Here is a 244,898-nt window from a genome sequence, read left to right on the forward strand (position 1 = left end):
TTGGAAGTTCTTCCGAAGGCACAACTTTTAAAGCACTTCCAGAAGATGCACTCCCAATGATGTTCTTTATTTTAACTACCCAGACAGTTCTTTTAATTAAATTTTTTATAACATGGGTTTTTCATACTCGTAATGGGTAATTTTAACTTTTTTTGTTTCAAATAGGTTAAAAACAGAGTAAGAATTCATAAAATGGTACAAATCATTTAAATTTCGTCGAAAAAATGGTAAATCCAATCTGAAAAAATTGTGAATTTTTGAAAATATTTGAAGTCAAACGTTTCTGACAAGCGTTAGAATCCCTTAAAAATTATAAAAATTTATAAAAAATATTTATTTGACAAAATATAGCCGAATTCTTTAATTTACATCCAAAACATTGAATTCGAATCACACCTAAAGAAGTGATGCAAATTCAGTGCAACGGCTGTTGAAATGGAGGACTTCGGTCCTATGACAAGCCCATGTTAAATTCATCGCTTCCGCGTCAATTTTGCAACACTTCCGGGTCCAAAAAGAACATTTTCATTACTTTTTTGGCGACGCTTTTTTTGCTGGGTTCCTTTTTTTGTGCCACTAACTGTGATACTTTTTATTTCTATTTTGTGGCACTTTTCCATTAGTTTAAATTTTATTTTCTCAAAGTTTTAAATTTTATGGGAAGTTAACACCATTTTGAAATTTGAAATTTGAAATTTTGCTCCTCCAAGATGCCCCAAAACCAAATCTCTGGATCGGTTTATATGGGGGCTATATATGATTATGGACTGATATGGACCAATTTTGGCACGGTTGTTAGAGACCATATACCAACACCATGTAGCAAATTTCAGCAAGATCGGATGAAACTTGCTTCTCTTTGAAGCTCCGCAAGCCAAATCTGAGGATCGGTTTATATGGGGGCTATATATAATTATGGACTGATGTGGACCAATTTTTGCATGGTTGTTAAAGAACATATACCAAAACCATGTACCAAATTTCAGCCGGATCGGATGAAATTTGCTTCTCTTTGAGGCTCCGCAAGCCAAATCTGGGGATCGGTTTATATGGGGGCTATATATAATTATGGACTGATGTGGACCAATTTTTGCATGGTTGTTGGAGACCATATATCAACACCATGTACCAAATTTTAGCCGGATCGGATGAAATATACTTCTCTTAGAGGCTTCGCAAGACAAATCTGAGGGTCCGTTTATATGGGGGCTATAGGTAAAAGTGGACCGTTTGCAATACTATCCATTTGCAATACTATCCGACCTACATCAATAACAACTACTTGTGCCAAGTTTCAAATCGATAGCTTGTTTCATTCGTTAGCGTGATTTCAACAGACGGACGGACGGACGGGCATGCTTAGACCGACTCAGGATCTCAGGACTTAGAGCAATATTTCGATGTGTTACAAACGGAATGACAAAGTTAATATACCCCCCATCCTATGGTGGAGGGTATAACAAATATACTACAGACCTCATATTAAACCTGTTTCCATCAATTTGCACAACAAAATGTCGTCTCATACAATCTACCATCTTCGACCAAACCAAACTGATGACATATTTCATGCCTAGCCAACCGTAGGAATGTGAATGCATTTCTATTTGAAATCGAAAGGATTTCAAAGAAATTACTGCTAATTCACAACAATTTTGTATTGAAATGTTGATAAGATCGATCATAATAATGCCAGTGTTAAAGTTTGTTATATTATCTTTAGTTGTGTTTTATTTTAATGAGACATTACATGAAGAGCATCATTACATGTTACTCCACATTTTATTATTTAATTATTAAAGTGTTGGTGTTGTTGGGTATTTTCATTGTTGCACTCTTTTTTTCTTTTCTTCAAATACTCAGTCAAGAGTAAAGTGCATCAACCGCTAATACAAAACGAGATGTGGATTAAACACCAAACGCTTTCAATGAATTTCTATTCGATTAAATACCAAACATCAAATTCACACATTAAAACACCACACAGTACAGTGGGAGATTTTTGAAAACAATTTGTCGAAGTACATCTGTTAGGAAAACAAGGAAAAAAATCGAATGAAGACGATTGGAGAGTGCACTGAAAAAAATATTGTCGTGAGGTCAATGTCTTTAAAAGTTCATGTCTTTAAAATACGAATGCAAATTTTGCTTAGCATAGAAGACGCATTTCTCTAATATAAAGTTTTTTTCCTTGTCCAAAAGTCCATAAACTTTTCAATGAAGTCGTATTGTCCTTATAAATAAGTGATTTCACTTAAAATGGGTATCATAACATGAAAGAAAAAAATGTTTGGCCTACGGTCAACTTGACTTTAATAATTCCGAAAAATTCTTTAAATTTAATGAAATTGTCTTTAAATTTATTGTCTTTTTGCATCTTGACTACAAAGCAAAAAATCGGTCAAATATAGGATATGTTTTTCAACACTTTATTTTAAAGACGTTTTTACTTGAAACATAGCATAATCTCTATTGGAAGTCGAGTCTTAATTTGGAAAATAAAGTTGTCGTTAACTCGTTTTTTAAGGACTTTGATAGCATATGAAGAAAACTAGCTGAAAAAAAAACGAAAAATTAAAATTTGCTTCCTAGAAGCAAGTACACAAAACCCAAATTCAAAAGAGAATTGTGTCGTAAAAGTATCCTCACTTGTATTCTCCGCTTCTTTGGCTCGGAATCAATACCAAAATTTTTAAAGTAAAGACGAAATCTTTGGAAACGTGCATGCTTTTTTTCAGTGTGGCCAGCGGTATTTTCGCCCAATTTAAACCTCAATTCGGTTGCATTTGGCAACGCTACCAGTATCGTTATAACAATTTATGATGCGATACACAAACATCTCGTTCATTTTCAAGTGTTCGTTTTATTCGTTGAATTCGAACCTTTACTCGGTTGTGTTTGACAACACTACCAGTATCGTTATAACTATATATGATGCGATACACATTGAGCACTTCAACAACATCGGGTTACGATTTTTCCGCCAAGATTACTTTTGAACTCAATGAAATTTCTTTTTGAATAACCTTAGATGCAATTGCCTTTGGTTACACTAGGGCCAACGATGCTCCAACTTCTTTAACCAATCCGAAGAAAAGTTTTTTTTTTTGTTCTTGCGAATTGATAACACGGTTGCCACTCGAGCCAAAAATAATCTACCAAAATTTGGAGAAAATTTTACCAAAAGACTATCAAACCAAAAAATATTATTGAATGCCTAGCACCGAGAATAAAATAAACAAATAAAACACAGGATTCAGTTTTTTTTTTTCAATAATACATCAATTTTATTGAAATTCTTGGGTACAATATTTACCTTTTACAAAAATCGTTGCTATAAGGACGTAATCCAATAACGAACACAGCTAGAATGCCGAAAGGCGGTAAACGTCAACAACGCGACTCGTTAGAAAATGTAACGAATTGTGCTGAGAGCACAGAGAGCTTAGTGCATATGTATTTTCTAACGAGAGGGAAAAATCAATAAACTGCGAATTAAATCCCCTTAATACGAATAAACATAAAAACATAATTTGAACTTAAACAATTATTTTGCAATATTTGTACAGAAAATTTTCTCAAAATTTTATTTCTATGGCAATTTTTCTCCAAATTTTATTTCTATAGAAAATTTTGTCAAAATTTTATTCCTATAGAAAATTTTGTCAAATTTTTATTTCTATAGAAAATTTTGTCAACATTTTATTTCTATAGAAAATTTGGCAAAATTTTATTTCTATAGAAAATTTGGCAAAATTTTATTTCTATAGAAAATTTTATCAACATTTTATTTCTATAAAAACTTTTCTCAAAATTTTAATTCTATGGAAAATTTTCTTAAAATTATATTTCTATAGAAAATTTTGTCAAAATGTTATTTCTATAGAAAATTTTGTCCAAATTTTATTTCTATAGAAAATTCAGCTATAAAAAGGAGGTCCCTTGTCCTTTACGGCCGATGGGAAAGTCTTCACCATCTTCGAAGCTTATTAGGAGGGTGCAGTCCATTGTTTCCACTGTTCGTTTGTCTTCAGTATGGATCCGAGTTACGTTGAATTTCACGAAAAACTCCACCGGAGTTTCTCTCTCTCTCTCTCTCTGAAATGGTCTCTTTTTATCCGCACTGAGCAAAAGTGGCCACAAATTACACCGAGGACTTTCTTATGACCCAAAATTTCTTGCAGCATATGATCCAAACAATATTTTTTTGGCTCGGAATCAATACCAAAACCCTTAAGGGATCCAAGTAAAGTGTTTTCAGTGTACCTTTCTCTTAATTTGAGTAAAGCAAATAAAACCCACTTTCCACTCTCTTGCGCAAGATTTCGACGAAATAATTTTCTACTGTAAAACCACGCGAACACACCTACATTTCCCCCACTGTGGTGCAACGTTCTCTCATTCCGCAATGCATTCCTTCAATATGCCAAGATTGCAAAAGTTGCGGGTCTTAAATTGTTAAAGATTGACTGCCTGACTGACTGTTGATGATGATAGTTACGGAGCTTAAGCAAATTATGATGATGTTAATTATTACCGACCACCCCATTATGATGATCCATCCATCCAGCCATCATTCCCTCTTTCCTCTTTCCTCTTGCCATTGCATTAGACAATTTCATGAGGCATTTTGTATCAGAGAGGAATGGATGAATGAATGGTGAAGTACATTACAGCTAAATCTCAGTATCGCTACTTACTATAAACGAACAACATTTTCTTAAAATTTATTTTTATAATGCATATGTTACATCAATGTTGTTGTTATATTTTTTTTAATCGTGTATTTTTTTATTTTCTTGCAAACTTAAGAAAAATAACTCTTTTTCTTTAATAAACAAAGCATCAGGCGATTTAATTGTAACCAGAAACAGAAACCAAGCGCACTAAGACGACATTCAGTTTCAGTTGGTCCGGTAACTGGTCTCGATATTACTAGTATTTCATTCCAGAAATTAATTGGTTTTGTAAATTCTCAAAAAAAAAGAAAAATAAATAAATAAATCTAAACCAGAAGAGTAAAAAATGGAATCGTTTATAATCACAAAATAACAAAAAAAAAAACAAATAGAATAATTTATAATAATAAAATAAAAATATACAATAGCACAAAATGAAATTGTGGCTAAAGTAAACAAAAAAAGTTTTGTTAATACGTTTGCATACTGAAAAGAAGAAACCCATTCCCTATGTCGTCATCTACATCATTGGATCGTAGCGAATGCTAACCGATATACGTGAGTTTTAACCGTTTGGATTATACGAAAATTATCGCGTTACAAATAATTCCTACCTCGTAGCCGTAACCTGCAAATTTGGAATCTTATGGATTATCACAAAAGTTGTAATGGTAATGGTATTTTATTTAATTAATAGAAAATATTATTATTGATTTGGATAAGTAAATTAAAAAGTATTTTCAAAAAAAAAAAATATTTTAAAATAAATGCGAAGAAAATCGAGTACCTTCTACACTGATTGCAATTTTTTCTTAAATGGATACCAACTAATTGTGTCCCAAATAATTGTGCCCCAAATTTATTCTACACTCAAGGAATCCAATATCTTTAAAAGCTTTAATAATTGATATCTATTGCTATCAACTTCAGGTTGCTATTAGAAAGCCGATGGTTGCTCGTCAGAAACCCAATAGATTTATTGTAGTGCCAGTTCATTTTATTGTATACAAGTTTACAAAAATTTTGATCTATTGCAATCGAAAATAATGTTATTCGTGGTCGAATTCAAGCGTGATAACCGTGATGTATTGAGTATTGCATCGTATCCAAAAAGTAAGGGAAATCCACGTCGCTGTAGTAGAAAACTTGCTCGTGAGTGGAAGAGCTTACCGATGTACAAAAACCAGGTGCACTAAAACCCTGTTCTGTATGCACAAAGTGGCCAATAAACGATTTTGGTTTTCTTTGATGAAAAGCCATTCCAATATGAGCAGTTTGTGAATAAATAAAATGATCGAGTTTAATTGTTAACAAGTATATACAGCAGTAAGTTCGGCCGGGCCGAATCTTAAACACCCACCACCATGAATCAAATATTAGGGTTTCCTTTGAAATATCATAGGGTATGAGGACAGATCAAGCAGAGCAGTTGAACCAGTACACTTCACGAAGATAAATTGAAAGATTTTACCTATGACGACTACATCAGATTCTGGATTTATAAGAACCATTTTTGTTTGAGTTTTAGAGGAATCATTAACACCTCGTGTAAGTGTGCAAGAAAATTATTAAATAACGTCTTGATTTGAAATTTTAAATGTGTAGATTTTCACCCGAGAAATAAAATCTGGAAATTTTATATTGAGTTTCAAGCAATTTTCATGATCAGTGCGCCTTCTATGTTATACTCTCAATAATTGAAATCGGTTTATATGGAGGCATTACCAAGTGGACCGATAAAAATTTAATCCGATACACGTTTTTGTGAGCCTTAAATACTAGAATACTTACAGGCAAATCGGATAAAAACTACGGTTTCTAGAAACCTAAGGAGTTAAATCGGGAAATCGTTCTTATGGGGGCTATACTAAAATACGGACCGATACTCACCGTTTTCGGCACACCTCTTTATGGCCCGAAAATACCTCTAGATTTCCAATTTCAGGCAAATTGGATAAAAACTACAGTTTCTATAAGCCCAAGAAGTAAAATCGGGAGATCGGTCTATATGGGGGCTATACCAAAACATGGACCGATACTCACCATTTTTAGCACACCTCTTTATGGTCATAAAATACCTCTAGATTTTAAATTTCAGACAAATTGGATAAAACTACGATTTCTATAAGCCCAAGACCCCAAATCGGGAGGTCGGTTTATATGGGGACTATATCAAAACCTTGACCGATATAGCCCATCTTCGAACTTGACCTGCCTGCAGACAAAAGACGAGTTTGTGCACGATTGCTTCATTATTGAAGACTGTAGCGTGATTACAACAGACAGACAGACAGCCAGACAGACAGACGGACAAGGTCATATCGTCTTAGAATTTCTCCCTGATCAAGAATATATATATATATATATATATATATATATATATATATATATATATATATATATATATATATATATATATATATATATATAATATATATTATATATATATATATATATATATATATATATATATATATATATATATATATATATATATATATATATATATATATATATATATATATATATATATATATATATATATATATATATATATATATATATATATATATATATATATATATACACAGTCTCACATAAATTTACGTACCCTTGAGGTTTTTACCTTATAACTAAACATGTTTCTTGTTGTTGTTTATAATCCAGACTAAAAAAATCTTCTTGAAAATTGACAAATACTTTCTTTTTCAAATTAATTTACAAAATCTAAAGCATATATATGCATATTTTATTATATTTTATTAATTAAAGAAAATACAATTTCTTAAACCGTATGTAAACTTGTGTAAGACTGTGTATATATATATATATATATATATATATATATATATATATATATATATATATATATATATATATATATACTTTATATAGTCGGAAATCGATATTTCGATGTGTTACAAACGGAATGACAAACTTATTATACCCCCGTCATGGTGGTGGGTATAAAAAGGCCACTAAAATCTCCCCATATCAATCCGTTGAACTTTTGCACCTGGGGCATTTTAGATAGTAAGGTTGGCATTTAAAAAATATCGAAGTGTCGATCGTCTCTTTCACCTCATGGTTTCCACATAGATGTCCCTTATATTTCAAACAAATCGGAAAATCTATATCGAACAAATATATACGGCCGTAAGTTCGGCCAGGCCGAATCTTATGTACCCTCCATCATGGAATTGATCTATTAAAGACTGACAATCGAATTACTTGGGTTGTGGTAATACTTACCGATGGCAAGGTATCTTAAAACTTCTTAACATCGTCTTCTAAATTGTAAAATATTCCATACGTGGTATATATTAGACAAAACAAGTATATACGGCCGTAAGTTCGGCCAGGCCGAATCTTATGTACCCTCCACCATGGATACCGGTGGCAAGGTATCCAGCATTGAAATATGGGGGTCGCTTATATGGGGCTATATACAATTATGAACTTGATATGGACCAATTTTTGTGTGACTGGGGATCGATTTATCTGAGGGCCATATATAACTATAGACCGATATGGACCTAGTTAGGCATGGTTGTTAACGACCATATACTAGCACAATGTACCAAATTTCAACCCACTCGGATGAAATTTGCTCCTCCAAAAGGCTCCAAAACCAAATCTCGGGATCGGGGCTATGTATGATTATGGACTGATATGGACCACTTTTGGCATGGTTGTTAAATATCATATACTACCACCACGTACCAAATTTCAAGCAGATCGGATGAATTTTGCTTCTCCAAAAGGCATCGGAGGTCAAATCTGGGGATCGGTTTATATGGGAGCTATATATAATTATGGACCGATAGGAACCAATTCATGCATGGTTGTTGGATAACATATACTAACATCATATACCAAATTTCAACCGAATGGGAAGAATTTTGCTCTTCCACACGCTCACAAAAAATCGCTTCTGTAACATATACTCCCAAACATATTTTGCTTCAAGCATATACATTTTTGGGTATTGCCCAAACATTTATATGTTTGATCTCTTCCAATATATAATATGTTTGAAAGCATATTGGTCTAAACAATATATGTTTGGGTAGTCTAAGTTCCAAACATTTTGTATTTTTGCATCCAAATTCAATAATGTTGTCTTCCAAAAAACAATATGTTATTATGTGAACATATAATATGTTTGGAAGCATTTTGCACCCAAAAATATTATATGCTTAAAAAAAATTCTCCCAAACAATATTGTGCTCAAAATTTTATTTATTTTTTTATGTATTTACAATCATAATGAATTATGAAAATAAACAGGTAATATAGGTGCTAACAACATAGGTTTTCGACCTGAATGCTCAAAATTTTGTTTCTGCCCAATTGTATATTCCCCCACATCTTTCTCACTTCCACGAGATTTTTTAGTTCTTAGCACCTTTTTCTGTAATACAAACATTGTAGAAGAAATTATTCAATTGTATGATTTTTTTATTTTAATTTTACTTTTTGCCGGACGGGGATTCGAACAGCGGACCACACAGTTTGTAAGGATCAAAGAAGTAGCTGATCAATTGCCCAAGGAAAAATAAAATGTTAATTTTGTAATAACAAGCAACAACCACCAACTTAATTCAATATCGCTCCCTGTTAAATAGCGCTCCAAGCTACTAAACACATATATGTTTATAGGCTATTTTTGCATGGGGTTTGAGGCCATATTTTAACACCACGTACCAAATTTCAACTGAATCAGATGAATTTTGGTCTTCCAAGAGGCTCCGGAGGTCAAATCTGGTGATCGGTTTATATGGGGGCTATATATAATTATTGACCGATGTGGACCAATTTTTGCATGGTTGTTAGAGACCATATACTAACACCATGTACCAAATTACAGCCGGATCGGATGAAATTTGCTTCTCTTAGAGGCCTCGCAAGCCAAATCGGGGAATCGGTTTATATGGGGCGCTATATATAATTATGGACCGATGTGGACCAATTTTTGCATGGTTGTTAGAGACCATATACTAACACCATGTACCAAATTTCAGCCGGATCGGATGAAATTTGCTTCTCTTAGCCAAATTTGGGGGTCCGTTTATATGGGGGCTATACGTAAAAGTGGACCGATATGGCCCATTTACAATACCATCCGACCTACATCAATAACAACTACTTGTGCCAAGTTTCAAGTCGATAGCTTGTTTCGTTCGGAAGTTAGCGTGATTTCAACAGACGGACGGACGGACATGCTCAAATCGACTCAGAATTTCACCATGATCCAGAATATATATACTTTATGGGGTCTTAGAGCAATATTTCGGTGTGTTACAAACCCTCCACCATCCTATGGTGGAGGGTATAAAAACTCAGATATAATACGTATATAATTCACTTCATGATCGGTATATATAGGAAAGTTTACAAATAGTTACGAACGGATATGAAGTTTTGCGCGGTAATTAGTGAGCCAGAATTGAAATATGGGGGTCGCTTTTTATAGTGTCCATATACTAACACAAAATACAAAATTTCAACTGAATCTGATGAAATTTGATCCTCCTAGAGGCTCCGCAAGCCAAATCGGAGCGTCGGTTTATATGGGGGCTATACGTAAAAGTGGTCCGATATGGCCCATTTGCAATACCATCCGACCTACATCAATAACGAATAATTTTGCCAAGTTTCAAGTCGATATCTTGTTATACCCTGCTCCACATTGTGGAACAGGGTATTATAAGTTAGTGCATATGTTTGCAAAACCCAGAAGGAGACGAGATAGACACATGATGTCTTTGGCAAAAATGCTCAGGGTTGGCTCTTGAGTCGATATAGCGATGTCCGTCTGTCCGTGAACACATTTTTGTAATCAAAGTCGCAGTTTTAGTCCAATCGACTTCAAATTTAGCACAAGTATGTGTTTTGGCTCAGAATAGATCCCTATTGATTTTGGAAGAAATCGGTTCAGATTTAGATATAGCTCCCATATATATATTTCGCCCGTTATGGACTTATATGGCCCCAGAAGCCAGAGTTTTACCGTAATTTACTTAAAATTTTGCACAAGAAGAACAATTAGTACTATAGTCAAGTGTGCCAAATTTTATTGAAATCGGTTCAGATTTCGATATAGCTCCCATATATATCTTTCGCCCGATATAGACTAATACGGTCCCAGAAGCCAGAGTTTTATTGTTTCAATTTGGTTTAAATTTTGCACTAGGAGTACAATTAGTAGTGTAGTCAAGTGTGCCAAATTTTATTGAAATCGGTTCAGATTTAGATATAGCTCCCATATATAGCTTTCGCCCGATTTACACTCATATGACCACAGAGGCTACTTTTTTGCTCCGATTTAGTTGAAATTTTGCACAGGGAGTAGAATTACCATTGTTGCTATGCGTGCCAAATTTTGTTGAAATCGATTCAGATTTAGATATATCTCCCATATATAGCTTTCGCCCGATTTACACTCATATGACCACAGAGGCCAATTTTTAACTCCGATTTAGTTGAAATTTTGCACAGGGAGTAGAATTAGCATTGTAGCTATGCGTGCCAAATTTGGGTTAAATTGGTTCAGATTTAGATATAGCTCCCATATATATGTTTTTCTGATTTCGACCAACATTTTCCTTGTAAAATCGCCACTGCTTAGTCGAAAAGTTGTAAAAATGACTCTAATTTTCCTAAACTTCTAATACATATATATCGAGCGATAAATCATAAATAAACTTTTGCGAAGTTTCCTTAAAATTGCTTCAGATTTAAATGTTTCCCATATTTTTTACTAAAATTGTGTTCCACCCTAGTGCATTAGCCAACTTAAATTTTGAGTCTATAGATTTTGTAAAAGTCTATCAAATTCTGTCCAAATCGAGTGATATTTAAATGTATGTATTTGCGACAAACCTTTATATATAGCACCCAACACATTTGACGGATGTGATATGGTATCGAAAATTTAGATCCACAAAGTGGTGCAGGGTATAATATAGTCGGCCCCGCCCGACTTTAGACTTTCCTTACTTGTTTTTGATGTTTTCGTCGGTAACCACCTCTTTCGGGCGTCCACTGCGTTCACCGTCCTCCGTGCTCATTTCACCACGCTTGAATTTTGCATACCAATCAACTATTGTTGATTTCCCTGGGGCAGAGTCCGGGAAAAAAACACAGATTTAATACGTATATAATTCACTTCATGATCGGTATATATAGGAAAGTTTACGGATATGAAGTTTTGCGCGGTAATTAGAGAGCCAGAATTGAAATATGGGGGTCGCTTTATATGGTGTCCATATACTAACACAAAATACAAAATTTCAACTGAATCTGATGAAATTTGATCCTCCAAGAGGCTCCACAAGCCAATTTGCCAAGTTTCAAGTCGATAGCTTGTTTTGTTCGAAAGTTAGCGTGATTTCAACAGACGGACGGACGGACATGCTTAGATCGACTCCGAATTTCATCACGACCCAGAATATATATACTTTATGTGGTCTTAGAGCAATATTTCGATGTGTTACAAACGGAATGACAAAGTTAATATACCCTCCATCCTATGGTGGAGGGTATAAAAACACAGATTCATATCTCACCAATGGTTATTTTTTTATTACATGGTACATGGTGTTAGTATATGGTCTCTCACAACCATGCGAAAATTAGTCCAAATCGCTCCATAATTGTATATAGCCCTCATATAAACCTATCCCCAGACTTGGCTTGCGGTGCCTCTAGAGAAGCAAATTCCATCCGATCCGGTTGAAATTGGGTACATGCTGTTAGTATATGGTCTCTGACAAACACACAAAAATTGGTCCACATAGGTCCATAATTATATATAGCCCTCATATAAACCTATCCCCAGACTTGGCTTGCGGTGCCTCTAGAGAAGCAAATTCCATCCGATCCGGTTGAAATTTGGTACATGCTGTTAGTATATGGTCTCTGACAAACACGCAAAAATTGGTCCACATCGGTCCATAACAGGGATCCGTGGAGCGGAGCGGAGCAAGCCCTTTTTTTGCCGGAGCGGGAGCGGAGCGGGAGCGGCATTTCTAAAATCCGGAGCGGAGCGGGAGCGGAGCGGTTTCCAAATGAAAAACCGCTCCGCTCCGAATAAAATATTACTTGAATGAAATGTGTAACTTTGAAATTACACTGTGTAGGTAATTTCAAATATAGCTAGTACTTAGCGTAGTGTGAGTAAACGTTTAAAATGTACGATATGTATTTTTGTACGTACGTACATTGGGGAAAACACAACGTGTTTTTTTAGTAATTGTTTTCAAAAACGGCAAATGTCAAAATATATCTCTAGTATGTGTTGTAAAAGTAACAACAGTACTTTCGACCAATTTCATCCCGTATTACTACAAAGATGTTTGTAATGAACGTCAAATAAATGCAATTAAACGATCTTATTTATATTTAATTTTTTAGTTTTCTACACTGAAAAAAAAAATATTGTCGTGAAGTCAAAGATTTCATGTCCTTAGAAAAAGAATGCAAATTTTGCTTAACATGGAAGACGCATTTCTCTAAAATAAAGTTTTTTCCTAGTCCAAATGTCAATAAACTTTTGAATGAAGTTGTAATGTCCTTATAATTAAGTGATTTTACTTAAAAATGTGTATCATAACATGAAAGATAAAATTTTTGAGGTAAGGTCAACGTGACTTTAATAATTAAGAACAATTCTTTAAAATTAATACAATTGTCTTTAAATTTGTTTCCTTTTTGCATCTTGCCTACAAAGCAAAAAATCGTTAAAAAATAAGACATGTTTTTCAACACTTTAATTCAAAGACGCTTTTTACATGAAACATAGCATAATTTCTACTGGAAGTCGAGTCTTAATATGGAAAATAAAATTGTTGTTAACTCGTTTTTAAAGGATTTTGATAACAACTGACGAAAAAAATCTAAAAAAATGAAAAATTAACATTTGCTTCCTAGAAGCAAGTACATTCATATTTGCTTTACTATTGTACTATATCCTAGCATTCTCTTATATCTGATATTAGTTCTCGAAAATTAATTTAAATTATGCATAGTTTCAATTTTGGTTGAAAAGTGTGTGCATATACATTTATTTTAATTTTTTCTCACATTGAAAACTAATGACTTGATTTGTATTATTGCATGTTATCTACTTTTTTTGAGAACGAACATTTCTTAAAAACGCTGTTCGAAAATGTATTTTTACAATAAAGGGAAAAAAGCGAAATTAAGTAACACTAGATCTGAGTAAGAATATTCGTAGGTATACCACGGGCTGATTTCGATGGAGGTTGTTGCAAACATAAACATACACACACACATTACAAATATAACAAAACCTCTTCTCTACGTCTGTTGCAAAACAAAAAAAAACTTTCCGAGAGTAGTTACTTCTACTCTGTGTATAGACTTTCAATTCCAATCAGCGTTGCCGTTTTCGTCCGATCGGACCAAAATTGGTCCAAAAGATTTCTAATTTTTAAATTTGGTCCGATGGTCGGACCAAACAGAATTTGGTGATTTTGGTCCATTTTCATAAATTTGGTTTCTATCACATATTAAATAGTAGATGGTGCACCGCAAAGAATATTGTCGGGAGGCCAAATATTTCACATGCTTAAAATACGAGTACTAATTTTGCTTAGAATAGAAGACGTATTTCTCTGAAATAAAGTTTTTTTCCTTGTCTAAAAGTCTCTAAACTTTTCAATGAAGTCTTTTTGTTCTTATAGCTAAGTGATTCGACATAAAAATGTGTATCCTAACATGAATGAAAATTTCGTTTTAATGAAGTCAAAATGGATTTAATATTTCTGAAAAAATCTTCAAAATTAATAAAATGTTTCAACACATTGTTTTAAAGTCATTATACCCTAAACCACATAGTGGTTAGGGTATAATAAGTTTGATCTGCCAAAAAATGTGCCTACCAGAAATATTGATTTTAGACCCCATAAAATATATACCGATCGACTCAGAATCACCTCCTGAGTCGATCTAGCGCTTGGTGTCCGTCCGTCCGTCTGTCCATGTATTTGTTGTTCACAGGATTCCGGTCGCAATTATTAACCGATTATGATGAAATATGGTACAGGGAGTTTTTTGGGCACAAGGACGAACGCTATTGAATTTGGAAGAAATCGGATCAAATTTAGATATAGCTCCCATATATATGTATCGCCCGATTTCGGCAAATGGGGTCACGCTGTGCTTTTTTCAAACGGATCGTCGCCAAATTTGGCAAAAGGTAATCTTTTTCATCGCCCTTCAAGTCTGCAAAATTTCATCCAAATCGGTTCAGATTTAGATATAGCTCTCATATATATGTATCGCCCGATTTTCCCAGATTTAGCTATATCTCCCATATATATGTACCGCCCGATTTTTCTTGGCCATAAAACCCTTATTTATCAACCGATCTTACTCAAAGTTGGCTAGATCCAGTCCACTATAGTACTAACGGTATGTGCAAAATTTCATCGAAATCGGTTCAGATGTAGATATAGCTCCCATGTATGTATCGCCCGATTTTGAAAAATTCGCCCCTAATAACCTTATTTTTGACCGTAGAGGCCTCATTTCTTAACTGATCTTTCTCAAATTTTGCACAAGGTAACCTTTTGTGGTATTAATTAAACCCGCAAAATATTATGCAAATTGGTTCAGATTATATAATTATATAATATAGTATAATTTTCTCGAAGAGGAGCGGAGCGGAGCGTGGAGCGGAGCGGAGCGTGGAGCGGAGCGATTTTTTTTTTCTCGGAGCGGAGCGTGGAGCGGAGCGTTTTTCTTTTCTCCGGAGCGGGAGCGGAGCGGAGCGAAAAAAATGGACCGCTCCGGATCCCTGGTCCATAATCATATATAGCCCCCATATAAACCGAACCCCAAATTTGGCTTGCGGAGCCTCTAAGAGAAGCAAATTTCATCCGATCCGGCTGAAATTTGATACATGGTGTAAGCATATGGTCTCTAACAACTATGCAAAAATTGGTCCACATCGGTCCATAATTATATATAGCCCCCATATAAACCGATCCCCCGATTTGGCTTGCGGAGCCTCATGGATGAGGAAAATTCATCCGATTCGGTTGAAATTTGGTACGTGGTGTTAGTATAGGGTCTCTGACAACCATGCAGGAATTGGCCCATACCGGTCTTAATTATATATAACCCCCATTTAAACCGATCCCCAGATTTGACCTCCGGAGCTATTGGAGGAGCAAAATTCATCCAACCCGGTTGAAATTTGGTACGTGGTGAAATGTGGTACATTGCGCTAGTATATGACCGCTAACAACCATGCCAAAATTGGTCCATATCAGTCAATAGTTATATATGTCGATCCCCAAAAATAATCTACCAAAATGTTATTTGCATAGAAAATTTTGTCAAAATTTTATTACTATAAAAAATTTTGTCAAAATTTTATTACTATAAAAAATTTTGTCAAAATTTTATTACTATAGAAAATTTTGTCAAAATTTTATTACTTTACAAAATTTTGTCAAGATTTTATTACAATACAAAATTTTGTCAAGATTTTATTTCTATAGAAAATTTTGTCAACATTTTATTTCTATAAAATATTTTTTCAAAATTTTATTACTATACAAAATTTTGCCAAGATTTTATTTCTATAGAAAATTGTGTCAAAAATTTATTTCTAAAGAAAATGTTGTGAAATTTTATTGCTATAGAAAATTTTATCAAAATTTAATTTCTATAGAAAGTTTTGTAAAAATTTTATTTCTATAGAAAATTTTGTCAAACTGAATTATTAACGTATTTAATCGACCTTTTTTGTTTAATATATACCCCGTATGAACTAACTTACAATTGAGAACACGGTGTTAAGAAGTTTTAACATACCTTGCCATCGGCAAGTGTAATTCGATTGTGGATGACAGTCTTTAGTACAATTTTCTATGCAATCCATGGTGGAGGGTACATAAGATTCGGCCTGGCCGAATTTACGGCCATATATACTTGTTTATATTTTCATTCATAGTAATATAGAAAATCTCGATAAATATGTTAAACCACAAAAAGTCAATAAGATTGATAGTGAATTGTCTATCTCTAACCCACCCTAATGTGTTTTGTTTATAACAGCGCATTAGTAATACAATAATTATTCATTCATTTTTATTGAAATGTGAACAAATATGTTTATTTCCAACACGCCCTCTGATTATTTTTTTAATATATTCTGACAGAGAACAAAGTTCAGTTTTTTGGGTTTTATAATTGCCACAAAATAAAAATCGAAATTTTAACGTCTTTACCCTGCTCCACACTGTGGAACAGGGTATTATAAGTTAGTGCATATGTTTGCAACACCCAGAAGGAGACGAGATAGACACATGGTGTCTTTGGCAAAAATGCTCAGGGTGGGCTCTTGAGTCGATATAGCGATGTCCGTCTGTCCGTCTGTCCGTGAACACATTTTTGTAATCAAAGTCTAGGTCGCAGTTTTAGTCCAATCGACTTCAAATTTGGCACAAGTATGTGTTTTGGCTCAGAATAGATCCCTATTGATTTTGGAAGAAATCCGTTCAGATTTAGATATAGCTCCCATATATATATTTCGCCCGATATGGACTTATATGGCCCCAGAAGCCAGAGTTTTAACCTAATTTGCTTAAAATTTTGCACAAGAAGAACAATTAGTTCTATAGTCAAAGTGTGCCAGAGTTTTACCCCAATTTGGTTGAAATTTTGCACAGGGAGTAGAATTAGCATTGTAGCTATGCGTGCCAAATTTGGTTGAAATCGGTTCAGATTTAGATATATCTCCCATATATATGTTTTTCTGATTTCGACAAAAATGGTCAAAATACCAACATTTTCCTTGTAAAATCGCCACTGCTTAGTCGAAAAGTTGTAAAAATGACTCTAATTTTCCTAAACTTCTAATACATATATATCGAGCGATAAATCATAAATAAACTTTTTCGAAGTTTCCTTAAAATTGCTTCAGATTTAAACGTTTCCCAATTTTTTTTCTAACATTGTGTTCCTCCCTAGTGCATTAGCCGACTTAAATTTTGAGTCTATAGATTTTGTAGAAGTCTATCAAGTTCTTCCAGATCGAGTGGTATTTAAATGTATGTATTTGGGACAAACCTTTATATATAGCCCCCAACACATTTGATGGATGTGATATGGTATCGAAAATTTAGATCTACAAAGTGGTGCTGGGTATAATATATTCGGCCCCGCCCGACTTTAGACTTTCCTTACTTGTTTTATTATTAAAGTGATTTTAGAAGTACCCTCCACCATAAGGTTACCTTCCACCTAACTTACTATTAACTTACGTTTGCAATACATTAATATATTAGTTTCAGGCATCATAAGATGCTCGTCCGTCCGTCGTTCCGTCTGTTTAAATCTCGCTATATTTCGCACGAAACAAGCTATGGTGGGGCATGGAACTTTATTGTAGGTCAGAAGGTATTGCAAATGGGCCATATCGGACAATTTTACGTAGAGCCCCCATATAAACCGACCTCCAGATTTAAGTTCCAGTTCCTCTTGGAGGAGCAAATTTCAACCGATTTCGTTGAAATTTAGTACTAGATGATACACTAAAAAAATATTTACGTGATATTAAAGATTACGCCACCTAAATTTTAGGATGTGCAATTTACAAAATTTTAAGGACAAATTTCTTTAAAATAATGAGATTTTAATTGAAATAAAGTTTAGAATCTTTGCTTCAAAAACTGGCATTTGTTTGTACGTGAGTAGCTTTATTAATATACCGCGAAAAAAGAATGCAAGTTCGATAAATGAGTTCTGTAGCGTAACTTTAATTTTATTGATCATAGGTTCAAAGCCAGATAGGTCGGAATCCATACCAAAATCCTTAAGGGAATGTCAAAATCTTTGGATGCAATTTTGATAAAATATTCTCTGCACTGAAAAAAAAATATTGTCGTGAGGTCAAAGATTTCATGTCTTTGAAATACGAATATAAATTTTGCTTAGCATAGAAGACGCATTTCTCTAATATAATGTTTTTTTCCTTGTCCAAAAGTCGATAAACTTTTCACTGAAGTCGTATTGTCCTTATAATTAAGTGATTTCACTTAAAAATGGGTTTCAGAACATGAAGGAAAAAATGTTTGGGCTAAGGTCAATTTGACTTTAATAATTCAGAAAAATTCTTTAAATTTAATGAAATTGTCTTTAAATTTGTTGTCTTTTTGCATCTTGACTACAAAGCAAAAAATCGTTCAAATATAGGACATGTTTTTCAACACTTTATTTTAAAGACGTGTTTTACTTGAAACATAGCATAATTTCTATTGAAAGTCGAGTCTTAATTAGGAAAATAAAGTTGTCGTTAACTCGTTTTTAAAGGACTTTAATAGCATACGACGAAAAAAAGCTGAAAAAGCGAAAAATTAAAATTTGCTTCCTGGAAACAAGTACACAACACCCAAATTTGAAAGAGAATTGTGTCTTAAAATTATCCTTACTTGTATTATCCGCGTCTTTGGCTCGGAATCAATACCAAAATTTTTAAAGTAAAGACACAATCTTTGGAACCGGGCATGCTTTTTTTTTCAGTGTGGGAACAACATGTTGACAACATTTTATCTAAGAATAGAATGTTGACAACATTTTTTCTAGGAATGAAATGTTCACACAATTTTCCCTAAATTTGACAAATGTTCCATAGGAATACAATTTTGACGAAATTTTCTATAGGAATAAAATTTTGAAAACAATCTTATAACAGGTTGGCTAATAAGTCCCCGGTCTAACAAAGAAAAACACATTTTTTTGTAAAAATTCGTTTTTATCATTCAACATAGTTCCTTTCAAGAGCGATACAACGATTATAACGACCTTCCAATTTTTCGATACCATTTTGGTAGTACTCCTTCGGTTTTGCCTCAAAATAGGCCTCAGTTTCGACGATCACCTCTTCATTGCAGCCAAATTTTTTCCCTGCGAGCATCCTTTTGAGGTCTGAGAACAAGAAAAAGTCGCTGGGGGCCACATCTGAAGAATACGGTGGGTGGGGAAGCAAATCGAAGCCCAATTCATGAATTTTTGCCATCGTTCTCAATGACTTGTGGCACGGTGCGTTGTCTTGGTGGAACAACACTTTTTATACCCTCCACCATAGAATGGGGGGTACATTAACTTTGTCATTCCGTTTGTAACACATCGGGTCGTGGTGAAATTCTGAGTCGATCTGAGCGTGTCCGTCCGTCCGTCCGTCTGTTGAAATCACGCTAACTTCCGAACGAAACAAGCTATCGACTTGAAACTTGGCACAAGTAGTTGTTATTGATGTAGGTCGGATGGTATTGCAAATGGACCATATCGGTTCACTTTTACGTATAGCACCCATATAAACGGACCCCCAAATTTGGCTTGCGAGGCCTCTAAGAGAAGCAAATTTCATCCGATCCGGCTGAAATTTGGTACATGGTGTTATTATATGGTCTCTAACAATGCAAAAATTGGTTCACATCGGTCCATAATTATATATAGCCCCCATATAACCGATCCCCCGATTTGGCTTGCGGAGCCTCTAAGAGAAGCAAATTTCATCCGATCCGGCTGAAATTTGGTACATGGTGTTAGCATATGGTCTCTAACAACCATGCAAAAATTGGTCCACATCGGTCCATAATTATATATAGCCCCCATATAAACCGATCCCCCGATGTGGCTTGAAGAGCCTCTAAGAGAAACAATTTTCATACGATCCGGTTGAAATTTGGTACATGGCGTTAGTATATGGTCTCTAACAACCATGCAAAAATTGGTCCATATCGGTCCATAATTATATATAGCCCCCATATAAACCGATCACCAGATTTGACCTCCGGAGCCTCTTGAAAGACCAAAATTCATCTGATTGAGTTGAAATTTGGTACGTGATGTTAATATATGGCCTCAAACACCTATGCAAAAATTGGTCGATATCGGTCCATAATTATATATAGGCCCCATATAAACCGATCCCCAGATTTGACCTCCGGAGCACCTTGGAAGAGCAAAATTCTTCACATTCGGTTGAAATTTGGTGCGTGATGTTAGTATAGGGTATCCAACAACCATGCAGGAATTGGTTCCTATCAGTCCATAATTATATATAGCTCCCATATAAACCGATCCCCAGATTTGACCTCCGGTGCCTTTTGGAGAAACAAAATTCATCCGATCTGGTTGAAATTTGGTACGTGGTGGTAGTATATGATATTTAACAACCATGTGAGTTGAAATTTGTGGATGACAGTCTTTCGTAGAAGTTTCTACGCAATCCATGGTGGAGGGTACATAAGATTCGGCCTGGCCGAACTTACGACTGTGTATACTTGTTTCTTCTTCATATGGGCCGTTCTGCCGCGATTTCGACCTTCAAACGCTCCAATAACGCCATATAATAGTCACTGTTGATGGTTTTTCCCTTCTCAAGATAATCGACAAAAATTATTCCATGCGCATCCCAAAAAAACAGAGGCCATTACTTTGCCAGCGGACTTTTGAGTCTTTCCACGCTTCGGAGACGGTTCACCGGTCGCTGTCCACTCAGCCGACTGTCGATTGGACTCAGGAGTGTAGTGATGGAGCCATGTTTCATCCATTGTCACATATCGACGGAAAAACTCGGGTGTATTACGAGTTAACAGCTGCAAACACCGCTCAGAATCATCAACACGTTGTTGTTTTTGGTCAAATGTGAGCTCGCGCGGCACCCATTTTGCACAGAGCTTCCGCATATCCAAATATTGATGAATGATATGACCAACACGTTCCTTTGATAACTTTTGAGGCCTCTGCTATCTCGATCAACTTCATTTTACGGTCATTCAAAATCATTTTGTGGATTTTTTTTGATGTTTTCGTTGGTAACCACCTCTTTCGGGCATCCACTGCGTTCACCGTCCTCCGTGCTCATTTCAACCCGCTTGAATTTTGCATACCAATCAATTATTGTTGATTTCCCTGGGACAGAGTCCGGAGACTAATTATCAAGCCAAGTTTGTGCTTCCACCATATTTTTTCCCTTCAGAAAACAGTATTTTATCAAAACACGAAATTCCTTTTTTTCCATTTTTTCACAATAACAAAAGTTCGTCTTCACAAAAGACGCTCTATCTCACAAACTAATTGACTTACAGACGTCAAATTTTGACACGAATCATTTGAAGGTTGATACTATATAAAAATAATGTGCATTTAATATTAGCGACGCCATCTATGTGTCAGACCGGGGACTTATCAGCCAACCTGTTATTAAAACACGAAATTCCTTTTTTTCCATTTTTTCACAATAACAACAGTTGCTTCACAAAAGACGCTCTATCTCACAAACTAATTGACTTACAGACGAATCATTTGGAAGTTGGTACTATATAAAAATAATATGCATTTAATACTATGTGTCAGACCGGGGACTTATCAGCCAACCTGTTATGTTATATGTTGATAAAAATTCTTCTAGAAAAGAAAATTCTCTATAGAAATGAAATTTTGACAAATGTTCCATAGAAACCGGAAAAAATTAAAAAAAATCCCAAATTTTCTATAGGAATAAAATTTTGACAAATTTCTCTATAGAAATAAAATTTGGACTACATTTTCTTTAAATTAAGTCAACATATTTAAAAATTTTAATTCTAATTTTAGGTCATACTATCAAAGTCCATTGCGGACAAGTTCTCCATTTTTGTAGATTTAGCGATTTTTCCTTATTGATGCAAGCTAAAAATATTTAAGACCTCGACCCATTTATAATTCAAGGGATATGTATAAATTCAAATAAATTGTCGCTATTACGAGTGATCATAAAATAATAAATAATTTTCTAAAATTAAATAATATTAAATTTTTTCAAAGAAATATTTTTTTCATAAAACCACAAATTGCAAAATAAGATAATTTTATTTGGAACTGTTTTGTTAAAATTTTCTTCAAATTTTGATAGATTATTGTTGAGACGAGTGGCAACCGTGATCCCACTTCCGGATATATAGTTTGATAAATTTTTTGTGAAATCCTGCAGTTAACGTTTTTGGAGTACAAGAGTTCAAATCTTGCTATTGACCTAAATCGGTTATGCTTAGCAATTAAAACAAATATGCAACTTCTATGCTTGAGATACTCAACTGGAGGGAATTGAAATCAGTAAATGAATGCCAGTTGGCCCAAAACTTTACAACGTTAAAGAGCTCCAAATAAAACGACTATCATGTATTGTGGTTGTTTATTTCAATCGAATTCAATTAAAAATGCAATTCGGTCAGCATTACATTACTGCACTCTGGGAATTATCGATAGTCTTGCATATCAGAAGTGTGGTAAGCAAAATTTTTTATTAATTTGTTGAAAAACAAAAATAGAATACAAAGTAAAATAAATATGAGAGAAATAAATACAAATATACAAGGGCGATTATCGGAAAAACAAAAGTCAACGAAACTTACAAAAATTCCATTTCTGTATACTTTAGTTCATGAAAATTAGTCGATACTATACTGAAAATATATGAACCTAATATGAAGGATTATGCAACCTAAATTTTAGAACACTCTATTTACACAACATTAAAGACAAATTTCTTAAATAAAATCATTGACCAAATTAGACCAATTTTTGCATTGATATTAGAGGGCATATACTATCATCGCATACCAAATTTAAACCCGATCGGAAAAAAGTTACTCCTCCAAAAGGATCCGCAATCAAATCTGGTAATGTGATTTTTAAGACGGACCGACACAGTGATGCCAATTTGGTGCTTTTAGCACCAAATTTAGTGCTTTTTGATTTCCAAAAAGCATCAAATTGCCTTTTTAGTGCCTTTCCAAAAAAAGCACCAACTTGGTGTTTTCTGGAATTTTCCTTTAGTGCTTTTGGTGCTTTTTCCAAGTTGAACAGTATTAAGTTTAATTCACGATATCTTCTCATACAAAAATTCAAATTAGACTTTCAAAAGCTTAAAAAACTCAACTGTATTGCCATATAGAGAATTTTATTTTTATGAAGGTGCTATTGATTCTTTTTTTAATCAATATTGATATTTCAGGGTATTCTTTAGAAATGTCAAGGAACGAGTGACGAATTTCTGAACGTGATAAAGATGTCATTTAAACGTTTGTATTAAATTCACAAAGCACTCATAACTGAATAAACAAATAGACTCCCTCCAAATATTAATATTTCCAAATTTAATGTCGAAAAAATGTATTTCTCGTCTGAAAAAAATATTGTGAAATTTGAAAGACATTACAATAGAGGATCATAAGAATTCGAGAAACGAAAACTTTTGCATTTTCTATAACTTTTGAACCATTCCAAGTTTAGTCATGGAATTTGTACCAGTTAAATTTCTTATCAACTCCCTTCGGGAGTTGGCATCACTGGACCGACATATGGACAACGCTAGATACTAAAGGGTGGTTAAAATTTCAAGGGCCGATATTGATTTTGAATAAAACACAAACTATTGAGGAAATTATTGTAATTTTATTTAATTATGATATATTGGTATTACTCAATTATGTATGGAACAAAATATCGGCCAAATGGGCGCCGCGACCTCGGTGGCACACCTTCATCCGATGGTCCAAATTTTCGATGACGCTGAGGCATAATGGAGGTTCTATGCCGTTAATTATCTCATCCTTTAGCTCTTGAATTGTTGCTGGCTTATCGACGTACACCTTTTCTTTTAAATAACCCCAAAGAAAAAAGTCCAACGGTGTCAAATCACATGATCTTGGCGGCCAATTGACATCGCCATTACGTGAGATAACACGGCCATAGAATTTGTTGCGCAAAAGAGCCATTGTTTCATTAGCTGTATGGCAAGTGGCACCGTCCTGCTGAAACCTCATATCGTCCACATCCATATCTTCCAATTCGGGCCATGAAAAGTTCGTTATCATCTCACGACAGCGAACACCATTCACAGTAACTGCCTGACCGTCCTCATTTTGGAAAAAATACGGCCCGATGATGCCGCCAGCCCATTAACCGCACCAAACAGTCACTCTTTGTGGGTGCATTGGTTTTTCGACAATCACTCTTGGATTCTCATTCGCCCAAATGCGGCAATTCTGTTTATTGACGAATCCACTGAGTTGAAAATGTGCCTCATCACTGAAGATGATTTTCTTCGAAAATTGATCATCCACTGTTGCCATTTCTTGGAACCATTTAACACGTTGTTGGATTGTGTATCTCTCCATGGTTCAAATTGAGTAAGTCTGAAATAGAGAAATGTCAAATAAAATTCGGAAAAAAACTTGGCGTTTAGGTGTGGTTCACATTCAACATATATATACTTTATTAGGCCTGACAGCAATATTTCGATTTGTTATAAACGGAACACCGAAGTTTGTATATCCCCCATCTTGTGGTTATAAAACTAGGTGCTCGTGGAACGGGGAGGGCGATGATGTCGTGCCGACTGGTGCCCGTGAAACAGGGATGGCGTCGTGCCGACTGGTGCTCGTGGAACGGGGATGGTGATGGTGTGCTGCCGACAGGTGCCCGCGAAACGTGGATGGCGACGGTGTCGTGGCGAATGGTGCTCTTAAACGGGGAATGGCGATGGTGGCGTGCCGACTGGTTGTCGTGAAACGTGAATGGCAATGGTGTCGTGCTGATTGGTGTTCGTGAACGGGGATGGCGATGGTTTCGTGTCTACTATTTCTCTTGAAAGGGAATTGCGATTGTGTCGGGTCGACTGGTACTCGAATTGTCCTCGTTCCTGTTTGACTTCTGTAAATAGAAGAGGGAAAAGAGGGCCGGGTGTGGGTATATCCCACATAGGGAGATGCGAACGAACCGCGTATGCAGCCGAAATGGTATGCTAACGAATCGCGTATGCAGCCGAAACGGTATGCTAACGAACCGCCTATGCAGACGAACCGCGTATGCAGACGAACTGCGTATGCGAACAAACCGCGTTAGGTGGGTGTTGGCAGTGTTACCGTTAAATTCTGAAAAAGTCGAAAAAAAAGTCGCAAGAAAAGGTCGCACAAACAAGTCGCATAATGATAAAAAAAGTCGCTTACATTTGTGAGGCCTTTTATTACAAAAAAAAATTACAATACAAAAACAATAAATGAACAGTCCCTTTAACATGAAAAGATATTTTACCAACTTATTGTAACATAAAATCCAGTAAAACGTAAACTTACAAAAGAGTAAAAATAATTTTTTTTTGTACGCGAACGCCATCCAGTGCCAATTTACAATCAGCCAATTCAATGATTTTAAATCAATAAAAACAATAAAAATATTTATTTTTATACCCACCACCATAGAATGGTGACGGGGTATAATAAGTTTGTCATTCCGTTTGTAACGCATCGAAATATCGATTTCCGACTATATAAAGTATATATATTCTTGATCAGGGAGAAATTCTAAGACGATATAAGCATGTCCGTCTATCTGTCTGTCTGTCTGGCTGTCTGTTGTAATCACGCTACAGCATTCAATAATGGAGCTATCGTCCTGAAATTTGGCACAGAATCGTCTTTTGTCTGCGCGCAGGTCAAGTTCGAAGATGGGCTATATCGGGCCATGTTTTGGTATAGCCCCCATATAAACCGACCTCCCGATTTGGGGTCTTTCGCTTATAGAAACCGTAGTTTTCATCCAATTTGCGCGAAATTGAAAATCTAGAGATATTTTGGGACCTTGAAGAGGTGTGCCAAAAATGGTGAGTGTCGGTCCATGTTTTGGTATTGCCCCCATATAAACCGACCTCCCGATTTGGGGTCTTTCGCTTATAGAAACCGTAGTTTTCATCCAATTTGCGCGAAATTGAAAATCTAGAGGTATTTTGGGACCTTGAAGAGGTGTGCCAAAAATGGTGAGTGTCGGTCCATGGTTTGGTATAGCCCCCATATAAACCGACCTCCCGATTTGGGGTCTTTCGCTTATAGAAACCGTAGTTTTCATCCAATTTGCGCGAAATTGAAAATCTAGAGGTATTTTATGACCATAAAGAGGTGTGCCAAAAATGGTGAGTATCGGTCCATGTTTTGGTATAGTCCCCATATAGACCGATCTCCCGATTTTACTTCTTGGGCTTATAGAAACCGCAGTTTTTATTCAATTTACCTGAAATTGGAAATCTAGAGGTACTGTAGGACCACAAATACGTGTGCCAAAAATTGTGAGCATCCGTCCATATTTTGGTATAGCCCCCATATAGAGCGATCTCCCGATTTGGGGTCTTTCGCTTATAGAAACCGTAGTTTGTATCCAATTTGTCTGAAATTGGAAATCTAGAGATATTTTAGGACCATAAAGAGGTGTGCCGAAAATGGTGAGTATCGGTCCATATTTTGGTGTAGCCCCCATATAGACCGATTTCCCGATTTTACTTCTTGGGCTTCTAGAAACCGTAGTTTTTATCTGATTTGCCTGAAATTGTAAATATTCTGGTATTTTAGGCTCACAAAAACGTGTATCGGATTAAGTTTTTATCGGCTCATTTGGTAATGCTTCCATATAGACCGACTTCACTTCTTGAGGGTGTAGAAGGCACACTGATCGTGAAAATTGCTTGAAACTCAATGTAAAATTTCCAGATTTTACTTCTACAGATTTAAGATTTCAAATCAAGACATTATTTTATAATTTTCTTGCACACTCACAAGAGATGTTGATGATTCCTCTAAAACTCAAACAAAAATGGTTCTTATAAATCCAGAATCTGATATAGTCCTCATAGGTGAAATCTTTAAATTTATCTTCGGGAAGTGTCCTCAAGCCCTCCTGAAATGTCAAAAGAAACCCCTAATATTTGGTTCATGGTGGTGGGTATTTAAGATTCGGCCCGGCCGAACTTAGTGCTGTATATACTTGTTTATACTACATTTCTAATTGATTCTGTGAAGTATTTTGCACGTATGATTTGTTTATGACAAACACATGCAAGTTTTTACTGGCAACAATATCCTTAGCAAATTGAAACTTCTCTATTTCTCAAATGTCTCATTTGATTTCTCTCTGGCTCCCTTTTGCTGGCATTTTGCAATATACGAACGACTTCCAGTAAAAATTTGTGATAGTTATCAAAAATTATTTGGTACTAGTACGGATCTAGTGGGTGACATGCTATGCAATAAAACAACGACTGAACAAACCAGAACACCGTGTAGGTTAGGTATCATAGGCTACGTGTCCATTGTGATACTATACGTGATTTACTTCACTCTTATTAATGAGTGCTTCTATGAGTAGCTCAATGACAAGTGAACTCCTTTTTATAGCCGATTTCAAACGGCATTTCAAGTACTTCGAGAAGCTTTGAAACACTCAGCATCTACCGCTGAAACACATTTTGCTGTTTGGTCGAAACTGAGGTTGACCAAGGAGGGCCATTGCACAATGGTGCCTCCCACGTTAGGCTCTCCCCGATGAATTCCCATTTATAGAAATTGCTTCAAATTGAAGCTCTTCGTCGCACGCATACGACTAAAGTCGCACATTTTGCATATTTTAAAAAAGTCGCATGACGTCAGAAAGATTGCAAAATGCGACAAAAGTCGCACAACTTTTCTCCCATCCCTTAGAAAGAGGGGATGGGAGAAGGTGATGGGTAGAGGTGGTTGGTTACAATAGTTGGATACGAACGGATCATTCTATATAATCGAGCGAATCGCATTAGGATGAATCGGAAGTTCAGCTGCGGTCGGTGAAAATATAAATTAAAGTAGATCAAAGAAATATGTACAACCAATTGACTCGTTACAAGGCACACAAAATGGGTTCAAAACTGGCTGATCCACATTCTGATACAGTTCCCATATAAATCGATTTCCGTTTGAGTTTTTGAAGGCATAAAAATTAATTTTAATACGATTCAAACAAAATTTGGTTTTGAGTCTACCAAACCAATGTACCAAAGACGGTCCACATCAATCCATGTCTCTATATATAGCACCCATATCTTGACTAATTTTAATCCGATTTGCTTGATATTTAAAATCTATACCCATAACAGATGTACTAAATATTATGGATATTGGTTCATGCTTTAATTTACACCCCGTATAGATCGGTCCCGACATAGCGTCTTGGAAGTAAGGTTAGGTTAGGTTAGGTTAGGTTAGGTGGCAGCCCGATGTATCAGGCTCACTTAGACTATTCAGTCCATTGTGATACCACATTGGTGAACTTCTCTCTTATCACTGAGTGCTGCCCGATTCCATGTTAAGCTCAATGACAAGGGACCTCCTTTTTATAGCCGAGTCCGAACGGCGTTCCAAATTGCAGTGAAACCACTTAGAGAAGCTTTGAAACCCTCAGAAATGTCACCAGCATTACTAAGGTGGGATAATCCACCGCTGAAAAACTTTTTGGTTCGGTCGAAGCTGGAATCGAACCCACGACCTTGTGTATGCAAGGCGGGCATGCTGACCATTGCAACACGGGGCTCCCACGGTATTGCGTATTCGACGCTCTGATATTGCTAAAACTGAACGCTTTTTGTCAGTTTTGTAATTAAAACGATTAAATTTCTTTCATTCTTTGCAGATCAAGCAGACTATGTGGGTGGCATTGATAATGAAGCCATATTTTTTGAAGATCTACAAGTGACAGCAGGCATTGGGCGTATCGGAGCAGATGGCAGACATAGCGCCAACAATAACAACTCCAACAGCCCATTACACATTGGCGGCGGTGGTTTGGCCAGCACACCAACACTGCTATGTGGAGCCAAAACAGAAACACCCGTTACATCTCCCACATCTTTGACCAATATTGGCACTGATATAATCCTGCCCCCTATACCAACAGTTTCGGCTCGTGTCAGTTTAACCGCAACGCCACACATTGGGATACACAGTAATTCCACCACCACGAACAACAATAGCAGAAGTTCAACGCATACACACCTGCCTGAAAGTCCACCTGATTCTGGTTCAGAGCCGCCATATAGTCCCCTACAGGATGTGCAAGGTTTGACGTTGGCTCCAAGAGATATATTCCATACGGGGCCAAATATAGCAACAAGTCTCGCCAATGGAACGACAGCTGCAACATCTGCGTTGGCGCCCGTGCATCAACATCACCAACTGCAATCACAAGATTCCCACCATTATGCCCATATGCTGGATCATCAAATAAATTTAAATGGCCTTCAGAGTAATACCCAAGACTCCTCCATTGGGTCAATACGGGTGAAACATGAAGCGGGACTCATCATCAATCCAAATAGTTTAGCACAAAACATGAATAGTCAGAATTTGCCACATTCTCACCAGCTCCCAGTAGATACACACATAGATATGAATGGCCAAGAGCCCACTCAGCTTATGTACTCACAGGTACCGGGAAGTACGGTGAGTCCTGGTCACAGTAACAACGGTGGTCAAATGGGCTACGAAAATGTAACCAATGGTCTTGCCAATGCACCCCCACCAACATACCAGCTCAGCATCGGCCAGCTGGATGCCACGCCAATGGATACAACAACTACTTGCATGCTAACCTCAATAGGAGATTTGCCACATGTGCAGGTGGTAGGTACTGTAACGGGTAGCATGCCCTCCACTCCCCAACTAAGTAGATCAAGTGCTCCCTCCACACCCAACCATCAGTCTTCGTCACGCAAACGAAAAATGAACACTCAAATAGATTGTGCTGATTTCGCCTGCGTTAAACCCGATCCTGGTCTAATGCTAAGCCCGTCGCGAAGCTCTGTCTGTGCCACACCACTGCCGGGGGATGTGAGTAAACGAAGTGCGACATCACCACTTAACATACAACTTAGCTCTCACGATATAGCGGACACACCAGCACACTCCGCTGCATCCCTCTCGCCAGCATTGTCGAGTGTCAATATGGATGGCAGCAATAAATCAGCGGATGGTGGGACAGATTCTCTTAGCCCTTGTATTCGTTTTACACCGTTTCAACCACAAAACTGGCATGAGTTGTGTGACCAAAATCTCCAAGAGATTAGTGTCGTCTATTATCGCGTTGACGCTGACAAAGGCTTTAATTTTTCCGTGTCCGATGATGCTTTTGTGTGTCAGAAAAAGAATCATTTCCAGATAACTTGCCATGCCCGCCTTCAAAGTGAGGCTAAATTTGTGAAGACTCCATCCGGTTTAGAAAAGATCAAATCGTTTCATTTGCATTTCTACGGTGTGAAATTGGAAGCACCAAATCAGACAATACGTATTGAGCAAAGTCAATCAGATCGGTCAAAGAAACCCTTCTATCCAGTACCGTAAGTATATAATTCAAACTTAGATAATTAGATTAATCAAAAGGTTATTAGTTGAGACCTGTATTATTCCCAAATCCCGTGTGTGCGTGCCTCAAAATCTCGAGACATTTTGCGACAAATGGCTTCAGGTTCTGATTCATCACTTGAAGCGAGGTCTACGATATATCTCATGAAAGCAGGACTATGGAATAGGTTGATCTCCAAAGTCTAGTTACCCTCACCAAACGCCCTACAAATTTCATCTTCTATTCGACACAGATATACCCTCAAGTCTAGAAGTCAGTTAAGTTTCCAACGGTCTTCTTGACTATCGAGCTCCTTCAGCAGACATGTATGAGACACGTCGCTCGGTCGCCGCTATAAAATTACGAAGGCCCTTGTCATTGAGGTAAACTACAATTAAGCTTAACTTAGTAATAAGAGAGGTCACCGATCCAGCTGTGATAGCACAATGGACAGAATTGTCTCAGTGCCTCAGTCTGCTTGTCCTGTATGGACGCTGCGTTTTTAGAGGCCATTAACCTTTATTTCCTAATTCGCATCATCAGTTGATTTCTCTATCTCTAGCGTGACCAAGCACCCATATGATGCGGATCTTCCCGCAATATCTCTCATTATCTTGCGGTTATCCCTGAATATGGCCGAGTTACCTGTTATTGCATTTACGGATTCCATTATGACCTGCACTCTTAAATCTGGTGGAACCATTCCACCATCTGTCCTTGATTCGAAACATCTGTCCTTGATTCGCAAACTTCCAGGGCTGTTTCTTGTCATTAGAAATTCAAATTCAAACATCATAGTATCCTTGGTTGCCACGTTTCGAGCTTCCGTCCATTCTCTCAATATCTTCAATTTTATTGACGCCATTGTGGTCTAATTTTGGAGCTGTAGATCTGATATTTAATATCCATGCCAAAGCTTTTGTTGATATATCCCTATGACCGATTTTAAAATTCTATTTCTTGCTCAAGCAAACTATCAACGCATAATTTATGGTTGACCTGTCGTCATTGTATTCAGACCCCATTACAATCCTCTGCTCTTCTGCAAACTGACGAGCATCTGTAAGCCTTTATATTACGATGAACTAAATTCTTTACATTCGATATCTGGCTCTTCAAATTATTTTTCAACATTAGCCATCCACGTTCTAATTGATTTCCCTCTTTTCAGCATCGATCTCCAGAGCCACATCGTTAGCAAAGTGACAGTTGGTCGTCTACATTTTTCAGAGACAACCAATAATAATATGCGCAAGAAAGGTCGTCCCAATCCCGAGCAGCGTTACTTTCAACTTGTAGTTGGTCTACATGTTCATACAGCCTCTGGAGATTTTCCCATCATATCACAGGGTAGTGATAAAATCATTGTACGAGCCTCAAATCCAGGACAATTTGAATCAGATGTTGATCCATGTTGGCAACGAGGCTTAACCCAAGATTCTATCTTCCATGCGGGTCGAGTTGGCATCAATACCGATCGTCCGGATGAAAGTCTCGTGGTACATGGAAATCTTAAAATATCTGGCCACATAGTACAGCCCAGTGATAGTCGAGCCAAACAGGAAATAAATGAATTGGACACATCAGTGCAACTAAGAAATTTACAGAAAATTCGCATTGTGCGTTATCGTCTCGAACCCCAATTCGCTTTACACTCAGGCTTAAAGTGCAATCGTGATGAAGAGGATATTGTCGATACAGGTGTGATAGCGCAAGAGGTACGTGAAGTAATCCCCGATGCCGTACAAGAGGCTGGCAGTGTAGTGCTGCCAAATGGCAGTGTTATCGAGAACTTCCTATTGGTCAACAAAGATCGAATTCTAATGGAGAATATAGGAGCTGTCAAAGAGCTGTGTAAGGTAACTGGGACATTGGAAACACGTATTGAGAATTTGGAACGTGTCAACCATCGTCTGCAAAGGGCCAAGGAAAATGAATTGCAGTTTATGCATTACAATAATCTAGGTGGTCACAGTTCCAGGGATGGCTATGAAATCTGTTCCAATCGAACCCTACAAATAATTATATTCCTTTTAGTTATAGTAATGGCCGCTTGGTGAGTATATGGAAATTGCGATTACAATCTTGTGACTTAGTGTTACCTTCTTGCATTCTTTTCAGCCTTGCTGCCGTATCCACTCTATATTTCGTAGAACACAATAAGAAACATCACAATTATAAGCAATTGGAAAGTATTCAATTGCTTAGTAACAGTCACATGTATGGTCACGATGGCATCTCCCTGACGGAACAGGAACATGACTTCATCCTGCAACGTAGTATGCTGAAGCACAATCGAACCCACACTTTGTGGCCAAATGTAACGAATCAGTCGTCTTTAGGAGGACTTCCCAGATCTCAAAGCCAACATGCATATCGACCATATCGGGGAGAAATGGCTGCTGGAGGTGAAGGTGAAATCATATACGAGTCGTCATCGCATAACGATGAAATTGCTGTGGTTATGGATAAACCTTCAATAAGCCATGAACTATTGCAGCCAATGCACCATGAGCCCCAAAGAACAACCTCTTCTCCGGTGGTGCGTTCCAATAAGACAGTGATCAGCAAGCATAAACTCAAATGGCCCCAGGCCCAGACAGTGCTTAGAGTTATGCAGGCTGCCACACATCGTAATGCTCTGCCTTCATCGCAAAGTGAGAGTTCGGTCAATGAAGAGGCAAATGGTAATGCTCATAATTCTAGCGACTCGTCTACTGAGAAAATTTCCGAGGTTCTTTTAGTACAGCAAGACTTTGAGAATAACTCCATAGATACGGATTCACAGCAGACAGTTAATCGTCATAAACCTGGAAACCCCGGCAAAAAGAGACCATCTGCATCTTCAAGTGATGGCTCGAACAGTGATATACAAAAACTCCATGTGGATAATAAGGTGGCTAGCACCGCTCGTAGCATCAATGACGATACACTCATCTCCCCTACTCAATCTAATTTGTTGCGTCATACCAATGCCAAAGGTGGCGATTTGGTTATTTACAAGACCGTACCACCACCAACATCCACGATTAGCAGCAGCACAGTACCAGGTCACACGGCATCGAATAAGGTCAACACCGATGCTCCACATTCCAATTATTCGCTTGAATCTCAGCCCATTTCAAACAAAAGTCGAAATTATGTCGATCGTAACCCGGATAATTCCGATAATGACTTGCAAAGTTTAACCAGCAATACAAACGAATCCATATTTAATCCGAGCGATCCTGTTGACTTTGATGTAGGCTTAGAGAATCAGCAATCCCTTTTGGGGCGACGTTCTGCCCCAGCGAGTGTGGCCAATCAGCGAGACTTGTCATCTTCAAGTGTTTGGGTTCAACGCCCAACGTTTTATGTGGCTACATTTGGAGAGCCGGAGCAGTGCAATAATCAAGTTAAGCGTGATGATATATCCAATTGCCAGGTAAGTTATTCGTAGTGTCTTTTTTTCAAGTATAAATACGACTGCGCATGACGCCAACGTAAGTTAGGTTAGATTTAAAGGAGGAGTCGGTCCTTCTCTGTCTCATGACGTAATTCCAATGTTTTTATCCAATCCTTATTTACCAGTAGCGACAAGTTCGGTACCGTTTTTCGCACAAATAAACTATAATTATCCCCTACTGATCGTCGTCTTACACGCCTTCAACAATTCCCTGATTTTAATCTCGTTCAGAAACTCGTCATTCTTCATTCCCTTAATTTTTCCAGTGAGGATCCTGTCGACCATGTATTCTCTAAGACAACTGCTGTTTGCGTCTGAATTCCCACGACCCTATTGATCGTCGCCTAATCCGCCTTCAACAATTCCTTGAATTTATTCCCGTTCAGGTTCGCCCAACTTATTCTCGTCATTATTTTGATGGTATCAATACCCTCACTTTTCCCTGAATTTATTCTCGATCAGTTGTTCCTGAGTCTTATCTAGAGGTTCAGCAACCATTTCCTCAAATTTTCCCTGAATTTATTCTCGATCAGGTTCTTCCAAAGTATTCTCGTATTTCTTCCGACTACATCGTTGTTCCTGAGTCTTATATAGAGGTTCAGCAACCATTTCCTCAAATTTTCCCTCAATTTATTCTCGTTCAGGTTCTCCCATAGTATTCTCGTATTTCTTCCTATGGTATTGGTATTCCAGAGTCTTATATAGGTTCCGTAACAATTCCTTTAACTTTTTCCCGCAAGGATTCTATCGATCATGTATTCTCTAATTCAATTGCTGTTTGCTCCTAGCTCGTATCTTTTAGTCTTGATGCAACCCACAGTATTCGTAGCAATCTTACAACGTAAATCTTACTGTTTAAAGGCATAATCGAATACTACTAGATAACATCAGTTGATACAGTGAGGGTCGTCAGGTTATCTTTTCCCACGCCGTTCAAACTTGGTCCTTTTCTGAAATCGATGCTGATGGGAGTTACACGTTTGCTCTAATATACGAGATGTAGTTTGGACGATTTAATCCACCGTCCGTAATAATATGCTGGGGCTCTAGGTATTCCTCTGGTAACAACAGGTATTCTATTCGCAGCACGATAGATTTCAAGGTTTGGGATCACTTAATAGTTGGAATTCAGTTAGGAACTCGTAATATATTAGATGTCATTGAACCGACTCATAGATCCTTACCAGCAGCCAATATTTTCAGGATCTTTCTTCTTACCCTCTGCCATAGGTATGTAATGCATCAAAATTTTGGTGTCCGAGCATAAATCGGCCTTAAATAACGGGATATGATAATACTTAACCTAAATTTAACCTAGCTATATATGTCAGTTACTCCGTCTGTTGAAATCTCGCTAACTTCCAAGCGAAAAAAGATATTGCTCGAAACTTTGCACTATTAGTTCTTATAGATCTAGAACGACTGGCATTGGCATAGATCCAATGAAAACGGGTCCCAAGATGTAAGTTCTTATTCTTTTCCTCCAATCCGGTTTAAATTTAACACATGGAGTCATCTGCTCACAACCACGTACAAATTTATCCATAATATATCCCTCATACACCCTGGCTATATGAAATTGTCTGTCAACCATAGGATTATTCGGAAGGGATGTCAAAAACAATTACCCTCTTACGGGAAATTGTTTTAGACATCCCTCGAATATAACAAAAGAGCAGAAGTTTGTGCGACTTTATTCCAATCTACCTTTCCCTCCACTATTTTCTCTGTTGTGAGTGAAGTGGTTGTTCTCCTTCTGGACAGTACAGTACTGGAACACCTTTCCCCATTTTCTATATTTCAAAGATGCTGAACAACCATCGAAGGTATCAGAGCAGCATGTGACTCTTAGGGATCTTTATCGTTCTAAATTAGGTAATGTTGTAGAGGATGACAACAATTCTTAAATTTCCACTTACTACTATACCACTGGACTACTATAGGTCCATTGTGATTCCTTGAGATAATTTTCTCAACTTCTACTTTCTGAGTTGGTCTCCTTTAAAGTCGCTGAAGAATGTTCATTTATCAGTGGTCCTTAAAGTTGTTTAAAACATCCAATCAGAGGCCCTGATGAAGGCAAGTACGTTCCTTAACCATAGGCTGCTAATTCACGTCTGAGAGACTTATATCCACACCTTCATAGATAAACAATAATACGTCTCGCCGACGCATAATTATCTTTTCCGTAACTTCCAGTAGGTTTAGCTTTCTAGGGTTAAACTACACTCTCGCAGATCGGTGAGAGCGTGATCTAGGAGCCCAGCATCATGTTTCTTCTAAAGGATAATGCTGAACACTGGTACAGGAAGTAGTAAGAGTCTTCCGTAATTTCCCGATGCAGAAACCTTCTGCAAATGTCATTATCTTTATGGCCTATTCTTACCATATGTTTCCCAAGTGTGGTATGTTCAAATTAAAGGCCTCAGGAATTGAACATACCACCGAATTTCGCAATTCCCACGGTTTTTTCGTCCCTTCCGAAGAGGCCCAACGTCCTCGCCATAGATTATCATATTTGACACGAATCCTGTAAAGATATGAAGAAAGTGGAGGAAAAACGTTCTGCTTCTTCATTACCCATCTGCAGGTGACATTATGGTGTTCATTGAGCATTGCCCAAGGCCTTTATAGCAGTTTGACTGTTGATAATGAATTTGCTATCATTTCTGAATAAAGGGCTCATCAACAGCGACTCCACAGCTTTGATAACCATTGGGGGACTATGCAGTCTGAGTTCTCTGAAGGTTGTTTTCACTTTTCTATTGGAGCTCTTGATTGCAGATAGTATAAAGTATAGGTTTTCTGAGATTCCCAAAAATCGTCGACAGCTGTTTCTGAAAACTGATACTCCAACTTCAACTCAGTAAAACTTCAGGGTTTTCTTTTCTTAAATATATTCAAACTTTTCATCTTAGCCTGATACCGAAACAGGCGATTAACGTCGAAATGCATGATTCTAATTTACAATTAATTATTATTCGAGCTTTATAGACAAGGTTAGATTAGGTATAGTGATATTTTCCGTGGTGAACTTCCCTCTTATCACCGAGTGCTGCCCGATTCTATATTTAGCTGAATGAGAAGGGACCTAATTTTTATGGTCGAGTCCGAACGGCGTTCCACATTGCGGTGAAACCCCTTAGAGAAGCTTTGAAACACTCAGAAATGTCGCAAGCATTACTGGGAGGGGATATTCCACAGCTGAAAAACTTTTTGATGTTCGGTCGAAACTTGGGTTGAACCCACGGCCCTATGTATGCAAGGCGGGCATGATAATCATTGCCTCTTTTCTTTGGCTTTATAGGCAAAGAAGATTAAGAAACCTGGATCAATAGTCATTGAAAAGAAAACGCCAGATACAAATCTATATGCGCCTGACTGTACATGTTCCCATTCGGGCGAATGAACTTTTCCACAGTCTTTAGTATAGATCTGGGTCGGATAAATAACAATCAATTAGGCTAACTCTTACGACAAATTTTCCACTTACTTTGATTTAAAAAATTTCATTTCCGTTTTTCGTATTTTATAGTCCGTTTGTTTTGAGGAGAATAACCAACTTGTGGCACCCATTCAACATTCACTGAATCTCAAACAAAGCGAAACGAACAAAGTAAAATACTTACAACCAGGGGAATTCGAGAATCAACATCACATCGAATCCGAAGGCAATGATGCCATTTTACATGAACGCGACGATGATCTACAGACGAATTTCGATGTAGTTCTACAAAAACCAAAAGATAGCCAAAATTCCTCTCTACTGGGCAACGTACAGGGAAAATCAGCTCATGCCACCCAGGCATTGGCAAAGGAACTCAATGTGGACGACCAACAACAGCAGCAACAATCAGAATTGGAAGCTGATAATTTGGATGCTTTATTGGAACATAGTTTCAGTGATGAAAATCTTGATGTGGAATCCAAATTGAAATCGAAAGACAAAGTTAAAGATGATTCACTTGCACAGCCCAATTTATCTGTGGAGCCGAATCGACCTCCTAGTAATGCTGACTGTTGGAAAATACGTAGCTGTATTTTAGCCGAACGTTTGAATAATACCTTCGCCGTCAATGACTACTGTCCAAAACTGGGCAAGTCCGTTAATTTTACATATGTTATTCCGCTGTCACGATTCTTCAAGGAGCAAAGCATTGAGCTGCATTTAACGTAAGTATCAATATGGCAATAGTTTTCCTCTGGGGAATGGGTTCAGTCCCCAGAATGTAGTTATGATTTGAATGACAGGCAGAGAATGAAGCCTATTCCTGTGTGTTTCCTCCCCGTGTGAATTTATCAAAATTACAACGATCCTATTTTTTTCAGGTCATCACTACCTTTGCAGTGGGTTGTTTGCAATGGTAAACATTTAATAAATTCGTCACAGCCTGGCTTATCCGCCCACAACCTCAGTAATAAGGCACATCATGTTCTACTAAGACTTCGCAACACATCACGACTCCAGCTCAATGTACCAAGCCGTGGCTACTTTGTTAAAGATTTAGTTTTCCGTGCCACCAATGATACGGAAAAGGTATGTACCTGAAAAAATAAATGTATTAGAAAATTTCTGACACAGCTAAGAGATTTCCATGATGCAATAGTAAGTGGGTAAACACAACTATAGTGATGTCGGTGGGCGAATACTTAGTTGCATGTGTTTCTTATGGTGTGACGCGACGGAAATCCCTCGCAGTAAATAATAGTGTTTTTCAATTAAAATGTAATTGAATGCCATAAAACAGACTTGTTAAAATAGGACACCAAAGGGGTATAACTGTTACACCAGAGAACCGAAGATAGGTGAGAGGACACTTCTGGCTGCATAGGTGGTAGACCTAGATATCGCGATCCTATTCCGATTGTCGAGACACTATTTATTAGTATGAAATCTCTGTTATCAAAAATTTTTCTAAAATATTATTATATTAATATTATTTTATATTTTTATTTTCGATACAAATTTTCATATAAAAATATTTTTTCCATTTAAATTCAACAAAAAATGAAAATTTCTCGTAGTTATTTTTTTTCTATAACATATTGACAAAATTTTCTATTGAAATAAAATTTTGACAAAATTTTCTATAGAAATAGCATTTTAACAAACATTTCTATAGAAATAAAATTTTGACAAAATTTTCCATAGAAATAAATTTTTAACAAAATTTTCTATACAAATAAAATTTTGACAAAATTTTCTATAGAAATAAAATTTTGAAAAACTATTTCTATAGAAATATAATTTTGAAAAAATTTTGTACAGAAATAAAATATTGAAAAAATTTTGTACAGAAAAAAAAAATTTTGAAAAAAAAAAATCTATATAAATAAATTTTTGAAAAAAAATCTATAAAAATAAAATAATGACAAAATTTTCTATAGAAATAACATTTTGACAAAATTTTCTATAGAAATAAAATTTTGACAAACTTTTCTATAGAATTAAAATTTTGACACAATTTTCAGTGGAAATTAAATTTTGACAAAATTTTCTATAGAAATAAAATTTTGACACAATTTTCTATAGAAATAAAATTTTGACAAAATTTTCGATAGAAACACAATAGAAATAAAATTTTCTATAGAAATAAAATTTTAACAAAATTTTCCACAGAAATAAAATTTTTAAAAAATTTTCCACAGAAATAAAATTTTGAAAAAATTTTGTACAAAAATAACATTTTGGGAAAATAAAATTATATATAAATAAAATTTTGAAAAAAAACAAATTCTATAAAAATAAAATCATGACAACATTTTCCATAGAAATAAAATGTTCACAAAATTTTCTAAAGAAATAAAATTTTGACACAATTTTCTATAGAAATAAAATTTTGACAAAATTTTCCATATAAATAATGCATTGACAAAATTTTCTACAGAAATACAATTTTGACAAAATTTTCCATAGAAATAACATTTTGACAAAATTGTTCATAGAAATAGAATGTTGACAACATTTCTTATAGAAATAAAATTTTGACAAAATTATCTATAGAAATAAAGTTTTGACAAAATTTTCTATAGAAATAAAATTTTGACAAAATTGTTCATAGAAATAAAATTTTGGCAACATTGTTCATAGAAATAAAATTTTGACACAATTTTCTATAGAAATAAAATTTTTACACAATTTTTATAGAAATAAAATTTTGACAAAATTTTCTATAGAAATAAACTTTTGACAAAATTTTCTATAGAAATAAAATTTTGACAAAATTTTCTATAGAAATCAAATTTTCACAAAATTTTCTACGGAAATAAAATTTTGACAAAATTTTCCAAAGATATAAAATTTTCACAAAATTTTCTATAGAAATAAAATTTTGACAAAATTTTCTATAGAAATAAAATTTTGACAAAATTTTCCATAGAAATAAAGTTTTGACAAAATTTTCTATAGAAATAAAATTTTGACAAAATTTTCCATAGAAATAAAATGTTCACAAAATTTCTATAGAAATAAAATTTTGATACTATTTTCTATAGAAATAAAATTTTGACAAAATTTTTCATATAAATAAAGTTTTGACAAAATTTTCTATAGAAATCAAATGTTGACAAAATTTTCCATATAAATAAAATTTTGACAAAATTGTTCATAGAAATAACATTTTGACAAAATTGTTCATAGAAATAGAATGTTGACAAAATTTTCCAGAGAAATAAAATTTTAACAAAATTTTCTATAAAAATAAAATTTTAACAAAATTTTCTACAGAAATAAAATTTTGACAAAATTTTCTATAGAAATAAAATTTTGACAAAATTTTCTATAGAAATAAAGTTTTGACAAAATTTTCTATAGTAATAAAACCTTGACAAAAAATTCTATAGAAATAAAATTTTGACAAAATTGTTCATAGAAATAAAATCTTGGCAACATTTTTTATAGAAATAAAATTTTTACAAAATTTTCCAGAGAAATAAAATTTTAACAAAATTTTCTACAGAAATAAAATTTTGAAAAAAAATTCTATAGAAATATAATTTTGAAAAAATTTTGTACAGAAGTAAAATTTTGAAAAACTTTTGTACAGAAATAAAATTTTGAAATAAAAATCTATATAAATAAAATTTTGAAAAAACAAATTCTATAAAAATAAAATCATGACAACATTTTCCATAGAAATAAAATTTTCACAAAATTTTCTATAGAAATAAAATTTTGACACAATTTTCTATAGAAATAAGATTTTGACACAATTTTCTATAGAAATAAAGTTTTGACAAAATTTTCGATAGAAATAAAATTTTGACAAAATTATCTATAGAAATAAAATTTTCACAAAATTTTCTAGAGAAATAAAATTTTCACAAAATTTTCTACAGAAATAAAATATTGACAAAATTTTCCATAGAAATAAAATTTTAACAAAATTTTCTATAGAAATAAAATTTTAACACAATTTGCTATAGAAATAAAATTTTGACAAAATTTTCCATATAAATAAAGTTTTGACAAAATTTTCTATAGAAATAAAATTTTGACAAAATTTTCCATAGAAATAAAATCATGACAACATTTTCCATAGAAATAAAATGTTCGCAAAATTTTCTATAGAAATAAAATTTTGACACTATTTTCTATAGAAATAAAATTTTGACAAAATTTTCCATATAAATAAAGTTTTGATAAAATTTTCTATAGAAATAAAATTTTGACACTATTTTCTATAGAAATAAAATTTTGACAAAATTTTCCATATAAATAAAGTTTTGACAAAATTTTCTATAGAAATAAAATTTTGACAAAATTTTCCAGAGAAATAAAATTTTGACAAAATTTTCCAGAGAAATAAAATTTTAACAAAATTTTCTATAAAAATAAAATTTTAACAAAATTTTCCGTATAAATAAAGTTTTGACAAAATTTTCTATAGAAATAAAATTTTGACAAAATTTTCCAGAGAAATAAAATTTTGGCAAAATTTTCTATAGAAATAAAATTTTGACACAATTTTCTATAGAAATAAAATTTTGGCACAATTTTCTATAGAAATAAAGTTTTGACAAAATTTTCTATAGAAATAAAATTTTTACTAAATTTTCCATAGAAATAAAATTTTGACAAAATTGTTCATAGAAATAAAATTTTGACAATATTTTTTATAGAAATAAAATTTTGACAAAATTTTCCAGAGAAATAAAATTTTGACAAAATTTTCCAGAGAAATAAAATTTTAACAAAATTTTCTATAAAAATAAAATTTTAACAAAATTTTCTACAGAAATGAAATTTTGAAAAAAAAAATCTATAGAAATAAAATTTTGACAAAATTTTCTATAGAAATAAAATTTTGATAAAATTTTCTATAGAAATAAAATGTTGACAAAATTTTCTATAGAAATAAAATTTTGACAAAATTTTCTATAGAAATAAAATTTTGACAAACTTTTCTATAGAAATAAAATTTTGACAAAATTTTCCATAAAAATAAAATTTTAACAAAATTTTCTACAGAAATAAAATTTTGAGAAAAAAATTTCTATAGAAATAACATAGCTCCCGATTTTGAAAAATTGACCCTTATGACATTATCTTTGACCATAGTGGCCTCATTTATTAACCGATCTAACTCAAATTTAGCACAGGATAATCTCCTGTAATATCAACCAAACCTGAAAAATTTAATCCAAATCGGTTCAGTTTTAGATATAGCTCCCATATATATGCAACGCTCGATTTTCCCAAATTTGGCCATAATACTCTTATTTATTAACCAATGTTATTCAAAATTCAAATTTTGAAATATTAGCCGATTGTGGTTAGACTTATATGTAGCTCTTACGGAAATATATTTCCCAAGTTTCACAAATTTGGATTTATTACCCACACTAATTGAGCGATTCCATCCTTTTTAATAATGGACTCAATATTAGTGACATACTAACTCTATAGGTGCAAAATCAACTATAGCTCTTAATATCAGACATTTCTGCTCAGATTGTGACAAGACTCCCATAAACATGTACCCCTTTATGTTCTTAAATATGGAAACCTATACCAATGATACCCCCCACAAATTCTTATGTTTACTAATTCAGTAGGGGTGGTTTAGAGTATGATATAGTCGGCCCCGCCCGACTTTCTACTTTACTTACTTGTTTATCATGGACTTTCTCGTTTTATAAATAGTGCAAAAAACATAATTAACGTAATGCTCTTTTTTTGCTTCCTTTACAGACCAATAATTTATGCCACGAAAAACCCACTGAAACCAATACAATATTGCAGTACAATTTTAGAATCCTAAGAGATTGTGATTAACGCATACACTCAATACGCAATTCGATGGACTATAAATAAATTTCATGATCTAGACACCTGATGTACAAAGGACATCAATACTAACAACTAAAAAACACCTAAGGAAGAACAAGAAGTAGAAGCTGAATGAAAACAAACCAACACCAACAACATTAGCGCAAAATACAATTACATATATATAATTTACTGAAAAAAATATAGCTATTTTGAATATTATTACATTTATTCTTATTACTTTTATATTTACCACCCTAAATGTTATTGCTAAATTAGGTTTTACTTTTTATATCACATTTTGTGTTTAAGTTAAAATTATTCATTTTCGAAGTTGTAGTTCATGCAAAACTCCTACTAGAATCGATCAAATTTAGATTTTGTAAATACGAACAAAGCAAAAATGAACAAATTTCTTTTTTTTTTTGTATTGCTTAAAATTTCCCTCTTCCATTCATTCCAGCATTCTAGAGGAATTGGAAATTAGAAAACTCCCAATATTAACAAATAGCATACATTTTTCACTGCTGTAGAACATAGATCGAATATTACAGAAATAAAAACAAAAAATAATGATGATTAAAATAATTATAATTTAATTTTAATATATGAAAAATTATATAGTTACAAATAATGATGATGACGATGATAAGAGTAAGAGGATGATAATAAAAAAAATATCTATGATCATTAAATATTTATTTAAAGAAAATATTTAGAAAATTTTCAAATATAATTTCGGATGTTGTTGTTTTATTTCGAATCTTATGTATGAAAATAAATTGAAGGGTGTCAAGGGTTTTCGGCCACGGTTCCCACTCGAGCCATAAATAATCTACCAAAAAAACAAGAAATGTTATTTTGCAACATTTTCTTTCTATAGAAAATTTTGTTAACATTTTATTTCTATAGAAATTTTGTTAACATTTTAATTCTAGAGAATTTATGTCAAAATTTTATTTCTAAAGAATTTTTGTCAAAATTTTATTTCTATAGAAAATTTTATCAAAATTTATAATTTATAAATAGAAAATTTTGTCAAAATTTTATTTCTATAGAAAATTTTGTCAACATTTTATTTCTATAGAAATTTTGTTAACATTTTATTTGTATAGAAATTTTGTTAAAATTTTATTTCTATAGAATTTTTGTCAAAATTTTATTTCTATAGAATTTTTGTCAAAATTTTATTTCTATAGAAAATTTTGTCAAAATTTCATTTCTAAGAAAATTTTGTCAAAATTTTATTTTTTTAGAAATTTTGTCAAGATGTTCTTTATATAGAAATTTTGTTAAAATTAAAAATAAAAATATTTCTATAGAAAATTTGGCCAAAATTTTATTTCTATTATTTATTTCTATTGTCAAAATTTTGGGGAGCCACCGTGGTGCAATGGATAGCATGCCCGCCTTGCATACACAAGGTCGTGGGTTCGATTCCTGCTTCGACCGAACACCAAAATGTTTTTCAGCGGTGGATTATCCCACCTCAGTAATGTGATGGTGACATTTCTGAGGATTTCAAAGCTTATCTAAGTGGTTTCACTGCAATGTGGAACGCCGTTCGGACTCGGCTATAAAAAGGAGGTCTCTTGTCATTGAGCTTAACATGGAATCGGGCAGCACTCAGTGATAAGAGAGAAGTTCACTAATGTGGTACCACAATGGACTGAATAGTCTAAGTGAGCCTGATGCATCGGGCTGCCACTACACGGTTGAAAAAGACTGTTTTTCATATGTTTGGCTATAAACATTATATGTTTGGAACACAAATTTTTAAACACAATATTTTTGAGTGCAAGCATATAATGTTCATAAACTAGCATAACATGTTTGGGACATATATGTTAATATGTTAGAACATATTATGTTTGGGACATAAAATGTTTGTAAATATAATATGCTTGGATGCAAACATATATTAATTTAGAAATAGCCTATAAACATATTTGTGTTTAGTAGCTTGGAGCGCTATTTAACAGGGAGCGATATTGAATTAAGTTGGTGGTTGTTGCTTGTTATTACAAAATTAACATTTTATTTTTCCTTAGGCAATTGATCAGCTACTTCTTTGATCCTTATAAACTGTGTGGTCCGCTGTTCGAATCCCCGTACGGCAAAAGGTAAAATTAAAATAAAAAAAATCATAAAATTGAATAATTTCTTCTACAATGTTTGTATTACAGAAAAAGGTGCTAAGAACTAAAAAATCTCGTGGAAGTGAGAAAGATGTGGGGGAATATACAATTAGGCAGAAACAAAATTTTGAGCATTCAGGTCGAAAACCTATGTTGTTAGCACCTATATTACCTGTTTATTTTCATAATTCATTATGATTGTAAATATATAAATAAATAAATAAAATTTTGAGCACAATATTGTTTGGGAGAATTTTTTTTAAGCATATAATATTTTTGGGTGCAAAATGCTTCCAAACATATTATATGTTTACATAATAACATATTGTTTTTTTGGAAGACAACATTATTGAATTTGGATAAAAAAATACAAAATGTTTGGAACTTAGATTACCCAAACATATATTGTTTAGACCAATATGCTTTCAAACATATTATATATTGGAAGAGATCAAACATATAAATGTTTGGGCAATACCCAAAAATGTATATGCTTGAAGCAAAATATGTTTGGGAGTATATGTTACAGAAGCGATTTTTTGTGAGGGTGTATACCTAACCTAACCCATGTCAAAATTTTAGTTTTTTAGAAATTTTGTCAAAATTTTATTTCTATAGAAATTTTGTTAAAAATTTATTTCTGTAGATAATTTTGTCAACATTTTATTTCTATAGAAAATTTTTTCAAAATTTTATTTCTATGTTTTGGAAAATTTTGTCAAAATTTTATTTCTGTTTTTTTTTTTGATTTCAGCTTAAAACCATGCATTGACTAAACTACAAGTGTATGGTTTTAAGCTGAAATCAAAAAACAACAACAATGATTAAAGAACAAAACCAACAATAACAAGTATATACGGCCGTAAGTTCGGCCAGGCCGAATCTTATGTACCCTCCACCATGGATTGCGTAGAAACTTCTACGAAAGACTGTCATCCACATCGTTTTCTAAATTGTGAGTTAGTTCATACGTGGTAGAGAGGCAGAATTGAAATATGGGGGTCACCAATTTCATGGACCAATTTTTATGTGATTGGGGATCGATTTATCTGGGGGCTATATTTAACTATAGACCGATATGGACCTAGTTAGTCATGGTTGTTAACGGCCATATACTAGCACAATGTACCAAATTTCAACTGACTCGGATGAAATTTGCTCCTCCAAGAGGCTCCAAAACCAAACCTCGGGATCGGTTTATATAGGGGGCTATATATGATTATGGACTGATATGGACCACTTTTGGCATGGTTGTTAAATATCATATACTACCACCACGTACCAAATTTCAATCAGATCGGATGAATTGTGCTTCTCCATAAGGCACCGGAGGTCAAATTTGGGGATCGGTTTATATGGGGGCTATATATAATTATGGACTGATATGAACCAATTCCTGCATGGTTGTTGGATACCATATACTAACATCACGTACCAAATTTCTGCTGAATCAGATGAATTTTGGTCTTCCAAGAGGCTCCGGAGGTCAAATCTGGTGATCGGTTTATATGGGGGCTATATATAATTATGGACCGATGTGGACCAATTTTTGCATGGTCATTAGATACCATATACTAACACCATGTACGAAATTTCAGCCGGATCGGATGAAATTTGCTTCTCTTAGAGGCTCCGCAAGCCAAATCGGGGGATCGGTTTATATGGGGGCTATATATAATTATGGACCGATGTGGACCAATTTTTGCATGGTCATTAGATACCATATACTAACACCAGCCGGATCGGATGAAATTTGCTTCTCTTAGAGGATTCGCAAGCCAAATTTGGGAGTCCGTTTATATGGGGGCTATATGTAAAAGTGGACCGATATGGCCCATTTACAATACCACCCGACCTACATGAATAGCAACTACTTGTGCCAAGTTTCAAGTCGATGGGACGGACGGACATGCTCAGATCGACCCAGAATTTCACCACGACCCAGAATATATACATTTTATGGGGTATAACAAAACAAAACGAATGAAAAAAGAGGAAGAACGCTCAAAATAAACCCAGCCAACTGCACTCAAATCGATGATTTGACGGTGGCAAAGGAAAAGAGATATGTTTGTACGAATTTATTTCGGCATAAGCCGGCTATCATGTAAAACCTTTTTTCGGAAGGTTCAAGTGTGGTTCATTGTTGGGTTTAATGAACTTCCTGAATTTATACTGATAATTGTTTGATAGTTTTGCTGCAAGTAGAAGATGCTGATGAGGAATGTGGTAATTCCGAAACGTGCGTCCATCCAACCATCTTGCAGTCTATAGGGCTTTGCCCAAATAAATTTGACAAACATTCTTTTGCTCTGTTGGTTAAACTACACTTGTAGTTTAGTCAATGCATGGTTTTAAGCTGAAATCCAAAAAAAAACAACAATGATTAAAGAACAAAACCAACAATAACAAAAAAAAAACAAAATTTTATTTCTATAGAAAATTTGGCCAAAATTCTAGTTCTATAGAAAATTTTGTCAAAATTTTTTTTCTATAGAAAATTTTGTCAAAATTTTATTTTTTTAGAAATTTTTGTCAAAATTTTATTTCTATAGAAATTTTGTTAAAATTTTATTTCTGATTATTAATTTTGTTCGGCTTGAGGTCATAGAAACAATCGATTATTGATTTGTTTTAATATTTATTTCCAATATTTCGGTTAGTGCCACTAACCATCTTCTGGGATTTTGTATCTACATAAATTACAAAAATTAAATTACTTTTAATGTTCACAAATCACAATATTATTTTAGATATAATATATTGAAAATAACTAACGTGAGTTCGTGTGATGCTGTTCGTTCTGCAAGCCACCGTACACTAAGCTTCGTTTGTGTCGATGCTTGTTTATGATGTGTCGATACATTCTCGCGCATTCTTCCGTGTCTTTTTTGAAATTCATTCTCTTGTCAGGAGAGAGATCTATTATATTAAGCATCTCAAGAGTGTATCTACGCCTATGATTATTCTCTTGAGCAAGTATCTCGACGTCTGTGAAGTTGGGCTTGTGTCCTGTTGTTGCACAGTGAGCTGCAAGTGCTGTTTTTTTGCTCTACTGATTTGTCTACAGCTTTAAGGTCTGATTTATGCGACGAAAGTCTTGTCTTAAGTTTGGTCATTGTAGTGCCAACATATGCCATTGGGCATATGTTGGACTTGTCTCCATTACATTTTATTTCTATAGAAATTTTGTTAAAATTGGAATGTACTCTTGACGCATTAAACTCATTCCACAGTCAAATACAATTTACAATGGAGTTAGAGAAGGATAACAAGCTACCATATTTAGACTGTAACATACTGAGAGATGATAATTGTTTGAGGCTGAATTGGTATCAAAAACCAACAGCAACTGGACGACTAATAAATTATAATTCAAAACACAATAAAAGTATAATCCATATGACTCAAGAGAATAATCATAGGCGTAGATACACTCTTGAGATGCTTAATATAATAGATCTCTCTCCTGACAAGACAATGAATTTCAAAAAAGACACGGAATTCTTCCGCGAGAATGTATCGACACATCATAAACAAGCATCGACACAAACGAAGCTTAGTGTACGGTGACTTGCAGAACGAACAGCATCACACGAACTCACGTTAGTTATTTTCAATATATTATATCTAAAATAATATTGTGATTTGTGAACATTAAAAGTAATTTAATTTTTGTAATTTATGTAGATACAAAATCCCAGAAGATGGTTAGTGGCACTAACCGAAATATTGGAAATAAATATTAAAACAAATCAATAATCGATTGTTTCTATGACCTCAAGCCGAACAAAATTAATAATCAGAATAAACATAAAATAGGTCAACAACACTCAAAAATATTTTTAAAAAATTTTATTTCTATAGAAAATTTTATCAAAATTTATAATTTATAAATAGAAAATTTTCTATAGAAAATTTTGCCAAATTTTCATTTCTATAGAATATTTTTTCAAAATTTTATTTCTATGGAAAATTTTGTCAAAATTTTATTTCTATAGAAAATTTGTAAAGTATCACTTTTAGGTTAAAGTGGCAGCCCGATTAAGATTCAGGCTCACTTAGACTATTCAGTCCATTGTGATAAGTGTATCACTTAGTTGAAGAGGAATATTTTTCAAAATCTACTAAAAAATAAAGAATTCTACCAATCTAACAAACAGTGAAAAATCTACCATTTTTGGTAGAATTCTACCAACTGTGGCAACCGTATTTAGGACACACAATTTACACAATATTGAGGACGAATTAATTTAATGTAATGAAATTTTAATTAAAAGAAAGTTTCTAATCTTTCTTTCAAAAATTTTTTATTAAATTTATGCGTCCGTCCGTTAAAATCGTATATCTTTGAGCTAAGACAAATTTTCATTAAAGTGAAGAAAAATATTTTTGATTTAAAAAAATCGTCCATAAATTAACTGAACTATTGAATCTTTAGATAAAATCGCTTCAAATATAGACTAAGACTTATTTTGGAGATTTTGTATCTTTAAAGTTTTTTTTTTTTTAATAAGAAAACTCTCTTGACTTTGAAATATCTGTTATAATTTGGATTTTAAACTGACGTAATGCCATTGTTTGTAAACATATTAACAGTTAACATTTTGTAAAAATGATCTAAAATTAACCAAAATTTTTCTTCCTGATTGGTTCAATGTTTTTTCAGTGTAGATTTAAAGCTAGATAAGTCCCTACAAAATGTCTTTAGTTTCAAGAAGCCGCATCTTTGGATCGGAATCAATACCAAAATCCTTAAGTTAAGGTCAAAATCTTTGGATCCAAGTAAACTTTTTTTGAATGTATATAGCCAAAATGTCAGCAGGGCCGAACCTTAAATACCCATCAACATGAATCAAATATAATAGTTTCCTCTACATGCCCCTCCAAGCGGCGGGTTACTTGAAATTATATAGAATTTCAGCTGAATTTTAATTAACATACTACCTCAAGAAGATGGGATCAAATGATATGCTTCGCGATGGTAAAAGAAGTCAAATCGGGTGATAAGTCTATAAGGGGGCTATACGAAAACATTAACCGATAAACACCATTTGCGGTCCTAAAATACCTCTAGGTTAGGTATAGTGGCAGCCCAATATTTCAGGCTCACTTAGACTATTCAGTCCATTGTGATACCACAGTGGTGAACTTCTCTCTTATCACTGAGTGCTGCCCGATTCTATGTTAAGCTCAATGACAAGGGGCCTCATTTTTATAGCCGAGTCCGAACGTCGTTCCACATTGCAGTGAAACCACTTAGAGAAGCTTTGAAACACTCAGAAATGTCACCAGCATTACTGAGGTGGGATAATCTACCGCTGACTTGAAACTTGGTTTGAACCCACGACCCTGTATATACAAGGCGGGCATGCTTACCATTGCACCGCGGTTGGTCCCAAAAAAAAAATACCTCTAGATATAGGTGATAAAAATTGCGGCTTCTAGAAGCCCAAGAAGTCAAATCGAGCGGTCGGTCTATATATAGACCGCCATATATGGTGGCTATGTATATCAAACTCGAACACATAAAAAACGAATCTATGAATTTCGGGCAAATCGAATAAAAATTGAGGTGTCTAAAAGTCCAAGAGATCGATATATGCGAGGCTATACCAAACAATGGACCGAGACTGACCCTATTCGGCACATTTATTTATAAACCTAAAATATGTATTGATTACCAATTTTTGGCAAATCGGATAAAATTTGGGGTGTCTAAACGCCTATAAAATTACGATGTAGATTACAAAGAGGAAATGGATCGACCCAGGAGCGGTACAGGACTAGTCCCAGTTCTGGTCAAAACATATGGAAGGGATTGGTCACTTTAATATGGGTTATTCATAGACGGCATAGGTTAGATTAGGTTAGGTTAGGTGGCAGTCCGATGTATCAGGCTCACTTAGACTATTCAGTCCATTGTGATACCACATTGGTGAACTTCTCTCTTATCACTGAGTGCTGCCCGATTCCATGGTAAGCTCAATGACAAGGGCATAAATTTACACTTTAACATACGTCAAATTAGTAGGATTACCACTGGGACAAACACCCCAAAGCAGGGCCGCCAATAAAATTTCAAACATAATCGTCACTTTTTTCCGAAAAAATCGTCATAATCGTCACTTCCATTTTAAAAATCGTCAAAAAATCTGCAATGTTAATTATAGTAAAACCAAAATAATTTTTTGGTTAAAAACAAAAGTATTTATTTCATATAAAGAACAGAAAATTAACACAACTATGCATTCCAACTACAAAATCATAATGAATTCAGCCTTGTACAAAAATAAAATAAAAAAAACATTGTTATGCAATCCTATGCTATGAAATTCAAAAAATAATATAATTTTTTTTTTAATATATAATTTTACTTCAGTAAGTTTTTTATTTAAAAATAAAAATAAAGATCTTTAACATTTACATATGTGTTGCCCGATTTTCTAAAATTTGACAATTTGCAAAAATTTTATTAAAAATAACATTTTGCAAAATTTTCTTAGAAATACAATTTTGCAAAAATGTTCATAGAAAAACAATTTTGCAAGAATTTACTATAGAAAAAAATTGCCAAAAATGTTCTATAGAAATAAATTTTTGCAAGAATATTATATAGAAATAAAAATTTGCAAAAATTTTCTACAGATATAAAGGCTTGAGAAAATTTTCTATAGAAATAAAATTTTGACCAAATTCTCTATAGAAATAAAATGTTGAAAAATTTTTTTATAGAAATACAATTTTGACAAAATTTTCTATAGAAATACAATTTTGACAAAATTTTCTGTAGAAATACAATTTTGACAAAATTTCCTATAGAAATAAAATTTTGACAAAATTTTCTGTAGAAATAAAATTTTTACAAAATTTTCTATAGTAATAAAATTTTAACAACTTTTTCTGTAGAAATAAAATTTTAACAAAAATTTCTATAGAAATAAAATTTTGACAAAATTTTCTGTAGAAATAAAATTTTGACAAAATTTTCTATTGAAATAAAATTTTGCAGAAATTTTCTATAGAAAAAAAATTTGAATAACTTTTTCTGTAGAAATAAAATTTTAACAAAAATTTCTATAGAAATAAAAATTTGACAAAATTTTCTATAGAAATAAAATGTTGACCAAATTTTCTATATAAATAAAATTTTGCCGAAATTTTCTATAGAAATACAATTTTGACAACTTTTTCTGTATAAATAAAATTTTAACAAAATTTTCTTTAAATTCCATATCAAATTTTTCTTTCGTATAAAACAAAATTTTTGTATATACTAACCATAAAAATTTCATCAACAACTTATTTTTGTAATTTGGTAGATTTTTGATAAAATTTTCTACAAATTTCGGTGGATTATTTATGGCACGAGTGGCAACCGTGATACTAATACTATAGATGTAAAATGAGGTATAGCTCCTACATGTATGAAATCTCTAGCAAAAACTAGAAATTTCTATATTTGACTATTGTCAAATGTATTCTCTCTTTTGCTGGCTCTAAATGTGTAAACGAACTGCTTCTAGTCCAAATTTTTGAACCGAGCTAATATCGTCATTTTTGGGGCAAAAATCGGAAAATCTGCATTTGCTATTTTTTGAGTAAAAAATCGTCAAAATGCCGATACATCGGCAAAATTGGCAGCCCTGCCCCAAAGGGTTGTTATTAAGTCAGCAAAAGAGAGCCGGAGAGAGATTACATTTGACAGTTATCAGATAGAGAAATTTCAAGTTTTTGATGGAGATTTTTTCCCCAGTAAAATCTTGCAAACCATAGCATACGTTGCTGGTTGTTGATAACAACAAAGTACCACAAATGTAAATGTTCCGCAAATATAAATAAACTGGAAGTTAAAAAGCAGTATCTGTTTTTTGTTTTTAATGTTTTAGAAGCTGAAAATTTGAATGTACAAATAGCTACTGGATGCTGTTCGAGTACTTTTCAGCAATTTTAAGCAAAGGGAGTAAAATACAGTCTTACTCTCTTTCTAGCTTTTACTTGATATATTTTACGCGTACGCGAACAGACCTAGTATTGTTTACTTGGCGGCTAAATGTGAGTCGATATATGCGGTGTCTACTGGCAAAACATTGGTCGGCGGCAGTTAAAATCGGCGGCGCAACTGAAACTTTTCAAAGTGGAAACATACTGCACCGATGCCATTACCTGTGATTTAAATAATCAAACGCAACAGCTGAGTGTGATGCCATACCTTCTGCTGTTTTAATGAATACTGGCAACACTCTTAACAATATGCTAAACAGCTGATATCAATTACCTTGTCCCCATAGTTTTTATCACATAGTAATTTAAGAAAATAATAATTAAAAATATTGAATAAAAACAATGTCTTTTCGCAATCTTATACTTATGGGACAATGTGTACCTTGTGTAAAACAAAATGCTTCAAAAATTCGTATACGTCGCATGGAATTGGACAAAAATTTAAATATGGTAAGCAATCTATAATAATAGCCATTACGACAAAAAAAAACAAGAGTTAACAATTTGTTTTGGTTTTTTAGTATTTCAAAAAAGATGAATTTCTTTTTGCCCATGACCCAGAGAAGCTTTGCAAAACGGGTGATGTTGTTCTAATACGCGAATTACCTGAACGTTTAACACGACTGATAACTCATAAAGTGGAAAAGGTGGTTTATCCATTTGGTGACATAACAGATCCCATTACCGGCAAGGCTGTTGTCGTGGGCAAATATCGCGACCAAATCGAGGAAGCCAATCGTATGTTTGGTAAATCGGAGAAGGCTTTCGATTACACTAAAGCACCGCCTCGTGGACGTTTGGAGGGCACAAAAGATTTCACACATGGTGAGACATATATTAAATACCATGAAGATGGCAAAGACCAGCCATTTGCTGTATAAAAATATGCTACTTTAAGTCGTTTCATCGTTGTAAATAAAAATAACTAAAATTAAGACATATTAGCTATTCATCTGGAACTGTTTTGGAAGAGGGCCTGGAGTTCAAATCAGCTCAGGAGTGGAAGTAAGAGGTAAGCTACTTAAATGAAGCCCATTTAATGGACAATAAATTGGGTCATTGCGAATTTTAAATCACTCAATTTGCGTTGTATTGCATTGAAATGCATTATTTTTTGTTATTTATTATTGTCATTATTTTTCTGTTTTTTACTTAATGGATTGGTTGGATTGGTTATGTGCTCCATAAACTCATTCAAGTAGCGTTCTCTTTCCCTGTAAAATTCTTCCGAAGTGAGTCCACGAAACTGTTGTTTTGTCAATGATCTTTGACAGCATGTAATGACGCACTGGGATAATCTTGGTCTTCGCATAAGGGTGATACAGTGGTGTACTACCGAGACATCCCGTCGCAGTTCTGAGGGCAGCGTTCTGGTTCACTGCCTATGGGTGATACCGTCAAAGACAAACCCATGTTAACCCTCTAATGCCCCAATTTTTTTGCGAGCTGATTAAATATTCAATGTTAACGACACAAAAGCAAGAATCAAGATAAAATTATACTGTAAAATTCAGTATATGCTGTAAAGGCTCTTGAACAGGTTCAACTAAGATTTCTTTTAATTTTATTCACTTTTGTTGTCTTAAGGTGTGTTTTACTAAAAGCTTCCTTATTTAATGAAGCCCGCCTAAAGGCGGGATTGGGCATTAGAGGATTAATGTGGCCAGTCCCTTCCATACGTTTTAAGCAGAACTGGGACTGGTCCATACACACCAAGGACAGGTCCTGAATTTAATTTCAGGTTTTCCAAGGGTTATGTTTTTTGACTTATTTGGAGATTTAAAGGCGATCATTTGGGAAATAAGGATAATATCAACCTATATTTATTCAATTCAGATGGTACACTCACAGAAAAGTCTGTAAAACATAACAGTATGTATCTGCTGATATATTTTTGTGATTTTTATTTCAGCAAACAATGCTGCTAAAGCACCAAAATTGTTTGCTTTTTTAGCAGATTTTTATGATGTGTCTACTGACAAATTTCTTTTGGTTAATATATCTAATTTAGATTCGATTCTTCAACATCAATGATGATCGTCCTAGAATTTTGTATACATATATTGTACAGTGGTTGTGGTTGCATATTACTTCCATCCACATTTTCTCCCATATCTTATTGTGTGTAGAACGCAATTCAAATACGAAAAGTTCAGATCAATTTTTTATATGCATTTTCGATTTTCTAATAATAACCCGATTTCGGCAACGGATATTAAATACTTGCATTCGCTTTTTATCATTATAATTAAAGCGCCATTGTTTACTACCTGTGACCACAAAATGACAAACTAAAACATTTATGTTATGTTATGTTGGTAATCATGGCTGTCTGTTCTTCTGATATTCTTATATTAAAACCTATTATCCGTTATATATGCGATCTGCTCGATTCAAATTTGTCTGTCGCATTACAGAGGAGATAAAGCACCGCTGAAAAAGGTTTTAAATTTCTGCCACAAATAGGATAAAACCCATGGCCCTTTGAGTTCTAAACGGGCAATCTAACTCAATATCTTTCACAGATTTTTTCTTCCAATGAATTTTCTATATACTTTGCAGAGGTTATTTCTTTTTTTATAAAACAAAGATCTATTTGAAAAAAGTTTAAGACCTCTTTTGTGTTCATAGAACCAAAACTTAAATAATTTAACGGAAAATTGTTTTCCCTGTGTTTTATACTTTTATTCCGAGAGATATTAATTAAATTAACGTTAATTTCTTTTTTTGTTATGCAATTTTTCCAAATATTCGCCTATAATCTTCTGGGCTCTCTCTTCTGTTATATGTTCAATAAAACTTTCGAGATCCTGATATCTTTCCCTATAAAATTGTTCCACATCTGCTGCACGAAACTGTTGCTTTGTCAGGGACCTGGCAATGGGATGAACTTTATCGAATGTTGACAAAAATTCGTAGCATTTTTCCAATCCTTCTTCTTTTGAATTTACCAATTTGTCAATTAAACCAATGTGTAAAGCTTCATGGCTAGTAAAAAGTTTTCCTTGTGTTAAGGCCATTTCTGCATTTCTCTTCGGTAAAACGTTACAAAATGATGCTCTAACAAATACTGGGACATGTACAGCTAATTGTACTTCATTAAGGCCTATAGTATAATTGGGCAACATTACTCGATAATCACAGCAAGTGGATAACATGCAGCCTCCAGCGGGAGCATGGCCCTAAAAAATGGGGATTGTTAATAATGGTGTGATTTGGAAGGATTTCTAAAATCACATTTATTAGAGCCACTGTAGGGATTGCCGTTGCATATAATGCCAGCCAAGCATCCTGAAGAGCCCTATAATATAGCCTAAAACGTTCAATGTTAGGCCGGTATAATTCTTTAATATCCAGTCCAGCGCAAAATACCGTTTTCAAAGCCTAAAAACCAGAAATGCAAACTAAGTGGAATATACTTGTTGTCATAAAAAAGGATGCAATTACTTACAGAAGTAAATATCATGCCTCTACATTTGTTCTGTTCCAAATTTTTGATGAGTGGTTTTACCATAGTCAACATGTCCATAGTCATTGCATTGACTGGAGGCGTATTTAAATGCAAAACAGCGATTCCCTTATTATCCACATTGACATCAATGATTGACGAAGATGACATACATCGTAAATGCTGTTGTAATGGACGTGTAATGACTTTTTTGGAAAATATGCGTAGACCATGCATCGTAAACTCCTTTATTTAGACTGTTTTTCTTTTCAGTTTCACTTGTTGTTTACTACCACACCATTTCTGACCTTTGATCATTATTATGCGCGAGAGATTGAATGTGTGTATGCTACAACTTGATGTTGGCGATAATCAATCCATATCTTTTATTATTATTATTGTTTCTTCTTAAATGTTATATCCCATATTATTATTTATATATCTGTTCCAGGGCTGTTTCCGCTCAAAAATAAAAGTGAATGTGTACTTTGATGGAAAACATATCAATTGTGCTTCAGCAACAAACTTTCTTAAGAAAAATGGACATTGGTACTATTTTTGTTATGGATCAGTTGTAGTTTTCATTCAATTGCTAAATTCTTATTTAAATTGCTTAAATGGTTTGCCATAAGGCATAATAGCAAACAAATTGGTTGCTGATCGCATTTAAAAGATTCCATGCCCAACAACAAAGAATGGTGATGGGGTATGAAAATAACTTTGCAATTTTGTCTGAAATTGAAAATCAAAAGGGTATTTTAAGTTCAAAAATATAAGTGTCGAATATGGTATGTATCGATGCATTTTTTAGTATAGACCGATCTCCCAATACGGCTTCTTGAGCTCCTAGACACCGCAATTCTCATTAGATGTGCCTGAAATTGGAAATCTAGAGGTAATTTAGGTCCATAAATAGGGGAATATGGTATGTATCGGCTGGTGATTTAGTATAGCCCTCTAGATAGAACGATCTAACGATTTGACTCTTGGGCTTCTGGACACCGCAATTTTTACCCGAATTGCCTGAAATTGGAAATCTAATCTAGATCTTAGCTCCACAAATAGGTGTATTGTGAGTTCCGGTCAATGTTTTGGACCGATCTTCTGATTTGATTTCTTTTATGTTAGGTTCATAAAGAGATCTGTGAAAGCTTGTTTAAGAGTTTCCCCATATACACCGATCTCCCGATTTAACTTCTTGAGGCGCACTGTAATCATCACAAAATGAATTGATTTCTTAGGGCTCTAGACATCGCAATTTTTCTCCTTTTTGTATGAAATTGAAAATCAAAACGGTATTTTAGGTCCAAAAATAGAAGTGTTTAATATGGTATGTATCGATGCATTTTTTGGTATAGACCGATCACCCAATATGGCTTCTTGAGTCCCTAAACACCGCAATTATATTTTAGGTCCGTATATAGGCGTATGGTATGTATCGTCGGTGATTTAGTATAGCCCCCTATATAGAACGATCTCCCGATTTGACTCTTGGGCTTCTAGAAACCGCAATTTTTAAAAATCTAATCTAAAGCTTAGGTCCACAAATAGTAGTATCTATTGGGAGTACCGGTCAATGTTTTGGTATATATATTAGACCATTACGGACCGATCTTGAGCTTTAAGACACCGCTAATTTTCTCCGATTTTCCGGAATTTGAAACTCTAGAGGTACTTTAGGTCCACAAATAGAATTCTTGAATCTAGATATCGGAACTTTAATCCAATTGTTTTGAAATTGGAATTGAGGTATGTTAGTTTCATAAAGAAGTATATGAAAGTTAGTTTATAACGGTAAGAGTTTCCCTATATACACCGGTCTCCCGATTTAACTTCTTGAGGCGAACTGATCACCCAAGTGGACCGAAAGTAGAAGTAAAACTTCCCATTTTTACTTCTCGAGCTCATTCGAGTAATGTGTATAAAAATCGACAGAATTTAGTTTTCAAATCATATGAAATGAGTCATTTCATCAGATTTTCTTGCACGCTTATACGCGATGTCTAAGATTCCTCTAAAACTCAAACAAAAATGAATTTTATGTAGTTCCTTTGAAATTCACTTGGGTAAGTGAACCGATCTTCTTGGGAGAGTGTGTTTAAATAAACCCAACTGGAATTCTATATATTTTTCAAGTAACCCGCTACAATGATTTGGTTCATGGCGGTGTGTATTTAAGATTCGACCCGGCTGTATATACTTGTTAAAGATACAAGAGCCCTGCCAACATTTTTTGAATTTGGCGGCACTTCTGAGAATCCCCACCACGTCGAAAACTGTCGTATACGATATCCAAAACTCCTCGCAAAAGTACCGTCACTATTAAGAAGTTGCATGAGTGCAATTATTAGGTACCTTTTTAGATAAATTTAGAACGACGCCAATAAGAGCCCATTCAAACTACCAGAAAAAGTACATTTTAAGATAGTTGTAAAACAATCATTGTGGTCAAGAAAAACACGATTGTTTTTAGATGTTTATTAATTTGATAAAACATTTATAAATTCTTATAAGTATAACATTTATACGACCATCACATCACATTTAATATAATTTTTTGCATTAATAAAAGAATGATGATGAGTTACAAGTAGAAAGTTATACATGTTGCAGCGTCTATCAGCCAGTGTTTTTATTCTCGATGGAGGCAGCGTCTCTGGAAAAATATCTGAAAAATTATCACTTTATCCATTTGGAAAGTCAAAAACTGTTCACCAATATACCTTTCACAATTTTAAGCGAAATAACTATGTTTTCAGCACTTCATTATCATTTTTATTTAAATAAATTATACGAAGCTAGTTGTGCTTGGTCTTTCACAAAATATAAAATGGCTCTTGTAACAATAGTGATGGCAAAATACTTTCATGCTAATAGTGATGGCAAAATACTATCACAGTTGGCGATTGTTGCAGTGTCACTTACGAGTTTGTGGTAGCGATGAGGATGAAATGGAACTTTGAAATGATTGCAGGGTATGAAGTACATACAAAAATATGACAGAAGTCACCGACTTCTGTTTTTATCATTACTTATTTGCATTTAGTTAGAGCTGTCATCCGGGATAAATCCCTCCCGAATTCACGGGATTTTCGGGACGGGATTAATCCCGAAGACCGGGATATTTTATTTTGAATCCCGAGATTTTTCGGGATCTTGATAAACTAATTAAAATTTTAAAATCCAGAATCCCGAGATTTATAAAAATCGATCCCGAATGACATCCCTTATCGTGGCATCCTTTAAGGCCGGTACCCTGCCAACATTTTTTGAATTTGGGGACTCTTTTGAGAATCCCCACTACATCGAAAACAATCATATACGATATCAAAAACTCGTCGGAAAAGCGCCGTCACTATTGAGAAGTTGTACCACGCCAAGTTACTACAAAAATGTTTCGCATGAGTACAATTATTAGGTGCCTTTATAGATCAATTTAGAACGACGCCAATAAGGGACCCTCCAAACAATCAGAAAAAGTGCATTTTAAGATAGTTGTAAAAGAATCATTGTGGTCGAGTAAAACACGTTTGTTTAGATATTTATTAATTTGATTAAACATTTACAAATTCTTAAAAATATATCATAACACATTACATTTAACATAATTTTTGGCATTAATGATGATGTTGAGTTACAAGTAGCGAGTTACATGCTGCTGCGTCTATCAACCAGTGTTTTTATTCCATGGAGGCAGCGTGTCTGTAAAATATCTGAAAAACAATCACTTTATTCCATTTGGAAAATCACCAAATTGTTCACCAATATACCTTTCACAATTTTAAGCGTATAATCTATGTTTTCAGAACTTTATTTTCGTTTTTATTTAATTAAAATATAACAAGCTGGTTGCGCTTGGCGTTTCACAAAAAAATGGCTTTTTTAACAGTAGGGATGGCAAATTACTTGCATGTACTTTTTGATGTACCTTTTCATGATGGTTGAAGTGACATTTACGAGTCTGTGGTAACGATGAGGTTGAAATGGAACTTTGAAATGCTGGCAGGGTATGCACCTCTAGCGAAATTTTCGGTAGCAAAAATTTATTTAAGTCTACAACAAAAAAACAGGGCTGTGTACACAAATTTTAAACCAGCTAATCGCTTTTAAAAATTGTTAATATATGTTCCAAATATTCCTCAAATAAATTGTTTATTATTTACAGACATTTTAAAACTTTTACGCATACAATGAAATTATCAACGCTTCGTTTTTATCGACGTATGTACGCTTTATTTAGGTTATGTCCTATGAAATGTTTAGTATGACGTATTATAACGTAGTTGTCAAATACTAATCAGCTGATTGATCTATGAAAGAAAAATATAGGATTGTTAAGAAAGTAAACTTTACTGAAGAAATAAACAAAGTTTTCTAAACTTACGCTTTCTCTTAGTGCTTGCTCTCAATTGTAAAATATTTAGATGACTGCAATTTAAATTGGCAATATTTGTTTAGGCCAAAATGGTAAGTTCTAGCTTTAATGAAAGCCATAAAAACAACACCCACTCCGCCCACATTCTACGCAATAAATCTTGTTTACAGAACTACGAAGACGATGATTATCATGTGGACACCTTTCCCAAAGAATATGGATATGGTGCATTCGATCAGGATGGACTCGATTCCACTGGCATGTGTTCGGATTCAGATTCTAAACCTCGCATCCTCTTAATGGGTCTACGGCGTTCCGGCAAAAGCTCCATACAAAAAGTGGTCTTCCATAAAATGTCACCAAATGAAACCCTATTCCTAGAATCGACCAGCAAAATAGTTAAAGATGACATCAATAATTCCAGCTTTGTTCAATTCTCTATTTGGGATTTTCCTGGTCAAATTGATTTCATTGACCCCACCTTTGACTCGGATATGATATTTGGAAATTGTGGTTCGCTAGTTTTTGTGATCGATGCAAAGGATGATTACAACGAAGCATTGACGAAATTCAAAAATACCGTCATAAAGGCATATAAAGTTAATCCTCGGATTAAGTTTGAAGTTTTTATACATAAGGTAAGAATAACATGTTTGCTCTGATAAAATGAATCAAATGGTTTTGATGTGACTAACATATGACCCCATTACACAAGTCCCATGAAACTAGAGCTAGGAAAATATACATGAAAGAGGGATAACTAAAGATTTGTCTTTACATCTTAATACTTATGATATTGTTGTTGATTATAAGCCTCTAAAGATGGACAAAAACAGAGATAGATTTTTTACTCTGTGCCTATAGTACTCTTTGTGCCATACGAATACATACATTCACACCTACTGTGGCTGTAACAATATAAACAAAAATTGTGATAAGCATGTAAATCATTTCACTTTTTTCATGTGAACATTAGCACTTGTGAGGTTGCTTTGGTGTCGCTTATGTTACAGAATAGTGCAATAAATCAAAAAAAGCTCATTCTAAGATAAATTCTACTGTAGACAAAATGTAAGGTGGTCTTTTAAAATTTTAAATTAATTTTAGCGGGCTTTACATTTCGAGATAACTTTGTTTTTCTTGATTTGGCAGGAATATTAGTGAAATTTAGGTCAAATTTTATGTCAGTTATATATATTTATGCTTTGTTTATCAAACGACCAAGAGTGCATTGCCTCGTCTCATATCACCAAAAATTCCACTAATGTTCTTTCGCAACCTGTATTCGCCTCATTGGCTCCACTTGACATCGGACTATTCATTAAACTCAATTACTTTGAAGCACACGAAATGGAATTAGAAAAAAATAAAAAAATAATTTTACAAACAAATTCATCCCATTTTTGCCAAGAGTAGGTAGAACGTTATACAGAGAAAACATATTTAACGAGAAATGATCAACAAAAAAAAATGCGACAAATAATCAAAATAAATCCTCCTCTTCCCCAATAAATATTTTCTTTTCATATTTCAGGTTGATGGCATCAGTGATGATACCAAAATGGAATCGCAGCGTGACATACATCAAAGGGCCTCCGATGATCTAGCCGATGCTGGATTAACACAAATTCATTTAAGTTTTCATTTGACTTCCATATACGACCATTCAATATTTGAAGCATTCTCGAAGGTGGTACAAAAACTAATACCTCAATTACCCACATTGGAAAATTTGCTCAATATCTTTATATCGGTATGTGTGGAAGTAATATATCATACTTCAAATTGTATTAGTAACAAAATGTTCACATTAAACTTTCAGAATTCAGGCATTGAGAAAGCATTTTTATTTGATGTGGTATCAAAAATCTATATAGCTACAGATTGTTCACCGGTGGATATGCAAAGTTATGAATTATGTTGTGATATGATTGATGTTGTCATCGATTTGTCGAGCATTTATAGGTAAGTGAATTAAAAACTGACAATTACCGATTAGAACTCTAAGGCCAATAAAACCAAACCAAAGTTTGATATAGCTCTAAACAATCACCCTTATTCCTGAAGTCGCCCTCGCCGTCGCTTTTCGTCTGTCGCCACTAATTGGTATTCCCTTCGTCGATATATTCTGCTCTGACTTTATTGGGATTGATATTTGTGAATTTTCTATTCGATGATCAGAAATATTGTACATACTCAATAAGGTATCATTCCCAACTACGATAAATATATAATTCGACAAATATGTGAGGTCACCCATTGACTTTTTAAGCTTGAATATAATTAAGCAGCTATTCGTATAAATATTTGTTCGTGGCGAGAGGTGTGGGTCTGTTCGTTAACTTTGCCTTTGGGCCCTATCATTCGGCATAGTGTAGCCCATTGATCGTTTCACCCCTCTCTAACCCTGATTTCTGAAAAAAGTGACAATTTATATCGAAATCATCTCCATTTAACCCGATAAATGATCCTCCAACTTTTTAACTTGTCTATAAAATATGAAATATCGAGACCTACACAACAGATCTCCGTTGATGCGTCAGAGTCGAATTCGGCATCGTACTGCTCTATGATGCTTTTACACTTGCAGCGTTGGGGGCAATTAGTTATTCCTATTTTCCGCTGGTCACCAATGTATACCAGTAGATATATACATTTATTTGTAATTTAAACATTCATTTGAAATTCAGTTTGCATTGAATTTTAATAGAAAAACGCTTCTTCTTTTTTTAGTTCCGAAGAGGATGCTTTCGACAATCAAAGTTCTAGTCTCATCAAACTGAATAATAACACAATTTTATATCTAAGGGAAGTGAACAAGTTCTTGGCATTGGTTTGTATATTACGCGAAGAGAATTTCAATCGTCAAGGTGTGATTGATTACAACTTCTTATGTTTCCGCGATGCCATAAGTGAAGTTTTCGAATTACGCATGAAATCGCAAAAGCTACAAACTGTTGATGAACGGCAAGAATATCTAATGAATGGTGATGATGATTCCGACGATGAGAACATTGATGATGATGAGGAAAATTTAGTTAACAGTCGGACCGGGAAAATAGTTTAATATGATCTACGTAAAAAGTTTCTTTGTTAACTACTCAGTTTTGAATCTATTAGTGCTTGTTCGTTTTTTTTTTTCATACAAAAAAGAAACGAACAATATTTGATTATAGATAAGCTTTCTTCCGGAAAAAAATTGATAGATTCTAACTAAATATTTTTGTCCATTTCGTTTTGTTTTGTTAAATTTTATTTTTTGTGCCTTTTATTGTTAACCAATTATTTTTGCTAGAATTGCTATGTTTATTACCTTCCCAAATACCAGAAAAATATCCTCCTCTTGAAAAGCTTATTTATAATTAATGTATATCCTTTTTTTATTTTGCATATATTATATAATTTATATTTGCCATATTTACTCTATAATGTGTTTATACTACATTTTTTCTTAATCCTTTAAATGACACATATAAATTCCCAAGTATCTCTTTAACACTTTTGTAATTGCATTAAAGACAACTTTTAAAGTTACTACAGAAAGAACAAAAAATATATACATATATGAAATATTTGTTTATTTTTTCATATTTAGCATAATAACAACCAACAACCGAACCGAACGTTTATAGTAAAAATGAAATAGTAATAATAATAATGAAACTCTTACATTGAATAGTTTTGTTATTTACCATTATATGACATTTTATACCGGCTTATTTGATTATAGAAAGCTATTATAAACAGATTATAATTGTATTCTGTCTGGCACATCAGATATAATGATTACAAGTAAAACAATTCTTCATTTGTAATTGAGGGAGTATCCGTAAGTTTATATAGTATATATACATACATAAATAAAAATATATTTTAATAAAAATCAATAAAACAGTTTTATATTATATATTTTATTATAATTGGGGTAAGGTAAAGTATTTAATTATTTTCTTTTTGTCTGTAATAACAGCAAGAAAGCGTTGTTCAAACTGGGCTTGTCATTTCAGTACTTTTTACCTGCTGAAAAAGATATTTATCTTTTGCTAAAACATCAACTTCAGCTGTTTTAACTAAAAATTGTTTGCAATTGCTTAAATGCTGGAAAAATGTAGCGAAAGCATTGGACTGGTTCTGACTTTTTCGATTCTATTTTATGTTCAATAATAAGGCTGCTTTAGCAACATGAGAAATGTTGTTGTTGTTGTAACAGTTTTTAATGTAGTTTCATCCAATGAAACTACATTAAAAACTACCTAAGCATTTTGTTCTATGCTTAGGTAGTTCAATTAGTAGCCAGATCAAGGAACTCTGCGAGACGGGCAGGCTTAGCTGGGCAAGCGAAAAGGTGACGAGTGTCAACATGAGAAATAAATCTATTTGCTGTCTGTATTTATTTTTTATGATTTCTATTAGTCGTTGATTATTTTTAAAAAGAACATTTTCAGCAAGTCTGCTTTTACGAAATTACATATATGACAATATTATAGCAAAAAACAGCTGTAGGTAATGTTACTTGAAAGACGAAGAATCAATTTTTTGCGTGTACTATAAACCCTAGATAAATCTGCTAAATATACGAAATCTTCTTTTTTACCAGAACAAATTACTCGAGTTTTGAAAAAGGTTTTTGTTGTATGCCAAAAAAACGGGATTTCGTCTGTAATTGATCCAACACATGGCAAATAAACTTTCGTCCAAAATAAATTAATTAAATTAAAATAATTACATTTAAATACAACTAATTTTCACTAAAAAAATTATGAACATTATTTATATTCATAATTAGTTATGGTTATAAAAATTATAAATAAATAAACAAATGTTCACCTATAACTCGATCGATTATCGACCAATGTCGGTTTTCTTAAATATTTTCTTATAATGAACCGCACTATTCGAAGTTTCCTAATAAGTAATTTTCTAATTGAGCAAATCAAAAATAAACTTCTGACCGGCCTCTTTGTAAGCTTTGTGCTTCACTGTAAACCGAAAGCATACCTGGGTTATAAATCAGCTGTTTTATTCCAATTGAATGGAACAGGGTAACTCTGCTTTAACTTTTTTTCTAACGAATTTTGACATTTACCACCATACAAACAACAACAATAACCTAATACTCCACTCTCTTTTTCGTTCGCTCTCAACTTGAACCCATGGAACAATCAAATCATTGTCGTACAAACCATTTACCCCACATCATCGGAAACGGGAAAAAGAAAATTCGTCGTCGTCGTCGGTTTTTTTCAAGTGAAAATTCAATTGAATCAGAAATATACAAAATATCAATTTAATGGTATAGTGGCTACAACGTCTTTTGCATAAATTCTCGGTAACAATCCCATAATATAAAATATCGGATACTCTACCGGAAATTAAAGTAGTTGAAAGTTACCAACAAAACTAAATCGAGATAATTGCAAGAATCGAGAACGAGAAACATGTTCATCGTTATTACCATCAATTGATGAATATCTAAGGCCTGTCCCATGTATGTGTGTAATTTGTGTTGTATTTGCCTGCTGTATATGTGTGCGAAATAAGATAACGATTCTGATAAAAAGAAACCATCCAAGTTATTTTAGTGATGTGATGCTCTGATAAGAATATAAGGAAAAATTTTGTTAAGTAAATTTTATCAAAAAAAGTGAAGTGAGATTGTTAGCTATCGCATTTCATTTGGTTACTTTACCATAGCATTGAATCAGGTTTTAGAGTTTTGGTCACATACCCAAAACTCTTCATCGTTTCATTGCATCAGTGTTGCCAAGTGGGTTTTGAAGCTTCCTCATAAATATTAAAAAAAAAACACTAAAGGAACAAATCTACTTTGGCAAAAGTTGTTAAAAAATTGTGGTAGGAGAAGGCATTTTAAAGAGAAAAGGTGGGTATTAAGTTCGAGTTTAGCCGCTAAAATCGCTAAAGTGAAAACTAAATCAGTAAAAATAAGGCATATAATTATACATATTTGTTGCAAATTTTATTATAACTTGATGGGGAATAGCCCAAAGCAAATTTTCACAAAGTTTGCAGTCCCTAAAGTGGATTAATTAAGAAAGGTAATCGTGAAAAAATTGCGATTTTAGCGGCTAAACTCGAACTTAATACCCACCTAAAGTGTAAAAAAATGAAAATTTGTCGGAAAAGCCTAATATTCGCGATATCGACCCTTGAAAATTGGAGTATAGGTTGTTTGAGTCTTTCTCCTACGCATAGAGTCCAAAGTAGGCTAACGCGAACCCACGAACTCTCCGAGGCCATGTTTATGAAGTTTTTTATATGTATTCTAAATACGTTTATTACTTTTAGGAAGATTATTTGCGATGGGTACTAAATCCAATATACATAATAATGAAAACTTTAGGGGCCCGTAACTCCGGTCTTTACATTTTGTGTGTTCGAAAAGTCTATACGCTCGCCAAAATCTGGGCCAATACTAAAGTAGATTTAAGCCAAAATGAAAAATGTATTCAAACAAATTGTGAGATATTCTTCTTAATTTTTTGTCTTCGGCGCTTTTCAATATAAATCAATTTTCTATTCTCTTCAATTTGCAAAACAAAAGAAAAGTTTTTCCAAAAAAGAAATCGTTTTGATTTTTATACAAAATTTTCGTGTGCGGGGTTTTTCTTTAAAAAAATCAACGTTTTTCACTTTCAGCTATTTAAAAACAATATAATAAATACGCACAATTTTTTTTAATTTAGTAAAAAATGCAGACAAATTCCAATATTCAAGGGTCGATATCTCAAAAATTTCAGACAAACAGGAAAATATCCATTTTTCGATATATGGACTCCTAGAGATATATCATAAAATAGGCTTTTCTATTTTTTTTAACTCACGGCATTTAAAATGTGCTCTCCTACTTGTGGTAAAGTAGATTTGCTCTTAAATTGCCAAATTAAATTTTTTTAAATATAAAACTTATTACCCCTAAAATCCGCCAAACGTTACAAAAACACCGCTAACATGGCAACACTGTATTGCATTAAAAAGTGAAAAAAAGAGTGTAACGCACACACTCACCAAATAAAGGAGAGCACAATAACAACAATAATAGCGTACAATTTCTTTTAATGGCAACCTATGCAACTATCAGTAGAGGCTGAATAGCGAATTTTCCCGGTGATACGACAAATTACGAAATTAGCAACACTGAAAAACCAATGTGAACTGTAGTATAACTGACAATCGCCCTTAAGATTTTTTTCTACTCTACTTTAAGATTCTCTTACATTTTAGTTTATCTTTTCGATTGCATTTTAGTTCAATTGTTCTATACCCTGGCCTTTATATACTCCTATCAAGAAATTCGATATTAAAATTTTATTTTCAGTTTTTTTCAAATTTTGTATTATTAAATCCAGAATGTGGAGAAATCGCAGAATTATAAATAAAATAATTTACTTAAGATTATGAAATTCTTCATAGATTCAAAATTAATGTTCTGTAAAAAATAGTACTGAAAATTCTTACCATAATGTTTTTTATCTTGCTGGTTTCATATAGTTTGTTGTTCTTCATCTTTTCTGCAAAAAATTGTTTAAATTAAACCAATAAATAAAAATATACATATTTTTAATTCTTCAGATTAGCTTGTAACCTACTACTCTTGAGGATTAGTTGAAAAGCGGAGAATTAATAACAAAAAACAAGCTGTGAATTTAAAAAAAAAATAATAAATAAAAAAGAGAGAAAAGATAACAACAACAATAATAATATCGAGTAATATTTTTTAATGGCAAACCTGATTGCAAATTGATAACAAGACGAAACAAATAAAAAAATCGAAAATAATTAATCAAACTGCTTCTTTTCGTTAAGAGTGTGAATAAACAAAAACGACAACAATAAATGTGCTGATATTCAATTAAAGAAAATTTAACGCCCTGCCCTCTTCTCTCCGCTTGTTTCTAAAGCAAAAAATAACGCACAACACCACCTGCAGACAATTTCCAATTTCTCCTCTGAGCGGAGACAGCTATAAAAACAAGAAACAACGCAGTCCAATCAACCAATTCATGATATCTTGACATCGAAAAACGAGATTCAAGATTTTCATTGACAACCAGCATAGCCGGAGTAGCAGTCACTATCATCTTTCCCATGCGGCAAAATTAGCAGAGGTAAGTTTGATGTTTTTGTTTATTTGCTTCTTTCTATTTCATTTGAAACCAGAGATGGCTTCATTATTGTTTATTCCAAACTCATCCATGGCATTCGATCACTCACTAATGGTATTTTAGATTTGGTGTTTATTTCGGAGTGAAAGGCTTCCCCGGAACAATAAACTATTGTGTTATATTTTTCATTCAATACCAGTAGACTGAATGCGTTTGGTAGAATGACGTTGGTATCTTCTACAAATATCTCTATTGGAATTCAAATATATTTTTTTTGCCAAACCTCTTTTGTATATATAGCATTTTTCATTTAAATATTTTAACCTAGTTTATGGTATGCATTTCTTTTTATTTAATTCTTGACCTTTGTATTATAATAAACAATTTGTATTGTAGTTTTTTCTTGTATTTTTAACAATTTCCCCATTGACATAGTAAATAAAATTAAAAATAACACTAGCACATAACTTTAAACTTAGCAAATTTAACTGTAAATTGCCAAAAGTTGACCATCTGGTTTGAAACCGCTATATGTTTACCTTTAAATTTACTCTCTTGATCATAATCTCTTGTCAGAGTTGCCAGAGCTAAAAATATTCCCTTGACATTGAAAATTATAAAAGTGTAAGCGAGTACATAAATAATACAACCATAGCGAATTTCGGAATACGGAACAAATTTCTAGGTGGCCTATGTGAAACCGAAAATGGGCCAAGGAATCACGGTTTCCACAGTTTGAAGAATTTCGACAAAATAGAAATAAAATTTTGACAAAATTTTTATAAAATTTTCTATAAAATAAAATTTTTATAAAATTTTCTATAAAATAAAATTTTTATAAAATTTTCTATAAAATAAAATTTTTATAAAATTTTCTGTAGAAATAAAATTTTTACAAAATTTTCTATAGAAATAAAATTTTGACAAAATTTTCTATAGAAATAAAATTTTGACAAAATTTTCTATAGAAATAAAATTTTGACAAAATTTTCTATAGAAATAAAATTTTGACAAAATTTTCTATAGAAATAAAATTTTGACAAAATTTTCTATAGAAATAAAATTTTGACAAAATTTTCTATAGAAATAAAATGTTGACAAAATTTTCTATAGAAATAAAATTTTCAAAAATTTTCTATAGAAATAAACTTTTGACAAAATTTTCTATAGAAATAGAATTTTGACAAAATTTTCTTTTTCATACAGTTTCGAATTTTTTTTTTTTTAAATTTAATATGATGAACCGTTTTCAAGTTATTCCAATATATGTAGCGAAAGTGCCTTAATTTTGAACAAAGCTTTATTTCTCGAAAAGTCGAGCTGATAGAAAAAAAAAACCAAGTGCAGGTTTGGATTCAGCGACCTCAAATTACTAACAATTTGCTATAAATTTCAATCAACACAAAAAAATTCAATTTTTTCCCCTGTGTTATCTATCGAAGACTCCGGCCATAACTCTAAGGACATTTTAAAGTCACAAATTTTTCATTATTTTATCTTGAAATAACAAAGGTATTCACAAGTGTGTTAACTCTAAACTTTAATTCGGGCTCGTTTCAAATGCCGGCAGCTAACATTTCGGGTTTAATGCCAAATTCGTCCCACAATATTAGTTGGTAGTGCTAAGTCCCCAACCACGTTTTCGGCTTCTCAGCTGATTCATATATTTGCAAAACTGCTCCCATTTATTTACTATTTTGCCATGGCGACAAATAAATCGTAGTGGGGGTCACATTGAAAATTGTTGAGTCATGACACCAGCAATGCTGAATGGAAGAGGTTGACGAGTATTTCCTAGTTAAGAATAGCAGCATATAGAAAACAACCCAAGAACCGGCAAATTGTTTGAGGTCATACAAAAATAGAGAAGCTATGGTGGTAGATAGAATAACGAATCCAATAGCAACTAAGAGATATGAAAAGAAACAATTTGCCAAATCCACACCCTTAATGTAGATAAAAAAGCACAAAACTCTCAAAAACCACTCCACAGAAGCAACCCCTAAAATTCCTCGAAGGACATGGAATAATAAGGACGGTATAAAGCAAGAAGAAATATAAAAAAATAAAGCGAATCGATTACGACGATTGCAAATACTAGCCAACACCTAAAACGTCTAAAAAAGGGAAAATGAAAAAAACTTCACTTGAAAGGAAGAAATAATGAAAAACACCGGGTATCGCGATATGGTTGAATCAGGTGTTTAGTTAAGTGTCCAGGAATTTGTAATATTCTATTTTTTATTTATTAACAATGCGAACATATGAAATGTAATGCCTACCTCAATTACAATGGCTATTATAGCATAATCAAAATGATTTAGCATTAATCAAAATCATTTATTTTTTTACCGTTTTCAAGTAAAAAATTTAAAAAAAGCTTACATTTATTTAAAAATTATTCCTTCACTGAGATAATTTTATTCCTTCACTTGAGATATTTGGTTTCAAATTGAAAATTGAAATTAAGACAGTGATGTCATTTTCTTTTTCGGATAGAGTACACGCCACTTGTGCCAAAAATAATCTACCAAAATGTGAAGAAAATTTTACCAAAAAGCTACAAAACAAAAAATGTTATTTTGCAAACATTTTATTTCTATAGAAAATTTTGTAAAATTAGTTTTTCTATAGAAATTTTTTTAACATTTTATTTCTATGGAAATTTTGTTAAAATTTTATTTCTATAGAATTTTTGTGAAAATTTTATTTTTATAGAATTTTTGTCAAAATTTTATTTCTATAGAAAATTTTGTCAACATATTATTTCTATAGTAAATTTTGTCAAAATTTTATTTCTATAGAAAATTTTGTCAAATTTTATTATTCTACAGAAAATTTGTCAAAATTTTATTTCTATAGAAAACTTTGTCAACATTTTATTTCTATAGAAAATTTTATCAAAATTTTATTTCTATAGAAAATTTTATCACAATTTTATTTCTATAGAAAATTTTGTCCAAATTTTATTTCTATGGGAAATTTTGTAAAAACTTTATTTCTATAGAAAATTTTGTCAAAATTTTATTTCTATAGAAAATTTTATCACAATTTTATCTCTATAGAAAAATTTGTCAAAATTTTATTTCCATAAAAAAAAAAATTTGGTCAACTTTTTATTTCTATAGAAAATTTTGTCAAAATTGTATTTCTATAGAAAATGTTGTCAAATTTTGTTATTCTATAGAAAATTTGTCCAAATTTTATATCTATAGAAAAATTTTGTATACATTTTATTTCTATATAAAATGTTGTCTACATTTTATTTCTATAGAAAATTTTGTCAAAATTTTATTTCTATAGAAAATTTTATCAAAATTTTATTTCTATAGAAAATTTTGTCAAAATTTTATTTCTATAGAGAATTTTGTCAAAATTTTATTTCTATAGAAAATTTTGTCAAAATTTTATTTCTATGGGAAATTTTGTCAAAATTTTATTTCTATAGAAAATTTTTTTAAAATTTTATCTCCATAGAAAATTTTGTCAAAATTTTATTTCTATAGAAAATTTTGTCAAAATTTTATTTCTATAGAAAATGTTGTCAATATTTTATTTCTATGGACAATTTTGTCAAAATTTAATTCTATAGAAAATTTTGTCAACATTTTATTTTTATAGAGAATTTTGTCAAAATTTTATTTCTATAGAAAATTTTGTCAAAATTTTACTTCTATAGAAATTTTTATCAAAATTTTATTTCTATGGAAAATTTTATCAAAATTTTATGCCTGTAGAAAATTTTATCAAAATTTTATTTCTATAGAAAATTTTGTCACATTTTGTTATTCTATAGAAAATTTATCAAAATTTTATTTCTATAGAAAAATTTTGTATACATTTTATTTCTATATAAAATGTTGTCTTCATTTTATTTCTATAGAAAATTTTGTTAAAATTTTATTTCTATAGAAAATTTTGTCAAAATTTTATTTTTATAGAAAATTTTGTCAAAATTTTATTTCTGCACAAAATTTTGTCAAAATTTTATTTCTATAGAAAATTTTGTCAAAATTTTATTTCTATAAAAAATTTTGTCAAAATTTTATTTCTATAGAAAATTTTGTCAAAATTTTATCTCTATAGAAAATTTTGTTAAAATTTTATTTCTATAAAAAATTTTGTCAAAATTTCTATTTATTTCGGCATAAGCCGGCTATCATGCAAAACGTTTTTTCGGAAGGTTCAAGTGTGGTTCATTGTTGGGTTTAATGAACTGCCTGAATTTATTCTGATAATTGGTTGATAGTTTTGCTGCAAGTAGAGGATGATGATCAGGAATGTGGTAATTCCGAAACGTGCGTCCATCCAACCATCTTGCAGTCTATAGGCCTTTGCCCAAATAAATTTGACAAACATTCTTTTCCTCTGTTGGTTAAGCTACACTTGTAGTTTAGTCAATGTATGGTTTTAAGCTGAAATAAAAAAAAAACAACAACAATGCTTAAAGAACAAAACCAACAATAACAAAACAAAACGAAAGAAAAGTTTATTTCTATAGAAAATTCTGTCAAAATTTTATTTCTATAGAACATTTTGTCAAAATTTTATTTCTATACTCTTTAATTGTAAATATTTTATTGCAGTTCTCAGTGTAGTTCAATCAAATTGATATGAAGTGTTTTAATTAAAAAAATTAAATGAGTTTTGAGATAAAAACCAATATATATTTTAATAGAACCAATTAAAAAAAAGATTGAAAAGTTCAACCAAAAAATTGATTCTTTCTAAAAAATTTAAAATTTTCATTATTTTAACAACGCATTATGGACATCGCAAAAAGTGGAATTTTTTGAATTTTTTTCCTTGTGCAAAAGTCGTTAACCTTTTTAAGGAAGTTGTTTTGTCGTTATAGTGATTCGACTTAAAAATAGGTATCTTAACATGAAAGAAAATATCGTTTGACTAAGGTCAACTTGGCTTTAAAAATTCTGAAAATTCTTTAAAATTAATAAAATCATCTTTAAGTTGTTTTAGTTTTTGTATCTTCACTAAAAAGTAAAAAAAAGTTGTATTTCTAAAGTAAATTTTAGCAAAATTTTATTTCTATAGAAAACTTTCTCAAAATTTTATTTCAATATAAAATATTCTCAAAATTTAATTTCTATAGAAAATATTCTCAAAATTTAATTTCTATAGAAAATTTTCTCAAAATATTATTTTTAAAGGAAATTTTCTCAAAAATTTTATTTCCATAAATAATTTTGTGAGCATTTTATTTCTATAGATTTTTTTTCAAAATTTTATTTCTATAGAAAATTTTGTCAAAATTTTATGTCTATAGAAAATTTTCGGAAAATTGTATTTCTATAGAAAAATTTGTTTTTTTTTACACAAAAATTTAATTCTACAGGAAATTTTGTGAAAATTTTATTTCTAGAGAAAATTTTCTCAAAATTTTATTTCAATATAAAATATTCTCAAAATTTAATTTCTATAGAAAATATTCTCAAAATTTAATTTCTATAGAAAATTTTCTCAAAATATTATTTTTAAAGGAAATTTTCTCAAAAATTTTATTTCCATAAATAATTTTGTGAGCATTTTATTTCTATAGATTTTTTTTCAAAATTTTATTTCCATAGAAAATTTTATCAAAATTTTATGTCTATAGAAAATTTTCGGAAAATTGTATTTCTATAGAAAATTTTCTTTAAATTTTATTTCCATAGAAAAATTTCTCAAATTTTTTTTCTATAGAAAATTTGGTCATTATTCTGTTTCTGTGGCAACCTTTAAAGGTTAGGTTAAAGTGTCAGCCCGATTAAGTTTCAGGATCACTTAGACTATTCAGTGCATTGGCCATTATAACCAGTCCGTGGCTGTAATGGCCGTTTTTTGCAAGTTAGCCTGTGATAACAGCTATCACTTGCACTTAACCTAAACTTTTATTCCTCCAACCAAAACCACCCATTAAAAAAAGCGTCGCCAAAAAAGTAGTGAAAATGTTCTTTATGGATCCGGAAGTGGTGCCAAAATGACGCAGAAGCGATGAATTTAACATGGGCTTGCCATAGGACGGATGTCCAACATTTCAACAGTCGCTGCACTGAATTTGCATCACTTCTTAAGGTGTGGGTGAATTCAGTGATGTGAATTAAGAATTTTTGTGATATTTTGACAAATAAATAATCTTTAAATTTTTTATGATTTTTAATGCTTTACAATGCTCGTCTGGAACGTTTGTCATTAAATATTTTCAAAAATTCGCAATTTTTCTAGAAAGGATTTAACATTTTTTTCGGTTAAATTTAAACAATTTGTACCATATAATTAATTCTTAATATGTTTTTAACCTATTTGAAACATATAAAATAAATTTCCCTTTAAAAATATGAAACAAACGGGTTATAAAAAATTGACTCAAATGAACTTCCTGTGCAGTCAAAATAAAGAACATCGTTGGGAGAGCAGTTTTGGAAGTTCTTTTAAAGTTGTGCCTTGAGAAGAACTGCCAATTTTTTTTTGTTGGACATATAAAGATATTGACCACTTTTTTAATCTATATTCTTTTTTTTTGCCTATTTGGCCATAATTTCCTTATTGTATAAATGGCTTATATTTAAATATATTATCTTTATGGCATGGAAATGCAATAAAAGATTAGACAATAATAAAATAAACAATAAAAGTTTATAATTACCTCATACATATGTCAAACAAAGGTTTGTCTACCAAACCGGCAATTATGGATAGCGTAAATTTGCCTGCATTCTATTGGATGATTATATATCGGTATCAAGGGCACTTGTTTTCATTTGTTTTTAATGTGACATACATAAACCATTCTAAAAAAAAGAGTTTCATAAAATCAAATAAAAAGTATTTTTCTTCAATAACAAGAAACAAAATTTGTGGGAGTTTCCAAGTTTTCTCGAAGGTAAGGTCATTTCAATTACACTGAAATAAACATGTTGCGTTACGCCCTAGATTGATAAATACGATTTCTTTCTTGTGTAAAATCTTTTATTTTAAACAGTACCAATCTCTGGATCAGATTGAATGGAAGTATCTTTAAACTGGGATACAAATCTTTAGATACAAAACAAGTTTTTGTTTGAGTGTAGTTTTGCTGTTAGTGAGTTTCATTTTCATAGAAATCTTTAAATTTTCTATTTATTATATTCTCATATTTAACTCGACATAGTTGTGAGATTAAACCTTGGATGATGGTATTATGTTGCAAACATCTGTGTGCTTAATAAGCAACAATAGATTGGGAAAGTTCGATCGCGTGTTAGATGTAATTTTGTCGTTGACATGAGAAAACAATATTTTCTTCAAGAATACTTTATAAAACAAAAGAAAATCTTTCCTGGCTACAATTTTTTTCCTTTCAAGATAAAAAAGCGATAATGTTTATGAATTCAATAAGTCAGTTCAGTGAATTGCTTGCTGAGGAAGAGTAAAAGTGAGAAACTTCGATTTAGTTGTAGCAAAATCAAGTTAGAGCAATAACAAAATCAAAGTCTTAAATTTTTCTTTTCGTATATTTTTTAAAACTGTTATCCATAGCATGGAAGAAGATGGAAACAATTGATCCAATCAAATTTTTATATTACTCGTTTCCAAAGAATGAATGAGACGTATCAGTTGTGCGAGACAAAGTGACGTCTTGTCAATGAGTGGTATAGCCAGTGTGTGGTACAATATTGTTGGTGAATCTGTCATTAATTTAACTTGGATATATTGGCAATAAAGCTTCCAGATCTATAGATGCAATATGACATGGGGCTTCTGTATATGTTTTTATAAAGTGAATTTGAGATATACAATAATCGCATTCTCTATCTTATCTTTAGTCTTTAATTTTTTGTTCAATAAAAATTTTAATTGAATTTTCAAAAAAACTCAATTAAAAGAGTAATTGTTCTATTAAATTAACTATACCCTAAACTACATAGGGGTCAGTGGATAATAATTTTGATCTACCAAAAAATGTGACTATTAGAAATATTGATTTTAGACACCATAATATGAGCACGCTTGCCACTCGTGCTATAAATAATCTACCAAAATTTTACCATAAGTCTACCAAATTTAAAAAAAAATATTTTGTAGCTTTCGATCAAATTTTTGTGGTTATTCTGAAAAACATGGCTTTTCTTCGAATGAATGAATGACAACTTTTTGGGGTATATAAATATCCTTTGAATTGTAAATGTCTTGAATTTTAAATGTTTTAACGATTTTAGTTTCCACCACACGAAGAGAAGGAATATGATCACCTCAAACATGTTTCAAGAGCAAAATGTTATTTTTGTATGGTGACCCTGTAACATGTTTGTCACTTAAATGTTATTTTCTCGTCAAATATAACCTGCTTGCCGAAATCAGATACACGATTTCCGAGAAAATAACATGGGTGCGAAAACCATGGTACATGGTCACCACCCAAAAATAACATTTTGCTCTTAAAACATGTTTGAGGTGATCATATTCAGGCTTACCATTTTGGTCCGATCGGACCAAAATTGGTTCAAAAAAATTATTAATTTTTAAATTTGGTCCGATGGTCGGACCAAATGGAATTTGGTTGATTTTGGTCCATTTACGTCAAATCTGTAATTTTCCAAGATTTTCTATAGAAATAAAATTTTAACAAAATTTTCTATAGAAATAAAATTGTGACAAAATTTTCTATAGAAATACAATTTTGCCAAAATATTGTACAGAAATGAACTCTAAACAATTTTATATAGATACAAAATTATGTATAGGGAGAAAATTGTGTAAACATTTTGTATAGAAAGAAATTTTTTTTGGAAATAACATTTTGACAAAATTTTCTATAGAAATAAAATGTTGACAAAATTGTCTATAGAAATAAAATTTTGACAAAATTTTCTATAGAAATAAAATTTTGACAAAATTTGCTATAGAAATAAAATTTTGACAAAATTTTCTATAGAAATAAAATTTTGACAAAAATTTCGATAGAATTAAAATTTTAACAAAATTTTCTATTTAAACAAAATTTTCTATAGAAATAAAATTTTGACAAAATTTTCTATAAAAAATAAAATTTTGACAAAATTTCCTATAGAAATAAAATTTGTATAAAATTTTATATAAAAATAAAATTTTGACAAAATATTCAATGGAAATAAAATGTTGACAAAATTTTCTATAGAAATAAAATTTTGACAAAATATTCAATGGAAATAAAATGTTGACAAAATTTTCTATAGAAATAAAATTTTTACAAAATTTTCTACAGAAATAAAATATTGACAAAATTTTCTATAGAAATAAAATTTTGACAAAATTTTCTATAGAAATAAAATTTTGACAAAATTTTCTATAGAAATAAAATATTGACAAAATTTTCTATAGAAATAAAAATTTTGAGTAGAATTAAATATTTGACAAAATTTTCTATTGAAGTAAAATTTTGGAAAATTTTTAACTTTTAAATTATATTAATTTAATTTGGTAAAAATGGTCCGCTGGTACGAATTTTGGTCAATTTTTGGAAAAATATTGGTCCAAAATAAAAATTCATTGTCGCAACGCTGATCATATTCCTTCTCTGGGTGCAATAAGCGACTACTTCTACAAAAAGAGAGAACTTACTCCAATGGGTATTGATAGTATGAAATAATAAGAAATTTTTTAAAGAAATTGAAAAATTTTATTTCTATAGAAAATTTTGTCAAAATTTTATTTCTATAGACAATTTTTCCAAAATTTTATTACTATAGAAAATTTTGTCAAAATTGTATTTCTATAGAAAATTTTGTAAATTTTTTTCTTCTATAGAAAATTTTGTCAAAATTTTATTTCTATAGAAAATTTTGTCAAAATGTTATTTCTATAGAAAATTTTGTCAAAATTCTATTTCTATAGAAAATTTTGTCAAAATTTTATTTCTATAGAAAATTTTGTCAACATTTTATTTCTATAGAAAATTTTGTCACAATTTTATTTCTCTATGAAATTTTGTCAAAATTTTATTTCTATAGAAAATTTTGTAAAAATTTTTAGTTCTATAAAAAATTTTGTAAAAATTTTATTTCTATAGAAAATTTTGTAAAAATTTTAATTCATTGTGGCAATGCTGATCATATTCCTTCTCTGGGTGCAATAAGCGACTACTTCTACAAAAAGAGAGAACTTACTCCAATGGGCATTGATAGTATGAAATAATAAGAAATTTTTTAAAGAAATTGAAAAATTTTATTTCTATAGAAAATTTTGTCAAAATTTTATTTCTATGACAATTTTTCCAAAATTTTATTACTATAGAAAATTTTGTCAAAATTGTATTTCTATAGAAAATTTTGTCAAAATTGTATTTCTATAGAAAATTTTGTCAAAATGTTGTTTCTATAGAAAATTTTGTCAAAATTCTGTTTCTATAGAAAATTTTGTCAAAATTTTATTTCTATAGAAAATTTTGTCAAAATTTTATTTCTATAGAAAATTTTGTCACAATTTTATTTCTCTAGGAAATTTGGTCAAAATTTTATTTCTATAGAAAATTTTGTCACAATTTTATTTCTATAGAAAATTTTGTCACAATTTTATTTCTCTAGGAAATTTAGTCAAAATTTTCTTTCTATAGAAAATTTTGTAAACATTTTATTTCTATAGAAAATTGTGTCACAATTTCATTTCTCTAGGATATTTGATCAAAATTTTATTTCTATAGAAAGAACATTGTGACAAAATTTTCTTTCTATAGAAAATTTTGTCAAAATTTTATTTCTATAGAAAATTTTATCAAAATTTAATTTCTATAGAAAAGATTGTCTAAATTTTATTTCTGTAGAAAATTTTGTCAAAACTGAATTTTTGTAGTAAATTTTGTCAACTTTTTAATTTCTATAGAAAATGTCAAAATTGTATTTTTATATCTAAGTTTGCTGTTTTTGTTTTTTTTTACCTTTTTGTTTATTACCTTCTGTTTTCTTTTTGTAAATTCAAGCTGGAGGTCAGAGTTTTATTTTTTATAATTCGATATTTCGATCTCCTTCGGAAATCATTCCGTCGATGATAGATAGATAGAGATCTATATATCGAATTATAAAAAATAAAACAGAAAATAAAAATAAAAATAAAAATAAAACTTTGTCCTCGAGCTTTAATTTACAAAAAGGAAACATAATTGTATTTTTATAGTAAATTTTGTCAACTTTTTTATTTCTATAGAAAATTTTGTAAAAATTATAGTTCTATAGAAAATTTTGTCATAATTTTATTTCTCTAGGAAATTTGGTCAAAATTCTAATTCTATAGAAAAATTTGTCAATTTTTTTTTTCTGTAGAAAGAACATTGTGACAAAATTTTCTATAGAAATACATTTTTGACAAAATTTTCTTTCTATAGAAAATGTTGTCAAAATTTTATTTCCACAGAAAATTTTGTCAAAATTTCATTTCCATAGAAAATTTTGTCAAAATTTAATTTCCATAGAAAATTTTGTAAAAATTTTATTTCAAAATAATATTTTGTCAAAATTTTATTTTTATTTTTCTATAGAAATTTTTGTGAACTTTTTTATTTTGTTTTTTGTTAAAATTTTATTTTATAGAAAATTTTATCAAATTTTTTTTTGTATAGAAAATTGAAGTATCTCTTAGTTGGAGAGGAATGCATTGCAAAATCTACCAAAACATCAAGAATTCTACCAATCTACCAAACAGTAAAAAATCTAATATTTTGGTAGAATTTTACCAAGTGTGGCAACCGTTCTCCTGAGTTAATTAAGCCCTTGGTGCCCGTCCGTCCGTCTGTCCATGCATTTGTTGATCACAGGTTTTCGATTGCAATTGTAAACCGATTTTGATGAGATTTGGTACATGACGTGTTTTGGCACAGGGGCGATCACTATTGAATTTGGAAAAAAACTGGTCAAATTTAGATATAGATCCAATTAATAGTAATGCTCCATTTCGATAAATCGGGTCAGATTGCGCCTCTATCGGCTAACCGATCGGCGTCAAATTTGACACAACCACCCTTTAAGTGTGCAAAATTGCACCGAAAGTGGTTCAGTGGCGATAATATACTTATTTACAAACCGATGTTACTTGAAGTTGGCACAATGTTATCTTCTTTTCGAAATCGGTTCAGATTTAGATATAGCTCCCATATATATGCATCGCCCGATTTTCACAAATGTGGCAATAATACTCTTATTTATTAACCGATATTACTCAAAGTTGACACGAATTAATCTTCTATAGTTTAAATAAAGCCTGCAAAAAAATCATAGAAATCTGTTCAGATTGAGATATAGCTCCCATATAGGTATATGTATCGCCCGATTTTCACAAATATAGCCATAATACTCTTATTTATTAAAAATTAAAAATTTAGATGTATTAGCCAATCTTATTCAGACTTACGTATAGATCTTACAAAAATATAGTGCCCGATTTGCACAATATTACTGGCCTACTAACTCTGTAGTTACAAAATTAACTTTAGCTCCTAATATCAGACACCGTTACCGGTATTGGGGATTTTGCCTCAAATTGGGGATATTTTTTCGTGTATGGGGACCAAAAATTTGAGTTGGGGATTTGGTGGGGAATTTCCATAAATTTGGGGAATTTTGTCGAAATCCGTTGAGTATTCTGAGTTTCATGAAAATCATTATTGCAAACCTGATTTATTATATGTATATTTACTGATTCCGTAGGGGTGGTTTAGGGTAGGATATATTCGGTCCCGCCCTACTTTCTACTCTATTCACTTGTATTTTAATCGAAACAAATTTAATCACAAAAAATTACTTGAGTCAATTATTTTTTTAATTTAATTCAATTCCGCGATTGAAGCAATTTCAATCAAAAATTAATAAGATCAATTGATTTGGTGATTGAAGCCTATGAATTATTTCCCAAATTGCCCGGCAATTCGATTGTTGAAGTACATGGCATTCAAATGCACACATCATATGTATGATATTATAGGTCTAATTACTGCTGTATGTAACCCCCTGATATATTAAAGTATTATTCATACTCTTTTTTGTATGCGCTTAGAATTGTGATAATATTACATTAGTTTGCTTCCCACAAGAACAAGTGCTTAAATATCGTGACAATGTTTATTAAGCATTTGCTTGACCATTGGTCATTTTTGGTGATATTACAAATGTCCATCCTGGGTCAGCCCTAAGAGACAAAACAAATAAACCGGTAATAAGTACTACGGCCATATGAATATTGTACATTTAAAGACTGGTGAATAGCTTAATCACATGTGCTGATGACGTTGTTTTAAATTCCCATTTTTTTTCCTATTCTTTGAATCACGTTCATACTTCCATAGACATGCCGTTTCGCTTTTTGTGTTGATGGTGCATAATTATGGGATTTTAACACAATAGTGCTGTCATCGGTGTGGAGGCAAAAAGGGAAACGGAAGTTAAAAAAGAAAAACTCCGAAAAAAACGATCCACAATACGCCGTCGCCGCTGTTGAATTCCACCAACTATCAACCACCACCACCAATGACAGTGACAATAAGAGTTCATTTTATGTTAATGCGTCTCGCGTGACAATCATCGCTAAAGGAGAATTTTATGTTTAAATCAAAAAAAATATAAAAATAAAAACAAAAACGGTGAATATGGAATGATGGTGAAAAAAGGTGATTGATAGTTGCAGGTTGATGTATGTATGTTGTTGTTTATTATTTTATTTTTGTAGTTGAATGAGTAACGATAATTATCGTATTTTTTTCCATAAATACTTTGCCATGAATGTTTTCCAAAACGAGAAGCTTTTAGTAAAGGGCTTGAAGGGTGTTCCGCATATGATTTGTTTTTTTATTTTTTTAATAATAGTAATAATTTAAATGAATAACACCATACACTGAAAATAATATTGACATAAAACTTACAAAAAAAAAAAATTAGTTGGATCCAAAGATTTTGACCTTCCCTCAAGGATTTTTGTATTGATTACGAGCCAAAGAATCGGCTTCTTTAAAATAAAGACAAGTTCAACAAAATTAAAATTATGGTACAGAACTACGAATGCCACAGTTGGTAGAATTCTACCAAAAATGGTAGATTTTTTATTGTTTGGGGTATATTGGTAGAAGTCCTGGTGTTTTGGTGGATTTTGCAAAACATTTCTCTCCAATTAGGACATACTTCAATTTTCTATAAAAATAAAATTTTGACAAAATTTCATATAAAAATAAAATTTTGACAAAACTTCATATAGAAATAAAATTTTGACAAAATTTTCTATAGAAATAAAATTTTGACTAAATTTTCAATAGAAATAAAATTTTGACAAAATTTTCTAGTGAAATAAAATTTTCTATAGAAATAAAAATTTAAATTTTGACAAACTTTCCAAAGAAATAAAAATTTTCTATAGAAATACAATTTTGACACCATTTTCTATAGGAATAAAATTTTAACAAAACTTTCTATATGAATAAAAAGTTGATACATTTTTTTACAGAAATAAAATTTTGACAAAATTTTCTATAGAAATAAAATTTTGACAAAATTTTCTATAGAAATAAAATTTTGGCAAAATTTTCTATATGAATAAAATTTTGACAAAATTTTCTATATGAATAAAATTTTGACAAAATTTTCTATAGAAATAAAATTTTGGCAAAATTTTCTATAGAAACAAAATTTTGGCAAAATTTTCTATATGAATAAAATGTTAATAAATTTTTTTTATAGAAATAAAATTTTGACAAAATTTTCTATAGAAATAAATTTGTGACAATTTTTTTTATAGAAATACAATCTTCACAAAATTTTCTATAGAAATAAATTTTTGACAAAGTCTATAGGGCTTTGCCCAAATAAATTTGACAAACATTCTTTTCCTCTGTTGGTTAAGCTACTCTTGTAGTTTAGTCAATGTATGGTTTTAAGCTGAAATAAAAAAAACAACAACGGAATTAAATGTTGATAAAATTTTTATAGGAATAAAATGTTGACAAAATTTGTATAGGAATAAAATTTTGACAAAATTTTTTACAGAAATAAAATTTTTACAAAATTTTCTATATGAATAAAATGTTGATTAAAATTTTTTACAGAATAAAATTTTGACAAAATTTTCTATAGAAATAAAATTTTGACACAATTTTCTATAGAAATAAAATTTTGAAATTTTGTTTTTATAGAAAAAAGATTTTGAAAAAATTTTTCTAGAAATAAAATTTTCACAAAATTTTCAATAGGAATAAAATTTTTAAAAATTTTCTATAGAAATAAAATTTTGACAACATTTTCTATAGAAATAAATTTTTGACAAAATTTTTTATAGGAATAAAATTTTGACAAAATTTTCTATAGAAATAAAATTTTGACAATTTTTTTATAGAAAACAGATTTTGACAAAAATTTTTATAGAAAAAAATTTTCACAAAATTTTCTATGGGAATAAAATTTTGACAAAACTTTCTATATGAATAAAATGTTGATAAATTTTTTTACAGATATAAACTTTTGACAAAATTTTCTATAGGAATAAAATGTTGACAAAAATTTTATAGGAATAAAAGTTTGACAAAATTTTTTACAGAAATACAATTTTTACAAAATTTTCTAAAGGAATAAAATGTTGACAAAATTTTTATAGGAATAAAATTTTGACAAAATTTTTTACAGAAATAAAATTTTGACAAAATTTTCTATAGGAATAAAATGTTGACAAAATTTTCTATAGAAATAAAATTTTGACAATTTTTTTATAGAAAACAGATTTTGACAAAAATTTTTATAGAAAAAAATTTTGACAAAATTTTCTATAGAAATAAAATTTTTACAAAATTTTCTATAGGAATAAAATGTTGACAAAATTTTTATAGGAATAAAATTTTGACAAAATTTTTTACAGAAATAAAATTTTACAAAATTTTCTATAGAAATAAAATTTTGATAAAATTTTTTTACAGAAATAAAATTTTGAAATTTTGTTTTTATAGAAAAAAGATTTTGACAAGTATTTTTATAGAAATTAAATTTTAACAAAATTTTCTATAGGAATAAAATTTTTAAAAATTTTCTATAGAAATAAAATTTTGACAACATTTTCTATAGAAATAAATTTTTAACAAAATTTTTTATAGGAATAACATTTTGACAAAATTTTCTATATGAATAACATGTTGATAAAATTTTTTACAGAAATAAAATTTTGACAAATTTTTTTATACGAATAAAATGTTGACAAAATTTTCTATAGAAATAAAATTTTGACAAAATTTTCTATAGAAATAAATTTTTGACAATTTTTTTATAGAAAAAAGATTTTGACAAAAATTTTTATAGAAAAAAAATGTTCACAAAATTTTCTATAGGAATAAAATTTTGACACCATTTTCTATATGAATAAAATTTTAACAAAACTTTCTATATGAATAAAATGTTGATAAAATTTTTTACAGAAATAAACTTTTGACAAAATTTTCTATAGAAATAAAATTTTGACAAAGTTGTTGTATATAGAAATAAAATTTTAAATAAAAAAAAAAAAATTGACAAAAATTTTTATAGAAATAAAATTTTTACAAAATTTTCTATGGAATAAAATGTTTACAAAATTTTCTATAGCAATAACATTTTGACAACAGACAAAAATTTGAAAATTTTGACAAAATTTTCTATATGAATAAAATGTTGATAAAATTTCTTACAGAAATAAAATTTTGACAAAATTTTCTATAGGAATAAAATGTTGACAAAATTTTCTATAGAAATAAAATGTTGACAAAATTTTCTTAGAAATAAATTTTTGACAATTTTTTTATAGAAAAAAGATTTTGACAAAAATTTTTATAGAAATCAAATTTTCACAAAATTTTCTATAGAAATAAAATTTTCACAAAATTTTCTATAGAAATAAAATTTTGACACAATTTTCTATAGAAATAAAATTTTGAAATTTTGTTTTTATAGAGAAAAGATTTTGAAAAAAATTTTCTAGAAATAAAATTTTCACAAAATTTTCAATAGGAATAAAATTTTTAAAAATTTTCTATAGAAATAAAATTTTGACAACATTTTCTATAGAAATAAATTTTTGACAAAATTTTTTATAGGAATAAAATTTTGACAAAATTTTCTATATGGATAAAATGTTGATAAAATTTTTTACAGAAATAAAATTTTGACAAAATTTTCTATAGGAATAAAATGTTGACAAAATTTTCTATAGAAATAAAATTTTGACAATTTTTTTATAGAAAACAGATTTTGACAAAAATTTTTATAGAAAAAAATTTTTATAGAAAAAAATTTTCTATAGGAATAAAATTTTCACACCATTTTCTATATGAATAAAATTTTAACAAAACTTTGTATATGAATAAAATGTTGATAAAATTTTTTACAGAAATAAACTTTTGACAAAATTTTCTATAGAAATAAAATTTTGACAAAGTTGTATATAGAAATAAAATTTTAAATTAAAAAAAAAAATTGACAAAAATTTTTATAGAAATAAAATTTTTACAAAATTTTCTATGGAATAAAATTTTTACAAAATTTTCTATAGCAATAACATTTTGACAACATTTTCTATAGACAAAAATTTGAAAATTTTAACTAAATTTTCTATATGAATAAAATGTTGATACAATTTTTTACAAAAATAAAATTTTGACAAAATGTTCTATAGGAATAAAATGTTGACAAAATTTTCTATAGAAATAAAATGTTGACAAAATTTTCTATAGAAATAAAATTTTCACAATTTTTTTTATAGAAAAAAGATTTTGACAAAAATTTTTATATTAATTAAATTTTCACAAAATTTTCTTTAGGAATAAAATTTTGACGACATTTTCTATAGGAATAAAATTTTGACAATATTTTCTATATGAATAAAATGTTGATAAAATTTCTTACAGAAATAAAATTTTGACAAAATTTTCTATAGGAATAAAATGTTGAAAAAATTTTCTATAGAAATAAAATGTTGACAAAATTTTCTTAGAAATAAATTTTTGACAATTTTTTTATAGAAAAAAGATTTTGACAAAAATTTTTATAGAAATCAAATTTTCACAAAATTTTCTATAGAAATAAAATTTTCACAAAATTTTCTATAGGAATAAAATTTTGATAACACTTTCTATAGAAATAAATTTTTTATAGAAATAAAATTTTGACATTTTCTATAGGAATAAAATGTTGATAAAATTTTTTACGGAAGTAAAATTTTGACAGAATTTTCTATAGGAATAAAATTTTTACAAAATTTTCTATAGAAATAAAATTTTGACAAAATTGAAGTTAAGGTCGCCTTTTATGTAAGGCAAATTTTGAGAATTTTCCATCTATGTCCAACAAAAAAAGTGTAACCAAAAAAGGAATGAAAATGCTCCTTTATGGATCCGGAAGTGATGCAAAATCGGATCAGAAGCTATGAATTTTACATGGACTTGTCATAGGGCGGAAGTTCATGGTAATACATATATATGCTTTCAGGAAAATTTCTCCAATGTGAGAAACTTTTTTTGTGTACGTCAAATGATCTAAAAAAGAGGATAAATTATTACATTATTTATGAAGCATAAAGATTTACTATTTCCCGAAAAATTATTAAATTTTTTCAAATCTATAAATTTTTTCTTTGATTGTTTGTCGACCTTTTAATTATCATGTTTTTTCAAGCTCGAGAACTTTTTTAAATATTTTATTTTATTTCTCCCCATATTTCGCTATTACAATATTGAACCGCTTGCTCAGGGGTATATGTGTATCGTAAACGCAAAATAGTGGGAAAAAAATAAATAAAATATTTAGAAAGTACCTCGAATTTGAATAAACATGAATTTATTTATAAAACTTTATACATTTCACTACAAATGTGTCCATTTTGGACTTCGTATGTCGCTAAAGACATTTTTTGCAATTTTGAACATCAATTTTTTCCTTCAAAATATGAAATTTTCTGTAACAAGAGAAAAAAATTAATTATGAATTTGTCGTAAAATATCAACTTATATTTCTGAAAATCCTACATTTTCTTTCCCAGTGGGTTTACTTTTTTAGTTTCTATTTTCAATTTTTTGTGCAAATATGAACTTTTAAGGTTTCTTATGTTTTCCATTAAAAGTCAGTAAACGAATCTTTGAAATTTGATTTATAAATAAATTTAATTTATTTATAAATCGTCTGCTGTATCAAAAATGTTAAATTTTTTTTATAAAATTCGAAGATTATTAAAATGAAAAAGAAAGAGAACGTAAACGCACTCTTATTTTCTTCATTTGTACTTAATCTTTTGGAAGCAATTTTAGAAGCTAAATTCACCTGATTGGTGAACTATAACAAAATGCCTGGTTTCGATAATTAATTGAAACTGGTAATTAGTTTTCTATATACAATTTCACATAAAGACCATTGGTGGTTGTCTGAAAAAAAAATATTCTTTTAAGCCTATTTAAAATGAATATTACCATTGCCATATTGTCTGTTGTATCTTTTTTCAGTGTACTGCACGATCGGTTCATCATTAGCATGACCAAAATGTTAAAATATTTCGAACAAAAATATTACCGTTATTTTATAACAATGAACCTCATCATAATCAACATTCACGTCAATACGAGTATTACTGTTAAGCCACCAATAGACAAAATTTGGTGAAACAATGCAACGCATTTAAACGACCATTTATTTAATTTCAATCTCCAACCAAAAAAAAAATGAAATGAATGAAGTGGAAGAAAGTCATTAACAAGCTCTAAAGTAGAGAAAAATGATGATGAAAATAAGACGTGTTATTCATTATTGGTATACGTACGAGCATCGCATGTATGCACTTTCAGAGTTCATTGAACGATAAAAATGCAAAAATATAACTTTCAATATTGAAAATATTGAGAGAAAAAAATCGAAAAACCCGTCGACATCGTAAATGTTACAACGTTTACCATAAATTGGTTCACGTTAAGGTAACGCTGCCAAACACAGTGTAGTATTTTTTTTTTTAAGTCGAAATAATATGATATTACTATAAGGTAATCCAACCAAATTCATTTAAATATGAATCCATCAGTCGAATTTCCAGTTATCGACATTTTATCGAAATAAATAATGTTTTTATGCTACTAATCCCGAGCCATGGGAGCCACCGTGGTGCAATGGTTAGCATGCCCGCCTTGCATACACAAGGTCGTGGGTTCGATTCCTGCTACGACCGAACACCAAAAAGTTTTTCAGCGGTGGATTATTCCATCTCAGTAATGCTGGTGACATTTCTGAGGATTTCAAAGCTTCTCTAAGTGGTTTCACTGGAATGTGGAACGCCGTTCGGACTCGGCTATAAAAAGGAGGTTCCTTGTCATTGAGCTTAACATGGAATCGGGCAGCACTCAGTGATAAGAAAGAAGTTCACCACTGTGGTATCACAATGGAGTGAATAGTCTAAGTGAGCCTGATACATCGGGCTGCCACATAACCTAACCTAACCTAATCCCGAGCCATAGAAGTGGAGAATTGCTCTTAGGATGCATTTACGATTAAATTCACTTTAAAACTTAATTTTAATGTATTTAATACTGCAATCTCTATTTCACTAAAGCCAATTTAACTTAATTTTAGTTCATGGAATTATTAACAGGTTGGCTGATAAGTCCCCGGTCTAACAAAGAAAAACAAGAGCGATACAATGATTATAACGACCTTCCAATTTTTTGATACCATTTTGGTAGTACTCCTTCGGTTTTGCATCAAAATACGTTTCAGTTTCGGCGATCACCTCTTCATTGCAGCCAAATTTTTTCCCTGCGAGCATCCTTTTGAGGTCTGAGAACAAGAAAAAGTCGCTGGGGGACAGATCTGGATAATACGGTGGGTGGGGAAGCAATTCGAAGCCCAATTTATGAATTTTTGCCATCGTTCTCAATGACTTGTGGCACGGTGCGTTGTCTTGGTGGAGCAACACTTTTTTCTTCTTCATATGGGGCCGTTTTGCCGCGATTTCGACCTTCAAACGCTCCAATAATGCCTTCTCAAGATAATCGATAAAAATTATTCCATGCGCATCCCAAAAAATAGAGGACATTACTTTGCCAGCGGACTTTTGAGTCTTTCCACGCTTCGGAGACGGTTCACCGGTCGCTGTCCACTCAGCCGACTGTCGATTGGACTCAGGAGTGTAGTGATGGAGCCATGTTTCATCCATTGTCACATATCGACGGAAAAGTTACGAGTTAACAGCTGCAAACACCGCTCAGAATCATCAACACGTTGTTGTTTTTGGTCAAATGTGAGCTCGCGCAGCAGCCATTTTGCACAGAGCTTCCGCATATTCAAATATTGATGAATGATATGACCAACACGTTCCTTTGATATCTTCAAGGCCTCTGCAATCTCGATCAACTTCATTTTGCGGTCATTCAAAATCATTTTGTGGAATTTTTATACCCTCCACCATAGGGGGGTATATTAACTTTGTCATTCCGTTTGTAACACATCGAAATATTGCTCTAAGACCCCATAAAGTATATATATTCTGGGTCGTGGTGAAATTCTGAGTCGATCTGAGCATGTCCGTCCGTCCGTCTGTTGAAATCACGCTAACTTTCGAACGAAACAAGCTATCGACTTGAAAATTTGCACAAGTAGTTGTTATTGATGTAGGTCGGATGGTATTGCAAATGGGCCATATCGGTCCACTTTTACGTATAGCCCCCATATAAACGGATCCCCAAATTTGGCTTGTGAATCCTCTAAGAGAAGCAAATTTCCTCCGATCCGACTGAAATTTGGTACATGGTGTTAGTATATGGTCTCTAACAACAGTGCAAAAATTGGTCCACATCGGTCCACTTTTACGTATAGCCCCCATATAAACGGACACCCAAATTTGGCTTGCGAATCCTCTAAGAGAAGCAAATTTCATCCGATCCGGCTGAAATTTGGTACACGGTGTTACTATATGGTCTCCAACAACCATGCAAAAATTGGTCCACATCGGTCCATAATTATATATAGCCCCCATATAAACCGATCCCCCGATTTGGCTTGCGGAGCCTCTAAGAGAAGCAAATTTTATCCGATCTGGTTGAAATTTGGTACGTGGTGTTAGTATATGGTCTCTAACAACCATGCAAAAATTGGTCCACATCGGTCCATAATTATATATAGCCCCCATATAAACCGATCCCCCGATTTGGCTTGCGGAGCCTCTAAGAGAAGCAAATTTCATCCGATCCGGTTGAAATTTGGTACATGGTGTTAGTATATGGTCTCTAACAACCATGCAAAAATTGGTCCACATCGGTTCATAATTATATATAGCCCCCATATAAACCGATCCCCCGATTTGGTTTGCGGAGCCTCTAAGAGAAACAAATTTTATCCGATCCGACTGAAATTTGGTACATGGTGTTAGTATATGGTGTCTAATGACCATGCAAAAATTGGTCCACATCGGTCCATAATTATATATAGCCCCCATATAAACCGATCCCCCGATTTGGTTTGCGGAGCCTCTAAGAGAAACAAATTTTATCCGATCCGACTGAAATTTGGTACATGGTGTTAGTATATGGTGTCTAATGACCATGCAAAAATTGGTCCACATCGGTCCATAATTATATATAGCCCCCATATAAACTGATCACCAGATTTTACCACCGGATCCCCTTGGAAGAGCAAAAATTCTTCCTATTCGGTTGAAATTTGGTACGTGATGTTAGTATATGGTATTCAACAACCATGCAGGAATTGGTTCATTTCAGTCCATAATTATATATAGCCCCCATATAAACGGATCCCCATATTTGGCCTCCGGTGCCTTTTGGAGAAGCAAAATTCATCCGATCTGGTTGAATAAAATCGTCTGCCTATACAGAAAAAAGTCCATACACACAAAAAAATATTTTTTGTCTTCAATCCCGAAATTAATTGTTCCAATTAATTTTTAATTGAAATGTCTTCAATCACGGAAATGATAGTATCAATTAAAAAATTAAATGAAAGTCAATTAAAAAATTAATTGATACTGTTAGAAAATTAATTGATACTATTAATTTTGTGGGATAGTTTTTTGTTTCAATTAAAAAATTTGTTGAATCAATAAAATTTTTACTTGAATATTTTTTAAAACTCAATTAAGACTTTAATTGGAAAAATGTATGTGAAATTTTTTTCTGTGTAGTTAAGCTAACCCTAATATAATATATGTTTGTAGATAAATTTTGTTAGTTTTTGCAAAGTTTTCTCTTTTTTAAATATTTCTCAAACATTTTATGAATTAAACGTGGGGATACAGTTCAATGACCGTACATATAAGTTCAATATGAACTAAAGCCGAGTAAAATTTTCGTACGATTCACAAAAGTAGTAAGAATGAACTATAGTGTATAGTTAAAATTGTAACGATTTGGTGCCAATGATTTTACTGCCCACTGTACCTCACCAAATCGTTCATAAACTATATTAAATATTTCTTTGTAATTAAGATATAACATAGCAAACTTTGGAATGCCTTTTACGAGGTTATTTCTCAAGACCCGGGAACTTCCGGGCCATAATTTCTTACTTTGTTAGAATCAGAATACCGAAATACGCAACATACCTGAAATTTGGGCGATTAGTTGAGGTGCCAGTAAAGTGCAGTTAAGCCAACTTTTACAGCACAAGCCAAGGACAAATTCTGTAGTAGAAACATTCCGATGAATCATGTTAAATAAATTAACAAAACAAATTGTCAACTATCTCCCAGTGTGCAGCTTTTGCGACGTCATACAATGGATACAAAGACAAAATAAACCGCAACAAAGTTGAAAGAAGACCAAAAATGACCGTAAGGTGATGATGAAAAAAAACTAGGCCAATAAGATTAAATGGGTGTATGTGCATATGTTTATGAGTGAGCAACAACAACAAACAAACACATTTATTTGTGCACATAGTATACCGATGAATCCCCATGCACATACTACATACATACCTACTTACATGGATTTTATTACTCACGGTTAAACAAAGATCATGTTGCACCTCAAACAAGCACCAGCAAAATACAAACAAATTTTCTCTTCATTTGTCTTTTTTTTTTTGTTTTTGCTAAATGTTTTGCTGCATGTATAATTCACTTTTGTTTCTTCGAAGACGAAGTCAAAAAAAATCTTGAAATTATTTTCATTATTTTGGTGGGTTAGTAGTTTGTTACCAACCCAAAAAAACCAAACCTCAAGGCAGAGCCCGTTTTGTTTCATATTATTGGCTTTTCACTCCCTCTCTTAGTCTGCAGATCGTCAAACAGATCGTGGAACAGAGTACACAGAGATAAACAGTGTAAGGTTTCTAAAGTTTACTCGTAAAATTAGAGACTCATACACTAAAATTTCAAACAACGCAAAAGCAAATGGGATTCGCCTTATGTCCTTTAGCTACACACAGAGAAGAGCTTGGTTGGAATTCGGTTGTAGCTAGGAACATTCTATATTTAGAAATATATATAAGTTGTTCATATCAATTTTCAGTATTTACATGTATTTGTTCGTACTTATAACCATTTGGTGAGATTTTCAATAGATTTTCTGTCGTGTTACAAGTTAAATGGTTGTGTCAACCAAATCTACCTACTTTTAATAAATTTGATTCAAATTGGTTGATACAACCAACCGTTAAAACATTTCTTAACTATCAGTTAGTAGCCACCATTTTCATATAGTAGTTACAGTCGAATGATATTTCAAATACTTTTTAAATGTCATTTGATGATATTAAAATTAATTGAAGAAGAAAAATATTCATATTTGATATAGAATTTTTAAATCGAGGAATGTGGCAAAATTATGCAATCTTCACCATGGATGTAATCGCAACACATAATGAATCATCTAAGAAAGGGATGTTTCCTGTGGACAAAAAATTCAAAACATTGGTTTGTATTGAAAATATTTTTTTAGGTAACTCAAAATAACTCCATGTACCGAATTTCTAGCATGTATGGCAAACAATCATGGAGGAGTGGTTTAACATGAATCCTGCTGGTTCCGATACTCTCCCATAGAGATTGGTTCAAATGGTATGGTTCCCGAAGATAAATATAATGTTTATATATATGGAGATTACATAAGATTCTGGACTTATAATAATCATTTCTAGTTGAGTTTTAGTGGAATTTTTTCTATAGATCTTTACCCGCATTAATCGAATGAGTACCATAACTAAACTCGGGAAATTTTACTTTGAGTGATCAGTGCGCTTTTTTCCCTGAAGTTAATTCGAGAGACCCGTGTAAATGAGGATTATATCAAACCCTTACCGGTATAAAGCAATGTCAAATTTGCTCATCAATTCATTGTTCTAGATATACAATTCCAGGATAAATAAAGTACATGTAGATTTATTGTAATCAAATCGGATAAAATGTCGGTTTTCTAGATTCAAGAACTCAAATCGGAAGATCGGCACTTTTTGGGAGCCTATAATAACTTTAGATTTGCGAGCCTATAATAACTTTAGATTTCAATTTTCAAGTAAATCGGATAGAAATTGCGATGTCTCGATGATAAAGAACCCAATGCATGGGCCGATATAGCCCATTTTCAAACTTGACCTGCCTGCAGACAAAAGAATTTCAACACGATAACTTCATTATTAAAGGCTGTAGCGTGATTACAAAAGACATTTGATCAAATATATTGTTTTTTGATTTATACTATACATACATACATATATTTAAATAAAATAAATATAGTATAATATTTAATTGAGAAGAAATTGGTTTTTAAATTGGTCATGAGCACTATTAAGGTCGGGCAGCACAACCGAATGATGAAGGTAGCAACCACCAATGTCGTCGGCTGACCCAACCAACACCATATGACATATTAGTTGTGTCGACCGAATCAGTCGGGTGGCACAACTGCCAACTGGTAGTTGCTACAACTGCCAACTGGTAGTTGCTACAACTGCCAAAATGAGGTTGGCAATAAATTCGATTGTCACAACCAATTTGTATTCTCTGTGTACGTAGTTAAATTTAATGGTGACGGGGGTATAAAAGTTTGTCATTCCGTTTGTAACACATCGATTTCCGACTATATAAAGTATATATATTCTTGATCAGGGAGAAATTCTAAGACGATATAACGATGCCCGTCTGTCCGTCTGTCTGTCTGTTGTAATCACGCTACAGTCTTCAATAATGAAGCAATCGTGCTGAAATTTTACACAAACTCGTCTTTTGTCTGCAGGCAGGTCAAGTTCGAAGATGGGCTATATCGGTCCAGATTTTGATATAGTCCCCATATAAACCGACCCCCCGATATGGGGTCTTGGGCTTATAGAAATCGTAGTTTTTATCCAATTTGCCTGAAATTTGAAATCTAGAGGTATTTTATGACCATAAAGAGGTGTGCCAAAAATGGTGAGTATCGGTCCATGTTTTGGTATAGCCCCCATATGGTTAGGTTAGGTTAGGTTAAAGTGGCAGCCCGATTAAATTTCAGGCTCACTTAGACTATTCAGTCCATTGTGATACCACATTTAACTAAAAGTACCTATTACATATGGGCACTTCTAGTCTTAACCACTGAACCTTCTCTATTATTTACTTTTGTGGAACCAACCAGATTGCTCCAAAAACATTAACAAACTGCTTAAGTTAACGTTTTCCAGGTCAGCCAGTAATCTAAAGCTATATGCTCCTAAAATTCGCTTACGCCTTACACAAAAAGCAGGACACTCACACAAGAGGTGTTTAATTGATTCCTTTTCCTCCACGTCATGACAGCTTATACAATAGTCATTATACTTCGCACCTATAGTTATTGCAAATTCGCCTATCAGGCAGCGACCCGTTATAGCAGATATTAGGAGTGCTATCTGACGCCTTGAGAACACTAGCATATCTAGTGTGCGGTTTAAGTTTAAATGGGGCCATATTTGCTTGGTGTATATTGGCCATCATAACAGCCTTCTCACGCAGTAAGAGCTTGCAGGTGGCCAGAGGCATACCAACAGATTCTAGTTCCCCTGGAATATGTAAGGTAGTTCCTAGCCTTGCTAACACATCTGCTTCACAGTTCCCCGGTATGTTCCTATGACCAGGCACCCATATTAGGTGAATATTGTACTGCTCAGCCATCTCGTTGAGAGATTTGCGGCAGTCTATGGCCGTTTTTGAGTTAAGGAACACAGAGTCCAAGGATTTTATTGCAGGTTGACTGTCTGAGTATATATTAATGCCAATATTTGTTGGAACATTACTTCTCAGCCAATTCACCACCTCTCTTATTGCCAATATTTCAGCCTGAAAAACACTACAGTGATTAGGTAATCTTTTCGCTATTCGAATTTCCAGATCTTTAGAATATACTCCGAACCCCACTTGTCCATTCAATTTGGAGCCATCAGTATAGAAATCTATATATCTTTTATTCCCCGGGGTCTGTGTACACCACGCCTCACTGTTGAGAATTAGAGTTTCAAATTTTTTGTCGAAAAGTGGTTTTGCCAGGGTGTAATCCACTACGTTAGGCACATCTGGCATTACTTTGAGGACCGAACTATGACCGTACATTTTTTCCGACCACAGCGATAGCTCGCGCAACCGCACAGCCGTTGTTGCAGCTGACTGTTTGGCCAAAATGTCTAAAGGTAATAGATGTAGCATGACATTAAGGGAGTCTGTTCCGGTCTTACTAAATGCGCCTGAGATACATAAGCTCGCCATACGCTGAACTTTATCTAAACAAGTCGGTTTCTGAAGTGCCGGCCACCAGACTACAACACCATATAGCATTATAGGTCTAACCACTGCCGTGTATAGCCAATGCACAATTTTTGGTCTTAGTCCCCACTTTTTCCCTATTGCCTTTTTGCACGAGTACAAAGCTACCGTGGCTTTTCTCGCCCTCTCTTCAATATTAAGCCTAAAATTCAGCTTCCTGTCCAAAATAACGCCAAGGTATTTTGCACACTCACCAAAGGGAATTTCAGTACCCCCTAAGGAAATGGGCCTAACCGTGGGAGTTTTGCGATCTTTGCAGTACATGACTATTTCTGTCTTTGCTGGATTTACACCAAGACCATTATCTTTCGCCCATTTCTCAGTCATCCGGAGAGCTCTCTGTATAATATCTCTGATTGTGGATGGGAATTTTCCCCTGACTGCTAGCGCCACATCATCTGCGTATGCCACCACTTTTATCCTTTCTTTTTCTAGAGAAACCAGAAGGTTGTTTATAGCAACATTCCAAAGAAGAGGTGATAGAACTCCTCCTTGGGGAGTGCCTCTGTTCACATACCTTTGTATGTTTGCTTGCCCTAGTGTGGCTGAAATACGTCTCTTCATTAGAAGTTCGTCTAACAGCCTAAGTATACCTGGATCAACATTCAGAGTTGTCAGTCCATTTAATATCGAGCTCGGATGGACATTATTGAACGCCCCTTCGATGTCTAGAAACGCCACGATTGTGTATTCTTTGACAGATAGTGAGCTTTCAATAAAGCTGACCAGTTCATGCAATGCGGTCTCAGTAGACCTGCCCTTCGAGTATGCATGCTGTCGTTTCGAGAGCAAACCTGAATCCACGCTAGTTCTAAGATACATGTCTATCATCCTCTCCAGGGTCTTAAGTAGGAATGAGGATAAGCTGATTGGTCGGAAATCCTTCGCACTCGAGTGAGAGGCTTTTCCTGCTTTAGGTATGAAGACGACTTTTGTTTCCCTCCACTTTTCTGGAATATATGCTAAGTTTACACATTGTTTATATATCACCGTCAACCAGGGGATAATTCTTTCAGCCACTGCCTGTAACTCCGCCGGAGTAATTCCATCAGGTCCGGGGGATTTGAATGGTCCAAAGCTATTTAAAGCCCATTTTATTCTAGATTCCGACACAATTTCCTCGATAGGAAATGATCGCTGAGCCTCTGTTACACCGCCGGAACATGGTTCAACCGTCTGATTTCCAGGGAAGTGTGTGTCCAAAAGTACCTCCAACGTCTCCTCACTGGACGTTGTCCAATTTCCCTCCGATGTTTTAATGAAACCTGGAGCGGTGTTAGTGGATGCTAGTACCTTCCGTAGTCTGGAAGCCTCTGACGTATTCTCAATACTGCTACAGTAATCATCCCAAGAGTTTTGTTGAGACCTTCTTTAGTAATCCGCTCCACTGCGTGTTCGATATCTTGCACAGTGCTCATATTTGTCTCCGGCACTTCCGGTATCATCAAATTGAACGATTCCCTATACCTATTCCAATCAGCTTTCCTAACATTTGGCGGAAATATGGTCTTTGAAGTACGAACAGCCAATCTGAAACTGATGAAGCGATGATCTGAGAAGCTATGTTCCCTCAAAACTTGCCACTCAGATATCTTATCATTCAGTTCCGGAGAGGTCAACGTTACGTCCAAAACCTCTTGTCTGTTCCTGGTGACGAAGGTTGGTGCATCTCCCTTATTGCAAACTACCAGGTTAGTACGCAAAATAAACTCTATTAGCGACTCTCCCCTTACATTAGTATCACTACTTCCCCAAATACTATGATGTGCATTTGCATCACATCCCATAATGAGTTTTGTCTTTGTTTTTAGTGACTCCTCAACTAAGGTCTTAACGGCACAGGGTGGCATATCCCTATCATGTCCCCTATAGACCGAAGATACCCAATATTTGCATGTGGATATCTCTAGACTGGCTACGACAGTGTCTGCATTGCTCAATGAAGGAAGCAGAAACAAGTTTAGTTCGTTTTTAGCAATTATACATGCTCGATTTATATCGTTACCCGTATTATGCAAAAGTTTGAAACCCGGAGTGCTTAATTCACAGATCTTGTTCTTATATATGTATGGTTCTTGAATAAGAACTATATCTATGTCTCCTTTCATCAGGAGAACTTTTAAGGCAGCACAAGCGGCCTTACAATGGTGAAGATTTATCTGGAGGAACCGTAGAACCATCCAAATTTTCAACCAACGTCACATCAGCCGCTTCAATTGAGTCATAAAGGGCTTCCTCTTCACAGATCTCGGTGACTCTCGCAACAATCCGCGGTTCAGCTTTGGTGAGGCTTGAGCCTGTAGAAACTTCCCGCATATGATTTTCGCCATAGTCTGCAGGTTTTATGTCTCCTTCGGCTTCGCTAGGAGATTTTTTCACTGCTGACTCTACCAGAGGCTTGTCCGTTTCGGTATCCTTTGGCTGATCGCTTTTGTATACCTTCATATGGATATCATGAAAGCCATAACTTACGCGTCCTTGGGTCTGGGCTAGATGTGGCAGCGACTCTATGTTTAATATAAACACCGCATGTCGTCTTGGTCCATCCACCTCATCCAAACGACCAACCTTCCAATCGGCGGTTGGAAGATCTGGGTTACATTCTTTTAGTCTCTCTAGTATTGACTCAGGATCAGGAGGGTTTGCCGGTATCCATGCATGTGCTCTAGGTTTAGCCGGTATGTCTTTTTTATCGACTAACTCCAAAGCGGCTCCTTCCCAAACTTCACCAATTAGCATCAATGCAGCTTTAAAGCAATCCATAGACCTCTGGTCTGCAAAAGCTATTAACTTATATCGTCCTTGATACCATCCAGCATCTTGCTGTCGAGGACTTGGTCCGGGAAACTTTTTTCGCACCTCTGAGTAGACACCAGACATCGCGTTCTCAATTTCCCCCCATTTTTGCCTTGGAATCATACCGTCCAATGCTCCTTTATTAATAATAGCCATCACAAGGCTGTCTTTTGCAACTGAGGCAAACGATCTTTGATCCCGTTTAGAGGATGGTAGCTCATCCGGTGATCGTTCCCTTTTTCCAGCTTCAAGAATTCCTTGAGCCCATTTTAAGGAATCGCTTTGCTTAGCCGACAACGTGCTTGGGTCGACTGATCCTAATTTCTTTAGGATAAACAAAGCATTTCTTCGTTCCTTGAATCTCTTTCGAGAGGGATTGCCTCCTTTTGATGTCGTCACCTTAGAAAAGGTTCGACTTGCCAAAGTGTCACCGCCAGTCGACCCGTCTACAGGTCGACTAATTGGGCCTGACTCTTGGTCGCTGCCCAAATTTATAACTTCAGTCGTTACCCGTCCACTGGGCCCTGAAGTTAGCAACCCAGTGGATGACTTTGAATTTCGCTGCATGGTGGTTTATTATTTCCACCACACTTGAAATTCGTAATAAGTACTTATTACGATGAAATACTCCGCTATTAGAAAACACGTCCGTTCAGTTCGACGGTTGAATAATATCTAGCCCCCATATAGACCGATCTCCCGATTTTACTTCTTGGGCTTATAGAAACCGCAGTTTTTATTCAATTTACCTGAAATTGGAAATCTAGAGGTATTGTAGGACCACAAATACGTGTGCCAAAAATTGTGAATATCAGTCCATGTTTTGGTATGGTCCCCATATAAAACGACCTCCCGATTTGGGGTCTTGGGCTTATAGAAACCGTAGTTTTTATCCAATCTGTCTGAAATTGGAAATCTAGAAGTATTTTAGGACCATAAAGAGGTGTGCCGAAAATGGTGCGTATCGGTCCATATTTTGGTACATCCTCCATATAGACCGATTTCCCGATTTTACTTCTTGGGCTTCTAGAATCCGAAGTTTTTATCCTATTTGCCTGAAATTGGAAATCTAGAGGTATTTTCGGATCATAAAGAGGTGTGCCAAAAACGGTGAGTATCGATCCATATTTTAGTATAGCCCCCATAAGAACGATCTCCCGATTTAACTCCTTGGGTTTCTAGAAACCGTAGTTTTTATGTGATTTGCCTGAAATTGTAAATATTCTGGTATTTTAGGCTCACAAAAACGTGTATCGGATTAAGTTTTTATCGGTCCATTTGGTAATGCCTCTATATAGACCGACTTCACTTCTTAAGGGTGTAGAAGGCGCACTGATCATGAAAATTGCTTGAAACTCAATGTAAAATTTCCAGATTTTACTTCTACAGCTTTAAGATTTCAAATCAAGACGTTATTTTATAATTTTCTTGCACACTTACAAGAGATGTTAATGATTCCTCTAAAACTCAAACAAAAATGGTTCTTATAAATCCAGAATCTGATATAGTCCTCATAGGTGAAATCTTTAAATTTATCTTGGGGAAGTGTCCTCAAGTCCTCAAGCCCTCCTGAAATTTCAAAGGTTCATGGTGGTGGGTATTTAAGATTCGGCCCGGCCGAACTTAGTGCTGGAAATACTTGTTTTTTTTTTTTTTAACTTAAGATTTTGCATGCCCGGTTCCAAAGATTCTTTCTAAAAGAAGCATATTTCATCCGATCTGGAAATTTGGTACATGGTGTTGGTATATGGTATCTAACAACCATGCAAAAATTGGTCCACATCGGTCCATAATTATATATAGCCCCCATATAAACCGATCCCCAGATTTGGCTTGCGGAGGCTCAAAGAGAAGCAAATTTCATCCGATCCGGCTGAAATTTGGTACATGGTGTTGGTATATGGTCTCTAACAACTATGCAAAATTGGTCCATAATTATATATAGCCCCCATATAAACCGATCCCCAGATTTGGCTTGCGGAGCCTCTAAGGGAAGCAAATTTCATCCGATTTGGTTGAAATTTGGTACGTGGTGTTAGCATATGGTCTCTAACAACCATGCAAAAGTTGGTCCACATCGGTCCAATATTACATATATATAGCCCCCTTATAAACCGTTCCCCACATTTGACCTCCGGAACCTCTTGGAGGAGCAGAATTCATCCGATCCGCCTGAAATTTGGAACGTGGTGTTTTGTGTGATTGGGGATCTGCTATATATAACAATCACACAAAAATTGGTCCATATTGGTTCATATTCATGGTTGGCACTCGAGCCAAAAATAATCTACCAAAATTTTATTTCTATAGAAAATTTTGTCAAAATTTTGTTAAAATTTTATTTCTATAGAAAATTTTGTCAAAATTTTATTTGTATAGAAAATTTTGTCAACACAATGGTTTTAAAGCTGAAATCAAAACAACAAATATGATTAGAGTACAAACCAACAATAAAAAACAAAACACGAATAAAGTAAGAGGAAGCACGCTCAAAATAAACCCAGCCAACTGCACTCAAATCGATGATTTGATGGTGGCAAAGGAAAAGAGAGATGTTTGTATGAATTTATTTCATCATAAACCTTTTTTGGGATGGTTCATGTGTTGTTCACTTTGGGTTTAGCGAACTGCCTGAATTTATTCTGATAATTGGTTGATAGTTTTGCTGCAAGTAGAGGATGCTGATGAGGAATGTGGTAATTCCGAAATGTGCGTCCATCCAACCATCTTGCAGTCTATAGGACTTTGCCAAATAAACTTGACAAACATTCTTTTCCTATGTTGGTTAAGCTACTCTTATAGTTTAGTCAACACAATGGCTTTAAAGCTGAGATCAAAACAACAAATATAATTACAGTACAAACCAACAATAAAAAACCAAACACGAAAATTGTATTTTTATAGAAAATTTTTTCAAGATTTTATTTATAGAAAATTTTGTCAATTTTTTTTTCTATAGAAAAATTTGTCCCGATTTTATTTCTTTAGAAAATTTTGTCCAAATTTTATTTCTATAGAAAATTTTGACCAAATTTTACTTCTATAGACAATTTTGTCAACATTTTATATCATTTTGTCGTTTTTGATTTCAGCTTAAAACCATACATTGACTCAACTACTAATTTAGTCAATGCCTGGTTTTAAGCTACATACAAAGTTACCGCAACCCAAGTAATTCGATTGTGGATGACAGTCTTTAGTAGAAGTTTCTACGCAATCCACGGTGGAGGGTACATAAGCTTCGGCCTGGCCGAACATACGGCCGTATATACTTGTCTTTGAAATCTTTTTAAAATATTTTAAAAATATTTTTTTCAGTGTATACATGCCTCGTATTTAGTTTTCTACCCTGCAACCAACAAAAATAACTGGTAATTTCGGCATTTACATTTTATTGACATTTAAACGTTTCACCTGGCTGATCCTTAAGGCTGAATGAGCAACAGCAATAGCTGCCGCAGTTAGTAACGTCTACGGTAAATACTAGCAAATGACAGGCTCTATTTCGCCAACAAACAAAAATTGCATTATGTACATTTTAGAAAATGTAAAAATAATTTCTTACTGCTGGGTTATAAGAGTAATTTGTGATTCTCGTGCATTTAGTGAGTTCAACGCTATGAATCAATAAATCTCAATTCTGATCGGAGAACTCTACAACGCTCGGTTGAAATGTGATCAAATTGATCTGATGCTGAATCGAATGGGTTTGGTGGGATAAATTTTGCAAAATATTGTCAATTATTATCAACGGCAACATCTATTAATTGATTCAACTGTGTACTCTCTATTTTGTAATATGAGACTACATGGAGGGGTATTCAATTGAAAAATATGTTGTGAGTTGGTTGAACTGTATGTGTTACGCCACAATGCCCATTCGTTGTTACAGCAACAACTTAAATGTAAAACAGCTGAATAATGTTTTTCCAGAGTATTTTGTTTTCTATCTCGAATATTTTTGCTGACTCGCTGTTTGTTTTGTTTTTTGCGTTTTTTGTGCTTCTCCATTCATGTTCCCGTATAAATTGCATATCGTTGACCCAGTCAAATCAATTAACACAGGGAAGAGAAAAATGTTGACAATTGTGAATGTTCTATTGCAGATTACCATTACAATGATCGTCTTCACAACATAGCGATAAATTTACAGAAATCTGTTACTTTCCGTAACTGTTATCTTTTACATATAGAAAGTCATGCGAGGTTTGCTAGCAATAGACCTGATTCTTTTTAGCACTGGACATGATATTCATATGAGATACGCAGAATATCACAATATCATTGATATTGTCAGATTGACTATTCAAAAGCCAAATATGAGATTTGATTTTAAAATTAACGTTTACAACTTTTTGCAACTTTTTGACAGTAGAAAATCAAAAAATGTTTCAGACCATCAGACCATCAACTTTAGTTATTGTGAAAAAAATGGAAAAAAAGCAATTTCGTGTTTTGATAAAATACTGTTTTCTGAAAGGAAAAAAATACGGTGGAAGCAAAAACTTGGCTTGATAATGAGTTTCCGGACTCTGTCCCAGGGAAATCAACAATAACAGATTGGTATGCAAAATTCAAGCGTGGTGAAATTAGCACGTAGGACGGTGAACGCAGTGGACGCCCGAAAGAGATGGTTACCGACGAAAACATCAAAAAAATCCACAAAATGATTTTGAATGACCGTAAATTGAAGTTGATCGATATAGCAGAGGCCTTAAAGATATCAAAGGAACGTGTTGGTCATATCATTCATCAATATTTGGATATGCGGAAGCTCTGTGCAAAATGGGTTCCGCGCGAGCTCACATTTGACCAAAAACAACAAGGTGTTGATGATTCTGAGCGGTGTTTGCAGCTGTTAACTCGTAATACATCCGAGTTTTTCCGTCGATATGGGACAATGGATGAAACATGGCTCCATCACTACACTCCTGAGTCCAATCGACAGTCGGCTGAGTGGAGAGCGACTGATGAACCGTCTCCGAAGCGTGGAAAGACTCAAAAGTCCGCTGGCAAAGTAATGGCCTCTGTTTTTTGGGATGCGCATGGAATAATTTTTATCGATTATCTTGAGAAGGGAAAACCCATCAACAGTGACTATTATATGGCGTTATTGGAGCGTTTGAAGGTCGAAATCGCGGCAAAACGGCCCCATATGAAGAAGAAAAAAGTGTTGTTCCACCAAGACAACGCACCGTGCCACAAGTCATTGAGAACGAGGGCAAAAATTCATGAATTGGGCTTCGAATTGCTTCCCCACCCACCGTATTCTCCAGATCTGGCCCCCACTTTTTCTTGTTCTCAGACTTTTTCTTGTTCTCAGACCTCAAAAGGATGCTCGCAGGGAAAAAATTTGGCTGCAATGAAGTGGTGATCGCCGAAACTGAGGCCTATTTTGTGCCAAAACCGAAGGAGTACTACCAAAATTGTATCAAAAAATTTGAAGGTCGTTATAATCAGAGATGGTCAAACTTTTTTAGGTTTGCGACTGTCGCAAAGTTGTAAACGTCGTAAACGTCACATACGCGTCGTAAATGTAGAAAAAGTAACAAAAGTCGCAAACTGAAAATACTTTAGTCGCGTCAGCTAGGCAGCAAATTCGATGATATCCAAGACGATGTTATGTGCGAAGAAGTTTCAATTCTTAGGAATGTTCACAATTTTCGGTTTTAGTCCCCACATTTTCCCTATTGCCTTTTGTACGAGTACAGGGTAACCGTGAATTTTCTCGTCCTTTCTTAGCTTTAAGTTCAGTCTCCTGTCCAATATAACCCCAAGGTATTTTGCACACTCACCAACGGGAATTTCGATACCACCTAAGAAAATAGGCTTGACCATGGGAAAACTTTCACAAATTTCTGCAGAAACTCACGGCGAATGCTGTCAAACTAAATTAAAAAATGTTCAGGATTTCTTCTATTCAAAATTTGGTTTTCTGCAGTAGGTTTACGACTTTTGCGACATACGTATTATACCGTCGCAAATGTATTTCGCAAAAGTCACAGTTTGTGACAGGCCAACCCTGGTTATAATCGTTGTATCGCTCTTGAAGGGAACTATGTTGAATTATAAAAACCAATTTTGACAAAAAAATGTGTTTTTCTTTGTTAGACCGGGGACTTATCAGCCAACCTGTTAGAGGGTGCACCGATCATGAAAGTTGCTTGAAACTGAAATCTAAAATCTATAGACTCAAGGCATCATTTAATCATTTCATTCTACACATTATCAAGTAAATCAAGTAACACTCTGCGACGAAGAGTTTTCAAAGGTAACTGTTATATTTGATTCATGATGGTGGGTATTTAAGATTCGGTCTGGCCGAACTTACTGCTGTATATACTTGTTATTCTTAAATACATTTTGAGGTACATATAAAAAGTTTTTTTTTTTGGCACGCCATGAGAACTATGTTGGTCTACTATGTGGGAAACACGTAAGCTCTAACTGGAAAAAGCTCTACCAAGTAAATTTTGCTCTTTTCCACAAACGAAAGAGAACATTTAAGAGCATAAAACATTATCGCTTTTATGAAAATATATTGAACTTAGAGAAAACATAAACAAATGAAAAAGCTAAAGCTATTTTTCAATACGATCATATGTTTAAAGAGAGGTGACAATAATTTAAGAACAGCTGATACGACAATAACTCGAAGGCAATGAGAATATCTAACAAAGCGTTGACGACGACGCCACAATTCCATAATACTCATATTGAAGAAGACAAAAAAAAACAAAAACTATATCCGCTACTATTACGTTGTAATGTTCTCATTTCCAATTCATTCATTTCGCTTTATCTCCAACTGGCAATGTATGCCGGTATATAATGGTCTGTAGATGTACAAGCAAAATTGTTGTTGTTGTTGGTGATTGTTTATAGTCGTTGTCATGGTTATAATGATATTGTGTAATAATTTTATTACAAAATTATTACAATTCTCGACCCACAGAATGAGTGATTTGCTGCCAATTTTGCTATTGTATAAAGTTACGACAGCATCGCAGGCTCGTAATATGGATATTGAAACACGCTTATTTTTGTTATTAAATTATTTGTTATTAAATTATTTACTACATTGTTTTTATTGATTCATTACTTATTTTTTTGGTTAAATGTCCATAAGTTTATTATTTATAAATATGAAATTTTTAAAAAGGTTATCGTATTAAAAATTAATTTATTATTACACTAAAAAAAGTGAACTCTCTATTTCACTAAAGCCAATTTAACTTTATTTTAGTTAATGGAATTATTATGTTTGGAGAAAATTTCCTTTTCTCTAATAATTTTTTGCATACGTTAGTTAAATTAACAAAGAAACCGGAAAAATGTATACACAAATTAAGCATAAAAATTTACTAAATTTGTATTTCTCACAAAATGGTTCATTATTTCTTTAAATTTGTACATTTTACTACAAATGCGTCCATCATGAACTTCCTATGTCACTATAGACATTCTTGCAATATTGAACACCAATTTTTTCCTTCAAACTACCAATTTTTCTTTAATAACCCAGCAAAAAAAGCATCGCCAAAAAAGCAATGAAAATGTTCTTTTTGGATCCGGAAGTGGTACAAAATTGATGCAGAAGCGATGAATTTAACATGGGCTTGTCATAGGACGGAAGTCCTCCATTTCAACAGCCGTTGCACTGAATTTGCATCACTTCTTTAGGTGTGATCCGAATTCAATGTTTTGGATGTAAATTAAAAAAGTCTGTGATATTTTGTCCAATAAATAATTTTTATATTTTTTTATAATTTTTAATGGATTTTAACGTTTGTCGGAACCGTTTGACATCAAAAAAATCACAATTTTTTTGATTGGATTTAGCATTTTTTTTCGACAAAATTTAAATGATTTGTACCATTTTATGAATTCTTACTCTGTTTGCAATCTATTTGAAACAAAAAAATTTAAATTACCCATTAAAAGTATGAAAAAAATATGTTATACAAAATTGAATTAAAAGAACTTCCTGGGAAGTTAAAATAAAGAACATCATTGGGAGTGCATCTTCTGGAAGTGCTTTTAAAGTTGTGCCTTTGGAAGAACTTCCAAAATTTTTTGCTGGAAAACGAAACAGATTATTTATGTCTAATAAATTTTCTTGAATTTCTCGACAAATATTTACTTCTTTTCGTGACATCGGCGTGATGTCAGCGTTTCTAATACTGTTTAGTTAAAATTTTCTAAAAATATGGGTTCACTGTTTTTTCAGTGTATATAGATTTTGTTATCAATTTTTTTTGTATAAATATGTGAATGATTTACAAGGGCATTAAAGTAGCATATTGTATCAATCCTTCGATTGTTATAGAACTTGTAATGCAAACTGATATTGCTTTTCATACTATTTACACTGAAACAAATACTTATGTGATGTTAAAGACTACGCCAACTAAATTTTAGTATGCGCAATTTACAATATATTAAGGACAAATAAAATAATGAAATTTTATTTAAAATTAAGTTAAATTAAATTTAGGACACAAATTTTGGAAAATTGCATCCCTTCGTTAAAGTCGTATGTCTTTGAAGTATGGCCAATTTTCTTTAACCCATTAACGCCCAAAATGAAACTGCCAGACACAAATCGATTTTATGGCTTTGTATTAACTCAGTAACAAAATTTCATTTCTATAGAAAATTTTGTCAAAATTTTATTCCTGTAGATAATTTTATCAAAATTTTATTCCTGTAGATAATTTTGTCAAAAGTTCATTTCTATAGAAAATGTTGTCAAAATTTTATTTCTATAGAAAATTTTGTCAAATTTTTATTTCTATAGAAAATGTTATCAAAATTTTATTTCTATAGAAAATGTTGTCAAAATTTTATTTCTTGTAATGTAACTTGTAATGCAAACGGATATTGCTTTTCATACTATTTACACTGAAACAAATATTTACGTGATATTAAAGACTACTCAAACTAAATTTTAGGATGCGCAATTTACAATATATTAAGGACAAATTTCTTTAAAATAGTGAATTTTAATTAAAACTCAGTTAAATTAAATTTAGGACACAAATTTTGGAAAATTCCATCCTTTCGTTAAAGTCGTATGTCTTTGAATTAACGCAAATTTTCCTTAACCCATTCACGCCCAAAATGAAACTGCCAGACAAAAATCGATTTTATAGCTTTGTATTAACTCAGTAACATAATTTTATTTCTATAGAAAATTTTGTCAAAATTTTATTTCTATAGCAAATGTCAAAATTTTATTTCTATAGAAAATTTTGACAAAATTTTATTTCTATAGAAAATTTTGACAAAATTTTATTTCCATAGAAAATTTTGGTCAAAATTGTATTTCTATAGAAAATTTTGTCAACATTTTATTTCTATAGAGAATTTTGTCAAAATTTTATTCCTGTAGATAATTTTGTCAAAAGTTCATTTCTATAGAAAATGTTGTCAAAATTTTATTTCTATAGAAAATTTCGTCAAATTTTTATTTCTATAGAAAATGTTGTCAAAATTTTATTTCTATAGAAAATGTTGTCAAAATTTTATTTCTTGTAATGTAACGTGTAATGCAAACTGATATAGCTTTTCATACTATTTACACTGAAACAAATATTTACGTGATATTAAAGACTACGCAAACTAAATTTTAGGATGCGCAATTTACAATATATTAAGGACAAATTTTTTTAAAATAGTGAATTTTAATTAAAACTAAGTTAAATTAAATTTAGGACACAAATTTTGGAAAATTCCATCCTTTCGTTAAAGTCGTATGTCTTTGAATTAAGGCAAATTTTCCTTAACCCATTAACGCCCAAAATGAAACTGTCAGACAAAAATCGATTTTATAGCTTTGTATTAACTCAGTAACATAATTTTATTTCTATAGAAAATTTTGTCAAAATTTTATTTCTATAGAAAATGTTGTCAAAATTTTATTTCTATAGAAAATTTTGACAAAATTTTATTTCTATAGAAAATTTTGACAAAATTTTATTTCCATAGAAAATTTTGATCAAAATTGTATTTCTATAGAAAATTTTGCCAACATTTTATTTCTATAGAGAATTTTGTCAAAATTTTATTTGTCAAAATGTTATTTCTATAGAGAATTTTGTCAAAATTTTATTTCTATAGAGAAGTATGTCAAAATTTTATTTCTTTAGAGAAAATTTTGTTTCTACGGAAAATTTTGCAAAATCTTCAAAATCATCAAGAATTCCAAACAGTAAAAATCTGCCATTTTTGGTAGATTTCTTCCAACTGTGGCAATCCTGGACAGAGGGCGGTTAAAGTAAAGAAGCACATTTTTGATTTAAAGAAATCCTCCATCTTTGGTTTAAAGTTTTTGATTTTTTTTTGAATAAAGAAAAATCTTCCATCTTTGGTTTAAAATTTTTGATTTTTTTTTGAATAATGAAAACACATTTTACTTTGAAGTATCCGTAATAATTTTTTTTTTTTTTGAATAAAGAAAAATCTTCCATCTTTGGTTTAAAATTTTTGATTTTTTTTGAATAATGAAAACACATTTTACTTTGAAGTATCCGTAATAATTTAGTTTTTTAAACTGGCATTTGTTTGGTACGTGAATGACTTTTTTAATATACTGCGAAAAGAGAATGAACATTTGCTAAATGAGATCTGTATACTAATTTTAATTTTGTTTATCCTAGATTTACAGCCAAATATGTCGCTAAAAATGTATTTATATTAAAGAAGCCGCATTCTTGGCTCGGAATCAATACTAAAATTCTTAAAATTTTTAAAAACTGGAATTAATTATATGTGGCCTTAAAATATAAAGGGTGATACGGTCAAAATTTGGTCAATAAAAACTTGACGTATTTCTTTCAATTTTGCATTTAAAAAACCTGAACACCCCTCATTTTGAAGGTGTGTGTGTGTAGAATGTTGCTCCTATTATGATTTGGTTGTCAAAATGCCGTCCAAGCAAGAACAGCAGCGTATCAAAATTTTGCTCGCGCATCGCGAAAATCCGAGCTACTCGCACGCAAAACTGGCAAAATCGCTAAATGTTGCCAAATCAACCGTTACAAATGTAATTAAGCATTTTCATAGCTTCCGGGACTGTCAACCAAGAAATTTACGTGAAGGAGTGTTTGAATAAACGTCTGCTGCCTTTCCTGAAGAAACATGGTTGTTCCGTACTGTTTTGGCCGGATTTGGCATCTTGCCATTACGGTAAAAAGGCCATGGAGTGGTACGCCGCCAACAACGTGCAGGTGGTTCCCAAGGACAAGAACCCTCCCAACACGCCAGAGCTCCGCCCAATTGAGAAATACTGGGCTATTGTCAAGCGGAACCTAAAGAAGACAAAAAAAAACTGCTAAGGACGAGCAGCAGTTCAAGGCAAACTGGCTTTCTGCGGCGAAGAAGGTGAACAAGGTGGCTGTACAAAATCTGATGGCAGGTGTCAAGCGTGAGGCCCGGCAATTCGGATTTGGAAGCTTAACTGAATATTTTTCCTGAATTTTATACTAATTGAACTTGAAAAAGAAATTTAATTTGATTTTTTAAATAAACGATTTCACCGATTTACATGCGTTTTCTCTTGACCAAATTTTGACCGCATCACCCTTTATATTTTGAAAATATATATGCTCGAAAATAATAAAAAAAAAAAATAAAATATAGTGGGCGCTAAAAATCCCATGCCCATATATGGCATGTAAGAAATTTTTTTTCTTATAAACAATAAGAAAAAAATGCAAAGATCCCTTATTTACTGAACAATAAAATAAAATAAAATACTCGTAAAGTAATATGTTATGTGTCATTCAATTTCTTTAATGTTCTCTTATTATTTGTTATCGGTCACATTATGAAGACTTTGCTTATTTGGCCTTGAACATCTTAACTAATTTTAACTTTTCAGACTTTTGTTGAAGCTAATAACAAAACCATTTTTGTGGTATTATTCATTATCTCTATTTCGGGGTGGGGGGTTTCATTTGTTTTGTATTCTATTAGCGATTGCTTTTATCATCTATACCCTTTATTTACAAATGTGAAATAAAAACAAAACTATAAAATTACTTGTTTTTTCGCATAATTATAAATTTAGATTTTGTTTACGTTTCTTACCATATTGAATATTTTAGTTGCCTATATGTAATATAAAATAAAATAATTTGAATTTTATAAGATGTATGTTTTGGTCAAAGCTCCCTTATATAGTTCAGAAATTTGTATACGAGGGCGGTTTGGAAACTTCTTAGCCTATCAATGAAAGAGAATAGTTAGTTTTTCAAAAATATTTTTATTTTTCAATATAATCTCCTGAAACTTCAATACACTTAGTCCAACGCTTTTCTAGCAATTCTATCCCTTGATTAAAATAGTTTTCCTCAAGGTCTTCAAAATAGTGGTTTACAACTGTAATTGCATCTTCATTTGAGGTAAAACGCTTGACAGCAAGGATTTTTTTTTAGATTTGGGAACAAGTAAAAGTCACTGGGAGCTAAATCAGGATAATAAGGTGGGTGCTCAAGCAACTCGTGCTTTAATTCGTTGATTTTAGCCATTGTTAAAACACTCTTGTGCTCTGGTGCGTTGTCTTGATGAAAAATTATTTTTTTTGTGTTGTAAGACAAGACGGTTTTCTCGAATTTGTACATTTAGTTGATCCAAAAGGTTGCAATAGTACTCTGAATTTATTGTTTTACCCTTTTGCAGATAACCAATCAATAAAATACCTTTGAAGTCCCAAAAAAACCGTTGCCATAACCTTACCAGCCGATTGAATTGTTTTTGCCTTCTTTGGGGCACTTCCTCCAGCTTCAGTGCATTGTTTGAATTGTTCTTTTGTCTCTGGAGTAGAGTGGTGGATCCATGTCTCATCGACAGTTATGAAACGACGCTTAAAATCCATTTTATCTCGCTTAAAACGATCCAAACAAGCTTGAGAAATGTTCTTTCTTATGCGTTTTTGATCGACTGTTAACAAATGCGGTACCCATCTTGCAGAAAGCTTTTTCGTCTGTAGTTCTTCATGCAAAATTAAATGGACTCGATCATTTGAGGTGACCATGATATTAGCAATTTCACGCACTTTTATTCGTCGATCATTTAATACCATATCATGCACTTTGGCTACAATTTCTGTTGTTGTTGCTGTTTTTGGACGTCCACTACGTGGTTCATCTTCAATGCTTGTACGACCACGTTTAAATTCAGCAACCCAATTTTTTACTGTTGCATATGAAGGAGCATTTTCACCTAACACATTTACCATATCATTATGAATTTCTTGTCCCGATAAACCTTTTTTATGTAAATATTTAATGACAGCACGCATTTCTAATTTTTCCATTGTAGAAAAAATTGCGGATGCGTCTTTTAAACACCTGTTTCTATATGAAGGAGTTGCCAGATCATAACAAAATTTAACATGTGTTTATAACAGAGATGGAAGTTTCCAAAACACTTAACTTTTTACCGCGCTTTTTGTGCTAGGCTAAGAAGTTTCCGAACTGCCCTCGTACGTACATTCACATTTGCTTATTATAATAAGAATTGTGATGAATAGTGATAGAAATCTAAATGGAGGTATCATAAGCATCATAAGACATCAGAAGTGATAACTGACATCTTGAGAATATTAGCATATCTAATGTGCGATTTAAGTTTAGATTGAATCTGAATTTGTCTTTACAACCTTCTCCATCTATAATTCCCCATGACTTTGGAATCATATGTGTAGCAGTCTAAATAGCCTTTATTGCCAGGAGTTTGCATGCACTACTATGTTATTCACTATTGCGAACTAAAGTTTTTAAATGTTGTCGCCGGAGAGGGATTTCCCCAGACTATAATTCAATGTGCACTGTGCCCGTGCTTGTTTTCTGACCACGGCTCGTACAAGTCAATAACCTTAGGTTAGGTTAGATGAGGTGGCAGCCCGATGTATCAGGCTCACTTAGACTATTCAGTCCATTGTGATACCACATTGGTGAACTTCTAACCTTTGACTATTTTGACAATATATGCAAGATGGCATTAAGGGAACCTTTACATGTATATTGAAAATAAATCTTATCCAGTTCGTAAGAGTTTGCCTTAAAATTATTGAATTTGAATTTAATTCTGAACGGAAGAAGTGAAAGAAGGAATACGATTTTTTGTGTTTTTTTGTTTTTTTGCAAAAATAGTGGTGGTATCTTAAAAGATATAGGGCGCATTAAACTAAGATTTTATTTACAAATAAACAGCTTGATTGTAGTAGAGGGGAATAGAGATATTTTTGCACAATACAGATTTTTTTATCAACATTAATTTTATCTCTGACAAATATAAATTATTCTCCAACGTGTAGGTTTTTGAATTTTCGGGCAATATTTGATTTTCCATTTTGGTTTCAGATTACACAGAAGTACTAAAAACTTTACGAAAAAATCTTTTTTGTAAAACTGCGTTATTAATTTTTAAATGCAACAAACTTTATTTCGTACAATTCGGTCAACATTTTAAGACCAAAGGTCTTCTAATTTTCCATAGGTCTTCTAATCCCAGCCGTCTTCCCATGATAGACCATAAATTCCCAATGGGGTTGAGCTCGGGGCTTTGCGCTGGCCAATTAATCACTTGAAATTTTTGCTCACTAAGCCATTTTTTACTATTTTTGCACTTTGCTTCTGATCACCATCCTGTTGAAATACGACTTCATCTTCAGGATAGGTACTCTTGTCAACAAACTCGGGAAGATGAGTCTGATAAATGGCGAGGTAGTCTTCCTTCTTCATTATACCATCAATTTTGATCAAGTTAAGCAGCCCCAAACCATTATGCTTCCTCCACCATGCTTCACAGTTCGTTTAACATGGTGTCCTTGAATGGTATCACCAGGACGACGCCACAATATTGTTTACCGTCCGATTGGAAACGGTTAAATTTTAATTCATCTGACGAGACGTTTCCAGTCATCTGTCGTTCAATTTTTATGCTCTCTTGCAAACTTCATTCGCGCCTTTTAATTCTTTTCGGACAATGCAGGTTTATTTTTTTTTACAGGTGCAACATAACCAATATTGTGGAGCGCTCGTCTTCTTGTACATTCGCTAACTTGCTTATTTTTGGCAACAGTAGTATTTTTCGGCGTTACGGCCTAAGGCGAGCGTCCGCTTCGATCAACAGTTTTCGGCGGCCTCTGGTTTGCTCTTAGACTGACATATATTTAGTTCCTTGGTTATTTTTCACGATGAAGACCCATTATTAGTTAAGTAAACTATATTGTCCTCCACATCGTGCAATAACTTCTTCATTTTAATTTTTACTTGATATTATTGCAGTACACTTCGAATAAAGCTTTAACTCTTACTAGCAAAAAAGTTTCTAAACACAAAGTTGTATTACTGATCATAAAGAAAGATAAAGAAAGATGAGTACATCAAAAAGTGCAAAATTGAGTACATGCGAGTGTTTTTGTTATGTTTATTTATCTCTCTGAATTCTTTACTTTTTGTTTTGAGTTTTTTTGTTGTTTTATTTGGAATTGATGAAGGAATAAAGGAATACTAAAATTATTTTGAGTTTCTTTATTGCTGTTTGTTTTATTCGTTTAGAATTGAAAAAAATAATTATTTACTCATTTCTGCACGCCACTGTATGTTTCATTGCTGGCTAAGGCAAATTTTCATAGTCTTTAGTGTTAGGTTAAAGTGGCAGCCCGATTAAGATTCAGGCTCACTTAGACTATTCAGTCCATTGTGATACCGCATTAACTAAAAGTACCTATTACATATGGGCACTTCTAGTTTTAAGCGCTGAACCTTTTCGATTATTTTCTTCTGTTGAACCAACCAGATTGTTCCGGAAACAGCAGCAGCAGGCTGCTTAAGTTAACGTTTTCCAGGTCCGCCTTTAGTGTAGATCTGGCGGAGTGAGATGATGAAGTTGTCTTGATGACCTTAAAATAAAAACATAATTTTTATGTATCATAAAATAAACATTTCTCCGATACAAAGATTTTTTACATGAGCAAAATTCGATGACCTTGGTGGTAGGTAATTAGTCTCTTACTCAAAAGAAAATGCCCTTAAACGAATATCAACTTAGGTTCAATAAATCCCCAAACAGTTTCAATATTAATGAAATCATATTTAAATTCGATCAAAATTACAGCAAAGACAAAATCTTTGCAACTGTCTTGAGTTTTTTTTTTTTCAGTGTAAGATATAAAATATAATTCCAAGAAAGGCTTGGACTTAATACTTTGATTTTATTGTATTTCAATGGAAATTATATAGGAAAATATTTACAATTACCAGTTTACGTGTGTAATTAACTTAATTTTGCTTTCAATGTGGTCTGCCTAGTAGATTGTCTTTTTATATTAAATAATAGCATCATATTTACAAAATAAACAAACAACAGAATCAAGTATCTCATTACTCAATTACGTTGAGAGTATTTACGTGCTCGAATGCGATAAACAAATATTTATCTACTACGTTGCGACGCAATGTTGTTGGTCGCATGCATGAGACACCGCCGGATATAGGGTGAGCAGAGGCGGCTGAACTACTTGCAAATTTATTTTCTTCTTCTTCGTGGCAATTATAAAACATTTCCGCATACGAAACATGGTGTTATGATTGGCTGGTACTTGGTGGGGGCTCGTCTCATTTTGGGATCTGTCTGTGGAGAGGCAGAGATCTGTGATCTTGTTTTTGTATATTTGTTTGCTTTCGATTGTGCGTAGTTGTTGTTATTGTACAACTATATCAAGTGAATGATCTGGTTTTGTTCTAGAAATTCACCTAGAAAATTATGGCAGACAACTTCTCTCTATTCCCGCTATCTTTCTCTTTAAAAGATAGAGAGAGAGCCACACGAGCAATGCTTTTCAAGTGTTGTGAATATGTATAGTTAGTTGTAACATTCATACACATACTATGACGTATATAAGTATTTTGACAGGTTCATAATGTAAACAATAATCATATCTAACATATTTACTACTACCTACAGACAGTCTAGTCTGTTATCGTAATTTGTGTTTTGAAAAGCCACAACAATAGAACTGTATATATTATGATAAATATCGTAAAAACAAATGCGTGTGGCATTTTCTGAATATATTACAACGCAGTAGTTTTAAGGTTCAAAAACTAATCTAAAGCTCTCAAATTAAATGAAATAAATGAATATGTAATAAAATTATAATAAATAATTAGACCAAGCAGACGTCGATTAGGCGTCATTAACCAGCAATAAAATATACAGTCACACTCAAAAAAAAGTAAACTCACTATTTCACTAAAGCCAATTTAACTATATTTTATTTCATGAAATTATTATATTTGGAGAAAGTTTCATTTACTCTAATAATTTTTTTGCGTACGTTAGTTAAATGAACTAAAAGACGGGAATAAATTATACACAAATGAAGTAAAAAGTTTTACTAAATTCGTACTTCTCACAAAATAGTACATTATTTCTTTAAATTTGTAAATTTTACTACAACAGCGTCCGTCATGAACTTCGTATGTCACTAAAGACATTCTTGCAATTTTGAACTCCAATTTTTTCCTTCAAACTACAAAATTTTCTTTAAAAAGTGAAAAAAATTATTTATGTCTAATAAATTTTCTTGAATTTGTCCAAAAATATTTACTTATTTTTGTGATATCAGCGTGATGCCAGCGCTTGTAATACTGTTTAGTTAAAAATTTCTAAAACTATTCAAAATTTTCTAAAATTAATCAAAAGTTTTCTTCCTGGTGGGTTCACTGTTTTTTCAGTGCAGCTTCAAAATAAACGGTACATACGAATTAGTTCCAAAATACTTTTTATTTTTTATATCTACGATTTATTAACTATATGTTAGAGTATTTAAGTTTCTGCTTCAATTTAAGAATCAAAATTTAAAAACTAAACATTGCGAAACCCTTAATTAAAACCAACCCTTTGTACAGTGTATCTTGAAGTTGAAGTTGAAGTGAAGCTTGATTGGAAGTGGCGACAAGCAAAGTCGAAACGTTTCCATTCATCATTTTCAATATTAACTGAAGCCCTTTTTCAAATCAAATGAATCTTTGCGAAACGTTTCCATTCATCATTTTCAATATTAACCCGAATCAGTCCAGTGTTACCATATGGTCACAAGTAAAATAACTCAATTTTTTCGTGTTGTACGAACACAAATCGTACCCAATGTGACCATATGGTCACACCCTATATCTTTCGATCTGAAAGGGCAAAATGAAAAAAAAAATCGATTTATAATCACTAGGACCTACATAAATGCCCTATGAAATATTTCCGAAAAATTAAAAAAAAAAATCTGGGTGGATTCGGGTTAACTATGACTCCTTGCGAGTCATATGAAGCTACTTTTTTCGGTGTGAAATTACAGTTTTTCCATTTTAATTAAAGCTAGGAATGCCTCACAAACAAAGAACAGAAAATAGTTTTCCAATTTTTGACGTTAGCCAAAGAGTAGCCGAAGGGGAAGAGTCACCATACATAGTAAATTTCCAGCAAAAAAAATAGTTCGGAGGAAGGGACTTATTTTTCGGATCCTTTGCACTTAATGTGATATTAGTTTTACAGATCATTGGAAATAAAGATTCCAGCAGATCTAAAATCTACTGTCAAATATTGTTTTTATAATAATTAATAAAATAATTTGTTCGATTATAATATGAAATCATTAATAAATATAACGGAAAGGCTGTGGAAAGGTTCATTCGCCCGAACCGAAACATGTACAGTCCAGGCGTGTATAGATTGGTATCTGGCGTTTTCTTTTCAATGGCTCTATTAACCATGTTCCTTAATCTATATCTGTCCATAAAGCTCGAAGAATAATTGTATAATTAGATATAATGCATTTGGACGTCAATTGCCTGTTTCGGTATCAGGCTAACATGTAATATAATAAGCAACGATGAGCCCGTCGTAAAACTAGGAAAAACACGACTAATGTACGCGTTAGAATTGTTGTTGTATCCTGGAAACCAGTTTCTGTTAATTGTCATATGTTGTAGTTGACTGTAGAAACAATAAGCATTGTTCGACTGTTCACCACTTAGGTGAATTCTAACAAAATTAGCTTTCTAAAAATAAATTTCGTGTTGTTGCATTACTATGTAACAAAACGAAATAAAAATAAGATTAAGGGACTTGTAAGTTATATGAAAAGATGATGTACAGTGGGAGAAAAGATGATTCAATTTGTAAGAGGAAATTTCCCAAATGTTTTCTCCATAAGGAGTTAGCATAAAGGGCCCAAAATTGAGTTATCTCTCCCAGCCAGATCTATACTAAAGGCTGTGGAAAGGTTCATTCGCCCGAACCGAAACATGTACAGTCCAGGCGTGTATAGATTGGTATCTGGCGTTTTCTTTTCAATGGCTCTATTAACCATGTTCCTTAATCTATATCTGTCCATAAAGCTCGAAGAATAATTGTATAATTAGATAACGGAAATCTTTACAGACAATTAATTGATACATTAACTTTTTAATCAAGATATAAACATTAAGATAATCAAGTTAATGATTGAAAATTTAAATTTTTTTTATTAAAAAAATAATACAATCAACTTTTTAATCAAACTCGGTAGACTAAGTCACTTAAAAAGTAGAGATGGATTTTTTAACTAAAAAGTTATTTGAAACAGTCAATTTTTTAATCAAATTAAAAACACATATTTAGTTAAGAAAGTAATTGAAAATAGTTACATTTTGAAATGATTAATTTTTAATTGAATCAATTAAAAAATTAATTGAAATTTGCTAATGAAATCAATTAATTTTTTTAATAAAGTATTTTTTTAATGTGCAATTAAAACAGTGATTGATACTATCATTTTCGTGATTTAATAAAGTATTTTTTTAATGTGCAATTAAAACAGTGATTGATACTATCATTTTCGTGATTGAAGACATTTCAATTAAGGATGGATCAATTAATTTCGTGATTGCTGAGAATATATCCCTTCCTTTCGAGTATTGATTTAATTTTCTTGCAATTCAAGTTTTGTAATTCAATTTTCCCATAAGTGTTTCTCCACTTGGTTTCAACAAACCTAACATTTGCTCCACAATCTATCTCCTTCAAATACTTGTACTTCTTTCGGTTTCAATAGGTCGTCTATATGGGTATATAGTTTTTATTCAGTTTAGACAGATAGTTTCGCTAACGTATTTTAAGCTTTGATTAACTATCAAATCAGGTGATGTTGTTTTTTCTTGTTATTCATCTATTAACAAACTGAGATGTACATAGAAGATTGGAGCTTGAAAGGCTGCTGCGAGTACAAAATTGAAAGCTCTTGTCTTGTATTTTATTTTTTCTTCTTGGAATATTGTTCAATATCAACTGGTTTTTAGTTACTATATTTTAGTTTTTTGTCTTTGTCCATTAATTGCAACATATTCCGGTTGTGTTTTTGTTTGGTTTTAGGTTCCACGTAGTGTTTGATTTATTTTTTTAATGATTGGTTTATTTGCTATAATTTTAGTTTGGCAAACTGATAAAAATTAAAATCTTTTGTGGATTTGTTTTAAGTATTGAATGTGTCAAGGTTTGTGGGTACATTTTAAATAGAGATATTCGATTTTTACAGCTTATTATTAGAAGGTTGGAGTGCACAGAAGAAACAAAAATCCCAATTCAATGACGAATTGAAATTGATCACGAAAATGATAGTATCAATCACAGAATAAATTAGACAAAATTATATAATTCACAGAAAAAAATATCACGAAAAATTTTCCAATTAAAGTTTTAATTGAGTCTTAAAAAAATATTTCATTAAACATTTTATTGATTCTACAAATTTTTTTAAGTGAAACAAAATTCAATCACAAAAATTAAATTAATAGTATTAATTAATTTTTTAATTGGACCAATTAATAGTTTAATTGACTTTCAATTAATTTATTAATTGATACCATGTTGTTATTGAAGACATTTCAATTAAATATTAATTGGATCAATTAATTTCGTGATTGAAGACAAAAAATATTGTTTTGTGTGTTATTGTTGTGTTTGATCTCAGCTTAAAACCATGCATTGACTAAACTACAAGTGTAGCTTAACCAACAGAGGAAATGTATGCTAGGATACAAATCTCATTGATTTTTTATACCCTGCGCCACACTGTGGAACAGGGTATTATAAGTTAGTGCATATGTTTGTAACACCCAGAAGGAGACGAGATAGACACATGGTGTCTTTGGCAATAATGCTCAGGGTGGGTCCCTGAGTCGATATAACCATGTCCGTCTGTCCGTCCGTCCGTCTGTCTGTGAACACATTTTTGTGATCAAAGTCTAGGTCGCAATTTAAGTCCAATCGCCTTCAAATTTGGCACATGTTCCTAATTTGGGTCAGAATAGAACCCTATTGATTTTGGAAGAAATCGGTTCAGATTTAGATATAGCTCCCATATATATCTTTCGCCCGATATGCACTAATATGGTCCCAGCAGCCAGAGTTTTATACCGATTTGCTTGAAATTTTGTAGAAACATAACACTTAGTCGTATAGTAAAGTGTGCAAAATTTGATTGAAATCGGTTCAGATTTAGATATAGCTCCCATATATATCTTTCGCCCGATATGGACTTATATTGCCCCAGAAGCCAGATTATTGGCAGAATTTGGTTGAAATTTTGCACAGGGAGTAGATTTAGCATTGTAGCTATGCGTGCCAAATTTGGTTGAAATCGATTCAGATTTAGATATAGCTCCCATATATATCTTTCACCCGATTTACACTCATATGACCACAGAGGCCAATTTTTACTCCGATTTAGTTTAAATTTTGCACAGGGAGTAGAATTGCCATAGTAGCTATGCGTGCCAAATTTGGTGGAAATCGGTTCAGATTTAGATATAGCTCCCATATATATCGTTCGCCCGATTTACACTCATATGACCATAGATGCCAATTTTTTGCTCCGATTTAGTTGAAATTTTGCACAGGGAGTAGAATTAGCATTGTAGCTATGCGTGCCAAATTTGGTTGAAATCGGTTCAGATTTAGATATATCTCCCATATATATGTTTTTCTGATTTCGACAAAAATGGTCAAAATACCAACATTTTCCTTGTAAAATCAACACTGCTTAGTCGGAAAGTTGTAAAAACGACTCTAATTTTCCTAAACTTCTAATACATATATATCGAGCGATAAATCATAAATAAACTTTTGCGAAGTTTCCTTAAAATTGCTTCAGATTTAAATGTTTCCCATATTTTTTACTAACATTGTGTTCCACCCTAGTGTATTAGCCGACTTAAATTTTGAGTCTATAGATTTTGTAGAAATCTATCAAATTCTGTCCAGATCGAGTGATATTTAAATGTATGTATTTGGGACAAACCTTTATATATAGCCCGCAATACATTTGACGGATGTGATATTGTATCGAAAATTTAGATCTACAAAGTGGTGCAGGGTATGATATAGTCGGCCCCGCCCGACTTTAGACTTTCCTTACTTGTTTGTTTCTAATATATAAAACACGTATGGACTAACTCACAATTTAGAAAACGATTTAAGATACCACAACCCAAGTAATTCGATTGTGGATGACAGTCCTTCGTAGAAGTTTCTACGCAATCCATGGTGGAGGGTACATAAGATTCGGCCTGGCCGAACTTACGGCCATATACAATTTTTTTTTTTAAATATAGAAACGTAGCTATTTACGAAGAGGTGAATATCAGTCTGGTATGTCAAAATTATAACGGGCACTTCAAAGTAAGAAATATTGTCCTTAAAAAATGAACGTTAACCCATTTTGGATGTTTTTCTTGAATCCAATATTCAAAAGTTCAATCAACTAAAAAATTTTTTGACGTTAAGAAAATTACGGGAATTTTGCTTTAATTCAAAGTAATACAATTTTGTTTTCGTTAAAGTTGTATTTCTTTGAATTAAAGCAAAATCCAATTCCAAATATGAGCATCCCAAGAGTATGGGAAAAAGTGTAAAACATAGTTTAGAAATTTTTCCTGTTATCTACTTTTTGGCCCAATACCTAAGCCGATTCTTCGGTCCAGCTCTAATACCTATACTAAACTAGTTTCCACGAATAATCTTTGTATATAAAGTGAAACTTCTTATCAGTTTCACAGTGAACTTCTGAACATTTCGTTGAGATAGAGAGAACAATTATTTGTGAATTAATTTACATTTACTTATATATTATGCAAGTGTTATTGCTATTCAGCCTATTATTTAAATGGATTAATGTAATTTACGTTAGGGTTTGTAGTAATTGTTCGAAATTAAATTTAAGGCAAATTCAGCAATTTGGAAATTCATGATGTATTTGCGTGAACTATAGTGAGTATATACTTTGTATGATTAAGAAAAGGTTTTGCACAATTTAAAGCCGTCAACTACACAGAAAATGCTGAAATTGTATTTTTGTACACTCAATCATATCATGGAAGTATTTTTCACCTACACTGAAAAAAAGCATGCCCGGTTCCAAAGATTTTGTCTTTACTTTAAACATTTTGGTACTGATTCCGAGCCAAAGAAGCGGAGAAGACAAGCAAGTATACTTTTAAAACACAATTCTCTTTTAATTTTGGGTTTTGTGTTATTGCTTCTCGGAAGCATATTTTAATTTTTCGTTTTTTCAGCTTTTTTTCATATGCTATCAAAGTCCTTTAAAAAAGAGTTAACGACAACTTTATTTTCCAAATTCAGACTCGACTTTCAGTAGAAATTATGCTATGTTTCAAGTAATAAACGTCTCTGAAGAAAAGTGTTGAAAAACATGTTCTTTTTTTTTGAACGATTTTTTGCTTTGTAGTCAAGATGCAAAAAGACAACAAATTTAAGGACAATTTCATTAATTTTGAAGAATTTTTCTGAATTTTTAAAGTCAAGTTAACCTTACCCCAAACATTTTTTCTTTCATGTTATGATACCTATTTTTAAGTCAAATCACTTAATTATAAGGACAACACGACTTCATGGAAAAGTTTATCGACTTTTCGACAAAGAAAAAAACTTTATATTAGAGAAATGCGTCTTTTATGCTAAGCAAAATTTGCATTCGTATTTTAGGGACATGAAATCTTTGGCTTCACGTCAATATTTTTTCAGTGTAGTAATCATCTATTTGTAACACATCCGAATGTTATCAGATGCCGAATGAACAAAGGTTTTGCCTTGAACATTAGCAAAAGTGATTCTTGTTGCTGTAGGTCAAAAAGATTCAGATAATAGACCTAATATTTAAGTTGCATTGGAACTGTTTTTTTTTTTTTTTCAGTGAAAAAAGCTGTCCGATTTCATAGATTTTCCCTTTCTCCTAATGATTGTGGTATTGTTTCCGAGGAAATAGGAAAAACGGAGTATGCATTTAATATGTAATTCTCTTTTCAAGTATAAATTTCGATTTAAAGTATAAATAATGCCATGGTTCAATTTGGATGGTTCCAAATAGAGTGATCAAAAAACCGGTTTTCCTATAGAAATAAAATTTTGACTAAATTTTGGAAAAAAAACTCTATAGACATAAAATTTTGCAAAAATTTTCTATAGAAATAAAATTTTGCAAAAATTTTCTATAGAAATAAAATCTTGACAAAATTTTGGAAAAAAATCTCTATAGAAATAAAATTTTGACAAAACTTTGCAAACATTTTCTATAGAAATAAAATTTTGCAAAAAATTTCTATAGAAATAAAATTTTGCAAACATTTTCTATAGAAATAAGATTTTGCAAAAATTTTCTATAGAAATAAAATTTTGACAAAATTTTCTAAAGAAATAAAATTTTGACAAATATTCTATAGACATAAAATTTTAACAAAATGTAAGAATAAAATTTTTAATTTTGTAGATTTTTGGTAAAATTTTCTCAAAATTTTAGTAGATTAATTTTTTTTTGCACGTGTGGCAACCGTGATCAAAGATCGTTGCAAAACACAACCATCTGATGGCTATCATTAACAAGGGATCAGTGGACGCTTTGGCTCCATAGTACAAAGAGGGGAAATTGGTAATGCAATGCCTGGCGTCTTTTGAAATTGGTAATGCAATGCCTGGCGTCTTTTGACAGACATTTTCCCGGTCCAAGTTTTCAAGACACAAAGAGGATGAATGCTATTAAGGATGATTCAAACTAGTTGTATTTGCAAGTCAGTATGTTTTAAATGCCAATTTAAGGACGATATCAAGAATATTGAAAAAATATTGTTCCGAATTTTTTAAGTCCATTCAATTTTATTTCAATAGAATTTGTTTTTATGCGAAGATACTCATTTTAATGCCGAATCTCCTGACTTTGAAGGTGAGACACTTTCATTGAAAAGTTTATCAACGTTTGGTCAAGGAAAAAAATTGCATTCATATTTTAAGGGCAAGAACTCCTTGTACCCAAGACAATATTCTTTCCAGTGTACATTTTTTTATACACAGCAATAATCAATCTATGTTATTTTAGCTCATTTCAGGGTACCTGAAATTCGGCTAGGCCGACCAATTGTTTATAAAAAATTTTCTATTTAAATTCTGTTTTGATTAACAACATTTTATTAATATATTCTTGACGAAAAATATATGTATATATTCTTATAAACACGTGCTATAAGCAAACGGCACATGATCAGACGATTATTTAATCGATTCGTAATGGACTAAATAAATTAATCAATTATTGACTTCTGTGACCACACAATCTTATAAAGTTTTCTAGTTATGGAAATGTGTATACAATAAATTGATTTCTTTTTGATTTTTAAAATTCAGGTAAGACATATTGCTTCTGTTATTTACGTCAACAAAATATAAAGAAAACAAACTCTTCAATAAAAAAACAAGCCCCTTCATTTAAAATTGCCGCTCTAAACTGTTTGTTTTTTTTTTTCATGAAATACGCTTGGCATTTTATAGTCTAAGCAAACACCATCCACAAACAACTACGAAAAACACTTAATTATTCTACAGATTACCAAAGGAATTTAAAGCATTCCTCAAGGCCATCGTACGCATGCATAAATAAATTGCTATGAAATGTACAATAACGATAGACTGGTTCAATCACTCGCAACTAGAATGGTGCGAATAGTTTGAGCCTCAAATTCTATTCTACTCATACCAATACGAAATAAAATTGCTACTGAAAGAAATAAAAATACAGCATTACTCGCTTATTTACACCCATGGTTAAATAAGTGTCACGCTTAATTTCCCAAAATTTTGGAAACCCCTGTTTTTCATGGTGTTTTACACAAAAATTCCTAACTCAAAAATATATTGCTCAAAAATATTTATACCCAAAATGAAAAATCCTTTGCTTAATTTTCGTAAATTACTACCCCGGTTAATTGCTGAAAAATATTTATACCCAAAATGAAAAATCCTTAAATTAATTTCACAAAAATTCCTACTTCGGTTAATTGCTCAAAAATATTTATACCCAAAATAAAAAGTCCTTAACTTTAATTTCGTATACTCGTAATTACCCTTTATAAATACATAACATTTGCCCAGAAATGTATTGCATGCAAATTATTGTGTAGTGTGTAATAATTTTCAACAAATGTGGCAACCATAATCGATTCTGATTTATGTTTATTGTAGTTGCCACATTTTTATTTATGAAGAAATCATTAAGCTGTCTTGTTGAGAGCGCTCCAAAGGATGATTCTGCTATGGATCGTTCATGCGCCCAAAGGAAATTTTATTTTGCATTTCGTTATTAAATAGAAAGTTCATTAGAATAACGAAAAGGATATCACGTACCAAATTTTATCCGGATCGTACAAAATTATTTATTTATTTATTTATTTCTTGGCGAATCCAGTCAAATTTGAGAAATTTAAATCGCATCGGATGAAATTTGCACTTCCATAAGGCTAGGAATCTGGGGATCGGTTTATATACACACAAAAAAATTTTTCTCTTATTCAATCACCAAATTAATTGATCAAATTAATTTTTTAATTGAAATGTCTTCAATCACGAAAATGATAGTATCAATCACAGTTTTAATTGGGCATAGAAAAAATTGTTGATTAAAAAATTAATTGTTTTTTCAGCAAAATTCAATTAATTTTTTAATTGATTCAATTAAAAATTTAATTGATATTGATTGCAAAACGCAATTAATTTATTAATTAAAAAAGGTAACTATTTTTAATTACTTAGTTAGATTGGCTTTGAGTTTTTATTTGGATTAACAAATGATTGTTTGAAATACATTTTTAATTAAAAATTTAAAAAAAAAACCAGAACTTTTTTTAACTGAATTAGTCTTCCGAATTTGATTAAAAAGTTAATTGTATCAATTAATTTTTTAATTAAAATTTTTAAAATGTTCAATCATTGACTTAATTAATTTAATGTTTCTATCATGATTAAAAAGTTAATTGTATCAATTAATTTATTAATTGAAAAAATTTTCAACTTCAATTAACTTTTTAATTGGAAATATTTTGGTGATATTTTTTTCTGTGTATAGTCCATTTGCAATATCATTCGGCTTGAGACCAACCAAGTTTACTTGGATCCAAAGATTTTGACCTTCCTTGAAGGATTTTGATATTTTAATAAAGTTATTCACGTACAAATGCCACTTTAAAAATCTAAATTATAACAGATACTTCAAAGTAAAAAATGTTTCCTTAATGCCAACAAAAACCTTTAAAGCAAAGATACTATTTTCTCAAAATAAGTCTTAGCCTATATTTAAAGCGTTTTTATGTTAAATCTAAAAATGCAATATTTTAGTTAATTTAAAGGAAATTTAAAAATAATGTGTTTCTTTAATATAAGGAAAATTTGCCTTAGTTCAAAGACATGCGACTTTAACCGAGGGACGAAAGTTTCCAATACTTGTGTCCAAAATTTAATGATAACAATTTTTTAAGCAAATATTATAAACTATATTTTAATAAAAAAATTCTTTTTGTTAAAGAAACTTTTCCTTAATATTTGTAAATTGCGCATTCTAAAATTTAAAATGCGTAATCTTCAAAATCACGCAAATATTGTTTTCAGTGTAGAGTTGAGCATGGTTACCACTCGATCCAAAAATAATTTACCAAAATTAGGAGAATAGTTTACCAATTATAAAGAAACCTTCATTGAAGTTTGTCAAAATTTTACTTCTATAGAAAATTTTGTACAATTTTATTATGTTGTCAAAATTTTATTTCTATAGAAAATTTTGTAAAAATTTTATTTCTATAGGAAATTTTGTCAAAATTGTATTTCTATAGGAAATTTTGTAAAAATTTTATGTCTATAGAAAATTTTGTAAAAATTTTATTTCCATAGAAAATTTAGTCACAATTTTATTTCTATTGAAAATTTTGTCAAAATTTTACTTCTTTAAAAAATTTTGCCAAAATTTTATTTCTATAGAAAATTTGGTCAAAATTGTACTTCTATAAAAAATTTTGTCAAAATTTTATTTTTTCTATAGAAAATTTGGTCAGAATTTTACTTCTATAAAAAAAATTGTCAAAATTTATTTCTATTGAAAATTTTGTCAAAATTTTATTGCTATAAGAAATTTTGTAAAAATTTTATTTCTATAGAAAATTTTGTAAAAATTTTATTTCCACAGAACATTTTGTCATAATTTTTTTTCTATAGAAAATATAGTTAAAATTTTACTTCTATAAAAAATTGTGCCAAAATTTTATTTCTATAAAAAATTTTGCCAAAATTTTACTTCTATAAAAATTTTGTCAAAATTTTATTTCTATAGAAAATTTTGTCAAAATTTTACTTCTATAAAAAATTTGTCAAAATTTTATTTCTATTGAAAGTTTTGTCAAAATTTTATTTCTATTGGAAATTTTTTAAAAATGTTATTTCTATAGAAAATTTTGTAAAAGTTTTATTTCCATAGAAAATTTTGTTATAATTTTATTTCTATAGAAAATTTAGTCAAAATTTTATTTCTATTGAAAATTTTGTCAAAATTATATTTCTATAGAAAATTTTGTAAAAATTTTATTTCCATAGAAAATTTTATTATAATTTTATTTCTATAGAAAATTTAGTCAAAATTGTATTCCTACACAGAGAATACAGATTGGTTGTGATAATCGAATTTATTGCCAACCTCATTTTGGAAGTTGCTGCAACTGTCTGTTGGCAGTTGTGTCACCTAACTAATTCGGTCGACAGAATCGAATGATGGGAGATGCAACTAATACCACTTCTGGTATTGGTTGTGTCAGCCGATGAAATAGGTTATGGGTGACTTCGTTATTCGATTGTACCACCCGGCCCAAGGGAAGTACATATGCCACAAGTGATTGAAATTTGCGAACGAAAATCTTTGACTTTTCATCATTACCCATGACACAAACACCTCCTCAATGAAAAATTTGATGAACAGTTCAACGAATGATATAACCTTTAAAACGCCTTCAAAATAAAATCCGAATCAACAGACAACGTTAGCGCCCATAACCCACCATAGTATGCTTTACGGTCCAAAAACTAAACGTGATTTCCCCAAGCCGCATTTGATGATTTCATTGATCCCTGATATTCGAAATTTTATTTTGTGTCCTTAAGCATAAACAGTTCAGCTACAAACCATTGTTTTTTATTCGGTTTCAGTCCATTGCAAGTTTTTGAAGATAATACCTTGTATGCGGCCCATGGAGGTTTTACATCTTGACAGTATTTTCCACCATATGTACTCGTTTTGAGTTGAAATCCATTTTCACATGTTATGGATTTAATAATACAAAATATAATGAATTTAACAATAATGACATTGACATTTGAAAAATTATTCAAATCGAATTCGGCTGTGGTTACCAAATGTGAGTGATGATTACTAAATAACAGTTGAGAAATTTCTTTACGGTAGGTCGTATGTACCGATGTCAGGAAATATTTTTCATAGAAGTGACATTTGGTTGTCGCAACTATTTATCTTTCAACACACAAGAAAACTTATTGCAATTTTCACCAAATGGCTGTAGGGGACAAATAATATTCAACAATACTGGAAAACTATTGAGACAACTTATATCATGTTCTGAGTGTCGAATATTTATTACTGCAAACGTTTTCCAACCAATCTGTTTTCTGTGTGTATTCAAAATTTTGTCAAAATTTTATTGCTATAGAAAATCGTTTCAAAATTTTATTCCTATAGAAAATTTGGGCAAAATTTTACTTCTATAAAAAAAATGTTGTCAAATTTTATTTCTATAGAAAATTTTTGCAAAATTTTATTTCTATAGAAAATTTTTGCAAAATTTTGTTTCTATAGAAAATTTTTGCTAAATTTTATTTCTATAGAAAATGTTTACAAAATTTTATTTGTTTGGAAAATTTTGTCAAAATTTTATTTATATAGAAAATTTTGTCAAAATTTTATTTCTGTAGAAAATTGAAGTACATCTTAATTGGAGAAGAATATTTTTTGCAAAATCTACCAAAACATCAAGAATTCTACCAATCTACCAAACAGCAAAAAATCTACCATTTTTGGTGTAATTCTTTCTACCAACTGTGGCAACCGTGATAATTACACAAAAACTTTTTTTGTAAAATTTTATTTCTACAGAAAGTTTTAACAAAATTTCATTTCTATAGAAATTTTATTTCTATAGAAAATTTTTACAAAATTTTATTTGTATAGAAAATTTTGTCAAAATTTTATTTATATAGAAAATTTTGTCAAAATTTTATTTATATAGAAAATTTTGTCAAAATTTTATTTCTGTAGAAAATTGAAGTACGTCTTAATTGGAGAGAATATTTTTTGCAAAATCTACCAAAACATCAAGAATTCTACCAATCTACCAAACAGCAAAAAATCTACCATTTTTGGTGTAATTCTTTCTTCCAACTGTGGCAACCGTGATAATTACCCAACAGCTTTTCTTGTAAAATTTTATTTCTATAGAAAATTTTAACAAAATTTCATTTCTATAGAAATTTTATTTCTATAGGAAACTTTTTCAAAATTTTATTTCTATAGGAAATTTTATCAACATTTTATTTATATAGAAAATTTTGTCAAAATTTTATTTCCGCAGAAAATTGAATTACATCTTAATTGGAGAGGAATATTTTGCAAAATCCACCAAAAAACTCAAGAATTCTACCAATATACCAAAAAGTAAATTTTTGGTAGAATTCTACCAACTGTGGGTTTGGGTTTTTCTCAGTAAGCCCAATGGTAAAAATTCTGAAGTCGATTTTGAAGTCCAAATTTTGTGTTGAAGGTGCTAGTTCATGCCTCGACTAAGTTCTAATGCCCTAGTGTACTACAGTCAAATAACAGTGACCCCACTAGGAAGGAAAAGGTTGGTTAATTTTAGAAAAAATTTGGTTAATTTTAGAAAAATTTTATTAAACTGTATTACAAATGCAAATGTCACGCCGATTTCACAAAATAACAATTTATTAGACATAATTATTATTTTCTTTTTTTGTTACTTGTAAAAAAAAATTTTGTAAATTTAATTTGAGTTTGGTAAATCTTTATGCTTCATTTGTGTATAATTTTTCCCATGTTTTAATTCACGTTACTAACGTATGAGTGTACAACTCACGGAATTACATCCTCTCATAGAAGAAAAAATTAACGAAAAGAAAAAGATCATTGGCGCCAAATCATGACAATTTTAACTATACTGTAGTTCAGTTTTGGGGATTCGTACGAAAATTTTTTTGTTCATTTTGAACGGTCATTGAATTTTATACCCACGTTTATTTCATAACACCCAGAGAAGGAATATGATCATCTCAGACATGTTTCAAGAGCAAAATGTTATTTTTGGATGGTGACCATGTGACATTTATATCGCAACCATGTTATTTTCTCGGAAATTATGTATCTGTTTTCGGAAAACATGTTATGTTTGGCGAGAAAACAACATTTTTGCGATAAACATGTTATATGGTCACCATCTAAAAATAACATTTTGCTCTTGAAACATGTTTGAGGTGATCATATTCCTTCTTTGTGTGAATATATTTGGTACATACTTAAAGAAAGGAACATTTGATAGGACTGTGGAAAATTTCGAAAAAAGTTAAATTTAGCATTAGTTTAAGTACGGATTTTTTCAGTGTACTTTTAGCAATAAATCAAAAAAAATATTTTTGGAAAACGAATACTATATATTTGATTGAATGGATAAAGTTTAGAAAATATTAAGTTCTATGATATAGGTAAAGGGTGATACGCTCAAAATTTGGTCAATATAAACTTGACGTATTTCTTTCAATTTTGCATTTAAAAAACCTGAACACCCCTCATTTTGAAGGTGTGTGTGTGTGTGTAGAATGTTGCTCCTATTTTGATTTTGGAATTCACTCTTCAGTTGTCAAAATGCCGTCCAAGCAAGAAGAGCAGCGTATCAAAATTTTGCTCGCGCATCGCGAAAATCCGAGCTACTCGCACGCAAAGCTGGCAAAATCGCTAAAAGTTGCCAAATCAACCGTTACAAATATAATTAAAGTGTTTGGGGAACGTTTGTCGACAGCCAGGAAATATGGATCGGGGGGAAATCGAAAACCGGAAGCCGCTGAGACGACAAAGAGAGTTGCCGGTAGTTTCAAGCGAAACCCTAACCTCTCTCTCCGAGATGCCGCAAATAAGCTGGGAGTATCGTCTACAACCGTGCATCGCGCCAAAAAACGAGCCGGACTATCGACTTACAAGAAGGTAGTGACTCCAAATCGCGATGATAAACAAAATACGACGGCCAAAGTGCGATCCCGGAGGCTGTACATGACGGTGCTGACGAAGTTTGACTGCGTGGTAATGGACGACGAAACCTACGTCAAAGCCGACTACAAGCAGCTTCCGGGACAGGAGTTTTATACGGCAAAAGGAAGGGGAAAGGTAGCAGATATTTTCAAGCACATAAAACTGTAAAAGTTCGCAAAGAAATATCTGGTTTGGCAAGCCATCTGTACCTGTGGCTTGAAAAGCAGCATTTTCATAGCTTCCGGGACTGTCAACCAAGAAATTTACGTGAAAGAGTGTTTGAATAAACGTCTGCTGCCTTTCCTGAAGAAACACGGTTGTTCCGTACTGTTTTGGCCGGATTTGGCATCTTGCCATTACGGTAAAAAGGCCATGGAGTGGTACGCCGCCAACAACGTGCAGGTGGTTCCCAAGAACCCTCCCAACACGCCAGAGCTCCGGCCAATTGAGAAATACTGGGCTATTGTCAAGCGGAACCTAAAGAAGACCAAAAAAAACTGCTAAGGACGAGCAGCAGTTCAAGGCAAACTGGCTTTCTGCGGCGAAGAAGGTGGACAAGGTGGCTGTACAAAATCTGATGGCAGGTGTCAAGCGTGAGGTCCGGCAATTCGGATTTGGAAAAGCGAAAGCCTAACTGAATATTTTTCCTGAATTTTATACTAATTGAACTTGACAAAGAAATTTAATTTGATTTTTTAAATAAACGATTTCACCGATTTACACGCGTTTTCCCTTGACCAAATTTTGACCGTATCACCCTTTATAGTGGAAAAGACATCAGTCAACTCAATTTTTAAAGGTATTTTTGTTGTACTCCCGTTTTCTCTCACTCTCTCTACCTTTGCATCATAGTCAGTGCTGCCGCTACTACTTCAATCGAAGTATTTTTCTTCATTTTCACAAAATTTACTTCGTCACTCCTTCTTCCAAAAATCTGCTTCACTTTTTGTTCTGCTTAAAATTTTTAATTTTTTTATTTTTTTTTTTTTACGATGAACATAGCGGTTTTAATCATTGAATTATTAACCGATGTGGACCAATTTTTGCATAGGTGTTAGAGACCATATACTTACACCATGTACCAAATTTCAGCCGGATCGGATGAAATTTGGTTCTCTTAGAGGCTCCGCAAGCCAAATCGGGGGATCAGTTTATATGGGGGCTATATATAATTATGGACCGATGTGGACCAATTTTTACATGATTGTTAGAGATCATATGCTGAAACCATGTACCAAATTTCAGCTGGATCGAATGAAATTTGCTTCTCTTAGAGTCCCCGCAAGCTAAATTTGAGGGTCCTATACGTAAAAGTGGACCGATATGGCCCATTTGCAATACCATCCGACCTACATCAATAACAACTACTTGTGCCAAGTTTCAAGTCGATAGCTTCTTTCGTTCGGAAGTTAGCGTGATTTCAACAGACGCACGGACGGACGGACATGCTCAGATCGACTCAGAATTTCACCCAGAATATATATACTTTATTGGGTCTGAGAGCAATATTTCGATGTGTCACAAACGGAATGACAAAGTTAATATACCCCCATCCTATGGTGGAGGGTATAATAAAATGAATTCTATTGTTTTGTTTTCAAAAATGTATGCTACTTCAATTTTATTCAATCTACTCCACTTTTTTCCAAAATCTACTTCACTCAATTTTTCACTAGCGGCAGCACTGATCATAGTGCCATGGTTTCCTATAGAAACACCCCCACTCTCAAAAAAAAAAAAAAAATACTGTTACAAAAGTAGTTTCTCTGCTAGTTGATGAAATAGAACGATGAGAAGGGAGAATAGCAACCTAATTTTGCCCAACATTAGAACGCAATATATTTTGCATATTTTTTTGTTGTTTTGCAAATTTTTATTAGATTGTTATCATCAATGCTTCTACTTTTCAATGACGAATGCTGAAAGGAAGAATTTTACGGTATGAGTATGAGTGCATCCTATTGTTTTTTTTTAGTTTTTATTGCAGCAACAATGCCAAGGTTTGTTGGACGGAAAACTTAATTTATGTGCTTATAAGCTATGGACCTGCACTTTTGTTATTTTATGCTTTAATAGTTTTCTATCTTTTGTTTTTTAATTTGAGAAATAGAAAAATATTTATTTTGTGAGAAAAATTGTATGGGTTTATAATAAATGGAATAAGTCATTCTGAGTGAGTTTACAAATATGCATTAATTTAAAATAAATTAAAATAAATAAAATTAAATTAGATTGACACACTAATATTTCAAGTGCGCTTCCAAATTTTATGAGCTCCTATTGAATTGATAGAATTCATTTAAATGAAAATAAACCAAAATAAATTAGATTGCCTTGGTTACCTTAAACGAAATTTATTTGAATTTTATAAAGTAAAATTACACTAAATTACAATAATTCCATTACATAAATATAAATTTAAGCGGAAAATCGGATTCGCTAATCAGAATCAAAAGGTCGAGTTTTTGTCTGTTTCAAAGTTTGAAATAGTTTATTATACGATATATTCAAATCTGAACCGCTTAATTAAAAAGTAAACGTTAAACCCTTATGGATGGTTAGCATGTCCGCCTTGCATACTCAAGGTCGTGGGTTCGATTCCTGCTTCAACCGAGCACCAAAAAGTTTTTCAGCGCACGCAGAGAAGGAATATGATCACCTCAAACATGTTTCAAGAGCAAAATGTTATTTTTGTATGGTGACCATGTAACATGTTTGTCACTAAAATGTTATTTTTTCGTCAAATATAACCTGCTTGCCGAAATCAGCTACATGATTTCCGAGGAAATAACATGGTTGCGAAAACCATGTTACATGGTCACCATCCAAAAATAACATTTTGCTCTTAAAACATGTTTGAGGTGATCATATTCCTTCTCTGGGTGCGGTGGATTATCCCACCTCAGTAATGCTGGTGACATTTCTGAGGGTTTCAAAGCTTCTCTAAGTGGTTTCACTGCAATGTGGAACGCCGTTCGGACTCGGCTATAAAAAGGAGGTCCCTTGTCATTAAGCTTAACATGGAATCGGGCAGCACTCAGTGATAAGAGAGAAGTTCACCAGTGTGGTATCACAATCGACTGAATAGTCTAAGTGAGCCTGATACATCGGGCTGCCACCTAACCTAACCTAAAACCTTTCAAATGAGATGTGACTCGAGCTTATCCTCCGATTTTCCGCCATATTCTTGCCAGTGTATATACTTAAAAAATAGATCCCACTAGAAAACAAATTGATAGCATAATTTTTTTTTATTTTTCAATAGACTTAGAGCTCTTTGCAAATTATTATTTTGTTTGATTGCAAATTTAGTAGTTTGCTCGTATTCATTTTTTTTCCTAGTTCTTCCACTTAAGTATGTTTGTATATCTGCTCTAGTGCTGATTTTTGCACAATATTTTCTGCCGGTTGTTGGTGTTGTTTTATGTTACCGGTTTATTATTTTGCTTTGTCATTTTTTGCGTTTTATTTTTTGCGTAGTTTTTTCATGTATGTCGTTTTTATTATCATTATCATAAATTAGAGTAGTTGTTGGTCTGGACTTTCATTTACTATTGAAATATTTGCCATAGTTCGGTACATATGTCCTCAATTTGCTTATGAATTTTGTTTCATTCATTTCCCAATTTTATTTAAAGATCAACAAACTTTTTTGCATTTAATTGGCTTTGAGGGTCATATTAGTTTTCGGAATTGGGTAAAAGTTCATCATACTTTTATTGAAATTTCAGGAAGATTATCAATATATAATTAAATATTTGAATTAATAATTAAACGGGTGCTGAGCGCAGACCATATATGCTAAGCGAGAACTTTAAAATGGAGAGAGAGCTTATGGAGTTTAAAGCGATATATAATCAACGAGCACCGTAGGTTAAGTGACACTGAAGGGAAAAATTGTCGTAAGATCAAAGATTTCTTGGCTTTAAACAAAAAGTAAAACACACTATTTTTCATATGTTCCGGTGTAAATACTCCTTTGTTTAGCATATTATATTTAATTGCATGTATGTTAATATGTTAGAATCTATTATGTTTGGCACATTACATTTTGTTAAACATATATCAATTTCGTATAAGCACTTTTTTGTTTAGAGTTGCCACAGAGAGAGAGAGAGAGAGAGAGAGAGCGAAAAATAACAGAGAGAAAAAATTTCAGCCCAAATATTATTGAATTTACACATTCAATTGTTTATTCTTGTGTCATCAAAACGAATAGAGTCGGCATAAGAGTAAATCGACATTTTCCGATCAAAATAATAATTAAAAATTTCTGAACAATTAAGGAAAGTGTAAATTCGGGCTGTTCCGACTACATTATACCCTGCACCACTTTGTATATCTACATTTGGCGCAGAAGCAATAAATTTAACTGGGATTGTCATAGAATGTGTGTGAATTAAAAAAAATTGTATTATTTTGCCTATTAAATATTTTTATAATTTTTTATGATTTTTAATTCATTCTAATGCTTGTCTGAAATGTTTGAACTCAATTTTAATTTGTACCATTTTATTAATTCTTACTCTGTTTTTTACACATTTTAAACAAGAAAAGTTAAAATTACTCATTAAAAATAAGAAAATAGAGAGGTATAAAAAATTAAATTACATAATAACAGGAAGGTAGGACTGTGTAGTTAAAATTTACGTATACCCACCGGCATGATGATGTTTATTGTCCAAACGCCAAGAACAGAATGACAATATTTCTCATGTTTTTCTTATTTAAACGAGTTTATGCTTAGGTAGTGATACAAATAAGAGTGATGTTGTTGTTACAAAATAAATGAGATCAAATTGAGTATTTCGAAAAATTGAGCTATTATTAAAAGAGAGCGAGAGAGACTGTTAGTAATGAACCAATAAGACGACACTAATGATCAATTACCTAGGTGCACATAAAAACATAACAAACTGAATGATTAATTCTAACAATTTAATATATATATAAATTTAATAATATATATAAATGAAATAATGGACCTATTTCTAGAAAATAATTAGTAAAAAGGTGATCTTGTTACAGTGTTTTTAAAGCTGTGCCTTTGGAACAACTTCCAATTTTTTTCTGGGTATTAGAATAAGAAAATTTGATTTTGATTTATTTCTAAAAAATTTTCGTATTATTAGCCCAATTCGGAAGAACAAAAATGTGGGAGCTATATCTAAATCTGAACCGATTTAAATCAAATTTAACACACTTGGCGATGTTACTAATTGTACTGCTGGTACAAAATTTAGAGCAAATAAGGCTAAAACTCTGGCTTCTGGGGCCATATCAGTGCATATCAGGAGAAAGGAGCTATATCCAGGGTTGGTCTGTCACAAACTGTGACTTTTGCAACATACATTTGCGACAGTATAATACGTGTGTCGCAAAATTCGTAAACCTACTGTAGAAACCCTAATTTTGAATAGAAGAAATTATGAAAATTTTTAATTTATTTGGCTCCGCGATAAAAGGAATGCAGTCGCTTTCAGTTTCAGCAGAAATTTATGGCAGTTTTTCCCGCGGTAAAGCCATTTTCTTATGTGATATCGAAATTCCCGTTGGTGAGTGTGCAAAATACCTTGGGATTATATTGGAGAGGAGGCTGAACTTTAAGCTAAGAAAGGACGAGAAAAGGCACGGTTTTCTGATTCAATCGCGAAATTAATTGATCCAATTAATTTTTTAATTGAAATATCTTCAATCACGAAAATGTATCAATCACAGTTTTAATTGGGCATAAAAAATATTTGATTAAAAAATCAATTGATTTGATTTGAAAAGACTATAGACTGTGTCTATATAGTCTCCTTCTGGGTGTTGCAAACATTTCCATTTTATACCCTATCCCATGGTGTGGAGAAGAGTTTAAAAAGAAAGGAATTAACTAGTTGGGACCTTAAAAAATGTTGAAATGAGTAAAAGTCAATCGACCATGTTCCGATATTCGGAACCGTAAATCGCAAAAATTTAGTTTTCTTATAAAGAAAAAATGAGCTACTATCGGACTTTTATTAAATTTGTATTAAAACTTCTTATTAAAGAAAACTATGTTGCCAAATTTTAAATTTATACGTTTTAGGGTTAAGAAAAGAAAATATGACCAAACAACAATTTTACGATTCCGAATATCGGAACATACCAAAATCAACACATCTACCTGTTCGTGAAATTCATATTTGTGCAGATGTCTCGGCTACGACCGGTGATATTCGACCATGCATTTAATCATAGCCCTAAAAAGTCGAAATTTTAATAGTAAATTATTATATTAAATTTTATTTGAAAGTGGTTTTCGGGATAGAATAATAAAACTAACAATCGTTTTTATCTGTAAGCTATCAGTTTTTGCAAAAAATCTTGTTTTTTTTTATTGAGTTAGAAGAGGATTGTAAAAACACGATCGAATAAGATGTACATTTCAAAGTTATCTATTCAGTAAAACCGGTTTTATAAACAATTATGCATCTATACTTTAGAATTGAATAACCGGTTACCCGGTTAGGTTAGGTTAGGTGACCTCCTTTTTATAGCCGAGTCCTAACTTCGTTCCACATTGCAGTGAAACCACTTAGAAAAATTTTGAAAGCCTCAGAAATGTCACCATCATTACTGAGGTGGGATAATCCACCGCTGAAAAACTTTTTGGTGTTCGGTCGAAACTGGTTTTGAACCCACGACGTTGTGTATGCAAGCTTTCTCTATTTTCTACCATAAATATATTTGGAATCGATTTCAAAAGTTTTAAAAACAATCGATAACAAAACGACACTAAATATTTTTATCTTGACACATTACTTCCTCTGACATATACTTCAAAAAATTACGAAGATATCATTGGTTTTTTTTAATTATTGCTTTTTTTCTTTACCAAAATTTTGAATATCAACATTTGCAAAAATTCATCAGCCTTGAAATGGAATTATAATCGGAATTTACCAACTAGTCTACAAAACAGCTACTATTTGTGATAAGAAAAAAAAAATTGTTGGCGATTGCAAACTTTTGGATGTGGTAAGCACTCTATGCTGAGGTGACTCTGATAATTGAATTTGTGCTCTATAGAATTTGTGCAATAAACTATAGAATGACGATATCGAATTTTCCAATCCCTCACAAAGCTTGGGGTCACGGTTCAAAAAAAAAATTAAAACATTTTTCGTAATTGCAGTATTTTAGCCTCATGAAACTTCTCTACATTTGGTGCCTAAATCTGTGAAGCACGCCGTTTGGACCCGGTTATAAAATGAATTTCCGCTATCATTGAGATGAAAAATCAAATAGGCCTATATTCATTAAATCGATTTCATTACTTATTTCTGTTTGAATAGATCCCGGTTATATGTAAGAGGGTGGTGCGATAAATACTTAGCCTCATCGCATAATCCAAGAGGATTGCAGGGACAAGTATTTAATTCTCCTGGACATATACTACGAAATTTCAGTGAGAGTGGATTTCTTGGGTTTTTTTATGAACCATATCCAAGTGAGCCGAAGAAGTTTATATACGGTACATGATTACATGATATCGTATTAGCAGAGCGCTTTTTAAAGATTAGCGATTTAATTCGGACATTAGGTGTTTCAAAAAAGCGAGAGGCTTATGCTAACAATTCGTCGAAAATTTAAATTGACTGCGAAAGAGGTCACCTAAATACTTACAACCTAAAAACACAATCACTCCTTTAAATCTTCGACATATTTTTGTATACTACCGAAATATTATGATGGTTCTCTTTTTGTATATATATTTTTCTGGGCTTTCAAAGTCAGTTTTAAATGCGAATAAAACTAATATTGTATTATTCTATTATTTTCATCCAACGTTTCACTGCGAGCACTTTGATCCAAATAATATCATATATTTGGCACCAAAAATATGAAAATATTGACAAAATTTTCTATACATATAAAATTTTGTTTTGTTATTGTTGTTATTGTGTATATACAATTTTGTCAACATTTTCTTTAGAAATAAAATTTTGACAAAATTTTCCATAGAAATAAAATTTTCTATAGGAGTAATTTTTTGGATAAATTATTCTATAGAAATAAAATTTTGATAAATCTTCTTATAGAAGTACATTGTTGATAAATTTTCTATAGAAATAAAATTTTGACAAAATTTCCCATAGACATAATAAAATTTTCTACAGAAGTAAATTTTTGATAAAATTTCTATAAAAGCAAATTTTTGATAAAACTTCCTATAGAGATAAAATTTTGACAAAATTTTCTATAGAAATAAAATGTTGACAAAATTTTCTATAGAAATAAAATTTTTACATAATTTTCTATAGAAATAAAATGTTGACAAAATTTTCTATAGAAATAAAATGTTGACAAAATTTTTATAGAAATAAAATTATGACAAAATTTTCTGCAGAAATAAAATTTTGACAAAATTTTCTATAAAAATAAAATCTTGAGAAAATTTTCTATAGAAATAAAATTATGACAACATTTTCTGCAGAAATAAAATTTTGACAAAATTTTCTATAGAAATAAAATTTTGACAAAATTTTCTATAGAAATAAAATGTTGACAAAATTTTCTATAGAAATAAAATTTTGACAAAATTTTATACGGAAATAAAATGTTGACAAAATTTTCTATAGAAATAAAATGTTATCAAAATTTTCTGCAGAAATAAAATTTTGACAAAATTTTCTGCAGAAATAAAATTTTGACAAAATTTTCTATAAAACTAAAATTTTGAGAAAAGTTTTTATAGAAATAAAATTTTGACAAAATTTTATATAGACAAAATATATTTGGCAACAAAATTTATAAATTTGGCAACAAAATGTTCAATACTCATAAAATTTTGACAAAAATTTCTATACAGATAATAAAATTTTGATAAATTTTTTTATAGAAATAAAATTTTGATAAAATTTTCTATGGAGCAAAATTTTCTATAGAAATAAAAATTTGACAAAATTTTCTATAGAAATAAAATTTGGACAAAATGTTCTATAGAAATAACATTTTGACAAAATTTTCAATGGAAAACTTTTGTCACAATGTTCTTTCTATAGAAATAAAATTTTGACAAAATTGTCTATACAAATAAAATTTTGACAAAATTTTCTATAGAAATAATATTTTGAAAAAATTTTCTATAGAAAAAAATTTTGTCAAAATTTTTTATAGAATTAAAATTTTGTCAAAAATTTATTTCTATAGAAAATTTTGTCACAATGTTCTTTCTATAGAAATAAAATTTGGCAAAGTTTTGTATAGAAATAACATTTGGAAAAAATTTTTATGGAAAAACAAATTTTGACCAATATTTCTATAGAAATAAAATTTTGTCAAAAATTTATTTCTTTTATCTACTTTCTTTTATTTCTATAGAAAAAAAATTGACAAATTTTTGTATAGAAATAAAAATTTGAGCAAATTTCCTAGAGTAAAAAAATTGTGACAAAATTTTCTATAGAAATAACATTTTGACAAAATTTTCTATAGAAATAAAATTTTGACAAAATGTTCTATAGAAATAAAATTTTGACAAGATTTTCTTTAGAAATACAGTTTTGACAAAATTTTCTGTAGAAATAAAATTTTGACTACATTTATTTCGGCATAGGCCGGCTATCAATGTAAAACCTTTTTTCGGAAGGTTCATGTGTGGTTTATTGTTGGGTTTAATGAACTGCCTGAATTTATTCTGATAATTGGTTGATAGTTTTGCTGCAAGTAGAGGATGCTGATGAGGAATGTGGTAATTCCGAAACGTGCGTCCATCCAACCATCTTGCAGTCGATAGGGCTTTGCCCAAATAAATTTGACAAACATTCTTTTCCTCTGTTGGTTAAGCTACACTTGTAGTTTAGTCAATGTATGGTTTTACGCTGAAATCAAAAAAACAACAACAATAAATTTTCTTTAGAAATAAAATTTTGACAAAATTTTCTATAGGAATAAAATTTTGACAAAATTTTCCATAGAAATAAAATTTTGACAAAACTTCCTATAAAAGTATATTTTTGACAAAATTTTCTATAGAAATAAAATGTTGACGAAATTTATATAGAAATACAATTTTGACAAAATTTTATATAAATAGAAATAAAATTTTGACAAAATATATTTGGCAACAAAATTTTCAATAGTCATAAAATTTTGACAAAATTTTCTATACAGATAATAAAATTTTGATAAATTTTTTTATAGAAATAAAATTTTGATAAAATTTTCTATGGAGCAAAATTTTCTATAGAAATAAAAATTTGACAAAATTTTCTATAGAAATAAAATTTGGACAAAATTTTCTATAGAAATAACATTTTGACAAAATTTTCTATGGAAAACTTTTGTCACAATGTTCTTTCTATAGAAATAAAATTTTGACAAAATTGTCTATACAAATAAAATTTTGACAAAATTTTCTATAGAAATAATATTTTGACAAAATTTTCTATGGAAACAAATTTTGTCAAAATTTTTTATAGAATTAAAATTTTGTCAAAAATTTATTTCTATAGAAAATTTTGTCACAATGTTCTTTCTATAGAAATAAAATTTGGCAAAGTTTTGTATAGAAATAACATTTGGAAAAAAATTTTTATGGAAAAACAAATTTTGACCAATATTTCTATAGAAATAAAATTTTGTCAAAAATTTATTTCTTTTATCTACTTTCTTTTATTTCTATAGAAAAAAAAATTGACAAATTTTTGTATAGAAATAAAAATTTGAGCAAATTTCCTAGAGAAATAAAATTGTGACGAAATTTTCTATAGAAATAAAATTTTGACAAAATTTTCTATAGAAATAACATTTTGACAAGATTTTCTTTAGAAATACAGTTTTCACAAAATTTTCTGTAGAAATAAAATTTTGACTAAAATTATTTCGGCATAAGCCGGCTATCAATGTAGAACCTTTTTTCGGAAGGTTCATGTGTGGTTTATTGTTGGGTTTAATGAACTGCCTGAATTTATTCTGATAATTGGTTGATAGTTTTGCTGCAAGTAGAGGATGCTGTTGAGGAATGTGGTAATTCCGAAACGTGCGTCCATCCAACCATCTTGCAGTCGATAGGGCTTTGCCCAAATAAATTTGACAAACATTATTTTCCTCTGTTGGTTAAGCTACACTTGTAGTTTAATCAATGTATGGTTTTAAGCTGAAATCAAAAAAACAACAACAATAAATTTTCTTTAGAAATAAAATTTTGACAAAATTTTCTATAGGAATAAAATTTTTACAAAATTTTCCATAGAAATAAAAATTTCTATAGGAGTAAATTTTTGGATAAATTATTCTATAGAAATAAAATTTTGACAAAACTTCCTATAAAAGTATATTTTTGATAAATTTTCTATAGAAATAAAATTTTGACAAAATTTTCTACAGAAATAACATTTTGACAAAATTTCCTATAGACATAAAATTTTGACAAAATTTTCTATAGTCATAATAAAATTATTTACAGAAGTAAATTTTTGATAAAATTTCTACAAAAGCAAACTTTTGATAAAATTTCCTATAGACATAAAATTTTGACAAAATTTTCTATAGAAATAAAATGTTGACAAAATTTTCTATAGAAATAAAATGTTGACAATATTTTCGATAGAAATAAAATTATGACAAAATTTTCTGTAGAAATAAAATTTTGACAAAATTTTCTATAGAATTTTGACTAAATTTTCTTTAGAAATAAATTTTTGTCAAAAATGTATTTCTATAGAAAATGTCACAATGTTATTTCTATAGAAATAAAATTTTGAAAAATTTTCTATAGAAATAAAATTTTGAAAAAAATTTCTATAGAAATAAAGTTGTGACAAAATTTGCTAGAGAAATAAAATTTTGAAAAAATTTACTAGAGATATAAAATTTTGAAAAAAATACTGGAGAAAAAAAAATTGACAAAATTTTCTTTAGAAATGAAGGTTCAATAAGTTTTTTTTTTTGTTTAATTTGGTAGGCTCTAAGCTAACCCCTTTACGATTTCCTTTCACAGAGACTAGGACTTGGTAAAATTGGACATTCTTCCCATACATTACTTTAGCTGCACCAATAATCTTCGAATGCATTGCCTCTTATTAAAAAACACTCACAATAAAAATTCTTTGGAATGCACATGTTAATCTACTTCTTAATTATAATTACCCAAATGGATTTTCATTTTGTTAATTCAATTAGTAGAAACCAAAAAACAAACAAACAAACACTTCATCCAGAATGTAGGGCAAAACTGTCCATCTATCGTGTCTATTAATAATTTCCATACTTTTCTATTTGGAATAAAAATAGAGGAAAATGTTGTTGAAAATAAACCTATATGGAATTTCCATGTTGCAATATGGCCATGTTATTCTTTCCATATTGGCCACATCTATATGAGCTCTGTAATAGAGCAAACATCGAGTGGAGAATATTGGTTGTTGTACCTTAGACATTGTTGGACACTTCAGTTGAATTCCGGCGGTGATTGAAGACGAACGTGGTGTGGTGTTAGAAAACTTCCTGTGTCGTGTGAAGATATCAAGTGGGAAGACCTACAAATAGAAAGAAACCTTTGTGGATGATATCTAAGTTGTCGTCTGACTCCGAAGGTGTGGGAGGGTAGGTTGAGGAGGGTTTTGTTATCATTATTATGAACTATTAAAAAAAAAACAGTAAATACCTTTGGCTGTTTGGTTATCACCTCAGCCCATAGTTGGTAAAGGGAATTTTCCTTAAAACATTGTTTTTGCTCTTCCCCCACTTCCCCGCGTATTATTTTCGCTTTTAAATATTTCTGTGTTTCTTTTTGTTTATTGTTATTATTTGGAAATCTTATCTGGAATTGTTTTGTAAACATATGTACGTGTGTGTGTGTTGGTGTTGAGATAGCGGCTGACTAAATGTCTGCCGAACTAACCTGAACGTCACGTTGTCATTTCCATTGACGTTAGTGATACCAACATGTGGTCACGCAAGTTGTTGTTGTTTGCTGATAAAACGTGAACACTTTTGTTATTTCTACAATTTTCTCATAGTGAAAACTTACTACAAGCCCAGTGTTAATAAATAAATTATAGTTAATTTCTAGAAATTTGAATATTTTTTCCTTTTCATTTATAAAATTTATGAAATCCATTGCAAAAAGGTATGAATTTATTTAATACTAATCATCGGTAATTCGGTTTTATTTTGATACCTCGACTGATACAAATAAAATGTGGAACATCCATATGTAGTGACCGGTGATCCCAAATTCATTTTCAGACTTTTTTTAATTATCTTTTTAAATATGTTATATGAAATAAACATGAAATAATATATAAAAAAATATCATCAAAATATCTTCAAAAACTTATCAGTAAAAAAATTAACTCATACAACAAGCTTTTTAATCAAATTAAATTAAATTATCCCAATTGACATTTTAATTAAATTAAAAACAATTAAAACTATAATTGAAATTATTGTTCGGAGATTTTTGGATACATACTCTTAACATTAAATTTTGTCTCAAACCCCAAGAAAAATCCAACTATTAATATAATCGGTAACTGCATAAAAAGTGTAAAATCCAATATAATCACAAGAAAATTATTTCATATAAAGGTAAAATAAATACAAATAAATAAATAATTATAATAATAAGATAAACAAACGTTTATTTTATTGTATTATTTATTTATTTATTTTATATTAAAAATAATTAAATTTTGGGAACAAAATCAATTTAATTAATATTTCAAATAAATTCAATGCTATCTAAAACAAGAAATTTTTTGTATATCTCTCAAAAATAGTACACAGAAAAAATTATCACCTAAATACTGCCAATTAAAAATTTGATTGAACTTGAAAACGAAATCAATTAAAAAAATTCATTAACAATCAAATTAAAAATTAAAGTATATACGGCCGTAAGTTCGGCCAGGTCGAATCTTATGTACCCTCCACCATGGACTTCTACAAAAGACTGTCACCCACAATCGAATTACATGGGTTGCGGTAACACTTGCCGATGGCAAGGTATCTTAAAACTTCTTAACACCGTCTTCTAAATTGTAAGTTACTCCATACGGGGAATATATAAAACAAATATAAAAAGGCTGATAAAATTCAATTTGACAAAATTATCTATAGAAATAAAATATTGACGAAATTTTCTATAGAAATAAAATGTTGAAAAAATTTTCTATAGCAATAAAATTTTGACAAAATTTTCTATAGCAATAAAACGTTGAAAAAATTTTCTATAGCAATAAAATTTTGACAAAATTTTCTATAGAAATAAAATTTTGACAAAAATTTCTATAGAAATAAACTTTTGACAAAAATTTCTATAGAAATAAACTTTTGACAAAATTTTCTATACAAATAAAATTTTGACAAAATTTTCTATAGAAATAAAATTTTGACAACATTTTATATACAAATCAAATTTCATCTAATTTGTCCATATAATTAATTGTAAATTAAGATATAATGCATTTGGACGTTAATCGCCTGTTTCAGTACCAGGCTAACATGACAAATCAAATTTTGACAAAATTTTCTATAGAAATAAAATTTTGACTAAATTTTCTATAAAAATAAAATTTATATAAAATTTTCTAAAAAAAAAAATTGGCAAAATTTTCTATGGAAATAAATTTGGACAAAATTTTCTATAGAAATAAAATTTTTAATAAAATGTTTCTATAGAAATAAAATTTTGACAAAATTTTCCCACAAAAATAAAATTTTGACAAAATTTTCCCACAAAAATAAAATTTTGACAAAATTTTTCTATAGAAATAAAATTTTGAGAAAATTTTCTATAGAAATATTGACAAAATTTTCTATGGAAATAAAATTTTGGTAGATTATTTTTGGTGATATGGACCAATTTTTGTGTGATTGGCGATCGGCTATATATAACTATAGACCGATATGGACAAATTTGTGCATGGCTGTTAGCGGCCATATACCAGCGCAACGTACCAAATTTCAACCGAATCGGGTGAATTTTGCTCCCCCAACAGGTTCTGGAGGTCAAATCTGAGGATCGGTTTATATGGGGGCTATATATAATTATAGACCGATATGGACCAATTTTTGCATGGTTGTTAGAGACCATATACGTACATCACGTACCAAATTTCAACCGGCTCGGATGAAATTTGCTCTTCCAAAAGGCTCCGGAGTTCAAATCTGGGAATTGGTTTATTTGGGGGCTATATATAATTATGGACGGATATGGACTAAGTTTCCCATGGTTGTTATAGACCCTATACTAACTAACACCACTTACCAAATTTCAACCGGATCGGATGAATTTTGCTCCTTCAGGAGGCTCCGGAGGTCAAATCTGGGGATCGATTTATATGGGGGCTATATATAATTATGGACCGATATGGACCAATTTTTGATAGTTGTTAGAGACCACATACTTACACCACGTTCCAAATTTTAACCGGATCGGATGAATTTTGCTCCTTCAAGAGACTCCAGAGATCAAATCTGGGGTCGGTTTATATGGGGGCTATATATAATTATGGACCGGAGGTCAAATCTGGCGATCGGTTTATATGGGGCCTATATATAATTATGAACCCGTATGGACCAATTGTTACATGGTTGTTAGGCACCATATACTTACACCACGTTCCAAATTTAAACCGGATCGGATAAATTTTGCTCCTCCAGGAGGTTCCGGAGGTCAAATCTGGCGATCGGTTTATATGGGGGCTATATATAATTATGAACCGCTATGGACCAATTTTTGCATGGTTGTTAGAGACCGGATGAATTTTGTCCTCCAAGAGAGAGGGCTATACGTAAATGTGGTCCGAAATGGCCCATTTGCAATACCATCCGACCTACTACTTGTGCCAATTTTCAAGTCGATAGCTTGTTTCGTTCGGTAGTTAGCGTGATTTGCACAGAAGGACGGACAGACGGACGGACATAGCTACATCGACTCAGAATTTCTCCACGACCCAGAATATATATACTTTATGGGGTCTTAGACCAATATTTCGATGTGTTACAAACGGAATGACCCCATCCTATGGTGGAAAGTATAAAAATAAACCAAAAGAACCTTTTGTATACATTTTATTTCTATCGAAAATTTTGTCAAAATTTTATTTCTATAGAAAATTTATCTTTTTTTTTTGCTATAGAAAATTTTGTCAATATTTTATTTATATAGAAAATTTTGTCACTCTTTTACAATTTTATCAAAATTTTATTTCTATAACAAATTTTGTCCAAATTTTATTTCTATAGAAAATTTTACTGTGTAAAACAGAGTGTGAAGCTGTGCACACCAGAATAAATCCTTGAAAACCGTTTTGACGAAGTCAATCGATATATTGGAAATAAAACTTAAATAAAAACATCAATCCTATGTTTTTTAATCGACCTATAGCAGAAACTATGATTAGTATTGCTTAAAAATAAAATAAAAAGCTCAACGATAATCAATCAGTAATAAAATTTTATTTCCATATAAAATTTTATTTCCATATAAAATTTTATTTCCATATAAAATTTTGCCAAAATTTTATTTCTATGGAAAATTTTGTCAAAACTTTAACATATTTCTCTAGAAAATTTTGTCAAAATTTTATTTCTATAGAAAATTTTGCCAAATTTTTTTTTCTATAAAAAATTTTGTCAAAATTTTATTTCTATTGAAAATTTTGTCAGAATTTTATTTTTATAGAAAATTTTGTCAAAATTTTATTTCTATAGAAAATTTTGTCAAAATTTTATTACTATAGAAAATTTTATCTAAATTTAACTAAATTTCTATAGAAAATTTTGTCAACATTTATTTATGTAAAATGTTTTACTAAATCCAATATAACCATCAAGTTATAAGCTTTTGAAGGAAAACGTGGGGTTAAAAATTATACAATATCCCAGCAAAAAAAGCGTCGCCAAAAAGTAATGAAATTGTTCTTTTCGGATCCGGAAGTGGTGCAAAATTGACGCAGAAGCGATGAATTTAACATGGACTTGCCATAGGAGGGAAGTCCTCCATTTCAACAGCCGTTGCAATGAATTTGCATCACTTCTTTAGGTGTGATCCGAATTCAATGTTTTGGATGTAAATTAAAAAATTCTGTGATATTCAAATAAATATTTTTTATAAATTTTTATAATTTTTAATGGATTCTAACGCTTGTCGGAAACGTTTGACTTCAAATATTTTCAAAAATTCACAATTTTTTCAGATTGGATTTAACATTTTTTTCGACGAAATTTAAATTATTTGTACCATTTTATGAATTCTTACTCTGTTTTTAACCTATTTGAAACAAAAAGGTTCAAATTACCCATTAAAAGTATGAAAAAAACCAAGTTATAAAAAATTGAATTAAAAGAATTTCCTGGGTAGTTAAAATAAAGAACATCATTGGGGGTGCATCTTCTGGAATTGCTTTTAAAGTTGTGCCTTTGGAAGAACTTTCACATTTTTTTGCTGGGATCCTTATATCGCTATACAAAGTTCTAGAAAAGAGCATAATTTAAGTAAAAAAAAAATAGAAAAATATTAAGTATTTTTGCGAATTTAGAATTTAATAAAATTTTGTACTTCATTTCACATTTTTAGTTCATGTTATTGAAGTAAGCACAAAATAATAAAATAAAGAAAATATTCTCTAAAAAAAACAATTATTTATTAAATAAATAATATTTATTTCCAACATTCACATCTTAAGGCAAACAGATAGTTGTTGAAAGTTCCATTTGCTACGTAATATTAGGAATCCAAATTTCATAATTTTTTAATGAAAGATTTTTTTAAACACTCAGAGATATTAAAGTATTAATTGCTCGTAACGCCAGTGAAAGCAATTATTTAATTATTGTAAATAATATAATAAATTAAAATTTTTAATATGTACATAGCACAATCACTTTATCTAACAAAAAGCACTCATCATTCAAACTCTCACCAAATTAACCAAAGGTTATGGGATATCTGCAACTATCGTAATAATCTCAAGAATTTTATAGACGCCTCAGAAAAAACACTAAAGAAAAGTTTTCCCCCTTTTGCTTTATTTTAATAGATAACAAATAGAAATTGTAAGTGAATATTGCCCCCTTTGGATATCTTTGGCTAGTAAATCTCAAACGACAAAATGCCACTTTTTACCAAAAAAATGCCAAAATCCGCAATGTCCACAGATCCCACGTTCCATGACAATAACAATGGAATTATACCCAATGGAAAGACGGCACAACATAATGGCAATGGAGCTCTTCAAAAATCCGCAAATGAATCGAATGTCACAAAACCCCAATTGATTTTCCATTGTCAGCTGGCCCATGGCAGTCCGACGGGATTGATTACCGGATTCGCCAGTGTTAGAGAATTGTATAAGAAAATTGCCGAGTGCTATGACATACCGGCAGAGGAAATCCTATTTTGCACACTAAATTCACATAAGGTCGATATGACCAAGCTGCTGGGTGGTCAAATTGGTTTGGATGACTTCATATTTGCCCATCGCAAAGGTCAACCCAAAGAAATTGAAATACAAAAAACCGAAGATGCCCTGGGACTGACTATAACCGATAATGGAGCGGGTTTTGCATTTATTAAACGCATCAAAGAGAATTCCATTATAGATCGCATAGAGCATATTCTGGTGGGCGATCACATTGAGAAATTAAATGGCGAGAGTATGGTGGGTAAACGCCATTATGAAGTGGCCCGCTTACTAAAAGAGATTCCTACGGGTGGCACATTTACCCTACGTTTGGTGGAGCCAATGCGTAGTGGTTTCCAGGGTGTGGGGCCACGATCACAATCCCGCTTGCCTTCAGGTCGGGGTGGTGGTGGTGGCTATGGTAGCGGTAAGGAAACGCTACGTTTCAAGGCGAATGGTAATGTTCAAATCGAGGAGAAATTCGATGATTCCACCCAAGCGGGTATAGAGGCCATAAATAATTTACTCGAGTCCTTTATGGGTATTAACGATGCCGAATTGGCCACACAAATCTGGGATTTGGGTGTGGACAAAACGAATTCCATGGATTTTGCCGAGGCCATTGATAATTCCGATTTGGAGTCCTTCGGTTTTACCGATGACTTTATCATTGAACTATGGGGTGCTATAACGGATGCCAGACGTAAAAGAGGCAACAAATAAATAACTCATTCCGGCAATCAATCACCAGACCCCCCTCAGACTATTGTTGTTATATAATTTTTAGTTATAGAAAGCAAAAAAAATATATATTGCATATTTTTGAAGAAAAAAAATTTTGCTCATTTACCCCAATTGATTGATATTGTGGTTATAGTTTGTAGAAAATTAAACATATATGAAAAATTTGTATGCAGAAATTTTTATTTATTTTTCTAAGAAATAAAACAAAAATAGTAAACAACTTTTTCAAAAATAGCACATTTTTTTAATCTTTAATATTCTTATTTTCAATCTGCTAATAAACAAAAAACAAAAAAATAGAATAAAGAAAATCATACGACCTACATATAATACCTATATACAATTGCCAATATTTATATTTAAATTTAATTTTATTACAATATATACATAAATTACATGTTGCATATTTTCTTATATGCTTTATAAACATTTTTATTTTTTGTTTTAGAAACTATGCTATTTGTTTGGCTTTGTAATAAATTTTTAGTTCTGTATTTCCCTTTTCTCTCTTAAGTTGCAAATTATTTAAATTTATAATTTGTATATGTTTCTCCACCATACTTGAAGTATTTTATATTTGATATTTTAAATTTAGCATTTATAGTTCTTTTTCTTATCAGTTTATATTTGATTTCTTTTCCTGAAATACATGTTAAATATACACTTATTTATAGAAACCATGATTTTTTTATTTTCTTCGATATTTCTTTGGTAAGTTTTATTTTCTAATATTTAATTAAGCTTAAAAATAATTATAATATAAATATTATTATAATTTTTTATACCCACCAAGAAGATGAAGAACATTGGTATTAGTAAGTTATTGAAGAGAATACCAATCTATAAAAGCCTAGCTATACATGTTTCATCGCTGGCTAAAGCAAATTTCCATTGACTTCAGTATAGATCTTGAGCGGGAGTAGATGATTCATTTTGGGTCTTTTATGGTAATTTCTGACATTTTTTCAATTTCCTTGATCTTTTTGTCCAATAAGCTCGTGTAAAAACTGATAATAAGTAGAATAATTAATTCAGACGTTGTTGTTGTTGTTGTAACAGTTGTTATTGTGATTTCATCCATTTTAACTGGTTGGCTGATAAGTCCCCGGTCTAACAAAGAAAAAAACATTTTTTTTGTCAAAGTTCGTTTTTATTATTCAACATAACATAGTTCCCTTCAAGAGCGATACAACGATTATAACGACCTTCCAATTTTTTGATACCATTTTGGTAATACTCCTTCGGTTTTGCCTCAAAATAGGCCTCAGTTTCGGCAATCACCTCTTCATTGCAGCCAAATTTTTTCCTGCGAGCATTCTTTTGAGGTCTGAGAACAAGAAAAAGTCGCTGGGGGCCAGATCTGGAGAATACGGTGGGTGGGGAGGCAATTCGAAGCCCAGTTCATGAATTTTGGCTATCGTTCTCAATGACTTGTGGTTCGGTGCGTTGTCTTGGTGGAACGAAACTTTTTTCTTCTTCATTTTGGGCCGTTTTGCCGCGATTTCGACCTTCAAACGCTCCAATAACGCCATATAATAGTCACTGTTGATGGTTTTTCCCTTCTCAAGATAATCGATAAAAATTATTCCATGCGCATCCCAAAAAACAGAGGCCATTACTTTGCCAGCGGACTTTTGAGTCTTTCCAAGCTTCGGAGACGGTTCACCGGTCGCTGTCCACTCAGCCGACTGTCGATTGGACTCAGGAGTGTAGTGATGGAGCCATGTTTCATCTATTGTCACATATCGACGGAAAAACTCGGATGTATTACGAGTTAACAGCTGCAAACACCGCTCAGAATCATCAACACGTTGTTGTTTTTGGTCAAAATGTGAGCTCGCGCGGCACCCATTTTGCACAGAGCTTCCGCATATCCAAATATTGATGAATGATATAACCAACACGTTCCTTTGATATCTTTAAGCCCTCTGCTATCTCGATCAACTTCATTTTATTGTCATTCAAAATCATTTTGTGGATTTTTTGATGTTTTCGTCGGTAACCACCTCTTTCGGGCGTCCACTGTGTTCACCGTTCTCCGTGCTCATTTCACCACGCTTGCATTTTGCATACCAATCAATTATTGTTGATTTCCCTGGGGCAGAGTCCGGAAACTCATTATCAAGCCAAGTTTCTGCTTCCACCGTATTTTCCCCCTTCAGAAAACAGTATTTTATCAAAACACGAAATTCCTTTTTTTCCATTTTTTTCACAATAACAAAAGTTGCTTCACAAAAGACGCTCTATCTCACAAACTAATTGACTTACAGACGTCAAATTTTGACACGAATCATTTGAAGGTTAGTACTATATAAAAATATTATGCATTTAATACTAGCGACGCCATCTATATGTCAGACCGGGGACTTATCAGCCAACCTGTTATGTTATACGCTTTGGTACTTCAGCTTGTGGCCAGATCGAGGAACTCTGCGACTAAGGTGGGGTGTGTGCAGAGTGATCTGGTGGTAAGTCGGGTTGGTTTAGCTGGGCAAGAGAAAATATGACGCGTGTCGTGTGGCCCTTGGTTGCAAATTGGACATACATCAGCTACGCTGCTATCAAACACTGATAAGTAGGAATTGAGACGGCTGAACTTGCCTCATATTAATTGGGCTAAAACTACCCTAGTCTGCCGTGGGAGGTCCCTTTCCTCCGGTGCTATGGGCGGTGGTCGGACTCCGAGAACAGCATTAACCTTGTAGCTTCTCACCGCTTCAGCTACAGTATCCTCATGAACCCTGTTCAAACCTGCCTGGTACGCTGCTTGATCTAGAGTCTCTTTTTTGTAGCGTTGGATCTCGCGCTCTAGATGATGTATATCAACCCTTACGTTCCTGGGTGGTGGTTGTGTATCCATGAGATGGTGATTTGGATGATTACTGCGATAACAACCCAGGAGATACCGCTTTGACAACATGTAATTGTGTCTTCGCACAGTCGCAGTTCTAAGAGCAGCGTTCTGGCAGGTCTGTATGGTATTCCACTGAGTATCATTAGTCTGCGGTGTCCATACTAGGGCTGCGTAGTTGACCACTGACCGGCCAATTGCCTTATAGGTATTTAACAAGGTTTCTTTGTCTGCACCCTAAATACTGGCGGCAAGTGACTTAAGGAACTTGTTTCTACCACGGAGCTTATTACTAATTGCAGTGGCATGGGCAGACGACCCGAAAAGGATGTCGAATGTGACCCCAAGAATCTTGAGGTAATTTGTCGTCGGAATTATTTCGCCATCGTCACTAATATTCAACTGTCTGCACACTTCTGCCGTCCATGTAGTGTGGCAGAGGATTTGATGGGGGATATCCTCAAGTTTCTCGCAGTGAAATAACTGGTAAGATTAGTGGTGTAGACGTTTAATCGATCGCAAATATCATCAACATTGGGCCCAGATGATTTTACAATTGTATGCGTATGATACAATCTCGACGCCGTCCGAAGGGTAGAGGTTAAACAGTGCCAGAGATATCACCCCACCCTGGGGAACTCCCTGTTTCACTCTACGGGGTCTTGATTTCCTATCCCTAAATTCCACATAAAACTGGCGTCCGCACAGATAATTAGTAACCCAACGCTAGCTTCCAGCCGGTAGGGACGTGTTCTCGACGTCCTCGAAAAGTCTGGCATGGTTGACCGTATCGAATGCCTTCGATAGGTCAAGCGCCACGAGCTGCCACCTAACCTAACCTAAGGGTGAATCTAATCATCAACATGAATTCCCCAAAGTACACAGTACGACAACGGCTTTGTATGCCATTTCAGCATTTATAAATATGTGACTCAATCAGCCCAGCCGTGTCACAGGACGGTGTTAGGTTAGGTTAGGTGGCAGCCCGATGTATCAGGCTCACTTAGACTATTCAGTCCATTGTGATACCACATTGGTGAACTTCTCTCTTATCACTGAGTGCTGCAGGAATCGAACCCACGACCTTGTGTATGCAAGGCGGGCATGCTAACCATGCACCACGGTGCTCGAGTCTTTGCCTGGTTTCAGTAGTGGAATCATCCTATCCATTTTCCAGATATCGGGTATAATGGGCGATTCTAAGGACAAATTGAGGAGTCTGGTCAAGTACTCAACTCCCAGTATTCCAAGATGCTTCAGCATTAGGATAGGCCCAGCGCTTTGGATGGTTTCGCGCTGTTGATGACATCGGTAACTTCGGCTATGATAAATTGTGGTGTGTCATCGGCTCGGAGACCACGGGTGCTCTCCTTTTCGCTCTATCACTCTCGGGGTGCTCGACAAACAGTCGGTTGAATAATGTGGCGCACCTCTTCGGATCACATACGGTCACGTCGCCAAAGGTGACTGAAATACCATCGAGAGGGCTCTCACTATTGACCACAATTTACCCGTTCCTGTGGCTAGGTTACATTGCTTCAGTTGCTCTAACCAAGTGTTCCGCCTATGCTCGCCGACTATCTTACTAATCTCTAGACTCAGTTCCCTGATTCTAGGATCAGCGAGTCCCCCGCTTCGGCTGGGAAGTTGGGCCTCACTTGGGCAATTAGACCAGCTAGAATGAAGCGAGCGGCTGCTGCGTAGATGATGTCCCGGAACGCCCACTGGGTAACATGAACATGGGAGGGGGCGGGAGCTCACTGAAGCGGAGATCTGTGTATTCTCTGAAGCCTTCCCAGTTGGCTTTCTTTTGGTTAATAAACGTCCGACATTCATAGGTTATGAAATCGGAGGGTCGGTTAATGGTGAGAATTATGGGGAGGTGAGCTGAATTTGGACCTATAACCAGACTGCGTTTATATCAGGCGAACATAACTAGAATTATAATATTCATAACAATAATTATTAAATTAAATAATTGGTACTTGCACTGTAGTGAAAAAACATGTCCAATTATATCAAGAGCTAAATCCCGTTAAGTTTTCGGTGGGGATTGATGCTTTAAGAAATAATCGAGTTTCAGTTTCGAAAGGGAAATGTCCCTTCTTATAATTTTTTTTATTCGAAATGGACTCTTAAACCGCCTAAAAATATGCAGTGCAAATATTCTGTAGTTGGTAAAATGAGCTACTCAGAGTTAGAGTTGTGCCACTTTAATGGCAAATTTGCCATTTTTTTAAGCGGTAATACTTTTTTCTTGTGCCGCTAACCCCCATTTTCAGGAAGCTCCGTTAGTGCTACGTTAGCTAACGAACTTTTAAACCGTACTATGGACATGTCTGTCATTATGTCTATATATTCCATATGCCAGTTAGGAACTTAACTGGTAAAAATTTTTCAGTTAAAGTTAACCGGAGAGAAGATATTTCGATTTTACTTTCTGTTAACTGGGAGTTAAAGTCTAACGGAGATACATGAAAATGGCCGTAAATGTGATATTTTTTACACTATTGTGCCACCTTTTCGGCATAGTGTGCCACTTTTTAATAGCATTTATTTATACGAAAATCTACGATTTTTACACATTGTTACGGATATGGTCGGTGTCTTAACAACTAATCGAGTTTACCAATCGAATACTATATTTGTTTACAATTTCCCCTTTTGTGTCATAATATTCTCTGTGGACAAGTGTTCCTCCTAAAGTATGCAAAGGAATATCATTAAAATGGACGATCATACACTGAAAACCGTGAACCCACCAGGAAGAAAATTTTTGGTTAATTTTAGAAAATTTAGATTATTTTTTTGAAAATTTGCAGATATCATACCGATATCACAAAAATAAGTAAATATTTTTCGACAAATTCAAGAAAATTTATTAGACATAATTATTTTTGTCAGGTGTTAAAGAACATTTTGTAGTTTGAAGAAAAAATTGGAGTTCACAATTGCAAGAATGTCTTTAGTGTCATACAAAGTTTAAGATGGGCGCATTTGTAGTAAAATTTACAAATTTAAAGAAATACCCAGCAATCAAAGAGCTTCCAAAAAGTAGTTTGGATCCCCAATTTGTGATCCGGAAGTACTTAAAACTTGGATCATCTCCAATGAATTTTACATGGGCTTGTCATAGGACGGAAGTACTCCATTTTTGGATCCTTTGCATTGCTTTAGAAGCTGTGCCTTGAAAGTTCATTTGGATGAAGAAATATAAAATAAAAACAATTTTTTTTCCAATTTCATTTTTTATTTTTATCAGTATTTTTTTATTACATTTTTATTTTCTTATTATCTAATTTTTACAAATTGAAAAACTTCTTCGCTTCCACCGGGGGTTAAACCTGGGTCTGTTGGCACCATAACAGAGCCACAAACACCATTGAAGACGATGCATCAAAACGTCTATTCAAATGTTTGTGATATGAACCTAATATGACACCACGGCATTCTAACTACTTCCTGAGATGTTCTTTATTATAATGAATAAAAAAATAAAAAACTCTGGTTCAAATCTCACCAGCGGAAAATTTTTTATTAAATATTTTTCTTTTTTTTTGTTATACACCGTTTTTATTTTTTTTCCGGCATATATTTTTGTATAAATTTATTTTTTCCATTAAAAATCAACAAAAAATTAAAAATTATCGTAATTTGCAAAACCTTCTCCAAAGGACGGACATGCTCAGATCGACTCAGAATTTCACCACGACCCAGAATATATACTTTATGGGGTCTTAGAACAATATTTCGATATGTTACAAACGGAATGACAAAGTTAATATACCCCCATCCTATGGTGGAGGGTATAAAAAATAAAGTGTTTGAGAATAGTTATGACTTTAATTGAAACATTAAATGATGCAATATATTTTTTTAATCAAACAAAGAACAAACAGCTTGTTAAGAAAATGAGTGAATATTTTCGCGATTTTTATTAAACAATTAAATGAAAAATGTAGTCGATGTCGATTGCAAAACTCAATTAATAGTTTAACTTTCGGTCGTATATACTTGTTTTTAATTAAATACAATTTTTCGCATTTTTTAAGTGAGTACTTTTTTTAACAGGAAATACATACACACAAAATAATAATAATATAATTTTTGAACCTATAATAAATTGTTGTCAAAGAAAATTTTTAAGTTCAACAAAATTTTTGTTGATATAACACAATTGTGATTGGAATTACAAAATAAAATTTTAAGTAATTTCAATTGTATATATTTTAGTAAAAACTAAAACAGATTTGTCTACAACATTTGTGTTTTCTGTAACATATATATACAAAATGAGATTTAATACAAAAAAAAAAAAATGATACATCAACAATATCACGCATCGCTGTATAGCTTTGCTTATATTTATTTTATTATTATTATTTTTTTTTTATTTACCTATACATATAATTTATATATATATATATTTTTTTTTTGAGCACGTGTTTTTTCTTCTGTTGTATGTATGTTACCATTCCGCGACACTAAGATTAGAAGAATTTTTTTGTTTTGTTTCTTGAAATTTTCCTTATAAACTGTCTGACCTTGGTATTCGCATAAATATCTGGGTTTTGTTTATTTTATTTTCTTTCCTTTTTGTCTTGCCCATTATTTGCCGGGTATTTGTGTTTTTTCCGTATATTTCGGCCACCTCCAATTTGCCGAGTTTTTCATTGATAAATTTATTCCCGATGAGACATTTTGCAAGGAACATTTAAACATTCAAGACAAGGTAGTGTATATGTATGAAAATTCTGTTATTTTAAATGAGATGAGAATATGTGTAGATCTTTCTGTTTGTTATTAATTATATGTGGATGGATATATGTTCCGTTGGATAGATAGATGGATGTATAAATAATGTGGAAAAATGTGAAAAAACCTGTGATTTTTATGGGTGACTAAGAAAGCAAAATACTACTAATGTTTTTGAATTTTAAACAATTTTCTAAGTGGGTGGAGAGAGAGAGCAGATATGTTGACATTTATTTGCCATGGTTTTCTGGTGTTTGTGAAATACATCTTATGATTGCCATTCCAAAGTCCTTCGTTTCTGAGGAAATGAAACAGGTACCACCCATTTTATACCCTGCGATTGATAAATCTAGTTAACGCTGAAATATACGGTCTAATAGACTAGGTTAGATGTAATGATAGCCAGTTACTTCAGACTCACTTAGACTTTCAGTTCCTTGTGATAATACCATATATCTGAACTTTTCTCTTATCTATGAGCGCTACCCGATTTTAGTGTTTAATAGTGATTTCGATATAACACAAATGTGTTGAATATTTTACACTCTACCCCAATAAATCGAATTTTTTTGTTCGATTGGAAAATCTAGTGCAGCCTACCCAAAACATGCACATTATATTCTACCAAAACTGGGCAATTTTTGTTGTTTGTTGGTAGACTAGTAGAATTCTTTATGTTAGTAGATTTTGCAAAATATTGCTTCACAAAATTTTCTATAGAAATAAAATTTTGAAAAAAATTTTCTATGGAAATAAAATTTTGACAAAATTTTCTATGGGAATAAAGTTTTGACAAAATTTGATTTCTATAGAAAATGTTCTATAACAATAAAACGTTGACAAAATTTCTACGACAATAAAATTTTGACAAAATTTTCTATAGAAATAAAATTTTGTCAAATATTTATTTAAATAGAAAATTTTGTCTAATGTTTTAAAAATTTTATTTCTATAGAAAATTTTGTCAAAATTTTATTTCAATAGAAAATTTTGTTAAAATTTTATTTCCATAGAAAATTTTTTTCAAAATTTTATTCTTGTAGAAAATTTTGTCAACGTTTTATTGTTATAGAACATTTTCTATAGAAATCAAATTTTGTCAAAACTTTATTCCCATAGAAAATTTTGTCAAAATTTTATTTCCATAGAAAATTTTGTCAAGTAGAGGATGCTGATGAGGAATGTGCTAATTCCGAAACGTGCGTCCATCCAACCATCTTGCAGTCTATAGGGCTTTGCCCAAATAAATTTGGTTAATCTACACTTGTAGTTTAGTCAATGTATGGTTTTAAGCTGCAATAAAAACAACAACAATGCTTAAAGAACAAAAACCAACAATAACAAAACAAAACGAATGAAAGAAAGAAGAGGAAGCACGCTCAAAATAAAACCCAGCCAACTTCACTCAAATCGATGATTTGATGGTGGCAAAGGAAAAGAGAGATGTTTGTATGAATTTATTTCGGCATAAGCCGGTTATCAATGTAAAACCTTTTTTCGGAAGGTTCAAGTGTGGTTTATTGTTGGGTTTAATGAACTGCCTGAATTTATTCTGATAATTGGTTGATAGTTTTGCGGCAAGTAGAGGATGCTGGTGAGGAATGTGTTAATTCCGAAACGCGCGTCCATCCAACCATCTTGAAGTCTATAGGGCTTTGCCCAAATAAATTTGACAAGCAGACTTTTCCTCTGTTTGTTAAGCTACACTTGTAGTTTAGTCAATGTATGGTTTTAAGCTGAAATCAAAAAAAAAAAAAAAAAAACAACAACAAAATTTGATTTCTATAGAAAATGTTCTCTAACAATAAAATTTTAACAAAATTTTCTATAACAATAAAATTTTGACAAAATTTTCTATAACAATAAAAATTTGACAACATTTTCTATAGAAATAAAATTTTGACAACATTTTCTATAGAAATAAAATTTAAACAAAATTTTCAATAGAAATAAAATTTAAACACAATTTTCAACAGAAATAAAATTTTAACAAAATTTTCTATTGAAATAAAATTTTGACAAAAATTAATATAGAAATAAAATCTTCACAAAATTTCCTATAGAAATAAAATTTTAACAAAATTTTCTATAGAAATAAAATTTTAACAAAATTTTCTATAGAAATAAAATTTTAACAAAATTTTCTATAGAAATAAAATTTTGAGAAAATGTTCTATACTAAAAAAATTTTGTGAAAATGTTATATTAAAATAAAATTTTGAAAAAATTTTCTACAGAAATAAAATTTTGACAAAATTTTCTATTGAAATAAAGTTTTATCAAAATTCTCTATAGAAATAAAATTTTGTCAAAATTTTCTATTGAAATACAATTTTGAGAAAATTTTCTAAAGTAATAAATAGTAGCCAGTGATTTCAGGCTCATTTAAACTATTCGGTATAACATATAGTGATGAACATTTTTATACCCTGCGCCACACTGTGGAACAGGGTATTATAAGTTAATGCATATGTTTGCAACACCCTAAAGGAGACGAGATAGACACATGGTGTCTTTGGCAAAAATGCTCAGTGTGGGCTCCTGAGTCGATATAGCCATGTCCGTCCGTCCGTAAACACATTTTTGTAATCAAAGTCTAGGTCGCAGTTTTAGTCCAATCGACTTCAAACTTTGCACAAGTATGTGTTTTGGCTCAGAATAGAACCCTATTGATTTTGGAAGAAATCGGTTCAGATTTAGATATAGCTCCCATATATATCTTTCGCCCGATATAGACTTATATGACCCCAGAAGCCAGAGTTTTACCCCAATTTGGTTGAAATTTTTTAGGAGTACAATTAGTACTATAGTCAAGTGTGCCAAATTTTATTGAAATCGCTTCAGATTTAGATATAGCTCCCATATATAGCTTTCGCCCGATTTACACTCATTTGCCCACAGCGGCCAATTTTTTTCTCCGATTTAGTTGAAATTTTGCATAAGGAGTAGAATTAGCATTGTAACTATGCGTACCAAATTTGGTTGAAATCGGTTCAGATTTGGATATATCTCTCATATATAGCTTTCGCCCAATTTACACTCATATGACCACAGAGGTCAATTTTTAACTCCGATTTAGTTCACATTTTGCAAAGGGAGTATAATTAGCATTGTAGCTATGCGTGCCAAATTTGGTTGACATCGGTTCAGATTTAGATATAGCTCCCATATATATATTTCGCCCGATATGGACTTATATGGCCCCAGAAGCCAGAGTTTTACCTTACTTTGGTTGAAATTTTGCACTAGGAGTACAATTAGTAGTGTAGTCAAGTGTGCCAAATTTTATTGAAATCGGTTCAGATTTAGATATAGCTCCCATATGTATCGTTCGCCCGATTTACACTCATATGACCACAGTGGCCAATCTTTTACTCCGATTTAATTGAAATTTTGCACAGGGAGTAGAATTAGCATTGTAGCTATGCGTGTCAAATTTGGTTGAAATCGGTTCAGATTTAGATATAGCTCCCATATATAGCTTTCGTCCGATTTACACTCATATGACCACAGAGGCAAATTTTTTGCTCCGATTTAGTTGAAATTTTGCACAGGGAGTAAAATTAGCATTGTTGCTATGCGTGCCAAATTTGGTTGAAATCGGTTTAGATTTGGATATAGCTCCCATATATATGTTTTTCTAATTTCGACAAAAAGTTGTATAAATGACTCTAATTTTCCTAAACTTCTAATACGTATATATCGAGCGATAAATCATAAATAAACTTTTGCGAAGTTTCCTTAAAATTGCTTCAGATTTAAATGTTTCCCATATTTTTATACCCTCCATCATAGGATGGGGGTATATTAACTTTGTCTTTCCGTTTGTAACACATCGAAATATTGCTCTAAGACCCCATAAAGTATATATATTCTGGGTCGTGGTGAAATTCTGAGTCGATCTAAGCATGTCCGTCCGTCCGTCTGTTGAAATCACGCTAACTTCCGAACGAAACAAGCTATCGACTTGAAACTTGGCACAAGTAGTTGTTATCGATGTAGGTCGGATGGTATTGAAAATGGGCCATATCGGTCGACTTTTACGTATAGCCCCCATATAAAGGGACCCTCAGATTTGGCTTGTGGAGCCTCTAACAGAAGCATATTTCATCCGATCCGGCTGAAATTTGGTACATGGTGTTGGTATATGGTCTCTAACAACCATGCAAAAATTGGTCCACATCGGTCCATAATTATATATAGCCCCCATATAAACCGATCCCCAGATTTGGGTTCCGGAGCCTCAAAGAGAAGCAAATTTCAACCGATCCGGCTGAAATTTGGTACATGGTGTTGGTATATGGTCTCTAATAACCATGCAAAAATTGGTCCACATCGGTCCATAATTATATATAGCCCCCATATAAACCGATCCCCAGATTTGGCTTGCGGAGCCTAAAAGAGAAGCAAATTTCATCCGATCCGGCAGAAATTTGGTATATGGTGTTGGTATATGGTCTCTAACAATCATGCAAAAATTGGTCCTCATCGGTCGATAATTATATATAATCCCCATATAAACCGATCCCCAGATTTGGCTTGCGGAGCCTCAAAGAGAAGCAAATTTCATCCGATCCGGCTGAAATTTGGTACATGGTGTTGGTATATGGTCTCTAACAACCATGCAAAAATTGGTCCACATGGGTTCATAATTATATATAGCCCCCCATATAAACCGATCCCCAGATTTGGCTTGCGAAGTCTCCAAGAGAAGCAAATTTCATCCAAGCCGGTTGTAATTTGGAACATGGTGTTAGTATATGATCTTTAACAACCGTGCCAGAATTGGTCCATATCGGTCCATAATTATATATAGCCCCCATATAAAACGTTCTCCAGATTTGACCTCCGGAGCCTCTTGGAGGAGCAAAATTCATCCGATCCGGTTCAAATTAGGAACATGGTGTTAATATATGGTCGCTAACAACCATACCAAAATTGGTCCAATCACACAAAAATTGGTCCATATTGGTTCATAGTCATGGTTGCCACTAGAGCCAAAAATAATCTACCAAAATTTTATTTCTATAGAAAATTTTGTAAAAATTTTATTTCTAGAGAAAATTTTGTTAAAATTTTATTCGGTTCATAATAAAATTTTCATCATTGTCAAAATTTTATTTCTATAGAAAATTTTGTCAAAATTTTATTTCTATAGAAAATTTTGTTCAAATTTTATTCGGTTCATAATCATGGTTGCCACTCGAGCCACAAATAATCTACCAAGATTTTATTTCTATAGAAAATTTTGTCAAAAGTTTATTTCTATAGAAAATTTTGTTAAAATTTTATTTCTGTAGAAATTTTTGTAAAAATTTTCTTTCTATAGAATATTTTGTCAAAATTTTTATTTCTATAGAAAATTTTGTGAAAATTTTATTTCTATAGAAAATTTTGTTAAAATTTTATTTCTGTAGAAAATTTTGTCAAAATTTTATGTCTACTTTGTCAAACTGAATTATATACGTATTGGATCGATGTTTTTTGATACCTTGGTTTTAAGATACCTTGCCATCGGCAAGCGTTACCGCAACTTGAGTAATTCGATTGTGGATGGCAGTGTTTAGAAGAAGTTTCTACGCAATCCATGATGGAGGGTGCATAAGCTTCGGCCTGGCCGAACTTACGGCCGTATATACTTGTTTTTACTAACATTGTGTTCCACCCTAGTGCATTAGCCGACTTAAATTTTGAGTCTATAGATTTTGTTGAAGTCTATTAAATTCTGTCCAGATCGAGTGATATTTAAATGTATGTATTTGGGACAAACCTTTATATATAGCCCCAACACATTTGACGGATGTGATATGGTATCGAAAATTTAGATCTACAAAGTGGTGCATGGTATAATATAGTCGGCCCCGCCCGACTTTAGACTTTCCTTACTTGTTTATGGATCAATCAGGCTTTAAATGCATGTTCTATTAGAATACATTTCTCATTTATCGGATTTGCATTCAGTTTTCACTAATTAAAACAAACTATAATATTTGCTTAAAAAAAAATTCGTTAAATTTAGGATATGAAATTTGGAAATTCGCATCCCTCTGCTTTAAACTAGAGGTGTGCACGTGACACGAAATTGTCGTGACTCACGCATGAGTCGTGTTGCGTGAGCGTGATTAACAAACCAAAATGTCGTGCGTGAGCGTGAGTCACGAAAATAATATCTTCGTGAGTGTGCGGGATGCGCTTTACAGACTATCAGTTATTCCGGACGGAATGTCGGTGTTTGTAAAGAATCTTACAGTGTGTCGGATCGATACGACATGTCGGGGATGACTAAATAATCGGTAAATGTGTTATCGATCACATAAACATACAGCAGTATCGATTATGCCTTCAGACTTAACTTATAATGTGCACAATATATGGGATATATTCGACACGAGCACTGTCGTCCGGAATAACTGATAGTCTGTAAAGCGCATGAGTAAGGAATTACGCTCATGAAAATATTCCCGCTCACCAACATAAAACGCTTAAGAGTTAAATTCATTTACAATTTTAGTGACACCTGGGATGTTAAGAATTTAATAAAGCTGTTGATTTTAATAATGCTCATGTTTTCAGACACGTCGCTAAGGTAAATTACCCATAAAACTAGTCGTGAGTCACGACATTTTTCGTGAGTCACGATATTTTTCGTGAGTCACGGTATTTTTAGTAAGTTGCGACATTTTCGTGCGTGAATGTGCGTGAGTACAAATTTTCTTTTCGTGAGTGTGCATGAGCATGAGTCCTACCACACAATATCGTACGTGAGTAAGTTTTTTTCGTCGTGAGTGTGCGTGAGCGTGAGTAAACTATTACTCACGTGCACACCTCTACTTTAAACACTGAAAAACAGTGAACCCACCAGGAAGAAAACTTTTGATTAATTTTAGAAAATTTTGATTATTTTTAGAAATTTTTAACTAAACAATTTTACAAACGCTGACATCACGCCGATATCATAAAAATAATTAAATATTTTTCGACAAATTCAAGAAAATTTATTAGACGTAATTATTTTATTTAGCTTCCCTACGGGAAATTGGTGCAAATTGCCACTGACCGACCTATCACAGGACTGGTGCCGGTGATCCAGTTTGTCGCAGTTTTTAAATAGTCATAATTTAATGATTTCCATACTCGCTCGATATAAAAATCTTATTGGATCCACAGATTTAGTGAAATAGAATTACCAGAATAACCTATTGTTCAATATATTTAATGACAAACCCATGTTAATGTGACCGGTCCCTTCCATACGCTTTGACCAGAACTGTCATACGTGTATTTAAAATTACAAAAATAACGGGTAGCTCATAGTTGTTTGACTTAAAACAGGTGTCCTCATATGGGGACAGAGGGCGGTAATGGGTTAAGGAAGCTAAATTTAACTTATTTTTATTGGAAAAAAAATTATTTGCTTGTACTTAAATTTTACTATTTTTATCGAAATTTTCCACAGCTATGTCTCAAAAATTTTATGAACTAAACGTGAGTATAAAGTTCAATGACCGTACACATAAGTTCAATATGAACTAAAGTAAAAGAAGATTTTCGTACGATTCCCAAAAATAGTAAGAATGAACTACTGTATGGTTAAAATGGTCATGATTTGGTGCTAATGATTTTCTTCTTTACTTTTAGTTAAATTTTTCTTCTATGAGATGATGTAATTTCGTGAACTACAGTCAAAAAGTACAACAGGGCATTCAAATTTCCTGGTTTTAATAACGCTTTTTGGAAATCTCAAAATGTGGAGTAAAATTTAGTTCAATTTTCGTGCGAGGTAGTTCATTCTTCCTATAAAGCAGTTCACTTTTTTATCTTTCACTTGACAACCAATACCAAAATCCTTAAAGGAAGGTCAAAATCTTTGTATTTTTTTGTTTTCGAGTGTATATTGTGATATTTTTTTTTTTTTATTCGTAAAGACATCTTCGCCGAAATCCTAAAATGTGAAGAAAGTTTCGTTAACAGTACGAACTTTATAATGAAAATAGTTAAAATATTTCGTAGACATTTCGTATACTCGTAAAATGTTTACGAAAACCAATGAAAGTTTCGTTGTTTTAATGAAGAATTTACGATAAATAGTTAATGAAGAATATTTCGTAAAATTAACGGAGAGATTTCTTTCGGTGTAGTCAAAAATGACATTTGTATTTTGGATCGGCCAATACATTTTTGCGCTCACGACAATATAATGATCAGAGAACTATGATTCTTCCTTTTGGTGGTTTGTAAACAATATAATGACCTGTCAATAAAAACAATATGATATTGCTCGAATTTCTAATGGGACAGACATACCAGTGGTAACACTTCGTAGCAGCTACTACAAATTTTACTGTTACTTTTAATATGTCTTCAAATTTGTCTTTTTTGTGGGCTGATAACACAGCAACATTATTCGACCTGCCCTATTGTTGAAATCAATACGGACTATGTTCGTAGATAACATAAAGTCTTGACTAATGTCATTACTGGGGATATTCTATTTAGCAAAATAAGCAAGACCGACAATTGTGTATACACAACAAAGTTATGCAAAATAGAACAACAACAAAAAAAAAACAACGATAGTAGTGTGCAAAACAATCTAAACTAACAAATTCTACTATTGACAAAACAACATTTAAACAATATTACATACATACAAACACAGCATTATGTATAAGTATCGTTTATCGTTTGCTTAAGCATAACAAGTTTTTGTTTTCGAAAAGTCAAATAAAGAACAACAATCTAACAACTACGATCTCAAGAAATCATCGGCACAACGTTAAATACACACCCCCCGAAAACATTGAAGAAATCCAAAACAATTTGTTTTTATTTTTGTTGTTGTGCTCAACCATATGACTACCACTACACACATACAAGTGTGCATATACATATATACCCCCGATTTTGGGAAAACTTATTTGACATCTCCATACACAGTACGAAACCGGTTTTTCTTTACACAGAGCCAACAATCGAAAGACCTTCCAAAAGTATCCAGTGAATTGGCTTTGACCAGTTCTGTTTTATAGTAGAAGAAGCTATTAGGAGTAGATATTGAGACTTAGGGTTACTTATTCCCTATATTCCCTCGCATGATTATACTCTTAAATTGCAAAACTGCTCTTATTATATGACTGTATAATTCTCTTTATCGTATGGTATTTATGCTTAGTATATATTATCAAGATTGTTTGAAAAACACTATGCAACAAAAATTCCATTTGTTTTAAAAAAATAATAATTAAGCACGAGAATTTGACCTCGTGTTGAGTTTCGAAATCTTCATCTTATTGCAGCTCTCATGATGGTTTGATGAAAAACATAATAATTTGTTGTTTTCCATTTTTAAATTATTATTATTTTTATACCCACCCCACATCGAAATATCGATTTCCGACTATATAAAATATATATATTTTTGATCAGGGAGAAATTCTGGGATGATATAACGATGTCCGTCTGTCTCTCTGTTTTAATCACGCTACAGAAGCTTTCGTGCTGAAATACAGAAGCTTTCGTGCTGAAATTTTGCACAAACTTGCCTTGTCACAAACTCGCCTTTTGTCTGCAGGCAGCTCAAATTCGAAGATGGGCTATATCGCTCCAGATTTTGATGTAGCCCCCATAGCGCTGAATATAGTGTGGTTTCGTATATCCCCCATATAGCCCGATCTCCCGATTTGACTTTTTGGGCTTCCATACACTTTTTCCGATTTTCCTAAAATTGGAAATCTAGAGATACTTTCGGTCCATAAACAAATGTGACGAAGATGGTGAGTATAGGTACAGCCCCCATATTGTCCGATCGCCCGCAATTTTTATTCGATTTGTCTGAAATTGGAAATGGAGAGGTATTTTATGTCCACACATAAGTGTACCGAAGATGGTGTGTATCAGTCCAACTTTTGGTATCTCCCCCATTTAGACCGATCTTCCGATTTGACCTCTTGAACGTCTAGACATCCAAATTTTTATGCAATTTGCCTGAAATTCAAAATCTAGAGGTATTTTTTGTCGGTAAATAGGTGTGGCGAATATGGTGTGTATGTTTTGGTACATATGTTTGCTTGGCAGAATATCCACCTGAAATTCTATACATTTCCAAGTAACCGCCACGACGAAGTGCTTTCTAAGGAAGCAGTTATATTTGATTCCTGGTGGTGTGTATTTAATGGCGTTTTCGATTCGCAAAAAATATGTTGCCTTGGTGTTACCCTACTTTTTTCCTCATTGCATTTTCGACCAAATGATAGCGTCATTCCAAAGTTATTGTTAATTCCTAATATTGTGAGAGATACAGGATCCAAAATCTATCACAGTGTCCTTCATATTTTGCTATCAATTTCGAAAATGTTGCACCTTTTTTCCCAATCGAAATCGCTATAAGATTCGGCCCGGCCGAACTTAAGTTTGTATATACTTGTTTTCATTAAAGCTTGCCAAAAATGTATTAGGGACTTTACTGGCAAAACTTATTATATTACCAATCCTGCCAGATTGAGGGAGGGTAGGTGAAAGCCTTCAGTATATCATAAAAGTGAAGATTATCTCGTCTAAGAATAACGTTTTTTGTTAACTAGTCTTGTCATAATTTTTCCCTTTGTTATTAAAACACCAAATCGTATTTTCTGTTGGGGCCATAATCAGCTGATAAACGACTCTTAACTCTTCATCTGAATAATTTTACCCATGCAAAATCTCTTTATCTCTGGCTCTCTGAGTTTTGATAACAGATTGCCATAAACTCTCTTCGTAGCTGCCATAATAATTGGGGTTGGTGTCAATACATTGCGCTAGCAATTTCTCTCTATCTCCCCAACTGTGGGGAATTTGCTCTATTCTACAGCTCTTTTAGGGTATAATTTGATTAAAACCCCGTCAATGTATATGTGAGAACAGTACATCGTTGTTGTTGTATGCTTTGAGTTTTACTACATTTGTGGCTGGCCAGCGATTTGGTTGGTTTGTCGGTTGTGCCAGCTATCGTTGTTTTGTGAATGTCTTATATTATTCGAGGTCGTCGCAAGCTTTAGTTTTAGTTTAATAATCGCACTTGTCGGAGCAACTACAGAAAATAAAAGAAAATCAAGAACAGAAACCAAGAAAAAATTATACAATAATACAAAGGCAACAACAAAATAAAAATCACCAATGAAATAAATATATTATAGAAGAGAATAAACGGAATTAAATGGAATATAATTTTGTAATGAAAAGAAAAACAAATTTTTGCTAATTTTGATATAAAAAAGAAGAAATTATAAAAACAACTTTTTTTTTTAAATAAGAAACAACAATGCAAATTGCCTCTTTAGGAATGTTCTAAGAGTTCAAGAAAAACAAAATATTGTGAAATAGAGTGAGTTCATGGAAAAACAAAACTGGAAAAGAAAAACAACAGCAATGTGTAATGAAAGTAAAATTTTAACAAAATAAAAATCTAGAAAAAAAACCTGAACTCACTAGTGTTTCATCTGCCATCAAGCAAACCACATTTTACAGTCCATCCAGCTACTATCGCAAAAAAAAACTCGAACACACACAGCGTAGCAGACAACAAAGAAGAAACAGAGAACTCGTAAACCTGAAAATCGAAAGAATAATGACCAAATAGATTTTTGTAATATTTTATGATTTGTTTCCACTCTCTAAACAAAGGTAAATTGTGTTAATTATAATTGTATATTCAGTTGAAACATAAAAAATAGAACCATAATAATATGAAATATATAGCTTTGATATTCGCGATGTGAATTACAACAAATATTGGCTTGTGTTGTGCTCCTACATTAAATTGAGAAAGTGTGTTTAGTTAATTAACTAAAATGTTAATTCTATACATATAATACGTATTGCATCCATACTTATTATTGTATACGAGATTGAAAATTGGGCAGAAGTTTATTTGGATTAACATTTTAAAATCCATATGTTTTGGTTTCAGTGTAGTGTTTCTGTTAATTACGTGCTCTTAAATGGCTATTACAGGGACCTTTACATTAAAGGATTTGTTTGTGAAATTCATTCACAATAACGTGATAAAAGAAATTTCGTAAAAGATAGATCATTAGAACAAAACTATTGGGGTAAGCATTTCAAAATATTTTAATACCTCATACACATTAGGCTCGAAATCTATTAAAAGTTGATCTAAAATCCATTATGTATAAGGTAAATGACAGTTGAAATCTAGTTAAAATGTATTTTGGAGGTGTAATATGAATGAGGTATAACACTGAAAAAAGTGAATCCAGCGAATCTTTTCGGAAAATTTTAAATAAAATGAACATCCAAAGGAAAAAATACCACACTCCCTAACGAAATTATAGGTAAATGAAACTCTTCATTCCTATAAAGTATTTTTTGAAGAGAAACTAAGCACGAATTTGTAACAATTGCTGCAATAATTTCTCAAATATTTTTTATTTGTTTTAAAGAAATTTTTTGAACATCAAAAGGAAACTTCGTTCTTCAGAAAATACAACTCTTCTTCCAGTATATAAACATGTGCAGGCTTACGCCTGGGGTTGCTTACACTACCTCAGAAGTAGAGTGGTCAAAACCGGTGGACGAATAGCGGTAGACCGGTTAATACATATAGCGTACATTGTGTCCATCTTTTAATGAATTACATCTTATGATGTGAATTATAATTTTTACCACAATATAATTGTATGTTGCTTTCCAAATTACACGTGTTAATAATCTTTGAACTGGTCATGATGGTTATTCTTCAAAAAAGAAAACAAAACAAACATCGCGAAAAGCCGATTATCAAAAAACAGGGGATTTGACCACTATGAGTAAAGTGGTCAAAAACCCTGAGATTTGGCGGCAGCTTATTAATTTAGGCTTATTTACACTTTCAATGCATTGTGATAAGATGACATTGCGGTTAATTTTTACCGCGACACATTTATTTGCTTTCCAAACTACGAATTTTTATATTTTTTGTCAAACACCAGTTGAGCCAGTCATGATGATTATTTTAAAAAACACTGGGAAAGCCAACTGTCAAAAACAATTTTTTTCACTACTCTACAATGCACAGAAACAAATGTCACGAAAATGTTTCCAATTAAAATTTTAGTCGAGTTTTAAAAAATATTCCATTAAAAATTTAATTGATTCAACAAATTTTTTAATTGAAACAAAAATCAATCACAACAATTAATAGTATCAATTAAGTTTTTAATAGGATCAATTAATTTTTTAAGTGACCTTCAATTAATTTTTTAATTGATACTATCATTTCTGTGATTGAAGACATTTCAATTAAAACATTAATTGGATCAATTAATTTCGTGATTGAATCAGAAATTTTTTTTGTGTGGTAAATTAGCCCGCCTTGCATACAAAGGATCATGTGTTCAATACCACCTTCGACCGAACACCAAAAAAGTTCAACATTTCTGAGTGTTTCAAAGCTTCTCTAAATGGTTTCACCGTAATGAAAAAACCCCGTTCTAACAAGGGAAACTATCATACCTAATCCAAACTAGTTCACTAAAATATTAAAACCAATAGTTTTTCTACATACAAAAAGAATGCATTCGTTCAACTACGATGCCCTACAGCTGGATTTTTAAAGGAAAATCAGCTGGTGGGCATTTCAGTCGAACGAAAGCGTTCGTTTCGTATATATGAAATTTGCTGTAAATTCTAGTAGCAACCAGAGTTGCCAAATCGTTTATCTTAATGTTACTTCCGATTTTCTAATCGTAGCTTTGTTCAGTTGAAAGAAGACTTTCAAATCCCTATAATTAAACTACAATTACATGTAAATATTTGTGTTATTGCAATATAAATTTACAAACGTTTTTGACAAATAATGAATCAAAGATCTAAATTTTTGGCACCAATTTTATTATTATTTACCGTGTTTTTGGCAAACTGCTCTTTCTGCGTAGTGGAAAATAACATCTGTATGCTGTATGTCTGGTTGGCAATCGGACTACATTCGACATCTGTTAGAAATTTAAGGTGCTGTTAAGTCGTCTGATGACAATGTAATATAAAGTGACTCTGAATGTTGATTCTCTCTCGCTCTCTGTTATAGAGAATTCTGAAAACTCTCATTGAAGCAATGTTATTAGTAAACATTGTTTTTTACTTCATCATTGCAGTGGCGAAAAAAGACACATGTTTAGACTCATTTTTGTTCTTTTTGCATTTATAAATTTTGTTGGACTTTGATACCTCAAGCGATAGATTCAATGGACACACATGGTTGGCAATTTGAATTTGTTTACTCCCGCTCCACTTGTATTACTCACACCCCAATCAAGTTTCTCACATCCTGTCTACAAAACAGTGTAAATGCATTGAAGTAATTTCAAAAGCTGGTTGCAAGTTCTTTTGATATGTTTGCGCGTGTGTGTATGTGTATGCAATAAAAGAGCACCACTGTAAATAGGTTTGTTTAATAGAGATAGGCCCCCCATAGATATGCATTTGTATATGTGAGTATATGTCTAAATTCAATAAAATGCATGCCTTTTCAGTTTCTATGTACATACTACCTTAATGCATTCGTTTAGTCTTGCCTTATCTCTAAATTGTTTTTCTTTCATTTGCTCTCCTGAATACGTTTACAAAATTATGATTCTTGTTCTTCCCATTCGTGTTTTTTTTTTTTGAATTGGGTAATTGCCATTAAGAAGACTATGACTGGTCACATTTGAAATCACCAAGAGTGTTTCCCCAGCAACAACATCTGTTGATTTCTTTTGATGTCTACAAGTTAGCCACATCTCTTAATCATCTATGCAAATGTATTAGTTGTTTGTTTGTTTTTTCATCATATATTAAATAGAAAAATAGCTTGTTTTTCTTAAACCTATACCGCTAAAACTTTTACCTGTCATATACTTAATAGAAGCCCATTAAATTGTTTTGCAAAAATTCTTACAAGAAATTTGAAAATTGAACAAGACATACATACATACATATTTTTCTGGCTTTGGGAACCAGATGTTTATACTTCATTGTTGTCACTCAATGAATGTGTGATACCTAAATGAGTATTGTTGAGGAGAGGGAAATGTAAATATACTTTACATAATGTCAATGTGACCATTTTTACACTGCTTCACAGGGGATTTCCCCAATCTTTGAACAATATGTCTGATACTAAAGTTTGGAATTATAGATTTTTTGTTTAAAATTAATTTTTTTTGATCTTCGTTTCTTCAAAGAATAGATTTTTCAACTGATTTATATCTATAGCTAAATTTGATTCGATTTTGTCCAAATTCGATAATCAAATTTCATCTAAATCGCATAGTAATTGTGAACAACTAATACATAGACAGACGAACGGAAACAAAGGGCTAGACAAATTCCGGCGAAGAATCTGAGTCGATTGGTATATATTCTAAGGGACCTGATCAATTTTTTTACACCCCCACCATAGGGTGGGGGTATACTATCTTTTTTTTAATTCCGTTTCTAACATATTCACTAACTAAAAATGAAGTGTCTTAACTATATTTCTAACAAAATTTGGTATAGAAATAAAATTTTGACAAAAAAAAAATAAAATTTTGACAAATTTTTTTATAGAAATAAAATTTTGACAAAATTTTCTATAGAAATAAAATTTCGACCAAATTTTCTATAGAAATAAAATTTTGACAAAATTTTCCATAGAAATAAAATTTCGACCAAATTTTCTATAGAAATAAAATTTTGACAAAATTTTCTATAGAAATAAAATGTTGACAAAATTTTCTATAGAAAAAAAATGATAAAATTTTCCATAGAAAAAAATTTTGGCAAAATTTTCTATAGAAATACAATTTTTCTATGAAAAAAATGTTGACAAAATTTGCTATAGAAATAAGTTTTGACAAAATTTTCTATTGAAATAAAATTTTTACAAAAATTTTCTATAGAAATAAAATTTTGACAACAATTTCCATAGAAATAAAACTTTGACAAAATTTTTCATAGAAATAAAATATTTACAAAATTTTCTATAGAAATAAAATTTTGAAAAATTTGCTATAGAAATAAGTTTTGTCAAAAATTTTTTATAGAAATAAATTTTTGACAATAATTTCCATAGAAATAAAATGTTGACAAAATTTTCCATAGAAATAAAATTTTGATAAAATTTTCCATAGAAATAAAATTTTGACAAAATTTTCTATAGAAATAAAATTTTGAAACAATTTGCTAAAGAAATAAGTTTTGACAAAATTTTCTATCGAAATAAAATTCTGAAATAATTTTTCTATAGAAAGAAAATTTTGACAAAATTTTCTATAGAAATAAAATTTTGTTAATGATATTGTTGACCTTTTTATTTTAATTTTTATGATTTTTTCTCTCATAATCTCGGCTATAGGTCTATAAATTAAACTTGAAAGTGTTGGTTTCTTGTTTTTTTATCTTCCGATATTTCGGTTGACTTCGGACTACTGGACCAGTAGAAAAACAGACAGCGAAGTAACAAGACAGCGGAGAAAATCCTTGAAACGGTTCTGACGAAGTCAACCGAAATATCGGAAAAAAAACAAGAAACCAACAATTTCAAGTTTAATTTATAGACCTATAGCCGAGATTATGATATAAAAAATCATAAAAATTAAAATAAAATTTTGATGAAATTTTCTATGGAAATAAAAATTTCTATTGAAATATTTTTTTTATTAAAGATTTTTTTGTTTGGTAGTTGTTTGGTAGATTATTTTTGGCAACTGTGGTTACATGGCCCATTGGATAGAGTGTTTGCTGTATGGTCCGCGGTTCGATTCACAGCCTAGATAAAAGGTAATTTTAAAAAAGTTATAAAATTAAATTAAAAAGTGCTGAGAAGTAAATAAAGCAATGGTAAACGATATTTGGAAAGAATTATTTTTATAAGGGTAGTTTTTAGCGCAATACACAGTTAGAATTTTAAGAAAATTTTTTCACTGTTGCAGATTATTTTTACCAAATTATGTTTGGATATCGTTGTTCCACTACTTTTAATACTACCCTCGTAGACCATTCAAATGGATCACTTCTCTATGTACATACACATTGGTATATGACAATGCACGTATATGAGAGATAACGAAGGCCAGTATAGTCTTGTGCTAAAGGTTCTTTAAGTTATAAAACAAAAACCAAATTTCGAGTGCACACTTTTGTTCCTATGAGCATGTAATTATTGGTATTGTATTTTTTGTTTTCCTGAAGGAAGGGGGAGGGTTTTGTTCATTTTTGTTTTCGTTCTTGTCTACTTGTGGTTGAGGTTGACAGATATTTTTGAATGATTGTGCAAATTTGCATGTTATAAAAAAGACACACTTTTGAGTTCTTTGTTTGACTTGCACAACTCTTTTGCATTGGTCGGCGTATACATGACAACAAAATGTATTGATGGTAGTAAGACACACGTGAGTTCATTATACTTGTCACATTGACTTCTATGTGTGCTATTGCCATAAAGTGTGACAATGTCACGGTGAGTGAATCCACCCCCCTCCCCCCATATTTATCCTATTTATACAATTGATTCACTCCAATTGTGCCCCACTGTAGTCGAATGTAGTTTTTTATGCCACACATTTCTAGGCTGTATTATTTTATTTTATAGCCACTATAAATGTTTAATAATTAGTGTGTACTGTATATAAATAATAATTATATATATAAAACTCAATTCGTATTCGTATTTTTTGCAAAATAAACCGCACGCATTCATATTCAACCACCGTTGAGTTGTATGGTTTGTGTGTGGTGTACATTGAACTTTAATGTTTAATTCATTTCATATCGAATCTCAGACAATTTTTTTCGATAATGATACGAAGAACTAGGGTTGCCAATATTCCATTTTAACGATGGTAGGGGGTTTATTTCATAACAACAATTGAAAGCCACCGTGGTGTAATGGTTAGCATGCCCGTCTTGCATACACAAGGTCGTGGGTTCGATTACTGCTACGGCCGAACACCAAAAAGTTTTTCAGCGGTTAGGTTAGGGAGCCACCATGGTGCAATGGTTAGTATGCCCGCCTTGCATACACAAGGTCGTGGGTTCGATTCCTGCTTCGACCGAACACCAAAAAGTTTTTCAGCGGTGGATTATCCCACCTCAGTAATGCTGGTTACATTTCTGAGGGTTTCAAAACTTCTCTAAGTGGTTTCACTGCAATGTGGAACGCCGTTCGGACTCGGCTATAAAAAGGAGGTTCCTTGTCATTGAGCTTAACATGGAATCGAGCAGCACTCAGTGATAAGAGAGAAGTTCACCAATGTGGTATCACAATAGACAGAATAGTCTAAGTGAGCCTGATACATCGGGCTGCCATCTAACCTAACCTAATCGAAAAAAACAAGTTCCTTTTTTTTTTGTTTAATTATAGTATTAATTCACAATGGACTGCTATTGTGAATTAACAAATTCTATTTATTGTTCTATTGTGAATGAATAAAATGTTGTATCTGTACAAAATTCTATACAACAACTGCTTACACACAGTGTTTATCTTTGAATTTAATATGTACGCAAAAATCGACACTCCTTTGTACACAATTTCATAGAAACACTTTAACATTTTCCGGAACTTCCTCCTCCCAATAATTGAACTAACTATTTTGTCATGAATCAATCTGTCCGACACCTATTCCATAAAAGTAGTTGTCGCAGAAAAGCATTTTCTTCAGTATGCCCATATGAATGACGATATCGAAATCATATTAATTGTTTTCATTTTATGTGTCATCGTTCGCATTTTAATTGATGCTAGATTGAAAGACTTGCTAATAACTGCAATTATTGTCTTGATTGAAATGTATGTTAGGTATAAATGTCCTACTTGAAATAAATACCCAAAGAAGACGCAGCGTAGATAACAACCTTTTAAAAATTTATGACTTTTCCATAATCATATGGAGAAGGCATTACAGTTGTATGATTATCTAGCATATCTCGACTTTATTACACAGAGAAAATATTCGAAATGTACAAGAGTTGTTCTTAATCACAATAGAATAATATTCTGAATTGTGAATATTATAAAAAATATTCTGATTTGCGAAATATATAAACAAACAACGTATTACGTTACTAATGATAGTCCAAAGTGTACATTAGCTCTTATCAATCACAATAGTATAAGGTTATGAATTGTGAATATTATAAAAAATATTCTGATTTGCTAAATATATTAAAAAAAACAACGTATTCCGTTACTAATGATAGTCCAAAGTCTACATTAGATCTTGTTAATCACAATAGCATAAAGTTCTGAATTGTGAAAATAATAAAATAAATCCAAATATGAAAAAATAAATTATTATATCAGTTTTTCGTAGCCCTGAGTAAATGTAACCTTTATATTTTTCCTGGAAATTGTACACGTATTACAAAATTCCACTTTACTTAATTCAAAACAGCAAATTATTGTGAATTATTTGAACAATATAGAGAAAATATATCTATTAAAATTTAATACTTTTTGTTTTAAGACAAATAAAAAAGGCCTATCAACAATTGTTGTTAATTTACACATTAAAAATGAGGAAGTTGTACATTTATGTGCTCGGACTCTTTGCCCCCGACCACTAAGCTTGTAGGATACAAAGATAAAAAAATACATTAATTATTTATATAGTTAAATCGAACCATTTGTTTACGACAATTAGTGAGTACATAACGTCATCATCTGTTTACAATTATAGACATTTTATTTACAATAGAAAAATGAGAAAAAAACGCGTGTAGGTTGATGTTCAACCTATAGTGTGTTCATAACGAAATGATCAAGTAAAATATAATATATGTAAAATATATAGTATAGTAAAATGTATTGTCAGCTTATTAAAAATAATTTCTGTTAATGAATATTCTTTTGAACATGTCGTTATTTCTTGATCTATACATAGACGAAATTATATAATGAAGATATAAGAAAATGGATTGGGGGAAAAAAGCATCGTATTGAATAAAATCGTAAATGTTAAAATCAAATAGATATAAAGCAGGATTAAAAAATTGATTTCTGTACTTATCAAATGAGGGTAGAGGACTTTCCGTGACGGTTTATAAAATAAAAACGATTTATTAAACTCTGGTTGTATTCCAGATAATTTTCCCTCAATTAACATTGACGAAAACTTCTGCAGCTCACTATTGTGAATGAAAAATAAATAACAAGTACATGTATGTTGATTCACTTTCATGAACGAATCGTTTTGAAATGAGCACGCCGTGCATGATTTTTTCTATGAGTGTAAGAACAGTATGTAAAAATTTCGTATTATTTATCATTGTGGTTCGGAAACTAGCGATTGAGGAAAATTTTGCGTTTTGCGAATTCGTAAACCAGAGCAGGGGGGTATACAATAGCAATTTCGTTAGTGGGTACCTTCCGTGATGGTTTAATAAAATGAAAAACAAACAGATAATTTTTCCTCAATTAGAATAGACGCTGCATTGAATTTTACAGCTCATCATTGTGAATGAAAAATAAAATAAATCAAGTATTGTGATGTTTTTGCTACATATCGATCGATGTTTCGCATTTTACTTGCTGTAGACCATTTCTAAAACTTGAGAACTGAGATCGGGCAAGGTTTAGGCTCGGCTGTAAAATGTGTAATAATTTAAAGGGTAATAATTCAATGGACTGAATAGTCTAAGTGAGCCTGACAATATATCGGGCTGCCACTTTAACCTAACCTAAAGGGAGAACTAATGTCGATTTCATTTGTGGACACCTTCCTCGATGGTCCAATAAAATTAATAATATTTGTTAAACTCTGGTTGTATTCCATACGATATTCCCTCAATTAGCATTGATGCAAAATTCTACAGCACACTATTGTGAATGAAAAATAAAAACAAGTATTTTGAATAACAAATGAAAACGACATCTTTTAGGTTAGATTAGGTTAAAGTGGCAGCCCGATTAAGTTTCAGGCTCACTTAGACTATTCAGTCCATTTTGATACCACCTTAACTAAAAGTACCTGCTTAAGTTAACGTTTTCCAGGTCCGCCAGTAATCTACAGCTATATGCCCCTAAAATTCGCTTACGCTTTACACAAAATGCAGGACACTCATACAAGAGGTGTTTAATTGATTCCTTTTCCTCCGCATCATGACAGCTCATACAATAGTCATTATACTTCGCACCAATAGTTTTTGCAAATTTGCCTATCAGGCAGCGACCCGTTATAGCAGATATCAGAAGTGATATCTGAGAACACTAGCATATCAAGTGTGCGGTTCAAGTTTAAATGGGACCATATTTGCTTGGTGTCGTTACAACCCTTGCAATTCTCCCATCGAACATTGGCCATCATAACAGCCTTCTCACGCAGTAAGAGCTTGCAGGTGGCCAGAGGCATACCAACAGATTCTAGTTCCCCTGGAATATGTAAGGTAGTTCCTAGCCTTGTTCCCCGGTATGGTCCTATGGCCAGGCACTCATATTAGGTGAATATTGTACTGCTCAGCCATTTCATTGAGAGATTTGCGGCAGTCTATGGCCGTTTTCGAGTTAAGGAACACAGAGTCCAAAGATTTTATTGCAGGTTGACTGTCTGAGTATATATTAATGCCAATATTTGTTGGAACATTACTTCTCAGCTAATTCACCACCTCTCTTATTGCCAATATTTCAGCCTGAAAAACACTACAGTGATTAGGTAATCTTTTCGCTATTCGAATTTTCAGATCTTTAGAATATACTCCGAACCCCACTTGTCCATCCAGTTTGGAGCCATCAGTGTATCTATATATCTATATATCTTTTATTCTCCGGGGTCTGTGTACACCACGCCTCACTGTTGGGAATTAGAGTTTCAAACTTTTTGTCGAAAAGTGGTTTCGCCAGAGTGTAATCCACTACGTTAGGCACATCTGGCATAATTTTGAGGACAGAACTGTGACCGTAATTATTTTCCTACCACAGCGATAGCTCGCGCAACCGCACAGCCGTTGTTGCAGCTGACTGTTTCGCCAAAATGTCTAAAGGCAATAGATGCAGCATTACATTAAGGGAATCTGTTCCTGTCTTACTGTATGCGCCTGAAATACACAAACACGCCATACGCTGAACTTTATCTAAACCTGTCGGTTGCTGAAGTGCCGGCCACCAGACGGCAACACCATATAGCATTATAGGTCTAACCACTGCCGTGTGTAGCGAATGCGCAATTTTCGGTTTTAGTCCCCACTTTTTTCCTATTGCCTTTTTGCACGAGTACAAAGCTACCTTGGCTTTTCTCTTCAGCTTCGTGTCCAGACTAACGCCAAGGTATGACATTTTTTGCTATATTTATTCCATGTTCCGAGTTTTACTTGTCGTGGACCCTTTCTATAAAGTCGATATAAAAATGTGTAATAGTTTAAAATTCGAAATAATAGCGGTTTTATTTGTGTTTAAACACAAATTTTCCGTTAATTAGCATTAATGTAAACTTCTACAGCTCTCTATTGTGAATGCGATATGACATTTTTTGCTATATAATTTAATGCTACTTAGTTGGCGCCAAATTCTGTAGATCACTATTGTGAATGAAAACTAAAAAAGTTAAAAAAAGACACGTATTGTGAATAAATTATGTAGCACACTGGTGTAGCCGAAAAAAAAACTCATTTTTACCAAATCGGCGTGACATCTGCGTTTGTAATACAGTTTAGTTAAAATTTTCTACACTCAAAAAAAGTGGACTCTCTATTTCACTAAAGCCAATTTAACTTTATTTTCGTTCATGGAATTATTATGTTTGGAGAAAGTTTCCTTTACTCTAATAATTTTTTGTGTACGTTAGTTAAATTAATTAAAACCAAGGAAAAACATATACTCAAATGAAGCATAAAGATTAACTAAATTCGTGTCTTCCACAAAATAGTTCAGAATTTCTTTAAATTTGTAAATTTTACCAAAAATGCGTCCATCATGAACTTCGTATGTCACTAACGACATTCTTGCAATTTTGAACTCCAAGTTTTTCCTTCAAAGTACAAAATTTTCTTTAACTAGTGAAAAAACTTAGTTATGTCTAATAAATTTTCTTGAATTTGTTGAAAAATATTTACTTATTTTTACTACATCGGCGTGATGCCAACGTTTGTAATACTGTTTAGTTAAAAATTTCTACAAATATTAAAAATTTTCTAAAATTAACCGAAAGTTTTCTTCCTGGTGGGTTCACTGTTTTTTTTCAGTGTAAAGAGTAAATAACATTTTTCCTTCCTGGTGGGTTCACTGTTTTGAATGTGGATGTAAGTTTATATTCTTTTTACGTTTGGAAGTCGATATTTATTTACACTGAAAATTTCGTAGTTTAATTTAATTTTTTTTAGTGCAAAACAAATATTTGTTTGTAGTTCAATTTTATTATTTTTTTCGAAATTTTCGACAGCCCAATGAAATTTTCCTTGTTTTCAGTATGTCTCAAACATTTTATGAACTAAACATGTTGATTAAAATTTAGTTCAATTTTCGCACGAGATAGTTCATTCTTCCTATAAAACAATTAACTTTTTTTCTGTGTATAAAAGAAGAGAGAATACGACGTTTGTTAATTTTTTTTCGTTATAACTCTCATTAATAACATGTTTCAACGAAACTTTCCTACCCCATCCAGATTTGCTTCCTTCATCGAATGGAGAAAATATTCCGTTAGACAAAGCTTAGACAGGTATTTCAACATTCGTTAGAACGGAAGTTATATTGAAATCAGAGTATTTTCTATAATAAAATATAATTGTTTTTTTTTTCTAGACCTTTAATCTTGAATTAATTTCAGAAAAGCACTCATATTCTAAAAAGCTGACCGGTTTCCTACAAATACTACAAGAGAAATAACAAAAATTTAATTTTACGATGTGAATCAATTCATATTTTATTTTAAATTAAATTCCATCACAAAACGAAGATAATCAGTTGACTATATAAAATCAGTTAATGTTAAATATGCGTTCATAACACATATTTCACTTTAAATTAATCGTTTCACAGATAACTATTGGAAAAAACAAAAGCAAAAATTTTATTTAAAGTTTTGTTAACAATCGTGTGATTTTATCTGTCAAAAAATGTGCAAAAAACCCAAAACTACGTAAAAGAAATAAATTTAACTTTTCGAATATTTAAAAAAAAAAACGAAACTGCAAAACATTAAATTGGTATTTTTGTGTATTTTTTTTGTAAATAACTCGTTTTCGTATTTTGTTTATACACTACTGCCACATAATTATGATTTTGTTTTGTTATTATTTTATTTTTGTTATTGTTATATTTGCTCTCCAAACGTGTTTGTCGTATTTTCTCGCCAAAACTATGCATATTTTTTTAAGAGTAAGTTTTTATTTATATTTGAGATTCTTTTATATCGGTTGTGGTAACTACAAAAGACTATGACATGGAGACCGCCATCGTCATCGTCATCATCACCATCACAACACAAACAAATCCATAATAGTTTTGACTCTTTTTTTGTTTGTTATGGATTTTGTATCGGATTGGTTTATTTCATATGGCATGATATCGTATGAGTGCGTGTAAAGTCACGCCATATACCAGATGTATAATGAAGCGAGATCGCAGATTTTTTTCTTTTTACCCAAAGGGCGAATTATAAACAAAGTTTCGACAATGGGATGGATCACCAAGATCATTTGAAATTTGAATCACTATTAAGGAAAATTTCATCAACATTGAAAATCACTGTATTTTAAAAAATAAATTTTCTCAATAACAAATTTTATATAAATTCCAGATATTTATTTAAATAAAAAAAAATATTACTTTTATTTTAAATTACATAAAAAATAAATATAAATTACAGCTAAAACATCTAAAATTAAAATAAAATTAACATGAATACATGAATTGAATAATTACTAATAAAATTTATTATTCAATTGAATAATAAATTTGGAATAAAATGAAACAAAAAACAAATTACACAATGTTGAGTTGATAATCAAACTACACTCAAAAAAAGTTTATGTTATTTGAAGTACAAGGTTTGCCCTTATAGGATATAAGGATTTTGGTATTGATTCCGAGCCACAAATATGGCTTCTTTAAAATAAGAAACCTTTTAAGGGACCTATCTAGCTTTAAATCTAGGATGAACAATGTTCAAATTACGATACAAATCTTATTTATCGAATACTTCAGTTTTTTTTTAATTCCAAAAAAAAACTTTAAACCAAATTTAAAAATTTACTAAAGAAATAAAATTTTGACAAATTTCTATAAAAATAAAATTTTGCAAAATTTTCTATAGAAATAAAATTTTGACAAAATTCTCTATATAACATACAAATAAAATTTTGAGAAAAAAATCTATAGAAATTAAATTTTTACAAAATTCTCTATAGAAATAAAATTTAGACAAAATTTTCTATAGAAATAAAATTTTGACAAAATTTTCTATAGAAATAAAATTTTGACAAAATTATTTAAAGAAATAAATTTTGACAAAATTTTCTATAGAAATTAACAAACTTCTCTATAGAAATTAAATTTTGACAAACATTTCTATAGACATAAAATTTGGACAAAATTTTCTATAGAAATAAAATTCTGACTAAATTTTCTATAGAAATAAAATTTTGATAAAATTTTCTATGGAAATAAAATTTTGACAAAATTCTCTATAGAAATAAAATTTTGACAAAATTTTCTATGGAAATAAAATTTTGACAAAATTTTCTATAGAAATAAAATTTAGACAAAATTTTCAGTAGACATAAAATTTTGACAAAATTTTCTATAGAAATAAAATGTTGACAAAATTTTCTATAGAAATAAAATTTTGACAAAATTTTCTGTAGAAATAAAATTTTGACAAAATTTTCTATAGTAATAAAATTTTGACAAAATTTTCTATAGAAATAAAATTTTGCCAAATTTTCTGTAGAAATGAAATTTTGACAAAATTTTCTATAGAAATAAAATGTTGACAAAATTTTCTTTATAGAAATGAACTGTTGAGAAAATTTTCTACAGAAATAAAATTTTGACAATTCATATTTCATTTTAAATTACATTCCATCGCATATAATAATTACGACTTAACTTTCTATAGAAATAAAATTTTGGCAAAATTTTCTATAGAAATAAAATTTTGGCAACAATTTCTATAGAAATAAAATTTTGACAAAATTTTCTATAGAAATAAAATGTTGACAAAATTTTCTATAGAAATAAAATTTTGACAACATTTTCTATAGAAATCAAATTTTGACAAAATTTTCTATAGAAATAAAATGTTGACAAAATTTTCTTTATAGAAATAAACTTTTGACAAAATTTTCTACAGAAATAAAATTTTGACAATTCATATTTCATTTTAAATTACATTCCATCGCATATAATAATTTCGACTTAACTTTCTATAGAAATAAAATTTTGGCAAAAATTTCTATAGAAATAAAATTTTGACAAAATTTTCTATAGAAATAAAATGTTTGACAAAATTTTCTATAGAAATAAAATTTTGACAAAATTCTCTACAGAAATAAAATTTAGACAAAATTTTCTATAGGAATTCAATTTTGACAAAAATTTTCTATAGAAATAAAATCTTGATAAAATGTTCTATGGAAATAAAATTTTTAAAAAATATTCTATAGAAATGAAATTTTGACAAAATTTTCTATATAAATAAACTTTTGACAAAATTTTCTGTAGAAATAAAATTTTGACAAAATTTTTAAAAAATTTTCTATAGAAATGAAATTTTGACAAAATTTTCTATAGAAATAAAATTTTGACAAAATTTTCTGTAGAAATAAAATTTTGACAAAATTTTCTATAGAAATAAAATTTTGACAAAATTTTCTATAGAAATAAAATTTTGCCAAATTTTCTGCAGAAATGAAATTTTGACAAAATTTTCTACAGAAATAAAATGTTGACAAAATATTCTTTATAGAAATGAACTTTTGACAAAATTTTCTACAGAAATAAAATTTTGACAATTCATATTTCATTTTAAATTACATTTCATCGCATATAATAATTTCGACTTAACTTTCTATAGAAATAAAATTTTGACAAAATTTTCTATAGAAATAAAATTTTGACAACATTTTCTATAGAAATAAAGTTTTGGCAAAAATTTCTATAGAAATAAAATGTTGACAAATTTTTCTATAGAAATAAAATTTTGACAAAATTTTGTATAGAAAAAAAAATTTGATAAAGTTTTCTATAGAAATAAAGTTTTGACAAAATTTTCTATAGAAATAAAAATTTGGCAAAATTTTCTATAGAAATAAAATTTTGACAAAATTTTCTATAGAAATAAAATTTTGACAAAATTTTCTATAGAAATAAAATTTTGACAAAATTTTCTATAGAAATAAAATTTTGACAAAATTTTCTATAGAAATAAAATTTTTACAAAATTTTCTATAGAAATAAAATTGTGGGAAATTTTCTATAGAAATAAAATTTTGACAACATTTAATTATATTTATTTTTTCAGTTTAATGTAACTTAATTTAATTCACTTAAATTAATTGAAATTAAATTGTGTTATTTTATTAAATAATATTGAATATAGTTGAATTTATATTAACCCAAGTAATTTTTAATTGAAATTAACAAAAAAAACTAATTTTTGTGATTGATTTTTATTATGATTTAAACCCTAATGAAATAATTTTTTTTTGTGTAATTTATTGAATTCACTTAATTTAAGAAATTACATTAAAATAAAATAATATTAAATAAAGTAAATATAATAACTCTAGAATTAAATTTATTAAATTAAAAAAATAAATCTAAATCAAATAAGTTTAAAAAAATTAAAACTCTGTAAAAGACGATCTGTCCTTATATACAGTGGCTTCATGGAAACGAAGTTATACATCATTAAGGGAAAAACATAAATGCCAATCATTTACTTTCGCTTTTGCATTAAAAATCTACATAAATATATATGCATGAATACATTCAAATACATAAATATATATTCACATACATATATGAATTGTTTACAATAGGTTCGAGGTTTTCATTTGTAAATATAAGCAAATTGGAATTCCATATGGCATTAATATATCTAGAACTATTTATTTGTGGTTGTTACTATAAATAAAAAAAAAGTAAATCATAATCAATTTAACTCCTCTTTTGTACACATAATATATTTTTTTCTGATATAATTTTCTTTAATAATCTCATAAAAATTTTCTATTTTTTATTGATTTTTTTCTCGAATATAAAACATTATTATGTTTCAACGATATCATTTGATTTGTAATCTTATTTGTACAACTAAAATTTAAATAAGTGCCCAAAACATGGATTTGCACTACTTTTGGATGAAATCATATCAAATTGTTTTTTTTTGTTTTTTTTTTTACAGTGCATATATAAATGTAATAACCAATGACATCGTTATTGAGAGACAAATATTCAATCTATACTAAATACTAGCACAGACTTGACAACAATCACCAAAAAGTAAAATTTAACTTTCTGACGTCTATAAAGTGAATGTAGAACCCAAACCATTGACGTCGCCTCATATTGCGATACCTTAATTGCATAATATATTAAATCAACTTTAGATACTTTAAATGAATTTTCAAAAAACATTTCATGAATTACCGGTTGGATTAATCCAATCTCCAACAAAGAGACAATTAATTTTGAATTTAATTTAAATTAAAGGTTAACTAATTTTGTAATACACACATTTTGGACTTAGAATACTATGCTTTCAGAAATTATTTTTGGCTCACTTCAATGACATGAACCAAAAATGGCACAAGACAAATTTCATACAAGCTAAGTAGACAATTTAACTAATTTCGAAATTCGCACAAAATACTTAATTGTTTTCTAAAAATTTTATTAAAATTTAAAATTATATTCCTAAAGTTTCTAAAATGAGTAAATTTACTTAAGTTGCGTCTGCCTTGAACACAAGACATTTTAACAATTTTAACTCCAATATATTTATTATATTGAAAAATTCTTAAATATTCTTAAGTAATAGAAAAAAACATATTTTTATTATTTTTTAATAAATATTTTTTACTTACAATTTTACTTAATTTTAAAATTTCACCAAAAAAATGTGTCCATATTAAGCTGCGATGAAATTGTTACAAATTGCTATATCATTTTTACAATAACTCCGTTTTTTTGTTTTTCAAAATACGAAATATTAGTTGTTATACCAAAGAAAAAAAAAATAATTTTATCTAACAAATATTCTTTAATTTGTCAAAAAATATTTACTTATTTTTATAATATTGATATTTTTAATATGGTTAAGTAAAACATTTCTAAAAATAACATATATTTCTTTTTCTAATGGTTTAATTTTTTTATTGAGTGTAATATGTCCATAAAATGTTTTTTTTTTTTTTTTTTTTTTATTTGGGAAGAAAATAAATAATAAGTGCAGGTGTAAAAAAACACATGCATATTTTCGCATGAGCAAACAATATAAAATAAACATTCGATACAAAAATGAGAATATGTACTTGAAATTGAATATTATATTTTGATAAAATTTAGGTCAGAAATCGTGTATTTATACTCTGACCAATATGCCAATCAGCGTTGCCACAAATGAAATTATATTTTGAACCACAATTTTTGTAAAATTTTATTTTCCTAGAAAATTTTTGCAAAAATTTATTTCTATAGAAAATTTTGTTAAGAGTTTATTTCTATGGAAAATTTTGTCAAATCTTCATGTCTACGGAAAATTTTGTCAATATTTTTTTATATAGAAAATTTTGTCAAAAATTTAATTTTTACAGAAAATTTTGAATAAAAAACCAATTTGATGAGAATGAACCAAAATCATCTAAATTCCATTTGGTCCGACAGACCATCGGACCAAATTTAAAAATTAATAATTTTTTGGACCAATTCTATTTTTATTGAAAATTTTGTCAATATTTCATTTCTATAGGAAATTTTGTTAAAATTTTATTTCTATAGGAAATTTTGTCAAAATTTTATTTCTATAGAAAATTTTTTCAAAATTCGATTTCTATAGAAAATTTCTCGAAATTTTTTTTCTACAGAAAATTTTGTCAAAAATTTTATTTGTATAAAATTTTTTTAAATAAATACCAATTTGATGAAAATGGACCAAAATCAAATAAATTCCATTTGGTCCGACCATAGATCCAAATTTCCGACAGGTCCGACAGACCATCGGACCAAATTTAAAAATTAATAATTTTTTGGACCAATTCTATTTTTATTGAAAATTTTGTCAATATTTCATTTCTATAGGAAATTATGTTAAAATTTTATTTCTATAGGAAATGTTGTCAAAATTTTATTTCTATAGAAATTTTTTTCAAAATTCGATTTCTATAGAAAATTTCTCGAAATTTTTTTTCTACAGAAAATTTTGTCAAAAATTTTATTTGTATAAATTTTTTTTAAATAAATACCAATTTGATGAAAATGGACCAAAATCAAATAAATTCCATTTGGTCCGACCATAGGTCCAAATTTAAAAATTAATAATTTTTTGGGCCAATTTTGGTCCGATCGGACCAAAATGGCAACCCTGATGCCAATATATACCATTTGCTATGACCAATATATTGTATATTACACCCAAGAATGGGGGCGGTGTCATGTACGCAAAACTTAATTTAATTTTGTCGTCTTATAAAATCCTTAGTGTAATTGCTTACTTCTTTGGCTCTAAATCTATACAAAAATAATTTTAGTAAAAATAAAATCTTTGAAACTGGATAACTTTTGTTCAGTGTAGGAAATGTATACTACAGATAACATGTATTTATAATATTTCTATATGAATGAAAAAGTTGACTCAGTGTTGCCAGATGATTTTTGATTCTTCCCCCAAATTGATCTACGCTTTTTTCATAAAACCCTCAAAAAAATTTAAGAATGTAAAAAGTACAAAAAGAGGTCCCAAATTTCGTGAAAAACATCCTGTAGTGATACGCTTTAAAAATTAAATTTAACACAAATATATATACTGAAAGAAGAGTTTTCTTTTCTGAGAAACGAAATTTTAGACAAACTAAGTTTTCTGTTGATGCTAGGTTAGGTTAGGTGGCAGCCCGACGTATCAGGCTCACTTAGACTATTCAGTCCATTGTGATACCACATTGGTGAACTTCTTCATGTTAAGCTCAATGACAAGGGACCTCCTTTTTATAGCCGGATGCTAAAAAATTTTATATTGAAGAAAATAAAAAATAAAATTTGCTTTATAAGAAAAGAGAACTTAAATTTAAAAAGCAGGCTTACTCTTAAAATGCTTTCAGCTGCTAAGTTAAATTACGATTGTTTTTAATTGTGTCAAATATTAAAAATGCCCTTTCAACAGAAGCGTTTAAAAAAGATAACGAATATAATGCTATTGAATACTTGCTTGTATTTAGGATCTTCTTGTTGACTTCCCGCATCTTTTTTCTCATAATTCAGCCAGAATTGTTCAGAATTTTCTTGAGAATTGCTCCACTTTGTAAGGTCTAAGATATTTGTTTACCCCTAAAAATCCCCATAAATAAATGTTACCCTTTAAAATCCCCCTAAAAGTGAAAAATCCTAAATTTGGGGGGGACCCCTAACCCGGCAACACTGGTATCAACACACAAATAGGGGTTTCTGGTTGAATGCACTTTGTTCCTTTAGTCGATTACAAAGCTTCCTTTGTTAACATAAAATTCATTAAAATATGTACTCAACAATAATAGTACAGGTATTAGTATCTATTATAGACAAACAAACAAACAAGCGTAACTACATTGGCAGTTCACGGTAGTTAAATGAATTAAAAAAGTATTTACTTATCATGCATATAGCGTTGATAAAATATTGCTTTATCTAGAAATTATTAGACTCTAGACCAAAGTTGAAGAATTTTCTTGAGACTTTTACATCATCCGGTTTACAATAAAAAAGACTCTCTTATAAAATGCTATTGGAACAAATAACAATTTCCATAGATTTGTATCAACTTTTCTAGTGTAAGTATCTTATAATTAAGATACTTACACTAGATTGATTACACTAGATAAGATTGACGTTAATGTTAATCATTGGATTAAGCCTACCAACAAAAATAGATGTCCGAATAAATTATTTAGTATGTTACAATAAAAATTTCATGTTAAATCCCATTTAAGTTCACTGGCTTCTGCTAACTGCGTCATCTGTTAACTGCAATAACAGCATTTCTGTGATATATGCGTAACATTTAATAATAACTGAACTTTTATGGTATCTCTTTACTACGTCACACAATAACAATACGTGCACTCATGCCATTGTATGCATAACAGTATTTCAGGACAGAATAAATGAGAGGTGTGAACGTAATGTATTGTGTTTATCTACACTCGTGTGGGTCTCTCGCATCTACATAATCATACACATGCCAGTAAATTCGGTGCTTGTCAGTCAAGTTCAAAGCATTTTTTACATGCAATGAGACTTTTGTTATCGGAGATGACAAACAGGTGCATTCTTCCCACCCACTTTGGAAAAACAGAGCAACAAGCCGATACATATATAACGGGGGCATAGCAACATAATAACATTATTATAGAATTTGCAAAGTGCATTAATTATCTAGCAGTATGTGTGTTTACATAATGCTGCATTTAAATTGTATATATTAGGTGGGTTCGTACTATGATTTTCGTTAAATCAGCATTGCATTGATATCAGACTAACATACAAATAATTTATGCTATTTTATTTTTAATTTAATTAATGTGGGGGAACATATCAATTTCGGTATAAATATTTAATAAAAATATTCCAAGATTTATCTTGGTTCTTTGTGCGCAACACCATGCTAAAATGTCACTGATTCCATTACGAATAAAATGCAATAATTGCCTTTTCTTAACATCGTCATTTCTTTTCTTTTTTTGTATATATATGCACATGCATATATCTTAATGAAGTCCAATAATACAGAAATAATATATAATAAAACAAATAATCATGTGGCTGAGATGAGTATTTTTCCGTTTGTTTGTTGGTCAATTATTCCCATTGCCAAAAAACATTGTCTACTGTATTTGTTTTTATTTTTGTGTATCTTTCAAAGCATTTACCTTTACATTTGTAGGCTATATAATATAGGAGACTGAGGCTATTGTAGTCCCCCATATATCATTAAAAATATTCCTTCATCCGGTGTATTTGCTGATGTATGAAAATTCATCATGTTTAGCCTTGTGATCTAACATTGTTGTGAGGAACATGCAAATTTTATGGATGTTTTTCAATAATGTGTGGATTTGGCATTTTTAAATAAAAAGAACAATAAGGAAAAACAAATATTACTCATGCTGATTTGAAAAACTTGACCAAATATCCATCACCGCACTGAAAAAACAGTGAACCTACTAGGAAGAAAACTTTTGATTAAGTTTCGAAAATTTTGAATCGGCATCACGCCGATATCACAAAAATAAGTAAATATTTTTCGACAAATTCAAGAAAATTTATTAAACATAAATAATTTTTTTCACTTTTTAAAGAAAATTTTGTAGTTTGGAGTTCAAAATTGCAAGAATGTCTTTAGTGACATACGAAGTTCATGATGGACGTTTTTGTAGTAAAATTTATAAATTTGAATAAATAATGAACTATTTTGTGAGAAATGCGAATTTAGCAAATCTCTATGCTTAATTTGTGTATAATTTTTCCCGTCTTTTAGGTAATTTAACTAACGTACGCAAAAAATTATTAGAGTAAATGAAACTTTCTCCAAATATATTAATTTTATAAACTAAAATATAGTTAATTTAGCTTTAGTGAAGTAGAGAGTGCACTTTTTTTTAGTGCGAGTGAATGATTAGTCATTTCATTGGGATAGTTGCAGCCCTGAAGGTATATTTCATTGCGAATCTGGCGTAACTTCATAAAAACAAATAGTTTTTTGTCCCCAATCACGAAATTAATTGATCCAATTATTTTTTAAATGAAATTTCTTCAATCACAGAAATTATAGTATCAATCCCCAAAGTTTAAAAAATTCAAAGTTTAAAAATCAATCACCAAAATTAAAAAATTGCTTGATGCTATTAAAAATTTAATTGATACTATTAATTTCTGTGATTGATTTTTGTTTAAATTAAAAAATTTGTTAAACCAATTTTTAATTGCAAATTAATTGAAAATTTTTTAGAATTCAATTAAAATTATAATTGGAAAAATTTTGTTGGAAAAATAATTAGTACAGTCTTTGCAGTATACAGATCTAGGCCATTGTCCCTGGTCCATTTTCCAGTCTCTCTACGATATCTCTAATTTGATCTGGGAATTTTCCTCTGATTACGAGTAGCACCTTATGTCAAAACTTAAGCAAACTGTCAATACAAATGTAAAGAATAATTATATTATCTAAATTTTGCATTTGTTATACACTCCATAGTCCACCTTCTTTAATTGCCACTATGGCGTATTAGTCATACAATCATCTATAGACATCAAATAGTCTGTTTTGAGTGGCATTTGCTAGAATTTTGCAAATATTTTTTATATAGACAATGAAATCGGAAAAAGACTTTGTATTAAAGAATATTGAAAATTAATGTTTGTTAGTCATTGTGACTGAAAGCAAATAACATATACACATCATTTTATAATTCATTAAAATAGAAAATACAATAAAATAAAAAATACAAAAAAAAAAAGTTGTAAATTATCCTCAACATTCAAAAATACAATCAGAAAAAAGTGAACCCGTCATGAAAGAAAATGTTGATTTATATTAGAAATGTTAACTATAATATTTTAGTAATTGCAACATGATACAAATAATTTAATAATGTTTGTCAAATTGAAGAATATTTATTAAAAATATTTTTTTTTCTGTTGTTATACCCACCACCATAGAATGGTGACGGGGGTATAATATGTTTGTAATTCCGTTTGTAACACATCGAAATATCGATTTCCGACTATATGAAGTATATATATTCTTTTTTGTCTCCAAGCAGATCAAGTTCGAAGATGGGCTATATCGGTGCATGTTTTGGTATAGCCCCCCATATAAACCGACTCCCCGATTTGGGGCCTTGAGCTTCTATCCTATTTGCCTGTACGACCATAAAAATGTGTGCCGAAAACGGTGAGTATCGGTCCATGTTTTGATATAGCTCCCATATAGACCGATCTCCCGATTTTACTTCTTGGGCTTCTAAAATGCATACTTTTTATCAAACTTGCCTGAAATTGGAAATTTTAAGGAATTGTGGGACCACAACTACGTGTTTTGAAAATGAGGTGTATGGGTCCATTTTTTGAAATAGCCCCCATATAGACCGATCTCCCGATTTGGGGTCGTGGGCTTATAGAAACCGTATTTTTTATCCAATTTTCCTGAAATTTGAAATCTGGAAGTATTTTAGGACCATAAACAGGTGTGCCCAAAATGGTGAGTATCGGTCCATGTTTTATTATAGCCCCCATATGGACCGATCTCCCGATTTTACTTCTTGGGCTTCTAGAATCCGTAGTTTTCATCCAATTTACCTGAAATTGGAAATCTTGAGGTATTTTAGGACCACAAAGAGATGTGCCACAAATGGTGAGTATCGGGCCATGTTGTGGTATAGCTCCCATAGAGATTTTACTTCTTGTCCTTATAGAAACTGTAGTTTTTATCCAATTTGCACGAAATTTGAAATCTTATAAATCCAGAATCTGATATAGTCTTCATAGGTAAAATCTTTAAATTTATCTTCGGGAAGTGTACAAGTTGAACTCCTCTGCTTGGGAGAATATTTGTCATCAAACCCCTTGAAATTTCAAAGGAAACTATAATATTTGATTCATGGTAGTGGGTATTTAAGATTCGGCCCGGCCGAACTTACTGCTGTATATAATATAATTTCATATTTTGGAAGAAAAAATTAAAATTAAAAATTCTTAAAATATCTTTAGCGCTATATGAAGTTCTAGACAAAAACAATTTAAGTAAAATTTACCCATTTCAACAAAATGAACCCATTTTAGGAAAATATGAACTAATTTCATATTTAGTAAAATTGTGTACTTCATTTGTATAAATCTTTTTTTTCTCATTTTTAGTTCACGTCATTAAAGTAAGCAAAACATAATTTGGCAAAATTGAACTAAATTAATTATTTTCATTTTCATTAACTAAAATAATGGTAAATCAGCTTTAAAAAGTTTCGTCGTCTTTTTTCTGGGGGTAGCCGAATTATAGTATGGTTTTTGTTTTACCTTGTCTTAATATAAAATTTGTGGGTTTCAAAAAGTATTAACAAACGTATATTCGCAAGCCACATTGTTTAAAGGTCATATTTTGGGAAAACTTCATATTCATAAACGATGGTGCAAGTGCAATGAGTCATATATGGTTGTTCATAAAATGGCTATAATTTATTCCGCTTTCAAATAAAAAATCATTCCACCTTTAAAAACCGAAAATATATTGTTTTTGTTTTTTTTTTTTATCAAACCCTTAACATATATACCTATTATCAAAATACGTCTCTACTCATATTGCCAATTATAACAAATTACTAATTATTGTTTTTGTTGTTCATTTAATTGCAGATAAGAATAGCCTATATGGTCAACAGATAAAGATAACTACAGTTTAAAAAAAAAAACCAAAAACAACATCTCAATTTTTTATGGTGTACCAGGTTTTTGCAAACAAACACAAAAAATATCGAACCATCGATATCTAACTCCATAAAATGGCCATGAAATAAAAATTCATTCATTGAAGAGGAATAGAAAATCCCACATCATAAATAGCCTTTTAAACAAAAACAAAAAGAAGAAAAATTGAAAATCTACCAAAAGAATTTATACACACACACACATTGAAAATATCGCAAAATAACAAAAGAGGGACATAATCATAAAATACAGTTTTGCGATAACCGCAACCAATACCATCATCAGTTCCTGTCATAAAAACACCCATAAAAGGCGAAGGCAAAGAAGAAACAGCCAACTACTGTGGCTGCATAAGGCCACAAGTCAACAATCTTGGTCTTCATTTGTTCAAAGACCAAACCGTCAAGTGGTGGTTAAAAGTTTTGCACCTAACAGCAGAAGACTAAATCTAAATTCGCCGGAAACGGAAACATCAACTTCCCACTAACCCTAACGCAGCACATTAAAACGCCAACATGAATAGTTTAGTAAAAGTTTTCAGTAATTTTAAGGAATTTTATAGTGAAATCAATGGTGCCACCCTTACGGGAGCCATTGATGTTATTGTTGTTGAGCAACCGGATGGTGAATTTCAATGTTCACCCTTTCACGTACGCTTCGGTAAATTGGGTGTATTAAGGAGCCGTGAGAAAGTGGTAAGTGAAATATAAGAAGAAAAAAAAAAATTCAAAATATAGATAGAAAAATTTATAAGCAAAATATTAAAAATTTGATTGAAGTTGAAAATGTTATCAATTAAAACATTATACAGATACAATTAAGAAAATTAAGTTAATTAAATAAATTAAGTTAAGAAAATTATAGAAAAATTTTACGTTTTTATTAAAATCCTAATTGTACCAATTAATTAAATATTTACTCAAATTCTAAAAATAAACATAATAAAATTCATAAAATTATGCTATATATAAATAATGAAATAATTATAAATAAATAAAAATATAATAAATAATTGAATGCCACACTTCAAATTAAGTTTTGTCAACAAAATCAATTAAAATTTTAATTGAATCAATTAAAACATTAACTAAAAATGCCGCAGAAGTTCATAATTTTTTTAATTGAGTATATTTTTTTATTTCTAATTAATTCTATGATTGCTAGTGGTATTTTCGCAATTGAAGCAAGAAAAATTTTACATTTTTATTATATTTGAATTGTCCCAATTAATATTCATAAATTAAATATTTACGCAAATCCAAAACAAGCAAAAAATAATAAAATTCATAAAATTATGCTAAATCTAAATAAATAAATAAAATAAAATAAATAATTGAATTCCATAATTAAAATTGATTGAATTTTGTCAACAAAATAAATTAAAATTTTAATTGAATCAATTTAATATTAATTGAAAGTTCCGAAAAAATTAACATTTTTTTTTAATTTAGTATATTTTTTATTTCTAATTAATTCTGTGATTTCTACTGGTATTTTCGGAATTGAAGCAATTTCAATAATTAATTGGAACAATTAATTTCGTGATGAAATCAGAAAAAAAATTATTACTGTATATATGAATACAGAAAAACAAATCTGGTCTAGGTTTCTCACATACACTGAAAGAAGAGTTCTCTTTTCTGAGGAATGAAATTTTAGTGAAAGCTAGCGTAATAACGGGTTATTCCAAAAAACACCTCTCTTGAAAATTGTCTGAAATGTATGCGTATAAGCGATATCATGCAATTATCGTATTCCATATACGCACCCCTGTACGCTATCATAAATTGTTCAGCAGAACGTATAACGGTTCCCACAGTTAATAGAATTCTACCAAAAATGGTAGATGTTTATTGTTTGGTAGATTGGTACAATTCTTGATATTTTGGTAGATTTTACAAATTATTCCTCTCCAACTAAGAGGCACTTCACAAATTTTCTAAAGAAATAAAATTTTGACAAAATTTTCTATAGAAATAACAATTTGACAACATTTTCTATAGCAATAAAATTTTGACAAAAATTTTCTTTAGAAATAAAATTTTGACAAAATTTTCTATAGAAATAAAATGTTGACAAAATTTTCTGTAGAAAAAAAATTTTGACAAAATTTTCTACAGAAGTAAAATTTTGGCAAAAATGTTCTTTAGAAATAAAATTTTGACAAAAATGTTGTTTAGAAATAAAAGTTTGGCAAAATTTTCTATAGAAATAAAATTTTGACAAAATTTTCTCTTGAAAAAAAAATTTTGTACAAATTTTCTATAGAAATAAAATTTTGACAAAATGTTCTATAGAAATAAAATTTTGACAAAAATGTTCTTTAGAAATAAAATTTTTACAAAATTTGAAAACATGTAAACGTCTATTGGACAAATCTAACCATGCCCTCACAAAGCTCTCCGAAACAGCACAAGGGTTAAAATTGCAAATGAATTTATAAGAAGTGTTAGTTTGTAATTTGAATTTTTAAATGGGCAAAAAAGCCTCTCCAACTTAGCGGCATTTCAATTTTCTATAGAAATAAAATTTTGACACAATTTTCTATAGATATGAAATGTTAACAAAATTTTCTATAGAAATAAAATTTTCTTAATTTACAATTAATTATTATTCGAACTATATGGACAAATTAGATTAAGGAACTTGGTTACTAGAACCATTGAAAAGAAAACGCCAGATACAAATCTATACACGCCTAGACTGTACATGTTTCAGTTCTGGCGCCAGACGTTAATCGCCTGTTTCAGTACCAGGCTAACATGAAAAAGAAATAAAATTTTGACAAAATTGTCTATAGAATTAAAATTTTGACAACATTTTCTATAGAAATAACATTTTGACAATTTAGAAATAAAATTTTCACACAATTTTGTACAGAAATAAAATTTTGACAAAACTGTCTATAAAAATAAAATTTTGACAAAATTTTCTATAGAAATAAAATTTTGATAAAATTTTCTCTTGAAAAAAAAAATTGTAAAAATTTTCTATAGAAATAAAATTTGACAACAATGTTCTTTAGAATTAAAATTTTTACAAAAATTTTCTGTAGAAATAAAATTTTGACAAAAATTTCTATAGAAATAAAATATTGAAAAAATTGTCTATAGAAATAAAATTGTGACAAAACTTTCTATAGAATTAAAATTTTAACAACATTTTCAATAGAAATAAAATTTGTAAAAAATTTCTATAGAAATAAAATTTTGACAAAATTTTCTATAAAAAATAAATTTTGGCAAAATTTTCTATAGAAATAAAATTTAGACAAACTTTTTTATAGAAATAAAAAAACAAAATTTTCTATAGCAATAAAATTTTGACAAAAATGTTCTTTAGAAATAAAATTTTGAATACAATTTCTTTAGAAATAATATTTTGTCAAAATTTTATTTCTAAAGAACAAATTTTCTTTAGAAATAAAATTTTGACAAAATTTTCTATAGAAATAAAATTTTGACAAAAATTTTCTATAGAAATAAAATTTTGAGAAAATTTTCTATAAAAATAAAATTTTGGCAAAATTTTCTATAGGAATAAAATTTTGTCAAAATTTTCTATATAAATAAAATTTTGTTTTTTTTTATCTTTTTTTTTTAACATCTCACGAAAATGTTCCTCTTCTTTGCACTGAAAAAAAAGCATGCCCGGTTCTAAAGATTTTGTCTTTACTTTAAAAATTTTGGTATTGATTCCGAGCCAAAGAAGCGGAGAAACTGTTACAAGTAAGGGTACTTTTAAGACACAATTCTCTTTTAAATTTGGGTTTTGTGTACTTGCTTCTAGGAATCAAATTTTAATTTTTCGCTTTTTTTCTTCATATGCATCAAAGTCCTTTAAGAACGAGTTAACGAAAACTTTATTTTCCGAATTAAGACTCGACTTCCAGTAGAAATTATGCTATGTCTTAAGTAAACAACGCCTTTAAAATGAAGTGTTGAAAAACATGTCCTATATTTGACCGATTTTTTGCTTTGTAGTCAAGATCCAAAAAGACAACGAATTTAAAGGCAATTTCATTAAATTTAAAGAATTTTTCTGAATTATTAAATTCAAGTTGACCTTAGTCCAAAAATTTTTTCTTTCATGTTATGATATCCATTCTTAAGTCAAATAACTTAATTATAATAGTAATACGACTTCATTGAAAAGTTTATCGACTTTTGGACAAGGAAAAAAAAAACGTTATATTAGAGAAATGCGTCTTCTATGCCAAGCAAAATTTGCTTTTTAAAGACATGAAACCTTTGACCTCACGTCAATATTTTTTTCAGTGGGAGTTGTTCACATTTTTTTACACTGTTGAGAGCGTTTATTGTTATTTTATTTATTTTAATTTAGTTTTTATTTATATTGAAATCAATATAATTAAATTTAAATTTGTTTCGTCATTGTTTCTTTTTAATTATTTTGTATGATTTATTTGGTATATTAAATTAATTTATTTAAATTTAATCTAATGAGATGTTAATTTATTTTAATTTATTTATTTATTTAGTATAGTCAATTTAACTATTTTTTTAGTTATCAATCTTTCTATTATAAATCTGTGATGTCAATTTTTTTCATTTTGACAAATTAGGGAGGTTTTATATAAAATCATTTTTCTAAGTCTTCACATAGGGAGTGTAACGAGAATCAAATCGAGTCGACTTTTCAAGTTTTTCAAATTTTGTAATAATTTTAAAGTTTTCGACTTTTTGAAAATTGAAAAAAAACGTAGACTTTTCGAAATATTGTTAAAGTCGACTTTTCGTCCTTCCAACTTTTTCAAAATTTGGAACATTACAATATTTAAACTCCTGACTTTTTAAAACTTTTGATTTTGTTTTTTTTAATGCATATGCCTTTAAAAATAATTTCTAAAATAAAAGATATCGTAAACATAGGCTCTCATAGTTACCACAGAAATATTTGTCCAAATATTCGGCTGTTTCGTTAAAAGTCTATTTGTCGATTTTGAAAAATATCAAAAATCGACATGGATTTTTTTTTTTTAGAAAAAGTCGAATTGTCGCTTTTTGATTATGTTTGTAAATACATATGCCTTTAGAACTAGGTTTTAAAATAAATGATATCGTCTACATATACTCTCATAGTTCCCATAGATATATTATTAGTATTGTATTCGCCATTTGATTCAACATCGACTTTTCGACCTTTTCGTTAAAATTCGATTAATCGATTTTTAGTCGAAAAAAATCAAAACTTGATTGGTCGCATTGGTCGCAAATAATAAAAAATTGTCTTTTTTGATCAGAAGTCAATTAGAAATAACTTTTCGAATTTTGTATCCCTAACTTTAACCCCCCATTTATTTCTCATTTTAGGTGGACATTGAGATTAATGGAGAGCCAGTTGACATTCATATGAAACTTGGTGAATCTGGTGAAGCATTTTTTGTAGAAGAATGCCCCGAAGAAGATGTTGAAGAATTGCCCGATAATATGGCCACCTCACCCATACCAACAAGTCATTTCCCAGAAAAGTATTTGAAAAATAATTCTACATTGGAGCATGACAATGGTGCAGAAAAGTATGGCAACGTTTTTTTTTTATATACAACAAAAACATTTATTAGTCTATCATCTAGAATTATGATTATCACTATTAGATGGGATTTTGCACACTCAATTTAGCAATTTCATATATCTTGTCACCCTCTATAATAATATAAATTAAATTAGATAGAAGATTTTTTTAAACAAGAGTATTGTGACTGGTGTTTGTGTTACGCCAAGCGAAAGCGATTACATACAATATACAGAGAAAACAAGTAAGGAAAGTATAAAGTCGGGCGGGGCCGACTATATTATACCCTGCACCACTTTGTAGATCTAAATTTTCGATACCATATCACATCCTTCAAATGTGATGGGGGCTATATATAAAGGTTTGTCCCAAATACATACATTTAAATATCACTCGATCTGGACAGACTTCTACAAAATCTATAGACTCAAAATTTAAGTCGGCTAATGCACTAGGGTGGAACACAATGTTAGTAAAAAACCAGATCGTTGAAAAATATATATGGCAGCTATATCTAAATCTGAACCGATCCCAAAATCAATAGGGATCGTCTTTGAGCCGAAACAGGACCCTATACCAAATTTTAGGACAATCGGACTAAAACTGCGAGCTGTACTTTGCACACAAAAATACATCAACAGACAGACAGACGGATAGACAGACAGACGGACATCGCTAAATCGACTCAGAATTTAATTCTAAGCCGATCCGTATACTAAAAGGTTGGTCTATGATTACTCCTTCTTGGCGTTACATACAAATGCACAAACTTATTATACCCTGTACCACAGTAGTGGTGAAGGGTATAAATATGGGAAACATTTAAATCTGAAGACATTTTAAGGAAACTTCGCAAAAGATTATTTATGATTTATCTCTCTCGATATATATGTATTAGAAGTTTAGGAAAATTAGAGTCATTTTTACAACTTTTCGACTAAGCAGTGGCGATTTTACAAGGAAAATGTTGGTGTTTGACGATTTTTATCGAAATCAGAAAACCATATATATGGGAGCTATATCTAAATCTATTTCACCCAAATTTGGCACGCATAGCTACATTGCTAATTCTACTCCCTGTGCAAAATTTCAACTAAATCGGAGTTAAAAATTGGCCACTGTGGTCATATGAGTGTAAATCGGGCGAACGATATATATGGGAACTATATCTAAATCTGAATAAAATTTGGCACACTTGACTACACTACTTATTGTACTCCTAGTGCAAAATTTCAACCAAATTGGGGTAAAACTCTGGCTTCTGGGACCGTATTAGTCCATATCGGGCGAAAGATATATATGGGAGCTATATCTAAATCTGAACCGATTTCAATAAAATTTGGCACACTTGATTATAGTACTAATTTTTCTTCTTGTGCGAAATTTTAAGCAAATTAATGTAAAACTCTGGCTTCTGGGACCATATAAGTCCATATCGGGCGAAATATATATGGGAGCTATATCTAAATCTTAACCGATTTCTTCCAAAATCAATAGGGTTCTATTCTGAGCCAAAACACATACTTGTGCCAAATTTAAAGTCGATTGGACTAAAACTGCAACCTAGACTTTGATTACAAAAATGTGTTCACGGACAAACGGACAGGGCTATATCGACTCAGGAGCCCACCCTGAGCATTTTTGCCAAAGACACCATGTGTCTATCTCGTCTCCTTCTGGGTGTTGCAAACATGCACTAACTTATAATACCCTGTTCCACAGTGTGGCGCAGGGTATAAAAATATATATTTATAGCCCATTCGCATTACGTTCGAAATCTACTAAGATTGGATTTGAATTCCCTTTTTTATAAAGCAAATGACAATTGAAATCTAGTTAGAGTGGAGTTTAGAAATGTAATGTGAATGAGGTATTATTAAACAAATGTAGCTTCATTAACAACATTATCACATAGCAAATCGCCAAATCGCCAAATTTCCCTACCAGAGCTATGGTTTTTGGTAACCAGTTAGATTAAGGAGCAAGCTTGGGCCCTAGTGAGGGAGTCATACAAATTATATTCATCACACCACTGTGCATTGTAGTTGTAGCTTTATGCTGATGTATTTTTATAATTTGCATTTTTTTATTAATATTTTATTTTCCACTATATTATAATTAGAATTTAATTTAGTTTCTAAAAATTTGAATTTTTTAATTTTATTTTCTTAATTTATATTTTTTTCTTTTTTTTCCATTTTTCTTCAACTATTTATATTTTGATTTAATTCATCATTCGACTGGCATTATCAACAACAATAACAACGATTACAAAAACAAAACCCATCGACGGATTGCGATTCGATTCATTATAGAAATGCTAGTGACACTCTGCAAATACCACTGCCATTGCCATTGCCCAGGCGTAATTCCATTGATTTTTCTAAAGAATCTGCTAAGGAATCTGATGACCAACCATCTAAATTTGAGAATCAAGTATCTGATTTTACCTATAGAAGGTAGTATGAATACCAAAAAAAAAAAAATAAAACAAAACAAAACAAACAAAAAACAACATAAATATAAGATCAATATCTAAATTGAAAGAAAAAACACCCCAAGATTTATTGGAAATTTTATTGTTTTGGCGTAATTTGTATGCATGTTGTAAATTTTGTTTGACAACTCCTATTTTGGTTTTATTCTTTTATTTAAATAGAATTTAACTTTCAACTATTTCTATTGTTCTCTTTGTTTCAGATATACTGATAATGTCCATACCTTGGATAGGCGTAATCTTAGCGAAACAATTAAGGAATATACCACACAGCGATTACGTCAAGAGTGGGCTGAACATGAAGAAATATTTCAATTTGATGCAATTGAAAAAGATAAGGTAAAGATATTTCAACACACAAAATATTGCTTATTTATAATTTATATATCGGACTGCAGTCCAAGGAGTTTTGAAATTCGTGGAACCATAAACCATTCTTTAATTTCATAATGAGTCTTGGGACAGGGATTGCAATCAGTGGAATTTTAAAGATGAAAAAACAACGATTATAAACTTTCGTTTGATTAAAATTTCATTATTTTAAAGAAATTTGTCCTGACGAATTTTCACACAAAATATCAATGGTGATAGAACGACCTCAGTTTATTTGTATAATCATTAAAAGTGGGATCCATTGAAAGACGTCCGGGACATTTGGAAACTTCTGGCAAGAAGTCTCGAAATGAATCCCTTTTAAAATTACTTGAAGAGATAAGAATATAGGACAATCCAAAAATAATGCTACGGAGCTACTGAATCCTGGGTTTGCACTCTCACTATTATCACCATTTCCATTTAAACAGTTGAGGGACAGATTGATCGAAAGATCTCACAAAAAATATATTAAGAGTCTTACTTCAAATAAACTATTAATTAATTTTCTTTTTATATTTTTTGCCGATGTTCCTTTTAGGATTGGAGCAACAGTACACAGACTGAAGAAAAGCCCCTTGATGAAGCAGGTCAAAAACAGCAAACGGTTGACATACAACAGTCCATGGACACTACACTAACATCACAAAATTTGGAAGAGACAAAAATCAATGCACCATCCATAAGTGTTAGTCAACATCAGGAAATGCAATCATCGAATAGCATTAGCATTAAAGATGAATCGAAAAGCAAAAAGAAACGCCGCAAGAAGTCTCAAATGAAAAAGAAAAATGCTCAACGCAAAACATCATCAAGTAGTTCCCTAGGCAGTAGTACACCCGTTGAGGGTGCTGCGGGCAATGATGAGAACAACTCCACCAAACCTGGAGAAGATGCTGATACCAGCTCTTTATCGATCTCAAACAATACCAATAACTCATCCAATGATGAGGCCTCACCCAAGACGGGTGATCAAATATCGGCTCCATTGGTCACAGCTATGGCTGGCGATGAAAGCCTTATTTCGGAACAATGCAAAACATCACCAGTTACACCAAGCACTACAGGTCGCATGCACGATCTGGATATACATTTCTTTTCGGATACCGAAGTTACCTCATCGGGTGGTAATGGTCCATTGGGCATTGGTCGGGGTGCTGGACGTCCCTCAACGCCCATACAAAGTGATAGTGAATTGGAAATATCATTGCGTGAAAAAGAAACCGATAGTGATTTAATGACATCATCGGCCTCATGGAAATGGGGTGAATTACCTACACCCGAACCTAAAGCCGATCAAAGTGCTGAAAATCAAGCAGCCCAGGCTCAAGCTCAACGCAACTCTATGTTGAGCAATATGTTCAATTTCATGAAGAAAAATAATAAAATGCGCAAGCAAGGAACCGAAGGAGGTGGTGTATATTTATCTGATCTCGATACAGATACAATGGATCCCGAAATGTTGGCTATGTATTTCCCAGCAGCAGCCGCAGCAGCATCCTCCACATCAATATCCAAAGAAAATTCTCCAGCTATAGGAGCTCTGAATAGTAATGACGATGATCGTGAAAGTGGCAATGGAACCTCATTGCCACACTCACCCAGTTCGTTGGAAGGGCAAAAGAGTTTGGATTCAGATTATGAAGATGGCAAAATGCCAGATGGAAAGTAAGTTTTCTTTAGGAGATTAAATTGCATTTTTAATGTCACTGTTAGGATTTAAAATAAATTCCAAATGTGTTCTATAAACTGACATGAAAACGTCTATTGGCCAAATGACAAAGCTAACCATGCTCCAATTGACAAAGCTCCCCGAAACAACACAGGGGTTAAAATTGGAAATGAATTTATAAGACGTGTGAGTTTTTAATTTGAATTTCTAAATGGACAAAAAGGCCTCCAAAATTTCAATTTTCTATAGAAATAAAATGTTGACACAATTTTCTACAGATATGAAAATTTGAAAAAATTGTCTATAGAAATAAAATTTTGACAAAATTTTATATAGAAATAAAATTTTGGCAAAATTTGAAAACATGAAAACAAAAATTTTCTATATAATTAAAATTTTCACAAAAATTTTCAGTAGAAATAAAATGTTGACAAAATTTTCTATAGAAATAAAATTTTGACAAAATTTTCTATACACTGAAAAAAATATTGTCGTGAGGTCAAAGATTTCATGTCTTTAAAATACGAATACAAGTTTTGCTTAGCAAAGAAGACGCATTTCTCTAAAATAAAGTTATTTTCCTTGTCCAAAAGTCGATAAACTTTTCAATGAAGTCGTATAGTCCTCATAATTAAGTGATTTGACTTAAAAATGGATATCTTAACATGAAAGAAACAATTTATAGGCTAAGGTCAACTTGACTTTAATAATTCAGAAAAATTCTTTAAATTTAATGAAATTGTCTTTAAATTTGTTGTCTTTTTGCATCTTGACTACAAAGCAAAAAATCGTTCAAATATAGGAGATGTTTTTCAAAACTTTATTTTAAAGAAGTTTTTTACTTCAAACATAGCATAATTTCTACTGGAAGTCGAGTCCTAATTTGGAAAATAAAGTTGCCGTTAACTCGTTTTTAAAGGACTTTGATAGCATATGAAGAAAAAAAGCTGAGAAAGCGAAATATTAAAATTTGCTTCCTAGAAGCAAGTACACAAAACCTAAATTTAAAAGAGAATTGTGTCTTAAAAGTATCCTTACTTGTATTCTCCGCTTCTTTGGCTCGGAATCAATACCAAATTTTTTAAAGTAAAGACAAAATCTTTGGTACCGAGTATGCTTTTTTTTTACAGTGTAGAAATAAAATTTCACAAAATTTTTTATAAAAATACAATTTTATATAGAAATAAAATGTTGAAAAAATTGTCTATAGAAATAACATTTTGACAAAGTTTCTTATACAAATAAAATTTTAAAAAAATTTTCTATAGATATAAAATTTTGACAAAATTTTTATAGAAATAGAATTTTGACAAAATTTTCTATAGAAATAAAATTTTCACAAAATTTTCTATAGAAATAAAATTTTGATAAAATTTGAAAACACGAAAACGTATATTGGACAGAGCTAAAATTGGAAATTAATTTATAGGAAGTGTGAGTTTGTAATTTGAATTTCTAAATTGACAAAAGGCCTCTCGAACTTAGCGGTATTTCAATTCTATAGAAATAAAATTTTGACACATTTTTCTACAGATATGAAATTTTGACAACATTTTCTATAGAAATAAAATTTTGACAAAATTTTCTATAAAAATTAAATTTTCTATAGAATTAAAATTTTGACAACATTTTCTATAGAAATAACATTTTGACGATATAGAAATAACATTTTCACACATTTTTGTACAGATATAAAAGTTTGACAAAACTGTCTATAGAAATAAAATTTGGACAAAATTTCCTATAGAATTAAAATTTTGACAAAAATTTTCTGTAGAAATAAAATGTTGACAAAATTTTCTATAGAAATAAATTTTGAAAACATTTTCTATAGAAATAAAATTTTAACACAATTTTGTACAAAGATAAAATTTTGACAAAACTCTCTATAGAAATAAAATTTTGACACAATTTTGTACAAAAATAAAATTTTGACAAAACTCTCAACAGAAATAAAATCTTGACAAAATTTTCTGTAAAAATAAAATTTGGACAAAATTTCCCATAGAATTAAAATTTTGACAAAATTTTCTATAGAAATAAAATTTTGACAAAATTTTCTACAGAAACAAAATTTTGAAAACATTTTCTACAGAAATAAAATTTTAACAACATTTTCTATAGAAATAAAATTTTGACAAAACTCTATAGAAATAAAATCTTGACAAAATTTTCTGTAGAAATAAAATTTGGACAAAATTTTCTATAGAAATAAAATTTTGACAAAATTTTCTATAGAATTAAAATTTTAACAACATTTTCTATAGAAATAAAATTTTGACAGCATTTTCTATAGAAATAAAATTTTGACACAATTTTGTACAAAAATAAAATTTTGACAAAACTATCTAAATCTTGACAAAATTTTCTGTAGAAATAAAATTTGGACAAAATTTTCTATAGAAATAAAATTTGGACAAAATTTTCTATAGAAATAAAATTTGGACAAAATTTTCTATAGAAATGAAATTTGGACAAAATTCTTTACTATAAGGACAACACAACTTCATTGAAAAGTTTATGGACTTTTGCACAAAAAAAAAAACTTTTATGAAAGAAACGCGTATTCTAGGCTAAGCAAAATTCACATTCGTATTTTAAAGACATAAAATCTTTGGCCTCGCCACAATATTTTTTTCAGTGTGGCCTAGTTGTTTGTCTGTTTATATGAGATCGGAAATCCTGGCTCCTCTTTATTTAATTTTTAATGAATTTTTATTATTATAGTACGCTTATTAACAAAAATCCCTTTTTTCGTAGATACTTAGATTTCGTTGCCATGTCCTTGTGTGGTTTACACGAGAAAGGAGATCCTTCAGATGAAGAATTTGAACGCCATTCTATTAAATATAAAGATGTAAGTATATGTTATAAGATATGGTGATCTCATTTACCCAATTCATTATAACATTTGTCTTGTGATTTTCTTTACCCTTCATGTTGACTAATATGCGCAAAAAATCCTTTGCACTTTACTACTATAATCTCAGCATGCACGATTATTTCAATTTGCAAATTTTATTTATGCCAAATTAAATGCACCCAGCACTGCTTTCTTATAATTTGTTTGCTCTTTATTTTTGTTGTTATTTTCTGTTTCCTTGTCATCATTAAATTCAAATCTAATTTTCTGCTTTTCGTAAAAAAAAAAGCGAAAGTCGATTTTTTGGTACATAATGTTACTATCCCCTCTCATATAGTAAACATACATAAATTGATTTCTATAGATTCATAATTAAATATTACCGATACCCAGATTTGATTTTTTGACCTCATATCGGCTTGAGGCTCTTTCAATTCACATGAAATTAGGTAATAGAGCTCGACCAAGGAATCAGCTTCGGCAGTCCGAGAAGTTAGTATCCACCTTCCCACAACCACAACTATAACGACCCTTAATTCGATGTAGTAGGTTAGGTTAGGTATGGGAGCCACCGTGGTGCAATGGTTAGAATGCCCGCCTTTCATACACAAGGTCGTGGGTTCGATTCCTGCTTTGACCGAACATCAAAAAGTTTTTCAGCGGTGGATTATCCCACCTCTGTAATACTGGTGACTTTTCTGAGGGTTTCAAAGCTTCTCTAAGTGGTTTCACTGCAATGTGGAACGCCGTTCGGACTCGGCTATAAAAAGGAGGTCCGTTGTCATTGAGCTTAACATGGAATCGGGCAGCACTCAGTGATAAGAGAGAAGTTCACCAATGTGGTATCACATTGGACTGAATAGTCTAAGTGAGCCTGATACATCGGCCTGCCACCTAACCTAACCTAAGTTAGGTATAGTGGCAGCCCGATATTTCGGAATCGCTTAAACTATTCAGTCCACTTTGTGATACCACAGTGGTGAACTTCTTTCTTATCACTGAGTGCTTCCCGATTCCATGATTAGCTCAATGGCAATGGATCTCCTTTTTTAGAGCCGAGTCCGAACGTCGTTTCACATAGCAATGAAACCACTTATATAAGCTGTGAAACATTAAGAAGCGTCACCAGCATTACTGAGAGGGGAATCCACCGCTAAAAAAAAATTTAGAAGTTCGGTCGTAGTCGGGATTGAACCCACGATCCCTTCTAGCAAGGCGGGCATGCTAACCATTGCACCACGGTGGCTCGATATAGTAATTTTGACAAAATTTTCTATGGAAATAAAATTTTGAAAAAATTTTCTATAGAAATAAAATTTTGACAAAATTTTCTATAGAAATAAAATTTTGGCAAAATTGTCAATAGCAATAATATTGTGAAAAAATTTTCTATAAAAATAAAATTTTGACAAAATTTTCTATAGAAATAAAATTTTGACAAAATTATATTAGAATAAGATTTTTTTTGTTTGGAATTTTTTTTTTCAATTTTTTTGGCATGGTTTCTAAGGGTTTTCCTCTCATTAAGTACTTGGACGATGAGAAATTGAGAAATATTTAATAAAATCCTAATGGTAATTAATACTTACCAATTTTTTTTTCCATATTTTTTCTAAATTTAATTTTTCAAATTCACTTCCCTCTAAAAGAAATTTTTGTTTTGTTTTTCGTTTGCGTGCCTATAAAACTGTTTCCCATGAATTTCTTATGAGAGCAAAATGTTAACAATCAATATCGACACCTCACGAAATTTTCGTTAGCATATATGGTTACACATAGAGGTGTATACCTGGCTTAAACTCAAACTTATGGCAAATATTTGAATTGAAACAAGTTGCCTTTGAATGATATTTAAAATCATTTTGAATTCACATATTTCTTTCCGTTAGTTTTGTGGGGCTAAATCTATTTTTGTTTTGTTTTTTTGTTAAATATTCCTTTTGAGATTTTAGTAGTAAAGTATAAATCAATCATTATAAACAATTAATAAAAATTATTCAATGAGAAAAACAACAACAACAATTAATCTATTAACAATTAAACAAAATATTCTCTCCTATTATACATACCATACACAAACACTCTATCTCTTATTATGTGCATTCAATGATGTATCGTTAAAACGCTGGATCCAATTTGAAATGTGAAATCGTATAGGTGTGTGAAAATCCCAGTATCTTTTCATCGCCTAATTTAGTGGTCCGCCTTAATGGCAAGTACTACAGCTGGGCGGCTGCATGTCCAATTGTCATGACCATTATAACTTTCCAGAAGCCTTTGACTAATGTAAGTTTGTTATGAAGTCTTTGTATATAACGATTTTGTTTTTTTACACTACACATTCATATATCCCCAAACTCATACATACTCTATAAGGAAGAAATTAAAAAAACTGCTTTTTTGCACTAAATTCCCTATTTCAAAAAAAAAACTTTCGTTAGTTTTGTAAGAATTTTTTACGTCGCATAATGTATGGCTATTTTAAAATTATTTTTTAATTCCCTTTAAAAACAAGGATGCCATTGATCAATTAATGGTTAATGCTAAACAAGATGCCGTTGCTGCCGCTGATGCAGTCAATAAGGCTGATGCTGAAGGTGGCACTCCCACTGGTACTCAGAATCAAGCTAAACGTTCCTGGTGGTATTGGAGACGTTCACAAAATGCCAACCAAACTACCGCAACATCAACTAATCCAAAGACTGTTAAAATTGAAGATAAATCTGAAGACAAAGGTGAGTTTTAAATTCAAAACCAATTTTTGTGATTGAAGTAATTATCTTCTTCATTTTTGTTTCTTGCAGAAATTGATCAAACTGCAGTGGCCACAACCCAAACCACTCGTCCCAATTCCCCAGATTTGAGTGATCGCACTCTAAGTAAAACTGATTCCACTATGAATGCTGAAAATACTTCAGCTCTTATGGAGAATATGGAAGATCTATCACAGGCCTCATCAAAGAGTGAATCGACTATAGATAAGAATAAAAATGAACACTACAAGAAGTCACTACGTCTTAGTTCCGAGTCCATAGTAAGTATATCATAGATAGAGTAGATAGAATATAAGGTTAGGTTGGATATAGTAGCAGCCACGGTTGCCACTCATGCCAAAAACAATCTACCAAAATTTTAAGAAAATTTGTTAAAAAAAATCTACAAAATTAAAAAAAATCTTATTTTGAAGTTTTTGATCAAATTTTTGTGGTTAGTATGAAAAAAGTTTTTTTCAGTTTTATTATTTTATTATATTATATAATATGAAATATTTTTTGAATTGTAACTGTGTCGAATTTTTAAATGAACTTTGACAGTATGACCTAACACAAAAATTTAACATTTTAAAGATATTGAATTTTATTTCTATTGAAAATTTTGTCAATATTTTATTTCTATAGAAAAATTTGTCAAAATCTTATTTCTATAGAGAATTTTGTCAAAATTTTATTTTTATAGAAATTTTTGCCAAAATTTTATTTCAATAGAAATGTCTGCCAAAAGTTTTTTCTATCGAAAATTTTGTAAAAATTTTATTTCTATCGAAAATTTTGTCAATATTTTATTTCTATAGAAAATGTTGCCAAAATTTTATTTCTATAGAAAATGTTGTCAAAATTTTATTTCTATCGAAAATTTTGTCAAAATTTTATTTCAATAGAAATTTCTGCCAAACGTTTTTTCTATCGAAAATTTTGTCAAAATTTTATTTCTATATAAAATTTTGTCAATATTTTATTTCTATAGAAAATTTTGTCAAAATTTTATTACGTATTTTTGAGCATTGTTGACCTATTTTATGATTATTGTGTTTATTAATCTTGTTCGGCTTGAGGTCATAGAAACAATCGATTATTGATTTGTTTTAATATTTATTTCCAATATTTCGGTTACTGCCACTATTTTATGTAGATACAAAATCCCAGAATATGGTTAGTGGCACTAACCGAAATATTGGAAATAAATATTTAAAAAAATCAATAATCGACTGTGTCATGACCTCAAGCCGAACAAGATTAATAAACACAATAATCATAAAATAGGTCAACAATGCTCAAAACTACGTAATAAAATTTTGACAACATTTTCTATAGAAATAAAATGTTGACAAAATTTTATATAGAAATAAAATTTTGACAAAATTTTCGATAGAAAAAACTTTTGGCAGACATTTCGATTGAAATAAAATATTAACAAAATTTTCTATAGAAATAAAATTTTGACAACATTTTCTATAGAAATAAAATATTTACAAAATTTTCGATAGAAATAAAATTTTGACAAAATTTTCGATAGAAATAAAATTTCTATAGCAAATTTTGTCAAAATTGCATTTCTATAGAACATTTTGTCAAAATTGCATTTCTATAGAAAATTTTGTCAAAAATGTTTTTCTATAGAAAAATTTTTAAAAATTTTATTTCTATCGAAATAAAATTTTGTCAAAATTTACGATAGAAATAAAATTTTGGCAAAATTTTCTATAGAAATAAAATTTTGACAAAATTTTCGAAAAAATAAAATTTTGAAAAATTTTATTTCTATCGTAAATTTTGACAAAATTTTATTTCTATAGAATTTTTTTTTCCAAAATTTTCTATTTCTATAAAAAAATTTGTTTCTATAGAAATTTTTGCCAAAATTTTTATTTCTATAGAAAATTTTGTCAAAATTTTATTTCTATAGAAAATTTTGTCAAATTTTTATTTATATAGAAAATTTTGTCAACATTTTATTTCTATAGAGAATTTTGTCAAAATTTTATTTTTATCGAAAATTTTATTTTTATCGAAAATTTTGTAAACAATTTATTTCTATCAAAAAATTTTTCAAAATTTTATTTCTATAGAAATTTTTGCCAAAATTTTTATTTCTATAGAGAATTTTGTCAAAATTTTATTTCTATAGAAGATTGCATAGGCAGATTTGGCTATTTGATTTAAAGTTGAAAAAATCGATCTCAAATGTTGGAACAAATTACATTCAACTTTTTAAAAAGTTGTTAATTTATTTCTATTTATTATTTTATTTTATTCTTTTTTTACTCTTATCTCATCCTTAAACTAATTTCAATATTTCTTTTCTTTACAGAAAAAACTCAACCTTAAAGAAGGCATGAATGAAATTGAATTCAGTGTTACTACAGCCTATCAGGGTACAACACGTTGCAAATGCTACCTCTTCCGTTGGCGACACAGTGATAAGGTTGTTATATCCGATATTGATGGTACAATTACCAAATCGGATGTTTTGGGTCATCTATTGCCAATGGTTGGCAAGGATTGGGCACAATTGGGTGTGGCTCAACTATTCTCGAAAATTGAACAGAATGGCTATAAGCTATTGTATTTATCTGCTCGTGCCATTGGTCAATCAAGAGCTACACGTGAATATTTACGTTCCATACGTCAAGGTGATGTAAAGTTACCCGATGGACCATTATTATTGAATCCAACATCGTTGATATCGGCCTTCCATCGTGAAGTGATTGAACGCAAGCCGGAACAATTTAAAATTGCTTGCCTCTCGGATATTCGAGATTTGTTCCCCAACAAGGATCCATTCTATGCCGGCTATGGTAATCGCATAAATGTAAGTGCTTTTATTTGGTGAGGAAGTGTTATCGTAATGGCAATAACTCTATAGAACGCTAAAGTGTTACAATCAAAACGTTGCTATAGATTTTTATTAGATTTTATTATATTCGATCTTTCGATTTGATTTATTCTTTCTGATTAGCTAAAATTCTGATATTATTTAGACTCATTTGTTTGGACTAGAAACGAACACATGATTTTATTATGCGGATCCAAGCGCCGAATTATAATTTTACTCATCTAAGAAATTTTTGTACAATTGTGAAATCACTTCGTGAGGCCTCGGACCAAAATGTTGCGCTTTCATCAGTGTTCATCACCGATTTGGACAATATATCCCATAAATTTTATTACTTGAGTATTTACAAATAAAATTTCGTTCATAAATACATGGAGAGCGAATTCCATTTTCGCTTTTCGAGCATTTGGGTAGATGTTCACCTCTCTTATGGTTTAATATTTCGAAATCTTGATCTTATTGCAGCCCGTAACCTAGTATAACAAAAATTTTATATTTTTTACAATTTTTAAATTATTACCGATTTTCTGCAGCAGAGCGAATTGCTTTATTTTTGTTTTTATAAAAACTATTTTCTTGAGGAATTTTAATTCAAATTTGGGATTTTTGGGGACGAAAGCGTCACAATTTGGGGACAAGAGCCAGAAAAATACTGGCATTGTCTACAAGAAACCAAACAACAATCTAACCACTAGACTGGGGCTGGGGCTCAGAATGTTTCTACATTGAAGGATTTGATAATAAATTGAAGAAAAAACAACACAGTACTCTTAATTACTGACTTAAAGAAGTCACTCTCTCTGCCGAATGAGAATAGCATCGCCACTACTGAGACATATTTTGCAGGCTGCGTTTTCTCACAGGAGTTAGACAAGTTTGAGCGTCTCTAGGCCTAACGTAACGAGTAATTGGGGAAATTATTGTACGTATCGGCCAAGTAAGCTCAGATTTATTGCTCCAATTTATCCGACTTCAGTGAGTGCATGTAGCACGTAATTGCCGGGACTCTAGCATGAGTAAACCTTTAGCAAAAACCCACTGTGAGTGTGAATATTTACACTCACGGACATATGTAAGTGTGGTACTATTTTAGTAACACTCCAATATATTGTAGTTAATAACGCCTACCATCATAGATAAAGTCTGGTAAGCTAGCATTTCCTGTTGTATTCTTGCACGTCATGGCCTAGCAAACAACACAAAATTTTAAATGTTACCCATAGTATTTTCAAGTACCAAAAATAGCTCTATTCTATATTTGTGCTCTATTTTTTCTAATATCCTTAAAAGCTCATAAATACAAACATTTTGTTTGCTGTTATACCTTAATTTGAGAAAAATTCAGATACTTGAGCAAATTCAGGGAATATTCTTAATGTAAAAATTTAGGCCTATACACTGAAAAAAATATTGTCGTGAGATCAATGATTTCATGTCTTTAAAACACGAATGCAAATTTTGCTGAGCATAGAAGACGCATTTCTCTAATATAAAGTTTTTTTCCTTGTCCAAAAGTCGATAAACTTTTCGATGAAGTCGTATTGACCTTATAATTAAGTGATTTCACTTAAAAATGGGTATCATAACTTGAAAGAAAAAATGTTTGAGCTAAGGTCAACTTGACTTTAATAATTCAGAAAAATTATTTAAATTTAATGAAATTGTCTTTAAATTTGTTGTCTTTTTGCATCTTGACTACAAAGCAAAAAATCGTTCAAATATAGGACATGTTTTTCAATACTTTATTTTAAAGACGTTTTTTACTTGAAACATAGCATAATTTCTACTGGAAGTCGGGTCTTAATTTAGAAAATAAAGTTGTCGTTAACTCGTTTTTAAAGGACTTTGATAGCATATGAAGAAACAAAGCTGAAAAAGCGAAAAATTAAAATTTACTTCCTAGAAGCAAGTACACAAAACCCAAAATTTGAAAGAGAATTGTGTCTTAAAAGTATCCCTACTTGTATTATCCGCTTCTTTGGCTCGGAATCAATACCAACATTTTTAAAGTAAAGACAAAATCTTTGGAACCGGGCATGCTTTTTTTTGCAGTGTAACCTCTAGTTGCCAGTGCCCGTAAAAATAAGTTTATTATAATTTGTAATTATAATAAATTATGTAATTTTTATCGCTGTAGGAAATGCTTATCAAATTTCTTTCTATAATTTTTTTTTTCACAAATGTTATTTCCATAGTAAATGTTATTAATTTTTTTTTCTATAAAAAATTTTCTCAAAAATTTAACTTTATATTTTTTTGTATCTACACAGTCAATTTTATTTGGAACTTTCTCACTAAACTTTTATTTCTCAAAAATTATATTCCGATAGAAAAATTTGCTCATTTTATTTCGACAGTCCCTATATCATCTTCGGACAAATTATTGGGTAATAGAAAAATTTCTCAAAAATTTTATTTCTATAGAAAATTTTCTCAAAGATTTTATTTCAATAGAAAATTTTCTCAAAATTGTATTCCGATGGAAAAAATGTTACACTAAAACATGTTTTAGAGTAACAGAAAATTTTCTCAAAAATTTTATTTTGATAGAAAAGTTAGCTCATTTTATTTTGAAATGGCCTACACCGAAAAAAAGTGAACTGTTTTATAGGAAGAATGAACTACCTCGCACGAAAATTGAACTAAATTTTACTCCACATTTTGAGATTTCCACAAAGCGTTGTTAAAACCAGGAAATTTTAATGCCCTATTGTACTTTTTAACTGCAGTTCACGAAATTACATCATCTCATAGAAGAAAACATTAACTAAAAGTAAAGAAGAAAATCATTGGCGCCAAATCATGACCATTTTAACCATACAGTAGTTCATTCTTACTATTTTTGGGAATCGTACGAAAATCTTTTTTTGATTTAGTTCATATTAGGTTAGGTTAGGTGGCAGCCCGATGTATCAGGCTCACTTAGACTATTCTGTCCATGTGATAACACATTGGTGAACTTCTCTCTTATCACTGAGTGCTGCCCGATTCCATGTTAAGCTCAATGACAAGGGGCCTCCTATTTATAGCCGAGTCCGAACGGCCTTCCACATTGCAGTGAAACCACTTAGAGAAGCTTTGAAACCCTCAGAAATATCACCAGCATTACTGAGGTGGGATAATCCACCGCTGAAAAACTTTTTGGCGTTCGGTCGAAGCAGGAATCGAACCCACGACCTTCTGTATGCAAGGCGGGCATGCTAACCATTGCACCACGGTGGCACCCTTAGTTCATATTGAACTTACTTACATATTGAACTTATTTACATATTGAACTGACGTGTACGGTCATTGAACTTTATACTCATGTTTAGTTCATGAAATTTTTGAGACATACTTAAAAAAAGTAAGATTTCATTAAGCTGTGGAAAATTTCGATAAAAATAATAAAACTCAACTACAAGCAAATAATTTTTTTCCAATAAGAATAAGTCAAATTTAGCGTTAGTTTTTTTTTTTGTTTCGACCGAAATAGAACATGTTTTAGAACAATAGAAAATTTTCTCAAAAATTTTATTTCGATAGAAAATTTTCTCATATTTTTTTCAGTAGAAAAAATCTTAAAAATTTTATTTCTATAGAAAATGTTCTCAAAAATTATATTCCGATAGAAAAATTTTCTTATTTTATTTCGACAGGTCCTAGAGTAAATTTTTGTTTGATTCGGCTGAACTAAAACATGTTTTAGAATAACAGAAAATTTTCTCAAAAATTGTATTTTGATAGAAAAGTTTGCTGATGTTATTTTGAAATGTCCTATATCACCTTTTTTTTGTTTCGACCGAAATAGAAGATGTTTTAGAACAATAGAAAAATTTCTCAAAAATTTTATTTCGATAGAAAATTTTCTCACATTTGTTTTTTTCAGTAGAAAAAATCTCAAAAATTTTATTTCTATAGAAAATGTTCTCAAAAATTATATTCCGATAGAAAAATTTTCTTATTTTAGTTCGACAGGTCCTAGAGTAAATTTTTGTTTGATTCGGCTGAACTAAAACATGTTTCAGAGTAACAGAAAAAATCTAAAAAATTTTATTTTTATAGATAATTTTCTTAATATTTTGATAGAAAATTTGGCTCATTTTATTTTGAGTGACCCTATATAACCGTTTTTGTTTGCTTCGGCCGATCTAAGACATGTTTTAGAGAAATAGCAAAAAACAATAGAAAATTTTCTCAAAAATGTTATTTCGATAGAAAATTTTCTCACATTTTTTTCAGTAGAAAAAATCTTAAAAATTGTATTTCTATAGAAAATGTTCTCAAAAATTATATTCCGATAGAAAAATTTTCTTATTTTATTTCGACAGGTCCTAGAGTAAATTTTTGTTTGATTCGGCTGAACTAAAACATGTTTTAGAGTAACAGAAAAAATCTCAAAAATTTTATTTTTATAGATAATTTTCTTAAAAAATATATTTTGATAGAAAATTTGGCTCATTTTATTTTGAGTGACCCTATATAACCGTTTTTGTTTGCTTCGGCCGATCTAAGACATGTTTTAGAGAAATAGAAAAATTTCTCAAAAATTTTATAGTCATAGAAATTTTTTTCAAATATTTCTCAAAGATTTTATTCCAATAGAAAAATTTTCTCATTTTATTACGACAGCCCCTTTTTCGCCTTATTTGTTTTTTTTTTCGGCCAAACGAAAACATGTTTTAGAGTAATCAAGTTTTCAGACAATGTTTGGTATTTGAGAAAATTGCGACCGCTTTCCCTTTTTGGTTTTAGCTATTTCTAATAAATGCTGCTTTTAAATGATTCTCTGTAAATATCCAATCATAATCATATTTATTTTCCTTGCTTATTTTCTTTTGTTTTTTTTTTCTTTCTTCTTATAATAGGACGTCTGGGCTTACCGTGCCGTTGGTATTCCCATTAAACGTATTTTCACCATCAATACCAAAGGAGAATTAAAACATGAGTTGACCCAAACATTCCAATCCTCGTAAGTATTTTATTTAAAAAATAAAAGCTACAAAAAAAATTTCCCAAAAATTTCCAATCTATTGCTGTGTACTGCTACTATTATACCACATTCCATCATAAAATAAAAAAAATCTATACATACATCCACCATTTAACCATACGTAAGTTCACATGGTGTAATGTTTAATCTCTGTAAAAAAAAACAACAACAACAAAAATTAACATCACAGCAAATGCTAAAATATGGAATGAATGCCTATCCTTTTGTTCTTGACTAGTTTGTAAGTTTGTATTTGTAAACGTGGTGTATTGTGCAATTTTATTTGTATATGATGATCTTAAAACACACTCACATTTAAATCTCACCAAGGACAATAACCCAAGGACATAATGGTAGAGCTTATGTGAAGCACATCTCTCATTTATACTCAACACATAGACATTAACTTATTTATATAATTGGCTTAAAAAAAAAGAAGAAACAAACGAACAATCGAAAAAATAATAAAACGTAATCTAAAATTAATAAGAAAATTAACTGTTATTTAAAGTATTTTGTTGTAATACTACATTATATATTGTCGATTAATCGATTACAAAAGAAAAAAAAACATATTCAAGAAAATGAACATCATTTAGTTTTAGTAAGTTGCATATCGATCATGTATATTGTTTAAGTCTACTTGTCTAACTGTATTCAGAAATGATTAAGTGGTTCATGGAGAATTCTGGAGGTGAAAAAATTTTTATTGGCTTTATATACAATGCAATGAATGACATTTTAATTTAGGTTTATTAAAAAACTTGATACCTCATTTGTTATAAAATATTTGCTTTTAAAGCAAACCACCCAGCAATTGTCTCGAATATTTGCTTTTAAAGAAAATTTTTTGACATCAAAGGAAAATTTCGTTCGGCCAAAAAAATAGTTCTCAGAAATCGGAATTTTGCGGGCAAGTGGATTTGTCTATACACACACAACTTTTTTCTGATTCAATCACGAAATTAATTGATCCAAGTAATTTTTTAATTGAAATATCTTCAATCACCAAAATGATAGTATCAATCACAGTTTTAAATGGACATTAAAAAATACTTGATTAAAAATTAATTGATTTCATTAGCAAATTTCAATCATTTTTTTAATTGATTCAATTCAATTTAAAATTTAATTAATGCTGATTGAAAAAAAATCAATTAATGTTTTCATTAAAAACGTAACTATTTTCAATTACTCTCTTCACTGTCTTTCAATTGTTTTTAGTTCGATTAAAAAATTGATTGTTTGGAGTAAATTTTTAGTTAGAATTTAAAGAAAAAAACCATTACTTTATTTAACTGCCTTAGTCTACCAAATTTGATTAAATCATTAATTGTATCAATTAATTTTTTAATTGAAAATTTTAAAATTTTCAATCATTGACTTAATTATACCCTGCGCCACACTGTGGAACAGGGTATTATAAGTTAGTGCATATGTTTGCAACACCCAGAAGGAGACGAGATGGACACATGGTGTCTTTGGCAAAAATGCTCAGGGTGGGCTCTTGAGTCGATATAGCGATGTCCGTCTGTCCGTCTTTCCGTCTGTCCGTGAACACATTTTTATACCCTGCGCCACACTGTGGAACAGGGTATTATAAGTTAGTGCATATGTTTGCAACACCCAGAAGGAGGCGAGATAGACACTCTTGAGTCGATATGGCGATGTCCGTCTGTCCGTGAACACATTTCTGTAATCAAAGTCTAGGTCGCAGTTTTAGTCCAATCGACTTCAAATTTGGCACAAGTATGTGTTTTGGCTCATAATATATCCCTATTGATTTTGGAAGAAATCGGTTCAGATTTAGATATAGCTCCCATATATATTTTTCGCCCGATATGGACTAATACGGTCCCAGAAGCCAGAGTTTTACCCCAATTTGGTTGAAATTTTGCACAGGGAGTAGAATTAGCATTGTAGCTATGCGTGCCAAATTTGGTTTAAATCGGTTCAGATTTAGATATAGCTCCCATATATAGCTTTCGCCCGATTTACACTCATATGACCACAGAGGCCAATTTTTTGCTCCGATTTAGTTGAAATTTTGCACAGGGAGTAGAATTAGCATTGCAGCTATGCGTGCCAAATTTCGGTTCAATCGGTTCAGATTTAGATATAGCTCCCATATATATGTTTTTCTGATTTCGACAAAAATGGTCAAAATACCAATATTTTCCTTGTAAGATCGCCACTGCTTAGTCGAAAAGTCATAAAAATGACTCTAATTTTCCTAAACTTCTAATACATATATATATATATATCGAGCAGCACAAGTATGCGTTTTGGCTATTCTGCGCCAAAACACATACTTGTGCAAAATTTGACGTCAATTGGGCTATAACTGCGACCTAGACTTTGATTACAAAAATGTGTTCACGGACAGACGGACATCGATATATCGACTTAAGAGCCCACCCTGAGGATTTTTGCCAAAGACACCATGCGTCTATCTCGTAACCTTCTGGGTGTTGCAAACATATGCACTAACTTATAATACCCTGTTCCATAGTGTGGCGCAGGGTATAAAAAAGCTTAAAAAGCAAAAAATTAAAATTTGCTTCCTAGAAGCAAGTACACAAAACCCAAATTTAAAAGAAAATTGTGTCTTAAAAGTATCCTTACTTGTATTCTCCCCTTCTTTGGCTCGGAGCAATACAAAAATTTTAAAGTAAAGACAAAATCTTTTATTTTGAAACACTTGGTAATTTGAACTTTTTCTCTTGTCCCTTGAGTTTCAAATTATCGAGAGTCGACTGTATATCTTAAAAAGAGACCAAAAAATCGATAAATGAGATTTGTATCATTATTTTAAAATTTTCATTAGTTTATTTAGACATTATTGCAAAATGCAGAATTTTAAATAATTCCGTTATATTTTTAAGTAAAATATGAAAATATTGATTTATATTACATTTAATTTAATTGATCCACACGAATCTCCATGACCATAAACCATTATTATTTCTACTTATCGTGAATATGTAAAACAAAGTCAATCAATTGTTTTATGTTTTGCTTTGTTTATCTTCGCTCTTTCCTTTTCCTTTTCTTTTTCTTTTCGAAGCAAAAAAAATTTCAAAATCTATTCTATTTTCACTATTATTTTTTGTTTTCTTATGTTTGCAACAACAACAACAAAAAACCTATTTATTACCTCCTATACCCTACTATAGTGGTTACATCAATCAGTCACTAGAAGTCGATGAATATTTCCCTCAATTGGAAGATGATTTCGATTACAAAACCGATGTATTCGATGACGATGAGGAGGAAGAACTTAAATTTAGCGATACCGAAAGTGACGAGGATATCTTCAGTGATGAATATATCGACGATGATGATGGCATAGTTATAGATGTATCCGAATCAGTTAGTATTGATGGTTCTGGAATGGATACACTCAATGTGGCAATAAATACTAGTCACACAACCCCCATCCCTTTTGCAGCTAAACCAACCTCAATTAATACTATAGACTCTGATGGGAATCTTTTGAATACTTCTTCGGTGTGCTAAGAAGTCAAAAGAAAGCGAGAGAGTTTTCTTCGAGAGCCAACATGAACAAAAAAAAAAGAAATTGCTATAAATACCAACAACGAAAATGTGATATTTATTTACCTGGTTTTTTAGTATGCAATTATTGAATTGCCTTTATCATTTTAGCCTTAACACATTAAATTAATAATATATTTCCTTATACTATAAGTCCTTCTTCGAACTAATTTCCTCAATTTCATATCAATAATGTGAAATTATCCCATTATAGATTATAAAAAAAAATCCTATAAACAACTATCATAGTATTGTTGTCGGTTGATTCATTTATCAATTATTACATATTAATAAATAAAATATTATTATTATTATTATTTTTACTGTTAATTAGTTACCTAAGTTATTGTTTAGTTCTAAGATCAATCCTAGCCACATATTGTGCAATATTAGTGTTTAGTTTAAGTTGACCAAAAAGAAGCGTTACATTCAGTACCTTTGTTTGTAAGATTTTTTATAAATCTTGTGAGGTTTTTTTTCTTGTCTGAAGGATTTGATGTAAGACTATTGTGTTAAAAATTGCCTTAATGAGACAATATACAAAATATGTTTTTAAATAAAAAAGAACATTATATACCGTAAAATGTTATTTATTACAAACAATATTACTACCTACATATAATATATCTTATGTGATACTATATGTACACAACATTAAATGTAATACAGCAGCTGTTTGTAAATTTTTCAAAACAAAATTGGCAAACAATAAATATTCAAAATTGGTTTTTTGGTTTGTTTTATTTTTTGAGATTGTTTATTCGTTGCCAAAAACGTCAGTATTATATTTGTATTATAGATTACGTTTGTTTCTTCTTTGCCAATATATGTTACACAGAATTACCCCCAAAAAAATACGCCCGAAAACAAGCAAAAAATACTAAAATAGCGAGGCGCCTAAAAGTATGCTACATTTTTTTGTAACGATTATGAAACGTTTGAAAATTACTTGAATTCTAGGCCTTTTTCCAACCAGTGGTCTATGAAATCTTATTATTTTCTGATATTCCCTAACTGTATTTTTATTTTAATTAACACAATTGTCCTGAAAGATACACGCTCAAACAGAAGCAAACGCAGCCAAATCACCGACGCGCCTAAAAGTATGCTACTGAAATTTTATAAAATTTATAATTGTAATAATTTACATAGAATACATAAAATATACACTAGTAACGACAATCGTTACTATTCTGCCTAAAGTCAATATTATGCGTGGTTCTCACAGCGAAAAAAATGGTTGTTTTCATTACCAAAAACCACAATATTTTATATTATATTATAGATTATGTTTGTTTCTTCTTTTCCAATGTATTTTACACACAATTGTTCCGAAAGACAGGCCCAATAACAAGCAAACAAAAGCAAATCATCGAAGCGCCTAAAAGTATGCTACGAATCAATATGAAACGCTTGAATTCAAACCCTTTTCCAAGCATTGGTCTGTATTTTATTTGTATTATAGATAACGTTTGGTTTCCTTTATATTTTATACACAATTGTTCTGAAAAATATCCCCAAAAAGAAGTAAATAGGGTCAAATCGTCAAAGCGCCTAAAAATATACTATGAAAATTTTATAAAATGTCAAGGTAATGACACATTGGAAATATCTTTGAAATCAAACCCTTTTCCAAGCATTATACCTCATTCACATTAGGCTCGAAATCTACCAAAAATGAATTTGAAATCCCTTTTTTATAAGGCAACTGATAGTTGAAATTCAGTTGGATTTTGGAAGTGTAATATCATTGAGGTATTAGTCTTGCATTGTATTGTATATATTGGGCGGGTGAGCCCCACGAAGCCAAATGTTCGAAGAGGTAATATGCGTAGAGACTCGAACACACTCATAAAAGTTTTGAGAATTTCATCATCTACAAAATATTATGGACAAATTTCTTTAATATTATTAAATTTTAATTAAAATAAAGTTTTTAAAGTTAAAACTAGGAGTACCCATGTGTAATAGGTACTTTTAGTTAATGTGGTATCACAATGAATATGGAAATAGTCTAAGTGAGCCTGACAATAAATCGCCTGCCACTTCCCAACTACCAGTTGAGGATCTAAACTATTTTTTAAAGATCTGTTTTTTTGCTAGGGTGAATTTCAAATTGAATTGAATTTTCGAATATCAGACGATGTAACTATTATTTACAACTGGATTGGACAAAGAAGATGAAAGGAATTTGATTGAAAACGAAATACTAGCTACCAAGACCCGAAATGTGTCATCTCCACTAGAGGTTAGAGGTGTGCACGTGACACGAAATTGTCGTGACTCACGAAAATTTTCGTGATTCGTGCGTGAGTCGTGAGTCACGCTCATGACAACAGCGTGAGTGTGCGTGAGCGTGTTTAGCAAACCAAAATGTCGTGCGTGAGCGTGAGTCACGAAAATAATATCTTCGTGAGTGTGCGTGAGTAACGAATTACACTCACGAAAATATTCCTGCTCACCAATATAAAACGCTTAAGAGTTAAATTCAATTACAATTTTAGTGACACCTGGGATGTTAAGAGTTTAGTAACACTTTCGATTTTAATAATGCTCCTGTTTTAAGACATTTCGGTAAGGTAAATTAATCATAAAATTATTCGTGAGTCACGATATTTTTCGTGAGTCACGGTATTTTTCGTAAGTCACGACGTTTTGGTGCGTGAGTGTGCGTGAGTACAAATTTTCTTTTCGTGAGTGTGCGTGAGCGTGAGTCCTACCAAAAAATATCGTGCGTGAGTATAATTTTTCAGTCGTGAGTGTGCGTGAGCGTGAGTAAACTATTACTCACGTGCACACCTCTACACGAAATTGTGACTCACGAAAATTTTCGTGACTCACGCGTGAGTCGTGAGTCACGCTCATGGCAACGGCGTGAGCGTGATTAACAAACCAAAATGTCGTACGTGAGCCTGAGTCACGAAAATATTATCTTCGTGAGTGTGCGTGAGTAAAGATTTACGCTCACGAAAATAATCCCGCTCACCAACATAAAACGCTGGGAGCTACCGTGGTGCAATGGTTATCATGCCCGCCTTGCATACACAAGGTCGTGGGTTCGATTCCTACTTCGACCGAACACAAAAAAGTTTTTCAGCGATGGATTATCCCACCTCAGTAATGCTGGTGACATTTCTGAGGGTTTCAAAGCTTCTCTAAGTGGTTTCACTGCAATGTGGAACGCCGTTCGGACTCGGCTATAAAAAGGAGGTCCTTTGTCATTGAGCGTAACATGGAATCGGGCTGCCACCTAACCTAACCTAACATAAAACGCTAAAGAGTTAAATTCATTTACAATTTTAGTGACAACTGTGATGTTAAGAGTGTAATAACGCTCTCGATTTTAATAATGCTCATGTTTTCAGACACGTCGCTAAGGTAAATTACTCAAAAAACTGTTCGTGAGTCACGACATTTTTCGTGAGTCACGATATTTTTCGTCAGTCACGGTATTTTCGTGCGTGAGTACAAATTTTCTTGTCGTGAGTGTGCGTGAGCGTGAGTCCTACCAAACAATATCGTGCGTGAGTAAGATTTTTCCGTCGTGAGTGTGCGTGAGTGTGAGTAGAATATTACTCACGTGCACACCTCTAATCTCCACCCCCAATTATTTACTAAAGACTATGAAAATGCCCTCTCACATAGTAAAGATACTCTAATAACCCTTTATTTAGTATCTTTGCCGTGGTAAAACTTCTTAATAATAGTCTCTCTAATAACCCTTTAATTTAGTAACTTTGGCGTGCCCGAGAAAAAATTGAGAGATCTAATTTGATACGATTAGATACGAGTAGATCCGAAAAATGGTAAGATATAATCATATCTAATTACTATAAAAGTAGATCTGCTCAGATCTCAATATTGGCCTAGATCTAATGTCTTAGATATAATTACATCTATCCCTATATATAGTTGGATCTAATGTTAGATATAGTCATATGTGGAATTATATATAATTCTATCTCATTATATGTGGGTGAATCTGCATAGATCTAAAGTGGCCAATTTTGAGATCTAATCGTATCTAATTAGATCCTCCAATTTTTACACGGGTGGTACAACTTCTTAATACCGACGGCACACTTCCGATCAGATTTACATATTATTTACGACGTGCTGGGGATTCTAAGAAATATTGGCAGGGAAGTAATTATATCGTGCACTATAATTATCCAACAAACAAATTGGGAAGTTGTTCTATGTTAAAGGCACACCCTTAAAAGCACTTCCAAACATGTCCTCCTTAAATAATCTACCAAAAATAATTTACCAAAATTTTAAGTAAATTTTATCAAAAACTACAAAAAAATCTTATTTTGCAGTGTTTGATCTAAGTTTTGTGGTTATTATGAAGAAAATGTTTCTTAGGTTTTATTATTTCATTTTAATATTGACTTTAAAGGAAATTTAGCCACAATTTTACTTTGTTTAAAGTTTATTTCTGTAGAAAATTTTCTTTTCTGCAGAGATTTTTTCAAATTTTCCTCCATAAGAAATTTTGTCAAAATTTTATCTCTATAGAAAATTTTGTCAAAATTTTATCTCTATAGAAAATTTTGTCAAAATTTTATCTCTATAGAAAATTTTGTCAAAATTTTATCTCTATAGAAAATTTTGTCAAAATTTTATCTCTATAGAAAATTTTATCAAAATTTTATCCCTATAGAAGATTTTGTCAATATTTTATCTCTATAGCAATTTTTTTCAAAATTTTATCTCTACACGCAAAAAAATAATTCTTTCCTCCCAAACGAAATTTTAGACAAACAAAGTTCATTTCTCATTTGCTTTTCGCTGTAACGAAGTGTATTTGGAAGAAAAGTATATACTTTTTGTGATAAACGTTTATTCTTATCCAGGATGTAAAAACAATTTCATAAAGACTAACTCAAAAAACAATCTTTTCTGGTTAATTGCATTCTTCCTCATATCTTTCTCACATCCACGAGGTTTTTTAGTTCTTAACACCTTTTCCTGTAATACCAACAATGTAGAAGAAATTATACGATTTTAAAAATTTTTTAAATTTTTTTAACTTTCGCTTGGACGGAGAATCGAACCGCGGACCATGCACTTTGTAAACCAACACACTAACCACTGAGCTATGTACCTGTTATGGTCATCAATAGATAAATATCCATATAAGTTATATTTATATAGCATAGCTTGCGGCTCCCACGAACCGAATAAACAAAGTTTATTTAACAGAAACAAATATTTAGTTTGGCACCGTGGAGCAGTGGTTGCTACGTCCGACTTGCATGCCAAGGGTCATGGGTTCGATCCCTGCTTCGACCAAAGCTTTTGTTTTGTTTTTGTTTTTTTACATATATTCGAGATATGTTCGGAAGATTCCGAAAAAAAATGTTCAACATTACATTGTAGTATATTAAATTTTGAACTGTAAAATGTGTCTTATTAAAGACCTAAAGTCAGAAAAGAACATTGTTTGATATAAACGAAATGGACTGTGTTGTTGTTTCAAAAATAACTTTTTTTATTGAAAAAATAAAAATTTTGTAACAAACGAATTTTTTGGTCATAAAAGTTTAAAATTTTCGAAGCAATTCAAAAAACTCTAACAAGAGAAAAACGTTTTTGTTACACGTTTTCCAAACGTTTTTTTTCTTTGCGTGCATAGCAATTTTTTGCAAAATTTTATCGCTATAGAAAATTTTGTCAATATTTTATCTCTATAGAAAATTTTGTCAACATTTCATCTCTATAGAAAATTTTGTCAAAATTTTATCTCTACACGCTCACAAAAAATCGCTTCTGTAACATATACTCCCAAACATATTTTGCTTCAAGCATATACATTTTTGGGTATTGCCCAAACATTTATATGTTTGATCTCTTCCAATATAAAATATGTTTGAAAGCATATTGGTCTAAACAATATATGTTTGGGTAGTCTAAGTTCCAAACATTTTGTATTTTTGCATCCAAATTCAATAATGTTGTCTTCCAAAAAACAATATGTTATTATGTGAACATATAATATGTTTGGAAGCATTTTGCACCCAAAAATATTATATGCTTAAAAAATTCTCCCAAACAATATTGTGCTCAAAATTTTATTTATTTATTTATATATTTACAATCATAATGAATTATGAAAATAAACAGTAATATAGGTGCTAACAACATAGGTTTTCGACCCGAATGCTCAAAATTTTGTTTCTGCCCAATTGTATATTCCCCCACATCTTTCTCACTTCCACGAGATTTTTTAGTTCTTAGCACCTTTTTCTGTAATACAAACATTGTAGAAGAAATTATCCAATTGAATGTTTTTTTATTTTAATTTTACCTTTTGCCGGACGGGGATTCGAACAGCGGACCACACAGTTTGTAAGGATCAAAGAAGTAGCTGATCAATTGCCCAAGGAAAAATAAAATTTTAATTGTGTAATAACAAGCAACAACCACCAACTTAATTCAATATCGCTCCCTGTTAAATAGCGCTCCAAGCTACTAAACACATATATGTTTATAGGCTATTTCTAAATTATTATATGTTTGCATCCAAGCATATTATATTTACAAACATTTTATGTCCCAAACATAATATGTTCTAACATATTAACATATATGTCCCAAACATGTTATGCTAGTTTATGAACATTATATGCTTGCACTCAAAAATATTGTGTTTAAAAAATTGTGTTCCAAACATATAATGTTTATAGCCAAACATATGAAAAACAGTCTTTTTTATCCGTGTATAGAAGATTTTGTCAAAATTTTATCTCTAGAGAAAATTTTGTCAAAATTTTATCGCTATAGAAAATTTTGTCTAAATTTTATCTCTATAGAAAATTTTGTCAATATTTTATCTCTATAGAAAATTTTGTCAAAACTATCTCTATAGAAGATTTTGTCAATATTTTATCTCTATAGAAAATTTTGTCAAAATTTTATCTCTATAGAAAATTTTGTCAATATTCTATCTCTATAGCAATTTTTTTCAAAATTTTATCACTATAGAAAATTTTGTCAAAATTTTATCGCTATAGAAAATTTTGTCAATATTTTATCGCTATAGAAAATTTTGTCAAAATTTTATTTCGAAGAAAATTTTTCTAATTAATAATGTATTGTTAAAAATAAAAATAGGGAGCCACCGTGGTGCAATGGTTAGCATGCCCGCCTTGCATACACTAGGTCGCGGGTTCGATTCCTGCTTCGACCGAACACCAAAAAGTTTTTCAGCGGTGGATTATCTCACCTCAGTAATGCTGGTGACATTTCTGAGGGTTTCAAAGCTTCTCTAAGTGGTTTCACTGCAATGGGGAACGCCGTTCGGACTCGGCTATAAGAAGGAGGTCCCCTGTCATTGAGCTTAACATGGAATCGGGTAGCACTCAGTGGTAAGAGAGAAGTTCACCAATGTGATATCACAATGGACTGAATAGTCTAAGTGAGCCTGAAATATCGGGCTGCCACCTAACCTAATAACCTAGGAAAATATAAAAATTTGACTTCGATTTTTTGAACCTAAAATCGATTAGTCACATTTGAAGACTACAAAAAGACGGTTTCGATTTTGACTTATTTTCAGAAAAGTCGGTTATTCGAAAAATTACTTTTGACTTTTGTAACCCTAATATAAAGGAGAACAAGTAGACGCATTTAAAAAGTTTTACACTCAAAGATAAAAATTTTCTTGAATCCAAAACACATTAGGCTCGAAATCTACCAAAAATGAATTTGAAACCCTTTTTTATAAGGCAACTGACAGTTGAAATTCAGTTGGATTTTGGAAGTGTAATATGATTGAGTTATTACACGCAAAGAAAAAAAACGTTTGGAAAACGTGTACCGAAAACGTTTTTCTTTTGTTAGAGTTTTTTGAATTGCTTCGAAAATTTTAAACTTCTATCACCAAAAAAATTCGTTTGTTACAAAGTTTTTATTTTTTCAATAAAAAAAGTTATTTTTGAAACAACAACAGAGTCCATTTCGTTTATATCAAACACTCTTCTTTTCTGACTTTTGGTCTTTAATAAAACACATTTTACAGTTCAAAATTTAATATAGTACAATGTAATGTTGAACATTTTTTTTCGGAATCTTCGGAACATATGTAGAATGTATGTAAAAAAAAAAAAAAAAAACTTTGGTCGAAGCAGGGATCGAACCCACGACCCTTGGCATGAGAGTCAGACGTAGCAACCACTGCTCCACGGTGCCAAACTAAATGTTTGTTTCTGTTAAATAAACTTTGTTTATTCGGTTCGTGGGCGCCGCAAGCTATGCTATATAAATATAACTTATATGGATATTTATCTCTTGATGACCATAACAGGTACATAGCTCAGTGGTTAGTGTGTTGGCTTACAAAGTGCATGGTCCGCGGTTCGATTCTCCGTCCAGGCGAAAGGTAAAAAAATTTTAAAAATTTATAAAATCGTATAATTTCTTCTACATTGTTTGTATTACAGAAAAAGGTGCTAAGAACTAAAAATATTCGTGGAAGTGAGAAAGATGTGAGGGAAAATGCAATTAGCCAGAAAAAAAATTTTTTTTGAGTTAATCTTTATGAAATTGTTTTTACATCCTGGAAAAGAATAAACGTTTATCACAAAAAGTATATACTTTTCTTCCAAATACACTTCCTTACAGCGAAAAGCAAATGAGAAACGAACTTTGTTTGTCTAAAATTTCGTTTGGGAGGAAAGAATTATTTTTTTGCGTGTAGTCTTGCATTGTATTGTATACATTGGGCGGATGAGCCCCACGAAGTCAAATGTTCGAAGAGGTAATACGCATAGAGAATTGGGTACGCCATCGAACACACTGATAAAAGTTTTAGGAATTTCATCATCTACAAAATATTATGGCGAAATTTCTTTAAAATTATTAAATTTTAATTAAAATAAAGTTTTTAAAGTTAAAACTAGAAGTATCCATGTGTAATAGGCACTTTTAGTTCATGTGGTATCGCAATGGATATGGAAATAGTCTAAGTGAGCCTGAAATATAGAAAAGAAAAATAATAAAATTTAACTACAATCAAAAAAAATAAAAATAAGTTACATTTAGCGTTAGTTTTATTACGCATTTTTTCTGTGTGTATTGGCATTTATTTATAAATTATTTTTTCTAATTATTTATAATGAAATTTAACTAAAAACCATTAATTATTTTGCAATAAAAATAAATTATATTTAGCGTTAGTTTAATTACGGATTTTTTTTCTGTGTGTGTATTCCCATTTTTTATAAATTCGTTTTTATAACTATTCGTTTTTTCATCTTGTTTTTTTTTACAGCTATTGCAGCATGACCTATATTGTTGATCAACTATTTCCGCCCATTAAAGCCGATGAAGCAGCAGCATTTGAATTTTCGAATTTCAATTACTGGCGTGATCCCATACCAGAAATCGATTTATATCTCGATGATTGTGCCAATACTACTGCAGGTTCTGCAAGCACCACACTTAACAATAGTGCAGTTTCAGAGAATAATGCTACAATAAATTCAACCCTATCGAAAACTTTAACAACCATTCCAGAAAATTAGAAAACCCAAACCAAAAGAACTATCGAACCTAAGCCTCATGCATAGCACCCCTTCAAAAACACAGCAACAGCACAAAATAAAAAAAAATTAAAATAAATCTTCACAAACATACACTCCCATAAATTAATAAGCATTTAATTTAATGTATATTTATAATTTGTTATAATTTTGAAAATAATTACAAAATTCATTTATGTGTTATTTGTTCAAGAGAATCAATCACAATTTTTACTATTAGATTTTTTTTATTTAGTTTTGATTTTATTTTATTTCTTAGTTGAATTAATTAATATGAGTTCTCAAATCTGTGTTAGCTACATTTTTATATACCATATGCCTTCATTCTTGAAAAGCTTAATTTTCTTTTTTTGTTTTGGTTAAGAAAACTACATTCAAGACATTTACAAAATTACATTCATTCATTTATTTATAAAAAAAATATATATTAGAAAAAAATACATATTCGAAAAGTAAAGTAAAAAAACAAAAAACATGGATACATACATAAAAAATAATATTATATTTTAAAACGAACCATAAAAACATTAAATTAAAATCAAAAAACGAATAACCACAAAAAATATTATAAATTATTATTCAATGATATGCCCTGTATGGTCAGAAATACATACACATAGAATTACGAAAATTTGCATTAATGTTTACTATTATCTTAAATAGAAACCAATATAAAACATAAACTCATATATTAAAAAAATTTGCTTCATAAATCCCTTGTTTACGGCTTGAGTCTTTTATTTTATTGAAAATATGAAAAAATTATATTTTTTTTTTTTGAAGTTTTATCCGCATTTTCATGAAGCTCCGTTAGGGCTACATTAGCTAATCAACTTTTATACCGGACATATCTGTCATCTTGTCCATGTGGTCCATGTGCCTGTTTAGAATTTAAAAGCTGAACCTTTTTCAGTTACAGTTAACCGTAAAGAAGATATTTAAATTTATTTTCTATTAACTGACATTTAAAAAGTAGCGGAGCTCCATGAACATGTGAAAGTATTATTCAACAACTCAGCATCAAATTTAAAATAAAACAAATTAACATTCTTCTGTACCATTTTATCAATGTGTGATATAAGGTATTATTCCTATAGTTCATTCTTAGATTTATCTAATTCTTCTTGCAATGCAACTTTAGATGTTCTCTACTCAATAAAAGAATGAGAAAACTTTTCGATATCACACATTTTTCGATAGCTTTTGTATAACATGTTTAGACGGGTGGAATCTTATTCATATTGGGGATAGGTTGTCCAAATCAGGGCTGTGGAGTCGGAGCCGGAGTAGGAGTCTTGAAGTCGGAGTCTGAAGATTTTGCTGGAGTCGGAGCCGGAGTCGTATAAATGTTGCTCGACTCCGACTCCGGCGAAACAAAATTTGAAAAACACTTCATACCTTTGTAACAAAAGAAATATTTCGACAAATTAGATTCGATCGAACAACGAAAAACGAAGTACTGGATTTCAGGCCATTCAAAGTGTATTTATATGGGTGAAATTTCTCCGATTTGTTTTAAGAAATTTTTCCTAGTCTAAAATTGTTGTTTTTTTTTTATTTCAGCTTAAAACCATGCATTGACTAAACTACAAGTGTAGCTTAACCAACAGAGGAAAAGAATGTTTGTCAAATTTATTTGGACAAAGCCCTATAGACTGCAAGATGGTTGGATGGACGCACGTTTCGGAATTACCACATTCCTCATCAGCATCAGCATCCTCTACTTGCAGCAAAACTATCAACCAATAATCAGAATAAATTCAGGCAGTTCACTAAACCCAAAAGTAAACCACACTTGAAGTCTAAAATTTTCATAAGATTTGTCAGAAATTTTGAGTTATTTGAGATCCATAAATAAATTCGGAAATTTCCCGTCGGCCCAGATTTTGTATATGGAGATAAATATTTGAGAAATCTCCATATACACCCGATGTCCTTGGAAGCTGTAATTTCAAATTAAACCTCTGTCAACGTGCCATCTGAGGCGGACTTTTGGGATAAAGCTTGTTTCATCAATGTCACTCGAAATTTTTTACATTAAATTAATGGCCTCTAATGTCCATAACTGATAGACCATTTATAAATCGAGGTTTCACCATTTTACTTCTCCAGCTATTCCTGTCATCTGTTGTATGGTAGTGGTTATTTAAAATTCCGCCCGTCCTAATTGATGACAGTTTATGTTTGTTTTATATATCCGACACATTAAATTTTTTAACATCTAAACTTTCTACCTGATATAAAAATTAAATTAAAAATTAAAATTAAAGAGTTATTTTGGACATATCGGTCTATTTTTGGAACACTACACCTTAAAATTACAATTGGAATACTGTTAAAATAAGATTTAGGTACACCACCTGGAGTCGACGCCGGAGTCGGAGTCGAGGCTAATAAGAAATGCTGGAGTCGGAGTCGAGCAAAATAGACACGACTCCACAGCCCTGGTCCAAACTATCGAATTTATTTTTCGATTTATCCGAAAATCAAAGTATGTTTCTTGAAAACCGGGTTTCGATTTTTTATTTTTCTAAAAACCGGTTAACCGTTTAAAGCCATTTTTTCGGTTTTAAAAATCTGTGAAAATGTGTTTTAAACACTTATTTTGTTGTAACAAAACAAAATATAAACTATACATTGTAATAAAATGAATAATTTAAAAACTATTCAATTAAAAATTTAATTCGTTCAATAAATTTTTGCAATTGAAACAAAAATCATTCACAAAACTTAATTGTATCAATTAATTTTTTAATTGGAACAATTACTTTTTTAATTGATTTTGGTGATTGATACTAGTAGCATTTCTGTGACTGAAGACATTTAAATTAAAAATTAATTGGATTAATTAATTTCGTGACCGAAGACAAAAAATATTTTTTCTGTGTAGGGAGTAATTCATGCAGTATTTGAAATGTGAGAGCATTTTTCGTGTTGTGTGTTTTGAAATAATAACGTAAAAATTTCTGTGACTGAAGACATTTAAATTAAAAATTAATTGGATTAATTAATTTCGTGACCGAAGACAAAAAATATTTTTTCTGTGTAGGGAGTAATTCATGCAGTATTTGAAATGTGAGAGCATTTTTCGTGTTGTGTGTTTTGAAATAATAACGTAAAAATTTAATTCAGTTGAGGTGCTCTCTTTGCTAATGAGATTTCGCAAATTATCGGTATTCATTTCAGTTTTATCATCATCGTGTAAAGAGTACCGTAATAAAAAAAGTTTTTTTTTTTACTAATTAGTGAAAACGTGTTTTAATTAAACAACTTTCTCCCTTCTTCAATACGTCTCTACACAAAGTTCAATATTCGCAGGAAGTAGATGATAAAATAAATAGAATTGCAGAAAACCGATTAACCGATTGAACTAACCAAACATGCTCATTTTTGCACTATCCGGTTTCGGTTGTTGTTGTTGTAACAATTTATTGTGATTTCATCCATTTAATGTTATACGCTCTGATACTTCAGCTTGTGGCCAGATCGAGAAACTCTGCGACTAAGGTCGGGCTTCTGGAGCCATATAAGTGTATATCGGGCGAATTATATATATATGGGAGCTATATCTAAAGCTGAACCGATTTCAATCATATTTAGCACACTTGTCGATACTACTAATTGTACTTTTTGTGCAAAGTTTCAAGCTAATCAAAGAAAAAAACTCTGCTTCTGGGGACATATAAGTCGGGCGAATATGGGAGCTATATCAAAATCAATAGGATTCCATTCTGAACCAAAACTGAAACTTGTGCCAAATTTGAAGTAGATATATAGAGTTTAAACGAATATAGAGTTTAAACATTTTGAACCTCAAATACCTCTAGATTTTAAATTTAAAGCAAATCGGATAAAAATTGCTGTGTGCAGAAGCCAAAGAAGTCAAATCGGGAGATCAGTCTATATGGAGACTTTACCAAAACATGGACCGATACACACAATAACTAACACACCAGTTTGAAAACCTAAAATAGATTTTGAAATTCGGATACAAATTGCGGTGTCTAGAGGATCAAGAAGTCAAATCGATAGATCGGTCTACTATATGGGGGATATACCAAAACATGGACCGATGCACACCATATTAGATCCGTTCGAGAACCCGATAAGTTTTGATAATTATCACAAATTTTTTACTGGAAGTCGTTCGTTTACACTTAAAAGCCAGCAAAAGAGAGCCGGACAGTTATCAGATAGAGAAATTGAAAGTTTTTGCTGGAGATTTTTCCCCAGTAAAATCTTGCAAACCATAGCATCCCAGCAAAAAATGGAGCACTATTTCAGCAGGATTGTAAGGGAGAGAGGCAGTACCAACTGCTTACAAAACAACTGAATCAGCGCTGATTTTTGTGGGCGATGTCCCGATTTAGCGCTGATATAAATGCTAATTTTAATAGAAATATTGCTCAGAAGTGAACATCAATTTGGAATTCGGAACCATCTTGGAACTCCAGAGCAATACCACCGAGTTGCCAATTTTATACGAGATTCGCTTGAGAGGAAGTTATACTGTGCTGCTGTATTTTTGGATGTAAAACAAGCTTTTGATCGGTTTTGCAATCAGGGCTTACTATTTAAACTAAAACGATCACTACCAGCTCCGTTTTATTTAATTCTTAAATCGTCTCTTGATGAGAGGAACTTTTTTGTATGCTTTAATGAAACTTTTTCTGAGTTTGGCAGAATGAATTCAGGAGTTCCACAAGGAAGTGTATTGGGGCCAGTTCTTTATACAGTTTATACGGCTGATATGTCAACCAATAACAATATATTAACTGCAACCTATGCGGATGACACTGCCATTTTGGCTAAGAGCAAAACATCCAGCCATGCAACTGCTTTAGTTCAAGATGAACTGAACCGTATCTATGACTGGTGTATGAAGTGGAATATTATGTTGAATGCTGAAAAATCTACTCATGTCACATTTACTCTTAGGTTGGATGATAGTAGACATTTGTTTTTAAACAGGAGCATTATTCCCAAAGCAGACAGTGTCAAATATTTGGGCCTTCAATTTGATAAAAAGCTTAACTGGAAAGATCATGTCGTTGCCAAAAGGAAGCAGTTGGATAATAAGCTGAAGAAAATGTATTGGCTATTGGGAAAAATGTATTAGCTATTGAAAACAAAATAATGCTGTATAAAGCAATTCTGAAACCGATATGGACTTATGGCATCCAAATATGGGGGGCAACCAGTGAATCAAATATCAGCATTCTGCTGCGATTTCAAAAAAACTTGCACCCTGGTTTGTGAACAACAATACCCTACACAGAGATCTTGAAATTCCATTGAAGTAAAACGTTACAGATCGCGATACTTAGCTCGTCTAAGTAATCATTCCGACATATTTACTTGCCATAACTCTACTTGATGACACTGACGAGGTGAAGAGGCTGAAGAGACATCATATTCTTGATTTACCATACACAAAATAATTAGTTAAGATATATGGAGCACTTTATCGAGTTTGCTGTGCATCGACAATGTGAATAGTTATGACATTTGCTTATTGTTTTGTTGAAAATAGATTGCAAATAAATGAATAAAATGAAAAAAGAATAGATATATTCTTGAGTATAGCATTGTTGGCGTGCAGGAAAACAGCACTACCTTTCATGCATCTATACTGCATGAATTGGTTGCAATAACGTAAACGAATGATCATAAACTAGTTTGATTACTCGTTTACGTTATTGCCACCGATTCATGCAGTGTGGATGCACTGCCTACTTTATTATATACCAAAAAGCGCAACTAAACTCTTACTGCTGAAGTATTGTTTGCTGGGATACGTTGCCAGCTGGTTGTTGATAACAAACAAAGCACCACTACAATGTATATGCTCCGCAACTTCAATTGGAAATTAAAAAACTGTATTCGTTTTTTGTTTTTAATATTTTAGAAGCTGACATTTTGAATGTGCAAATAGTTACTGGATGCAATTTTAAACGAAGAGAATAAATTAAACTCTTACTCTCTTGCTAGTTTTTACTGGAAACGTATGAGAACATACCTATTCACACTTATTTATGGACCTAAGGTTCTTCTAGATTTCGAATTTCACAAAATTGGACAAAAAATTGTGGTGTGTAGAAGCCCAAGAAGTCAAATCGGGAGATCGGTTTATATGGTGGCTATTTGGGAACCACCGTGGTGCAATGGTTAGCATGCCCGCCTTGCATACACAAGATCGTGGGCTCGATTCCTGCTTCGACCGAACACCAAAAAAAGTTTTTCAGCGGTGGATTATCCCACCTCAGTAATGCTGGTGACATTTCTTATGGTTTCAAAGCTTCTCTAAGTGGTTTCACTGCAATGTGGCTATAAAAAGGAGGTCCCTTGTCATTGAGCTTAACATGGAATCGGGCAGCACTCAGTTATAAGAGAGAAGTTCACCAATGTGTTATCACAATGGACTGAATAGTCTAAGTGAGCCTGAAACATCGGGCTGCCACCTAACCTAACCATGGTGGCTATGTCGTTTGATCAACATTTTCATCAAGTTTAATGACAAAGTGATGAAGAGGTAATGATATGTTTATGAAACATTTGTATCATTTTTTTCTTTAAAAATTTCTTCAAATATATGAAAATCTCATATAAGTGATACACATTTTCATCAAATTTTTTGAGTAGATGAACTGTTTGCATGTACTGATAAGGAAGTGATGCAAATCAAATTTGATTAAATTGGGTTGATGAACACGCCTCATCCAATTTGATAAAGGATATTTTCTGAGAGTACTAAGTCCAAATTAACCCAATGGTACCAAAAATATTGACCGATCGACTCAGTATCACCTCCTGAGTCGAGTTTAATTGGGAATATTTTCGTGAATTTGTTTCTGTGTAGGTACAAAATCAATCTGAAATGCCTAATGTCAGGCATTTCATATTGAGATAAAGCTCCCATAAACATGAACATAAGGAAATACGGTTTATTTCCCAAACCTCTTTCAATGATACCCCACAAATGCTTATGTTTACAAATTCAGTAGGGGTGGTTTAGGGTATTATATAGTCGGCCCCGCCCGACTACTCACTTGTTTAGTATTGATGTTAATATTTCAAAATAAAACACTGGAAACAACTTCGGGGATTCAGAGGATGTAATAATCGATATGAAGAAAATTTATTAGTTAAGTCTATCATTAGATATTTGGTACTATACACGCAGAGAAGAAACATGATTGTCACAATCATATTCGAAGAGCAAAATAATATGATAGGAGCTATTTTTGCGGCGACCATGTAACATTTTCACCTGCAACCATGTTGGCTCAGTGAATATGGTTGTAAGAAAAATGAAATTGTCCTCATCTAAAATGTTATTATATTGATAAAAAGAATTTTGTTTCCATTAAAAGACAATGGTCACGATCTAAACTGTTATGGTATTTGTCAAAAATGTTTTTCTTCTAGTTAAAAGAACATAGTCACAACCTAAAATGTTTTGATCTTTATGAAAAAACTTTTTTCGTCGTCGAAAAAAGGACGCCACTTGAGAAAAGAAAACACAAAATTAACTTTATTTATTTATAAACTAATTCATTGTTTATTTGTATTTATAATGTCGTGCAAGCAAACATCACATATTTTTACACACTCTATTTTGGTTCAATTTCAACAATAAGTATTCATTCCATATTTACCTCGTGCCCATCAAATGTATCAACGCAGACATCATGTAACTGCAAATAACAAAAAACAGGTACATTTTTTTCAATTACACTTTCCTTTTTTGTGTTCACATAAAACCACGTGCCACTTCTGAATAAATAAATTAACACAAAACACAATAATTCCGTATTCTCCGTCCATTCCAAGAAACAATCAACACACGACCGACGCTCAAAATGAATATCGTGTGTACCTGCTCAATGTTTTTATAAAATTCTTTTCGCTGCAAACAAGTTAAAAAATTAAATGGTGACGAAAACAATGTACATGGTCTTTATGGTCATGTAATGGTTCTAGACATGTCTATACGTAACCTATAAAAATACTTTTTTCTCTGCAAAAAAGTAAAAAAATTGAATGGTCATATACATGATTTTCCCGACCATGTAATGGTCTCAAATTCTATCATTTAAATAATAGAACATGTTTGTGGCATTTGAGAACCATTTAAATTCTTATTGGCAACATATATTTTTCTCCGCTGGAAACTTATTTTTACAAAGACAAAATACATGGTTTTCGCGACAATTACCTACTCTAGATAAGCATTAAATGGATGCGGCAACCATGTCCAAACATGTTTTTTCTGTGCGTGTAGTAATGCACATATGCATTATTCCATTAAAACTTCTTATACACTATCTCAAACAATTGTCCGTATACCAAACTATTGCAAATATATTTCATCGTATCTCAGAAACTAGATAATTTGATTTTATTCGATCTGTTTTGGTATAAAATAGAAAATATTTATTCAAGCAATTTACTTGAAACGAATCAGCCATATAGCTTCTGAGATACATTGAAATATAGCTTTAACAGTTTGGTGTACGGACAATTGTTTGAGATAGTGCATATTCAAATTTTGGATTTTGATACAAAAAAAAACATAAACATTTATTTTATAATAAATAAAAATTCAAAAGTTGTATTTTAAAGCCGATTCTAAGTTCATGTTTCGCAGAAGAAAATCAAAAATTGCCACGAACTTACACCAGCCTTTAGCCAATACTTAAAAAGGACTTTCATAGAATGCTAGTAAAATATTTTTAGAACAAATACAAATGTCAATATATGTAAGTTTTGCATGTAATCATATAAAAAGTACTCATCATTTTTGTATTAAAAATACAAAATAAATGTTTATATATTATTTGATATTTTAAGAAATTATTTTTTAATGAAAACAATTCCGATTTTGTTGCTCATGAAATTTATGTTAAAATAATGCTAAAAAATATAAATATTTAATAAAAATAGTACGCGTTGCATAAATGTGGTTTGTTTTATTATTTACACTCAAAAGAAAAACTTCATATGTTTCTAGAAGCTCAAGAAGTAAAATCGGGAGATCGGGCTATATGGGGGCTATAGCAAACCATAGACCGATACACACTATATGCGGCACACCTGTTTGTGGTCCTAACATAGCCTATGAGCCCAAGAAGTAAACTCAGGAGATCGGCTTATATGGGGGCTATACCAAAACATGGACCGATAGGCACCATTTTCGGCACACTTAGTTCTGGTCCTAAAATACCTCGAGGTTTCCAATTTAAGGCAAATCGAATAGAAAATACGGTTTCTAGAAGCCCAAGGGCCCAAATCAGGGGGTCGGTTTATACGGGGGCTATACCAAAACATGGACCGATATAGCCCACCTTCGAAATTGACCTGCTTGGAGATAAAAAAAACGAGTTTGTGCAAAAATTAAACAATATAGCTTTATTATTGAAGGCTGTAGCGTTCTTACACAACAGACATCCAGGCAGACAGACGGACATCGTTATATCGTATACTTTATATAGTCGGAAATCGATATTTCGATGTGTTACAAACGGAATGACAAACTTATTATACCCCCATCACCATTCTATGGTGGTGGGTATAAAAACAGAAAATTAATTAAAAAAAAAACAAGTAAGGAAAGTCTAAAGTCGGGCGGTACCGACTATATTATACCCTGCACCACTTTGTAGATCTAAAGTTTCGATACCATATCACATCCGTCAAATGTGTTGGGGGCTATAAATTATAAAGGTTTGTCCCAAATACATACATTTAAATATCACTCGATCTGGACAGAATTTGATAGACTTCTACAAAATCTATAGACTCAAAATTTAAGTCGGCTAATGCACTAGGATGGAACACAATGTTAGTAAAAAAAATATGGGAAACATTTAAATCTGAAGCAATTTTAAGGAAACTTCGCAAAAGTTTATTTATGATTTATCACTCGATATATATGTATTAGAAGTTTAGGAAAATTAGAGTCGTTTTTACAACTTTTCGACTAAGCAGTCGCGATTTAACAAGGAAAATTTTGGTATTTTGACCATTTTTGTCGAAATCAGAAAAACATATATATGGGAGCTATATCTAAATCTGAACCGATGTCAACCAAATTTGGCACGCATAGCTACAATGCTAATTCTACTCTCTGTGCAAAATTTCAACTAAATCGCAGTTAAAAATTGGCCTCTGTTGTCATATGAGTGTAAATCGGGCGAAAGCTATATATGGGAGATATATCTAAATCTGAACCGATTTCAACCAAATTTGGCACGCATAGCTACAATGCTAATTCCACTCCCTTTGCAAAATTTCAATTAAATCATAGCAAAAAATTGGCCTCTGTGGTCATATGAGTGTAAATCGGGCGAAAGCTATATATGGGAGCTATATCTAAATCTGAACCGATTTCAACCAAATTTGACACGCATAGCTATAATGCTAATTCTACTCCCTGTGCAAAATTTCAACTAAATCGGAGTAAAAAATTGGCCTCTGTGGGCAAATGAGTGTAAATCGGGCGAAAACTTTATATGGGAGCTATATCTAAATCTGAACCGATTTGGCTGATATTTTGCAAGTTTTTCGAGACTCATAAAATATTCGGATGTATGTAATTTGGTGAAAAATATATATGGCAGCTATATCTAAATCTGAACCGATTTTTTCCAAAATCAATAGGGATCGTCTTTGAGCCGAAACAGGACCCTATACCAAATTTTAGGACAATCGGACTAAAACTGCGAGCTGTACTTTGCACACAAAAATACACCAACAGACAGACAGACGGACAGACAGACGGAAATCGCTAAATCGACTCACAATTTAATTCTAAGACGATCGGTCTCAGACTTTTCCTTCTTGGCGTTACATGCAAATGCACAAACTTATTATACCCTGTACCACAGTAGTGGTGAAGGGTATAATTAATAAAAAATAAATAAATTTCATTCCCGCTGAGATTTGAGCCTGAACTGTTTTTTAAGGAATGGCTTTAATGTGTGTTTAATATTTATTTTTTTAGTTATGAAAAAGTGTGCTACTTCTTTAAAATGAGTGTGCCACTTTTCACACATTGTCAACGATATTGCTGTTTAGAACTAGATAATTTGATGACTTTGTCTTTAGTTCTTTCTACTCATTTTGTTGCTCCCCATAAATCCCAAAGTTCGAGAGATATAAAAAAACTTACAGCAAATTTGATTAAGAAACAATGAAAAATATTAATCTAAGGTGACAAGAGACACATCATTTGGTTTCAAACAGAACTCCACAAGTTTTTGTGCAAAATTCCTCTATGAAGATCCATTACTGTATTACTGTTCGCACACAAAGTAAACAATTATGGAAAGTTTCCTCCTGTCTTTGAAGTGCGTTAATAAAAGCAAATTAAGGTTTTATTTACAATGGAAAACTACAGTACATCAATATAGCATCATGGAAAGACATAATTACATTAAGATGGGTAATCAGTTGGTAAAATTCTACCAAAACTGGTAGATTTTTTTTCTGGTAGAATTTGCAAAGATTTTGCAAAGAGGTATTTTCTAAATTTTCTATTGAAATAGAGTTTTGATAATAAAATTTTCTAATAAAATTTTCTATAGAAATTTCTATAGAATTTTGACAAAATTTTTCATTGAAATAAAATTTTTACAATATTTTCTATAGAAATAAATTTTTCTATAGAAATAAAAAAAAATAGAAATAAAATTTTGACAAAATATTCTATACAAATAAAATAATATATATAAAATTTTGACAAATTTTCTATAGAAATAAAATTTTGACAAAATTTTCTATAGAAAAAAAATTTGACAACATTATCTATAGAAATAAAATGTTGACAACATTTTCTATAGAAATAAAATTTTAACAACATTTTCTATAGAAATAAAATTTTGTAAAGAAATAAAATTTTGACAAAATTTTCTATAGAAATAACATTTTACAACATTTTCTATAGAAATAAAATTTAAAAAAAAATTGTAAAGAAATAAAATTTTGACAAAATTTTGTAAAGAAATAAAATTTTAACAAAATTTTGCAAAGAAATAAAATTT

The 244,898-nt window shown here is 31.3% G+C and overlaps 5 protein-coding genes and 2 long non-coding RNA genes across 24 annotated transcripts in view; 4 read left to right on the forward strand and 3 right to left on the reverse strand.

Moving 5' to 3' along the window:
- LOC142241118 (uncharacterized) overlaps nt 1–44,206 on the forward strand; it is a 142,841-nt gene extending 98,635 nt beyond the window's left edge. For 6 of the 7 annotated variants that reach the window (XM_075312854.1, XM_075312855.1, XM_075312853.1 and 3 more), the window contains 6 exons: nt 29,196–30,897; nt 32,074–32,958; nt 33,024–34,326; nt 37,883–38,520; nt 38,677–38,884; nt 43,541–44,206. In XM_075312854.1, coding sequence (XP_075168969.1) covers nt 29,196–30,897; nt 32,074–32,958; nt 33,024–34,326; nt 37,883–38,520; nt 38,677–38,884; nt 43,541–43,624 — 4,820 coding nt within the window. In that variant the 3' untranslated portion in view covers nt 43,625–44,206. Of the gene's footprint in view, nt 1–5,064; nt 5,351–29,195; nt 30,898–32,073; nt 32,959–33,023; nt 34,327–37,882; nt 38,521–38,676; nt 38,885–43,540 lie in introns of those variants that run through there. The other variant, XM_075312858.1, reaches the window with a different exon arrangement.
- Nucleotides 44,207–54,011: 9,805 nt separating this feature from the next.
- mRpS17 (mitochondrial ribosomal protein S17) lies at nt 54,012–54,695 on the forward strand. The gene is made up of 2 exons (XM_075312860.1): nt 54,012–54,210; nt 54,282–54,695. The coding sequence occupies exons 1-2, from the start codon at nt 54,103–54,105 to the stop codon at nt 54,639–54,641; spliced, it is 468 nt and encodes a 155-aa protein (XP_075168975.1). The 5' UTR covers nt 54,012–54,102; the 3' UTR covers nt 54,642–54,695.
- Nucleotides 54,696–56,442: 1,747 nt separating this feature from the next.
- LOC142241121 (enoyl-CoA delta isomerase 1, mitochondrial-like) lies at nt 56,443–57,721 on the reverse strand. Its single transcript, XM_075312861.1, has 3 exons — nt 57,212–57,721; nt 56,998–57,144; nt 56,443–56,942 (listed from the first exon to the last, which is right to left on the reverse strand). The coding sequence occupies exons 1-3, from the start codon at nt 57,443–57,445 to the stop codon at nt 56,475–56,477; spliced, it is 849 nt and encodes a 282-aa protein (XP_075168976.1). The 5' UTR covers nt 57,446–57,721; the 3' UTR covers nt 56,443–56,474.
- A 1,950-nt stretch (nt 57,722–59,671) lies between these two features.
- Nucleotides 59,672–60,138, reverse strand: LOC142241123 (uncharacterized). Its single transcript, XR_012723492.1, has 2 exons — nt 59,932–60,138; nt 59,672–59,876 (listed from the first exon to the last, which is right to left on the reverse strand). It is a non-coding gene; the product is annotated as an uncharacterized LOC142241123 (long non-coding RNA).
- Nucleotides 60,139–60,717: 579 nt separating this feature from the next.
- Nucleotides 60,718–61,218, reverse strand: LOC142241124 (uncharacterized). Its single transcript, XR_012723493.1, has 2 exons — nt 60,979–61,218; nt 60,718–60,921 (listed from the first exon to the last, which is right to left on the reverse strand). It is a non-coding gene; the product is annotated as an uncharacterized LOC142241124 (long non-coding RNA).
- Nucleotides 61,219–61,502: 284 nt separating this feature from the next.
- Nucleotides 61,503–64,723, forward strand: RagC-D (Ras-related GTP binding C/D). The gene is made up of 5 exons (XM_075312862.1): nt 61,503–61,675; nt 61,754–62,221; nt 63,118–63,336; nt 63,406–63,548; nt 64,317–64,723. Exons 1-5 carry the CDS (start codon nt 61,673–61,675, stop codon nt 64,648–64,650), a joined length of 1,167 nt encoding a protein of 388 aa, XP_075168977.1. The 5' UTR covers nt 61,503–61,672; the 3' UTR covers nt 64,651–64,723.
- Nucleotides 64,724–66,739: 2,016 nt separating this feature from the next.
- Nucleotides 66,740–234,043, forward strand: LOC142241126 (PDZ domain-containing protein GIPC3-like). 12 transcript variants are annotated; one of them, XM_075312867.1, is made up of 14 exons: nt 66,740–66,876; nt 69,174–69,709; nt 196,156–196,922; nt 201,561–201,766; nt 204,078–204,221; nt 204,463–204,598; nt 205,173–206,299; nt 209,064–209,160; nt 211,324–211,452; nt 211,682–211,901; nt 211,971–212,200; nt 214,255–214,755; nt 219,627–219,730; nt 222,928–223,331. In XM_075312867.1, the coding sequence occupies exons 3-14, from the start codon at nt 196,743–196,745 to the stop codon at nt 223,268–223,270; spliced, it is 3,417 nt and encodes a 1,138-aa protein (XP_075168982.1). In that variant the 5' UTR covers nt 66,740–66,876; nt 69,174–69,709; nt 196,156–196,742; the 3' UTR covers nt 223,271–223,331. The 12 variants fall into 12 exon arrangements, with proteins under 12 accessions (XP_075168982.1, XP_075168986.1, XP_075168980.1 ...); XM_075312865.1 differs by having other exon boundaries at nt 66,757–67,075; XM_075312864.1 differs by having other exon boundaries at nt 66,757–67,071.
- Nucleotides 234,044–244,898: the final 10,855 nt, after the last annotated feature.

The sequence above is a fragment of the Haematobia irritans genome, chromosome 5 (genome assembly GCF_050003625.1).
Source record: "Haematobia irritans isolate KBUSLIRL chromosome 5, ASM5000362v1, whole genome shotgun sequence".
NCBI lineage: Eukaryota > Metazoa > Arthropoda > Insecta > Diptera > Muscidae > Haematobia > Haematobia irritans.

Coding starts and splice junctions, on each gene's coding strand:
- mRpS17 (XM_075312860.1), top strand. CDS start 54,103: ATGTCTTTTCGCAATCTTATACTTATGGGACAATGTGTACCTTGTGTA. Junction 54,211..54,281: donor TGGACAAAAATTTAAATATG/GTAAGCAATCTA, acceptor TTGGTTTTTTAG/TATTTCAAAAAAGATGAATT.
- RagC-D (XM_075312862.1), top strand. Junction 62,222..63,117: donor TTGAAGTTTTTATACATAAG/GTAAGAATAACA, acceptor TTCATATTTCAG/GTTGATGGCATCAGTGATGA. Junction 63,337..63,405: donor TGCTCAATATCTTTATATCG/GTATGTGTGGAA, acceptor TTAAACTTTCAG/AATTCAGGCATTGAGAAAGC.
- LOC142241121 (XM_075312861.1), bottom strand. CDS start 57,445: ATGCATGGTCTACGCATATTTTCCAAAAAAGTCATTACACGTCCATTA. Junction 57,145..57,211: donor GAGGCATGATATTTACTTCT/GTAAGTAATTGC, acceptor TCTGGTTTTTAG/GCTTTGAAAACGGTATTTTG. Junction 56,943..56,997: donor CTACAGTGGCTCTAATAAAT/GTGATTTTAGAA, acceptor CCCATTTTTTAG/GGCCATGCTCCCGCTGGAGG.
- LOC142241126 (XM_075312867.1), top strand. CDS start 196,743: ATGAATAGTTTAGTAAAAGTTTTCAGTAATTTTAAGGAATTTTATAGT. Junction 212,201..214,254: donor GTCTTAGTTCCGAGTCCATA/GTAAGTATATCA, acceptor TTTTCTTTACAG/AAAAAACTCAACCTTAAAGA. Junction 219,731..222,927: donor ACCCAAACATTCCAATCCTC/GTAAGTATTTTA, acceptor ACCCTACTATAG/TGGTTACATCAATCAGTCAC.